Consider the following 288358-nt stretch of genomic DNA (forward strand, 5'->3'; position numbering starts at 1 on the left):
TTCTGTTCCCTTTAGTTTGATGTAGTGCCACATTTATTTTTGCTTGCTTTGCTTATGCTGTTGGTGTCAAATCCAAGAAATTATTGCCAAGACCAATGTCAAGGACTTTCCCCCTATATTTTAGGAGTTTTATATTTTGGGGTCAAATGTTTAAATGATTTCAGCTCACTTTTGTATTACAAGTGAGGGCTGCAATTTTATTTTTCTGCTTGTGATTATCCAGTTTTCTCAGCACCATTTATTGAAGAGAGGATATTTTCCTTTTTCCACTGAGTATTTTTGACTCCCTTGTCAAATACCAGTTTACTGTATAGATGAAGATTTACTTCTTGGCTCATAATTCTGTTTCATGTCCGTTGTGTTTATTTTTATGCAGTATCTTAATGTTTGATTTGCTACAACAGTGTGTAATTTTAAATCAGGAAAGGAAACAGTGTTTTTGACATTAGTTTTATGTCTTCTGGACATATGCCATCTGAATGGTGGGATTAATGAATGACACTGGTCCAAGCTTAACCAATCAATAAGCTGGTCTGATGCAAAGAGACAAATTGAGAGGATTAGATACTATCGCTAGGGAGTACAGAAAGTAAATAGCAGAATCATAGAGAGCAAAAATTATGAAGGAGGACCTCCCTGGTGGTCCAGGGGTTAAAGTCTCAGTGCTATCAAGCTATTGCCAGCCACTGTAGCATGAGTTCCATCGCTGGCCAGGGAACTAACCCACATGGCACAGCAGACCTCTCCTGTCTCACCTGCTGCTCCCCTCAGCGGTGTATTTCAGTAGATCTGCCTGTTCATCTCCCCACTCTGTTTCTGGTGAATCTTCTCACCCCCACTAACCCCTACATCTCTATTCTACATCCCAGTTTTTTATGTATAAATAGAAATAAATATTAAAAAAATGTTATGAAGGAGCAAAAATGAGTAGAGACACAAGGACAGCAAAGTTGGTAGAGATACAGGAAGAAAGGTAGCTATTAAGTGGGTGAGCATTTGAGGGCAGAGGTGTGAAGTCCCCAGAGCTACCAAAATAAGTCTCCAGTTCTGCTGTTCCCTAAACCATCAGATGTCCAGGTTTTCATATGCCACCCCTATTATCTTTGGAAACTTCAATGAGTTACTGTTTTTTGTAACCTTCGCATGAAGTAGACACTAGAGAGTGCTCAGGCATGGTGCTGGGGTTTGATGATCAAATCTGGGGTATTTAAAGCACTTGCTGGATCACAAACCAAGCAGAACTGGGTGCATTGATGGTAGCCCTAAATATGACTGGGGCAAGTAAAATGGCACATGACTCATTATTCAGATGAGGATATAAGTTTGGACTAGTGTCCAGGAGCATGTGAGTAGAGTGAGTGCAACAGTGAGGTTACACCACCAGTCAGTGGAATAGTGAATCTGCTTTGGAGCTCCTGGCTCTTCCAGGCCAAGACTTCTGAACTTCAGCCATGATTGAGATGGTTGATGAGATATACAAGGATCCAAATGTATTTCTACAGCCTTATCTCTTCCTTTTTGCCCTTATTCATCACTTTCCAGTCATATTGGCCTTTTTCACTTTCTTAAATGTTGTTATAATGTTTCCCTTTAAAGACTTTTCTTTTAAAAGATTTTTATATATTTACTTTCGCATGGAAGAACTAGGGTGTAGGCCAGAGGTGCAGGGGATGAGAGGATTCACCAGAGACAGAGTGGGGAGAACAGGCAAACCTACTGAAATACACTGCTGAGGGGAGCAGTGGCTGAGACAGGAGAGGTCTGCGGTGCCATGTAGGTCAGCTCCCTGGACCGAGTTCGAACTCAGGCCATTGCATTGGTAGCACTGAGACTTAACCCACAGGCCACCAGGGAGGCCCTTAAAGACTTTATTTTCTCCTCATCATTGATAAACACTTATTCTTCAGGTTTTGGGTTCAATATTCCTTCCTCTGAATGTCTTTCTTGACTAATAATTCTAAAATATACTATCTTTCTACATTATCTTTCTACATGATCTACTACATTATCTTTCTACATTATCTTTCTACATTATCTACTACAATTTGTAGTTTTTCCTCAGAAAATTTGTAATTATATATTTGCTTGCATGTTTAGATGTTAAATGGTATGTTTTCCCTATTAGATCTTACCTTTCACAAGAGTAGGGCATATGTTAGTGGCAATAATATCTCTGTACCTAACATTTAACCTTGCTGGCACAAACTTATTTTTTAGTAGCATCTGACTAAGGAGTAAGTAAATGCATGGACATTAAAACTAAGTAGGAGTAGGAAGTTGGACTGTCCATTGTGGAATCAAGTTTTGCTTCCCTTTAATATTAGATCATTATGGTTAATGATAATTTCCTCCTTACTACAAAATTGTATTCTATTTCCAGTGATTTTAGGCTCTCTGAATGCCTTTTAAAAGCTTTTAATCAAGGAATTTCTTTGCTTGGGTGAGTTTTCTTGGTGTTATATGACTTACATATACTGAGCAGTATTATTAATGCCATTCTTAAATAGTTGCCTTTTAAATACGGTTTTTTCAAAAAGCTTTCCAAAAGAAAGTCACAGAACACACAATGTCATTTTTAAATGATGTCACCCTTTCCTTGAAAAATTCAGTATTCTTGATTTCAATTAGAAATCTGAGTATCATGAGCAAGAGTGACTCAGAAGTTCTTCTTCTTTTGGAATGAGAGTTTAATCCTGATCGTCTAGTTTACGCTAACCCATAGATTTCAGTGTGTCAAGAACAATTTTCTCTGTTTTTCTCATCAGATTCTATGACAAATTTACAGTTGGATCCAGCAGAAGGGAAGGCAGGAATGTCAAAGAAACAGATGTTGGCATTGTAAAAGCAGATGCTCTATGTTTAATTTTACATGTTGGAAAAAGTCTATTATTAAAATTCAGCATCTGCCTTTTTAGAGAAATTACTCACTTTCAACCAGGTTGAAAGTAAGCCCTAGTATTCAATTACAGGAAATTTGGGGGATTCAGAATGTGATACATTTGAAAATCAAGTCAATAAAGCAGATGCAAACCTCTTCCAGTATTAAAAGGCTTTCACGGTGATATGTGCAAAAAGCTCCAGACAGAAAATTTCCTGTATGAATCACATTTAATTTCTGCCTCCTGAATACTCTTTCCTCCCTTGAAGAATCTGGCAATGACAAGAATGTTGGTAAAAGAGTACCCGATAGAAGGAAGCACGGCAGGCAGCTTGGTTTCTGAGGAGCTTAAGTATGAGCCCAGGAGTGTTCCTGGGGAGACTTTTGATCAGTAATGAAGGGAGACCTATCTCTCCCTGTGCTTTGAAATCCTGCACCCTTGATAAGGTCAAAGATACAGAGCTAGCTGCCCTAGGAGCCTAATTAAAGCCCTGCCTCTCCAAGAGAAATTAAACATTGGCAGCAAGGAAGGTACCAGCAGCTGTCAGGAAGCCATTTCTTCAAGGACAGCCGCACCTTGACAGCACTTTAAAAGTGTTTTCCTCATCTGCTTTGTGAACTCCTAAAAATCAGTCCTTTCATCTCTGATTTGACAGCTGGCCCCGAACAATGTAGTGAGTCTGTGTTTCTTTCCCCATGTAGGGAGCAGTGTTCATACAAAGGAGTGCTCATTTGTGGCAACTCAAAGTTGCAATGACTGAACAAGGAGATGATGCAAGGCCCATTCATTAGGAGAGAGATAAGGGGAGGCATCAAGTTAGTCGAGGGGCCTGAGTTTCTTCTGTATTGCATCTATTTCTATGTTAGATTTTGGAATTTCCGTGCAGCTTTCCACTAGGTTTTTAAGGGAGAGAGATTGGAGGTTCCTATCAACCTCAGAGAGGCTGGATGGCAGAAAGGCACACAGATTCAACATGTGTGGTCTGTTTTCAGACATTCTGAAAGCTTGGAGGGCAGGGTGCTACGCTTTGTAGGATTCCATAATACTTCCCAACTTGGGTTCTGTGAGTCTACTGTAATTCCCAACAGGAAACTTTGGAAGGAAATCGCTTTTCACCTATGGGCTTGGCATCTAGATACTGATACTTACGAAGATGAGGGATGAGAAAATCCACAAGGGACTATTCTGAAGACAAAAGAGAAAAACAGAAAAATGGATAAGGAAGCCAGAGAGGGCGTCCCTGGTGGCACAACAGCCCTCTCCTGTCTTACCTGCTGCTCCCCTCAGCAGTGTATTTCAGTAGATCTGCCTGTTCTGCTCCCTACTCTCTCTCTGGTGAATCCTCTCTCACTCCTTGCACCTCTGTCCTACACCCCAGCTCTTGTATGCATGAATAAATAAATCTTTTTGTTTTAAAGAAAGTCAGAGAAAAATATATTTCTCCTTCAAGAAACCATCAAATATACTTCTCTTATTGATGAGGATTAACTTTGAAAATTAAGAAGCACACACTTTATACATATATAAGATTCTGATATACTTGAAAGAAACCCACTTGGTAATGACTATTGTTGGAGGGACTTCTCTCTCAGGACTACCGGGAGGGGTTGTTAAGATATCTGTAACTGCCCAGGAGTGTCTGTTACATAGTGCTGAGATCAGCATTCAAAACAATGAACAAACACAAGCATAAAATGTTATCACACAGGCATTTCTTTTCATGCTCGATGTTGTAAAGCTCTCCTTTCCATTTATATGGGCTGAGTTTTAGTATATTTGTTCTAACATGTTAGTTTTACCTAAAAACGACCATGACCCCTTTAAAAGCATAGCTGATTCTTTTATCCAGCTTCTACTTGAGGAACTGGAGTAAATTGAGACAGAGTGGCAGAACCAACATTTTCTCTAGTATATAAAGAAAAATAACACAGACACCAGACATGCACATAATTTCCTGATCTTCCCAAAGGACTGTGTACTAACACTTTGATCTCCTTTGATGCAACGAAATCCTGGAGGAAGCTTTCCCTCTCTTGAAGGGAGAGGGAAAGGCTCTTTCCCTCTGGCCCTCTGGGATCTTGAAATGGTCAAACAAAGCAATTAACATCAGATTAATAAAAGATATAGCAACATACATTTGGAGAATCTGCATGGAGGTTGAGTGTAAAGCAAATGGAACAAAATAAGAATATTTGCATGTTGAGCAAAGGAATGGGATTGGGGCCTGGGGTTTCAAGAAGAGAGGAGGAGGATGACATGACAAGGAGAGGGTGACTCAGATGACAAAGATTAGCTGCTCTGTCATTAGATGTTTGGGCTGCTATAGATAATTTTCTCTGGTAGAAAGGTTTTTTCTGATTAAACTCTTAATTCTGGGTAGGACCCTCAATTTTCATTCTTCTAGGCAGTTAAGGGAGCAGTAAAAAGTTTCTCATGAGCCTGCAGGACCTTGATTGATCTTAATTTTGAAATAATCCACATGCCAAAGTGACACATCTTGGAAAGGCTGTTCTTGTCATCTTGGGGAGGCCCATCCTTCAAGGGAGCACTCATACCTTCCTGGGTGAATGAGAGAAGGCTTTACAGAGGACGTAATATTTTCTTTTTTTTTTTTTAATTTTTTTTTTTTTTGTGGGACCCTCGCCGTTGGCCGGGGAATGAACTGGTGCTGCAGAGGCGGCGGGCAGCCTCTCATCCCAGCGCTCAACCGCTGCGCCACCAGGGGAGGTCTGGACGTAATATTTTCACTGAGATCTGGAAGATAAAAGTTCACTGAAATTGTAAGGAGATGTGGGCAAGTGTGGTACGCCCAGGAACATGTGAATTCTTCTCCTAACTTCATTCCCTGTAGTTCACTCATTCATTATCCAATAGGCAAAATATTCTTTGTAACACAAAAATCTGGTTTTGTCACTCCCCTTTCAGTAACCTCTTTTGACTTCCCAATGCCAAACCTCTGTGTATCCTTGATTACTCTCTCTCCATGCCTGTGTTTCCTCAGACTCATTGGTCTTTTTTTCTTGAAATTGCCAACCTTCTTTCTCCTATATTTATTCTTTTCCCTCTCTTAGAAAGTTCTTCCTCCAGATTCTCAAAAGTTGGCTTTTATTCAGGTCTTTACTGATTACCTTGCTGATTTAGCCACTCCCATAATATCTTTGATTTATTTTATTAGCAGCATTTATCCTTGTCTGAATTTATCAATATTGCTACTAATTCTCTCACTAAAGGGAACATAAGTACATTGGGAACAGGGGCATTATCTGGCTTCCATATATTTCTTATTGTTAAAATAGAATTGCCACATGTGGTAGGCACGCCACAAAAGCTTCTTGAATGAATAAGTGAATGAAGGAATGAATACTTCTGTAAAACTGAAAATTAGTGGAAGTGTCTGAAAAATAATGTTTGAAAGGTAGGCACCAGGTAATTAGGACTGTATGCTGTGTTAGGAACTTTAAACTTTATTTTGGAAGCATGTGAAAGTCCTTCTTTGAGAAGAAGGAAAACATTCAATATTCCTATTTAGAGAATATTATTTGGGAGATAGCTCTAAGATGGTGATAGCTTAGGTTCCTTGCTGCATTCCCAAGAGGACCATTTGGCATTGACCAGAGGGCACTGCACCAAGAAATCCCATGGCTCAAGGGAAGGCTGAAGCACCCAGGGCATGCCAGAGACTACACATAAGGAAAGTGGAGGAGATTCACTTCATGCTTCATTAGACAGATGATGGGTGGAGAAAAAGACATGGAGGCTAAGACTTCGGGGGAGGGATGCAGCTGGTAGAACTACCAGCTAAGCTAGGAACTCTGGGGAGGGGAGAGTGGAAAGAATATGGAGGAACACACAGGGTAAGCCTATAAGGCGGAGGTGGAGAAGGAAAGGAGGGTAGAAGAAAAGGTGGCCTTAGTATACCCCCTCCTCTCCCCGCCCCCCATACCGTGGGACTAGTAGACTAGTACTAACCTCATGAAATGCACTGACAGTAGACAGATGAGTCTTAGATCGGGGCCTCCATAGAGAAGGGACATTGACGATACCACAAACACAAACAAGGCTTCCCTCTCCCCAGCACATTTGTGTCAGTGGTCCCATTCCTCTGCGCTCCTCACTTACCCGACTGATACAGCCAAAGCAAATGCCTCAGCACCTCTGGACTCTAGCGCAGAGGGGGAAAAAAAAAAAGCCCAAATCAAACTGAATAAAACCATAGCGCCACCTGCTGGAACAGTAAAAGTGGTTTAACTTTAAGTTGAGGGTACAGATTTTTTTTTTTTTAATATGAAAATTTAAGTGCAAAATGGGCAGACAACATATTTTAACAAAAGGGCATATATCATCATAAAAAGAGAACAGTTCTTCAGAATATAATCACAAAGACATGGAAGATTATATATCCCTATCGAGTAGAGGTAAAATTGTTATAATAAAGAAATTCAAAAAGATAGGAGAAAGTTCAGAAAGGCAAGTCAAAGTGATACAAAAGAACTCAGAAAAAATAATCAGAGATGCAACAAAATTCAGAAAAACAAATCAATGAGTTCAGAAATAGCATTAGGTAAAAGTAGAAGCTGAAGGTTTAAATAAGAAAATAATAGAGCTCTAGAATGTAAAGAACCCAAAAAAGAGCTCTAGGGAAAGTTATGGGATCAGAATAGAACAAATGGAGGATTGAATTAGTGATCTTGAAGATAATAATGACAAAAGGTGCCTGTGGGAGGGGAGAAATAAGATATCAAAATATTATCAAACAGAATTCAATGATAATTTGATATACTCATACTCCTTTAATAAAGTGGGATTTATTCCAGGGATAAGAGTATAGTTCACCAGATACAAATCAGTAAATGTGATATACCACATCAGAAAAAAAGAGAAGGAAAGAAAAAAGGACAAAGCCATTGGATCATCTCAGTAGACACAGAAAAATCATTTGACTAGATTCAACATCATTTTACAAGAGCCTTCCGAAAAATGGGTATAGAGGAGACTAACTCAACATAATAAAGACCAGGTAGGACAACGTCACAATGGCAAAAAAGTGAAAGCTTGTCCTCTAAGATCGGGATTGAGACTGGATGTCCACTCTCACCGTTAATATCAAGACAGTGTTGGGTGTCCTAGCAAGAGCAATGAGACAATAAAAAAATATATAAAAGATATCCAAATTGGAAAGAAAAAAGATAATAACTATTTGTAGATGATACAATAATATCTATAGGAAACTCAAAGACTTCCAATAAAAAACTTAGAAATAATAAGTACAGTGAATTTATAGGCTGCAAAATTAATGTACAAAAATTGGTCACATTTCTACATGCAAGTAATGAACTGGGCCCCTGAACTGACAGATACTCTTTCACACTTAATTGCAAACTGCTCTTGTTTTTATTATTTGAATGGCAATTTTAGAGAGAAAAAATAGAGGTTTGTGATTTCCTGGATATTTATAGTAGAGAAGTATATACCCAAGTTTTTCATCACTTAATCTTAAGTAGTTGTGAGAAAGGTGCTGTCTTCCATAGAGATAAGGAATATAGAAATAGAAATATATTTAAGGAAAAAAGGAAATAAAATGGATTCTATTTGAACATGTTACTGTTGATGCTAGAACATCTTGAATAAATGTCCAGTAGGTTATTTAACCCATGAACCTGGAGGAAAAAAATCACCTAGAGATTGTGAGGTAGGTGTGATAAGTAAGGTGTGAATAATGACCAAGCCATAGAAATGGATGAGGACACAAACAATGAACAAGAAGACCCAGGAGACAGCTGCAGGAAATAGCAATTTTTATTTATTTAATTATTTTTAAAAGATTTATTTATGTACGCAAGAACTGGGGTATAGGCCAGAGGTGCGGGAGGGTGAGAGGATTCACCAGAGACAGAGCGGGGAGCAGAGCAGGCAGACAGACCAAAAACACTGCTGAGGGGAGCAGCAGGCAAGACAGGGGAGGTCTGCCACACCACGTGGGTATCTCCCTGCCCAGCTGAGGATTGAGCTGGTGCTGCAGAGGCTACAAACAGCTTCATAGCGCTGTGCTCAACCTCCTGTGCCACCAGGAAGGTCCTGAACAGCAATTTTTAAAGTGTTCCACATGGAAGAGGAGTTAGCAAAAGAGAAAGGGAAGAGCAGGTAATTAAGGTAAAATTAAGTTAAAGAATAGCAATGCAGATCAATCCAGTAACACAGAAATCTCAGGAAAAGACCTTGTGTGTATATGTAACCTCAGTATGTGTGTAAATAAATAAATAAGAATAAAAATCAGTGCCACCCAAATCCTAGATTATTATCTATCCAGTTTTGATTAGATGTTAGTAGAATTATTAAATTTTGGAGAGTTGATACTTTTCTATATATTACATGGAAAAATATCATCAGAGTCAACTATACAAGCATTTGTTAATATTAAATGAATACAATTAAAACAAAATTTAGAAATATTTGTGTAATGTGAATTACAAGTGAACAAAATATTTATGCTAACATTATTCTTCGAAGTATTAAAAATTCAATAAATAAATTGGCAAAACATACACTCACAAAAATGAGAGCTACAACTGTAAATAAGCATATGGAAACTTTCTCCCTCATTAGTGATGGAAACATATGGAAGAGTGTTCAATCTCTTTATTCATCCAGGTATAAAAATAAACCCAAATATATGTAAGGTACAATAATAAAGAATAACTTGACAATCATGGATATTTTTTTGGTTTGGTTCTTTCACTTCTCATATTGCTCATATTGTCTCAATCATTAAATTTATACACTACTTAACTATTCATTAAAATATTCTCTGCTTATGTTAGAGACTGTTCTAGGTATTAGATAAATAATGAAAAGGATTGATTAGGTCTTCTGTAACATCATTTATTGGAATTTCCTTTCCTATTTTTCCTCACTAGTCTTGTTTGAATTTAAGGTTCAGTTCAGTCTTTGTTTCTTGATTATGATAGCAATAATCTTCAATCAGTACTTTACCTTTTAGCAGGGTGATTTTTTAAAAATAAGTTTTTGTAAAATTCATTACACATATTGAGGAGTCCATAACATATGTAGTTGAGAATTGCGATTTTTCACTTGTTAGTTTTAATGTAAAAGAGTATATTCTCATATGATTATGAATCATTTGTGCTTTCTTTTATATGAAATGCTGTTCAAGTCTTCCTTTCTGTCAATTTACTATCTTTTTCAAAATGCTTTGGAAATCTTTATAATCTATACCTAGTAATACTTGTGTGTGTGTCTATGTGTGTTTATACATACAAATATGCATTTGTACCCTCTCTGATTAGTAGTTCTTAATTTGCTTAAATTTACCAGTCTTTTCATTAATGGTTTGTACTTTTTGAATCTTCCATGAAATTTTTTTATATGTTCCTAAAGAGTTTCTACAAGATTGCTTTTTAATTATTTGATGAGTTTGCTTTGCACCTTTAATTTTAATCCTCTAGGAATTGATTTTTATGTAGGTATTTTGTGGTGGAAATCCAATTTCATCTTTTCCTTGTGGATAAGAAATTGTTCTAGCACAATTTATTAAATATTCTATCCTTTTCCTGATGCTCTGTAATACTGTCTCTGTGATAAATCAGTTTCCAAATATATATGTCTATTAGGGGCTCTGTATGACATTGTATTCCATCAGTCTATTTCTCTAACCCGGATGAAGCACCAAGCTAATTTAATATCCATAGCTTTAAAATCAACTATTAATAGTCAGGCAAATCCTCCAAACTTGTTTTTTTCTATAGGAATATTTGTGTAATTTTGATTCTTCATTCTCCATATGAATTTTAAAATTAGCTTGCCAAGTTCCATGAGAAACAAGTCCTGTAGCGGTCGTGAGTGGAATTGCATTGAATCTATAGATCGAGTTGAGAGAGTTGACATCTTCATAATTTTGAAACTTTCTAGCATCCCATTTATTGGAGTTGTCTTTATTAGCTTTTAATAAAGTTTTATAGTTCTATTAAGGTCCTGCACATCTTTTGTTAGATTTAGTGTTAGGTACCTTAATTTTTGCTGTTATGATAGTTATATTATTAAAAGCTACATTTTCAAACTGTCTTTAGAAATGCAATTGATTTTTGTGTATTGATTTTATATTCAGCACCATCATTAAAATGTTTTAGTATTTATAAAAATTTGTTTATAGACCTTTTTAAGATTTTCTACAAAGCCAACTGTCACATTTGTAAATACAATTATCAATTTGGTTTATTTCTTTGTAACTTTAATTTAGTTCCTCTTTAGCCCTCACTGCAGAACATCTAATATAACTCTGCATAGAATCAGTGATAATAGATATTGTTTTTGATTTTACAGTATTGGAAGGATTAACACTTCAACATTTGTTTTGATGTTTATGATAGGTGCTTTGTAATTACTCTTGATCAGGTTAAGGAAGATTACTTCTACCCTTGTTTTCTGTGTTTATTTAATGTCAGGAAAGGATAGTGATATTTAACAAAAATGATTTTCTAATCTATAGAGATTATCATATGATCTTTCTGGTGCATTCACAATGCATTACAGTTTTTGGCTTCTAATAATTAAATAGCAGTTTTGAGATATACTGTTATCATTCTAAAATATTGTTTAATTTGATCTACTAAATTTATTAGTCTATGTTCATGCATAAAATTAACTGTTATTTAATTTTCTGGTTCTTTGTTAGGTTTTGGCATCAAGGTTATACAAGTGAGTTGGGAAATTCTCCCTTTCTGTTCTCTGGAAGAATTTTTTGTAGATTGGAAAATATGTGTTTGAATGTTGGTGGAAGTCACAAGAATTTCTATATAAACTTCTTGTTTTATTGATAGGAAGATTTTAGCTAGTTCAATTTTGTTACCTATAATAGGACTATTAGGATATTCTACTTCTGCAATCATTCTTGTATTTTTTTTTTTTTTGGATTTTGTTTATTCCATCTGTGTTTTAGAAACAGCTGTTCTCTATGTGTTATCTGTTCAGTCTCTGCTACATCTGTGTTTTCTCTCCATTTTCATCCTTACTTTTTTTAAATTATTTTTTTCTTACATTTTCTCTGGATTAATCTTGCACCTCTGTTTGTTTTTGTTTTTAAAAAAACAAACAGGCTTTTTGATATCTCTTGTTCAGGTTTTGCTGCCATTTTGAGATAAGAAGGGTCCCTGAACAAGGATAGAATTTTGCAGGTTCCCACAGGTACTTGGTTAAACAAAAGGATTAAAGAAATTGTCATAAATTCCTTGATCCACTGTTTTTCTCACTAGTTTTATTTATTTATTTCTAGTTTTTCACAACCTGTACATTCTAAGCTCTAGCCTGTACATTAGGGCTTATTGAGTCCTCTGGCTGTTGCAAAAGAAGGGAGTTATATACCCTGAGACCAGACTGGTTCAAATGGGAGCTGTGGACATAAACATTTGTGTAACTTCCAGGAGATATTCAGGAGCCCTGCACAACCACCAAATTGCAGCTGATTGGTGTCCACAATCACCAACAATAAATGGACTTTGATCAAGCCCATCTTCCTTGCTTTCTCAGACAATAAATTTTAATGCCTTTGTTCTCACACTCCAGCCCTAAAATCTATATATACCCCAAGTCCTGGCAATTCAGGGTTTCCAAAGAGGTCTCCTAGGAGCTCTCTATCCCTAATCAAAGAACACCGACTCTTTGCTTTCCCTCATTGGGGTCTGTGAAGTTCTCTTCTATCTTGACAAGAGGGTCTCAAGAAACTCCTCTAAACCACCTCCACACTATTCTCACCTTCCCACCTCTCCCCAGCCCCAAGGACCCCTTGGTCCATCTCTCTATCCCTCTGATTCCCAGCAGGTGGAGCAGAGCTTGATGCGCTCAGGGCTTATTCATTTGCTTTGTTGGAGGGTGAAATCAACCTGAGGAACCTCTGGGTCCCTTCCCTTGTCCAATGACACTCTCATTATTTTCTGCTTTACCTACATTTCTTTCTTTAGTTTTCTTTGGTTTTAAGTAATAATCTAAATTCTTAGATTATTCATTTAAAATATTTTTCCTAATGAAAACATTAAAGGTTCCATATTTCACTCTAATAACTATTTGCATAACAAGCTGTACAAAGTCATATTTTTTATTTTTTAATTATAAATATTTTTAGATTTCCATTATGATTCTTTCTTTGACCTATGAGTCATACAGAGAAAAGCTTTTAATTTTCCATGGCTGTAGGATTGCCTAGCCATATTTTATAATTAATTTAAAAAAGTTATTGCAACATATTGTTTATATTTTTGTGATTAATTTTTTAGAAGTTATTACATTGTAGTATGATTGATAAAATTCTCTGAATTTTATTGAAGTTATATTTATGGCCTAGTAGTTCAGTCTTTATAAATATTTCTTCCATGCCTAAAAGGATGCAATTGTTGGTTATGATGCTCCTTTAGAAAAAGCTCCTTTAAGCTACCATACGACCCAGCAATTTGACTTCTAGGGATCTATCCAAAGGACACAAAAACATTGATTCAAAAGAACACCTGTACACCTATGTTTATTGCAGCACTATTTACAATAGGTAAAACCTGGAAACAACCCAAATGCCTAAAAATAGATGACTGGATCAAGAAAATGTGTTATATATATACACAATGGAATATTATTCAGCAATCAAAAAAAAGATAAAGTCATGCCATTTGCAGCAACGTGGATGGAGCTAGAAGGGATTATGCTCAGTGAAATAAGCCAGAAGGAAAAAGAAAAATATAGGATCATTTCACTTATAACAGGAATATAGGGGAACCAAATAAGACATCAGCGTAAAAAAAAAGTAATAACAGTACAAAACACAACAAAACAAAACCAGACAATTATAAACCAGAGACATACTGCAGGGGAGGAGGAGGGAGAGGGATCGGAGGGAGGGAGGGAGGAGCACAGGGGACTGTGGTGATGGTGCACGGGTGCCTTGGGGAAGGAAATTCTATGGGGACTACACCTGAGGGGGTGGGGGGAAGCAAATATTGTTTAAAAATAAAAAAAATAAAAAGAATTTTATATTATTTCCCATATTCTAGATGCTAAAGCTCTCAAAGAAGGTACCTGGGCATGTATTTACTATTCTTTGTCTCACATAAATAATTTATCATAAAGATAGAAGAACTGTTTTAAATTAAACATCTGATTTCCTTAAAAACAAATCTGGGGCCTCCCTGGTGGCTCAAGGGGTTAAGGCGTAACCTATGAAGCTATCCACAGCCACTACAGCACAAGTTCGATCCCCGGCCAGGGAGCTACCCACATGGCACAGCAGACCTCTCCTGACTCACCCGCTGCTCCCCTCAGCAGTGTATTTCAGTCAGTCTGCCTGTTCTGTTCTCCACTCTGTCTCTGGTGAATCCTCTCACTCCCTACACCTCTGGCCAGTTCTGGTGAATCCTCTCACTCCCTACACCTCTGTACCCCAGTTCTTGTATGAATAAATAAATAATCTTTGAAAAAAAAGAGAAAAAGCTCCTTTAGTTTACTGTTCACATCTATAAAGGGCAGGAAGGACCACAGTGCAGGTTTTCTGATCCCATGCAGACCGGATAAAGGAGGAGTCAGAGTCCTCAGTGGTTTTATGCAGGTCTTTTATTGGGATTTACCCAATACACAGCAGGCAGGGATGCTGGGGGGCCAGGAGGCTGGCAGGCTCCCAGCCCCCAGCAAGTCTTCACTCTATCTGGGCTCTCTGGCCTTCTCTGCTTCTCTCTCGGCTTCTCTTTCTGCTTCTACTGGCGTCCCTGTGACGCTGCCCTTAAAAAGCCCAGTCTCAGCCCAGGTGAATCCCATCTACCTATGCCCACACCCTACTCCAGGTGCCTGCCATCAGGCATGCATTCAGGACTGCAAGGATCCATCATCTATCCTGATGGTGGGAGGGCAGAAAAGCCTGACATTTTTCCTTACCCTACAACATCTTTCATATCCTTATTGATTTTTAATTTCTGTTTCAATAATTGAAATATAGTCTCCCACTAAGCTTACATATATGATTGATTTCATGGCTAGGGTAAGAAAATATGATATGAACTTGGAACATCTTATAGTGGCAAAGTAAGAAGTACTCAAAAAAGAAGATGATGGGGCTTGTCAAAGGTCAAAACCAGAGCAAAAATGTAAATCATACAGTTTTTGATTATACTCTAAAGTGTGAAATATTCACACCAGTACAAACTGATAGAAATAAATGATTGAAATAGATTAGTAGACAAATCTTCCTTAAAGAATTCTAGATAGCTTATAGAAATAGGGTGAAAGTCAACCTTTCACATTCTTGCCCCCCTCCCTACCCCCTTCAGCCCCCAACCCCTGCATTTAGCAAACTTCTTCCAAATTATGGAGAATGAAAAGGAAGACAAAGAACTTTAAGTGGAGAAACCTGGATATCAGGTGCTCAAAGTTAACATCACCAGTGAGAAGGAATGCAGCTAGCTTGCACATCTTAATATGCGCCAAGCACCGTTAATGGCATCAGGGAAGACTCAATGAACAAAAATAGAAAGAAATTTCTGCTTCCATTCTGGTATAAGGAGAGAGAATTTTAAAATTAAGAAAATTACACAGACTGTTAGGAAGTGAAAGCATCTAGATTGATAAGGAAAACTGGGAAGATGGAAGGAAATGCTATTGTAGTTTGAAATACAATAGACATCATATAAGAGTGACTTTGAGCAGACATAAGGAGGGAGTCAAAGAACTAGGCAAACATCTAGGGAAGAATATTCCAGGCAGAAGAAACAGAAAATAGAAAGACTGAGCAGGAGCATGCCTCAGTATTCAAGGACTAACAAGGAGGTTGCAGACGGGAGTAGAATGAGCAAGGGAAGGAGTAGAAAGAGATGTGATTAAAGAAGTGTATTCGTTTCCTAGACTGCTGTAACAAAATACCATAAGGTGTATAATTTATTCTCTATAGATCTAGAGGCTAGAAATAGAGGAAGACTGAAATATAGGTGTTGACAGGTTGTTTCTTTCTGGGGAACTAAGGGAGAATCTGTTTCCTGCTTCTCAGCTCCTGATGGTTGCTGTAATAATTGGGATTCTTTGATTTGTAGATGCACCACTCCCATGATTTTCTCTTCCCTCCACCTTTTCTCTTATAAAGACACTCAACATTGATTAGGACACATCCTAATCCAGTATGACCTCATCTTAACTAATTACATCTGCAAAGGCTAAATCCTAATAAGGTCAGACTCTGAGATTCTAGGTAGATATATATTTTTGGGGAATAATACACAGCTCAGTGTAAGAAGTAATGGGGAGCCAAATCACTTAGGTCATTATAGACTATAGTAGTATATTTGGCCTTTACACTGAGAAGATGGGACACCATAGTAGGGTTTTTTTTTTTAAGATTTATTTATTTATGCATACAAGAACTGGGGTACAGTCCAGAAGCACAGGGTTGGGGGTGAGAGGATTCACCAGAGACAGAGTGGGGAGAAGAACAGGCAGACTGACTGAAATACACTGCTGAGGGGAGCAGCGGGCAAGTCAGGAGAGGTTTGCTGTGCCATGTGGGTAGCTTCCTGTCTGGGGATGGAATTCATGTTGCAGTGGCTGCAAATGGCTTCATAGGTTGTGTCTTAACCCCTTGTGCCACCAGGGAGGCCCCATAGGAGAGTTTTGGATGGAGAAGTGACTTGATCTAAATTTTAAAAGGATTACTCTGGCTACTGCAGTTAGAATAGCCTGTAGGGGCAGAGATGGGAGGAAGGGAAGGCAAGATGGGGAAACTTGTCTCCTATTATTAATCAAATAATTCAAATGCCAGAAGATTTTGGATTAGGGCGGGATCATGAAATAGAAATGGTTATATTCTGATATTCTGAAAGTAGAACCAACCGGGTGTTCTGATGGATTGGAGGTAGCACTGAAGAAAAGGAGAGGAGTAAAGATTAATCAAGAATTTTGAACTCAGCCATTGGGAGAAAGGAACTGCCATCAACTGAGACAAGAAGGCTGAGGCTGGGACATATTTAGAGGAAATATTAAGTGATTCATTTTTCACATACTTTCAGATGCCAATTAGATATGGAATTGAATATGTCAATTTAGTAACTGGTTCTATGAGTCTCAGTGCAGTGGAGAAAACCTGAATTGAGAAATAAAAATGGGATACCACAAATGGCATTTAATCTATGGTATCTATAAGATCAGGTGAGCTCACCAAAAGAGCACATTTGGTAATGTCTGGAGACATTTTAAATTGTTAAAGGTTTTTGTTACCTATTACTGCCAGCCATCCATAAACTGAGCAGTCTACTCTCTGACCATACCCTTTTATTTCCAGTCTACTTGATTTTTCTGATTTCACTTATGTAATTCAGTGTGGTCCCATGTGCTCACTCTTCCTTTTACCTAGCCAAATCACTATAACTATTCCATTCCACACAGTTTAGCCTTCCTTGTCTCTATACCAAATTCTCTCTCTCTTTTTTAAACTTTTCTAAAACTCCACTCTCCCTGCCTATTTATACTGTCTTCTTTTACTTCAGAAACTGATGGGCTCACTTATAATTCATGACCACAAATCTCAAGATGATTAATGTTACCAGCAATCATATCATAACATCTTTGTACTTCACTTATCTTTCAACTCTTCTAACAATCATTTCACACTTTCTCGAACTCCCAAGCCCTCATGCAGTATCCACCTTGCTTTGCATTGATTGTCTTGGTTTCCATTCATGAAGAATGTGGTTTTCAGGTTAAAACTTCTCTACAAGCTCCCTCTATTATATCTGCCCACCAGCCAACACTTACACTCATGTACTTGGCCTTCCATTCTGGCCCAAGAGCTGAATTTTCTGAACCCCTCAAACTAAGGCCAGCTTTTCCATTTGAGGATTATCCTCTTCTATTTCTGATTGGTTTATAATTTCTCTTTTAGAGGCGTTTTTACTTTATATCTACTTGTGGATTAAAGCAATTTTTCTTTAGATTTAGTATGCTTTTGATCTGTCGATAATATAGATAATATCCATTATCTAGACAACCTAAAACTTTGTTTGGATGATGATTAGCATTTATACTTCTGTTCTCCAGGTTATTTAATGGTACTATAATATCTTTTTCTTTCTGTACCACAATCAGGCAAATTTCTTAAAATCGGTCTTTCTGTACAGTAATTCTCTTTTTACTTCTATTCTACTGCTTAATACTTAAGCTTTAAATATCCATTTGCTAAAATTTTATTTTCTGTAATTCTATTTTGTTCTTCCTTATAACTTTTTAACCATTCTGAGTCTTTCACTGATTTCAATTTCTTTTTTCTTAAAATAATAATATAAGAAAATAATTATTAATGTAATCCTTTAGATAGGAATTCTATATTATTACATATGACTGTTGTTTCTATTTCTTTTGCTCATTGTGATTTGTATCTTTGTGTATTTCTTGACTTTTTTATTGTGAGAAATTATTATTTCAGTTATTTGTTATAATTGTCTATACGGAAAGTCTATGAACTTGAAATATGGGTCCTTCTGCTGGAAATGATTTGTACCTCTGCTCAGTACCTGATTCAGACTTGTAATTTAAAAATATTAGCTTGCAATTTTAAGAACCATCTGATGAGCTGTAGTCAGCCCCTAGCCCCCCTTTGTTCAGGCAGATGTGTACAAATTCCCAGGGAAAACTTTTAGTTATTGTTTCCACACAGCCCAGGCCTTAAAATGCAGTCTCTCACTCTGCCTTTCTCTTCCCTAGGTCCCCACTTCGCTAAAAGTCTAACCTTTGTTGTCAGTTTTATGTGGGTGTCTACCATGTGTAGGGCCAAAGCACTGTGCTCAGTTTTCCTCATAATTTAAAGTTCTTGACACCCAGGACTCTATTTTTCTTCAGGTAACTCAGTGATTTGCTTTTTCCTTTGTAAGGGTTTCCACTGTTTTCCTACTTCACCAGCTTTCCTTACTTCCTGGTAGGCTCATTCAATTATTTAAAACATTTCCCACCCTCACTCCTTTTAAATTTTAGCAAGCATTTTTAGATATTCATATCAGAATATTTTCAGCATCTCTCTTTTACCCTATCACCAGAAACAAAATCTCGTAATTCTTTTGAACAATTAATTTTTAACAAAAATCCTCAAAATTCAGTAGGAAAAAAAGATGGTAATGCTAATAACACTCCAAGGCAGGGACAGCAAGTGAGGGCCCCTGGGCCAATAGAGCTCACTGCCTTGTGAGTTAAGAATGATTTTTTAACATTTTACAAGCGTGAAAACCAAGGAAGAATACTACCTTATGATATGTGAAATTTGCATGAAATTCAAATTTCAATATCTATAAATAAAAGCTTTGCTGGAATACATTCAGTCCCACTTGCTATATGTTGTTTATGGAGGCTCTCACACTGCAGGGGCAGTGGTGAGTTGTTGTGACATGGACAGTATGGCCCACAAACCCGAGTTTAATTTCACAGAATAACTTTATAGATCTCTGCTATAAAGCAATATCCTTCAGGTCTACCCAATAAAGGAAGCTGAGAAATAAAATTGCTAAGGAAGGGGTAGTTCCTTTGTAATTCATAGTATAGATGTTTATTTACTCCAAGTTATTTCTTGTTCCAACACTCCTCCAATTCTCTTTGGCACCGATGATCACATGTTCATGACACAAATCTCATTATTTTTAATGCTCTGCTTGCCTCGATATGTGATACTCAGATTATCACATATAATCTGAGTATGGCATATGGCAACCAACAGAGGTCTGAAATCTCTAACTCTGTTGCTTCTCCCATTTACATTTGCCATTTTTTAAAAACAGAAAATGTCCAAATTCCATATAGTGTAGGGGTTTTTCATTTACTCTGCAGAAGCCTGTTACAGGAGGAGGAAATAAAGTCTACAGCTGGCATGTATTAAAACAACTTGCTTTATTTCTGGGAGTTAAAACCTTTTTGTCAAGTAACTTAAAATAACCTTGCACATTCGGCAGAAATTGGACTTCCAGCAACTGATGGAGGTGGGAATGATCTGTGCATTTACTGCATAATATTCACAATCATCAACCCTGTTACAAAAGTGCCTGAAATCATCTTCCATAGGATTTTTAAATCTTTCGGTCTAGTGGGTTATCTAAGTTAATCTATGTGGAGACACTTAAATTAGAGAAATTAAATAACCTCTTTCTCCCCTCACACATTTGATTTTGAATTAAACAATAGCAGTGGTCATTTAATAAGCTACTTCTGTGCAAAGAAAAGGCCCTGGAAGGATTTTGAACCACTGATATTTAATAAGGACTCCACATTCTTTTGTAATTTGACTTAGGATCACATGAGAAAATTAAGCTGGAAGAGGTTTATTTCAGGAATGAGTTTGTGGTAAATAAGCATTGGACCAAAGCAAATGTAGGAAGGAAGAGTCAAAGACTGGATGAATTTGCAGGAAGGATAGCAACATGCAGATCCAAGATAAGGAAGGCAAACAAAGCCATTTTAAAGATGAAGAATAAAATAACCATGTGGCTATTCACAGGAAGAAATGCAGGCAAAAGTTCTATCTATGGTGCTGATAGTGGATATTTTGTGCTAGTGTAGGATCCATTTTTCTGCTTTTGTTAACATCTAATTTAAGTAAGATTTACTCCTATTACTAAATATAATATTTTGCAAATTATTAAAATGGAAAGTGAATTCTAAGGAGATTTCTGTTAAAATTATTCCTCTTTCAGCACAATTAGAGAGGGAGGAGAGAGGGCAGGAATCCTTCTGGCAAAATCCCAGTTAGAATTTCCTCTCATGGTAACCACTTCTTTTAAAAAACTTGTTAGCTGGTTTTGGGGTTTCAAACTATACTACAAAGCCATAATCATCAAAACTGCATGGTATTGGAACAAGAACAGACATACAGACCAATGGAATCGAATAGAAAATCCAGAAATAAACCCACAGATTTATGGTCAACTAATCTTTGACAAAGGAGCAAAGACTATGCATTGGAGCAAAGAAAGTTTGTTCAATAAATGGTGCTGGGAAAACTGGGTCGCTACATGCAAAAGAATGAAGCTTGACCACCACCTCACACCATACACAAAAATCAACTCAAAATGGATTAAAGAACTAGACATAAGACCTGAAACCATAAAATATATAGAAGGAAATATAGGCGAAACACTACGTGATTTGCACATCAAAGACATCTTTACAGACACATCACCCAAAGCAGTGATAGTGAAGGCAAAGATAAACAGCTGGGACTATATCAAATTAAAGAGCTTTTGCACAGCAAAAGAGACAATAACAAAAACAAAGAGAAACCCCACCAACTGGGAGAACATTTTTGCACCCAACACTAATGATAAAGGACTGATCACAAAAATCTGCAAAGAGCTGATGAGACTCAACAACAACAAAGAAAATAATCCAGTCAAAAAATGGGCAGAAGAGCTTAAAAGAAACTTCTCTGAAGAGGAAATGCAAATGGCCAACAGGCATATGAAAAAATGTTCAACATCACTTGTCATCAGGGAAATGCAAATCAAAACTACCATGAGATACCATCTTACACCAGTGAGAATGGCACATATTAAAAAAACTAGCAACAACAAATGTTGGCGAGGGTGTGGAGAAAAAGGAACTCTTCTGCACTGTTGGTGGGAGTGCAAACTGGTCCAACCACTGTGGAAAGCTGTGTGGAGATTTCTGGACCTACTAAACATAGAGCTTCCATATGACCCAGCAATTCCACTCCTAGGTATTTACCCAAAGGACACAGAAACATCAATTCCAAAGAACACCTGCACCCCTATGTTTATAGCAGCACTGTTTACAATAGCTAAGCTTTGGAAACAACCCAAATGCCCAAAAATAGATGACTGGATCAAGAAGATGTGGTACATATATACCATGGAATATTACTCAGCATTCAAAAAAGATAAACACATGCAATTTGCTGCAACATGGATGGCGCTGGAAGGGATCATGCTCAGCGAAATAAGCCAAAAAGAAAAAGAAAAATACCGGATGGTCTCACTCATAGCAGGAATCTAGAAAACTTAAATAATGGACCAGGAAAATGAAAAACTATAAGAAAGTGAAAATCAAAATCCACAAAAAACTATGAACCAGAGACACTTTTAGGGGGGCGGGGGCGGGAGGGGAGGGATTGGGGTCAGAATGGGGGGCGGCAATTGTATGGGGAATATAACAATAAAATTTATAAAAAAAAAAAAAAAAAAAAAACTTGTTAGCTTCATCTAAACTAGTGGTTCACATTAGACTTACCGGTGGAATTGGCATGCGCATACACACACACACGCACACACACTCCCCCCCCCCCCTTATCTAGGACTGCCACAGACCTCTCAGGCCCTAATTTCTGGGAGAGGGGAGTCCAAGCAGCACTGTTACTTTGAAAAGTTCCCTAGGTAATTCTAATGTACAGCCTGGGTTGAGAACTATTGATCTAGACAAGAGTTTCTCAACCTCATTGCTGTTGACACTTTGGGCTGGGTCATTCTTTGTGCGGGGCTGTCCTGTGCATCCTAGGATGTTTAGCAGCTATCCTGTAATCTATCCACCAGATGCCAGTAGCATCCTTCCTCCTATCTATCAAGTTGTGACAACCAAAAATGTCTCCAGGCAGTGCCAAATTCTACTACAAGCGAAACTGCCTCCCAGTTGAGAAGCACTAATTTAGACCAAATGAAACCAGAACAATCAGGTAGATGTTCTGAGGCATATTCTAATTCCTTTGAAGAGGAGAGGATACCTTAAATAGAATGTTTTAATAAATGCAAATACATTGAAAATTGGCACAGCCACTATGAAAAACAGTTTGGTATCTCAAAAAATTAAAAATAGAGCTATCATATGATCCAGTAATACCACTTCTGGATATTTATCTGAAGAAAACAAAAACACTAACTCAAAAAGACAGAATCCCTCTCATGTTCATTGCAACATTATTTACAATAGCCAAGATAAGGGGCAACCTACGTTGTCTATTGATGGATGAATAAAGAAAACGTAGTCTATATAAATAACTACCTGGCAATACACAAATAAACATTAGATTTCTCTCTCTTACTAAGTGCTGACTGTTCTAGTACATTTTTCCCATTAATCCTCACAACAGCTGCATTAGTTAAGCATTATTATTTCATTTTATTATACAAGAAGAAACCAAGACATGGGGGGATTATATAACTTGTCCAGTGATGAATGTTGTCACAGAATCAGGATTTGAATCCCAGCAAACCCCTGGACTAAGAAATTGAGATAGGAAACTATCTACCTATTAGGGAAATAAATTTAAGACCCCTTTAAACAAACAAATGCATACTTTTTGTTTGGAAGATCATTATGGGTTACTTGTACAAAGAAAAATAGAAGGATGAGAATTCAAGATATTTCAAAAGTCTATCCTTTAACTAGTTATGGACTCCAAAAAAATACCAGGATTGAGTTTTTCATAACTTCCTTCTTATGAGAAATCATGGCAATTAACAATAGACTCCATGCTCAAAGTTCACTTTTCCTTAATTTTTTTGCAAAATATAGACTTAGGTCAGTTGGGTCAATAAGTGTCAGATCAGTGAACAAATGACTCTAAGTCTTGAGAATAAGTCAAAATGCCATCTAAAGACAGAGTGCTTTTCAAATAGATAATCATATCTCATTATGATTAGAGCTCATTAACTGGATTTCACAGAACAAAAAGAAAGACAGTTAAAGGGTCTCACAAAAAATCTCCCAAAAAACCCAAATGAAAGCAATTTGCTAGGAACCAGAAAGAAGCAGGCAGATGAAAAGAATTAAGGGAAAAGATAAAAGATACCATGTTTTAAAAGACAATCTCTTTACTATTTTATTAATTATAATTTTTATAATTTTAAATTTTAAATTATAAATTTTATAATTTTATTAATTATTATTTTTATTAATATTAATTTTATTAATTATAATCAGGAAAATGGATAAGCTGTCGCTGTACACTTCTCTTTTTTTTAATCAATGATCTGGGCAATTTATTCGATTATCATAGAATTTCCCTGTACTTTTGTAACAGGGTTGTACCCAGGAAAATGTGGGCCCCAGGCAGTTTTGGGGGTATTGGGATGCACCTTTTCCTGTCCTATAACACTTTCTTCACCTGACCCAGTCATGTGATTCCACTGGGCCACATGCATCTTCAATTTTCTCTATTTTACTAATAGGTCAAATTTCAAAGTAAGCTCACATATTAGTATTTGTGTTCCTCAGCTGATATATCCTGTCTGCATATTTTGAAGCTATTGCTGATGGAGGACAAGAATAGAAAGACTGGAAAGGAAGAGCCCCAAGACCAGAACCTGACTCACAAAGAGGTAGGGGTCGAGGGGAATAACATGACCATTAACCCAGCTGTAGAGGTCGTGACCCTCAGGCACCAGCGCCTTATCACAAGGCATGAGACCCAAGCAGGATCAGATGCTATAGGGAGTGGAGCACAGACCTGAGGGTAAAGATATGGGGATTGGGCCCACCCTGGAATCTCTGGTCCCTTCCTGGTTTTGCCTAGTTATCCCAAATCAGTAACAAGCAGGCCACTCCATGGATGAGTGAGCCCTCCCAAAGAGAAGACTATATCAGTGCAGTCTCTGCACAGGCTCGGGGCAGCACTCCCACTGCCCACCTGTGACTATGCAGGTGCTTCTTTTCACCAACTCTCTCCCTCTGCAGGGCGGCAGCCTCCTGCCTGCCTGCCCGTGACCTGTACATGCCGGGACTTCTCTGTACTCCCTCAGCAGAGGCCGCTCTCCTCAAGGTCGCCCGCCTGCAACCATGCAGGCCTCCTTAGCAAACCGGTCTCTTTTCCTTTCCCTAATAAACCTGTTCTTTAAATATAACTAATGTCTCTGTCTCATGGAGAAACTCGCCTGGGAAACTCGCCGCAGGCCGCTGAAAGGGGAGCTCTGGTGACACCTTTCCCAGAGTGAGCCCAAGGACCCCGCAACTCTACAAAACTCCATCATTTTACCATGGAAAATAATTGAAATAGATTGATTTATGGTAGAAACTAGAATATCATGGTAACAATAGGTTAAGTATAATGTGTTATATTTCTATGAAAACTGATTATCATGGTAATATAATGAAACTAGAATATCAAATATGAAAATGAGGCTATCATGGTAACAATTGTGGCAGTGTAACATTCGTGGAGCTGTGCTGATTTTTCTGGTCATGGTGGTGGGATTTATGGCTCAGTTCTTTTCAAGAACTGAAAAAAAGTTCTTTTCAAGAACTGAAAAAAAGTTCTTTTCAAGAACTTGCCTGCTGGGCAAGGAGTGAGGGCTTAGTTTTTAACCTTATCAAATGATACCCTGACAATAATCTCTTTAAAAAGTCTTAAAAATAATGAAAATATTTTCAACAGATTTTTAAGAAAAAAGTTTCTGTATATTTATGTATTTATTCATTTTTTTTTTTTTGGAAAGTAGACACAACAAAAACTAATCCTAATTACTCTTGGGGAGAAGTCCTGAAGAGGTGAAGATTTTTGGATGAGAGGAGAAATGTTTAATTTTTTAAAACCATTCTTTACAATTTGAATTTTTTTTTTTTTTAGATTTTTATTTATTTATACAAGCACTGGGTACAGTCAGAGGTGCGGGAGGGTGAGAGAATTCACCAGCGCCAGAGCGGAGAGTAGAACAGAGAGAGTGACAAAGTACACTGCTGAGGGGAGCAGCGGGTGGCAGGAGAGTTCTGCGCGCCTTGTGGGACCCTCTCCGGTGGCCGGTGGTAGCTGGGGATCAAACCGGTGCTGCAGAGGCTGCGGGCAGCTTCGCAACCCAGTGCTCAACCACTGCGCCATCGGGGAGGCCCCACAGTTTGAATTTTTATCCCACATAAATGGATTAGTTTTATTTTTAAGTCAACAGGACAAGAGAACTATGGGAACTCTTTTCTTTTAGAGTTGTTGGCATTAAAATAAATAAGTATCAAGAGTAAACATTGGCTTTAGAAATCTTACAATTGTGACAAAATCTGTTAGAATTTTACTTAAATTCAGAACATGTCTTAAGTATGTTTCTATGAAAACTGATTTTACAATAACTACTATTAAATAAGAAAAATATAACCCAGTTAATTTTAAAGATATAATTGTCTTTATTAAATTAAGTGATTTATGAATTAGGCAGGACCCCACCTGGCAAGTAGAAAGGCACTGCAAAAAGTTATACAAAATGGAAGATTTTTGTAGTGAGAAAGAGGGTGGGACAAGGTCATTAGCAAAAGAAAAGAACAAGAGGAATTGTCATGTAGATTACCTCACTGGAGCAGACCTGGAGACCTCAGATTGATTGGTTTAAAATTCTACTTTTGGGAGAGGCTGAAATTGCAGTTGAGTTCTCTAGTAAGTCCTGGGGCCCAGACATGAATGGTTCTATTTTGGATCTGTTGTTGCTTCTCTTTAAATTACCCGACCGACTGGAGAAACATACATGGGTTATTTGGCACACGGCAGCACACATGGCCCTTGCTCCTTAGTGCTCATCTTGTTCTGTTGCAGTTAATTACCAGCTTCATGAAATCGATCTTACCTTTATGTTTTGCACTATTGAAGCTGGAGCTCATGTTATCCATTGACATGTCAAGAATGGTATCAGCAAATCTGCTTTGCTCTGAGAAGAGTAAACATCATTAAGCTTATTATATGCCACTTGTGACAAGACTTTGAGCTTAAAAATCTCATACTGAAATCCACACTTTCTGAACATATCCATAGAAATGACTTTCTGATTTTAATAATTAGAAAGTCTAAGCCAATTTCATTCAGTTCAAAGCCTTTGAGTCTCAGAAGCAAGATTTTTTGCTTAGAAGAGATATGACAGTAATGTACAAAGTTTAAGAAACAGCTCTGGGGTGGACAGATCTTGTCTTTGTTCTGTGCCGCTTGGGAACTGCTTAACCTTGAACAATTTATTTAACCTCTCTGGGCCTCAAATTCCTCATCCATAAAGTGCAAATAACATTACCTTACTTTATAGTGTTGAGCTGAAATTAAATGGATAATTAATTTAAAGCACTTAGCACTCAGTTATTATTGCTATTAATATTTTCATTGCTTCACCTTTTCTTCATGTTTATGAAAACTTAGTTCTACAATGAGGTTTGCTTTAAAGTTTTAATGTTTTAAAACTCTGACGATAGTAATAATAAGAGCTAACATTTATTGGACTCTTTCCAAGAACTTCTCCATCATCTTATTAGGTTTTTTACAATATGGAACTTTTTTTCTGGCCAGGATGAACTATCAAGGACAAAATTTACCCTTCTTTCTGAAATAGCTAAAAAAAAGTCATAATATAAAAAGTTTTTAATACATTGGACACAATGTAGGAGAGAAATTCCTGAAAGATAGGAAATAATTGAGGTTTGAGCCCAGCAATTTCCTCAGTCCACTGACTTGAGAGCATTTCCATGTCATAGTACATGGAAGGGGAAATCCAGGTGTACCCAGGAGACTTTGTGAGTTGAGAAGGTAAATATAAAGGTCTGGTGAAGTCAAGGAAGGCCGGAAGGAAACTGAAAGAACTCAAGCTAGGGATGAAACTGTATAGGCTCATGGTTGAGGCCATATTTGAGTCAAAAACGCACCCACAAGGGCTGTATGCACAGGGAAAAAACAGACTTTTCAGGACTTGAGACAATATTACACTGTGAGTCCTGCAGAACTAGTGCGCTTATGGTGACCAACGCAAGGAATGTTACTTTGGGCTGGTCAACCGCGGGTGTAAATTGGAAACCATGCTGGGTGCCAAACTGTTATAGGGCAGCCCCGATACAAAACAGGGTGCCTTACTGTGGGTCCTTACCAGCGCGCTTAAAAGGATTTATCAATACTCTACTGTAGGCACACGCGAAAGGTTAATAAAAGGTTTATTTACAAGGGAAGGGGAAATGAGGAAATGTACAGCTCAGGGAGAAAAGTGGGAGACAATGTTTTAAATAAGTTCTACCTGATCCACCGATCAGGAATCCCAAAATGGCACTCTAAGAGCTGACCGCGAGCCAGGAGCCGGGAAGCCAGGAGGCGAGCGATAGCGAGCCAGCCCAAGGCCCACGTGTTTGGTTTTTATATCCAACCTGGCTGCTTAACTCCACCCTCAGGTCCCAGCCACCTTCCCTTTGGTGGTGATGGGATTTGTCTTTCCCAATGTCTTGATGGCTTTAGTCTGGACTGGGGGTGGGGTCCACAAAGCCTGTATGAGATTAGCGCAGGACATCCTTTCCCCCTAACAAAGGTAGCTGGTGTCTATAGGGCAGAGTATCAGAGAGGATGGACCTTCACAGAGAACTGAAGATCTGTGGACACTCTCTGCTGAGTGTTCAACAGAGAACCGCATAGGAAGAACTGCTTAGGTACAGAAGGAACAGATGGAAAGGCTGAGAGGAAGTAGCAGCTGGCACTCACACAAGACCAGTAATGGTTCCGGTTCCCACTAACCTGACTGGAAACCTCACAATTCATGAGGCATTGGATACTCTCAGAGGAATCTTGTCTTTACAGTGTGGAGTCATTAACCTTAGACTAAATGCTGCTCTGGTTCTGCCTAGCAAATGTTAAAAGGAAGACCCCAAAGGCTCACACTGTTTCCAAATGCCTCCTGGAATAAGCTTCAAGAATATTTAGCTCCAGATAAGATAAAACTCACAAACTTTGGCATCCAAAAGGAAGTTATCAGGCATCTAGTAGAAAAATATAATCCATAGTAAAGAGAAAATTAATTTAATTTAATTTTTTTAAAGATTTATTTATTTATACAAGCACTGGGGTACAGGCCAGAGGTGCAGGAGGGTGAGAGAATTCACCAGAGACAGAGCAGGGAGCAGAACAGCCAGAAGGGCCAAAAACTCTGCTGAGGGGAGCAGCGGGAGAGCCAGGAGAGCTCTGCTGTGCCAAGTGGGAATCTCCCTGGCCAGCAGGGAATCGAACTGGTGCTGCAGAGGCTGTGGACAGCTTCACAGCGCTGGGCTCAACCCGCTGCTCCACTGGAGAGACCCGAAAATTAATTTTATTTCACATTAAATCTTATAGATGGAATAAGCTAAGGCTCAGAAAGGGCAGATCACTTGCACAGGGACACATGGTTAGTAGGTGGCAGACCTGAGATTCAAACACAGAGGGGCTATCTCTGGAAAAGAGACTCTCAATCCGTGTGCTAAACGAGAGCTGCACATACTACAATACAGAATTGTCCCCTCCTCTGACACAAACTCTATTTGGCCAAAACCATCTTTTAGATGATGTATGAATAGATCTTCACTGGGTCTCTGTGCATTGCACATTTGAAGTCTAATTGTCATTTCTTAGATTAAATTAGATCAGGTTCTCCTATTGTAAGAAGAATACTATAAGACTTTTATGTTTTCTTCAGTATTATTCTATGCTTAATCCATGGATAATTTATGGTGATAAAAAATATCTTACATTCATTATGTGTCTATTACAAACAGATACAATTTACCCATGTATTATATGATTTAATCTTAGAACACAGTAGGTGTTCTACAAACATTATTTCCATTATAAAATTATGTACTAAATGTTATGAGTGAATGGTCACATTATTACTGAAAAATATTCCTTTTGATGTATTGTATTTAAAGAGTCTCTTATGTATTTATTTTATTAATAAAATTATATGTACTTAAATTATACAGCATGATGATTTGATATAGATATACATAGTTAAATGATTATTATAGTTAAGCTAATAGATATTTACAGCAACCCCTCACCCCTTTATTGTGATAAAACTCATAAACTCTGGCATCTACTCAGAGTAAATTTCAAGTATTCAGTATGTAACAGGGTGGTCCCCAGGAAAGGGGGAGTTTCCAGGTTCCCTGCCCCACCCAAGGGAGGGTGGAGCTGAGCAGGGAGAGAAGAGGCTGCAAAGGAGACTGAGGAAGGAAGGAAGCAGGATGGAGCCAGAAGGAGACCTGGAGGAGGCGCATGGAGCCTAGAGACATGTGAAGAAACTGTGCTTGCCTTTTGGTCGTGGACTGGGTGACACAGATGTGGGTGAGAGACCCGAGGGGAGGTGACAATGGCAGCTTTTATCTTGATTTTGATTTTGCTCTTTTCCTTCCGGGCTTGTCTGGTTGTTTCTGACCCTTTTCTGTGGGTCCCCACTGGAAGATGATTTAGACTTGTGGCAGGCTTTGGGGCCTTGCTCTCGGCCATTCCCATATGGATGGAGTTTTACCCACGAGGGGGTAGGTAACTTTGGGTGCTTCATTTAGAAACTAGACTCTTTGCCTTTCCTGTATTGTTTCCTAGTTTTATTAAAGTTCCTTCCCATTAAAGTCTCATGTTTTGTGTTGATGCGGCGGATGGAAGAACCCTATATAGAATAGGCAGGTTTGCGGGGTTTGGGCTGCCCTTCTCCCTGCCCTGTAACAAATACAGTATTATTAATTATAGATATCATGATACACATTAGATCTCTCAATTGCATTAGATCTTATTCATTATAAATAATTGCAACTTTGTATCATTTAACTAATATATCCCCATTTTCACTTCCCCACCATCATAGCCACAATTCTACTCTCTGCTTTTGTTTGACTTCTGTAGATTTTGAATATAAATGTTATCATGCACATCTTTTAATTTCTGAGCTTGGCTTATTCACTTAGCATAATGTCTTCCAGGTTCATTCATGTTGTTGCAAATGGCAGAATCTCCTTTTTCAAGGATGATTAATACTGGATTATATGTAGTATGTCTATCTGTGCAATAGCTAGCTATATGGCAGTTTCTCTATACATTCATCTGTCCATGTCAATGGACACTTTTTTGTATATTTAAATTTTTTTCTTTGTATTTATTTAAAGAGTAAAATAACTTAATATTTTCAGTCATACCTCATAAACATGTAAGTTATAAGAATGTAATTTTGTTTTTCTCAACCACAATTGCCTGAGTTTTCCTATGTGCAGTAAAATTCATAGAGTAAGCACAATGCATATCTTTTATGGGATTGAGCTTCAAATAGTTAAATGGCAAATATCCTGAGCTAATTCATGCAAAGCAAATGTTTAATACCGAGCTGCACAGAAAGAATAGTGGTGACCTTATTTCTTCTCAATGTATTACCCATTTTCAGCTCAGAGCCAAACTTGAAGATCGTCTTCCTGCCAAAAAGAAGTGGGATAACCCCCTGTCCATTACACAGCAGATCAGAATACTGATGCTGTAGAACACAGGCAGCCAGCCAGAGAATAGAGAAACAGAGAAAAGAGCCTGTTCAGCTCTGCCAGGAGAAAGCAGAAAAAATTCCTGTGGACAAAAGTAATCATTTGCAGACATTTATTAGGTGGAGCTGGAAGGTTTATAAGAATGCTTATACTTAGAGGTATCAGGTGGAGAATGAAGCTGAAGATTTTCGGCAATTAAGTAGTAATTGGTATCACATGCAAGGAAGCAATCATTCCATTACAGGACTGGTCAGTGATGGGGTAGAACACAAAGACCAGAATCAGCAAAAAGCAAATGAAGGAGCAAAATCCAGAGGCGACTAGAATAGAAAATGTTGTCTTAGTCAAACAAGTGAAGAATTTTTCTAGGAAAAAAATGTGTCAGTTACTCTTCATTTCTTTAATATTTTCTCACCACCTACTCTGTGTCAGCTCCTGCACTGGATGCTGCAGGGAAAAATAGAGCAGAGCAGGTGTGAGCCTTACCTGTCTCAAGTTTCCAGCCTAATGAAGGAGACAGATTTAAAAAGCAATCAAAATATAAATGTGAAATCACAACTGTGGAAAGTCATCTCATCCTAAGACTTTTTGTCTTGTCCCCTTTTCCTGGGAACACATTTCCCTTAATTATCTATTTAATTTCCTCGCTTTTATCAAGTGGGTTGCTTAAACTCTGTCTTCCCAGGGAAGCTTGTCTGATCACCCTATTGTTACCACAGCCTTCACCCACCTCATTCACTGGCATTTTCAATTCATCTGTCCTACACTGACTTTTCCCACAGAATTTGTCATCTCCTAACATGTCATTTCCTAATTTACATGTTTATTCAGACTGTCTCTTTACTAGAATGTAAGCCTCCTGAAGACAAGGACTTCTGTTGGCTCTTTTAATTCGTTCATAGCTCAGTTACTTAGAATAGTATCTGACACAGGAGATGCTCAGTATTTATCAAATGGGAGAAAACACGAGACTCTGGGAGTCTGTCGAATCTTCTTTAGTGGTCAATCTGGTTGTGTTATTATAATTTATTATACTTGACTAACTCCACTATACAGTAGATATTGTTTTCCTTTTCTAGAATTGACTCACTTGTCTAAGTTTACCCAACTAATTTTTTTCACAAACACCCAAGAATTATTAAAAAATAGAAAACAAGTCCTTTCACTCTTTATTCTAATTTTGATACTCTGATTGTGCCACTCTGCAAAGTGACTGCTTTGCAAAATGTTGCCTTATTTATTTATGATTTTTTTCTTGGCCTCTAATTTATTAAATTTTTCTTTTGTATTTTAACGTGTATAATTTTATTGTAATGCTTACTTAACTTGATTGTTGTCCCCATGACTTTTTCAGAAAAAGTGTACTTTGTGAAATAAAAATTGTACTTTGTGAAATATTTCTATGATTTACAAAGAAGAACATAATGGAATCACAGTTGTCCTGGAGAATATAGGTTACATGAACACAGTGCCTGCAAGGGATCTTCAGCATATAGTTAAGCATTGATTATGTGCCAGCATTAGGGGATTTAAAAATGAGAGGACATAGAGGATCTTCAAGGAGTTGCTTGGCTCTATTAGCCTTGGAATTGAGCCATTAGAGATGGTTCACTGCAGCCTAAACTCTGGGCCAATCATGTATAAGTGTTGTCATAATTTAAAGAGCCTGGTGGAACTAAATTTTTCTTCGTAATGTTGTTGTTTTTTCTCTCTCTTGGATCCCTTAGCATTTACCAGAATTCTCCGCAGAAATAAAATCTAAATGTTACTGGCTATCTTTATTCATAAATCTGGGGTTCAATGATGTAGGTTTCCTTAGAAACCCAGATGCTCGACCCTTAGATATTAATAAGGAAGTCTTCTAACCTTAGATACAAGGAGATTTGTAATTGTTCCAAGAAACTTGACATTATCTTATCCTGAAGTGTGCCACCCAGTGGTTCAGCATGGTTGGAATATGGTAAGTAGAGGTGAGAAGAATGACCGATAAGGCTGGTAAGTTAAGGAGGAGACAGATAAGAAGAGGATGTGATGCAACATTGGGGAGTTTGAATTTTGTCCTGGCTGTAGAAAGGTTTTATTGAAGTGTTTTACTTTATTTTTTTAGTCAAGAAGATAGTGTAGTGAGATTTGCATATCTGGACAATCAAATTGTGGACAAAGTAACTGGAGGGATGGCAGGATGAAAACAAAGCATAATCTACTTGAAGGATGATGGTGATCTGAATTAGAAAAATGGCAATAGAAAAGAAAGATGTATAGTTGGTTTGTAGAGGACCTGGAGAGAGACCCACAAAAGAGGAAACATCTATTTCTGTCTTGAACAATGAGCTGTAATTTTCAGGATAAGTAGCTCATTTGGGGAAAAGATGATGAATTCATCTGTGGACCTAACTGAATTTAGATGTTTTGGGCTATCAAAAAAAGAATATCTGTATGTCTATTTATGTCTATTTAAGTGGTTTGGTATGAATCTCTGGAACTCAATTGAAGCTGCAATTGTAGATTATATTTGCTTGGGAGAGGGTATGGAGTGAGAAGATGAGAGAACCAAGATTGTGATTTACTAAAACAGGAATACATAAGATCCTGTAAATGAGAATGAGGTGGAGATGCCAGAGAACAAGAATTAAACAGAAGAAAATCATATACTCATAAGCAAAGGACCCATGAGAGCTTCCATCATCTATATTGATCTTGAAGTAGCCCAGGACAAGAGCGGAGTGAGGAGGAAGATAGTCATTCCAGTCTTTAATGAAAGTGGAGAATGATCAGGTAACAGCAGGTGATGGTGACCAAAGGTGACTAGGACAAAAGAGAGTAACTAGAGGACCAGAAGGCATATGCATCACAGTAGTAAGAACAAAATGTTTGGGGTGTGAGGAAATGAGAAAGTTTCCCTTTGAGAAGGTTGCAGGAAAAATGAGACTATGACAGGAGTGCTATTGACTGGATGTTTGTGTCCCTCAAAATTCACATGTTGAAACCTAACTTCCAATATGTTAATAGGAGGTAGTACCTTTGGGAGATGTTAGGTCTGAAGGTAGAGCCCTTATGAATGGATTTAATGCCCCTATAAAGGGATGTCAGAGCGCTTACTCACCTATTCTGCCATGTGAGGACACAGAGAGGAGATGGCCATCATGGAACCAGGAAAAAGGCCTTCACCAGACACTGAATCTGACAACATCTTGCGTTAGACTCCCAGCCTCCAGACTGTAAGAAATAAATTTGTGTAGTTTATAAACCACCCAGTGTATGATATTCTATTATTATAATAGCCTGAAGTAAGACAAGTTTGACTTAAGACATGAGAAGGATGAAGGAAACAATTAAAAGATGATGAATATGGAAGGATTTTGTAACTTAAGACTTGGGATTCCAGAGGGCAGAGTGTGAAATTTGGGGGCCCAGGGGAGCAATAGGTGGCAGTGTTTAGAAGGAAACAGAGAACTGTGCGGTGGTGATATGGTGCCTGAGAGCAAACAAGAAGGCTTTCCTTGGTGCTATCTAAAGACAGCAGGAGTTGAGGTGGGTGGATTTAACTGTCAGTTAATTTGCTAGTTAATCAACTCCACCCTGTATGTGGTTGGAGTTCTTGGGTTTCTTCAGAGTCATATTTGGCCAACGGAGTGCTAACTTTGGTAGATGAATGGATCTAGAAGTAGAATAAGTAACCCAAGGTTTGGATTGATGGCATGAGCTATGTGAGTGACCCATTTTCTGGAAAGTGGCCAAGCAATGTTGAGTTCTTTGCACTACGTGGAACACCCCTCGCTCTCATTTTCAGATCACAATTTGAGATGAGAGGTTTTCTTTGTCCTCTGCATCATAGTTATTTACCCCCTTTTAAATGTTCTTATAACATTATATAATTTCCTGGTGATAGTCTACATCAAAATTTATTATTGACAGTTTATATAGCTATACGTCATTACATCATATTCTCTAAAGGACAAAAATTTCTAATCTACAGATGTATTATCACAAACTGGCATAGTGAGTTAAGTATTTTCTTCCTCTTTCTCTTCTCTTCACTCATTCTCTCATATGCACATGTACAGTGGGTGGGAGGGGCTGGTATATCCTGTGGGTATTGTACCTTCTGTCTGGGGAGCTGGTATGTGTCCAGGGGAATGTTCTACATTATGGTAGAGTTTTTTTTATTTTTTTAAAAAATTATTTTATATATTTTTACGTCATTTTTCATTTTTGTACAATGTATGCATTTTCATCTTGGTTATAGTCCCTGTAAATTTGCCACCACCCATTCACCCATAAACTATCATTATGGTCCCTTGTGCTCTTCCCACCCTTGTTTTGATCCTACTCTCTTTTCTCCCACTGTAGTATGTCTGATTTATAGTTGCCTGTTGATTTTGATTTTTACTTTATTATAATTAGTTTTTTTCCTTGATCCCTTATTTGGATCCTCTACATTCCTGCTACAAGTGAGACCATCTGGTATTTTTCTTTTTCTTTCTGGCTTATTTCACTGAGCATAATCCCTTCCTGATCCATCCATGTTGCTGCAAAGGACATGAGTTCATGTGGTACATATACGGTAGAGTTTTCCAACCATCATAGTCTGCAGGGATGTGTGGAGCAGAGAGGTTGAGTTGCTCCTCATCAGCTCACATTGATCACGACCAAAAGAGGGCAGCAGAGGGTCACAGACCAACAGTGATTCGAAGTGTCTAGAGAACACAGGAGGGTTGAACATGGGAGAGAACACAAATGTGGAGTTCTGGGTGTCAGGGACGGGGATGCTATACATTACTAGAACTATAGAGGAAGGGACATTTAGCATGGAAAAAGTTGGGAAATTTCAACTTTCTAAAGTTTGAAGGATATTTTGAAACTACAATCTCAAAGCCAGAGGATGAAACAGAATATAGTAAGATATTTGCTCCTTGGTTAGGAGGTAAGTTGTGTATTTATGAAGAATATCCCTTGAAACTCAGATCAAGTCTCTACTCTCTTTCTAATGTAACAGATAAACAAATATAAACAGATATCAAAATATGGCCTGTCAGTCATAGGAAGTAGAAGTGAAATGTTGGGGACATTTAGCTGAGTGAAGGGCAGCCACAGACATAGAAGAGAGATGCTTCAAGTAAATGCTGGAAGGCTGCCTCTTAGAGGCAGATCAGGTATGTCTGTTCTAAATGGCCCTAAAAGGTGAAAACTGAGACTAATTAGTGGGAATGACAGGGCGAGTGATTTCAGTTCAAGCCAAGAACTTCCTTCTTCTCTAGCTTCATCTCATGCCACTCTCCCACTTGTCCATCAGGCCAGAGCCTTACTGGTTTCTTTTCAGTTCCTTAGCCATACCAAAAAGCTTCCTGCTGCTTCTCTATTATTGGATTTTCACCATCCTGTAGCTCCTGACTTAGCTGTAATTCTTTTTTAAAGAGATCTGAGAGATCTGACTATTCTCTGCTCTTCTCTATCGCATCATCATATGCACTTTCTTTAGAACACCCATTAGTGTTTATCATTGAGCGTTCCTTTGTTTCTCTCTTGTTTGTTGTCTGGCTTCCTCTGATGGGTGGTTTACTCCCCATTGGACACCCAGCATTGACTTGTGATAAGTGGTTTAGCAAGCACTTGTTGGACAAAGTTACTAAATAGGTTGCCTTTGGAGGGAGGGACTTGCCCATCATGGAAGGTGTTTAATATGAACTGAATATACTGTTTACCAACACACGGTATACAGGATTCAAGATTAGATTAATTTCTACATAAAATTGCATTTGCAGTACCTCCCTGTCATTCAATTCTATTATTCCAAGATGTGATGAGTGTAAAACTAATGCTCTAAAATGGAGATAATAATGAGTCCATTGCTCATCAATATGAAAAGAAATGTGTCTGATTAGATAGAGTGTAATGAAGATCTCGCCAAACCATTAATAAAAGTAGAAAATGTGATTTGTAGGAAATATGGACTTTAAATAAGTCAGCAGGTGGGGGTCAGTTCCTAAGGAAACATTTAAGGACTAAACAGATCTGCAAATAACTACTTTATTCTCTCTTGGTATCTTTAATGACTAGTATAGTATCTGGCACATAGTAAATGATCAATAATATTTGCAGAGTAAATAAGTGAACTTTTAAGAATCCAGCTACAGAGTCTGCATTGGATCATCTCCTTTGCTCAGTATCATTTGCTGATTTACAGTTTAACATCTTACTACAGATAACATACTTCTTTAAAATGGAGATAAAATGATGCATCCATGAAGACAGGGACATTTTACAATGTGCCAGAGGGACCTTAAAGTCTTTGTACTTTGTCACTGGGTAATTTCTCCTCTAGGACTCTGTTCTTAGATTATTTAAAAAGATCTGCTGGAGGGTATTATATATAGGAATCTGTGCTGAGGCAAGATTTATATTATGGAAATATTAAAAACAAACTAAATGTCTGCAAATTGAATATTGTGCAATTATTAAAGTCAGTTTAATAATATTTAATGACATATTTAAATAGTATAAGAAATATTATTAAATGAAAAATACAAGGTAGGAAAGAATACAATTTATTCAATTTTAATTAACAATTATCTACTTTTTTATAGAAAAGAGACCAAAGAATATTATTAGTACTGTAGAGTTTTTGTGGTCGTCATTTGAGAAATTACAAATACTATCTATTTTGTTATCATTTCCAAATTTAGCAAAATATACAAACATATTAATTATGTGTATAGAAAATCAGAAAGTATTTGATAAGAAAATGCTCAGAAAAAAATGTTGACTTTCAACATAAAATTATGAGCAATAAAGAGGGTAAGTATGAGATGTTAGTGAGAACACTTTAGTATTTCATTATTAACTGTATTCTGAAAATTTTGACTGTATATTAGTTATGTCTGTTATTTACTATAGAATCACATTTGGTGATGAGCTATGAATTGGAAATGTCACAAGCCATAATTGCACAGTGCCTTTTCAACATGGATTTTTTTGGAAGGTCCTATGTTTATTCTTCAGTTATTTTCCTAGTTCGGTGCCTTAGATAATCTTACACTGTCAGAGATAGGAGGAATCTTGGCTCATTTGGTTCCATTATTTTCATTACACATCTGGGGTCATGGGCATTATATGCTCTCATCCTGAAGTAAAGCTAGAAGGCAGTAGTCTTTTTTTTTTTTTTTAACTCTTCTCCTATTCTCTTCTCCTTTTATTCTTTCTTATGTAAGGTACTGTTTATATATACCTATGTTGATTCTGCAAATTTGTGCAATAACTCTTCCAGTTGAAGTTTTCTAAGGTGGGGAGGTAAATTACCTGTAGTTAGAAAGATTATTAGGCATACTTTTTGCCTAATGGGTTATACAAAAATTGCAAGTGTATAACATATGCACAGCCACTTACTCAGAACCTTTCCATATGATATGCAGGTATACCTGGGCAAAGACATGTTTTGGAGGGTGAGAAGACATTACATCTTTCATATTGTACTAATTATAGAGAATTGGGTCTTCATCTGTAATTTTTCAGTCATGAGTTTTTGAGTGTAGTCCTCATCCATCAATTCTTTATTTACCTCCTTATCTCTTTTAATAAAAATCTGTGGCCATTCATTTTCTGTGACACAAACTTTGAAAAATTCTTGCTGCAACCACCTTTGCCCCAGAATGACTTCTGTTTTCTCCTATACTAGTATCACAAGATTGCAGAGAGTGGGCTAGTTTTTGGTGCGATGAAACTGACTTCTAGGTTGAGTACTGGAAAATGTGTTTTGCACAGGATGCAAAGGGTATTGGCTTCATGCTCTTCCTGTTTTATGTTCTTTTTTTTTTTTAAGATTTATTTATTTATATATACAAGAACTGGGGTACAGGCCAGAGGTGCGGGGGGTGAGAGGATTCACCAGAGACAGAGTGGGGAATAGAACAGGCAGACTGACTGAAATACACTGCTGAGGGGAGCAGTGGGTAAGACAGGAGAGGTCTGCTGCGCCATGTGGGTTGCTCCCTGGCCAGCCAGGGACCGAACTTGTGCTGCAGAGACTGTGGATAGCTTCACAGTGCTGTGCTTAGCCCTTTGTGCCACCAAAGAGGCCCTATTTTATGTTCTTAAATATCACCCTCAGAAATCTTTGGAATTTATCTCAAATCATGCATGCATATAAACAACTCTTTCATGTAAGCTATTCATTATGAATAAGCTACATATACCCTCTAATTGCTAATGTGTTGAACATCCTTTAGGAAATACACCTAACAAAAATATTAAGAAAACAAACAAAAGAATTCACATGAAATTCAGAGAGCTAGGGTGCTGGTTTCCCAGGGTTATAATGTTGTGATGCACGCTAAGTGCTCTAGCTGTCGCATAGGGGTGTCATTTGGGAACATAGTCCAGCAGTTGAGTCATCACATTCCAAGATCTAGTCTTCAGCCTTGCAAAGCCAGCAATTTGGTCTTGTCAGAACTCTGAGACAATTAGGCCCTAGGAAATTGCTTCATTTCAATAAAATGAGAAAGATATATAAATTAGAATATCAATTTACTCACTTGTAATGAGAAATATAGCTGTAGCTAGGACTGAATTACTCTTGTTAGCAGATCAGCATATTTTTTCCCCGTGGGCAAAAGACAAAGGCTACAACATTTAATCAGAAGCGTCATACGATGAAAACAGATTTGTTTAATTTTAGGGAGTGTCTCTTCTAAATTAAGGAAATACTCAATTAAGACAATAAAGATAATTTTACCCCTGAGATGACAGATGCCTAGTGAATCTATTGGCCTACAACCTCCATCCTCTGGATATGCACTGACTGTATTTTCTGCCTAGTCTTTATCAGCTATCACACTGCTGTACTCAACATCATATTTTTAAATGCCTTTTAATTTACTTTTTAATCAAATTGTATTGATTTGCCATTTATTTACATAACTTAAATGCCTTTTAAAAACATTTCTAACATGACTTTGATGTTCCACACTGTAGCACAAGATTTACTTGCACAATCTCATTTCTTGACTGCTTATAATTGTACAAGCTGTTGCCTTAAGTAAATATTTGAACTCAATCTTATGAGCTATTTCACCATGTACTTTATGTAAACTCACTACAAAACAAATTGTTTTCTAGGTCAAACCAGACTAGAGGTCAAACTAGAAACCTAAATATGATGATGACTACATTTTTAGGTTTCCTTGCACTCACTACTGAGCCTTCCTTCTTACTTAAATCTCCTTGCATTGATTTCTTGAAGTCCCTGGAGGGTGTTTGCAGTTTTTATGCCCACAAAGGAAGAGCTGTATATCTGCCATGCCCCATCAGTGTGGACATGGCAGCTGCCCTGCCTGATTCACAGGCACTGGTTCTGTTACAGGGCAGGGAGAGGGAAACCTCAGAATCCCCAAACCTGCACATTCTAAATAGGTTCTGCCAGCCACCACACCAAGACAAAACACGTTGTAGTGAGTAAGACCTTCAATGGGCAGGAATTTTAATATAATTAGTGCAATATAGAAAAGGGAAAGAATAAAAGTTTCCAAATCAAGTGCTCCAAGTTATCCATACCCTCGTGGGTAAATGCCAGCCAAACAGGGTGGGACCAATGTAGGGCCTCTGAGGCCCAAAAGCCTGCCACAATTCTACAGAACCTTCTGGTGGGGACCCATAGAAAAGGGGCAGAAGGGGCCCAGCATGTCTGGAAAGAAAAGAACAAAATCAAAATCAAGATAGAAGCTGCCATTGTTAACCTCCTCGCAGGTCTCTTATCACATCTGTTTCAACCAGTCCAGGACTAAAAAGCAAGTGCAGCTTCTTCTCCCTGTTCCATGTGCCTCCTCCAGGCCTCATGGCTCCCCATCCTTCTTCCCTCCTTCTCCAGCCTCCTCTCTAGCGTCTTCCTTCCTTCTTTCTCTAGTCTCCTCTCCAGCTTCTTTTTCTCCCTGCTCTGCTCCACCCTTCCTTGGGACCTCCCTTTTTCCTGGGGACCACCCATTACAGTTGACCTGAGAATGCAGTCTCCTCTCTGCATATGTGCATAGTCCCCTTGCATTGCTGGCAGGACTATGTCCCATTGTTGCAAGAGCTCTTGCTAATAAACCCTGTTGCCACAGAAGCAGCAGCAAAAATAACAGGCATAAGATATGTCCTGATAAAGGGCAATGCCTATGGAATCTTCTGGGTAAAGGCTTACCCTGAGGAAATCAGCCAGCAGGGGTGAAAAATATAGATGACAACCAAAAGAGTTTGCCATAGGAAACTTATTTTTCTCTTATTCTTATTCTTCATGGGCATGGGCATAAAGGAAAAACCAAAAAATAAGAGAAGTTAGAGAATGGAAACTGGACAGGCCAGATCTGATGTTAGCCACAGGATGCCTGTCGGTGAATTAAAACAAAGTTCCTCTCCTTCCTGGCAGATGCAGCCCTTCTCCAGGGAGCAAGACTTAAAGGGAGCGAGGACTGGATTTCCTGTTTTGACATCCCTTTGGCCAAGTGCTTTCATCCAGGGCACACGCTATGTACTAGAGGTGTGATACAGTGGGGGTGCCCTGGAGGGAAGGTGGCAATGGAAGAATTTTAATGTAGATACATGCAAACATTAAAGAATTGGTGACACTAACAAAATATTGGAAAGTGATATAATTAAGAGGGACTGGATGTTTTTAAGAACAAACTTTTTTAATATTTACTGTTAAATACAATATTTATCCAGTAGCAAGAAATTCTTCTCAGTTGCTGATAAAAAAAAAAAGTGTGTTTTCAGTACTAAATGTAAATTAGATTAGTGTTAGTTATCCAGTTTATGTTATATTAATCTAGGCCTCCCACTCCCAAGTGAATCATACAAGTAGAATAGGGAATAGACTTAGAGCATTTCTTTCTATATTGGGCTCTAACTTTCCCCAACTCAACACCCCTACCTCCTTTATTGGTCATTTTTTAAAATTGTTAATGAATTAATTTTTATTTACTTATATATTTTTTACACTTATTTGTCAATTTTTTTAAAAGATTTATTTATTTATACAAGAACCAGGGTACAGGCCAGATGTGCGGGAGGGTGAGAGGATGCACCAGAGACAGAGTGGGTAACAGAACAGGCAGACTGACAAAATACACTGCAGAGGGGAGCAGTGGGTAAAACAGGAGAGACAGGTCTGCTGAGCCATGTGGAATTCTTACCAGTCAGCTGGGATGGAACCCACGCTACAGAAGTTGGGACAGCTTCACGGTGCAGCGCTCAACCACCTGCGCCACCAGGGAGGCCCCCCATTTATTGGTCAATTTTAAGTATGCTTGCCAACCATCCAAGAGGCTACCTTTAAACAAAGTCAATAATGCTTGGTTTTTGTTCAAATATTTTGGGACAACATTGCTTTTCCAGTATTTGTGACAGGTACTATGTTCAGATCATGACAAAAATAGTACACTTCCTCCCCCCAAAACCATTTGAAATGGAACACCTGGATTTTATTTCCCCTAGTTTTCAGCTCCCTAATGTACTATGGAGGGCTTTGGATTTGATCTTATGTAGAGGTGGGATAAACGGCTTAGGAAAATTCTGCAAACTTGATTCTGTCACTTTGAAATTTTCTACAGTATACATGTAAGTGTGAATGTATAGTACACATATATGTGTATACATATACACTGTGCACATATGCATGCATGTATGTGGGTATATATGTATATGCACATATATTGTATACATGTAGGTATGCATGTGTGTGTATTTATATGCTATATTTGCTATATAAATTTCAGAAGCTTAAACAATATGATGTTTCTCACTTCTCTATGGGTGCCTTGGAGAGAATTAGTATCTCAGCTTTGCAAATTCAAACTGTGAACATTTTCATGTGAGGTGAAACCCCAAGTTTGCTTTCAACAGTGTGTATTAGAGGTGTGATGTAGTGGGGAATCCCTGGAGGGAAGGTGGCAATAGAAGAATTTTCATGTAGATACATGCAAACAATAAAGTTGTAAACTTTACCAGAATAACTTCCTCACTTTTCTGGCTAACTGATTTTCTGGATTTATCTCAAATCAACTTCTAAAAACTGCTGTGGCCATTATTAGGCTATTCAAACTCCCCTGATCATTCTCTTCCCTCCACTTTTCTCCAACTTCACCCTCATCTTCTTAGATTTGGACCTATGCCTCGCCTCTTTTTCTTCTTTGTAGCTGACTTGTCCACTCTACCTCTTGGATAGCCAGTATTGGCTCCTTTTCCTAGTAGATCTCTCCATTCAACTTATTTTCTTATCATCCACCAAGATGGCAACTACAATTTACTGTTTTAATGTCTTAGCTGCTAATCTTAGAGAAAAAGGGAAAAGATGGTACACCTTTGAAGAAGACATAAATTTCTGAAATATGAAAAAATTTCTTATAGGAAGAGCCTTTCATCTAGACATGGTCCCTGTGGGCCTATGTGAATATCCGAAGTCTCATTCCGGAACATTGGGCTGCTAAGAGCACTCCACCTTCCTGCCACCAGCTATAATAATTTTTTGGCTAACTTTCCCCTTAATGTCAACAAGAACAACAATATATGAATAGAAGCCATTATTTTTCAATGTAATCAAATGGATTTTATTGCTTATAAATCGTTATCTTATTTCTTTAGACTTAGGCAAAAAATAGATGATCCTTTCCCTGTATTGATTTATTATTGTTCTTTCTTTTTTTTTCCTACTTCTAGGACTGGGCTTTATATGCGGTGGCTTTGGTTTTGAATAGGAGAGTGGAAACAACCTCTGAGTTTGGATCTGAAACCCTGGGAAACATCTTTTAATATCCATGAACCAAAGTGGTGATTTCCTGCTTGATTCTGTTTTTTGTATTCTCAATCCATTTTAATAATAGATGATAATACAAATTAGAGTTCTTAGTTGCTTATTTTTATAGGACTGAACTACTCAAATTCCACAGCACACATTGAAATATAATGTTGAACATTTTCCTGACTCTTGATCATCAAATATCATTCTACTGGGCTGTACTAATCTATATCATTCAGTAGCAATTTATGAAAGGATAGCTTTGTTACATAACTGTCAGCAACACGGTAACATTTGAAAAATATTTTACTATTTCATTATTGATGAGGGTAATTTGTCCTTGTAAGAACTGTGATTTTATAACAAATCACAGTCATTATATAATAGTATTTGAAGTATAAAATGTTCTTTTTCTATTTCTTGCCTCCAAGCAATTAAAATGAATACTTGAGATTTAAAAACCACATGTGGAATATAGAGAAACCAAACAAAGGATGGAGACAAAGATAAACTTTTAAACCAATCCCTGAAACCTGACCATAGATCTAGGCAGAGGGGGACAGAAGAGGGGAAGGGGAAAGCACACTGGGCTATGGTGGGCTATGGGTGCTTGGTGGGTGTACTACGGTGACTACACCTGAGGTGAGAAATCCTATATTGTCAAAAAACTAATGAGGATGTAAAACAATGATATTTCATTAAAATAAATTAAAAATACCCCAAACTATACAGTAAACAAACAAGTTAAAAAAACAAACATGTCATCATGGGAATCAAATAAAAGGTAGTTTTGAAAAACTCATGAAATACCAGGGCATTAAATAACTTAGGAAAATTAGCATAGAGGATAAATTAAAGCATGATGGAAATTAGGCAGGATAACAGTGAGGTTTACTCTATGGTTTCCCAACATTCACAGGCAGAAAGACCAATAAGAGCAAATAGCAGAGGGGACTTGTGGATCACATATTCCAACCACAACAGGGGAGTTTACATGTCTTTTCTAAGGCTCATTGGTGGCATATGGGAATACAGTTCCCATTTCTTCTAAGGTCTAGTCTTTAGGCAGTTTATTAAGCCATGATTAATCATTATCCCTCCAAATTTTGACATCCTTTTCAATTTCATAATCATTACCACAATATATGTCTGGTGACAGAGAACTGATTAACTAAAAATACACTTTTTACATGAATATATTAAAAATTTTTTAATAGTAAATCTTATTTCCTTGTGGCCTTTTCCAATTTTCATATGTACAAATGCTCATTATTACAACTTTTGAGGTCTTAGAAAATGTCTTAGTGACATGCTGTTGCATATTCTGTCTGGAATTGTTATTCTGCAGTGAAGTTATTCTTGCTGGTAAATATCATGTAAATCGTTTTTAAAGATTTATTTGATTTATTTATGCATACAAGAACTGGGGTGTAGGTCAGAGGTGCCAGGAGTGAGATGATTCCCCAGAGACAGAGTGGGGAGCAGAACAGGCAGATTTACAGAAATACAATGCTGAGGGGAGTAGCAGGCAAGACAGGAGAGGTCTGCCTTGCCATGTGGGTTAGCTCCCTGGCTGGGGATTGAAACCCTGCCATAGCGGCTGGCAAGAGATTGATAGCCCTGAGACTTCAACCTCCGTGCCACTAGGGAGGCCCAATTTCATGTTAATGTTGTTGGAAAAAGGGAGGGTTGTTTATTGTCAATAAGGAAAAAGATTTTTCTTAGTGGTTGCATTTGGGGTTTCCAGAGAAACAGAACCATATACGTGAGAAGATTTATTATAGATATTGGCTCACTTGCTTTCAGAGGCTGAGAAGTCCCAGTATCTGCCACCAGCAAGTTGGGGAACTAGTAAGCTTGATGGTGTAATTCAACCTCAGAGTCCAAATGAGGATCTCTGATGTTCAAGAGCAAGAAAAAAAATGGACATCTCAGCTCAAGAAAAGAAAGTATTTTTTTCCTCTCTACCTTATTGTTCTCCAAAGGATTGTCAGATGCTGTCCCCCATTGGTGAAGGTGAATCTACTACATGTACTGATTCAAATGCTATACTTTTCCAGAAACACTTTCACAGACATAACCAGAATAATATTTTATCAGCCATGTGGGTACCCTTAGCCCAGCCAAGTTGACACATCAAATTAACCATCACAGTGATTATGCTTTCTATTTGCAGAAATTGACAAAGATTGAGACTAACTCTGAATTCAAAATTCCAGTGTCTGCAATGTCCTATTGTTGAAATACAATCTGCCAATGAATCCACTGCGTACCTGAAATTTTGTACAGCAGTTTGGTTTGCATATCACTTTTGGTCCATGTTTCCACATCTGTAACAATTCAGCCGAGGTCATTCTAAGCCTGAAGGAAATAGCATTATCCTCAAGCATTATTGCAATGAGTTTCTGAAAGTGTAGGCCTATTTATTGTGATATGAAGCATTATCACACGTATAGTTACTTAGTTGTTGCTTGAATAGTGAACCAAATCATTTTGGGAGGCTGACAAATTCAGAGGTTTTACAATGAATTATCATGTTATCCTCTTATGTTTCCAGATGGTGACTCAAATCTAGAAAAAGGGGCAACATGACTTATCCATAAACAAAAATATTGCACAAGACCTCACATTATTTATATTGCTATCCTTTCCAGGTCTCATAAAGTTATTGAATAAAAAGTCTATAAGGATTGAGAGTGACTTGAACTCAGTTCTCTCTCAGAGTGCAGTAAAGAAAATTTGGATTTGATTTTTGTAATGGAGAAGTGAGTACCTCATTGAACTCAACATTTGTGATGGCTGTTACACGGAATAAAAGACTTAGTTCCTCAATTAGCTCTTGACACCACAGCTAATTTTCAATTCTGAGGTAGAGAAAAATATAAGGGAGATATTCACATAATAGCTAGAATGAAGAGTTTGCAAGTAAAACACCAATGTATTCCTTTTCTCTTATGTGAGCACAGCTAGAAATCACCTCTTATTTTCACTCAATCAGATCAATTTTGATTTCTCTTTTTAATTTTAATTTCTCCTACAGAGAACTTAAGCAGATATGTTATTTCAGTTTTATCAACCAAGTGGCAAACCTATAGCCTGTATTAGCACTGTGTAAGGCATTGGTAAGAATAAAACATATAGAATATGTAGAATATGGGGATTCTGTGTGGAAGGAGATGGCAATTTATCTGGAGGGATAAGCTGTATATGCTCAAAATTTCAATAACAACTTGATAATTAAAAATTATAGAGATTTGTGTGAACAAATAGGATTTGTATTTATCCAATTTACAAAAAGGTACCTAATGTGATTAACATCCTTAAAAAATAACTAAGGTATTATAGTAATATGAAATTATTCTATTTTTTTCAGAGATAATACATTCGGCTTATATGAATGTAACTGAATTGAGCAGACATGGCTGGAGGTAAGATTATATTTGTTGTCAGAAGACCTGAGCTTTTGACTCATTCACATGGCTGATCTTCTTGGTCAAATTATCTAAACCCTTTGAGTCTTGATTTCTTTATATGCAAAATAATGAAAATAATGGCACACGCTTGTGGCATATTGACCACATCAAGGTCATAATCAACATCATCCTTGTAGTAACAGTTTTTCCCTCATACTATATATAACTCTGGGGCCACCATGTGACTTTTCTTTCATCATTGCAACAGTAGCCATTGCAACAGATGCAACTGAGGTGACAAAGTGCATCTGCTCTTTCTCTTGCTCCTCTACATTTATCATGAGAAGAGTTTCAAACTAGGAGATGAGCCATGTGGAGCAGAGTACATTCAGCTCACTTTATTCAGCTAAAGTCCAAGACACGTGAAAGAATTCAGCTAAGGTAACTGAAGCTGCCAAGGTGGCCTGCAACTGATTGCAGACGCATGAATGAGTCCCACTGAATTTAGCTGAACTGTGCAGTCAGTGCCACAAATGCATGAACAAAGATAAATGATTATGACTTTATACCACTGAGGTTTTATAGTTCCTTATGCAGCAATAGCTAACTGATAAAATGCATCACTGTTATTGTAGGAATTAAATAACATAATGTATGAATGAGATTGGCAAATTTTGAAGTAATATGAGTTAAAAAAAATCCTTAATGGTCCTCCCACCGGGTTAAAGTCTCAGTGCTATCAAGCTATCGCCAGCCACTGAAGCATGAGTTCGATCCCTGGCCAGGGGCTAACCCACAAGTCATAGCAGGCCTCTCCTGTCTTGCCCACTGCTCCCCTGAGCAGTGTATTTCAGTAGATCTGCCTGTTCTGCTCCCCACTCTGTCTATGGAAAATCCTCTCACTCCCACACCTCTGGCCTATACCCCAGTTCTTGTATGCATAAATAAATAAAATAAATATTAAAAAAATCCTTAAGATTAATGGGTTATTGGAGATGAGGACACAGAAGAGTGACAAGATGTAGATTCTAGTTATTTCTATCATCTATCCAAATGCCAAGTTATTCTATAAATTTTTTTTGTTGCTGTTGTTCATAGTTATATATGTGTGACTTATTTCACTTCTGACTTATTTCACTTAGCATGCTCCCCTGCAGTTCCATCCATGTTGCTGCGAATGACAAGTTTATTATTTTTTATAACTCAGTAGTATTTCTTTCTGTATATATACACCACATCTTCCTGATCCACTCATCTGTTTGGGGGCACTTAGTTTGTTTTCTAACAATGGTTTATTGAAGAGGCTTTCCTTTCTCCAAAGTATATTCTTGTCTCCTTGTCATAGATCAACTGTCCACTTAGGTGTGAGTTTATTTATGGGCTCTCAATTCTGTTCCATTAAGCTCTGTGTTTTTCTCTCCCCCACCAATTCCATACTGTTATTTTAATCGTTATAGCTTTGTAATATAGTTTGAAGCCTGGGAGTATGATACCACCATTGTTCTTTGTGTTTGTCAGGTTAGCTTTGGCTGTTCAGGGTGTTTTGTGGTTCCATATGAATTTCAGTAATGTTTGTTATATATCTTTGAAAAATGTTACTGAAACAGGACCTCCCTGGTGGTGCAGGCAGCTGAGTGCTGCACTGTGAAACTGTCTGCAGTATCTGCAGCGTGGGTTCTATCCCGGCCTGCCGCAAAGATCCCCATATGGTGCAGCAGATCTCTCCTGTCTCGCCCACTGCTCCCCTCAGCAGTGTATTTCATCAGTCTGCCTGTTCTGTTCCCTGCTCTGTCTCTGATGAATCCTTTCACTTTCCCGTGCATCTGGCCTGTAACCCGGTTCTTGTATAAATAAATAAAATCTTTAAAAAAAAATGTTACTGAAACATTGAAGAGAGTCAAGGAAAGGGATTACATTAATTCTGTATATTGCTTTGCATAAGATGAAGGCCACGGTTTTCAGGTAGGATTTATTGAGATTAAAAAAATGAGGTGGGAATAGATGAGGAGGGCACAATTGCTCATACAAGATTGCTGAGGAGAAAGTGGCAGAAAGAGGAGACAGAAATGTAAGGCAATGTTTACTCTGTGATGGCTGCTCACATCAGGGTAAAGCACAGGCAAAAATCCTCAATTTTTCTATCTAATAATGTATTTTTATATATCAATGTCTTTTCCTCTTTCACAGAATGCATTACTCAAATTTGGGGAATATGTGTGTGCTAGGAGAAAATTTGGAGGGTTACTACTTAGCTGGAGTGAGAACCTTGAAAGTATTATCTCATATAAGGTGACAGAACATTTAATCGTGGGTGTCTACTGCTATGTTTGAATTTTAAGACTCTTGTTCACAGTGTTCAGTACAGTACTTAAGGTTGTCATTGTAAATGTTAATTTATTGAATTGAACAATGATTTTATATTGCTCAGTTTTTGAGAAGTGTGGAAGATGTCTTCCAAAAACTGAGGGAGAATAAACTATATAGTGTTTTTTTTTTTTTTTTTTAACGTTGATTGTTTCACTTTAAGCAGCCTATGTTATTTCCCCAAAGCTATTTCTCTTCATTGCAGATATGCTTGACTGACCAACTGGACAAGAGCTGTAAAAATCACAGGGAGAGAAATTGCTTTAGTAGATTCGAAGCAAGAAAGAAAGTTTCCTCTATTGTGAGACACTAAGCTACAGGTACTGAGGGCTGCTGCTTGTTGGAGATCCCTGAACAAATCTGATAGCCCATAAAGACAAGGCAGGCTTAAGGCCAAGCTACAGGGTAGAACTGTCAGAAGAGTTTTAAAAGTGAGTCACGCAGTGTTGATTTTAATTCAATGTTGTGCTTAGGTATGGAAAAAACCATTCATCATTATTTCACTGATAAAAACTTGCTCAGTGCTCAGCTGGAGAACAGTTTTATGAGGCTCATGGAAAACTTAACTTGGTTTCTGTATGTATTGGTTAATACCACTTAAAGAAAGGTAGGTAGAGATTAAAAAAATAATTTAAGAACAAGCTTGACAAACATGTCTGAGAGCAAAATGTGACTGAAAGCTCATGGCTGTCTAGAGCTAGGGGTGAATCTTCCCTGTGTACTGTGACAATTCTTTATCTAGTGAGTCAGGAAGAATTTTTAGAGTGTAACATGTCTACATTTCCAGGCAAGATCAAAAGTCCTGTTCCAGGGAACTAAAGGGAAATTTGTATTTTTTAAAAGCCCTTTCTAGATGGGTCAGAAATTATGGTGATGAAAGATGAAACACGAAGTTAGCCTCTTTTATTAAACTTTTTTTTTTTTTTTTTAAATCAGCAGGGCAACTTGGAGAATGGACAAGTTGGCAATTTAGGAGCAATTTAGAGGCTATCCTCAAATGGATGGACAAATTGGTTTGTCCATTTATCTGATTAAAAGAAAACAAAAGTGTAGGGCCTCCCTGGTGGTGCAGGGTTCAAGTCTCAACACTATGAATCTATCCGTAGCCACTGCAGCACAGGTTTGATCCCCAGCCAGGGAGCTGACCCACATGGCGCAGCAGACCTCTCCTGTCTCGCCTGCTGCTCCCCTCAGCAGTGATCCAGTAGATCTGCCTGTTCTGTTCCCCACTCTGTCTCTGGTGAGTCCTCTCACCCCCTGCACCTCTGGCCTGCACCCTACCTTTTGTTTGCATAAATAAATCTTCAAAAAAAAAAAGGGTGTCATAGTGAGGCATGTGACATCTTTGGGATGGCCTGAGTTGAAAGTCTTGAAACTTAACCTTAAGAGAGTCTGCGATCTAAAAAGGTATAAAAAGGTGAGGAACTGACACCTGTCTTTAACTGAAGAGTTTCCTTCCTGCATACTGCCTTCCCTACTGATTATGAAATGTATCCCCCAGGTTTGGTGTAGTGATGTTGTGGCTGTCACTGAGAACCACAGTTTTCTTTTACCAGTTGGTTTTGACTGGATACTGTTGAGAAAGGGAACTAGAAGGAAACTGGAAGGTTGAAGGAGGGAAAGGGACATGTTTCTTCCTTTGTCTTCCTGATTCTGTCAAGTCCACTCTAGTGATGGTTCTTCATTTTGAACACAACAATTGGTTCCCATAGCAACAGGTGGCTCTCCATTCCCTTTTTAAGATTTTCCATGTCAGCCTCACTGAATTTTTCCAGATTACCAACACTGGTGCCCTCCTCAGAAGTCTGAGTTCCAATTAAACAAACTAAAAAGTCTCTGTACAGTGAAAGAAACTGTCAGTAAGAGAAAAGTATACTCCACTTAACGGGAGAAAATATTTGCTTACCATACATCTCACAAGGGATTAATATCCAAGATCTATAAGGAATTCATACAACTCAACAAAAAGAAAACAAGTAATGCAATCAAAAACTGGGTGGAAGAGTTAAATAGGCCCTTCTCCAAAGAAGACATATAGATGGTCAACAGGCACATAAAAAAAAAAAAAAGCTCACTATCATTTATCAACAGGGAAATGTAAATCAAAACCACCATTTTGCTTCTGACTTGTATTCTCATATTAACTTAGAGACCACTTATTTGAAGGCAGTAGTCATCTCTTTGATTCATCTCTATATGAATTGGAGGAAATATGTCCTTACTCTTTTGCCATCACAGTAAAATCAAATGGTAAAGTTATGACATGGGCTTGGCCATTAGGTATTGTCTTGTAGGACTTTGAATCTTGAGCAAGTGATGGCACAATACAGGGACTGATCTGTGTGGCCTTCCTCAGTTACCTTCTGTGCAGTCCTCCTGTGCTCACTTGATATTTGTCAAGTTTTTAAGTCTGGGGCTCTAGTCACCCAATATCGTCCCAGTAAATTTTCATTTGGTTCAGATTATCTTGTTTATAAACAAATGTCGAGATGATATAGATGGTATTGTTAAAGATGCAGGAAAATATATTACTTTTTACCCTAGTTCAAAACAGATTGCTGGAAAGAAGTATAAATACTAAAAAGTGGAATTTTGACCCACAAAAGGAGAATGTCTGTCTTTAACATCAAACATCTGTGAACAAGTTTCCCGCTGGATACAAAGGTTTTTTGACAGGTATTGGGAATGTCTGCAAGTGACATGCACAGTTTTGGATGGAGATTTCAGGGTTTCCCCAGTGAATGTGATGAGCTGTCCAGATGGTGTCCTGATAGCCACTCAGCACAGTCCTTTAAAGATAAAGATTAACAGCTAATTACATTTAATGCCTTGAAAGGAGTCCAGTAGCATTCATCTGATCAGAAATTCATCCCTGGGTAGATGCAGAAGAGAGAAAAGACTTCCAGGATAGCCATCTGGATGCTTTCCCCCTGCTCTTGCCACTGAAGAGGGTTTAGTGATGTCCATGTCTCCTTTTGGAGCATATATTCTGTTTCTGGAAGCCGCTTAAATAGTGGCCCTGCTGAATTTAAAAGAGAAAAATTGGCTTTGTCCCATCAAACAATAATCTTCTGTTTGGATGGGAAGACAAGAGAGAAAACATGGAAAACCTATACCAGACGTTTCCAGTGCTTCTAGAAGCTGGGACATATGGATAACTGTGCTAAACTAAATTTAGAACAAAATTCTTCAACTGATTATTTTTAAGATTACTCAAAGAAAATCAAAGATTATTTCAAACAAACATACATTATTTTTCCTCTTTTCTTCATAAACACAATTTCTCTTTAGATGTTATTTAATCAACAAATTTTCATATAAAGTAAAACTTGATCCATTTATAGACTTAATTTAGAATTCATAACAATTCTGATAGCAACTGGCCTGCAACATATAGTGTTCAATGTATGTTACTTTCCTATTTAATGGTAGCCCTGTCCATCAGTCTTGTATAATTGACGCCATGTATTTCCTCAGTGGGAGTCAACTGAACACCATGGAGAGATTTTCCATCTAGCACTATGTCTTGGTGCCACTGTTTCTCAGAGTCCAGAATCTAGACATGGCATCATTGTAGGCATCAGATGCCAAGGGTGAAATGGAATTAAATCACAACTTTTCCCCTCAAGAAAGGCTTCAAAACACAGTGCAGGGTTGCAAAAGCCTAAGAGAGCATGTCTGTGTTGTTAAATTCCATACTTTTGGTTATATAACTGATCCAAGTAGGGCCAATGAGATTTTATTTCCCAGAAATGTGAATTTCCTGGAACTGTGAATTTTGGTGGAAAGACTGTTTTTCAAAATTGGGAGGCAATAATGGCAATACACTAGAGGAAGTCTCTTCTTTTATATTTTTATGTGTACTTACAAGTATAATACACTCATTTAATATATATCACATCTATATTTAAAAGTATGGTTCCATAGGTTCTAATATGTAGTATTTTCATTTTTGGGGGGAAGATATTCTAAAATTTCAATTTGGAATTTTTTTGATCCAAGTGTCTGTATCAGGAAAGATTGGTAGGAGCAGCACATTCATTAGGGTCAGTTGGAGGTTGTGCTCCATGATGCTGACTCAGAACCCCTGGGGAGGGATGGAAAATGGCACCTCACATACTTGTGCTCATATTTTATAGGTTAATTCCAGTCTGATCACTCTGCCCAAATTCAAACACTATGGTATTGTGTCTGATGGGTCCATGGAGCAATATGAATAAGGACTACTGGTATAACATTAGTTGGAGAAAGTTTTGTTCTCAGTTTTGTTACAATCAGAGAATGTTGCCTTTCCTCTCTCTAAATCTTGGAATTCATTGAAGTTTGCTCACTGGAGGAACATATGATCAAATTTTGTCACTTTCATAAACACTTAAAGAAGGTATATCATCTATCTTTTTTCAAGGTGTAGGAAGACTTTGTACATATCAATTATATATGCTTTTCATTTATGAAATTTAGTTTGAAAATTTGTTTTCTGTCAATTTGATTTATCATGGACTGAGAGAAGAAAATGAAAACCCATTTAAAAATATTTCTACTGATCTTTGTATCTTGGGTGATTTTTGCTTTATAAATATTACTTGGTGTATATATTAATAACTGTTATTCCTTCTTTATAAATTTTTAATTATTTTAATTATGAAGCACTCCCATGACTTCAAATTTATTGGACATTAAAAATCATAATTTTTGATATCCTTTAAACACATCAATCATTTTTCCCTACCACTGATAGATTATTGATGACCTCCACTTTGCCTACACTGGTCACTCTCTCTTCCTTGAAAGACTTTTTGTATGTCTTCTAGAGTATCACATCATCTAATTTTTTGTCTGCCTCACTAGTTGCTCATTTTCTCTTGTCGTTGTTATTTTAATCTCATCTTCTGAAGCCTCTAAATTAGTTCCAGTGCTCCAGAGATCACTTCTTGGAACTCTTGGTTTCTCTCACTATACTCGTTCTTGAAGATGTCATTTAACCTCATGGCTTAAACACCATCTATATGGTATCAGAGTCCATCCAGCAGAGAGTTATCACACCAGTCATTTCAAAGACAGAATTTAACATAAATTTATATTGGTACAACATACATATAATATTATAAACATTTTTTGATGATATTACCAACAATTATTCTGAGGTACTGTAGAGTAAATGGTTTTCAGGCTTTTCTGTCCTCCCACCATTAGGATTGCCCTGCCTGATGAGGCACCTGCAGTTGTTACATGTTCTCTTGTTTACTTCTGTGGGTCATGGAGGAGTATTGAGATAGTCACCAAGAGAAGCAGAAGCAGGAGCAGGACAAGAGGCAGGAGAGAGAAAGTGAGAAAGAAGGCAAGAGAAGCCCAGAGTGAAGACTTGCTGGGGGCCTCGAGACCTGCCGGTCTCCTGGGCCCCTGCACCCCTGCCTGCCGTGTATCTGTAAATAAAAGCCTGAGAAAGCCACCGAGGCTCAAGGACTCTCCTTTACCTGGTCTGCGGGATCAGAAAACCTGCACTGTGGCCCATCCTGCCCCTACAGATACCCTGTACGAAAACATAATCAGCTAGTAGAGTTTTTAAAGGGTAATAAGGGCTGAGCACTTTTAGCTGTCATTTCTCAATATAATTTTTTTCACAACACGTAAGTTACATTTCAGCCAGTGAAAGCTCTTGTATGTCTGAGTCTGTAGACTATGCCAGCTGAAATCTAGGTACTGGCACAAATTCTTAAACTCCTCTATTTATTTTCTCTTCTTCATATGTTATTTATTGATTTTTTACGCATATTGGAGAAGAAGCTAAGCACACAGACCACTGATACAGAATTAAAAAAGAAGAAGGTAGGGCCTCCCCGGTGGCACAGTGGTTGAGCGCTGGGTTGCGATGCTGCCCACGGCCCCTGTGGTGCCGGTTCGATCCCCAGCTGCTCCCTGGCCACCGGAGGAGGGTCCCACATGGTGCGCAGACCTCTCCTGCCACCCGCTGCTCCCCTCAGCAGTGTACTTCGGTCCTTCTGCCTGCTCTGCTCCCCGCTCTGGCTCTGGTGAATTCTCTCACCCTCCTGCGCTTCTGACTGTACCCAGTGCATGTATAAACAAAAACAAACAAACAAACAAATAAATAAATAAAAAGAAGAAGGTACAGATGGCCATAATTTTGGTTACATTTTCTCTTGCTCAGGAGTGGGATTTTCTGATGTGCTCTTTAAAAAAATATTATGTAACCATTTTGTCCATTTTTATTAATAGTTTTGCTCTTTGTGTTATCAAAATGGGATCATTTGCAAATATATACTCATGGAAGTATGTTTAAATAAAAGAAAATACTGGCCCAAAACTATAATGAGCATAATTAATAATGATTTAATAACGCTTTTCTTCTCAAGTGCTTTGTTACACATGTTAATTTATTTTGGTAGCATTATAGTTTATGAAGTATGCTGGGCAAGTGGTATCCTTGATTTTCCATTGGCGGACACAGAAGTCTAGAAATAGTAAATGATTTGTTCAAGGTCACAGTTTGGTTTTTGTTTTACCCTACACTGTTGTGAGACCTTAGCACACCATGCTTTCCACTAACGATTTCCATATTTTCATTCAAGTGGATGGTAAGAATCTTTCACAGGAGAGACTGTTTTAATTTCTACAACAACAGAACAGAGTTTGACCTACAGAACTGGCCTTTATGAAAGCTAATGAGGAATTAAGTTGCCTTAGAGACTTGAGATGAAAGATTTTCCCGGGTCTTTTGTATATTATAGATATACAAAGGAGGGGCCAGAACTTGCCTTTGTACATTGTGAGGGATTGTACAGGGGAGGGACTAATAAATATGGTGGAATTAATTCTCTGTTGGGTACTTTAAATGTTTAAAAGCTTCAAGAAACGGTCACACTTCTGTCCTTACTTCAGTCAGGTACCTAGTGAACATTTCAGTCTCTAATCATCCTCTGTCTGTGAGAACACACTGTGGTCTCAGGGTTACACTTAACCAACCAGGGAAGAAGAGAAAAATCACACACTGTATTGGGCTCAGAGCTTCCTTATTATTTCAACTCATAAATGCCTCAGCTTCACATTTTCTGAGCTCTTGGTTTCTGTACATACCTTGACCTGCAAGATTCTGTTGACCTCTCCAGCCTTGCCTAAAACCATGGACTTAGCCCTTTCTGCTGTCTTCACACTTCTGTTTTATGAGTTCTAATGTGCAGGGCTTGTTAGATCCTGACCCATTGCCTCTTCTGACCTCAGATTTAGTTCTGCTCAAATCTGTTTGCAACTTAAAGTTCCTCATTTTTCTTTTGTTTGATGACTGCTGTCCTTATCAACACAGGCATGCTACCTTATGCTTGATTCGGCTACTCTATAGTTTTCCTAATAATTTTTCATTGTTCACTCCTAGAGATTCTAGGCTATCACCAGAGAATGAATGTGAAATATATAGTAAAAAACAAAGTGATTTCAGCCACAGGAAGGATGTGAGGTTGTTTCTGAAGAAGAAATTGTATAAAAATGTCAGTCTCTGGGAAGTGAACTTTTCAGGTTGAGTTTTTACCATATTTAAACCTGGGAAACATGTCTATCAAAATTAAGAGTGAAGTTATGAATCTTTTCCCATTACTCACTCAATAGCTGTAGTGAGAGGAAAATCACAAAGAACTTGGATCTGAGAAACAAAAAATTAAAGTAGTACTTCACTCTCATTGAGCAGCAAGGGCAGCCTTTTATAAATATCAATTTCCCAAACCAGGCCAAGATTCTGATCAAGGGGTGAAGATCTTACTAAACTACAGTTTCTTTGGACCTCACTTAGAATATTTTATGGAAGCAAAATCTGGCAATCTGAAATCTTAGCAAATTCCCTAGTGATTCTGATGCACCTGACTAAAAGATTGGTATTTGAAAATGTTTGCTCTTAACAGCAAGGGGTAACAATTATGCAGATTATAATTGAAAGAAAGAAAAATCTTAGAAAGATGCTGTTGATGAAGACTCTATATTTAAGTCTGACAAAAGAGCAATTGCGAGGAGACAGAGAATTCTCTACAGTTATTATTAAAGTCCTTGATACAAGAAGCTGAGCAACTTCCAAATTAATTATTAGAATTTGAAATGTGGAAGAAGATTGGTGAATCATTATGATGAACTTAAAATAGTAGATAGACTAAAAGAGACACATTTCTCATTAAATGGTTTTAACAGATGAGTTAGATGGGTTGGGAGCTGATGCTACCTCACAGTGCTTTGTAGTTTTTGTTATGTTCTCTTAGTTTTGTTATCATTGCATGAAGTGCCTCCCTTGGAATACAGAAACTACTAAAGTGAGTTAAGCTACATGACAACAACTTCTAATGGACCATCTGCTATGTATTTGGCATTGACCTATGTGTTTAAAGTTGTAGAAAGAAACATACACGACTGTCCCCTTTCCTATGCCCATAAATGACTGCAAACAAAGTATACTTAGAATAGTAGTAGGCTTAGAGTTTCATGAGAATTGCTGTGTGTGCTTTGGAAATGAATGTGCAAAATTACATTGATTTGATAAAAGAAAAAAATGTGTAAGTCAACAAGAGTTCACTTAAAAGATGGATAGAGCATGTTTCAAAAATATTTTTTTATATAAAAATAAATGTGCACTTAAAAAAAAACCTTCCAAAATGTAAAAAGAAAATAAAAAGTAATCTCATTACTTTTTGGTGACCATAACATTTTCATCTATTTCCTGTTGTCTTATGTTTCACATACTTTACATATAACCCTTTAATTTGCATTTTCCATAATTTCTAAGCATTTCTAGGATATATGGATTCCATAAATTACGTGTACTAAAACTTAAATAATTCCTCCCTCAGACAATGTGAAATCTCTAAATTTATAGGGATAAATTAATCAAAATGTGAGATTACAATTTTAGTGCTCTTAGTGTATAGCCAAATGCTATCTTACAGGGCTTTAAAATTTAAGACCCACAATTAAGAAATGTGTTTTACCATAGACGTGGCATTATTATCATAATTTTTAATTTTTACTAATTTATGGATTAAAAATATATCATTATTTAAATTGAATTCATCTGGTTGACTATCCATATATTTTCCAATTAGCTGAAAATATTTATGTGAAATGCATTTTTGATATTTTATACAATTACTTAATGTAATCTACGTGTTTCTTACCATTTGTATTAATTTTTTAATTCTGGTTGTTAACCCAGCAATAATATATTCTTTTTGTGCTCGTCTTACACATTTTCCCAATTTCTTGTGTAATCTTCAAACAGTTGAATATTTTAATCAATTTATTTTTTATTCAGTTTAGAAATCATCTTGGATACAAGAATTTTATTATGCATAGGTATATTGTAGAAATTACCTTTTAAGAAGTAAGTGGGAGCAAAGACTACACATTGGCAAAATCCTACTCTCGTCAAAATAAAGAGCCAGTTAATTAATTGGTTTAATTTAGTACTGATGCCTAAGTTTGGCAAGGTGGTTGGTGATAGCATTCTGGGCTCACTGACTTCTACTTTTGTAAAAATGTCATTGGAATTTGGATAGGGATTGAGTTGAATCTGTAGATTTCTTTGGACAGTTTTGACATTTTAATATTATTAAGCCTTTTAATTTTTGAACTTAGAATGTCTTTTCACTTGTTTGTATCTTGTCTAATTTCTTTAATCAGTGTATTAAAACACTCTTTTACCTCCTTGGTCAAATTTATTACTAATTACTTAGTCTTTCGGTACTATTGCAAATGAAATTGTTTTCTTAATTTCCTTTTCAGTTAGTTCATTGTTAGTGTATAGAAATGCAAATGATTTTTATATTCTGCAACTTTACTAAATTCATTTATTAAACAGAGATGAATGATGCTTAGGCTATTTTTGTTCTTATTCTGTTGACTTTTTATTATTTAGTCATTTTTTCAGAGTATGAGGCTTTTTCACAAACATGACAGGTGATTTGAATGAGTTTATTCATTGCAATTCACAGAGGAAATTCATCTAAAATGGCCATTTTATATTAAAAAAAACTCAACCAAATAAATTTCCAATTCATGTACAATGCAGCATGTAAGCTCTGAGTAACTTTTGGTTGCTCCATTTCTTTCCTTCCCTTTAGTCAAAAATCTATCTCTATTAACACAATATTAAAACCTAAAAGTAGAGTTAGCTTGGTCTCATGTTAGAAAGTTTCACCTGAAGTTCAAGAGAAAGTGTGATGAAGTTGCCGAATTATAAGATGGTGGTATAAGACAATATTCAAAATCCAGACTCCAGAATTTTTATTTTATGACAAAGTTACTGCTATTACACCATACTACTTAAAGTTTAAATCACTAGTAATTTCTATTTTTTATGCTTCAATTGGTTGCAATGGTATTTTGTAATTATACGTCATAGTATATCAAAATATGGAACAGAAAGGGTTAAACTTTTGATTTTCTAGTAGGCACGCCTGTCCCTAACACAGGGCTGTTAAAATTAATAATTTGTGGGCCTTCCTGGTGGCCCAGGGGTTAAGTTTCAGCAGTATCACCACTAATGCCTGAGTTCCATCCCTGGCAAGGGAGCTAACCCACATATGGGGCAGCAGACCTCTTCTGTCTCACCTGCTGCTCCCCTCAGCAGTGTATTTCAGTAGATCTGCCTATTCTACTCCCCACTCTGTCTCTGGTGAATCCTCTCACCCCCTGCACCTCTGGCCTACATCCCAGTTCTTCTATGCAAAATTTAACACAGATCTACCTACCCACCAAAATAAAGGGACAAACTCAGTATTTGTTATCAAAAATAGGAAAACGTTAATTATGTTGATCAGAGCAGACATTTCAGGTTAGTTGGACTCTGACTTTCCTTGTCTGCCCTTGATATCCAGGGTGCCTGGGTCCAAAATGAGCCTTGCTGGTTGAGTGACACATTACTGATTAAAAATATTTTTCCAGATCTAGCTTTGTAGTCTTGTAAATTTGAGAGCTGACATTTAAAGCTGCTAGACTGATGTTGGGATAGGGCCAAACCATTAATTACAAGATGTATGAGAAGGGGGTGATAGTCAAGTTTGGGTGAAAACAGGCATATGAATCTAGGACTGGCAACCTTCTCTTTGAAGAAGCAGCAAGGGGACATACGGCTTAAAGAGGTGGGCATAAAAGAACATTCATGATTCCTTATTGGTGAATACTTTCCAGGACAGATATTTGGTCACAGAAGGATAATTAGCTGACTAGTGAGGAACTGAGAAATGAGATTATATCTAATATCTTTCTGCCTTTATCTCTTTGCCTCATTTTCTCTTCGTCTAAAATATAGGCAGTTCCCAGTGACTGGGTTTCAAATATAAGAGAAAAATACTGAATGTAAATGTCATAACAGACCTTCAGAAGTGTGTGTATGTGTGTGTGTGACTTAAACCTTGAAACTTGACTCTTGAATTACTATAACATGTTGCACTCTTCACAGAAAAGACAGATTTCACATTGTGTCACTTACTGTAAATGTACCAACACTGCAAAGTTCAAAAGTACAAACGTCACAGCCAGAAACAATGGGCTTCTTGGAAATGTGCTTGGAAAATCTTTTGAGATTGTAACTGTATAAAACTCTGCCTGTAAGGATTTTTTAATAGGATATCATACCCTATAAAAGACTAACTCATCATAAATGGAGGAACAATCTTTCTGATATCTGTTGCCTTTCAACACTCAATGTGAGAGCAGGCATGAACAGGTAAGGAACTAGCAAATCTCCCAGAGAACAATGCTTTATTTCTACAAATACTCACCCTAGGCTAACTTCACCCTAAATCACTGAAGTAAATGACTGCAGAAAGTCAAAAGGAACAAAAACTTAGTGAACAATTCGACACCTATAACTGAGATAATATTTTAACCAACCGGAGGCTGAAGGGTGATGAAGTGTAATAGTGACAGCTTTGACAACTTTGCTAACCCACAAATTCCACTCAGGTAAATACAGACCTGCTATATGAAATGAAATATGTGGCAATTCCACTGTGGCAAATACAGTAAGACAACAATAAAGCGATAAACTGTAGTGAGGAATGGGAAGCAGAAGGAACTTTGGAAAAATCCAACTGGTATTAAGAAGTGATTCTGAGGAGTCAGAACAATCTAGGAAGGCATGAAGTAAAATGACAGTGATGAAATAGTTGTTCGGGTGTGGCTGGTAACTCTAACACCATGTCTGTGTAATTAAGAAGGTGGTTTTAGTGCTTGCAGAAACAGGAACCAATAATCCATTTGCAATTAAGCTCAGGTCAAATTCATGATCCTTTTTAAGATTCTCTCTATATGAAAAAGTTCTAAATTTTTGCAAGATTAAACAAATGCCTTACCTTCCCATTAAGAAAAAGGAATTAAATTAATGGTCATGCTGTCTATTCTTGTTTATACCTCATGTGCTTAAAAGCCACACAAAAAATAATTTTTGTCAATTGAAATTGATTAGGAGTTCTTATTGTTTGTGTTAGACATGATTAAAGCTATCTGGGGATTTTGTATAATTTCCTGGGAAAATTTTTATACTATTGGTGGGAATGTAAATTATTGTAGCCACTATGGGACAAAGTATGGAGATTTGTCAGAAAATTAAAAACAAATACCAGTTAGTCCAGTTTTTCTACTTGTGGGTATTTATTTAAAAAATACTAAAGACCAATTCAAAAAGACATGCACCTCTCTATTCATTGCAACATTGTTTATAATAGTCAAGATATGGGAACAGTCTAAATGCCCACTGACAGTTGAATGGATGAAGATGTGTTATATATACACCATAGTATAGTACTTGGTGATAAAAAAAACAAAGCCTTGCTATTTACAACATAAACTTAGTTTAAAAACCAGGAAAAACTCCATTCTGCCTCAATGGACAGAACTTGAGAGGATTATGGTAAGTAAGTATGCAAGAAGGAGAAAGACAAATACTGTGTGATTCTACTGGTACATGGAAGATAAGGAAACAAAACAAATGAACAAACAAAACAAAACAAAATCAAACTTTTAAATGCAGAGAACAGATCTGATTTTACCAGTGGGGAAGGTTAAATGGGTATGGAGATCAAATGCATGGTGATGGACAGAGCTAGACTTTCAGAGCTGACCATGATGTACTATAAACAGATGTTGAATTATAATGATATACACTTGAAATTTGCATAAATTTATAAATCTAGGTTACTCAAAAATTGTTTAAAATATCTTTATTTCCAACATGTTCAGGATGGAGAACGGAGGAGAAAGAAAGTAGGGAAAAAGGGAGTCTCAAGTATGTCTGAATCTTACCGGCCCAAAGTTTTTGATTTTTTTTTAAAAGATTAATTTATTTATACAAGCACTGGGTACAGTCAGAAGTGTGGGAGGGTGAGAGAATTCACCAGAAACAGAGCAGAGAGCAGAACAGGCAGACTGATGAAGTACACTGCTGAGGGGAGCAGCGGGTGGCAGGAGAGGTCTGCGCACAATGTGGGACCCTCGCCCAGAGGCCGGGGATTGAACCGGCGCTTCGCAACCCAGCGCTCAACCGCTGCGCCACTGGGGAGGCCCAGGTTTTGATTTTTTTTTTAAAGATTTATTTATGCATACAAGAACTGGGGTACAGGCCAGAGGTGCAGGGGTTGAAAGGATTCACCAGAGACAGAGTGGGCAGCAGAACAGGTGGACTGACTGAAATACACTGCTGAAGGAAGCAGGGGGCGAGACAGGAGAGATCTGCTATGCCATGTGGGTAGCTCTCTGGCCAAGGATTGAACTCTTACTGAAGTGGCTACAGATAGCTTCATAGTGCTGCATCTTTACCCCTTGCACCACCAGGGAGGCCCCAGTTTTTGATTAAATATAAATATAGTCACAAATTCCAATTAAATATTACTGTAGTCACAGAAATGTATGCATTTAAAATAACACACAGAATTAGGAATATTAACCAATTTGTCCTATTCCAGAGAAATATCAGGTTACCTTAGCATCATGGAGAGCTAACAATGGTAAATCAGACAAGAGAATTGGGAGAAAGAGTCTCCTTATTAAATGCATCTAATGACAAAGATATAAGCTCTTAACCTACCAAATGGCAAAAGCACCTGGAAATACATGTCACATGGCCTTTCCAATGTTCCTCTTTTTTATTCCTTGATAAAAATTCCTAGTAATGTGTCATTGGTTAGGTGCAAAAAAAAAGAGCCTAACTTATGTTTTTCTTTCTGAGATCTGCAGGTATCAGTAAGAAAGGATGACCATGTGCAAATTGCCCTTTGTTAGCTTTGACTTTTCCTCCCACACTGATTGTTTAGGAAATGCGTCCATCTGCACATTGGTTATCTAGGTAGAAGGACAGTAGTTCCCTCTTTAATCCAACAGAGATATTAAGTAATTGATTGCTAAGTGCTAGAAAACTGCCAGGGAGATGTGCAGGTGAACCAGGAAATTCAGATTAATATTTGAGTTGGAGCTTTTAAGAATATACTGTTTCATATTGGGGAAATCATGAAAAATTCCTGGTCCTACTTCAGTTATATACAGATACCGCATCTGATCTGAGATATGAGTAAAGAGGAAAATGATGTATACTAACAAGATCCAGGAACAGATTTTGTGGCACAAAAGGAGAATATTTAAAATGCAGGTATAAATATACGATAATGCAGTGGAGTTCATGGAGAGAAATTTTAAAAGCTGTTGGTTTGTTGTTTTAATAATTCAAAACATGAACGCTAAAAGAAGAGAACAAAGGAAATACGGCAAAAGATTGAGATGAAAACAGTCAAACATGGTAAATATTAGGATGATACTAAAAACTGCCACATGAGCAGTAAAATATTCATTAGAAATAAAAAAAGATCAAAACTGACACCACAGAAAAGGGAATCAGTGATGTGAGACACATATTCAAAAAACTTTCTAGAATGCAGGGTAAAAGGATTAAGAAATGAAGATGATGACAGTGAAGATGAAACATGAAGATTAAGGAGGACTGACATAATAGATAAATGAACAAGATAACAAAGATAAAAATCAGTAATCAAAGTTGTGACTATAGAAAAGTTTCCTAAACTGAAGACAGCATTGAGTGTGCAGAATGGTCTCACTGAGAAGCAGTCAGTGTTAGTGAAATGAAGCCAATATTTAGGTACATCCTGCTGAGATATCTGAATTTCAAAAGATAAGGAAAAAAAAAATCTTGCAAACATCCAAGTAGGAAAAAATCATATTATCTGTGCAGAAAAAAAAATGTGGATCTCAGATGCTTTCACTGCTAGATGGCAAAGCTAGCAGCAATATTTAAAATGGTGAAGGAGACAAAAACAATATTATGACTAAAGATTCCAAATACAGGCATATTGTCCCTTTAAGTGGAGTGACAACTGAATATAAAATGTGCATAACCATGAGAGGCAGTATACAGATTCCACTCCTTATATTACTCAGAGATATTCTCTAACAAAGACATGCATCATAATAAAGAACCATGGGAAATGTTTAAGTTATATTACAGAAACACTTGAAATAGTAAAATCAGTTCAATGAAAAATAGAATTATAATGATTACAATGCCAAAACATATGTTTCAAAATGAAATTTTTTTTTTTTTTTTTATAGAGGCATGCTTTATTTATTTGTTTGCTGGTTTGTTTGTTTTGTTTATACATGCACTGGGTACAGTCAGAAGCGCGGGAGGGTGAGAGAATTCACCAGAGCCAGAGCGGGGAGCAGAGCAGGCAGAAGGACCGAAGTACACTGCTGAGGGGAGCAGCGGGCGGCAGGAGAAGTCTGCACGCCATGTGGGACCCTCCTCCGGTGGCCGGGGAGCAGCCGGGGATCGAACCGGCGCCGCAGAGGCCGCGGGCAGCTTCGCAACCCAGCGCTCAACCGCTGCGCCACCGGGGAGGCCCTCAAAATGAATTTTTTAAGAGAAGATTAATAATACAGATTACTTAAATGTAATAATAAAAACCTGGGTATAAAATTCTAGATCAGGCTGTGAGGAGTGGGGGGGCAGTCTGTAGAAACAAGTATTAACATTAGAAGGGTACTAATTTTTGTATCTAATCACCTAGGTGATTATCTTGTAAATTTCATTTACTTGGGATTTTACATGCACAATCATTTAATTTACAATTTTTCACAATACCTATTCTTTTGCAGTTTTGTCTCATTTCTGCTTTTGTATGGGTTTTACAGATATAAGCATGAAAATCTACAGCTGCTCCTGAAAACAACCAGCAAACCCTACATTTTAGAACTCCCAGTTACCAAGATTGGCTTATTCTTTCCTTTGTTGTTAGACCCAGTCAGTCTATTTTAATTATCACTGGCAAGGCTGTTTCTGGCCTGAAGGATCCAGAACAGCTTCCTAATGCTTGATTTCCTAGGAAGGCCAAGGTATTCAGATGCATTCAGCTTCAGGTGGCTCTGTGTGGTACAATAGTCCCTTTGACTGCTAATTAGTTCTTTGATCTATATTAACAATGTCAGTCTAGAAATTGTCAATGTCATCTCAGAAATGCAGCTTTATTCTTTCACACACACACTTGTTGATCGTTTTAGAAGCTATAATGGTCACTGTTAGTCTTGTATGTGAATGACACAAGGTTCTAATTAGGAACCAGACTCTGCATTTAAAACAGCAAGAATAAAACTCAAGCTGGTCCCCAAGGCAATTTTGCAATGGAGGCAAGTTGCCTTCCTGGTTCCAGCCTGTCCTCTCTTATCAGAGGGTGACAGTCTCCACCTTCCCGTGGGACGCAGCACTTCTGCTCTATCCACACTACTCCATGTCCGCCTCTCTGACCTCATTAGGGTCTTTCCTGTCTCCACTGGACCCAGACTGATGGTCCGAACTTTCTCCTTTCATTGGCTGTATGATTTCCCCATCCGCTCCCCTAGTTTAGAGTCCCATGGTTGGGACCACATCACTTACAATCTGCCGTGTCAGTCTTGCTCCTACCCATAATGCCTAGAACTAACTCTAACTGAAATCGTTCTACCTCTGAAAGCATCACACATAGCCCAAGCTCTCTTACCTGGGTCCGGGACTTGCGACTGGGGTTCTGTTTTGAAGGTCCCTTGTGCTTCTCAGGGCCTGGGCTGCTGCTGTGTTCACCCAGGTTTTTATTTATATCCCATTCTGGTGATGGAGCCCTAACTTTCCTAACACTAATGGGTTACCGGTGCCCCAGAAACCCCACTTCTGTGCTCTGCCATGGCGAGAAGCACAGATTTTTGTGTTCTGGTTTTTGTTGATAATGTAGAATAGTTTCTCTTAGTTTCACTTGTTATTAATTATATTATGTACATTTTTATTTTTTAAAAAAATATTCATTTTTATTTATGTATGGATACAAGAACTGGGGTGTAGGCCAGAGATGTGGAGGTGAGAGGGTTCACCAGAGATAGATTGGAGAGCAGTACTGTCGGAACTACTGAAATATACTGCTGAGGGAGCAGCAGGCAAGTCAGGAGAGGTCTGCTGTGCCATGTGGGTTAGCTCCCTGGCTGGGGATCGAACTCATGCTGCAGGGGCTGGCGATTGCATGATAGAGTGAGACTTTAATCTCTGCACCATCATAGGGTACATAGGGAGGCCCCTATGTTCATTTAGTGGGAGACCACTAAGTAGCTAGGTCTCCAAAGAGAACATGCTCCTCCTCTAATTTTGCCAGACAAGAAGCAAAGTGGAAGGAAAGACAGAGTGCAGAGACAGTCTGAACTGACTACTCTTAAAATGTCAAACTTTGGAAAATTGTACAAAATGGAAGAGCATGTAAATACCTGCTTCCTTCACCCACTTTGGAAGGGATTTGTGCAAAAGAAGGGCCGTAAGATTGCATTTGTTTCATAGTAAATCAGTTTCTTTTGCCATCAAGCGATCAAGGATTTCTGCCTTTGCTACTTGCAGTGTATGCAGATCCACCCTCAGGCCAGACCCTGAATCTTGAACTTTCCTGATTCAAAAAATGAATTATTTTTCTGGATTTTTAGGATACTATGTTATTCCAGTTTCTAACCATAATTCAGACAGATATTAAAATGTCTTCCAAATGTCCTAACCCTTTCTGATGAATTTATTCTTGGATTCAACTAATACAAATAGTTCTCTGAATCCAGATACAACAGAATAGGAAAGTTTTGCACAATTGCTCAGAACCCACAGATGTAAAAAGTGAAAAATACTGTGTTGAAGTCCACAGAATATTTTCATTAAAAAGGATTTTAGGATGTATTATATAGACAGAGATTACACATCCTGAAAAACACTCCCTTACCAATATTAAATAATTTTGACACATTTTTGACACTTACTTGTGAGTCTAGAGTTAGTTACTCAAACTTATTTGATTTGAGAAATTAAATATAACTTCTGGGATTAAAACCCAAAGATGGTAAATGTTGAAATTAAAAAGTAGCTCTGTCCATTCATCATTTAGTACAAAGACTGTCATATGAAGATACTTTTCAAGATGAGAAGATAGTATATGTAGACACACATAAGCATTTTCTTGTACATATTATAAGGTCAGTAAGGTATAATGGTCTGATGCAGGTTTTATTTCCTTGGGTTAGTTAATGAAGGACTTCCTATGATGAAATGAAATATACTTTATATTCAAAATGAAATATACTATAGCCTACTTATCTGAAGAGGAAATGCAAATGGCCAACAGGCATATGAAAAAATGTTCAACATCACTTGTAATCAGGGATATGCAAATCAAAACTACCATGAGATACCATCTTACACCAGTGAGAATGGCACATATTTAAAAAACTAGCAACAACAAATGTTGGCGAGGTTGTGGAGAAAAAGGAACTCTCCTGCACTGTTGGTGGGAGTGCAAACTGGCCCAACCACTATGGAGAGCTGTGTGGAGATTTCTCGACCTACTAAACATAGAGCTTCCATATGATCCAGCAATTCCACTCCTAGGTATTTACCCAAAGGACACAGAAACATCCATTCCAAAGAGCACCTGCACCCCTATGTTTATAGCAGCACTGTTTACAATAGCTAAGCTTTGGAAACAACCCAAATGCCCAAAAATAGATGACTGGATCAAGAAGATGTGGTACATATACACCATGGAATATTACTCAGCATTCAAAAAAGATAAACACATGCAATTTGCAGCAACATGGATGGCGCTGGAAGGGATCATGCTCAGCACAATAAGCCAGAAAGAAAAAGAAAAATACCGGATGGTCTCACTCATAGCAAGAATTTAGAAAACTTAAATAAGGGACCAGGAAAATGAATAACTATAAGAAAGTGAAAATCAAAATCAACAAACAACAAACAACTATGAACCAGAGACACTCAATGGGGGGTGGGGGCGGGGAGGGGAGGGATTGGGGTCAAAATAAGGGGGCTGCAATTGTACGGGGAATATAAAAATAAAATTTATTAAAAAAATGAAATACATATTACAGCCTGCTTAAAAAAACATAGATTTAGGAATTCTACCTTTAATAGAAGATGCTGAAAGATAATTAAATTTAAAAGATACTAATTTGTAGAAAACCTATTGCTTATATAAGAAAGATAGGTCAGAGGGATTTAAATATTCTTTTAGTTCCCTGATAGAAATTCAGATTTATGGTGATTATTTTTAAACATATGGGCAAACCTTTCATGTATCATACTTGTTTGTACATCAGAAAAAGTCTTTGGGGTGCCACATGAAAAGCTAATTAGAACAGTAGGAAATCCCTCTTTATTTCAGTAAATATGCTTATAATAATTTTTAAAAATGAAAATGAAAATTTGACATTCCCAGAGGAATGGACTTAGTTAAACCGCCTTAGAGCTATACTTTATTCTTGTGAAATGATAGTTCTTATTCTGGGTCTTTATAACCCATGAAATCTTTTAGTAAAAAGTCCATAATGGGAATTTGACCTTGTCTGGTTGCAATGGATCTCTTCATTCATGGGAAAATATCCACTTTTCATCTTTCTAGGAAAACTTTTGAAAAAGACTCCCTCTCTCATTTTTCCCATGTGATTCAGAGGGATTAGCCACTGAAGATTTGAGGTATGTCTGCTGTCACACTAACCAAAAGACTACTAAGCTAAAAGACTGAGATTACTAAAAGACTTAATTTTGTTCGTTTTCGAACAGATGGAAATGGACGATAATCTCCGTAGAATTTATATTTGGATAAGAGGAAAATATTATATCAATAAGCTTCTGAAAAGTCCAATTTAGCAGGGAAATCATATCTTTGTATAGGTGAGTGAATTTCATTATAGAATTCACATTTTACCCCTGACTCAATGACTCATCTATTTTATTCATATGCTACAATTTTGTCATGCATTTATGTAAAAGTTCAGATCCATAAAAGTTAGTTGTTTAACATGTAAGTTTAATTAATCATAGAAGGGATCTACCTTCATGCTTGCTCAGACTCTCATAGTTCTTATCATTTCTATCATTCATGCTGATGCTGCCTTGTAATTTAAAAGTGCTTATATTATGTCTCAATTTCACTATCTTGTGCACAAAGATTTTTTTATTGTATTTTGTTTGTAATTATTTTCTATATATGATTAAATTAACAAGCATATAATAATTGCAAAGGTAATTAATGGGCACACAATGTATAAAAGATGAAGTTTCTTTCTTTTTTATTTTATATATTTGTAGCACTTGCTTTGCTCCTCGGTAACCCAAAACAAATTCTAGTTGAATATATGTCTTGCAATTGAGAAGAAAAAGGTATAGGTATATATACTCTTATCTCCTCATAGGATTTCATTAACATATGTTAGTAAATTGTCTTGCCTTATAATTATTGTCAGAAAAATGGCTTAAGATCAACTGTTTTAAAACCTAAGTTATTCCTGCTGTTAGAATAGACATTCTTTTACAATTATTTGGCTACCAGTCAGCAATTATATATATCAGGCCAAGCCATTCCATTACTCACAAGTACATTTTGCAACTCATGTATCTTGAAGGATCATCATTGCCAAAATTAGATATTCTTCATATAATAAATTAAATAAGCAATATGACTAGAAGAATCAAATTAATGAATTGCCCTTCCACTGCTAAACTTTTCCAAAGAGGTCTCTAAGCACTGTGTTAGCTGCTTTTCATTTGTCAACTGTGCTCCAATCTGGCTTCTGTCTCCAGTATGTCCCCAAAACCATCCTTGTTAAGATCTCTGACACATCCATGTTGTAAAATCTACTATATGTTTTTTTTGCCCTCCTTTTACCTGATCTTTTATCATATTTGACATTGAGTATCTTCCTGAAACATTTATTTATTTTTTTATTTCTTAATTATTATTGAAATACTGTTGTTTTACATCCTTGCTAGTGTTTGGACAGTAGAGGATTTCCACACCCACCCCCCACCCCCAGGTGTAGTCACTAGCGGTCCCACCACCAAAATACCCCTATTCCTCCACCATAGTCCATTGTGCTCTTCCCCACCATATTTCCACCCTGTATCTTACTCCTCCCCTTCCCACTTCTCCTCTGCAAGCTACAGCTCTATGGTCAGCTTTCAAGATTGGTTAGTTTTAAAGTTTGTTTTTAACTGACTCTTTGGTTTTTGTATAGTCCACAGATAAATGACACCACCTGGTATTTATCTTTCTTTTGGTTTATTTTGCTTAGCATTATCCCTTCTAGTTCCATCGATATTGCTGTAAATGGCATGAGTTTATCTTTTTTGATGACTGAGTAGTATTCCATTATGTATATAGACCACATCATTTGCATATTTTATAGACATCCAGATTCAGTGTCAGTCTATGTCAGTCTAATCCTGTTCCATGTATAGTTTTTTTTTAAATCTCAGTAAATAAGTATAATTTTTCTCTCCATCTGCTTATTCCAGAAACATGGAGAAAATACTCTATCCTTTCTTACACAATCCTTCCACTTCCAATCTATTTGCAAGTCCTTCACAGTTTACCCACAAATTACATGTCACCACTCTCCACATTCATCACCAGCACTCTGATTTAGACCCTATAATTTAGTGGTGTTTGGAACTACTTCAGTGGTCTCCTGGATTTCCCTACTCCCTTTACAGATTTCCTCCCTGCAATATATTCTCCCTGTAGCTTCCAGAATGATCTTTTAAAAATAGTTTTTGCGGGCCTCCCTGGTGGCGCAAGCGGTTGAGCACAGCGCTGTGAAGCTGCGCAGCCTCTGCAGCGCCGGTTTGATCCTGGCCAGCTGGCGAGAATCCCACATGGCTCAGCAGACCTCTCCTGTCTTGCTTGCTGCTCCCCTCAGCAGTGTATCTTTGTCAGTCTGCCTGTTCTGTTCCCTGCTCTGTCTCTGGTGAATCCTGTCCCCATCCCGCGCGTCTGACCTGTTATCCCGGTTCTTGTCTGTACGAATAAATAAAATCTTAAAAAAAAAGTTTTAAAAATAGTTTTTGCTACTTGCCTGCTTGAAAGTATTTTAATAGATTTTCATTCCATTTTGAATGAAATCCAAACTTCATTTATTATCGTAGAATATAGTATGGATGGCCCTTACCTTGACCTTCACAATCTCAACTCACATATTTCACTATGGTCACATCGTCTTTTACTTTCCCTTGCATGATTTCACCCATGTTAGAATATCTGTACATTTTAGTCACTCCTCATGGAATGTTCTTTCTCTGGAAGTTTACATGACTATCTCCTAGGCTTAATTATTATATCTTAAGGGTCACATGAGGATGTTTCTCTTTCTAAATAGGTTATTCTCTGTTGTATAATACTGTATGAGACTCTTTAATTGCATTTTGTATTTAATTTTTAATTTATTATTTAGTATATTTATTATTTATTTCTATTTATTAATGGGACTTACTTGCTAATTATTTTATCTCCCCCCTACATATAAACTCTGAAGTGTTTTGTCCAATTCTTAGCAGACAGTAAATCTTTTAAATGTTCTAAAATATATATTGAACAAATATATGAGTAAGTGAATCTTTGACTTTCCAACATCTGGTACATCTGTATGCAATATAAACATCTTATGTCTCAACATAGCATTAAGTAATTCTTAAGCAATCCTCACCAACATCCAGATCTGCTTGTTTGAATGGATATTTGACAAGCACTGTTTGATGTGTGAACAGTAATGTGAAGTTTTTCTCCTTGTATAACCAGCCTAAATGACCAAAATAAAATGATAGGCTGCCCAAGTTCAATGGCTAATAATTGGAGATTGACAACTTATATTAAAAAAAATACTGAAGTATGAAGTATGAACTTCATTCTTGACCTGGATTTCTCAGATATACAATAAATCATATTTAGTATGATTTCAGTTACTCAGCTGCTCCCTGTTTAAAGCTGAGTTAATAATATTTATCCTTATTCACCTTCTAGACTTCTAGAATGAAATAAATGATAGCTCTTTGAGGAAAGGGACCTGGTAAGGCTAAGTATGTCCTGGGATAATATTAAGTAGATAAAAGTGCACCCTCTACCTGCTCCACATTTATTATTGAAGGTTTGTCTTATGAAAATTGAAGTGATATCTACCTTTATGGTTCTTTAAAATTCAATTCACCAAACAAATATTGAGCACTTGCTGTGCAGAAGGCAACATATAAGGACCTAAGCAGCATGATGGCGTTTGTTTCTTAAGGTGTTTGCAGCTAGTATGGGGACTAACAGATGCAAAAATAACTAAACTAAAAAGTATGTGGTAAATACTACAAAAAGTTTTAGAAAGTATTTTTTTTAAAGATTTATTTATTTATTTATACAAGCACTGGGTACAGTCAGAAGCACGGGAGGGTGAGAGAATCCACCAGAGCCAGAGCGGGGAGCAGAGCAGGCAGAAGGACCGAAGTACACTGCTGAGGGGAGCAGCGGGCGGCAGGAGAGGTCTGCGCGCCATGTGGGACCCTTGCCTGTTGGCCAGGGGATCGACTGGCACTGCAGAGGCTGCGGGCAGCTTCGCAGCCCAGCGCTCAACCGCTGCTCCTCCAGGGAGGTCCAGTTTTAGAAAGTATTATAGGAACCTAGAAGAAGGTTGGCTAGAAGGAGGGGTTAAAAATTTTTAACTGTAGGGCCTCCCCAGTGGCGCAGCGGTTGAGCTCCGGGTTGCGAAGCTGCCGGCAGCCTCTGCAGCGCTAGTCGATCCCCGGCTGCTCCCTGGCCGCTGGAGGAGGGTCCCACATGGCGCGCAGACCTCTCCTGCCGCCCGCTGTTCCCCTCAGCATTGTACTTCGGTCCTTCTGCCTGTTCTGCTCCCCGCTCTGGCTCTGGTGAATTCTGTCACCCTCCCGCGCTTCTGACTGTACCCAGTGCTTGTATAAATAAATAAAAATAAATCTTTAAAAAAAAAAGAAAATTTTTAACTATATAATTTTCTGCTTCATTAATGGAGCCAATAAAGACATACCTCATACTTCACTGGACCTAGAATAGCTAGACACACAGTAATGCCTTAATAAATATTTGTTGAAAGAAAAAAAAAGTGATGAAAAAGTAAACAGGACTTTTTACCAGACAGAGAAATCCTTTGATTCCTGGGGAAGGCTCACACCTCATTACCTTGTACGTTTCTTCAAGTCTTGTTTCCTGGTTTACCCTCTTTTCCTACTTTTTAAAGTTTATAATCCTAATTGAACAAGATCTATGAAAAATCTTGACAGTGACGAATCAGAAACTGTGTTGAAAAAAAAAAAACAAAACTTCCCTCTTTAAAATCTGAACTGAAGCTAAAGTCAAAACTTATTCTTACAGTTCTCCTGGCCCCAGCCCTGGCTTCCAGCTTGTAAGTTCTTCTTTCTTTTCCCATTGCTTGATGTAGTTTGCTAGTCCCCTTCTGTTTTATTTGTTTCATAGCTTATTAGATCACTGAAAGAGCCAAATCCATTCTTTCGTCTCTATTAACCCCTTTCACTTTTGTGAATTACTCCAACTTCCTGGTTGTCTGTACTAAAATTATGTTTGTCTAGAAGTCAAATGAAGTTAAAGAGAAAAATGACTGATTGACCTACTCTATAAATCTTAATTAAATTACAGCAATAATTTCAACAGTAGAACCCCTCATTCCCTGTGGACTTCCCCTAACATAGCTTTTAGGTGGAAAGCTCATCTCTAAAACATACAAAAATAGTGTCACTGGTGGAAAGCACGGGGAGACTTGGGATCTCCATGTCCTCGATTCTGCTACAGCAGCTGTCGTTTGGTGTTGGGACTTCACAGAACCCGACACCTTCTCTCAACAGTTTGAAAACCATTGCAGTCAACCACTGAACAGCTATTCTGACATTCTGGGGGCTTATCAGTGGGAACATAACCTATGGCAGAGCTAGAAAAAAAAAAAAAAACAGGGAAAATTCCAGGGAATTTTATTCCCAAGACAATCTCAGAAATGATTTAATTATTTCTGTAACTCTCTTTTCTTTTCTTCTAAAAAATAGAACTTAAAATTTAGACCATAATGCCAGTATTCATTAATTTTTCTCTACAGACTATAAAAACTATAGAACTTATAAAAATTATCTAGCAGTCATATTTATTGGTTATTAACTCACTTTTGTTACTGGGTATAAACATTAATTTCTACTTAAAGGTTGTTACAGTATATTTCTATTTCACACCCCCAACTGGTTACAGTTTACCTTCAGATGCTATGTAGAATGTAGTGGTGACATAAACAAATTTAAAGTTCATAATTAAATATTGGAAATGTTCAAAGTGGCAGTGACATAAACAGCCCTGAGACAGGTTTTCTCAAGAACATGGCTCTTATTTTGCATCTAGTAATGGAAGCTCTTGGCTATGGCTGAGACAGTGAATATTTACTTCTATCTGGCATCACACTTTAACTCCAATTTTTTTAACTCAGTAATTTACTTTGAAGGAAGACATTATGTTGCCTTTGTTTTTCTCTAATCACAGTGCTTCCAGAAAAAAAAATAACCCTAAGAAGAATTTATAATGGTAAACATTCACAAAATACTTATTTTTTCTTAAGTCTTGCTATGTAGTGAGATTAGATTAAATAAAAAGAATTCTTTTTATCAACTCTGTGCTGAATAGGTTACCCATCACTCTTGCAAGGTGACTTTTATCTTTAAAAATCAATATCTCACTCAGTGAAAATGTTATGGAATGAGACATGATAATTAGCATAAATAGATTACTTCTGTAATGCAATCCAAAGTACACAAACTCTTCCCATAATCATCAATCTTTCATTTTAGGGAAAGTGGTTGTTTGATTTAACAAACTATAAAGCATTAGGCACACCCCCTGTCCAACCTGTGAAGACATCAATTAATATTTGAGCATTATCTGGGTATAGAGCCCACACTAAGAACCAACCAAGACATAGTTTCTGTTATCAAGGAATTAATATTCTAGAAAACAGATGAGAATTACAAGAATAGACTGTCTTGGTGACAATACAAAGAGAGATGCCCAAATAATCACTGGGCATCTGTGCACCTTAGTCCAACTGGGCAGGCATAGTTGGGACAGGTGCTGTAGGGTACATGTAATTCTCTTGTTCTCAGAAAGGTGGTATTAATCCAAAGTCCAAACCTGACACCATTCTTGGGATTCATATTGGGTCTAGCCTGCAGAAGCCATAAGAAAACTGCCCCCAGAAGGCAGAAGGCCATGTGCCAGTTATTGGTCACTCTGCCAGAAAGTGTGTTGCACAGCTTAATTTGCTGAATGTCTCTAAAGAAGCCACAGAGTAAAAGAAACTCAAGTCTCAGCAGCTCACATGTAGGGGCTGCTGGGGAAGTGTCTTGCTATTGCTGTCAGCAAAAGATGTGCTGTTTTCTACATAAAATTCTGATTTTTGGAAAATCAAGCAAAATGAGAAGATGCTATACATAACCATTCCAGAAGAAATATTTTAAAAGAAAAATGATATTGCACAGATGTATTTATGGTGACATTATTTATAATAGTAGAGGAATATAAAAGAAACAAAAAAAATCAACCAGGGTGCTGAAGTACATTATGATTTATCACCCCAGGGTACACCTGCTGGGCTGCCAATACAATGATAGTTGGGAAAAATATTGGTAACAAGAGAAAGTATGCTTGAGTTACATTCAATGAGTAAAGTAGGATGCAGTTCATGTAGAGCATATGTTTTGTTTAAACTATATTGAAAAATGTAAATGTCAATAGAGGCAGGTACAAACAAACATAAACAAGTATGGAACTTGGAGTCACAAGGTCTGCATTTATAGTCTGGATTTGTCATTTATGATCTGCACTTGGGTAAATTAATCCGGGTTCTTGAACTTCAACATTGGGGAAAGTGCATAATACTATCAACCTTATTCAGGCCTGTGAATATCAATGTGGATAACATGTCTAGTGTCTATTTAGTGCGGTGAAGAGGACGGATTCAGCACCAGGCAGCACTTTCAAATTGCCTCTGCCACACACCATTTAAGGCAGAAGTTAATGAATTAGGGATGCCTCAGTTTCCTCAGTGGCAAGTAGGACATTTGGTTCAGGGATTAGAAGCCAATTGCTTGTGTTGGAATCAATTATTGACTGGCTTTGGGAAGTTACTTAACTTCTCTGAGCTTCAATTTCCTCATGGAAATGAAGATAAAAAAAGTACTTACTTCATGAGCTGTTGTTAAGACATGATTTAGTTCGTTTAAGTGTTTCTGGGCCAATGGCTGGCACACAGCAAGCACTTAATAAATGTTAGCTATTATTATTCAGAAAAAATGTAAACCATTTTAGTTGAAGCTGTTTCTGAATTTAGATAGGAGCAGAAAGGGAACCTAGATATGGAAACCTTAATACGTTACTGTAATAAAATCATCAGGGGAATTCAGTCCTTGTTTTGGATTTATTTATTGTAGTTGCAATTTTTGTTTGTACAATAAATCATTATCTAAGATGGGAAAAATTAACAAATTTACCCTATGTACTATTCCCTGAGGCAATGCCTACTCAGTGACTGACTGATAAATTAATTTGTGTTGTAGTATAAATGGCTGGAAATGGACTAATATGTTACTCCTCCAAGGTAATATATTTGCATTTTAAACAGTCAGCTGATGCTAATTGACAGCCTGGTGTGGGTTTATCAGAGCCTTGATCACATTGGTGTGAGAAAGTTTTTGATTGAAAAATCAACAACTTTGGGCCCTGCTGCAGTTACCACATCTCGATATTTGAGAACTACACAAAGAAAAGCTACATTCTGAAGGGCCTGCAGCTACCCACAGTCATTACTTGATCCATGAGGCCGAGCACATTCAGGGGAGAACCACAGCATTCTTCACATATAAAAACAGATGCCCTACCTGGACCCACTGGATTTACCACTGCAGAAATCCTGACCATCTGCTACCTGATGTCTCTCCTCCATCCTTATCCAATAGAGAAAAGCCTCTTTCAAAGAATGAGCTAAACTAAATCAATCTGCCCTCAAAATAAATACAACTCAGTGCTCTCAGTCTACAAAATTGCCACAAATATTTAAACAACAAAAGGATGCTGACCCAAGTACTTGCTGAAATAATGATTGAATATCCTCCTGAAAAGCACCTTGAGTCTATTCACAACAAATATTTATTGAGCACCCATTAGATGGGGGGCACTGAGTCGAGAACAAAATCCAAGTTCTTGACCCAAAAGAGCTTTCTGATGGGAGTTATTTTGAGAGTTTGGGACTCAGTAGCTATAGTAGGTTGGTTGCAGTTACCTTGGCCAACAAACATGCATTCTGCATTTCATTTCCTTGCAGCTGTCACCCACTAGACAACCTGCCTCAGAGAATGCACACTTTCGTTGGTTGGCTGAGACCTTATTGTCCCTTCTAAGGACACCAACTCTACTTGTTTTTAAGATATCCAATTCTGAGACCTCCCTGGTGGCGCAGCAGGTTGAACGCAGCGCTATGAAGCTGTCCGCAGCCCCTGCAATGCAGGTTTGATTCCCGGCTGGCCAGGGAGATTCCCACATGGCGCAGCAGACCTCTCCTGTCGCACCTGTTCTGCTCCCCACTCTGTCTCTGGTGAATTCTCTCACCCTCCTGTGCCTCTGGCCTGTACCCCAGCTATTGTATAAATAAAAAATAAATTAAAAAAAAGATATCCATTCCTGGGGCCTCCCTGGTGGCACAAGAGGTTAAGACGCAGCACTATGAAGCTATCCGCAGCCACTGCATCACGAGTTCCTTCCCTGGCCAGGGAGGTGACCCACATGGTGCAACAGACCTCTCCTGTCTCACCTGCTTCTCCCCTCAGCAGTGTATTTCAGTCAATCTGCCTGTTCTGTTCTATACTCTGTCTCTGGTGAATCCTCTCACCACCACCCCCACACCTCTGGTCTGTACCCCAGTTCTTGTATGCATAAATAAATAAATCTTTTTTTTAAAGCTATCCAGTCCTCAGGGAACCAGGTTTGTTCTCATTTCCATGCAGATGGATGTTACAAGGTCTATTTGCTCCTTAATTATAACCCATGTTGTCACCCCCAAACTCAAAGCAGCAATTCTGTGTCTCCAAAAGTCTTATTTAAGTGGGTAAATGAAATGCTGGGCATCCATCTTGATGAAAACCTTACACAGACAGGTTTGTGGCTGTCGGTCCTTCAATACTCTGACAGCAGATCTCAAACACTGGACCATGAGTCTCACAGGGACTTGCTGCTTCCCTGGCCATTCTCTCAGCACTTCTTTCTGGAGGAGACACCGACATCCTCCAGTTACAAAACCAAAATTTCCCTCATGTTTTAGTAGGAATAATACACTGACAGAAAGGAAGTGATGATGGTAACAAGGTTTCATTTCAGTCATCCTAAATAATGTATTATATAAGGGGGAAAAAAAGAAAGAAACTAGAGAAACATAGATGAGAAAAATGAAGTTGATATGACTGGGAGAGCTGCAGTCCTGGCATGACAGCCAAGACTGTCTTGATGTGGAATCAACTGCCTCTTGTTTTCTTTAGAACATACCTTCATAGTCCATCTAAGGTGCCACCCAGCCCATTCCCTGAGGGACATAGTCTGACACAGCAGAAGGAGGAACTGGATCTTCTGATCTCATGAGACATCAGGTATGTTAAATGAAATTTAACAAAAATTTGGGTAAATTTATTCACTTTTCATTTAAATATTTTCTCTTAACTCAAATGAATAGATAGATAATCTTAGTAGTTCAAGTGAGTTGCATAAACATTTGTAGTTCTAAGTTTAGATGAGAGCTTCATCCATTTCAGAGCTTAGCCACTGCCTCTGAGTGCACTACTATTCCTGATGTTACAGCCAAGTGATTATATTTAGAATTTACATCCTCTTCATGAACAAAGAACTGGAAACTTGATTAGTCCTCTGAATTTTCCTGTTGTTTTCCAGAAATCAGTTCAACGGAAGGCAAGGAGATAATGAACTGCTCAAGTGTGAATGAATCATACAGCAGCCAAACTTACATCTCTGGAACTTGATTGAATGCCAGAGAAAGAATCTTACCAAGTGATTATTTCATAACCCACATCAGCCTGCAAATATAACTGTAGAACAATCTTACATGAAAAACAGCACATCTCTGGAGCTTTCTACAATTGCAATGGCAACCTCAGTCTTGTTCCCAGTCTTGGAGAGCTGGTGGTGTCATTGAACTTGCACCCCTGGCTTATGTTTTCTGCCATCTCCTTGTCTCCTTTTCTGTCTACAGATTCCCAGAGCAGTGACTGCTGTTGAGGATATTTCTTCCTGAAGCCATGCTGAGCTGAGCTTTTCAATGCAAATGAAGCATCTGTAAGCTTCCTGTCAAGCAAATGGAATTTGAATAATCCTGTAGACACCAATTTTTATTTTCAATATTTTAAAGAGTGTGGTGATATTGGTTCTTCTGTTTTGGCTTGTCCCTAGAATTCATGCTTTGGACCATCAAGATTGAAATGGAAAACAATTTCAGGGATAGGCACAGTTGAGGGCTTAGAAACCCATCTCTTCTTTGTTCAGTCTCCTGCACTGACTGGTTAATCCTGGATCCAACCTGTATGCCATGGTAACTCTCTCTATTTTGAAGAGAGAGTCTTAAGAAAGGGACTTCTATGTCCTTCACATAAACTGGCCCCTTAACATAAGCCTTCCATATCTTAAGAAGCACTGAACATATTCTATACGGGGAATGGCGTTGATGTGATCACATGGGTCTTTTAAGGAACTCTGACTCCATAAATTCCCACCTCAGCTTGGGCTCCATGACCTCTCTCTCTTCTGTACCCCAAGTCTCCATGAACTTAAGCCCTGAAGGAAATAACAGCTAATCAAATCTTAGGAAGAAGAATTAATAGTACATATTAAATCTATGATTTTGGGGCCTCCCCGGTGGCGCAGCGGTTGAGCGCTGGGTTGCGAAGCTGCCCGCGGCCTCTGCGGCGCCGGTTCGATCCCCGGCTGCTCCCCGGCCACTGGAGGAGGGTCCCACATGGCGTGCAGACCTCTCCTGCCGCCCGCTGCTCCCCTCAGCAGTGTACTTCGGTCCTTCTGCCTGCTCTGCTCCCTGCTCTGGCTCTGGTGAATTCTCTCACCCTCCCGCGCTTCTGACTGTACCCAGTGCATGTATAAACAAAACAAACAAACCAGCAAACAAATAAATAAAGCATGCCTCTATAAAATAAATAAATAAATAAATAAATAAATCCATGATTTTGAAGAAAGAGGTTGACCAGTGGGAAAAGGTGGAGTTTTTTTCTCTAAAATGTAGAAATGCTCATGCATTCTTGTGGGGATAAACATTTGTGTGTGTGTGTGTGTGTGTTTTTTTAAGCAAGCAGGGAGATTTCTAAGTTTCTACTAGGTGTAATCCCATTGACTAATCAAAATGATACTTAACATATTTTTGGTTGAATTATTCACTTTTTCTGTAAATATTTTCTCTTAGTGTAAGTGAACAGACAGATAATCTTGGTAGTTCTAGTGAGTTGCACAAACATTTCTAAGTTTAGAATTAATCTTCCTCTATTTCAAAGAAAATTATTCTAATTAACATGATCTTCTTCAGGATGTTACCTTATAAATATAATCAAACTTTACTCCTTTATCACATCCTCAACATCTTTTTATGCATTTGTGCTATACTGTTACTAAACCTTGAGGCTAATATCATTCTCCTTAATTCATATTATTTGTTTCAACATGGCCTAAATAAATGTGGGATGCACAAATTTTTAAAGAATCCTCACTTACAAAGAAGTAGGAATAAAAACAGGTAGTCTACTGTATCAAAAATATCCATTTTAGTTTAAACAATGCGTTCTTTAGGTAGACTGCCTTGTTACTATGGCATTTACAGATCCTGGAATTTTCCTATGTGATTTACCTTCCCACTACTCTGTAATTGATGGAGAATATTAAAAGACATTCTTTCAAATGGGGAAAAATATAAAGAGAAACCAACAATAGCCAATTATTCTGCTGTTTGAAACCAAGAGGCAGCCCGAGTCTTTAGAAGCAGAAGTCATATTCTTTTAAGGAATATTATAAAATGTTTCCACTTTCATCTCCAAAAGGTATCCATCTATAAGTTTTTCATTTCATATGACCCTGTTCATTTCTGCTTTGCATTTAAACCTTTGTTCATAGCTGTGGGAAATCAAGCCAAAATCAAAGTCTCTCAGGAGAGGAAAGGAAAGATGAATGTGTTAATATGTGCTGGGTAACCATACCCAGTGACCTGCAGTTCTGCTAATGAGCCCGCTTTTATATCTCCTGTCTTTCGACAGTGCTGCTTCCTCTCATGTCACGTTCTTGCTGTCATTCCCTAGACGATTCCTATTTCTTTTTCAGAACTCAGCTCAGGTATTGCTTCACAGGCAGCAGTTCCCTGTCCTCTCCAGCCTGACCTGTGCCCCTGTGATCCTGCGCTCTGGGTTCCTCCATCACAGCAGATTTCTCTGTGCTGCAGGTGTGTCTATATCTCTGTCTTCTTTACTAAAAAGGTAACATTCTGATGTTCCGATGCTGCTCATCTCAGGGATTCCAGGGAAAGGTGAACGTCTCCTTAATTTGAGTAGAATTGGGGCAAATGAACAATTGCTCTTGGAAGGGAGGAAAGGACACCCTGAAAGTGAGAACTGCATGTCTGACTTCTGGAACATCTTTCTGTTACGGTAACCAATCATAACAGAAAACCTTTTAGTGACCACTCAGCCTCTTCCTATGACATGTGCCACATAGGTGCTGGGAGAACATTCTCCTGATTTCCTCCTTTCACGCTGTGGCACAAGCACCAGGAACGTGTTTTATGTAGTTGACAGCAACAGAGCTCCAAGAGCACAGTATGGTCAGGTTGCAAGCTGGTAAGGTGTGGGTGAAGGTGAGGGAGACCTCTGAGTTTCTTGTGGAACTAGTGCTAAGCTGAGGGGCAATGATTGGCCTGTCCCAGGGTGTGTATGGCCAGGATGAAAGGAATGTTGGAACAAAGGCCTCCAAGGGCTGCAAGGCATGATTGGGTGGCTGAAGGCATGGCGGGGCTGAGCCTTTCAGTGACTGATACCAGGCGTCACCAAGTGGAAAGAATCAGATCAAGATCAAGAGTTATACCAGTTGCTGAGAATGCCAGAAGCTCCTGTCAGAACGTGAGAGTCAGTGCAAGCCAACGACAAACATGCATGGTCAGGGGCTCTGCTGTCTTCCTCTCCCTGCCGTATGCCTCTTTCCTATGCAGTGATGTCATCTTGGGAAGACAAACTGGGAACTAAAGAAGAAACTACCCAAGAAATTAAACACATTTTACTTAGAAAATACTAGACATGGGGCCTCCCTGGTGGCACAAGGCATTAAGACGCAGCACTATGAAGTTATCCGCAGCCTCTGCAGCATGAGTTCGGTCCCCGGCCAGGGAGAAACCCACATGGTGCAGCAGGCCTCTCCTGACTCGCCCGCTGCTCCCCTCAGCAGTGTACTTCAGTAGGTCTACCTGTTCTGTTCCCCACTTTGTCTCTGGTGAATCCTCACACACTCTGGCCTGTACCCCAGTTCTTGCATGCGTAAATAAATAAATCTTTAAAGAAAAGGAAATACTAAAAATAAAGAAAAAGAAATACTACATATTACCCAAAGGGAATATTTAGAATACTGGCTTACTTTAAAGTTTAAATTAGAGAGGAATAAAAGTTATTTTTATTGATGAGATTAGGGTTTTAGATAAATATCAGATTATTTAAAAATATATATATTTCTCCATAACCAAGTCGAAATGTGAGCTAATTTGCAAAATTATTACTGTTTTTGCCCAATTTAATTATAATTTGGTATGGTGATGTAGGATTTATCTTTTGCAATCCCAAATCTAAGTAGGTGCCTTACAGGTAATCTCTGCTCCATGAACATTGCTTTGACTTTGATATTTGATACAAGGTAATAAAAACTATACATGGAACAAGACAATCTATGGCTGTTTTATTCTCTTGAGATTCTTTTAGTTTGCTTGCAAATGAAATCATCACATTCATGTGAGCTTTGTAGATGTACAGTTGCCAACATCTTTCCTTTACATCTGAGAAAGTGAAGGAAAAAAGTAATATGATAGCATTTGTATAGATCACAAAACTTTCACTTATACCAACAGAGTAAAAAGGAGAATTGTTTCAATTGTCTTGATTATTCAGGAAAACTGTTATTTTGCTCAATTTATACACAATTTTCTTTTAAAAAACATGCACGTTCGACACAACGGGCAACAGCTGTCTTCTTCCCACCTGTGACCCATTGAAAATTTCATGGACTTATTATGCCAGTGTAATTTCCCCAGACAATGCATATTCCCATTTTTTTAAACTGAAATTCTCCAAATGTAAAATGGAGTGTGAATGAGGAAAGGGAGAATAGATGTGTTTTCAGGAGACCTGAATTAAATTACTCTGCTGATTATTTCCTTCCTCATTTACAAAAGCAGAGTGAAATAGAAAATTGAAGCAATTATCTGAATAATCCAGACTCTTTGTCTCAGGCCCTTATGTCTCTCCAAAAGGGGATGGCTAAAAGTTCTTTGTTTAGGATCCTTTAGGCCTCTTGGATTTTTTTAGCTTCTGGTAGAAACACAGGATTGGCTTCTCATGATGAAAAGAATCCTATAGAGAATGACAGTGTTTCATCTGAAATTCTGGATGATCTGGAAAGGGGTCATGGTTTCTATATCTCTTAGGACTGGAGCAGAACTTGGCTTTAAACTTCTAAGAGCTCCTTCCAGGTTCTCATCTGGAACTTGCACATACTGGTGTTCTGCAACTCAAGGAAACATTGAGCTGTCAGTAGTGACTTGTGTCTTTAGTAAAGATCTCTCTAAAAGCTGTTGTCTACTTATCAATTATAAACTAGAGGTATCCTGCAGGGGAGGAGGTGGGAGAGGGATCAGAGGGAGGTAGGGAGGAGCACAGGGGACTGAGGTGATGGTGCACAGGTGCACTGGTGAAGGAAATTCTATGGGGACTATACTTTAGGGGATAGGGGAAGGTAAATATTGTTTAAAAATGAACAATAATGTAAACAATTAAAAAAAAGCTGTTGTCTACTTATATCACACCTTGGAACTTATGAAAGGTCTTGTCATGTGAGCCAATACCTACTTTTCCATCTCAATGTATGATCCCATCTCCCCTGCCCTGCTAATTACTCAGGAGATGCTTCTTTTATACTTCTAGAAGTGTTTGAATTAGGGAATATCTTTTCCTGTTGTATCATCATGTTTTCACTTATCCTAGGACATAAACCTGTCAGAGTATATATAAAAAGTGGTTGCTTTCTGGTCTCTCCACTCTAGTTTCTAAATTCCTTGAGGGAAATGATTTCAACCCACTCACCTTTGCACAATCACATCTAGTAGCTGCCTGGAATATATTAGGGTGTGGGATTTATTTTTGAAGTAATGAACTAGACAGGATAAATCTTAATATCCTTATTGTCACACTATGAATTGGAGGCCTGAGAATTTAAAAGATGTACTCAAGACTAGAAAGCCCTCCAAGGGAGGAGCGGGAACTTGGAGTGTCCTGATCTGACTTCAAGTAGGTCTTTCCATGGTGGGGGGGTCTGCCCATTGCTGACAGTAATGCTTTTTTCCTCGTCCCATCTTTCTGAAATTGAAGGGGCAATGTGTTTTCACTGATTTCTGCCAGTTGGATATTACAAATGGGACAGAGCCAGTGTCAAGGTTAAGAGTATTGACTCTGGAGCTAACTTGTTTTGCTCAACTCTCAGCTCTCACCTGCTGCCTAACTTTTCTGTGCCTCCCACGTAAAATGGAGATAACAGTCCTATGGTGTCAAGAAGTTTAAAAAGTTAATTATGTAAATCATTAGGACAACACTTGAAAATCTTTATGCATTTGCTATGATTACACACACACACACAATTTGCCATTCCTAAAAATGAAGAACTAAAGAATAAAGAATGCATGCCAAGTTTGGCAGAAGAAATATTTCACCTCAAGGAGTGAAATAATAAAAGTATCCTTAGTTATGAAAAGGTTGTGAGTCGTTGGATGTGCTGTTTGTCCTTCTGGGTGAACTTTAAAGATCATCAAGAAAAATCAAATACTTCATGCAGTACACAAGCAGGGGGAAGATAGAAAATGTCTCCTGTCCAGGGAGGATACTGATGGAGAGGTACAAGCAGATTTCCTAGTTGCTGGGAGCAATTTGGCAAAGAAATAATATAAGCAGACATCATTCGAGTAAATACTCCCTTTACAATAGTCACTGAAAAGCTATTAAACATGCCTCCGGATCAAAATTTACAACAGAATCCACAGAAAAGATTCACAGCTTTTTGGTTTGAAAGGGGCCTCCTGAGGTAGCACAGACGATATTTAGAGAATTCTTACTTTGCCTCGCTATGTCTTATTTAAGTGATATTACACATGCTAAGGATTATTTTGAAATGCAATAGAAATAAAACATAAGGGTGATAAAATAAAATTCAAGTAAACTGCAACAATATGCCAGTTTGGGGACTCACCATCACATCTTGGAATCACACTGGTAAAATAACATGTCCGGATCAGACAATTAAGTCGGGGTCTTCATTAGAGAATGTGGAAATACATACAGGGAGCGCTGGTACTGAATGCCACTAAATGGGGCGCTGCTAAGTCCTGCTGTGCATTTGTGGGATCCCTGAGTGAAAAAAATAATAATAAAGCAAGTACTTCTGGTATCAAGGAAGAAATCGAGTGTCCATTGCTGCCAGTTAAAAGGCAACATTGAAGAAGAGAAACAGCATCTGACTAAAGTCAGAAAATCTGGGTTTTGTCTCTTTTCTGTTTCTTCTTAGCAACACAAATTTAAGCTGTTAGATGATCTCTGAATGCTAGTCTATAAGTTGTGGATTATAATACCTGTCTACTTTGCAGGTTTGTGGAGAGAATCAAATTGAACAATGGATCTGAAGGCATATTTGAAAATTTGAAGTGTCAAAAAAATTCAAGTTGTTTTCAAAGATAATTTTTAAAGCAAACTCCCAAACCACATATTTCCTATACCTACTGCCTGTATTTCTTATTTCAGGGAAGATAGAAAATGGACTGCTTATTTGAATAAAAGGGCTAAAGTAAGAAAAACTAATGGAACTAGGAACAAAGTAGTGTTTAACAAGTGAACAAAAACAATTGTGTTTTGTTTTTTGCTAAAATGTATCCTGGGAGGCTATATAATTGAAAATTTCTGACTCTCAAATGAGCACAGACCATAATTTTTGAAGAGGCTTTGCTTAGTGTGAGTTCTTGGGATTGCACTCTTCAGGCCTTAAGGGAAAATTGAATGGCGAGCTTAGGGTTCCATTAGGAAGCAATTTTCCTCTGGCTGAGTAACTCAGGATAATACCAGCTGTGACGGGAGAAGCTTTGCCAGCCACCCTGGTGGCTCTGTGAAGGATAACCTGAACGGCAAACCTTGTTTTTCAGACACTGTGTCCCTGACTTAATTGGGAATAGGGCCAGAAAACCCACAATCTGTGATAGACAGTAGTTATTTTTCACTTCCAAGCAGAAGCTTAAATCCCTAACCCATGAAGTCTGACAGACTGCATTTTGGGGAGTGGTGTGGGGTAAGAGATGGTTGATGGGTCCTAGATGTAAATTATAGATTTTTCTAATTTGAATTTGCCAATGCAGAATGCATAAATAATTAATAACATGGATTTCTCCATTTTTATAAGCCTGGAAACTATGGGGAAAGAATAGTGGGTAGAAGCAAGTTTAGAAACTCTCACACTGTAATATAATAATATGACCAAAAAGAACCAAAGACAGAATACGCTTGCAACCCTGAAATTAGAGATGTTGCCAATCTTAAACATTTTAAGACTATTTGTCGTATGTCAAATGTGACACCAGGAGGCAGATCAGAATTTACCTTTTTTTGTGGATGCTGTTGGTGCCCTGCCCTGCCCTCCACTGAGTTGAGTGCAAATCTCCATTTGCTGTGAATGTTGACTGCTAAGGACTCCCAGCTTCCCTCTTCACATCTCCCATGGGCCCCAGCTTCCTCCAGGATAGCCTGTGACCCTTGACTAACAGACACAGGGCACAGCAGGCTGGGATCCTTACCTAAAGATGGAAACAGTTCTGAGGTGCAGTCCCTGCTCAAGAGATTGCTCAGAGATTAGGATTAAATCGTCGGTAGCTGAGAAAGTGTCTCTTCCTTAGCTTTCTTCTTGCCCTCTCTGCCACTTCACACACTCTCCTCTTGCAAACACTATTTCAATAAAAGACTTTCCTGGGCCTCCCTGGCAGTGCAAGTGGTTAAGCACAGCACTGTGAAGCTATCTGCAGCCTCTGCAGCATGAGTTCAATCCCCAGCCAGCCAGGGAGCTACCCACATGGTGCATCAGACCTCTCCTATCTTGCCCGCTGCTCCCTTTCAGCAGTGTATTTCAGTCAATCTGCCTCTTCTGTTCCCTGTTCTGTCTCTGGTGAATCTTTTCACCCCCTGCACCTCTGGCCTGTACCCCAGTTCTTGTATTCATAAATAAATAAATAAATAAATATTTTCCTAAGAATTCCCTTTAAACGTCTGCTCCTAAGGAACCGAATGTTTCAAAGACACCTTACAAGAGCACATTGTTGTGAAATGTAGGTGGAATCAATTCTAAAAAATTCTCCTAATTTGGAGGGTTCAGTATCTCCTAAGAGTCCAGGTTTTAGGAGTATTGATAGGCTGTGGAAGGATGAAAATATTCATTTTGGAGTTCTTTCCCTATATAGGACTATTATATTCCAAAACAGAAGTTGTGCAGTCAAAATGACTTGTGCTTCTTTAAAATTGCTTCTTCAGTGGCAATATTCTGATTTGAGAAGAAAACCCACTGTAGCATTTATCTATGACTGAGAAATGAATTGCCACACATGTAGTGACTTAGCACACGTTCTGTGGGCCAGGAACATGAGTGTGACTCAGCTGGGCCTACTGATTCAAGGTCTTGCACAGTTATCACTCAAGATTTTGTCTGGGTCTGGGGTCTCATCAGAGGCTCATCTGGGGAAGGATCCATTTCCAAGCTCACATGGTTGTTGGCAGGATTTATCTCCTGTGGGCTGTCAGCTCCTGGCTGGATCCTCTTCTCCTGTTTCTTGCAGGTTTATGCCTTTTAAACATTTACTACTCTCATGAAAGAGTCTGAAAAGGGAGAGGAAGATCTGTCCTCTAGCTTCAGAAATAGTACAGTCTTATTTTTGTGGGTGAGCAATATTCCATTTTGGATGCATTATATTTTATTTATTTAATGAGTGCTCTGTAGTTGGAATTCACTTTTTCCTCAAATTTTTATTACCATGATAATTATACAATTAACAACAATAGAATAAAACCTTGGTGTAAATACTTTGTGATAAAATCCTACAAATATAACTGTAGGTTAATTTAGGTACTATTAAAAAAATGTGATGATTAATCCCCCCCTCCTCTCAACACAAACCGCTTCTATTTATGGCACCCATTCCCCAGTGCTCTCTCCCAACACATAGTAAAAAAATTATTTCCTTAATTTGGTTTTTTAGTTTGTATGTTAAAGATTTTCTTTCATCTTAATATTATCTGTTTGAAGAGCTTTTCTTACATAAGTGTTATTCCCTTTGTGTGAACCAGTTGCTTGCTATAATTTTACCTATTAAATCATCCTAACTAAACTGATTTATTAGTCCCTCCCACTCCTTTTAAGCTACAGGAGATCAGGGTATTTATCTTCATTGACTTACTTTATGAATTTAGGTAATATTCCATGTATCTTCACATGGTCTTTCCTTGAATGTACTTGTCTATGTCTTAATCTCCTCTCCTTACAAAGACCTTGCAGTCATACTGGATTAAGTCTCCCCCTAATGGACTCATTTTAATTTAATTACTTCTCTAAAGACCCAATCTCATAAATTACTGGGCAGTGTAGATGTACAACAAATATTTTCTTGGTAAACAACGTGGGGAAAAACAATCTTTTTTTTTTTAGATTTATTTATTTATTTATACAAGCACTGGGTACAGTCAGAAGAGCAGGTGGGTGAGAGAATTCACCAGAGCCAGAGCAGGGAGCAGAACAGGCAGAGTGATGAAGTACAATGCTGAAGGGAGCAGCGGGGGCAGGAGAGGTCTGCAAGCCATGTGGAACCCTCGCAGGTGGCCAGGAATTGAAGTGGCGCTGCAGAGGCTGCGGGCAGCTTCGCAATCCAGTGCTCAACCGACCGGCCACTGGGGAGGCCCAGGAAAAACATTCTTGAAAATATTTCAATATATACCTTCGTCTATTATAAATGCCTCAATTTTTAAATATTTAATTTTGTTATAATTTTAAGAACTTCTCTACAACCTAGGCTTTAAGTATGTATGTATAGATAGATAGATAGATAGATAGATAGATAGATAGATAGAGAGTTATAAATACAATCAAAACACCAGAGGACTTACTAAATAAGGAAATCTTTCCTTCTTACCCATGGAAGTGTAGAGGACTCTGGTAATTATTGTGTGTATCCTAAATTTATCCTGATAGCACTGCTTTCATTGCAAGAATATTCATATTTAATTACCTTTTGTTTTTATTTTAAGTTCTTTAACCCAGTAGTAATCCTAGAACTTCTCTTCCTGTGATTTTTTTTTTAAGATTTATTTATTTATTCATACAAGCACTGGGTACAGTCAGAATTGCGGGAGGGTGAGAGAATTCACCAGAGCGAGAGGGGAGAGCAGAGCAGGCAGAGGGAAGAAGTACACTGCTGAGGGGAGCAGCGGGCGGCAGGAGAGGTCTGCGCGCCATGTGGGACCCTCCTCTGGTGGCCGGGGAGCAGCCAGGGATCAAACCAGTGCTGCAGAGGCTGCGGGCAGCTTTGCAACCCAGCGCTCAACCACTGCGCCACCTGGGAGGCCCTCTTCCTGTGATTTTAATGGTAAGAAATGGACTACCAATTTCATACAGATGTTGGAGAACCCGCCTTGCAGACAGCTGGAAGAAACAGGTGTACAGAATTCCAGGGACTATTAACATATCTAATTGAATAAGTGTTGGTAGTTACAAAAGTAATTAAGAATAAAAGAAAGCCTTGTGAAGCTGCTAACAAAAACATTGCTGGTAATCACTGCCAACTTAAAACTCATTTTGTGGAGCTTTCTGAAAAAAAAATGGAAGCATTTTATATTGAATATTACCTTTTGTCTTGTAATTTACAGAGGTATCTTTAATGAACAGCTCGTTTATAGTTCCACTGAGTCTTTCCTATGTGTGTTGCAGGCGTCTTGGAAACAGCAGTATCAGCAATTTAGAGTTGCAGGTTTCCTCTTGAATATTTATAGAAAGATTTCAAAAGTTTACTTACCAATTTTCTTGAAGTTGTCTTTTTAAAAATTACCATGTTTTCTCTTATTTTAGAAATGCATCTTCTTGTAGAATAAGAAAATGGGACACCTTCTATGATAGCTTCTTTCTTAGGACTTCAGATGGAATCCTGTGAATGGTTCCCATAACATTTCATAACTATTTTTATAATTATAAAAGAAGCTCATGGGAAAAAACCCAAACAATCATTTAGATAGAAAATAAGGCACTTATGCCACATCCATATGGAGAAATATTGCCATGTACAGTGGAATAATCTCTTGATGGGTGTATTGTCAGGTTGCCATAATAAAGTATCACAAGCTGGTTGATTTAAACTATAAAAAATTATTTTTTCAGTTCTGGAGGCTAGAAGTTGGAGTTCAGTGTGTTGGGAAGGTTATTTCTTTTTTCTTTACATTTATTTATTTATGTATATTTTACATCATTGTTCATTTTTAAACAATGTTTACTTTTTTCCCCCTCCTCAGGTGTAGTCCCCATAGAATTTCCTCCACAAATGCACCTGTGCATCATCACCACAGTCCCCTGTGCTCCTCCCGCCCTCCCTCCCTCCCTCCTTCCTATTCCTCTCCATTTCAGTTGTAGATCTTTTCCTTGTGTTTCACAGACTCTCTATATCTATACATGACTGTTTAAAGGCCCTATCTCCAAATATAGTCACTTGTCAGCTACTCGGGGCTAGGCCTTTAACATAGAATTTTAGGGAAGACAATTCCATCCATAAATAGGTTTAAAAAATGTGTGTTTTTTTGGTGTGGGAGTTTAATAGCTTTATACAGGTGTAACTAACATATAATAGACTAAGCTTGAATAATGGGTATTATGGTTTACATTTTGACATATGTTTGTCACCATGAAACTTTGACCATAATAATTAAGATATTAAAGTCATCTTCAAAAGTTTCCTTGTGCTCTGTAATTTTTCCCTTTCTTTCTGATCTGCTTCAATCCCCAGACAACTACCAATATGCTATATGTTAATTTGCATTTCCGAGAATTTTGTAGAATGGAATCCTTCAGTATGTTCTTTTTGTCTGACTGTTCACTCAGCAGAATTATTTTGAAATTCATTAAAGTTGTGCTGTGGATCACAGCGTCTTGACTAGTAACATAAGGCAGTTACCTTAATTATTAATTCAGTGAATAAACAGAAGTATAAATTGATGAGTATCTTGAAAGTTAAGGAGTTTGGACATTATATGAAGTTGAAAGACACAGCTTTGGAGTTCTTTCGGAAGCATTTCATGCAGGTGAGTAAATGAGTCATATTTATATTGCAGAAAATATCTCTAGTATCAGCTGGAAGGATAAATTTGTATCAGGAAAAAGTTAAAGACAGGAGGCTGGTTATTAAAAATTCTTATGTAATGGTTTGTATAAGTTGGATATTAACATCATATTAACATATCCAGTAAGCAACTGAAACTGTGAACCAGTAGGAACAATTGCTTGGGACAGAGATGGGAGAATGGGTAGAGGATGAATAGAAAAATGAAGATAAGGGAAATAATTTCCTAAATCTATTTCTAAAATTGTAAAGCAATATAGAGAGATCATTATACAGAAGAAAGAAAATGGGTACCAGAAAAAAAATCTATGGTCTCAAATACCATTTCTCTTCTAACCCTAAGATTTTAACCAAGTAACAAAATGCCTCTGTGCCTGTTTGCTCTTGTTTTTAGGACTTTTCTATTATTTGCACTTCCAAATTTCACAATAACGGAACTTAAAGTTCCTATACTTGAGGGACTTTCATCATGAAGACTGGTAGGAAGTCAGCATGGAGGAATTCCTGACCATTATTATAATTTTTTTCTTTCTATGTTATCTATTTCTGTTCTCTGTAATCCATTTTTTGAAATTCTACTATCTGTGTAGAGATACTGATATTTTTGGCTTGATATGTCTTTACATTTGCTCTTATATTTTTCATTTCTTTCCAGTCTTGGTGAGGTTTCCTTAATCTTATTTCCCAACTTGTCTATTGAATTTATATGTCTTTAATCTTATTTTATAATTTCCCAGTAACTCTTTCCGGTTTCTTTTATTTAAATATTTTTTTCCCAGCTGGCTGCTCATGATTTATGGATGCCACATTGCTCAGTCTATTTCTTAGAATACTAATTAAAACATTTTAACTTTTTTCTTTCCCTTGATTTAGCTGCATTTACTCTGGGGTCATCCCCTCTCTTTTTCAATCCTTCACATTTTCCCCTTAAAAATCTATTCATTCTCTGGGCCTCCCTGGTGGCGCAGCGGTTGAGCGCTGGGTTGCTAGGCTGCTTGCAGCCTCTGCAGCGCCGGTTTGATTCCCTGGCTGCTTCCCGGCCACCAGAGGAGGGTCCCACATGGCGCGCAAACCTCTCCCGCCGCCCGCTGCTCCCCTCAGCAGTGTACTTTGGTCCTTCTGCCTGCTCTGCTCCCTGCTCTGGCTCTGGTGAATTCCCTCAACCTCCCACGCTTCTGACTGTACCTAGTGCTTGTATAAATAAAGATAAATTTTTTTTAAAAAAAGTCTATTCATTCTCAGGTGTCTTTGTTACAGTGGTCTTTTTAGTTCTCTGTAACCATTTCATTTAAAATTCATTTCAAAAGAAATCTGCTTCTATTCCTTTGTCTTTATGCGGTAAGTGCTGGCCTACAGGATATTATATGTGGTTATACATACTGGTAAACAGGATTAAAAATGGTAGAAATGGTAGAAATGACAGTTCTCTATATGAAGTATCACTTAATCTTTTCAGTTCTATTTCTGATTCTTGCTTTACATTGTATTGAGAATTTTAAGATAATTTCTCAGGACATTTGTTGTTAAATGCCTTCTTTTCATTCTCTTCACATTTTTTTTTAAAGATTTTTTATTTATTTATTTATACAAGCACTGGGTACAGTCAGAAGAACGGGAGCGTGAGAGGATTCACCAGAGCCAGAGCGGGGAACAGAACAGGCAGAATGACGAAACACACTGCTGAGGGGAGCAGCGGGCGGCAGGAGAGGTCTGCGTGCCCTGTGGGACCCTCGCCGGTGGCCGGGGATCGAACCAGTGCTGCAGAGGCTGCGGGCAGCTTCGCAGCCCAGCGCTCAACTGCTGCGCCACTATGGGAGGCCCTCTTCACATTTTTTTGATGTTGCAGCATTTATTCTTCTACTTCACTTGTCAGTGTTCCAATATTCACCTTCCAGAAATGTGACAATAATATGGCAGTGCAGATTATCTTTTTGAGATAGTGATTTTATTTCCTTTGGGTATATTCCCAGAGTGGGATTGCTGGATTATATAGTAGTTCTGTTTGCAGAATCTCCATACTGTCTTCCATAATGGTCAAAGAGGATAGAGGACTGCAGGTACTATAGGAAACCCAACTGTAGTATAATCAAACAATTTTCTCCATCACAGAGCAGGGACTCTCTGATCTTTTCACAAAGGTTTTAAATTTGCTGGAAACAATGCTGTGGTCAGTCTTCTCCTTTCCAATGAAAGTGTTTGCATTTTCTTGGGCTTTTTACCTTTATTGTCTATTGGGTGTGTAGGTTGCAAATAACTGGTGCTTTTTTTTTTTTTTTTTTTACTTCATGGTTCTCTGGATCAAGAGAGGCAACAATAGATTTTTTTCTTTTTTTTTTTAAGATTTATTTATTTATGAATATGAGAACTGGGGTACAGGCCAGAGGTGCAGGGAGTGAAAGGATTTACTGAGACAGAGTGGGGAGCAGAACAGGCAGACTCACTAAAATACATTGCTGAGGGGAGCAGTGGGAGGAGAGCAAGACAGGAGAGACCTGGAGCACATGTGGGTTGCTCCCTGACTGGGCCCGGGATCTAACTCATGCTGCAGAGGCTGCAGATAGCGTCACAGTTTAACCCCTTGTGCCACCAGTGGCCCGCAACAATAGATTTTAATGAAAAGTTTATCACAAAATCTTGACTGTTAAATATATGTTATGATTGGATAGATTTCATGGTGTGATCCCTTGAGTAGACTTAGCCCTGCCAATGTATGGCCCATTGAATGTATATGGAAGTGAGATAAATAATTTCAAGCAGAAGCTTTAAAAGTCATTGCATGGTACTATTATCCTTTCCATTTACTGTGAAAATTGGTAGTGTCAATGATTTTCAATTTGTATCCAAAGAAGATATAAAGCAGAGCTATTATTCATATTCCCATAGTGAATTCATATTCCCATAGCATATTCCCATAGTGAATATGTAACACGAGCTAGAAATAAATACAACTCTCTGAGATTTTATGACTCCTCCTTCTTCCTTCCCTCTTACTCTCCCTTCTGCTTCCTCCACATCCTGCACTTCTTTACCCTTTACCTTCGCCTCCCTTCTCCCCCCTCCATAGTCTTCTTTGCACTGGTAATACTAATGTTGCACCAGCATAGCTGACATAAGTGGTGATCCATTTACATAAATAAAAATAATTAAATATCACACACACATAAACTAAACATAAAAGTTCTGCTGAGCAATAGGAAGTCTTTTCATTTAATTAGGTCAATTTCTTATTTTTTTTATAAGAGCTGATGAAATTGACCTCAAGCTTATCTTTCAGCAAAGTATATTTAATGGATGAAACAGTCTCTGGGGTATCTGGAACATATGTTGGGAGAGATAAAATTCTGTTTCAATAGGTCAGGAAGATGAGAAAACTGAAGAATGAAGCAGAAGCTACAACGTGTACTGCCTGAATTTTATGACTACATAGTACTTTTCATCTATTTCCTAGTTTGAGAGGTTACTGACCAACTGCAATTAGTATTGAGGATGGAACTTACCTGAAGCCATAGTTCTATTCCTAATACTTAAACAGAGTACTCTCAAAGATCTGAGTAACTTATAAAATCTAAAGAACTTAATCTTTTTAAAAAAGCAAAAAATAATAAAAATGTATAGTTTTATCTCATATAAGAAAGTTGCCCTTCTGCCCTTATGCACCAAACCTGAATTTTGCATAAAATAGGATAAGTTGACCCTCATGCATAAAATATCACTTTGGACAGGCTTTGATGGATTGAAGACCGTACTATATAGCAGATATGTATATGTTGCTACCCAGAGAAAGCAAAACTGCAAGGTTTGAGGGCACAGTTCATAAGACTTCCCTTATTTCTGACAATGACTGCAGTTTGGAAGGTTTCCCAACCCTTCTTAGATTAGATAACTTTTTAGAAGTACTCACAAAACCCACGGAAGTCTATTATACTCAGAGTTAAGGTTTATTATAGGAAAAAGATACATTAGAAAAGCAGTCCAAAGGAAATGGGAGCTAAGTAAAATGATGGATGAGTTAATTAAACTTGTTGGGGTAATCATTCTGATATTTATATCAAGTCATTATGTTGTACCCTTTAAAATTACAAATGTTATAATTTGTCAATTATATCTGAATAAAACTGGGGAGGAATCAAAGGAATAGACACATAGAGCAGAGTCTGGGCGAATTCCAACTGAAGTGTCCATAGAATTGGAACTGGGAATTTTGCATTGTTCTCTCTCAGCCTTTACGTGTGATAACATTTATGGAGTATTGCCAGCCAGGGAAGCTCACTTGAACTTTGGTCTAGAGTTCTCATTTGGGTGTCATTAAGTATGCATGATTGATTGCTCACCTGGTCAAATTCAATCTCTAGGTCTGCCAATCCTGAATGACTTAAAGTCCCTACCTTAAATCATGTGGTTGGTCTTTCTGGCCTAGCCACACCCCTCCTAAGACTAGTGAGTATGACTGGCCACACCCTAAAATCCAATGTGGCCAATTCCCATCTAAACAAAGTCACTCCTATCAGTTATGACATAAGTTACCTCCCAGAAGTCAAGGAAAAAAGCCAAATCTGTCTCTGGGCAAAGTTAATTTTTTTTTACTACACACTTGCCCACAAGTGTGTATTCTGGGACACTGAAAATATCTGTGATACTCCCTAAGTGCCTGAGAGAACACAAGGAGACAGAATTGTTGAAGATTATCTTGCTTTAGTCCAGTCCCATGATGTGAAATCAGGAGTCTGTGCTCCAAAGACTGGTGTGCCACTAAAGATATCTTGGAATCATTTGCCTCACAGTATTCATTCCACCACTCTCCAACTCTACCTTCTTGCCCCAAATTAGATGGCAGACCTCTGGCCAAATTTGTTCCATTTATGGTCCAAATGGGCTCTTTGTGCATCTGGAATGTGCCCATCAATGTATCTGCTATCCTTCCAAGCTCTTTTCCCCTACTCACATTTATATGAGTGTGCTTTCCAATTACCTTATAGACAATACTTAAGAGAGAACAGATCATGGACTGTGTTATTGCACTGAAATGTATTTATATGCAAAAGTTACTCAGCCATTTCTTATTTCATCTTCTTTGAAATAATAACAGAATTGGAGAGAGAACAGGAAAAGTAGTTGTATTCCTAGGGATTGTTTCAGGTCCCAGTCTATCACCAAAGATTCATAGCCATAAGTATATGACCCTGAAATTTTTTATAATTTTATTCTTTATAGTAAGATCTTGGGACTACACTCTTGTTCCCTTCAGATTTTAGTGGCAGCCAAAGGCATAAACAAGATTCTTGGTCTCATTTATTGTTTGCATTAGTGGAATCATAAAAATAGCTCTAAATGGATTTATTAAACCCACTTGGCTCTCTAAAATTGCCTTAATTTGTATTATGTAAAACCCCTCTAGCCATTCATCAGAGGGGTTGAAAGATAACCGATGTTTTTGATTTTGTTTAATTTGCTATCATAGTAATAAAGAGTGTTGACAAAAGAAAATTCCCAATACAAACAAAACAAATCCCTTTAGACTTTTTCAATTCATTGCTTATTCATTGAATACCTTTGTCCTAGAAAAAAATAACCTCTATCTATCACAAGACCACATTAATATATCTATTAGGCCAGTTAGTATTGAGCTTGAGGTATCTTGCCTAGATGTTTATATCTGATATTTAGAAGGTTTCCAACACATAGGAGCTGACAGGGCTATCGTCACAATGTGAATTAAAACAGCTTGACTATATTATACAACTATTGCAATAACAAAAATTAATCGTCAAGATGAAATCCAATGCTGATAGTACTTTAGGCAATATATTCACTACTGGTGGCCCTGTTAGAATATTTAGTCTTACCATCAACTAAATGTTATCCCCAAAGAGTTAATATTTGTCCACATTCTTTGACTAAGAATTTACTCAAAAGGAAAAATAAATGCAATTTTAAGTCACTTGATGAACTGAAGTTTTTTTAATATTGAAAAATTGGTAATAACAGTTAATTAAGTTATAATAGACAAAGATCATGTGGATTCTGAATATTTAAGAAAGTGTTTGAGGGTAGCTTTCATTCTTTCCCCATTATGATGGTGGGTCATAATCACCAAGGAAATCTTTATTTCTTGACTGATTCACCTTCTGCATAAACAGCATATTTATCTGGAATTCATGGTATACTGATGATAAATGGGATGGGGAATAAAAGTAGGACCGTTGGCAATATTTGTCCTCATGAGTTTTGTGGATAATTGCACATAAATGATCATTGTCTGGTTTATAAAACTGCTTACCGTACTTCAGTCCATAATTATTCTCACATGAATGTGTGTCCTTGTTATAGTATACTATAGAGGGTAGTGGGCTCTTTTGTAGAGCCAAAGGAAGTAGACATCCTGGCTGTCCACTCTAACAGCCTGTTTCTCCCACTCTACAGTAGCTGAGTTAATAGAACTTAGCCCAAAAAGTGTGAACGGTGTTAGTGTGTCTTGTATTGTTAAATAACAAAGGAAGAAGTATTAAGGACCTTTCTAGAACTGAAACCACAGAACTAGACAATTCAGATTCTCTGTAAGAAGTCATAACTCAATGACAGGAACTACAAGCCCATCCCCCTCCTCATATGCGTGGTGGTTGACATGGTTTACCTAGTACTATCTGGTAGACTGGTTGGCGAAAACTTTGACTAGTGGACTTCCTAGTTAGAGGAAAATGACTAAATAGTTCTTTGCTTTCTGACCCTGATTTCATGTACCCATATATCTGTGCAGGACAGGAAACTAAAAGTATCCAGGCCAGAGATATCTCTGGGATGTTCGCTAGGCACAGGCTAGATCCTGAATCAAGCTGACTATTTATGGTGTGAGTCTTCCAACAGTTTTCTTTAACTGCATTTGAATCACCTGTTACTGGAGGGCACTTAGTAGAGAAGCCGTGGGTAAAGCCCTAGCACTGAACACTAGCCATCAAGGGCCACAGGTCGAAGGTGACAATGTATTAGGAGGTTATGGAGGGCCAGAAACTGAAGCTAGAAGGAATGAAAGCTTCAAGCACATTCTTTTCTAGGGTTAATGATGTCTGCAGGTCCTCTACATGCCACCATTTCTGAATGGAGCTGATGTTGAGCATGGTGGTCAGAGATGCTGTTGTGTGAATATCAGTTAATGGGGAAATTCTTGTAATCTTCCATTGTTTGAAAATAGCAGCTCCAACCTATATCTGAGGCAATGATAGAAGGCTCCATGGTGGGGACAGGATTCTAACCTAGGCAGGGGTCTCAAGAACTGTATTTCATCACAGGTAGAGATGGGAGGTTCATGATGAGAGGAATTGTTGTGAAAGTCAGTTACCATGGGACAACTCTTTCCATTCGTATGAGTGAAGTACAGAGACTGGAATCAAAGTGAAAGAACTGCAGCAGCGGTCAAGCAAAAGGAAAGCTGAGGGGAATCTTTGAAGTAAGAGTTTGATGAAGAGACCTATTTAATGGCTTCTAATTAAAATGAACTTACATTCTTGGTGAGAAACTAAATGGAAGAGGTTTTTTTTTTTTAAGTTAGAAAGGAAGAAAACTGTATGTTTATTTTCAAACTTTAAGCATTTTCTGTTTTTCTAAGGTTAGAGGCTTACATTTAACTTTGGTGCAAATGATGCCTTCATTTTGAAGGAAACAAAGTAATTTTGCATGTGTGTGCTAAATGTAAAATGGATTTATTTCTAGTTTGATGCCTTCGTGGTCAGAAAAGATGGTTGGTATGATTTCAATCTTGGTGTATCTGTTGATGTTTGTCTTGTGCCCCAGTATGTGATCGATCCTGGAGAATGATCCGTGTGTGCTTGAGAAAAATGTGTACTCCGTTTTTTTGGGGTTCAGTGTTCTATAGATGTCTGTTAAGCCCAAATGCTCTAGGTCCTTATTTAGAGCTTTAGTTTCTTTACTTATTTTTTGTCTTGTTGATCTATCCATTGTTGATAGTGGTGTGTTGAAGTCTCCCACTACATATGTGTTTTCTCTGATGTCTGTTTTCAGAGAGGACAACAGTTGTCTGATATATTTTGGTGCTCTTTCGTTTGGTGAGTATATGTTAATGAGTGTTATTTCTTCTTGAAGTATTGTCCCCTTAATCATAATGTAGTGACCATTGGGGTCTCTTTTTATTTTTTTGAGTTTGAAGTCTGTTTTATCTGATATAAGTATAGCTGTTCCTGCTTTCTTTTTTGGCCCATTTGCTTGTAGGATTGTTTTCCATCCTTTGACTTTGAGCCTATTTTTATCTTTTGTAGCTAAATGTGTTTCCTGGAGACAGCAAAAGGTTGGGTTTTGTTTCTTAATCCAGGCTGCAACTCTGTGTCTTTTTATTGAAGAGTTTAGTCCATAAATGTAAAATGGAGACTCTCCAGACCTGAAGATTTTGTGAGACACTATGATTTGAAGGAAGTGAACTACTCTGTGATAATATTAAAGATGACCTGCATGATAGGTTGACCTATGTGGTTGTATCCTTGAAAGAATTATGTTTGTTTAAATATGTACCTTGAATGAACTATGACTCAAAAACTTGTGGCTTCATCATATGGAAAGAGATTCTGCAGGAAGGATGTATAGCAAGTCTAATCTTTGACCTTGAATTATAGAAAATAATTAGACTTATTTTGGATAAGTTTGAGCTGAACGGACATGTCAATATCCCCAAACTGTGTAGTTTAACCTGTAGTGATGTTGGATTGTTGGATTCTAGTGTAGCTCAGGCTCAATGGGGTGACCCTCATGCACTTAGTTGAGAAGACCTTGGGGTTATATTTTTATTTTTAAAGGTAATTCATTTGTGTTATTAATAATTTTCAAAAGATGATCCTCAGATAGGAAATGAGAAGCGAGGGTAAGGGCAGGATAGATTAATGGTAATTTGTCCTCTTTGTCTCGATGATACTGTCCAGGATGGTCTTGGCCAGTGTGGGACTGTCCATAACCAAGGATAAGTCTGGTCCTGTGAACTCTAAGAAAAGCCATATTCAGTAACGGTTATAAGTTACTCTCTGGGTTGTACTTTTTTATTTCCCTTAAGCTTATAGTCAAGTCCTGTTGAAATTGTAGTCAGTTTTAGCAGTGCTGCTCATATTGGGGGCAGAGCGCTATAGGAGAGAGTAGTTGTTAGTGAAGAGAGATAGCAATTCCAGCACTCAGGCAACGATCTGCAGCACAACAGGGGTTCAAGGAACATTTAATTGTTGTCCAGGGATTCTTGGTCATATGTGGGCAACATGTTAAGAGGGTATTTCCAAGCAGGGTGCAGGCTTTGAGTCATGACAACTGAAATAATTAAACCTGTCCATGGCCTCACTATGGAGTTAAAATAAAATTCAAACCCTTATCAAAGCATAAAACTTAATTATTCCAACCACAAAAAAGAAAGGATAATTATGCAACATGATAGAGATGCTAATTATTACTACCAAGGCAATCATTTTATAAAATATAAATGATAAATGTATCAAATTAGCATCTTGTACATCTTATATTTACACAAGGTTAGAAGTCAAATATTACCAATTAAACAAAAGCCTCCAAGATCCTCTCCACCTTCATCTCAGGTTATTCCTTTTCATTATGTTTCAGCTACCCTGACTTCTTTCTGTCTCTTAATCAAGACAATCTCTCTCTTTAGTTTCAGGGACTTGACCATGCTCTTGGCTCTGTATAGGAGGCTCGTGGACTCACTCAAGTTTTCTTTTCTTCATGCTTCAGATCTCAGTTTAATTGGCAACTTCTTTGAGAGGATCTTCCTGGCAACAGCATTTTAGTATTTTCTCTCTTCTCCTTCTCGGCTTTTCTCTCGCCTTTCTTGTTCATTTAATTTACAGTGCATCACAATTATAAAAATATATTATTTGTTTACTTATTATCTATAATCCCCACCAGATTACTAAATCCATGAAGGCAAGGTCTACGACTACTGAAAATAAGCAATGCCAAATGAAGTGCTAACTGCAGTTCTTTGATCATAGTACATTTTAGTTTCAAAATTTTAACTACATGAGTAGTGTGCTTATTAATGAAAGTGTTATTTCACTCTAGCTGTCAGACTTCCATGACCCAAGGACAACTAGGTCACATAAAGCTTATTTGCAGAAGCCTTTATACGCAGTATAATGCTGGTGCATTTCCAGTTAGCCATACTTTTAAGAACACCTATCTATCCATTTGCTGCATGTCTAATGGCATATAAAGATAAGTCCCATATTTTTGCACTTTTCAAACAATTGCAATGGGTTCTGCTTACTTCACTTCTGTTCTGCTTTGGCCTCACTTTTGTTTCTTCCAGTTTTAGTCTTGGGTTTCATCAACCAACTTTGAATCCACTTGTGACCCTAGCTTTGGTGTTTACTTCTGGTTTTCTCAACTTCAACTTTTAGTACTCTCTAAGGATTTTGGCTTGCACTCAACCTTTGACTGTTTCTATTTCTGGCTGTCTCAGGTTTATTACCCGGCTTAGCTGTGGGTCAGGACCTGAACTCCAGTACATCTTTTCTGATCCCTGTTTGATCCCTAAATATATTGATTGCCCAGCTGGGGAGGGCCAGAGTGTTTCCTGTACAAGATTTGTGGTGTCTTCAAATAGGTATGTATCATAATTATGTCCTACGATTTGTCTTGCAATCATAATATTGTTCTCCTCCTCACACTGCCTCTTTTTTTCTTTTCTCCCCCCACCTTTTTTTAAAAAGATTTATTTATTTATTTTATACAAGAACTGGGGTACAGGCCAGATATGTGGTAGGCTGAGAGGATTCATCAGAGACAGAGCGGGGTACAGAACAGGCAGACTGACGAAATATACTGCTGCGGGGAGCAGCTGGTGAGACAGGAGAGGTCTACCACACCATGTGGGACCCTCTCTGGGTGGCTGGGATTGAACCAGCACTGCAGAGGCTTTGGACGGTTTCACAGTGCTGTGCTCAACCACCTGTGCCACCAGGGGAGGCTCTCTTTTCTCTCTTGAGGAGCACTCCACTTTCACTAGATCACCCCAGCATTTTTGGTCTTGGAAAAAGTACCATACTATGAGGAAAGAGTCTGGCTTTCTGAGTTTTTACAGGGATTATGGATAATGGAACCTCAAAATGCAGGAAGTTGGCTCTTCATAGTGAATATGTGAAATAGGAGGAGTCAGACAAGCTTATCTTCTTGTTTTCTGTACACTGCTCCAAGACTTACTCCTTCTTTGAATTCCTACTGGAGAAATCCTGGATGTTGAATAGACATATCTGTTAAATTACATCGTGTGTTTACAGGTTATTAAGTCAAGAAGGCAGATGTGTAATACATGACAACACAGTTCCATATTATGTTCATTTTTTCTGTTTCACTTTTCCCCTTTTTGTTCCATGTCATCCTGTGCTTCCACCTGCCCAATAAAATATTAACTCCTTAATCTTTTCTTCTTTCAAGTTTAAACAGGGTAGTATGTCCAGAACAGGTCAGCTGGGCAGAGATTCTAGTGAAGAGTAATGGGACCAATATGTAAAGCTTCACATTTACCAGAATATGAATATGAAGAGTATGTAACTTAGTGTCAACTTTTAAAATAAAATGGAATACATAAAATAATGTATTTAAGTAATGGTCTGAGTAATAAGACCTTCCAATAATTTGGATTAATCAGCCATTTGAAGGGTTTTTAAAATAAAAATAAACCTCTCTCTTTTATAACACAAGATTTCTTTTAAATAAAGCTCTTACACAATTGTTGGCTATCAATTGTTTATGTGCACAGACAGCACATGTTTTTGAGGGGAATTGATTCTAATTCTTATGATGTATGACTTAAACAGTACAACTCCAACTCACTAATAAGCATATCTAAGTCTTTGTGTTTTTCTATATTAGGCAAGTGAAGGATGAGAAAAGATCCTTTTATGAAGACCAACTTATGTTATCCAAATAGTCTCCACTTAATATTAGTAGATATAAGTCTATTTTTGGTGCAAGCAATGATGGACTTCCATTATTCTACTCACTGTGCCTAAAACACCTTATCTATAGAACCATAATCAAAATAATTGCCTATGTCTCTAGAGTTCTGTGAAAATTAGATAATGTCAGCAAAAATGCTTTTAGCTACTATAGAAGTAGAATCACCTTTATTCTCACACTTAGAGTTGGTCTTAAAATAGTTCCATGATAACCTCTCATTAAAGTTTTTGAGTTGGTTTTAAGTCAATGATATGGAAGCACAGTGGCTATAGACCATATTACATAACTCATAGGTAGAGTTTGAGGCCAGGAAAAAAGAACAGCAGAATAAATCTGTAAAACTTTTGACACAAAAGTTGGGTAGGTGTGGTAAAAGTTACCACTCACATATACATTCTTTCCACCCTTCCTTCTACATCACAGATATTTGTCATGGGATAGAATTATTTACATATTTGTTACCAACTTTTTCCTTTCATACTTGAAAGGAGATTCTGGGTTGACCGAGTCTGTCTCTTGCCTTCCTCTGCCCTCCAAGAAATGTCCTTTGCCAGATCTATTCTTTGCTGGTTTAAATTTGGAATGGGAAGGAAGGGTTAAAAGGAGAGAGTTAAAGGAACTCTGGGGAAGAGGCTGAGGATCAAATTTTTTTCCAACATAGTTTGGAGGTTTTAGAAACAAGAGAGTTTTTGGTTTTTTAATTATTTATTTTTTTAATAGAGGCATGTTATTTATTTATTTATTTGTTTGTTTGTTTGTTTTGTTTATACAAGCACTGGGTACAGTCAGAAGCGCGGGAGGGTGAGAGAATTCACCAGAGCCAGAGCGGGGAGCAGAGCAGGCAGAAGGACCGAAGTACACTGCTGAGGGGAGCAGCGGGTGGCAGGAGAGGTCTGTGCGCCATGTGGGACCCTCCTCCAGTGGCCAGGGAGCAGCCGGGGATCGAACCAGAGCCGCAGAGGCCGCGGGCAGCTTCGCAACCCAGCGCTCAACCGCTGCACCACCGGGGAGGCCCGAAACAAGAGAGTTTTTGAAATGAGAGAAGAAAGTGTTAAGGAGGGAAACATTTCTTTAAATGAAATTATTCACATATATCTATTTTAATGAGTGAAACAATCAAAAGTTATTTGAGTTAAAAATTGCTTTTTGGTTCAGAAACTGTTGCTTGAGTGATTATAAGTTTTTTTTTTTTTTTTTTTAGGAACCTAATGTTCTTAAAATGAGTTAGATGCCACGGAAACAAAGCAAAAATAGAAAAAAAAAAAAAGAAAGCAAAGCAGGGATATAATATAATGAGGAACATAAATTTTTAAAATTGAAGTAATAGAAATATACACAGGTCACTCAGAGTAGTGGAAAAGGAGTCACCATTTCCCAGGAGAATTAGGGGGCTAGCATAAGACCAGTTTTACAAAGTAAAACATACAAAAAACTATTTTGTCCAAAAAATCATGTAGACACTTTGATGATCCTAATTATTATGATTAAAATATCTTATTCCACATGCATCTCTAGGGTTTCAGGATGCAATCCATATGAGGTTAAAATGTTATTTTTAAGAATAGTTTTCTTTGTAAAAGCTTAGTTTTGCCAGTATCTCACAGCTCCTGCATAGCGTGAAGTTATTGTTTAAAATGAATCACCTGATTCTGGCTGCCTTCATCTCACATTGAAAAGCAAGGGAGATGACATCCCTCAGTGCAAAGTAGGCTCACCACAATGTCTTGAGGTGCATATTAATTATCAGTTAACATTGGAGGTCAATTTAGAAGAGCCTGGAAATGCATTTTTCAGGATATTGTGGAGGGTACACAAATATCAGACAGCAGGTTGGGTTAGAGAAGCACTCAAGTAAATTTCTAATTCATATCTTTGGGATTTTGTGAGCATTTTTACAAGTCATTTGTTTTAAATTCTATATTTTTCAAAAATTTTTTTCTATTTATAACAATGTATTTCTCATATAACATATGGACAATGAAGTAAAAAAAAAAAAAAAAGAAATCATTCAGAATTCCTACACCAAGGAAAAGCTCCCTTCCTCCCTACCTTTATAAAAGGAACAAAAATAGTATTTATAGCAGAAAGAAAGTCAAGGTTCAGAGTCTCATTTTGCAACAGACTAACCACAAGATTGGGCAAGCTGTTTTAACTTCTCAGCCACCCAGTTCCCCATATATAAAATATAGATTGGAGGAGGTCATTGAGAGGACATGACCTTCCCGCTGGGCCTGTGCAATCCCAGGCTCTTTACCCCCCTGTTATTACCCCCCTCAAGGGCAGTATTCCTAACAGTCACAGACAGCTCGAGGGCAAGGTGTTGCTGAGACCATCTGGACTCTGCGTGTCACTAAATCCAGTAAAGGTGTCTATATGAACTTTTAAGATGATGGTGGGAAAGTGTGGAGATCTACTTGCCTTTCACCCCTCAAAACAAACCTGGCATGTAAGTGCCCTTGCGTATTAAGGCTGGAGTGGATTACCTCTTTCTTCAGGCTCCTCCTGCCCACTGCATAAGGAGTGGGAATAGGGATGGTGCAGGCTCAGATTTCACTCAAGAATCTCCCGAGATGGGGAAATAACATAGTACAATGCTTCTGCCTATGTTTGTTATGAGCCTTAAGTGAGTTATTGTATATAAAACATTTAGAGGGATACTGGTTCCTTGTATATGTTACCTAAGTGTTGATATTATTATCAGTGGCTAAAAATACAGGCCCTTGGGTCAAACTGCCTGAGTATCAACCTCTTCTCTATTATGTACTTGTGACGTTGAGTGAGAAAGTTGTTCAGTATGTCAGTGTTGTGGTCTCATGATTTTTAAAAAGGGTCAGAACAGGACCCAGTTTTTTTTTTTTAAAGATTTATTTATTTATTTATTTATACAAGCACTGGGTACAGTCAGAAGTGCGGGAGGGTGAGAGAATTCACCAGAGCCAGAGTGGGGAACAGAATAGGCAGAAGGACCAAAGTACACTGCTGAGGGGAGCACTGGGCGCAGCAAGAGAGGTCTGCGCACCATGTGGGTCCCTTGCTGGCGGCCTTTGGATCGACCTGGCGCTGCAGAGGCTGCGGGCAGCTTTGCAGCCCAGGGCTCAACCGCTGTGCCACCAGGGGAGGCCCAGGACTCAGTTTTTGAGTTGTGGTGAAGATGAAATGAGTTAATATAGATAAGTTCCTTGAAATAAGTAAGCACCTAATAGATATAAGCTATATTATTCATTTATATTTTGAGCACTTACAAGATACATGAAGATACTCTACAAATGAGGAAACAAGGTAGACAGAAATATCTCTTCCCATGATACTTACAGAACATTGAATGTAGGTGCTTTCAACAAATAAATGCTATTTAAATGTAGTGAGATGGGCCTCCCCTGGGGCACAGTGTGTTGAGAGCAGCGCTGTGAAGCTGTCCACAGCCTCTGCAGCACAGGTTCAATCCCGGCCTGCCAGGGAGAATCCCACATGACGCGGCAGACCTCTCCTGTCTCTCCCGCTGCTTTACTCAGCAGTGTATTTCGTCTGTCTGCCTGTTCTGCTCCCTGCTCTATCTCTGGCGAATCCTCTCTCCTTCCTGCGCATCTGGCCTGTACCCCGGTTCTTGTATGCATGCATAAATAAATCTTTAAAAAGTAAATGTAGTGAGAAATGTGAATAGAAGGATGGGGAGCTATGAGAGGGAACAGGTGTAGTTATGATGGAATATTTTTTTTTTTTGAATAGGTGATGATGGACCTGAACTCTGAGTAGGAGTACCAGTTCAAAAGGTAAGGGACAGTGTGAATGGAAAGGGTGGAATGTGGCTTACAAAAGGAAGTTGTGGTAGGAGATCGCTCCCAGCAACTTGAGTGGCAAGGCTCATAGCACATTTCAGGCACTGAGAACTATTTCCCAACTTAGAGGCTAGTGGGGCAGAGCATGTGAGATGGGACTGCCAAGTAAGCAGAAGACTTATCAAGGAGCATCTTGATAAAAAATTAATTGGTTAATTTTAAAAAAGAAAATAACCAAATGATTTTTTTAAAAAGGAAGACCTTGAGGAACATGTTGAGTACGTCAACCTTTTCCTAAAAGTAACAAGAAGCTTTCGAATTGTTTCAATGGAGGGATGATGTGGCCAATGATTACAATTTACCATTCATCTAGTTTTAAATTTATGGATATATCACCTGTGCATTTTAAATAAAGCTATGATGATTGTGTAAACAGTACTTTTATATTTAATATATAGCATCAAAATTTCCCCACTTGATTATTATTCTAAAATTATTTTTAATGACTGCATTGAATTTCATTATATAGATGAAGTATAATTTATTTAAAAATATTTTGTTGGTAGACCCTAGGACAATTATAGTTTCCTAATATAAAGAATATAGTGGGCCTCCCCTGGTGGCGCAGCGGTTGAGCGCTGGGCTGTGAAGCTGCCCACAACCTCTGCAGCATCGGTTTGATCCCTGGCCGGCGAGGGTCCCACATGGCGCGCAGACCTCTCCTGGCGCCCGCTGCTCCCCTCAGCAGTGCACTTAGGTCCTTCTGCTCCCCGCTCTGGCTCTGGTGAATTCTCTCACCCTCCTGCACTTCTGACTGTACCCAGTGCTTATATAAATAAACAAACAAACAAACAAACAAACAAATAAATAAATCTTAAAAAAATAAAGTTAAAAAAAAGAATATAGTAATGAACATATTCCTACTCAAATACATGCACTCTTCTATCAAGGCACAGGGCTTGACCTGAAACATGGGATAAATTCTCCTAGATTTTCCTCACTGAGCAACTGTTTGCTATCTGAATTCTTCTTTTGAGGTAATTGTAATTTGGGGATCTGGTGGATTTCAATATACTGTGTATTATATGTTTAGTGTCAGAAACTTCAGATAGGGAGATGGATCTGTGCCTGTGGCATCCCAGTGAGATCATGCTGAGTGCGCTGTTTCTGTGCAATGACTTCAAGCTGCTGCCATAGGACCTGTTTCTTACTATCAACTCTCTGTTGGTCAGACTTCAGACCAGTCTTTTTGTCCCACCTCATATTTTGTGCTGCTATCCCCTCAGAGACAAGACTCTGGTTTCTGTTTGGCGTAGTTGATGTTACTGACATTTTGTACCCTTCAGTCACCATTTCTTTCAAATGCTATTGACATGCAAAAAAAATAAACAGAATTCCAGGGCATTTGATCTCTTTAGAACACGATGTTGGCTTTACATGTATTATACTAAACAGAACTTCACAGTTGGTGACATTTAGATGACACTTTTCCTAATTACTGTTGTTCACTGGGGTTTTTCCATTCTCTATTTCTTAGCAAATTTTAATGGAGGTCTGAGGGATAATGCTGGGCTCACAGAGACATCGTTCTTGAAGTACACCACCATAATATTTGAATCTTGTTAATAAGTGGTAGTAATTAAACATATATAGTTCTTCGTTTTGATCTAGGTACTTAGTTATGATATGATTATTAGTCAGCAATTAGTGGCATTGTTGCTAGACACAAAAGTGCTATTGTGGCCTTGGGTGAATTACCTATCTTTTCTTTCACATGATTGCTAAATCATCCATTAAGCAAATGATAAGAAGTTCACTAAAGTGGTAAGACAATGTAGAATTATATATGTCACTGAATATTGTATTGTATAGTACCACCACCTATGCCAGTATCCTTCCTGTTAGAAAGAGCTTGATTTTTTCTCTTTTACGTTGAAAAGCGAGTATGAGCTTGATCCTCAATCTATTCATTCTTTCACAACCTCTAGTTGAACACTGTGGAAGTGCGTCGGAAAGAGAACAATGCATTGCCCTTGAAGAACTCAGACTGAGGAAGGAGACACGCAGGTAACAAGACCCATTCTAATTCAGCATGGAAAATGCCATAACAGATGAGGAACAAATTGGTAAGGGAGATATCACTTCCTTGTCACACAAACATGTACAGTACAGATGAGGTAATTGTACCTTGAGATTTCAAGATAAAAGACTATATTTAATCTTTTATTAAAGATTAATAAAATCTTTTTTAAGAGGCAGACAGAAAAGTATTTGAACTACTGTCCCTTCATGAACTGGCATTGGCAAAGCCAATTTCAGTCTAAGACTTTTCTTTTTTTGGGTTTGTTTGTGTATATCAAGGCAGCTAACATCTACTTAGCAAAGCTCTTGTCGAGATGACCCATAAATGAAGAGTCTAACAGATTAACAGGAGACCTCCAAATAGAGAGGCTGGTTCTTGTTTATTTACTCATTCAATAAATTGAGGGCCCAGTAAGTGTTAGGTATTGAGGAATAAGACAAACAGCGTGTTCCTCACAGGGCTTACATTCTAGTGGGGAAAATCATAATACACAAATAAGAAAATAAATAATCCAAATAATTGCAGGCTGTGATCAGAGCCATGAAGTAAAGAAAGATATATGAGAAGTAAAGGGGTGGACAGGTGACCTTAGCTAGGTTGGTCACAGACGGTCTCTCAGAGGACATGGACTTTAAGTGAATACCTCATAATTAAGAAGAACAAAATCCATGTATGGTAGGGACAAATAAAAATCATTCCAGACAAACAACAGAAAGTTGCTTTTTTCTCTCCTCTTCTTCCTCTCCTTTTTCTTGTCCTTTTTCATTTTCTCTAAAGAGGAACTAGCTGTTCATATTTGAGGGGTTTTCAACCATGTTTTTTTTTTTTTTCCCTTTAATAATAGACTCACAGACTAAGTGTTCTCATTTGTGAAAAGTAAAGTTAACTGGGCACACAAGGTGTTTTAGGCCGTCTTATCATAGAGATAAATATAAAGAAAGTAATTTTATAGGTAGATTCCATCATTTTGAATAAAGTTATCTATAGTCTACCTGGAGCATTTCCCAGTCTTTTTCATTACTTTCCCTTTAAACCTCTCATTATGAAAATCTTTATTTACATTTAAATTGCATTTATTAAACAATAATGAGTTTATTTTCACTCATTATTAATAAAATCCATCAATGCCAATCAGAGTTTCTGGTTGAATCATATCCCAAATAGAAGGGATCAACTGAATGTAGGATTTAAATTATTCTCTACATTACAAAAGGTAAGCCATGGTTTTATCAAGCTTTTTAGTTATGCGGTAAACAGTTCAAGACATACTACAATTGAGAACCTTTAGAGATCTGGAGTTCCTGAGGTAAGACCCTGGTTCTGGAGCACTAGAGTTCTAGAATTAAGCATCTAAAATTAATCTTATTTTGGCTTTTAATATTTTCTCAAGATGGTTTCTGTAAATGATTTTGGAAAATTCTTTTAAAAATATTCTGCATATCAGTTACCAGAATAAACATTCAATTTTGGAATGTAAGGAGGCCAGTTTGGTACTTGCTTCAAGGTCTGGTCTTATATTACCCTCTTCACCCACTATTTTTATTTATTTATTTTAATAATGCCAAATATTCTATTTTATTTTTTGATATAAATTTGAATCTTCAATTTTTTTTTTTTTTAAATGAGGCAGCATTGGTTTCCAGCACTGTATGTGATTTAAAGCTATATTGGCTCACACCTTCAGGCGATGTTACTACACCACACCCATCACCAAGGCACCCATCTCCTACTAATCTTAATTTTCCTTCTTTCCACTAGAGTGTAAATCCTTGAAGACATGAATCATGTCTGTTTTTCTTCTTCTAATTGTTCTAAACACACATAATAGGCAGTTCAAAAGTTTTCATCAAAAAATGTTACTTATCAGTCTCTGGCCTCTGTTTCTTATGCTAAACAAAAGTATACACTTGAAGAGCTCTGACTGACTGGGTTGCATCTTTTCATAATTTTATTTTCTGAAGAATTCTTTCAAACACCATAATGTAAAACAGGCCAATTTGTGTGCACTCTCTGACTCCATTTATCTTGAAGTTTTTCATTGCTTTCAGTTCAGAAGTCTAGCTTCCTTGACCTTCACTGAAACATTTTTAATGTGAACATTTTAATATTTTATATTTTATCTTTTAGGCTTTTGCATTTGCTTTACATTTTACTGGAGGTTTATGGGGGAATGAAAAGGTCAAAACAAAGGAACAGCCTGCTTGATAGCAGGTACCCTAAATAAGAGACCTTTTATTTGCTATCAGTGCCTTAGAAAATTCTCTTAATATCTTAGAGTAGACATCCCTCTCAAGTCTAAGAAACTGACTGGATCAGTGTACTGTATCTTAGGAAAGGCAGACAGAGGTACATGTTTCTAGATTTCTCAACTGACTTCCACTTAGTTAAATGGCTAATAACCTGTCCTGTCCATTCATCCCATTTATAAACTGTTTGATGATCAAGATTCAGTTGTGTTTGTCCACAGATCTATTTATTCCAGTTGTATTTGTTATTGAAATTCTGTGGCATTATTGTATTAGTTGTTGATATCTAAATGTACAAAGAAATATATAAATTCTGTTAAAATCAAATTATGGTGGTAATGATATCATGGATCCATAAACCCAAAATGTATATACATTATTGATGTACAACTTTTGTATATTAAGTATACCTTAACAAAACTAAGTAATAGAATATTTTCAAAATCAGAACAAAGAGGTTAGAAACACTCAATGAGGTCAGCTCCACAGAAAATTAGGTGTGTAAAACACAACTGCAAAATATTGGAAAAGTTCATACAAATCTAAACTTTTTTCTTAGATTGCTTCAAAAGTATCATTAAGTTCTCCATTCACTTTAAAGAATGTTGAAATTGTAGATGATTCATTACTGGTGAAATTTATTTAAAAATAGCAATGGAATTTCATTATTGGACCAAACGCACAATAACAGTGAAATTGTAGTTAAGAAAAATCTGTAAAACATAGGGGGGGAAAAATGGTCTTTGATATTGGTTTTGGCAAGATTTTTTTGGCTATGATACCAAAAGAATAAACAGCAAAAGCAAAAGTTACTAAGTGGGACTATATCATTAAGAATATTCTGCACACCAAAGAAAGAATAGACAAAGTGAATATGCAACCTACAGATGGGAGAAAATATTTGCCAATCATATATTTGATAAGTAATTAATACCCAAACTATATAAAGCACTCATACAACTCAGTAGCAAAAAACATGCAAGGTACTCAACACCAGTAATCATCAGCTAAATGAAAATCAAAAGAACAGTGAGATATCACCTCACACCTGTCACTTGTAAGAATGACTGTCACCAGAGCATCTTTCAGATAAGAATTTAAATTAGAGCAAGACAGTAATCTTAAAAGAACAAAAGGAAGTGTTTGCTTTTTGTTTTTAGTTCTTAGTCAAAGGACTTAATAAATTCCATAAAGGTTAAAACAAAACAAAACAAAAAAATAGAATGACTGTCACCAAAACAGACAAATGATAACAAGTGTCAGCAAGGATGTGGAGAAAAGGAACACTTGCGCACTTTTGTTGGGACTGTAAATTGATAGAGTCACTATGAAACACTGAATGGAGGGTTTTCAAAATATTTTTAAAAATAGAATTGCAGTAGAATCTAGCAATTCTGCCTCTAGATATATATCAAAAGGATATTAAAAATAGGATTTTGAAAAAATAGCTGCACTCCCCAGTTCATTGCAGCATTATTCATAATAGCTTAGATGTGGGAACAATTTAAGTGTCTGACAATGGATGAATGGATAAAGATAATGTGATATATTGTGAAATATATATCTATCTCACTATATCTATGATGTATCACAATATAACTGCTAAATATACACATATATCACAATATGTATGTGTATATACACACATACACACAAACACGCACACACACAGGGAATGTTTATTATTCAGGCAAGAGAAAGAGGGAAAGAAAGAAATCCTGCCATTTGTGATTACCTGGATGGAATGTGAAGGTATTATGCTAAGTGAGATAAATCAGAAAAAGACAAATGTTGTATAATATCACTTATGTGGAATCTCAGGAAGCTGAATTTACAGATACAGTTAGTGCAGTGGTGGTTACCAGGAGCTGTATGGTGGTGGAAATAGGGAAATCAAAGGATGCAATTTTCTAGTTATAAAACAAATAGAACCTGGGGAGCTAATATGTAATACAGTAATATATAACTAATCTATAGTATTTAATAATCCTGACTTACTTACTTAAAAGTTGCTAAAATAGTAAATCTTAAATCCTCTCACAGAAAAAGAAAATGGGTTTCTTTCTGTTTAGCAGTCTTCATTTCTCTTCTTTTATCATGGAAGCCAAAACAGAGATGGCTTTTCCAGGATCTGTTTGAATAACACATGCATCATGAATGGAATCATATGCTTGCTGGGCCATTAATTGATCATGTTAGTTAACCAGATGAACCCTAACCTCTTTAGTCAGCCCCCAAGTAAGATCTCAGAGCACTGTAAAGTCAGACTACTTTACCCCATTGTGACAAGGTCAATAGCTAGTTTTTTTTTTTTTTATTATTACATTTACTTCTTAACTACCAGGAAACGTTTGTAGATAATATTCTGAATCCTTTTTTATTTTATCTCTAAAAGCAAGCTGAATGTTATTTGAAATTTAAAGACACTGTCTCTTAGATGCTATTTGACTGTCATAGTGAAGTGATTTGTATATATTTAATCCTGGAATATCATATTTAAAGAAGAAGATATGAAGTTTATTTCCATTATAATTTGTAGATGTATGACTTGTAATAGCGATAACATGCTGTTTCAGTGCTATCTTAATAAAACAAGTGCATGTATAGTATATTTTTAAGTAGTAGTTTTATTCATCAGGTATTTGTATTCAATTCAATAGTCTTTGCTCCTAGATAATAAAAGCACAGTATTTTTGTAATCAAGTCAGTAATCCCTTCAAGATGAAAGCAGACCTTCCTGGACAAATATTAAAGATAAACAGCATTTACCATTAATTGGAATTTTGAAAGCATTGCCAAGGAATATAATTGACATGGCAAGGTTGCTTGTTCCATAAAGTCCTATCACTTTTAATTATGTTAGAAATATGTTCATAGTCTGTACTTGCCATACTGTGTGATGCATACAATTTTGCTATTCAGCTTGTTTTACATCTAGAGTCAGGTCATGGATCTATATGACCTGTTCTAGCCCTGACAACTGGATTTACTAATGGTTCAAACCAGAGAGTAATACACTGTAACTTTTCAAACTCAAGTCAGCCTAGGGACAAGACAGAGCATAGTCTAATTCATGATCCCTTTTAAAGTTTGGGGTCAAGATAAAAGACGTTTACTCTCTATACCACTATTGAGAGTCTAGGTTTGTCAGTCTAGAGGCAAAGGTCCTTTCTAAGGAAATTCTAAGTTTTTTTTTTTTTTTTTTTTTTTTTATAAGTGTGAACTATAACAACTGCTTTAAAGCATACAGCCCATCCTTGCTTCATTTCTAAGCTACTCACCAAAGGCAGAGACCTGCTTTCTTTTCTACTTAAACCCAGGTTGCTCCTTGGATGAGGGTCTCTACTCTTTAAAGTCTAGATTCTGGCAACCACAAGACCGAGACTTAATCTTACTACCAGATTAAGCCCTTATTTTCTGATTTTGGAAATTCTCTTTCCTGGGATGATATAGGGAATATCCACCATGTTAAGAAAAAAATTATCCCCTGTGATTAATGTGGTCATGACTTGTAGTCTCTCAACAGAACCCAGTTTTTAAGTTACTAGACTAAAACAGATCACATCATTTTTTAGTTCTTTTTCAGGGAGTGGTAAGAGGCAAGGTTTGACAGTTTTTCCTGCAGTATTCTAGAATTGCATTCTAGAACATCTATGGGAAATTTCTGTTTCCATATGAAAATTTAATTGTAGGGACAGTGCAGACATAATTATTTCTCCAAAGATGAGTCAGTAAGTCTGACTCTCAAAGATTTGGCTGCTGAGGTGCCAGGTTGGCTTTAAAACAGCACCAAAAATCTTATTGAAACAAATTTCTGGGTCTCATCAAGAGAGTCTCTGGTGTGGTAGGTTTTCTTTGTGCCCAGGAATATAAATTTTCTTAAAAAGTTGCCACAGGTGGTTCTAAAGCCTGTGATGTCTGGGAAGTTTGAAGTTGATGGCATTTTCATACAGAGCCAGTTTCATAAATACACCATTTCAGATGATACTTCTTGGAAACTTTCTTATTCCAAATGATTAGGCTGCAATACAATTAAATTCAAAGCTCCCTCTTCTGCAAAGTAGAAAATTGCTTAGTTTGAACTTTGAAATGATTTAGGGGTGAGTGATTTTATACTCCTTATCAAATTTAAAAACTTTCCAGGACCTTGGCTCTAAATGCACTGTACTTCTTCTTCCCACTTCCCTCAATTCTTTTAAGAAAAAAAAAAGTCTCAGAATCACATGGACTAAGAAAGATAGAACAATCCTGAGTTAAAAGTAGTTCCTTTCTCTTCTTAAATCACATTATTAGATTATGCTATTATTGAAACTACTTGATTTAAACATCAGTCTGATGTGCATTTTAATTATTTTTCCTATTGTGGTTTTTAAAAAATCTATCAAACTTCAAGATTTTATCCTGGTTTTAGCTCATTAAAGTTGATGGAATTTGAAAGGTGGGAAATGTGCATTTAGCAATAAATAAGTGGGGAAAAAAGCCTTTTATCAAAATTGAGATGGGAAAATGGACAAAGGATGTGAATAGATATTTCTCCAAGGAAGATACAAATGGCCAACATGTACGTGAAAAGATGCTTAACATCGCTATTCATCAGGGAAACTCAAATCAAAACCACAATGAGCTATCACCTCACTTCTGCTAAGATGGTTATTTAAAACAAATAAACAAAAAAGATAGTTGTTGGGAAGGATGTGGAACAAAGAGCACCCTTGTACGCTGTCGGTGTAACATAAAATACTGCAGCCATGATGGAAAACAGTGCAAGGTTCCTCAAAAAATTATAATAGAACTGCCATATGATATAACAATCTCACTTCTGGATCTATATCAAAAAACTTGAAATCAATATTGAACAAAGATTATCTGCACTTCCATATTCATTATAGCATTATTCACAACAGCTAAGACACAGAAGCAATCTAAAAGTTCATCAGCAGATGAATGGATAAAGAAAACATAAAATATTATCAAGTCTTAAAAAAGACTTGTTCCATATGCAATGATTTGAATCATCCTGAGGACATTACACTAAGTGAAATAAACCAGACATAGGACAAATACTACATGATGCCACTTATATAAAGAATCTAAAATAGTCAAACTCATAGAAGCAGAGAGTAGAATGGTGATTTGTCAGGCACTGCTGGGAGAGGGTGGCAGGGAAATATTAGTTGAGGGTTATGAAGTTTCATTTATACAAGTCCTAAAGATCTAATACACAGTACAGTGCTCATGGTTAACAGCACGTACTGTCTACTAAAAGACTGTTAAGACAGTAGACTCACGTCGTGTTCTAAAAACAAATAGCTGTGAAGTAGAGACAAGTATATGCATATCTCCAAGCACATCAACATGTATACATGAGATACATCCAGTTTCTTTTGCTTATCAAGTATGCCTCAAAATAGATGCTCCGAAATTAAATTAGGTATACATTCTTTGTATGTATTTTTATTAGACTAAAAAATAGACTGGGCCTCCCCTGATGGCGCAGTGGTTGGGCGCTGGGCTGCGAAGCTGCCTGCAGCCTCTGCAGTGCCAGTTCGATCCCTGGCCACTCTCAAGGGTCCCACATGGTGTGCAGACCTCTCCTGCCATACCTGCTGCTCCCCTCTGCAGTGTATTTCATCGGTCTGCCTGTTCTGCTTCCGCTCTGGCTCTGGTGAATTCTCTCACCCTCCCGCGCTTCTGACTCTACCCAGTGCTTGTATAAATAAAATAAAAATGAATAAATAAATAATAGACTACTTGTTTTTAAGGGTATTTTTAACTTTAAATCTTATTGTTACAAGACTTATACCATTATGGCAAATCTTTGAATATTCAGGAAATTTCTTTAGATTATTTTAAGACTCTATCAGTGACATATAGATTATTTCAATAATTATAATGCATTTTGTTTTGGAATAAGAAAACCTATACCTTAATCTGCTACAGTCTTGTGTGACCTTAGAAAAGTCATGAATTTCATTCATTCATTTTATTAAACAAATATTTGAGTGGGTGCCATGGATGCTACATCCAGTCCTAGGCACATTTGACACATTTTTCACATGTAAAACGTGGATACATGGTTAGATTATATTCAAGGTCCCTTTCAGCTTTAAACATGATGAATCTAGGTTAAAATTTACTCTTTATCTTCATGAGGATTAAAGAGGCAGTTTGGATTTTCTCTGGAGAACTGAATTACAATCAGATATTTGAGAAAAGATGAGAAAGAAAGCAATAACTTCCTTAGAATTGCTAAAGGTCCTCTGATGATAGTAATGGAGAAAGAGTCAAATGGCATTTGAAACTTGAGGGAAAAGTTTAGTGGGGAAGGTGCACCCCAGGGCTTGTTCTCACATAGAACAACAAATTGCTAAGAGTTGTCACAGCAACAGGAGCAAGGGCAGCTGCAATTGCAGCACTGAACAGACTGAATACACAGTATCTGGAGGAGCTAGAATGAGCAAACACACACACACACACACACAGGGAATTGTGTGAAGTGGCAAGTCAGACCAGTGTGATTCTATTCTGAATGATGGTCCCACCAGAAGGGGTCCCTCCCCTCGCATGGAGGTTCTTTTGTAGACAATTTCCAGGTATACTTTCTAGAACTCAAGTGACTATCCCTCTAGAGTCGACTGATACTTAGGAATATGCTTTGTGGGCAGAAATGCTTTTGCCCTTCATTTCAGGGTGAACCCAGAGCTATCCTCTTACCCGGAGTCTGACATTCCATAGGTACAGGACACTACATTTTTATGAGCACGCTGTTGGATAGTAATCATTTGACCATGGTTAATTAATTCTTTGCTCTTCTTTACCCTGGAGCAACAACCCTGGTCTTTGCTGCTGATTCAACATTTACAGAGAAAAATTATTCAAGAATGGAAAGATCCAGTGTCTGATCTTGGTAGATGTGCAGATGTGCATCTTACTAAGTACGTGCACTTAACTGCTAGGAAAAGCGCCCACCTCAAATTCAAACTAGAGATAGGATTATAGTAAGGGGTCTTTACATATATTTCATAATATCTGAATCATTATCATTTAAGTTGAGTCTTGACAGACACAGAAGAGAATTTTATCCCAGGGAGAGGGAATGCCAATTTCAAAGAGCCTAAGATGAGTATATACTTGGATGGTCAAAGATAGCCAGTTTGGATAGAATTAGTGAGCTAGGAAAAGCAGGGATCAAGCTAAGAGCACTGAAGCCTGGACCTGTCTGTTAGCAATGGGGATGGAGTGAAATGGGCACATCTATAATGTAGAGGGAAAATTGATGGATGGATTATAGAAGTAAGGATAAGTAAGAAATAAAGGCTAATAACCTAGGTTAGTGACTTAACCAATAATTTTTTTTTTTTTAAAATATTAAATTTTATTTTTATATTCCCCCATACAATTGCAAACGCCCCATTCTGACCCCAATCCTTCCCCTCCCGCCCCCCCACCCCCCAAAAAGTGTCTCTGGTTCATAGTTTTTTTGTTGATTTTGATTTTCACTTTCTTATATTCATTTTCCTGGTCCCTTATTTAAGTTTTCTAGATTCCTGCTATGAGTGAGACCATCCGGTATTTTTCTTTTTCTTCAATAATTTTAAAAATAAAACAGATTTAAACAGATATTTCACCTATGAAGGACAATTATAAGCACATAAACAGATGGTCAACATACACTAGTCATCATGAAAATTCAAACTAAAACCACAACGAGCGGTCACAGCATACCACTTGAATCACTAAAATTAAAAAGCCCAGCAATAGCAAGTGCTGGGAGAATGAGAAGCAAATAGAACTCTATACATTTCTGTTGAGAATGCAAAATGGAATAGCCACTTTGAAAGACAGTATGGCAATGGTTTCTAAAGTAAAACATGCATGAATTACCATATAATCCACTACTACCACTTCCAGCTATTTACTCAAAATAAATGAAGTTGAATATCCATACAAAGACTTTTATTCTAAAGTATTTGAATATATTATGTATAATATCCAAAATTTCAAACACTTATTAATTGGTAGATAGAAAATTAAGCTGTTGATTAAACTACTACTCAGCAACCAACATGAATTAAATATTAATATGTTTGAAAACAAAGATGCATCTCAAATATACAAGTTTAGACAAACATGAAAGCTTGCCTACTCTATGAATCCATTAATATAAAATTCTAGAAAAGGTAAAACTATACTGAAAAAGAAACAGAGCAGTAATTTTCTGGAGTCAAGGGTCAGAAAAGGACACCAATTATGAAGTGGTTTAAGAAAACATTTTAGGATGATGGATCTATTCAATATTTTGGTGGAAGTTACATGACTATATACAATTACCCAAATGTATCAAGGTATAGGCTTAAATTGAGTGAATTTTATTGTATGTATATTATACCTCAAAATACTAAAAACATTAGGAGAAAATTTAGGAGACTATAATCTAAGGTGAGTGGTAGATATCTTCATTAAGAAAAGATTATAACACAGACATATTTGATGACATAAAAATTTTTAAAGATCATACTGTATGAGGTTGACAGAAAATAGTAAATAACAAATGAGTATTTGCAGCATATGGATTGACAATTTTCCTAATCTTACAGATTGTTTTACTTGAAAAAGACAACAGAATTGAGATATAGCTAGAATGTATACGATGATGTCTTACTGGCCAAGAAATGTGTGAAAAAATGCCCAGGCTTAGTAGGAGTAAGGAAAATGAAAATTAGAGTATGAGACTATTATTACCCATTAGAATGGGGGAAAAATGCAAGCAATTACATGATTGCTGGTGAGAATGCTGGGAGACAGGCCATCTCATAATGCTGCTGATTGGCAGTGTGAATCCCTACAACCTCTGGGGAAATTCTTCCAGAAATATGTTAAAACTAGAATGCACCTATTGTTTAGTCCAGCAATGCTACTTTCGGAGGTGCAACTTGTAGAAATAAAGTCACCAATTTGTGAGGATATATGTACAATGATATATATTTCAGAATTGCTGGAAGCTGAAATAAAAATAAAATTATTTGAGTGTGGGAAGTGGTTAAATAAATTGTGATGCACCTCTGCTATGGATTACTATATATTTAAAAATAAGTTAGAGATTTATTTAGTAACTATAATATTCATGATATATTTCAAATAAGAAAACCAATAAGGTAACATGATTTTGCTTTTGTAAAAATTATCACAACCTGCTTAGGTATATACATGATATCTGTGAAAGGATCTGAGTATATTACTAATGTTGGAAAACTCAGGAGGGGAGATGACATTAGGAAGAGATTAATGTTTTCTTTATATACCTTTGCATTTTTTTACTTATCTCTGCAGTAATATCACCAGATGCAATGAGGAACTGTAACTTTTGTAAAATCATAATTTAAAAAGCAATAAAGTTCCAAAAAGCACATACCGTATTGTTCAATTTTAACAATCTATGCATTTTGAGAAGGCTATCAATCTGGGTAAAATTTTTTGGAGAAAAATGGATCACCACTGCACAAAATGGACGTATCAATTGTAAGATGTGTCACAATTGCTGAAATTTATAAAGGACAAAATTCAGCTTACTGTGACAGGAAAACATGTTTCAAAATGTATATATTAATTATATTTCCCTTTCCCATTTCCTTTCTCCTTTGTGAGGAGGGCAAATTTGTTAATCAATAATTCAACTGATTGAAATAAAGTTGATCATTTCCTGTGTGCTCATGTGTGTGTGCACCCACACATCCACTCCCTCCACCCCTAATCTTTGTCCTCAGTTTATTGCCTTTTGTATACTTGAAAACAACTCCAGATACTTGATATGGTGATGCAGATTTGCAGGAATGTACACAGATACATTTCTCTTGTGAGGAAAAGGAGGGATGAGGAAGAAAGAGAGCACAATCAGGGAGGCTGAAAGAGGGTAGTGGGATTAGGAAGCCAGGGAGGAAGAAAACAGTCTTGGAGAGGGATATCCAGGGAAGGTTACTTAACTCTGAAGTGGCAATGCTTTGGTTTGCATAATCTCTAGTAAACCTGAGATGGCTCCCTAGTGCTTTGGGAAATCATCTGCTTTTTATAAATGACTCTTGTTACAAGACAGAATAGGGTGAAGTGAGCAACTGCCTATGGGAATCCACACATGTTCGGGTGAATTCAGGAGACACAGATCTCATTGCTATTTTGTTATTTTTTCTTATTAGGAAAAACAGAACTTTCAGAGAAACCATGGATCCTTCATCTACAGTTATAAAAAAATTAATGTCAAATCATTATCACATGAAGAATTACATGCAGAATTTCAATTGTGGATTAAGGCAGGAAATGGTAGGAAAGAATTACAAACACTTGAATAGAGTAATCAATCTTGACTTCCAAATTGAATTGTAAAGGCCAAAACTATAATTGATTAATTTAAGGAGTATCTATCCCCACTGATACCTTCTCATTTTATGAGACAACACCACACTTAGCAGTCAGGTTACATATCTTAAGGCTCTGGTCAAAATGATGGTGACTTTGACTACTTGTGTTTACATTTTCAGTGACTTAAATTGCCCATTAAATTATCACTTCCAGTTTTATTCTTCATATAACTTTCTGCTGTTTATTCCTCTGATTATAAAAGGAAATACAGAAAATAAGAAAATGTGAAATATGTCAGAATGCAAAGAATGAAGAATATAGTTTTGTTACATTTTATTTCAGTTTTTTTCTATGCATGTGAAAGCATAAAAATGTAGCTTGCTTCCATTTAAAGTTATAAATGAAAATATTAAATAAAAACATACTTGTTCTATAAATATGTATGAAGTGCTTACTATGGCACCAGAAAAAAAAATTCAGTATCAGGAATGAGCGTTCTAGATTAGGAGAAAAAAAGACAAAAAGTGTCAATGTAGATTGTCCAATCATAGGGTAAAATTATTTATGCTTATTCATTCTCCATGTACCAATTTAATAAAAATCGTTTGTTTAGGGACAGCTAATCATTTCTTTTTGCACATATTTCTTTAGAGTGGAGGTGAGAATGGGTAAGTAATAGATTATAAAATGCTTAATATGGAGAGTGGTTATTACTTTCAATTAACTTTACTTTGCATATTTAACCCTGTATGCATATTTAACCCTGTATTGTAGTAGTAAAATACTAGGAAAAAAAAAAAACAATCGAGCTTTTTCTATCATGTTTGGTTTTTTAAAGATTGATATTGCTAATTTTTTACATACGTTTATGCTAAGAATATATGTATAGATTAACAAATGTTTATAAAGCAAACACAAGTTCAATCATCTTTCAGACAGAAATTGAATACAAGAGCACTGTAGGACTTTAGAACTCTTCCTCATTATTTTCCCATCCTATTCTTCCTCGTCCCAGGGTAACCTTTATATTAACTTTTAATACCATCTTTCCTTCCTATTTTTGTAATTATACATATCACTTGTATATCTATTCTGAAACAGGAACAGTTTTAGAGCTTTATATTAATGGAATGACAAGCAGTTATTATTTTGTTTCCTGCATATTTAGCTTAATTTTGGATCCCTTTAGTTTCATCTGTATAGTATGTGGCTACACACACACACACACACACACACACACACACGCACACACACACACAGAGATTCCATTGTAGTGATATATTCCAATGTATTTAATGTTTTTATTGTCAATTGATATTTGAGCTGTTTTCAGTGTTTGTCCATGATACAAACATTTCTTTGATATGTAGAAGTAGAATTTCTTGGTCAAAACTTATGAATATGTTAATTTTATCAGAAAACACTATCTTGTTTTCCAATATTGTTATACTCATTTATGCTTCCAACAGCAGCAGCTCACATTTCTGATGGCTCAATCTTACATAAGCTTTTATCAGATGTTCCATTTTTAGCTAGTCTGTGTAGTGGTATCTAATTGTGATTTTAACTTAATCTGTTCTGGTTGCCAGTGAGTTTGATAACTTTTAATAGATTTGTCATTTGAATTTTCTCCTTATTGAGTGTCTGGGCAAATCTTTCCTTATTTTTCTAATATATTGTCTGTACTTTTTAATTGATTTTTATAATTTTTGAGTTTCAGAATTATTGTAGATTTGCTTGTGGTTGTAAGAAATAATACAGAGAAATTCCTTTTTCCTGTTAGCCATTTTCCTCTAATGGTAGCAATGTGTCTACCTATTGAATAAAATAAAAATCACTAAACTGACAGTGATAAAACCCACTGCTATTATTCAGATTTCTCATTTTATAGGTACTCATATTTCTTTGTGTTTAATTCGTTGCAATTTTATCACATGTATAAATTTGTGTATCCACCACCACAGTCATGATCCTGAAAAGTTCCATCACCACAAGGATACTACTACTGCTCTTTTATAACCACAGCCACCTTCCTACTCATCCCCTTCAGCAAAAGTATGCCATCCCAAAATATATCTTTAATAAAAGGTTGATTTCAATGGAAAGTTTCTGAAGGCTGATAAAGTTTGCTTCTGAAAACAAATATTTACAAGTAAACTTTTGTAAAGGTATGAACCAGGATGACCTAATCTCTTTATACATTTTCAATGAGAAGGCTGATCCTATATCTGCATATCTTTGTCTGCTGAGCCTTGTTTGTTAATTTCCCTTTCTCCCCCTCCAACTCCCCCACACCCACCTCCCAAGACTTCCTGTCATAGGTAAGCTATTTAAGTTATTGTCTGAGGCCAAGGGTGTGAGTTATTCAGTCTTGCTGGGTCTCTCCCAGTTATACTGAGGTATATTTATTTTTTATTAAATTTCATTTTACTTTTTCTCATATGAATCTGTGCATGTTTGATTATTTGTCAGCCTAAAAGAATCCAGAGGGTGTGGAATGATTTCCTCTGCATCCAACATCCTCTTCTCTGAAACCACCAAGCACTCTCTCTATAGTTTTGTTATCTCAAGACTGTTATACAACTGTAAACACAGTATGGAATATTTGGGGGTTGGCTTCCCTCCTCCAGTCCAATTCCCTGGAAATTCATCTAAGTTGTCTGATGGCTGCTTTTAATGTAAATATACCCACAAATTTGTGTCATCTAAATTTTCTCCTTTGTGATCCACCATTATATTTTTTCCAATACCATCACCAGGAATCATTGCCAATTTATATACACTTCTTTCTTTTTCCTTGGGGTATAGTCAGTACATTTTATACCTTTACCTAAAGCACAATATTTTGAGATAATACCATATGTATATGTGTATCATTTTCTGTTAGTGTCCTGGAAAGACAGATTCTAATTTGGATATAGTGATTGCACTTTAAGGTGAGATCATTCAAGTATGCTTTTGGAATGAAAATTTGAAAAAGCATGAAGGAATTCCTCAAACTGGGATAAAGCTGCCTGATTAAAATAACTGCTATTCTAAAAGTTTTTTTTTTGAAAAATATCTCCACTTCTTCAAAGATTTCAATTCATTAAACTATAGTTTTCAATTCATTGCTTTGCTTTGAACATAGAATCATGATTTTTATTTTCATGTGTTGCTTCAATTGCTTTCTTGTCTCTTTAGAATTATCTATGATTAAAACACTATAAGGATAAACATTTATTTATTAAAGTAAAACTATCTAGGTCTTACAGTCTTCATGAATGGTAGAAGCATTATGTTTGAGTTAACTTTACTTCTTAGCTCACTAAGATATCTCTAATTTGCCTTACAGAGTTTAGAGTTAGCACTGTGCCTGACATTCCATTAAGTTGTGCTGAAAGGGTGAATTAAATTTCTAGGGTTTTTTATTTGTTTGCTTGTTTGTTTATTGCTTGCTTAACTAGAGGTTGAAATTACAAAAGCCGGTAGACTAAAATTGATTATTATTATTGACAGGTTAACATGCATCCCCAGATCTTTAAAATTAAAGATTAGAAATTGAAATGGAACAAAAAGGCGTAGACAGCAAATCTAAAGCAAATACAGATGACAGCTTTTAAAACTTTAAGAGAACAAAGGTGTAAATCTACTTATTAGCCTCTTCCTAGTTTAAATATCTAATTTCCCTTTTATCATATCTATACACTTACACATAAACACACCATTAGTCACAGAGTACGTGAAGATACTTTGGAAAGTTGGGCAGGGAATTGGGGATAGAATTCCTTTAGGGTGTTCTAATGAGCTAGCAGCTGTGACACATAGATCATTGACTGCAGGAGTTAGAAGGCACCCTGGGGATCATCTTCTCAACCCCCTTAATTATATAAAGATGATTAAAAGATGAAATTGAGAGAAGGTTGTTGACTTATCCAAGGTTACCCCTCTTGGTAGTGACAGAACCAAGTTCAGATCTCAGAAGAATTGAATCACGTCACTGTTGATCTATTTCACACATCAGGGAATATTAACCTGGAAGATGCTTTGACTATTCTAGTCAGCAAATTTGTATTGGTCACTTTCACTGCATCAGGGAATGTGCTGGGTATTCTGTGTGCAGAAGTGGTTACTTACTAGATTCTGGGAAGTAACAAGATGTATTACTCCATACTGTTAAGTGCTGCAACAGGGACACGAATAAACGCTGAGAAGTCGCAGAGGAGGAACTCACCCAACAGTTTATTGCAATGCATTTGGCCTTTCCTGGCTTTGTTATGTATCTACCCAGAGATACAAATCTATTTGGATGTTTGACAAAGGAAAATTATATGGAAAATATATTTCATCTTTATAGGATAGCAAGTAGAGGATTCCCACATGCATCTGGGCGTAGTTTTTCAATTTACCTCTCCAAGATGCAATATCTTATATCTTTAATTTGCCATGGATTTCCCCCCGAAATACATAAAAATCTAAGGCTCTGCTCTGTTAGTTTCCTTTCCTCTACTCTGATTTTTCCTCCTCACTAACAAATGCAGAAAGATGGAACCAGCTGTACTTCACTTCCCAAGGTCACATTGCAAAACACTCATTCCTGCACTTGTACTTACCCTACTTATCCAATGATGGATATTTTTAGCGCCCCTGTCAGGCGCCTTTGGCTACCTCCAATTTCAGCTACAGCTATGGTGGAGGGTTCCAAGAACTTTGATGGCACCCCGTCTCAAACACTCTCTGTGTCTCTCTGCAAAGCCTCGGGAGTCTTGCCCAGTTCATAAGCGGGTGCCCAGGGATTGCAGGGAGGTTAATGACTCCAGGCATACTTTCATTAGCGTGGAATTTTAATTTCTCCACTTCTTGTCTTTTGGTGAGAAAATTCCAAGAAACATTCTACACAGTATCTTGGATATAATTCCCAGACCAATGATCCTCAGTTGTCCATAGCAATAAAAGTTCAACAATGATCCCATTATTGTTGATCTCCACTCCCCCCGCTGACTTCTCATTCCTGTTCCCTTACAGCAAGTGATTCCTGTGATCACCTCCCAAATAAACTACCTCTTCCCAAATCTTTGTCTCAGGTTTTGTTCTGGAGGACCCAAGTTCAGACATTTGAAAATTCTTAATTCTTTTTCCAATAGTCACCTCTAATTGGTCAACAATAATCATTATTGCTTTGACAGGAGGATAACCTTTGTCCTGGGATTAAGTCATTGGCATGTACTCTATATAAAACCATTTAAAATAGTTCCATGCCCAGAATTTGCTAACTAATACATTAAAAATAGTGGCACTAAATCTGTTCAATGATGTAGTAAATGGAAAAAAGCTACAAGGGCAAGTAGATGAAGAAAACTATGTATGTTGAGGTGAAACATTGTTTTTAGCTCTAAACATGGAGTTTTATTTTTTGTACCCTATCACCCATTTCATCCTCGTTACTATTTTTTTTTTAGCACATTAATCATTTTAAAGTAGTCTGGCAAACATTAATTGTCTTTCAGCATATTTGTCTGTTGTATTAAATATACTGTAGGCTATTTTTCTATCATTTTCCTTATTTTCCTTTAGCCAGTTATGCATGCCCTGATTATGGCAGTTTTTGTGAATTTTAGTAATTTATGTGAAGGTGAAAATTAATTGCATTTTAATCCAGTAATTCAGTTTGATTGATTATCTTTAATCACTTTAGAGTCTTCCACTACTCTATGACCTACATGACAGACATTTTTCTTTTGGCATTTTACAAATCATTTTCTTTCACATATATTGAAATATTTGTCAGGACTTTCAGGTAAAGCTCTAAAACTCAAACTGTAAGTGCAAAGTAAAAATAGGTAGCATTGGGGCTCATGCAAGGATATATGTTCTACCCTGTACATTTATGTTCCCTTTTGGGCAGGATCATGGTGCCATATAATGACACCCTCACAAAGGAAGGGATGCTGGCAGAGAAAATGTCACGTCCACTTCACTGCAAAGCCCTGCATTATTTTCCTCCAAGAGCCTGCATTGAAATAACATATACTTTTTACTGTGGTTTCAAATCTTACAACACAAAATACCAAAGAGTGATGTTATTCACTCTGCAGTGACAATGACTATTTCGTGCAAAAGCTGCTTAAACATAAAGTAAATATAGAATAAAAAAAACTATAAGTAATACCAATAGTAAAGTTGAACTTGTTTAAAAATTAATTTAAAATACATGAAGCCAAAATAATGTAGAAAAAGGCCACCATTTACCAACTTGACAAAATCACTCTAGAGCACATAAAGTTTAAAAAACATCATTGCTTGCTGAAAATAATCAACCAAATTGTTTTAGGATAATTGACAGAACTGTAGGTAAATTGACCAATTTATTGGAAAACTTCTAGTCAAACAAAGAGAGCTTAATTGACTAAAGAGTATTTAAAATTATTTAGAAATTCAAAACAAGTAGAAACCACCTAAAGTTCTGAAAAATATGAAAATGGTTAAAATTACTGAAGTCATTTCTTAAGTGTCTCATGTCACTTTAATGTTATAATTACATAAAAACCAGTGATAGGGAAAATTTATTTTTAACTGACTCAACATTTTGACCAATTTCATGTTAAGCACTCTATTTGCAGTCATTGAACATAATCACAAGGCTTAAAATTAGAGAATGGCAGTAATAATGCACATTAAAATTTTCAAGAGTATTAAAAATTTAACATTTATCCAGTTTAGTTTGTCTCTATTGCTGTTTGATAGGAAGATGCAATTCTTCCCTATTGCAGACCTCGTTTTTTGCCATCTTGTTTGTAGCTATTGCTCCTGTACTTGGCTTGCTTATACAGCCTTTCTATTTATTTGTTTTTTTGCAATTCTTCAAGAGAATTTATGTAGTGTATTATTTGGGCCATATTATTTGTGTGATATGTATTGATTATGATCCAAACACAATCTTTTCATGGATAGGAAATTTGGGCTCAGTCTATACATTTTTTTTCATGGCCTAGTATATTCTTCACTACACAGCTTTGACATAGACTTTAGATGATTTTTAAAATACTGCATCAAAATAAAGTGCTCTTTCCCTATACTTCCAAGGAATAACATTTTACTTCTTCAAATTTCTTAAATTTTTATATTTAACTGTGATTTTTAGAATTCAGACTTACACTTCCAGAAACATGGTATAGATTTATATTTCTCCCACTAAGTGCAATGAAAAGTTCTGAACATTATACATAAAACGAACATTAAAAGACTCTTAAATATGAAGGGAAAAAGACAGACTCACTGTGTTGCCAGTTTCCGAGGAATAAAACAGTAGTGCATTCTCTTGGTTTTCTTTTGCTGTATATATCCTACACTTGGAGCTGAAAAAAAAAAAAAAAAAAAAAAACAACCCACAAAGCAAAACCACTCAGATATGTGGACCATATTGAAAACTCTAGCATTAATATCATAAGAATCTTATAAGAGAGAAAAAAATAGGCAAGGCTGAAAAAGTACTTAAGAATAACACCTGAAAATTTCCCAAGTTCGATAAATGATACAAGCCCAAAGGATCAAGAAGCTGAATAAATGACAAATAGGATAAATCTAAAACTATCCTTACCAGCAGACTTAATAATTGAACTTCCAAAAGTTAAAAACAATGAAAAAAATCTTAAATACAGACAGAGAAAAGCAACACCTTAATTATAGAAATAAATGAGAAAGAAGCAATGCTGATAATCAAGATTCAAGATGTTGAAAGCAATTGACTAGTAGTAATGATGATGGATGTCCAGATGTTTACAACTCCACAAAGATTAGAAATGTGCAAGGTTGTTAATCATCTTATATATGATAAAAATGAAAAAAAAAAAAAACCCAAAATCTATAAGAGAATATGAGGAATGATTCAATTGAATGATTAAATTATTGGTTTTGCTCTGTATCTTTGTTTTAGCCATGAGGATCTTTTAACTCAGGAAACTACTGAAAGCAGTGGGCAGAGCTAAAGGTAGCTGGTCTTTTGGTAGCAACAGACTGCATGCATCCTGATTAATCAGTCTTTTCTGACGTGACTTTGCCTTATGTATAGAGAAAGAAATGCTTTCCTGAGTGATGTCCTTTGAAGAGGGTGGGCAATAGTATGCTCTACACTCATGTGTCCTTTCCTCAGAGCAGCATTCAGAGTGGATGTGCTCGCATCTCTATCGATTCATTGGTACCAATAGTTTCACTAAATTGTCAGTGTTGTAAGGCCAGTGACATGACTTTAAATTACTAGAGGTAGAAGACAATGTACTCAATTAATGTTACCAGAAAGCATGCATGTATAAATAAATACTAGAATAAACTAATGGGCTACTTGTATAAGTAGATACACATATGTCCACAAGACAAAACCCTCATTAAAAAAAAAAACAAAACTCTACCTTAAAAAACTTGAGAAGAGGTATGCATAATTTTCTGTTTTGCTTTCTAGACAATTTTACTTTTCTAGATAATTTGGCACTCTATAACCAGAGATTACAAGTGATTTTAAATTGTGTTGAGAAATTGGAGGGCGGAGCAACATGGCGGCGAGGAGTCGCTGCGAGTAAGATCTCCCATTAAAAAAAAGTTAATAGGGAGGAAAAGCGGCAGGTCCCAGTGAGAACTGGGACACGGAAGACAAACGGACGACTCCAGCAAACTACCCAAAGAAGAAAGTGGCCATAAAAGAGGACTAGAAGGGAGGAAAGCGCAGAACCCTGCTCCCCCCCCCCCCACAGAGTCGGCACTCTCCGACCAGCAGAGAGGAGGAAAAAAGAAAACAAACTAAAACAACCAACAAGAACAAACTACGCAGCAAGCGGGACTGTGAGTGGAAAGGAACTATTTCAGCCACCACACCCGGTGAACGGGAGCTGTGGAGAACCCTGCAGGATTCGCCTCGGCAGTGAGCGAACTGCTCCGGGCGCCATTAGAGAACAAAGAGACTCTGGAGGAGACCAGCCCACAGCCCCAGGCCTCCGGTAAGCTTGCGCGGAAAAGCGGTGCGCTTGAAAAGCAAACGCGGATCTGGATCGTGGCTGCCCAGGTCCCCGCGCGCCTGCGACCTAGGCTTGCAGGGAGACTCGCGTGGGCCCTCACTGAGGTGAAAGTCCCTCACTGAGTAATCAGAAACCAGGCGCCCAGACACGGGAGCGGGGTGCAAAAAACGCCATTGCTGCAGCCACTGAACTGGGCTACAGCCCGCGTCCTGGACCTGAGGACTTTGGAACTGAGACCTGGGGCACGAAATTCGGAGCGTGGGTCCTCCACGTCGGTGGGGCACAAGGCAGACACAGCACCCCAAAGCCGTTGAGGTTTTCCCTACCATTCATGCTCTGTTCCCTGTCCCACCTGGTGAAGAAAAACAGCCCACCACGGACTAGGAGAGATCTCTGGCGCCACCTAGCGACCAGAAAAAAAAGTCACAAACACCCAGGGATCTTTCTTGAAACCTGCAGCAGGGTCCTGAAGGAACCCCTGGCCAGCTGGGAAGTTAGCCCACCCCAGGCCCCTTCAGACCAGCAGTCTGAGCCCACAGGGGGGGCGGGCACCCACAGCAGGGGCAGACCGGGCGCGCAGAAGAGTGTGCCTGAGACCGGACGCGCAAGGAGTGCGTCCCGCATCGCCATTTTAGAACAGGGATATTTCTTCAGGAAAGACTGCATGCAGAAGGCTCCCACAGGAGCCAGAGGTAAGCAGGGAAGCTCGCCCACGCCAGGCCACTTCTGGCTTGCAGTCCAAACCCAGAGGGGGAGCGGGAACGCATCGCCGGGGCAGACCAAGCGCACAGGGGTGTGTGTCCCCACATCGGCATTTTAGAACAGGGACCTTTCTTCAGGAAAGACTGCTTGAAACTGACAGATGGCTCCTGGAGGAGCCAGAGGGGAGCAGAGAAGCTCACCCAAGATGCCGGCCAGTCCCAGCAACACAGTGTCCCAATGCATACGACAAATTAGAAAACAGACAGTAGGGAGTAGAAGAACCACACGAAACCTAACAACTCCTCAGGAAAAAAGCACACCACAAAAAGGAAACCACCCCCCAGATTGCAACGACAGTAACTTGGAAGAACTTCTGAGCCTTCCAGAAAGAGAATTTAAAATTGCCATGATTAAAAAAATGACAGACTCATAAAGGAAAACAATGATCAGAAGAAGGAAATTGAGTCCCTAAAGAGGGAAGTAAAAGAAACGCAGGAGATCAAAGAATTAATAGAAGAACTAAAGAACTCTGGGAAAAGCAATGAAAGCAGAATAGATGAAATGGAAGAACGAATAAGTACTGTAGAAGACACAGAAATAAAAAGAACCAAAACAGAAAAGGAAAGAGAAGTACGAAGGAAAAAGAATGAAGAAAGACTTCGGGAACTATCTGACTCCATGAGGAGAGGAAATATAAGAGTTATAGGAATTCCAGAAGGAGAGGAGAGAGATGTAGGAACAGACAAAATATTCCAGGAGATAATTGAAGAGAACTTCCCAAATGTTAAGAAGGAGCTGAAAATTGATATACAAGAAGCAAGAAGAACACCACACTTCCACGATGAAAGGAAAAAAACAGCAAGACACATAATAGTAAAGCTCCCAAGAATCCAGGACAAGGAAAAAATAATGAAGCTGACAAGAGGGAAGAAACAGATAACATTCAAAGGAAAACCAATCAGGCTGACATCAGACTTCTCCGAAGAAACACTACGGGCAAGGAGAGAGTGGAGGGACATAGTCAACAGACTCCAAGAAAACAGAGGCCAACCAAGAATACTCTATCCCGCAAAGCTCTCCTTCCTCTATGAAGAAAGAATAAGGACCTTCCCAGACAAACAGAAAATCTGGAATTTCATTACTACTAAACCCACACTCCAAAAAATACTACAAGGAACCCTAATGCCAGAACCTCAGAGGGATGAATAACAATGAAAGAAGGCCAAAAAAAAAGTTATTAAAAGAATAAAAAAATCAAAGGAAAGACAAACACAATGGCAAATACAGATACTAACATATCAATATTAACTCTAAATGTAAATGGACTAAACTCTTCAATAAAAAGACACAGAGTTGCAGCCTGGATTAAGAAACAAAACCCAACCTTTTGCTGTCTCCAGGAAACACATTTAGCTACAAAAGATAAAAATAGGTTCAAAGTTAAAGGATGGAAAACAATCCTACAAGCAAATGGACCAAAAAAGAAAGCAGGAACAGCTATACTTATATCAGATAAAACAGACTTCAAACTCAAAAAAATAAAAAGAGACCCCAACGGTCACTACATTATGATCAAGGGGACAATACTTCAAGAAGAAATAACACTCATTAACATATACTCACCAAACGAAGGAGCACCAAAATATATCAGACAACTGTTGACCTCTCTGAAAACAGACATCAGAGAAAACACATACAGAGTGGGAGACTTCAACACACCACTATCAACAATGGATAGATCAACAAGACAAAAAATAAGTAAAGAAACTAAAGCTCTAAATAAGGACCTAGAGCATTTGGGCTTAACAGACATCTATAGAACACTAAACCCCCAAAAAACGGAGTACACATTTTTCTCAAGTGCACACGGATCATTCTCCAAGATCGATCACATACTGGGGCACAAGACAAACATCAACAGATACACAAAGATTGAAATCATACCAACCATCTTTTCTGATCATGAAGGCATCAAACTAGAAATAAACCATAAAAGGAAGGCAAGGAACTTTCCTACCTCATGGAGTTTAAAAACCACACTACTGGAAGACAACTGGACTAATGAGGAGATCAAAGAAGAAATTAAAAAATTCTTTGAATTGAACGACAAGGAGGACACCAATATCCTAAATGTATGGGATGCAGCAAAAGCAGTAATAAGAGGAAAATATATAGCAATAGAAGCTCACATCAAGAAAAAAGAAAGAACTCAAAGAAACAACCTAATCTCGAAGCTCAAGGATCTAGAAAAAGAACAACAAAAAAACCCAAAACCAGTAGAAGAAAAGAAATAATAAAAACCAAAGCAGAAATAAATAAAATTGAAACTAAAAAAACAATCCAAAAGATCAATGAAACCAAGAGCTCGTTCTTTGAAAAAATCAATAAAATAGACAAACCCCTAGCCAGGCTCACAAAGGAAAAAAGGGAGAAAGCACAAATAAACAGGACCACAAATGAAAGAGGAGAAATCACAACGGACACAGCAGAAATCAAAAGAATAATCAGTAACTACTATGAACAGTTATATGGAAACAAGTTCAACAATCTAGAGGAGATGGACAAATTCCTACAACTCTACAATCACCCAAAGCTAGATAAAGAAGAAATAGAACACCTAAACAGACCAATTACAAGCAGCAAAATTGAAATGGTAATCAAAAACCTCCCCAAAAACAAAAGCCCAGGACCTGATGGATTTACAAATGAATTCTACCAAACATTCAGAGAGGAATTAGTGCCTGTCCTTTACAAACTCTTCCAAAAAATTGAGAAGGAAGGGACAATACCAAAAACGTTCTATGAAGCCAACATTACTCTAATACCAAAACTGAAAAAGGACAACACAAAAAAGGAAAACTACAGGTCAATCTCCCTAATGAACACTGATGAAAAATCCTCAATAAAATTTTAGCTATCAGAATCCAACAATGTATCCATAGGATAATTCACCACGACCAAGTAGGATTCATTCCAGGGACACAAGGATGGTTTAACATACGAAAATCAATCAACATTATCCAACACATCAACAAAAAGAAATATAAAAACCATATGATAATATCAATAGATGCTGAGAAAGCTTTCGACAAAGTGCAACACCCATTCATGATAAAAGCCCTTGAAATTCTTGGGATACAAGGAACGTACCTCAACATCATAAAGGCCATCTATGACAAGCCAACAGCCAGTATCATTCTCAGTGGTGAAAAGCTGAAAGCAATTCCATTAAGATCTGGAACAAGACAAGGATGTCCACTTTCACCACTGCTTGTCAATATAATACTAGAAGTCCTAGCCAGAGCACTAAGACAAGAGAAAGACATCCAAGGAATCCAAATAGGAAAAGAAGAAGTCAAACTATCACTATTTGCAGATGATATGATAATATACATAGAGAACCCCAAAAACTCCACAGAAAAACTAATTCAACTCATCAATCAGTTCAGTAAAGTGGCAGGATACAAAATCAACACGCAAAAGTCAGTAGCCTTTCTATACACAAACAATAAATCTGAAAAAGAAGAAATCAAAAAACCCATCCTTTTTATTATCAAAACAAAAAAAATCAAATATTTGGGAATAAATCTAACAAAAGAGGTAAAGGACCTATACAAAGAAAACTATAAAACACTGTTAAAAGAAATAGAAGAAGACACAAAGAAATGGAAAAACATCCCCTGCTCATGGATTGGGAGAATCAACATTATTAAAATGGCCATCCTACCAAAAGCAATATACAGATTCAATGCTATTCCAATCAAAATCTCAATGGCATTCTTCAAAGAAATAGAACAATTATTGATGAAATTCATATGGAATCACCAAAAACCCCGAATAGCCAAAGCTCTCCTGAAAAAAAAAGAAGGGAATGGAGGCATCACACTCCCAGACTTCAAACTATATTACAAAGCCATAATAATCAAAACTGCATGGTATTGGAACAAGAACAGACATACAGACCAATGGACTCGAATAGAAAATCCAGAAATAAACCCACAGATTTATGGTCAACTAATCTTTGACAAAGGAGCAAAGACTATGCATTGGAGCAAAGAAAGTTTGTTCAATAAATGGTGCTGGGAAAACTGGTTCGCTACATGCAAAAGAATGAAGCTTGACCACTACCTCACACCATACACAAAAATCAACTCAAAATGGATTAAGGAACTGGACATAAGACCTGAAACCATAAAATACATAGGAGGACATATAAGCGAAACACTACGTGATTTGCACATCAGAGACATCTTTACAGACACATCATCCAAAGCAGTGATAGTGAAGGCAAAGATAAACAGGTGGGACTACATCAAATTAAAGAGCTTCTGCACAGCAAAAGAGACAATAACAAAAACAAAGAGAAACCCCACCAACTGGGAGAACATTTTTGCACACAACACTAATGATAAAGGACTGATCACAAAAATCTGCAAAGAGCTGATGAGACTCAACAACAACAAAGAAAATAATCCAGTCAAAAAATGGGCAGAAGAGCTAAAAAGAAACTTCTCTGAAGAGGAAATGCGAATGGCCAACAGGCATATGAAAAAATGTTCAACATCACTTGTAATCAGGGAAATGCAAATCAAAATTACCATGAGATACCATCTTACACCAGTGAGAATGGCACATATTAAAAAAACTAGCAACAACAAATGTTGGCGAGGGTGTGGAGAAAAAGGAACTCTTCTGCACTGTTGGTGGGAGTGCAGACTAGTCCAACCACTATGGAGAGCTGTGTGGAGATTTCTGGACCTACTAAACATAGAGCTTCCATATGATCCAGCAATTCCACTCCTAGGTATTTACCCAAAGGACACAGAAACATCCATTCCAAAGAGCACCTGCACCCCCTATGTTTATAGCAGCACTATTTACAATAGCTAAGCTTTGGAAACAGCCCAAATGTCCAAAAATAGATGACTGGATCAAGAAGATGTGGTACATATTTACCATGGAATATTACTCAGCATTCAAAAAAGATAAACACATGCAATTTCCAGCAACATGGATGGCGCTGGAAGGGATCATGCTCAGTGAAATAAGCTAAAAAGAAAAAGAAAAATACCGGATGGTCTCACTCATAGCAGGAATCTAGAAAACTTAAATAAGGGACCAGGAAAAAGAATAACTATAAGAAAGTGAAAATGCAAATCAACAAAAAACTATGAACCAGAGACACTTTTTGGGGGGCGGGGGGGGGGAGGGGAGGGATTGGGGTCAAAATAAGGGGTTGAAATTGTATGGGGAATATAAAAATAAAATTTATTATTTAAAAAAATAAATTGTGTTGAGAAATTTCTGAAGCAGAAAAAGTGAAGAAGCATTTTATAATTTCTCAAGCAATGAGTATTGATACCTTATTTTAATTTTTTTAGATAGGAAAAACCTATGCATCATTAGATTATTAGAAATTAGCCTAATTAAGATATTTAAAGCATGTGATCTTATTAATCTTAACCAAAATATTTAGCATTATTTTTATTACCTCATCATGTGAATTATAGAATTTATTTATCACTTTCTACTAGCTAGGTACATAGATAAAATAATTTCAAAAGTGTTTTGAAATTCTTTAAAACCTCAATGTTGTTAGAATCTAGAATTAAAACATGTAAAAATTTTTTGGTATATGTTAGTAAGTAGGTGTTTTAATATAAAGACTTTAATAGATATAATATGTACACCATAAAATTCACCCACTTAAAAGTGTATAATTCAAGGGCCTCCCCTGGTAGTGCAGCGGTTGAGCGCTGGGTTGCGAAGCCGCCTGCAGCCTTTGCATTGCCGGTTCAATCGCCAGCCACCAGTGAGGGTCCCACATGGCACGCAGATCTCTCCTGCTGTGCCCGCTGCTCCCCTCAGCAGTGTATTTCATCAGTCTGCCTGTTCTGTTCCCCACTCTGGCTCTGGTGAATTCTCTCACCCTCCTGCGCTTCTGACTGTACCCAGTGCTTGTATAAATCAATCAATCAATCAATCTTTAAAAAAAGTGTATAATTCAATAGTTTTCAGTATATTCACAGAGTTGTGTAATCATCTCAGATATTTAATTCTAGAATATTTTTATCACCACAAAAAGAATCCTATGCTATTAGTAGTCGCTCCCTTTTCCACCTTTCCCTTAACCCTAGTTAACCACTAATCTACCTGATGTTATGTATTTATATCAGTTCTGTCTGAATTAATTTATCTGTATAGCTCTCTAGTTTCTAACATATACTTTGAAACATAATGTTACCTTATAAATGCTGAAAGAGTGAGTGAATGAATGAATATGAAAAAGAGTCAACTATAAATTTGTCCAGTCTCAATTGCTACTAGATTTCATAACATTAGAAAGAGCTTCTTGGAATATGCTGTCAGTCATAAACTATACTGATGAGTCAAAAACAAAATCAGCAACATAAGGAGATTAAATTTTTAACTAAGGAGTTTATACAGCAGAAGTGGCTGAGTAATCACATCTTCACTTCTAAAACCACATAAGGGCATAAACAAAACTGATAGAACTTGCCAATCAACTCAAAGTCAAAAAGATGTGACTAGATGGAAAATTACCCCAACACACCAGCAACTGTACTAATGTCTATTTTCAAGAATGACCTGCCAGAAAACCAATTTGTCTTGATGAATACTGTGAGAACAACCAGAATTTTCACAGTGAGGCTCCTGTACCTGAATGACCATTACATTTTTCCATTTCTACACTCTAAGGGAACATAGGGAGTAGCACCAACTGTGTGAAATAGTGGAACCACTGGGAGGTCAGTGAAATACAATTCAGATAAAGTGAAAAACCTTCCAACTAGTACCAAGGATCTTCTTAAGCAGACGTCTAATACAAAAACGATGCTTTCAGAGGAGAATAAAGACTGATATATGTTTTCAAGGAATCAGAAGTCACTATAAAATGAAAGTCTTAAAAGAAATCCCTGCTAGTTCCAGATATTCTGCAATTTTGTATTTCTGCACAGATGTATTTTGATTTTCTAAGCAGTGGTTGTACTGAAATGTCAGATGGACTGGGGAGTATTTCATGTTAGCTTTGTGGATGATTCGGCTGCCTTTTGTTATTTGCCAGGGGAGTACAGACTGAGGGCTGCAGTTAAGCTTAAAGGCAACAATAATTTGCATGTATAGTCGGTGATCTTTGTCAAAAGTGCTTTTCAAATCCAATTTACAAACCCAAAATACCAAGAAGCAGGGAACGAGAATTACATTGCATAACCACTATACCCTGGGAGAATAGTTATTAGTTGGAAATGATTAAATGTAATTCTTTGATATAACCTGGCCTTAAATAACTCTACTTTTAGATTAGTCACTTTAGAATTACCTAAAGTTTAGAGATTTTGAAAAGGGCCATAAGTCTGACATTATGACTTTTTAAATTAATAAGCACAAATATGTTAAAATATCTAAATATTTATTGTGCTATTTTTACCAATAAAAGTTTATAAGAGTTCAATTATAAAGTGAAAGTTGTAACTGGATAAGCTGCACTTACAAATTTTATTAAAACCACAAGATACTATTATTGCAATCATTATTGCAAAGAATGTGATGTATGCAGAAATTTATTTCTTGACTTTCTGTGAAGGAGTTATGTCTTTTTTAGTGATACTAATTAATATGTTATTTTCCTGGTTTCTATGTATTCAATTACATAAAATTACTGGTTGCCTTTCAGGTTCTAGGTCCTATCATATATGTGGTGCCTTCAAAATGACCAAGTCACAGAGGTGATGCACACATTTCTAGTCCAGTGGGGAAAATAGACATTTTAATGAATTATGTCACTAAATTATAATTGCAATATAGATATATACAAGGAATAAATATTTCCTAGCAAATAGAAAAACTTACAATGTTGGCATATGGGTCAGGGAAATTTCCTGGAAAAAGCTGTATCCTGAACTGAGATTTAAAATGGTAACAACAGGGCCTCCCTGGTGGCTCAGCAGTTGAGCACCACGCTGCAAAGCTGTCCTCAGCCTCTGCACTCCCGGTTTGATACCCCGCCGGACAGGGAGAACCCCACATGGTGTGGCAGACCTCTCCTGCCTCGCCCGCTGCTCCCCTCAGCAGTGTCTTCACTCTGTCTGCCTGTTCTGCTCCCCACTCTGGCTCTGGTGATTCTCTTACCCTCCAGCGCTTCTGACCTGTACCTCAGTTCTTGTATAAAATAAATAAATAAATCTTTAAAAAAAAGATAAAATGCTAACAACAGATTTATCAGACAGGAAAGGATGAAGGAATAGAAGATATTCCAGGAAGTGGCCCCTCCATGTGTAAAGGCAAGAAACATGAAACATTACAATATGTTCTGGGATGTAGGGAAGTAGAATCATTGCCCTCTGAGATGTCTTTTTTAATAAAAATAAGAAAAGTTTCATGAACACACCATTAATTTGACACCTTAAGACAGTTTGGGCTAGGATAGACTATTCTTTAAAATTCCATTATGATTACAGCTTTTAAAAAATACATAGTTTTTCTTTATGGTTCTCTTTGTTTTTCTGACATATAAACAAATATATCTTTTACTGTGATTAAAAACAAGACCCCAAGAGTATAGCTTATTTTCTTTTAAATCTGTAGTTTGGAATGCAAGAGGTTTGTTACTTAACAGCTGTGTCACCCTGGGAAAGTCACTAAACCTCTGTGAATTAAAGTCACTAAGCATCTGTGAATTAAATATGTCAATCACCGTTGTGCACTGCCAATGCCCTTTCTAAAGGAAGCTACCCAGTTTACAGTCTATGGTTTAAGTGATCTATCTTTTGTATTAAACTACATGGCATTTCAGCTTCATTCATGTGCTCTGTTACTCTTATCTTCAGGAAATATTCCAATCACTCCTTTGAGACACAGCTAAGGAAGAGAGTAAATCCTTGCATTATTTACCTCATACATAAACAAAAGGGAACATTAAAGAAGTGGGAAATAGTTGTACACCGTTTCTCTTTTCCCATCTCAGGATGCCAAATCAAAATACATAGATTACCGGGGGCCTCCCTGGTGGCGCCAGGGGTTAAGACGCAAGCAATAAAGCTGTCCGCAGCCTCTGCAGCACAAGTTAGATCCCTGGCCAGGGAGCAACCCACATGGTACAGCAGACCTCTCCTGACTCACCTGCTGCTCCCCTCAGCAGTGCATTTCAGTAGATCTGACTGTTCTGTTCCTTACTCTGTCTCTGGTGAATCCTCTCATCCCCCACACCTCTGACCTGTACCCCAGTTCTTGTATGCATAAATAAATAAATCTTAAAAAAATACATAGATTACGTGGTTTACATAACAGAAAATTATTTCCTCCAGGCTATGGAGGCTGAAAAACTATCAGAATGCCAATGTGGTGCTTGTCTGGGGAAGCTGCCTACCTTGCTTGTTGCCTTCCCACCACTGGTCTTATAAAGCAGTTCATCCTACCATGCACTTCCCAACCTGTGATCTTTTTCCTCTCAAAGGCTCCATCTTCAAGCAACATCACATTGAGAATTAGGGCTTTGACATGTAAATTTTGTGGGGACACAAATACCCAGTCCATTACAACATTCCTTTTGATTTTCATTATGGAGAATTTAGGTACTAATTCTTAAGAGTGGTCTTGTCATTGAAAGACCATGGTCTTTGGGGCTTGAGAACCCCAAATGATAGCTACCTTTGTGGTGTGGACAAATTATTTCACTACCAAGCCTCACTTTTTGAAGCTATTAAATTAACAATAGTGTTGATTTTTTAATTTTGATGTCATATAGTGAATATTTGCTAGGTATATTGTGTTCTAGTAGAAATCTCACTTAGCTAGTGAATGGGTATGGACCCAAATGAAGCTTATTCCAAAGTTGGTGTCTTTGCTACGTAACTGCTGCAGTGGTTTTTAATATTGTGATGCAGATTGAAAGAGATAATGTATATAGTGAATTATGATCTTCCTGACAAAGTATCAGTACCTGACAAAAGTCACTTCCTTTTCCCTCCCCATTCCTTTCTGCTATTTTATTTAAAGGTCCTATAGAGTGGAAACATATTCATGAGCAAGGTATTTGATTCTAAAAAAATATCATACAAAAGCTAAAAGATTTTAATGGACCATAGAACTCATTTATATGAGACTTAAAGATATGATTTCCCTTTGGTCTCAAAAAATGAGTTTAAATAAAGTCTTTAAACATTTCAGAAATTAATTTCCTTTATGACAAATTTTTGATGAGCTGCTAGAGTGATTTTCTAGAAAATATCAGTGACTTCTCCATTATTCTCTTTGAGTACTTGACTGCTACTCAAAGACACCCACAGACACTGGTGAAGCTATGTCTTGTGACTGCCAGATTCTCTGGGGGAGAAAAAGAGCTTTGCTACGTGAGGTGCATTTGATATAAAATAGTTATGAAAGAATAAGAAAAGAATGTGTTGCTTCCCTGACAGTTTGATTTTTCAGATTTTAAGCTTCTGTGGTAACTAAAAGGGAATGAAATGTTAAAGCTCAGAAACCTATGTGAATCAGCCATCTTTCTATTCTTTCTAAATTAAAACAGAATTTTGTCCACACAATAAAACATAGCTTAACCCCTATTGCTGTGAGGGACTGCTGTATTTTTTATTTGACTCAGATGTGTGGTCACACATTAAATAAAGTAGCTGCCATATTTTTTTGTTACTTGTGAGAATGCAGTATAATGTGTGTCATAACAGAAAATGACTTCTCTTTGTTCTACAAGGGTTCATCAACTCCATGGTTTAGCTGTAACCAAGATCAAGGTTTGGACGTAAAGATATATTTAAATATGCCATCAAAGTAGTTTCACCCCCAAGATAATGGGTTGGAAATCTCAAAAGCAGAAGGAGAAATATAAGAAGGCCTCTGGAGATAATTTTATAAGGCTTTGATCATGGCTGGTAGTGGAATGTGCGTGGGTGAAATGATTAATCCAGTCCTATATCCTTTATATTCCCTTCTTTTAAAACACTTCCCCAATAATAGTAGACATAATACACTGAGACAGACTGAAACTGTGGAGACTCAAATTTTGTTCCACACAAATACATTTATGAGTTAAATAAAAGGTAATTATTTCTTCTCTGCTTAATATCAATACAGGAAATAGAACACAGGAAACAACCCTTATGGATCCATCAGGGTAAGCAATCAGAAATAATTAGAAGACTATCTTGTCTAAAGAAATCTGTCAATTCAGTTTTTTCCCCAAAACTCCAGATTATTGTTAGTTTCTGCAGTGAATTAGCATTAGCTGTAGCCTTTGGGTGGTTGACAGCACTCCCTGGACTGACCACAGTGAACAGTGGGACCCAAACAGGGAGTCTAATGCATCCAACAGTCATTCCAATAGTTACAAAAGTGTCCTACAGACTCGGACTAAAAGTCAATGCACTGAGTTCCAAATAAAATGATTCATTTCTTGGAAAGAAGTCATTAAATTAAAAGTGACAAGCCACCAGGAGGTCAAAGACTTTTCTCAGAACTTTTGTTGAATAATTTCCCTTCTGGGAGTCACTTGTGCAAGATTTGAACATAAAGTTCATTGATGGAATATGGAAGTGTGGAGCATCCACTATTTGTTGAGTGAACACAAAAGCTGGACCTGTTGGTTTGACTAATGTGGCAGTTAAAAGATATTGCTGAGAAAACAGGGGATGGAAGAGAACAAGGGACTATGGGTATGGTGCACGGGTCAATGGGTAGTGGGAATTTTATGGGGATTACACTTGTGAGGCGAAACACACAGTGTACAAAAAGGAAGAGTGATATAAAATATGTATAAAAGAAAAAAATAGGATTTTAGGGAAAAATATATTGTTGAGAATTTTTTTCCTTAAAGATGGAAGAAGACTAAAATATGCAACATTTAGCATTTTTTGTCTAGATGTTAGACACTGGAGTGAACCTGTATTAAATTAAATAATAACTTGTTTTATTTCTCAGTGAGGAAACAACATGGTGTGTGGTAACAGAAATCAGTCATTTTAGAGTGACTCTCTTAATGTCTGCTACAACCCCAAAGAGGTAAATATTTCAACTTAACAAGTACGGGAGAAGTCACATTCACAAAATTAGTCATGAGATAGTCTTTTAACTTTAGCACCATTTTCTTAGTAACTTCCTTATATTTTCTGACTAGGTGTAGACTAAGAATTTAGCGAGGGCAGAGTTGTCTTTAACAGTCTCAAAATACATTGGATTTCCACTTAGTTTTTCTGACAGTACAAAGAATTCCCACATCTTTCCCACACTAGTGTCTCTTTTGTGACCCATGCCTTTCCAGGAGAGAAATATTTGTTCCTATTTCTAGTCAGAGGCCAAGCTGTGACTGCAATTGATAATAGGTAAGATTATTATATTTTTAAAATAATAATGATTCATACTCTCTTCTCTCTTACGGGCAGTTTTAGGCACCAAGGCAGCCAATTTCTTGCCATTGTGCTTGTTTTCAGTATAATATATTGATAAGCCAAATTAAGGAAATTTTTACAATCTGGTCATCTTTCTGTTCTCTATAGGCATTCCTGAAAAATGGTCTTCATAATTTGTATGGGAAGGGGGAGTATTGAGAGATGAAAATTAGAGGGTGATGGGACCCTGAGACCAAGAATTGTGCTCTGAATCAACTTTGAATGCATTTGGAATATAAAATATTAACACTATGCTTGAATGAATGCTCCTAGTAAATTCATTTCTGTTTTGGCTCCTGATGTAAAGCTCCCTTGGAGACCATGTACAGAGGTGGCAGTGGCTGGGGTTGGCATGATTTGGCTTATCTGTGGTTTAGGCAGTGATGCCTTCAAAACTCTATCACAACTTCATTCAAAATGATATTGAACTTTGTCTGGTATATGTTGAAATGTACTTTCAAAATGTGTCACTTGTATTTTTAGACTTTCTTCAGAGTATCTTCTGGCATAGAGAAATTTTATTTGAGTTGGTAGTCAAATTTGTTAGTCTTTTCCTGTACTATTTTTGACTTTGGTAATATGTTAAGAAAAGCTTTCCTCAGTATAAAACAAAAATACACTGCTATTTTATCATTTAGTTTCTTAAACTTTTTTAAAATTTAAATCATTGGTTTATGTGGAATTTATTTTCATATGGTATATGCTAGGGGCAAAGCTTAATTTTATCTCCCCTTCCAGCCAATGTTTCAGCATTTGTTCCAACAACATTGATTAATTTTACCAGTTTTGAAATTCCAACTATAATAAATCCACTACTTGTCTTTTAAATTCTTGTCTACAACTTAATACATTCCAACATAATTTGTTTGCTTTAAACATATTTCTTTATTTAAAAATGTACAAAATGTGCATATGTTCTTTTGGAACCATCATAAATACTAATGTTTGATGTATAAATGAGCATATTTATCTTTCTTAGTGATTTTCCAATGTGATTGCTTTATTCAGTCACACCAACTACTCTTGCTTTTCTTAATTAGAGATATTCTAAAAGGTGCATTAGAGGAGTTTGCCTTTGAACCAGGGGATGTGACCTCCCAATGCTTCCTTCACAGAGCACAGGTAATCCAAGTTATATATATATATATATATATATATATTATATATATATTTTTTTTTTTTTTTTTTGCAAAAGACAATGACATCTGTGCCATTGAATTTAATAAGAGAAAAATATTACTCATTCAAAGAATGACTTCTCTGGGTTAAAACGATGGTTATAGGTCTAAGTAAACTCAGCATTTGATAGAGAAATAGACCTAATGAGGTGAAAATGCAGAACTATGCCTGAATTCAGATAAACCGTAATAATAAATATAATAATGATAACAGCAACAGCTTGCATATGTCTGATGTTGTAGGCCCAAGGTAAAGAATAATTTAAATTCTAAAGACAACCAGATTATTTTCATTTTTCAAGTAAGAAAGTTGAGATTCAAGGAACTCAATTAATTGACTTATTTCATTTACAGTCAGTGGTGCAGCTGGGAACTGGAATTTATACCCAGATTGGTTCAATCTAAAGCCTGAGTTAACTTTTTCAATTTGCTCATTTATTTCCTCTCTCCTTTTAGATCTATGTACAGAGACTAAGTGTAGTAAGCTAGATGTTATAATCAAAGAAATGTCTTCCACTGAGAATATCTATGTTCAATAACAGCTAAACCTATCAATTAAGCTTTGTCTCCCTGCTACATTGCAGGGTAGTCATAGTGAAGAGTTATTTGCTGAGTGACTATTTCTGTTTAACAAAGATGGAGTTGCAGATGAAAGATTTTTGCAGCTACTTAAAAGGAATTTTTTATACAATTTTTTATGCTTACCTATAATTAAGACTATCTTAATAATTTTGTCATATATTTGTAGTGTCTAAACTACTAGGATAGGTTCACATTCTGCAAGATGAACAACTTTTAAAATTTAATAAAAGAAAAATATTTTATAGTAACAATTTCATATGAAAGAACTCTTTGAAGATGTGCGGGATATGGTTTCTAGGCTCACATAATTTATAGACATCCTGTTTCAATTTTCTCTACCTGCAACTTCATGGTTCAACTAAATTAAGTAAGTTTTAAAAATTGAAAAGAGATAGGGGAGTTATTTACTGAGCAAACTGGAAAAAGAAGAAATAGCCCCAATTATCCTTACCCTAATATCCTACTTCAAGTCCCAATGGTAAATAACATGGCTGGGGATGGAGGCAATGTTATTTATTGTTTTTCTTGGAACTGTATTGGTTTTGGGCTCCCATTTGAGGTTGCTTTGTTATATTTTATTAAGGAAATTGAGGAGTGTTGAGTTGGGTCTCAAATTTATGGACAAGAAAACTGTGTGCATATCCCTTTGAATTAGTGTTTTTGCATTCTTTAAGTAAATACTCAGGACTGAAATTGCTGAGTTATATGGTAATCTGGTAATGTTTTGGGAAATCTTTTTACTGTTTTCCACTGGCATTGGACGAACATTGTTACTAACATTCCAACTAACAATGTTCAAGGGTTCCTTTTCTCCACATCCCCATTAATACTTGTTATTTTTCTTTCTGATGTAAGCTATTCTCACTGTTGTGAGATAGTATCTCACTGTGGTTTTGATTTTAATTTCAAATAAGTGATGATGAACACTCCTATGGTCATTGAAACACTATTTAAAATAGCCAACTTATGAAAACAAACTGAGTGCCCAATGACAAAGAGAGGATTAAGGAGATGAGGTATATAAATAATTGGAATACCACTCAGCTGTTAAAAAAAAGATGAAATCTCACCATTTATGACGTGGAACTATAGTACATTATGCTAAATGAAGTAAGTCTGAAGGAGAAAGATAAATATTGGATGATTTCAATCTTTTGTGGAATATAAAAAAATGAAACCAAGGAACAGTCAAAATAAATCAAAATATATCCCAGAAATATGACTGCAGAATTGAGACTACCGAAGATGGAGACTGAAGGCTGGGGAACAAAGTTAAAAATAGGCCAATGGACTAGGACAGAAGATTACATGTGCTTTGGTGGGGGTGTGATGGGGCAATCTGTATCTGAAGAGATGTGAACCTATACCTCCAAATCAAATGATGTGTTGTAAACTGTGTTACCTCAATTAAAAAATAGTACAAAAAGTAAATAAAAGGAAGGAAGGAAGAAGGAAACAGTGCAATATGGCTACTGCTCCTTTCTTCTCTCATGCATTGTCTCCCCTTGGATGCCTCCATTATGTAAGGCTATCAATTCTTCTCTAAGGCTAAGACTATCCCATCAGAAATGGCTGGCTTGATGTTTTCTTTCACCTTTGGGTGTAATATTTGGCAATTTTAGAAATTAAAACATGTCTTTTGGCAGGTTATAATGAACAGTTAAAATGATATTCAGTACATTAATCATATAAAATCTGTACATAATTACTGCTTAAGCCCTGGACAAAACCGTACTGCATATTTCTACTTTTTAAAGAAGATAAATAACATTATTTTAATGCTATTGAAATAACAATATGTTGAAAAATGTCCAATACTTTAGTCTTCACTCCTAATTTATATAAAACACTCTCAATGAGAGCATTAAGAAGTAACCTCTGAATAATGAAGACATATTTCTATGTAGGAGGAACTAATGCCTTTTATCGGAGGGACTGGTCCTTTAGAAAACAAAGTAAATTCAGGAACTTCCCAGACATTTGACAAGAAAGAGATGAGACTGTACTTTCCTGCATTATATGAAAAGTTGAAATGAGAAATATAAGTATCATTTGTTGTAAACTATTCACAATATTTGGCTTTTCAGAAAAAGGAAAAATGCAGCCCTGAGCCAACACATTCCATCATTTGAGTTTCATTATAAAAAATGACAAAAACTGGGCCTCCCTGGTGGTGCAGCAGTTGAGCGCTGGGCTGCGAAGCTGCCCACAGCCTCTGCAGTGCCAGTTCAATCCCCAGCCACCGGGTGAGGGTCCCACATGGTACGCAGACCTCTCCTGCCGCCCGCTGCTCCCCTGAGCAGTGTACTTCGTCAGTCTGCCTGCTCTGCTCTCCACTCTGAATCTGGTGAATTCTCTCCCTCCCACGCTTCTGACTGTACCTAGTGCTTGTATAAATAAATAAATAACTCTTTAAAAAAAATGACAAAAACTTACTGACTTGGAAATATTAAAGGCAACACGATAGGGTGTAGGATCCTGTTAATAGCTGTCATATCTAGAAAAATTTCAAGCATGAACAGAGGGGAGGTACCAAATTGGAAGTCTTTGAGGCTCTTAAAAATGGAGCCTTTACAAAACTGTTTCTGAGTTGCTCTGTCTGGGGTAAAACCTAGTCTACATTTGGAAGATTTCCTCACTCACCCTGTGAGGCCCAGAAGTTATACCTTAAACCTGATTTGCTGTACTAACAAAGGCATTTAGATAGGGCACAATTGCCAAAGAAGACAGAAGGCCCCAAATAGCAATCCTTATAAATCTACTGTTTGTTTTTAGAAGAGGATTTCATGCAGAAACACCATTAAAGTAAGGATATGCATTGGCAGTCAAAGGTTTTCCGTTGGCACAGGGTCTAGAGAGGTTAGATATGTCCTAAGGGTCATTTTGAGAACATTTTTTTTATTTGATCAAGAAGCATGGATATGTGCACAGACCACCTGGGAATGAGGATGTCACAGATGGATTAATAGCTAAGGTTTCCTATAGATCTTTGACCAGGTAAGAATATTTGTATACTTATTATACAAATCACTACTCCCTATAACCACCCCTGAGGTCTCATCAAGATCATTTGTAAATCACCAATCTCACTATTATCAATAAACAAAGCTGACAAGATGGTATGAATGACCCTAAAACTCCTCAGACTCATGGTTACAAAGGCAACACTATTAATCAATATCTTTTATGCTTTGGATGGGGACTGTGCCTTGCAGTACCTTAGCAAAACAATCCAGGTCAATTTCAGATTTGCTGGCATTAACACTTGCAAATAACTTCACACTTGCCTACAGCAATTGCTTAGGAAATCACAGTAAAATGTTGATTTCTTGCTAGATAATTTGAAAGTTATTATTTGAACATATATATATATATATATATATATATATTAGTGTTAGCATGTAACTGTAGGGTACTCAGGAGCCCTACACTGTTAAGGGGTGTATGCTCTAAAAGGGACCCAGCCATTTCCCACACAAAGGCAAAGGAAGCAGACTGTTAGTGTGAAAGATCTTTAATAGAATTAGTGTGCATAGAGAGAGGAGAAAGAATATCCCTAATAAATAATAATGATGGTAATAATAATAACATCCCTAATAATAATTAATACTCCAAAACCTCCAAATTATCCATTGCCTTATGCCAGGCAAATAGTATTGGCCAGAAGCACAGCTGCTGAGGCTTGAATGCTTGCCACAAGTCTAAGTTACCTTCTGGCAAGGAATCACAAGAAAGTAGGTCAGGTAGGTCACAAAGAGCCAGGATACAAGAAGAGAGAGAAAATACGAAATATACATGTAATAGTGAAGATAATGACTGCCGTTTTCTCTTACCAAGGAGAGTCTCCCTACATGTCTCTCACTCATGCCTCACCCATGTTTCTTTTCCAAGTACTTCTTTGAAGTGTCTCTACATGTCTTATTTCCATAGAGTTCTAGGGTACAAGGCAGACCACAGAAGCAAGAGAGGCTCTTGCTTATAACTGAACCTATATATGGCTGCTTAACTCTACCACTAGTTCCCAGTAACTCCCCAGAACAGGACGTCTGGTTCATGACATACTGAGACTTGCAATCCAAGGAGCAGGGAAAATCTACCTCCCCTTTGAGGAGGTGTAACTATGGTGCTTTAGGATTTCCAATATGCCAATTGTGTAAGACAGCAACTGTCTTAAAAGTTGTATTATGTATTCCTCTTATAAAAGGTAACCTAAATGGTTCTTCTAGAAAATAACATTTAATGTTGCAAAATTTATGCATTCCTATTTTTCAGGAGGCTCATATTCTTTCAGAGAATACACAGTCAAATCTTGATGATTTGAGTGAAGGTGAATGTGTTACTAGTCTGCTCATTTGGGTACTGATTAAATTGTGCCAGTTATAAATTTATTGCCTCTAAGTTCCAAATCTACCCTTCATTGTCATGTTTGTGATACTGGAATATTTCCCTTTCACCAGCTGGCACAATGTTAATCTTTCTTTTTAAAGAGCTCTAGAGGGACACTGGTGGTGGGAAGCGTTGCTTCTCTTTCTGGGTCTGGTGTACTTTGATTCTTCCTGCTTACACTGGACTATATTGGCTGAGAGGACATTCAGTGGAGATCATCTAGTGAGGTCAGGAGGTGCACCATTGTGAGGTTCATAGACATTACAGTTAACTTCCTGGAAGCAAATTTAGTGGTATATCAGCTGCTGGGTGAGTTCTGTGGGTACCACTGCTAGCTTCTTGGAACTTTCCCAAAGATGGCCTATTGGTGAGTTCCTTGGGGGCACCTTCCTGGTTAGGTCCGCTGGTACTCCAACTGGCTTCCCAAAAGTTCAACAGCAACCCTAGCGTACAATTTCCTGAAACATTATGTGGGCATTCCAGCAGATGGTTATGTTCCTACCTGAGCTGCTGACTTTGAACAAGCTTTTGTTCAGCATGATGCAAAAGTATAGGCTGTCATCCAGTGGGCTGCAAAATTACCTTCTGCAATGAAGTTTGAATCTTTCCCGACCGAGCAAGGAAACCCCTCTCTCACTTCGAAGTCTGTACTTTCCTAGAGTCTATATCCTCAGTCTTAGAATATATTTTTTGAGTTTTCTTTTATTACTGTCTAGTAAATTCATTGTAAAAGTTAATTCTTTATAGTAAACCTTTCCTGTTCAAATTATTATGAGGTTTTCGGTACATCTGTGCATGATTGTTGCAGAAATAGAAAGACTAGAAAGACTGGCAGTAGCTGGAAAGGTTTCATTGTTTTCTTGAGGTGAATGAAGGAGTTTTGTTCAAAAAGTGGCAAATAGATACTTTTGTTGAACTCATCTCAAAGAGTTACATCTTGACCCCAAATTATATAATTAATAAAAAATACTTTAAAATGTTTCAGAGACTTCCAATTTCACTACCTTTACAAAAAACTTGATGTTTTGATAGGGAATGGAAGCAGAAAATTAACTAGTGATTTAAGAAGGGTCATTTTTCCTGGTTATTCTTGAATAATCCAGGGAATATGTAGTTTGGATCTTCTTATGACTAAGTCAAGTCGTACTTATTAGTACAAAACATGTACTCTTCACTGAGAATATTTTTTTGGCCTTTAGACATCTTTAATGTAATCCAGAGAAAAGTGAAAAACTTTATTAGAAAATAAAGGAAACCAGATTAATACTTGGCAATCCAGTTGGAAAAAAGAGAGAGCGCAAGAGCTCGCAAATAATGCTTAGTACAAAGTAGTGTAGACTGAATTTTTTTTTTCCTGAATAACAACTGTAGATAAAATTTTAATCAGAACAATTTGACAGTTTTGATCAGTTGGTGAATCTCATTTCAAAGCCTCTGAACCATAATGAAATATAATTATGAGGAAGGAAGAGATACTTATAAGTACTTGATTATTGTTTCCCCAAATAGCCAGGATTTAAACAATTGCCTCAAACTATGAGACTAACTGACACCTGAATGTCTTCTCTGGTGAGGACAGCTGGTAAGATACCTCTCTCTGTCATAGCAATTCTGTTTTTGGCTGCTAAAACATATTCTTTACTGAGAATTATTTTTTTTGTCACTTATACTACAGAACAACTTCTCAAGCTGTTTCTTCTGACAACCCAAAAGGTAGAGTTCTCAGGCCAAAACTATGCAGAAATTACTCCTAATTATCGGAACATTAAAGTGCAGATCTGATGCACCATCAGGGTTTTCCCAAGTGCCTAATTTCACTCAATTTTTTTTTTTCTTTTTTCTGCTTCTGGAGAAAGAGCAATCAGGGAATCAGCCATCAGTACACCATTAGATGCACAGAGTCCCTGAAGAAATGCAGACCCGAGAAGAGAAAAAAAAATGCTTCTTATTCTGTACTCTTCACAAAATAAGGCATCTGTTGTGAGGACATGTTGCTTCATGGGGAGAGTGAAACCTTCCAGGGTAGAGTTCTCTTTAGCCACCCTCTTTGTCTTTTATTCTTCCTTCCTCACAGATTGAGATGAAGGATCACCTCTCTTGGGTCAGAGGACCCCCCCCACCAGCCTGCCCCTGTACTTGATCATTCCCCAACTGTTTGGTGATCATGCTTACCTATACTGGCTGCATGGTTTTCACATTTCCTAGCTTTTACATTTTTATGGTTATTCTTACGTATGTCTACATCTGGAAGCAAACAGTTTTTCTCACTGTTTTTTCCCCTCTTATCTGCCATTAGAATTTTCCATTGAGAAGCCTATATCCACTGTTTTCATGTTCTTTCTTACTTTTCTCTTTCTCAAACATTGTGTAACTTCCTCTGGCAGCCCTTCTGGTGACATCTTCCTTATCAATAGAGTCACCATGGTTATTTCTCACTTTCTTTGGTTTAACCTGCTGAGGAACCCATGAAACAGACAAAGGTTCTCTAAGTCATACAGGAAGTAAACACAATGGTCAACAATAAATGGATTGAACTAATATATTGAATAATTAAATAAAGGAATTAAATTCAGGAATCACTAGGCTCTGGCAGTGCTTGCTGTGGTGCCATTCTACAATGGTTTTCTCCTTTTTTTCTTTCCTGTCAATTCTTTTTCTTATCACTAGATTAAAAACATTTGATGAGTGCTCAGTGCTAAGTTCACTACACTGCATCTTTATAATATTCACTGAGTTCTTCTGTCAGGGAGCAAGGAAGAGGATCGGGGGTCCTTCTTTCTGATCACACCCCCTAACAACACAGGTGGATAAGGTTGGAGTGAACCAGCAGCTGTCCACTGCTCCATCAGCTGCAAATCAGAAGGCTCCTTCCCATGAGGATACTAAGCAATGGTGACACCTATGTCTGCAGTCCCACATAGGGGCAGCCAGAAAGAAATGTCACTGGGCAAGAAAGCAGGTCTTTGGCCCCTCATGCTGATCTCAACCTCCCCCACAACACAAGCAGATTAAACGAAGAGCCTAGTAGTCACTGTCTGCTGTTCTACCCACTGGGGATGGACTAAGGGGTCCTGCTTGCAGGCCAGGAAAGGGTTCTTGAGACTCTTTAGTCAAGATTGTTATGTTTAATAACAACATATTTTTAATTCTTTCGTTGTATTTTCTACAGAGGAAAAGGGCACAGATTAAAGGAGTCATAAAGGAACCTCTAGGAGTCACTATGTTCCTCCAACAGTGCTATGTTATTCATACACATTCTTAAATATTGGATATATGCTCTTCCATGCAAATATTCACGTTATTTTGTGAGTATGATTGTTTTAATAAGCAGAGTATTCAAATAAACTTTTATAATTTAATTTGCCTTCAGAAACTTGAAACCTTGGTTCTAGAAGAGTGCTAAATTAGGCTTATTTTTATGAAGATTACTTACCTTTTAATTAACTGTGCTTCAATACATGACATGTTTTTCTGTCCATAGGGAGTTAACAAAATCTAGTTAACAAAATAATGTTTTGTTCATCTAGTTCTCTAATTTTTTTTAAAGATTTATTTATTTATACATACAAGAGCTGGGGTACAGGCCAGAGGTGCGGGGGTGAGAGGATTCACTAGAGACAGAGTTGGGAGCAGAACAGGTAGACTGACTGAAATACACTGCTGAGGGGAGCAGAGGGGAGACAGGAGAGGTCTGCTGCGCCATGTGGGTTGCTCCCTGGCAAGCTGGGAATCAAACTTGTGCTGCAGAGGCTGTGGATTGCTTCATAGTGCAGTGCTTAAACCCTTGCACCACCAGGGAGGCCCTAGTTCTCCAATTCTAATTAGAAAGTCTTCATCCTTCAAGGGAAGTTTTTCCTCTTTATTTTTCTTAGAGAAGGCAGTATGCAGTTGAAGTTACAGACTATTAATAAATTACTGTTTAGCTGTTAACCTCACAGTCATATGCATCAAATTGGGAGTAAATCAGGATATGTACTGAACATAGATTTTTCTTCACTCTATTGGTCTTTTCTTTCTTTCTTTTAAAAGATTTATTTATTTATTTAAGAACCAGGTTACAGGCCAGATGTGCAGGAGGTTGAGAGGATTCACCAGAGACAGAGCAGGGAACAGAACAGGCAGGCTGATGAAATATACTGCTGAGGGGAGCTGCGGGTGAGACAGGAGAGGTCTGCAGTACCATGTGGGTTGCCCCGCAGCTGGCGGGGATCAAACCAGCACTGCAGAGGCTGAAGACAGCTTCACAGCACTGTGTTCCACTACCTGTGCCAGCAGGGAGCCCCTCTATTGGTCTTTTCTAAAACTGTAAGTTGACTCAAGCCACTTCTTCATTCCTCAAAAGCTGCCTTTAGTTCTTTACGTTTTTGGAGCATCCTTGACCATGCAACTGTGAACTGAGGTGGCTCTGTAAGGTTTTGGACTTGGTTCTGATAGATTTCCCCCAGAGACCACTGTAAATGTATTTTCATAAAGTAAGATCTCCAAGATTCACCCAAAGTACCCCTGGGGCTGTTTCTTTTTTATTTTTTTTTTAAATATTTATTTATTTATTTATACAAGCATTGGGTACAGTCAGAAGTGTGGGAGGGTGAGAGGATTCACCAGAGCCAGAGTGGGGAACAGAACAGGCAGAATGACAAAGTACACTGCTGAGGGGAGCAGCGGGCAGCAGGAGAGGTCTGTTGCGCCATGTGGGACCCTCGCTGGCGGCCGGGGATCGAACCAGCACTGCAGAGGCTGCGGGCAGCTTCGCAGCCCAGCGCTCAACCACTGTGCCACAAGGGGAGTCCCCATTTCTTTTTTAAAACAACATTTAGAGAATGGGTAAGGAAAATATTCAAATTTTGTCATTGCTATGATTTAAACTCCTGCATTAGATATTCAATTACACAAAACTTTCACAAAAAAAGAAATCAGCCAAAGGCACTATTTCTAGGTTTTACAATGTTTATAGTGAAATCAGAATAAGATGACTGTACAGATTAGGAACTTTGTCAAGCTTATTCATAAGTTTCCCTAAATGGTAAATCAACAGGTTTATTTGGAATGATAAATTCTTCCTAGCATGTCTCTTATCCATAAGATTGTACTTACATTTCAATCAGTATTGATTCAATGATTTACAAATGTTAAGTACCTATTATAGCAAGGAACCAGCAATAAGCTTCTCAAAAATAATAACCTTGAATTATTTTTTCCCCAGCCTCTGTAAAATCTTTAGTTACACTAAGCAGTATTTAGTAAAGGCAGGCTAATGGATATGCAATATAACTAATTCTGAAGGTCAGTAATTTGTCAGTATCAGAAATTTACTATTTGGTGAAATGCTTTCACTAGTCCTTGAAAATTGAGGAAATTACAACACAGTAAGTGTAAAACAAATATATTAATTTAAGTTAGAGGACTTCATTTCTTCTTTTTTTAATCTAGCATAATAATAGCATAATAATTATTTTTTCTTTTTATTTAGTATTATAAAAAAGTTGATAACCTTATGCAATTTTTCTAAAGTACTTGTAACAACTTTATTGAGGTATAAATGATACGCAAGAAGAGAAATTTTTAATTTAATGAAGTCAAATTTATCTAAATTTTATTTTATTATTTGAGCTTTTGGTGTTGATATCAAACAATGAAATCTTTGTTGAACCCAAGCTCACATACCTTTTTCTTAAAAACATATTTTCTTTTAGGACTTTCATAGTTTTAGAGTTTTCATTTAGTCCTATGCTCTACTTCATGCTAATTTTAAGGGTATGGTGTAATGTATGGATTAAAGTTCCTGTATTCAAACATGGATGTCTGCCTGTTCCAACATTTGTTGAAAAAGATTATCTTTCTCTGATAAATTGCTTTTGTACCCTTGCTGAAATAGTAGTCTATATATGTGTGAGTGTATTTCTGGACTCTATATTCTCTTTCAATGATCAATTTTTTTCCTGTTTGCATACATACCACTTTGTCTTGACAAGTATAGCATTATAATGAGGCTTGAAATCAGGAAATGTTAGTTTTTTTTTTTTTTTTTAAAGATTTATTTATTTATTTATACAAGCACTGGGTACAGTCAGAAGCACGGGAGGGTGAGAGAATTCACCAAAGCCAGAGTAGGGAGCAGAGCAGGCAGAAGGACTGAAGCACACTGCTGAGGGGAGCAGTGGGCGGCAGGAGAGGTCTGCGTGCAATGTGGGACCCTCCTCCAGTGGCGGGGGAGGGGGGGGGTTGGGCAGCCTGGGATCCAAAGGGCGCTGCAGAGGCCTCAGGCAGCCTCACAACCCAGCGCTCAACCGCTGTGCCACCGGGAGGTCCGGTAGTGTTAGTTTTTGAACTTTGTTCTTTACAAAGTTGTTTAGGCTACTATTAGTCTTTGCATTTCTATATGAATTTTAGAATCAGCTAGGAACTTTTTTAAAACATGCTGAGATTGTGATTTGGAATTTGTTTATATTAAATTTGGGGAATTGATTTGGGGAAAACTGACATCCCAGTTTTAATTCATCTGATCCATGAACACAATGTATCTATTATTTTTAAGTTTTCCTAATTTTTCTAAACATTGTTTTATAATATTCAGAACTTAACATCATATTGACTTGAAGGAAGAAATGCTAAAAGAAACTCCATTGATTATTACAAACATATCAAAGAGTGTATTCAGAACAGAGGCGATAAACTGGTACCTGACACACGGCCACATGGTGATAGAATACTAAATAATTTTTTATCAGATTTTATGGTTGAAGATGGTCCTGAGCAGACTTTTGGGTGACAGCATAAGACATGTGAGCTAATTTTTTTTGTTATTGTTTTTGCTAATTTTTTTTGTTTTTCAAATCACATGAAAATAAGATCAAAACAAAGAGAAATTCCTTAGTAGGATATTTTAAAAAATTATAGAAAGTCAATATATTCTCATAGCTAAAGCATTTTTAAAGATCACGTTTTTCTTTTTTCAGTAACTTTCTAAATCATGGTAAGGAAACACTTCCTATTGTAGGAAAAAAATAGTTTTTTGTACGCTAACTTTCCATCTTGCCTGAAAGGCATAATTCTGATTAGATTTTTTAACCAGATTAAGCCTATTTTCTCCCTGGGTGAATCTTGTACTTTTCTCTACTGCCACATCATAAATCTAAGACACTTTTTAATCTTTAGGTCACATCCTATTTTAAGATGTGAAAGTAAAAAGTAAAAATGGTCCTTTAAAATTGTCAAGAGATTGCTTGTTTAGATATATCTTTTGAGAAAGGAAAATTAGGATCTAAAACATTTTTGAGGAAGGTGGTAATTCCAGTTTTATTAAACAAGTTGCCTGAAGACAGAGACCTGGTTGATAATCAAATTTCAAGTCTGAGCAGAAGCCTTGCTATTTTTAGGGTCCTTCACTCCATTTAAATGACAGGAATAGAACCTTGGGGAGGCCCTGTAGGAGGACCAGAAGATCCTTTACACAGACGTGAGCACCCACATGGCTAAACTGACTGGAGAAATTTGGTTATAAATGTAAGGACATGTTTGGGAGCGAGCTAGAGAGTTATTTACTCACATTTCAGGCACAGGTATAAAATCTTGAAGAAAGAATTTTTTTTTTGGTATATTTTATGAATGATTTATAAATGTTAGACACATCATGTTGCTAATGGAGTAGAACATCTTCTGAGGTGGTGGTTCATGTTTCTGTGCTTTCTGGATATTGTTCCAACAAAGTAAGATTTTACAAATACTGTTTTATTCTGCCAAAAATATTGGTACTAATCAAGGAAGCTGAAGGCTAGTCCCCCTGTAAACTCCAGAACTCAAATTGGATTAAATCTGGATAGTATCATATATGTGCATTAAGAATAGTGTAGGAAAAAACCATTAAATATGGAGTAAAGAGATTATCACCTTTTCCAACTCAAGAACATGGACAGAGACTTTATATGACCCATTTGCTGGAATCTTAAAAGCATGCGAATCCACATGCAGGGGTGGCATAGTGGGACACAGTCAACACAACCCACTTATGACGTTGCAGCCTGCCATTTTTATTTGTAAATCCTCATTTTCTCATAAAGCTAAACTGTGGTTATGTCAGAAAATTTCCCTTCCCTAGATTCTTGCTCAAATGTTCTTAGCCTTGACCTTATGTATTTTGACCTACTGATGATATGCTCCAATTCACTTCGTTATAATGATCACACTGTAGTTGCCTGCGTTTCTTCCAGCCTGTCACACCTCCAGCATCTCAACAGATAACTCATATCTTGCATGCTCCCAAACATCAGTGGCAGCTCTATTTTGATCCTAAGTTCAAGAGAATAGTGATAAATAAATGGAACTTTTCTCACTGGTCTATTACCAAGGTATAAGGTGTTCTTTCCCATTATTTCCTACCTCAGGAGAAAAAAAAATTCTCAACAGCAAAAGAAAAGAGGAATAGGTAGAAAATAGAAAAGTGCAGAAAATAGAGAATTCCTAACCTCAGGCTTCTATGGTTTGACCTCCTCTTCAACTGTTGCTTCAATGGCTGGGTGCTTTATTGAAGCCACTTCTCCTTAAATATGAGTCCTCTATCCAAGAACAACTTGCTCAGTTTCTAGAAAAGCACCAAAGACAGGACAGGCATTGAACAAATTAAAAAATACATTTGAAGCTAGCAGTCATTAAAATGTGTATATATTTGTTTCTAAAGTTTTGCCTATGAAAAACTGTTGCCTGACAGCTCCCCAGGTTATATAGTGGAGATGATGGTTCAGTCCCCAGGTTGAGTTATTTTTATCCACATACTGCTGTAAAGTTCAAGAAGGGTATTAGATACATCTTCACATCAGATTTTGGGGGAAAGCCTTGGTATCTGCCAAAGAGCCCTCCTTGCATTGTCTTAAGGTATGAAACTCTGGAGCCCTTCGAGAAACTGAAGGGTACCCATCAGGACTGACAACTCAGACTCCTTAGTGAAAATCTGAACAACATTCTGGATGGTAAACAGCCCATTTTAGTTTCAACATATCCTTTTATTTGACTTAATGTTCAGAATTTTTTTTTATGTCCATCAGAAGTTAAATATAGATTTGTAAATATCACACGATAAGCATTTTCCTGTCAGGTATAGCAGAATGGCCTTTTCCTTTTTTGAGAATGTGCAAGTTTATTTTAAAAAGATAAATATAGTAAAAATGATAGCTATCTACAATTAACAACTTGAATGGGATGTGATATGTCAGCTGAATCTCCAGAGACCTCACTACTCAGTGTTCACATTGACTTCATATATATGTCACCCTTAAATATATTTATATTTTTCTCAAAAATGACTTTCTGCATAGATCTAGGAATACACGTTTCTTTCTTCTTGAAATTGTAGGTTGACATCTAACTCTTCTCCTCTAACATTGATCTATTTGTCTTCTTCCTCTCATAGCAAAGCTTTCTATAAAAATGGAGTCTGTAGGGCCTCCCCAGTGATGCAGCGGGTTGAGCGCAACATTGTGAAGCTGTCCACAGCCTCTGCTGGTTCGATTCCCAGCAGGTCAGGGAGATTCCCACATGGTGTGACAGACCGCTCCTGTTACGCCTGCTGCTCCCCTCAGCAGTGTCTTTGGTCAGTCTGCCTGTTCTGCTCCCCACTCTGTCTCTGGTGGATTCTCTCACCCTCCTGTGCCTCTGGCCTGTACCCCAGCTCTTGTATAAATAAAATAAATCTTTAAAAAAAAAGTGGACTCTGTAATCTTCATTTTATCCCTATCCGTCATTTAAAATTTTTTCCTGTAAATATTACAATGTTATATTTGATGCATATACAAGAATATATATCTTTGTAAGTGATAAGCCCATCATATGTGCAAGAAGTGGAATGTCACATCTACTGAAGTGTTTCTCCCCTTTCTCCCACTATATACGCACCTTGACTTTCTCTGTGAGTTGACCATCAATCTGAATTCTGTGTTTGTCCTTCTTTAACATCTTTATTATATACACATATTAAAACATATATATTAATACATATGCATAGGATGTATTTAGTTATATTTATTTCTTATTTTATAAAAAGATTATACTATGCTGAGATTCATCCACAATGTGGCATGTAGCTATAGTTATTCACTTTTTCTGATGAATACAACAGGTTATTCATTCTTTTGTCAATGAATTTTTGTTGTTTCCTTTTTTTTCCTTTGATTAACGCCACCGCTATGTATATTCTATGTGTAGACATCTTGTCTAGCTATATACTTAGGAATGGAATGACTGGCTTTTATTCACTCAGTTACCATATTCATCCACTAAATCTGTTCTCACTGAAGTTGCTGAATGCATTTCTAATTACAACATGTAATGAACATACTGTTTGCATCTGATATAATTGATATGTTTGACTCCTTGAGACCATCTCCTTTCTTGATTTTCATGCCATTTATTCTTGATTTTCCTCTGGCTTCTCTTGCATGTTTTACCTCACTGCCTTAAAAGCACTCTTTTAATTTATGTGCTCATAAGTGATTGACATCTGTTTTGGTTATTTACTGTTGTGTAACGAATTACTCCAAACATTGAATGGGTGAAAAGTTCAGGAAATTCAGGCAGTGCTTGAAATTTTTCTGCTGTATATTGACTGGGGTCACCTGGTGATGGATGATTTGGTCTGGTAGCCACAAAGGTTGTCACTCTCAAACACCTGACACCTTGGTGGGATGCCCGGAAGCTGAATCTCCAGAGACCTCACTATTCAGTGTTCACATAGACTTCATATGCATGTCACCCTTAAAGATATTTATGTATTTCCTTTTTCTTTGGAACCTTTCCTTTGGCAACTTTTCCTTTTGAACCTTTCCATGTGATCTCTTCAGTGGAGGGATGGACTTCTTACACGGTGGTTCAGGGTTCAAAGACACTACGCTGTAAACTGTCCCTCAGGATGGCTCGTTTTATGTGTCAATTTGACTGGGCTAAGGGATGCCCTGATAACTAGTTACACATGATTTCTGGGTGTTCCTGGGAGCGTGTTTCTGGAAGAGACTAGCATTTGAATTGGTAGACTGAGTAAAGAAGACTGCACTCACAATGTAACTGGGCATTGTGCAAACTGTTGAGGGCTCCACTCGAACAAAAGGAAGAAGGAAAAGGAAACTTGCACTAGTCCTTGACTATCAGTGTTGCTGGTTCTCAGATCTCAGACTCACACAGGGGCTTATGTCATTGGCTGCTCTGTTTCAAACCTTAGAATTTGGACTGCAGCTACACCATCAGCTATCCTGAGCTTCCAGCTTGCGCACAGCACATTGTGGTACTTCTCTATTTCCATAATTGTAGGAGCTAATCTCTCATAATAAATCCCTTTATATTAACATATTTCTTATTGGTTCTATTTCTCTTGAGAGCCTTGACTAATACACCAGCCTCTCAAAGACTAGACTGGGAATGGGTTTTGTGTTACTTCTGCTGTACTTTAATGGTTAATGGGTAAATAACATATTTTCTCAGTGTTATTTTAATTATTTGTATGTTTTTTAATTTGTATGTTCTTGGACTTTATTGTGGTTAAGTTTTTTAATACTTCTATTTATCATTTGCTTTTCTTCTTCAGAGATCTCTTTTAGTACTTTGTCTGTCTTTAATTGGGTGGGGAGTTTTTAAATATTTTGTCAAGTACACCTGTGTATTAGAAATATTAATTCTATTATATACTTTGTAAATAATTTTTGTACTGATAATAACTTTCATTTAGTTTTTTTTCATTTATTATTTTGAAATACTGAATGTAAAAAAATTAAAGTAGTTTTATTTGTTCATTTTCTCCCTTTATGCCTTTTGAGTTCCCTGTCTTGCTTAAAAAGAATTATCTAAAGATTTGTGGCAATAGTATTTGCTAATAGCAGTACAAAATAAACACACCTTGCATAATGTTCCTTAAAGTAAGTAAAATAATCATAAACATGTCACCACATTGAATTCAGTTTAGAATAGCTCTATTACAATGATGTATGGACACTAACTTGAAGGATTGATTAGCACAAGAAGAAGCAGACGCCTTTACAAGAACCAAGCTTTGAAAGAGATGTCATCCCCTGGGACTTTATTTAAACCAGGCTCCTGGCAGCCATGTGTCTTTTTTCCTTGTGTTTAGGAGATGTGTAGCCAGGAGAAAAAGCCCCTATTCTTCCCTCTCAGCTTACTTAACGTTGGCAGATAGTATCTCTAAAGCTCTGAGGTCAGTGGTGTATATGAAACTAGATCCATTCAAAGACCTGGGTTCCCTTTCCTTCTGCCTTAACTTCAACATTTTTTTCTCTCTCACATTTTTTGATTTGCTGATCATTTATATAACTATATAATTGTGGGTATATAACTCACATCTGCATATGTATACATGCTTGCTAACCCTCCACCAAAGTGGAGCCCACACTTACCCTCTCCCATCTCCCCTGGTAACCAGAATACTTTTCCACAGAGTCTGAATTATTTTTGCTGTGCTTGCCAGTTTGTTCTCTTTGGTTAATTATATTTCACAGATGAGTGAAACTGATAGAGGAGGAGCCTCCCGGTCAGTGGGCAATGCTCGTGACTGGCTTGATGGGTAAGGGGATAGTTTTCCACTTTACCCCCTGACTTCCTGAGCACAGGCTACTGGGAACTAGGGAAGGATGGAGCTGCTGTGTGGACTTTAAAAGGTGGCGCTCAGTCAGGCCAATCTCTCTCCTCCAAGTGCAGCTCCCATTTGTGGCTACCACCCTGTTCAGCCTCTGCTTAAAGGACTCTCTCTGGGGGAAGACAGATAGCATGTGACCATGTGTTGGCCAGTAAGTCTTTTCTTTTTTCTTTCCCTCAGCTCCCCCTTTCACTCATTCCTTCTGAAAATTAAACCTTGTTTCTGCATGTCTACTTTTGCGTCTTGTCCAGGATACTATGGTGCAGGGGTGAGGAGTCACAAACGAATTATCATATTTTCCCTTGAGATTGCCCTCAAACAAAACTATCTAGTAACTTCCACTTTGACTTACTTCACTTAGCATAATCCCCCCAAGAATGATCCATTTTTGTCCCAAAAAGCACTACTTCCTTCATCTTTTTAAATAGCTGACCAATATTTCATTAACTATATACTCACATTGTCTTTATCTAGTCACCTTTGATGAGCATTTAAGTTGGTTTCATGACTTGGCTATTGGAAATAATGATGCTCTGAACATAGGAATGCATAAAACTTTTCACACTACACTTTTTATATTCTTTGTGTGAATACCTAACAGTGGTCTTACCAGAACTTCTGGTATTCCTTTTTTTTTTTTTTTTTTTTTTTTTGAGGAGCTTCCACACTAACTTTGGATATTCTTGTTTTCACTTCTACTGATGTTTACCCTTATCCCAGCCTGCCTCTGCTTCAGGTCAGCAACTCTAGTTTTCTGCTTGTGCTGTTGCTGAGCTTGTCCCTTTAACCAGAATCAGTCTTCCTGCCTCCATACTGCAGCTCTAAAGGGCATGGTAAATGCTGGCAGGTCCAGGCTTTGGTTTCCTTCACCCTTTATATCGGTGAGCGCAAAAAGTGAGTGAGAGACTCATGTAGGTTTATTGACAAATGTAGTACACAGTTATCCCTCTGTTAAGAGAATAGGTTAGTTTTCATGTCTTTAAATGGAGACTACTTCACTGGGACATGACCCTTGGGTGATTTTATTTTCCTATCTATGACTCAGTGAAAATGTTCTGATCATCCTGTTTCACAACCTCTGTCCCTTGTCTTTGACACTTTCAAGAGGTCTCACTGTGGTCAGCAACAGAGAACCGTCATGACTGATGGCTGGAGTCAAGATGACCTGGGCCTATTCTCAGCTATGTCATTTATGAATTATCGTTATTTAATCTGGGCTTATTTAAGATAAATCTTATCAGGTAGGGTCATCAAAATTACTGATAATATATGAAAACCATTTAGAATAGTACTTGACCCACTCTCACATACTCAACAAAATGGTAAATTTAATGCGCCATGGTTATTGAGTATCTTAATCTATATATAGGAACTTGCTAACTTTTAGTGTTTTTTCATGGGCTCTGCTCAAAGAAAAGAGACCTCCAGGGTATATCAACACCATCTAAGGACTCCTGAAGAGGAAATATCTCAAAAAAGTTTTCAAACAGAGTTCTAGAACTATATTATTTTTGTATTCTACATCTCATATTCTCATTAGTCTGTATCTCTAAAAATATGTATGCTTTAAATTAATGAATGCAAATACATTTTAATTTATTCCATTATAGAACTTGTACATTTGCCTGAATCTAGAAATCAGAAATATGAGTATCCCTGATTTTTTATTCTATAGTCATAGTGAGGTTTTAGGGAGAAGAAATAATCTCTTGAACTTCAAATTATCAGTGTAGGCCTTAAGCTCTCAGTCCTGAAATTCCCAATCTAACTTTAATATGAAATCCGTTGCCTAACCTAGCAGCAGACTAAATGGAAAGTAAAATAAATCATCATATAATATGGCTTATTTCCTTGTAAGTTGCTTACATATCTTTGTCCAAGATCAATTCCCAAATGTTGCATCCCCAAAAAGTTCAAATCTCAAATAAACAAAATTCTTTTCATCACTTCTTTGAGTATTCAACAAAAGCATGCCTAGATTCTATCTTTATTCTTCCCGGGAAATACCTCTCAAATGATACAGTAAAGACACTTTGTTTCCTGCTATCTTTACACTTTGGCCTGTAGAAGGCTGATCATTTTATTTTAATTGCTTGATCCTTAACTGTAATTAGTTCTACCAACTGTGCCCTCTCCTGGGCGTTCTTGACATAGTTAAGCCTGTATGAACACTAATTAGAGAGAGTGGGATTGATCACATTATCTCTCCTACATGGTTTCTGCTATTGACATGATTGGTTGTTGAATATAACTATCCCATCACACGCAAGGGGTATAGGGGGAGTACTGAGGAATATGGCTTGCTATATTGTTATGGATGCAAAATCTTGGATTGGATGTTCTGACAATTCTAATATGTTCAGTGAAAAATATGATGTGGTTCTGATTTATCTAATTTTATGTTTTCTAGCAATTGTGCATGGTTGGTGACAATATTTTCTTCCAATGCTGCATAAATGTTATATATCTTTTCTGAAATCATTAGGAATCACACTGAAATTTTTTTTTTTTCTTTTGGGACTAAGTTCCCAAGGTGGCTTTATGATTTAATGTTGAAAGGTTTTCATATTAATTAATAGAGAAATATATAGTTTTTCATGATTTTAATTATTTGTTTTCTGTGATTTTCTTGTTATTCTCTTTTCTGAACTTATCTTTTAAGATTTCTTTTTTTTTTTAAGATTTATTTATTTATTTATACAAGCACTGGGTACAGTCAGAAGCGTGGGAGGATGAGAGAATTCACCAGAGCCAGAGCGGGGAGCAGAACAGGCAGAAGGACCGAAGTACACTGTTGAGGGGAGCAGCGGGCGGCAGGGGAGGTCTGCGTGCCATGTGGGACCCTCACCCAGCGGCCGGGGATCGAACTGGCACTGCAGAGGCTGCGGGCAGCTTCGCAGCCCAGCGCTCAACCGCTGTGCCACTGGGGAGGCCCTTAAGATTTCTTATGCATATTTCCAAAGTTTTATTTTCTTCTGATTCTAATTTTGAACTTAGTAATTACCTGATATTCTTTCTTGGCTGGTAAGGGTTAAAGACAGACTTCCCTGAGTATATGCATTAAAGGGTTTTAGTTCTAGCCCTCTCCTTTTGTTGTCAGAAGGTATAATCCTTGTTTTTGTTCATTTAAAATTTACTCAGATTTTCCTTATGACTTAATATATTATAATTTTTATGTGTCCCAAGTACTATCAAAAGAAAATGTATATTCTCTTCACACCTTTTCATGTATCAGTATTTTCTATTAGTTACATAAGGCTTGTTGACTCTACCTCTCTTTCAATGTATCAAATATTAACATTTCCACTATAGTTATTTCTCTCTTCTTGTATATAGTGCATTTTACTTTATGACTTTCAAAATTGTTCTCTTTTTTATATACTTAAGTATGTATTTTCTAAGAATAAGAAATTTCCACAATAGCTAGAACATGCAAACATCCTAAGTACCTTATGCGATAGGGGATTGGATCAAGAAAATGTGGCCTAGCCATTTGCTGTAATACTATTCAGCCATAAGGGAAGACAAAACATTGCCATTACAGAAAGATGAAGGAGTTCAAAGGAATTATGTGTAGTAAAAGAAGTTAGAATGACAAGGACAAAGATTTGACTTTTACATATGGATGGTTTGATAAGTACAATACATATAAAAACTAAAGGGCACTAATAAATAGAGACTTCTGAGGTAAAGAAAAAGGGCCAAAGGAATATAAGGCAGGGTGATGGAAAAAAAATAGAAAAAAATGGTGCCTTAGTTAAAAATAAATAAAAAGCTGCATATTATTTAAAAAAAAAAAGGAACTTGCAACAACACACTGCCAATCCGTTTCTTCTACTGTATTGTCACAGTTTACTTCCAGATGCAACACCCCCCAATTTATTGCTACTGCCTTTGCTTTAAATTATTATATTTTAATTTTAAAGATGTTAAAATGAGGAAAAATGGTCTGCATTTATGCTGATCACTTCTGGTGCTTTCCATTCTTTCATGATGGTGCGTATTTCTATCTGGTACCATTTTATTCCCTCCAAAATTATTTCCTTGACATTTTCAGTCAGGTTTCCCAGCTTGTTTCATTGAAATCTTCTCTTGCTTTTGATTTGTGTTGCTATGAATTACTTTAGCTTTTGTTTATCTGATAAAATAATCATTATTTTACTTTTAATCTTTAAATATATCTTTGCTTGGAAAATAACTCTAGATGATCTATTTTTAGTGTTTTGAAATGTCTTTCTAAGCAGAAGCTCCTTCCAGCGAGTTCTTTTTTTTTTCTTTATTTACATGTCCTCGTCATCTTTCGAGCACATCTTCATATTCTGACACATTAAAAGATAAAATTGTTTTTTTTGATCATGACCATGTTGTCTATTTCTGTGGGTGTAATCTTTCTTATGGTTTTATAATATGTATATGCATAGGTAAATGTAGTTATCTTCATAGTTGTTAATAGCTGCACTCTGCTTCTAGACATTGTGGCTCCTTTAGTTTTCACAGCAATATTTGCAACACACACACTAGCCGAGTTAGCAGAATATTAGGAATGATAAAGCCTTGTGAATCTACTGAAATTGGTTCTATTCAGTACAGAAAATAGGTCAGTGAAGTTTCCTTTTCATATGTTTTCCTTCCTTTTCATATCTTTTAAAAGTAAAACTTTGGTCAGAATAAACCTGAAAAATTACATAGCACAACCAAAATAATTGGTCATATTAATTGACTCACGCGATAATTTAGTGAGATAATTTATTGAGAGAGATCATAGATTAAGTAGTAAAGAACACCGATGTAAAAATAAAATGGATTTGGATTTTCCTCTTGTCTGGATCTAGTTACTATCCTGAATTTTTGATGAAAATTATGGGTCTCTTTATTTTTTTTTTTTGTAATAGCACTTACATACATCTCCCTAAATAGTACAGTTTAACTTTACTTAGTTTTTGAATTCTAATTAAATGGAATTAAACTAAAAGCATTCTTTTTTGTCTTGCTTTCTGTGTGTGCATCTATAATCTTTTCTCCATACACATTTTATTTGTAAGAGTCATCAGTATTGTTTTTTCTTGTTTTGGCTGCTCTCATTGATGGACAAATGGACCATTTCTCATGGTTGTTATAAACTGCTCTGCTCTGGATATTCCAGTACCTGCCTCCTGGTCACACAGGTGCTTGTATTCATTGGGTATACCTATGAGTGGAATTGTTGGGTCATGTGATAAATATATTTTTATAGCTAATAGATAAGGGCAAATAATTTTTTTGAAATAATCACAGCATATGCACACATTAGTGGTTTACTCTTTTATGAAGAAAAACAAAAAGAACAAAACTGAAATCTGCCAAAATAAATCCATTAGGGAACCAAATGGTACTTTTTATGGCTTATGTTGATGCTTGCTCCCCTGCTTGCCTCTTTCCTTTTCTCCCACATATGACCAAAGACGCAATCTGCTTTTGTCCAGTCTTTACATAGAGCATCTATGTAAGAGCCTGTGTATCCCCCAGGCTCTTCTGTTTCCTATAGGGTTGTGACAAAGAAAAGCCATCTATTCAGTGCTTTGCTTCCCTGCTGTGCTGTTTGTTCAATTACCTGAATTCTCTGGATAAAATATACAGGAGGGTGTTAAAAAGGGAAAGGGAAACAGATTAAAGAAAAGACACAAGGATGGAGTTCTTTTGGGGTTCAAAGGTTTTCCTGCTAATCACAACTAAGCAATAAGATAAACGTTTATAAAGCTTTCAAAGTCTTGCCAGTTCTCATACCACAACTATGGTATCTTACTTTTCAACTGTGGTATGTCATACCACAACTATGGTATCTTACTTAGAGTTTCACTTGATTTGCAATCTCTCTGCTTATTCCTGAGAGTAAATCTAATTTCTGTAAACAATTCAAACCCCACATTTAGTTGTCTAAGGTAGGTAGCTTGCATTTCTAAAACCCTGCAACTGGTCGACATAAATATCCTTCAGTATTTACTCTAGAATAGTCCTCAATTTAATCCCTCACAGCTTTCTCCAATATCTTGAGGTTGCTCTTACATGTACACCATTTCTCAAAAATGTTGAACATTTTCCTATTTTAAGTTGTAAGTTTCCAGTCTGCAGAGGCTGCTGATTCTATCATTGTAACATGCCCTCTGTATACCCAACAACTTACTTCTATACTAGGCAAACTATGATTGCATAGCTTCTTCCTGCCTGAATCACCAAGCCTTAGTATAGAGGGCAAGTTCTCCAGAGTTTTCATCCTCTATTGGCTGAAAACCTCCACCCCAAACTACCGCAATAGAATCTTTTGGTTCTTTGTCTTCTTCTTTTTTTTTTTTTTTTAAGGTTTTTTTGTTTTTTCTCTACAGAAAGAAAAGTATACAGAAATCCAGGCAGCTAAAGGTTAATCAAAGAGAAATAAAACATTAAATTATTATAAATATAACCATAGTGTCATCACATTCCTAAAATAACAGTGAAAAAGAAATACACGTAAATGTCAAAAGTAAAATTGATTTTACCATTATAATATAATTTATTTATTAGAGGCTGATCTTTATTATCCAATAATACTTAAGATGTCCTTTACTCAGCAGGATATCAGCAGATTTGTATCTTGATTTAAGACACCGAGAAGACATGGAAGCAAAATGCTCCTCTGTGTGTGTGTGTGTGTGTGTGTGTGTGTGTGTGTGTGTAAGAGCTTACAGTGTTACAGTGTACACAGCATGTGTATGAGTGAATACACACAGTGAGATTTCATTTCAAAGATGACTTTAGATGTTGATTCAGGCAGTAAGAACAGAAATAATCTTAAAAATGGCCTTTCTTAGAGTGGGACTCTGAACATAAAATTTAAGTATCTATCTCAGAACCTACCCAGTTTCTCCTATCATAATTAGGGTTTGGCAAATATGAGACAGGGAAAATGAATTTATGGAATCTCAAAAAGTGGCACAAAACAGTGTATTTGTTATTATTTTTCATGAAATGGTAAAAGGACAGAAAAATTTCTTTGATAAATTTTATTCTATAACCATGTAGTGCTCACTATAAAGGCTTCCTGCCTGTAGTTTTCATTGGACACCAGTAGATGGCAGATTTATTTCCTTTATCGTTAGACCAGCTGTATCCTATTTCTCTTCTAGTGAACTGGAAATTAAAACAATTTTTTTTTTGATTTATCATACAGTGAACATTTTGTTGAAAAATTACAGTTTTATTCAGTTTATAAAATTAAATCAGAATAGTTGTTACAAACAGATGGAATACAGAGATTGGGAAGTTAAGCCAGATAGGTGTGTGTTCTTATTAGGTACATCTTGTAGGTACCATTGGTAGAGCTGTTCTTGGGGATTAGGTTCAGATGGAAGGGATTTTATTAAAAAAATAAATTTATGCAAGCAATTTATGTAAGTTTCCAGGGAAGGAAAATAAATGAAATTGGAATCAACAGAAAGTTGAAGTTAAAGGCTGAGAATAATTGGACCAAGTCCAAAATAAATCTGGGTGAACCAGCTGTAAACAGTTAAGCTGACTGTCAGACATCAAAAATAGTACAGACTGGACATGAAATCAGGTCAAATCTGGGGTGAAGAAAGTTTAGAATCAAAGTCTATACACACTTTATCAGTTTCCTATTGCTGCTGTAACACATCACCATATATGTAGGCATTTTAGACAATATAAATTTATTATATCACAGGCCTGGAAGACAGAAGTTCAAAATAAGTCTCACTGGGCTAAAATCAATGTATAAGCAAGATTGCATTGCTTTCTGGGAGTTCAAGGTGAGAGTTCATTTTCTTGCCTAATCCCCAGTTTCTAGGGGATGCTGGTGCTCCTTTGATTATGGTCTCCAGTCTTCAAAGATCTAGTGAATCTTTCTCACAGTATATCACTTTGACCGCCTGCCTTCTTTTGCTTATAAGGACCATGTGATAACACTGTATTCAACTGCATAATCCAGGACAGTCTCCTCACATCATGTCAGTTAATTAGCAATTGCAATTACTTATTTTTTTTTCAAAGTCTGTGTTCTTTTTCTTTCAACTGTATTATTTTTTATTTAGGTAATGCTGATTTACTACACTGTATTTGATTCAGGGGTATAAATTCATATCTCTTCAGATGTATGTTACCACTCGATGCCTGCCCCCAAAGTACCAATAATCCTCTACCATAGCCCTCTGGGACCTCTCCCTACCCCTTGCTTCCTACTCCCACCTTCCCCTCTAGTAGCCTTCATTCTGTAGTCAGATTTCAAGAGTTTGTTTTGGTTTATATTTGTCTGTTCTTTTGCTTTGTTTTTATGTTCCATATTTGAGTGAAGCCATCTGGTATTTGTCATGCTCCTACTGATTTATTTCACTTAGGATAATTGCCTCCAGTTCCCTGCATATTGTCACAAATGGTACAATTTCATTTTTTACAGCTGAGTAGTATTCCACTGTGCATATGTATCAGTATGCACATGCACATAATATATCTTTATCAACTCATCTGTTGTTGGTTGTTTCCACACCTTGGCTATTGCACATACTGTTGCAATAATCATAGAAGTACATGATCCCTTTAATTCATGTTTTTGTTTTCTTCAGCTAGACACCTAGGACTGCTTTGCTGCATCATATGAAAGAAATATTTTTATTATTTTAGAAACCTCCATAGTGTTTTCCACAGGGGCCAGACCAGTTTACTTTCCCACTAACAGTGTATGAAAGTTCCTTGCTCTCCACATCTTTGCCACATTTATTGTATCTGATATTTTTGATATAGGCCATTCTCATGGGTGTGAGGCAGTAACTCACTGATAGATCCTTCTCCAAAGAAAACATACAGATCGCCAACAGGATCTTGAAAAAAAAAATTATCACTTGTCATCAGAGAAATGCCAATCAGCCTTTATTATTTTAATTTCACCTGGAAGCTTAATTCCCCTTTGCTATTTAATAAAACACATTCACAGATTCTGGTGATTAGGACATGGACATCTGTGGGGATATTGTTCTGCCTACCATAGCATGACTGAATAAGATAAAGGTTAATTTCTTAAAATAGTTTTACAAACTAGGACCTTTCTGGTGGCAGAGGGGTTAAGGACAGCCCTATCAAGATATCCCAAGCCACTGCAGAAGGAGTTAGATCTCCCAGCCAGGGAACTAATCCACAAGGTGTAGCAGACCTCTCTTGTCTCTCCTGCTGCTCCCCTCAGCACTGTATTTTGGTGGATCTGCCTGTTCTGCACCCCACTGTCTCTGGTGAATCCTCTCAACCCCCTGTACCTCTGGCTTATACCTCAGTTCTTGTATGCATAAATGGATGAATCTTAAAAAAAAAATAGCTTTACAAACTAAACACTTGTATCTCTCCAAAATTCATATATAAAAATCCTAACCCCCACTGTGATGGTACTAGGAGTTGGGGCCTTTGGAAAGTAATTAGATCAGAATGGAGCCTTCACTAATGGGATTAGTGCCTCTATGAAAGAAACTCCAGAGAACTCTCTAGAACTCTTTCTACCATCTGAGGACATAGTGAGAAGATAGTTTGAAAGCTGGAAGTGGGCTCTCACCACAACCTGGCCATACTGGCACCCAGATTTTGGGCTTATAGCCTCCAGAATGTTGAAAATTAAATTTCTATTGTTTGTAAGCCATCCAGTATATGGTACTTTGTTATTACAATCCAAAATGATTAAGATAAATAGTAAGAGTAAATTAGGCTGGGCAAAACAAACATAATTCCCTGTCTACATCTGACTTATGTAACCTGCAGGCTATTTGTCTGCACTGTGATAGCAGCTGGAGGTGAAGAAGGGTTAAGGTCACCTTTCAAGATGTTTAAAAGCCAGGTACAAATTTTGTGTAACTCTTTCATTCCTTCAAGTATGAAGCACCTTTTCAACAGTTTTTTTGTATCCTGGCTATATCTGTTTTTCTTGAAGCCAAAAAAATTAAGAATCACAGCTTTAGTCATAATTTATTCATTTACATACTTAAATTAAGTGAGAAACTCTGTGCCATTTTTGGTGATGACAATTTAAGCCTCAATTCTGATTTTGTTAAAATATTTATTCAGATTATTGTGGTACTCATAAAGTTCTAACAGTTAAAAAATTTTATTAAGCAATGTTTTTATAAATTTATAGTCAATGAAGCTCATAAACACCCTATTTCAATGGTTCTCAAACTTGCCACATTACAGCTATCTCAAGAGTTTTAGGAAATATTATATATGAAGTCCACCTTAACCCAATTAAGTTAAAATCCCTAGGACTGGGGCTGGAATATTAGGGTTATTTGAAATTTCCTCAGGAATTCTGAGTATGTAGCCAGGTTAAGAACTATGCGATGTACTTCTTCCCTATTTTTCGCTCTTCTCTTGTCTGCCTTTCTTTCCCTCTGCTCTGGACTTGGCTGAAAGATTACCTTTTCCATGTATTAGAGGGAGTTAATTGGAAGCCTCTGTTTTTATTGAAACTGCCAGGTTATATTTCCCATGGACACCCAAACTGGCTTGTTCCTGACAGCAACTGCTTTACCTGTTTCTCTGCATCAACAGATAAATAAAGGTACAAATATATTCAAACAGATAAAAATAGGGTTTCTCTACAAGCCCAGAGTGGTATCACGTTGCTCAAGTGCTTTATTTTTATTGATGATAATGATTTTAACAAAGAGATATGAGTTATGATTACCATAAACCTCTGGCAAGTTTGCCATTTCAAGTTGAAAGTATATGTGTATTGTGAGTCATTTGCATTTATCTCTTTATCACTTGAAGCCAGCAAGATTTAAGCAACTTAGAACTGACTTCATAACAGATTACTATTATGTACAATGTTAGGACATGAATAATGTTAAAGGCGCCGTGAGATGTCACAAAAATTAAGTGCCTCTTGTGTCCTGGCACCTCTGAATGCTGTTTTATTTGCAGAGTTTTCTGTTCCACAAATATCTGGTTGATACGGTATGTTGTAGTATTTTATTACAGATGATTCTGAATAACACCTTATTACAGCTGTGGAAGAAAGGAGGTTAATTTACTTATTAACTTATAATTTATTTATGATATTGATTAACTTTTTATGTATAAAATTAAGTAAATTAACTTCCTTATCTCGCAGGTCTGTAACCAGCAATGTAATTGTGCTTTTTTCCTTTTTTTAAAAGATATATTTATTTATGCACACAAGAACTGGGGTGTAAGCCAGAGGTGCGGGGGGTGAGAGGATTCACCAGGAACAGAGTTGGGAGTAGAACAGGTGGATCTACTGAAATACACTGCTGAAGGGAGCAGTGGGTGAGACAGGAGAGTTCCTCTGCACCATGTGGGTTGCTTCTTGGCCATCCGGGGATTGAACCCATTCTCCTGTTCTGCTTGATAGAGCTGTCTTTAACCCCTGAACTACCAGGGAGCCCCCCTGTGCTTTTTTCTTGCCAGTAGATTTTTGCCTTTCCTTCTTTGTATGGTAATGGATTTGGTGATTTTTTTGAATATATTATGCAAAATTAGACATCATATACAAATCTCCCTGCTTAAGGCTTGAGTCTCCTGATGGAGAATTTCTTTCCGTTCCAGTGCAGTGATCCCAGGACAAGAGCCTATGCCTCACATGTAGGATACATTTACTCCTGTCTGGGTTTGTCCTGAGTGCTTACTCTGGACTTGCCGCTAACTGAAAACTGATTTACATGTTGCACTATATAGTTCTACAGGAAAGACAACTGGTTGAAGTCTGAAGTGCTTGTGGACCTCTAGGGCTAAGAAATTAAAGCTGCAGGAAAGAAGGGTCCCCTTGATTGCAATGCATTTGAAGGGGCTGGGATGCATCCTAAGGAGAGAGTAGGTTGAGGGGCATAACAGTAATGTGGGCACCATTGTCTGACACATCATGTTCTAGGACTCTGAGACCATTGTCCTGCCTAGTGTGAATGGTATCGAGACAAAAATTACACTGACAAATTTCAACAGGCAAGGAAGTCTTTGTTTGAGGCTTGATAGAGGAGTGACCTCAGCTACATTGAAACCAACGGTGGGGGGCAGGGTTTGAGCACGGGGTCAACTAACTGAGGCGTACCGGTGACATTACAGGATAGGTTGCGATCAGTGAGATTGATGTTGAGCACACTGAGTTATTCCTGCATTGGCAAATGTTATTCTCTGTATTTCATTGCATCTGTGTTTGCTCATTGGCACCCATTAAAGTAAGACTCCTCTCCCACAAAGACAGGAAGATAGGGATGTTATCTCCCTTTAATGTTTCCATTTTGAAGAGATGAGTCCCTAGTCCTTGAGAAAGACTTTTCTGCATTGTAACGTTGACAAGAGAAGATTTACATACGTTTCAATGTAGTAAAGAAAGTATTTACAATTGTAAATTTTCTAAAGTAAATGCCTTTAGAAGATGGAGGTCAGGGGCTTAGAGTGAGGAAGAAACATGTCAAGCTTAGTCAAGCTGAGGAGAACTTAGGTCATCTTTGACACTGGAGTAGTGCTAACATCTGAAGGAGAGATAACCTCAATAAAGACTGGTTCAAATAAAATGTGATGCCATGAATGTTCTGTAATAAAACAGAGACCCAGGGCAGTGTTGAGAGAAGAAGAGCCATTTCTCCACATCATATCTGCCCAGTAATCATTGAAGGAGAAAGGAGAAAGGTTTCTTTCAGGGACAGTGAAGAACAAAGTTTTGTGAAAGATCAAGAGAAAGTGAAGGCATTGCTGACAGTAAGAAGCATTTCTGTTGTAGCACCTTTCTGGCAAGTAGCTGGGAAATTTAGGTCTCTGTTTGGCTACTGTGACAACTCAGTGCCAAGAAGGGGAAAATCACAGGAAGTAATGGACAATTGTCAGTACCTCTGATGGGGACCTGAGGGCACTCCATGAACTACTCCGGGATCAAGAGGAACTATTTGAAAGTTGCTATGGTTTTAGTGTCATTGTTGGCCTTGACGTTAGACACTTGCCTTATTTTTCTTTTCCTGATACTGCAGTACCTTTCAGGTTGCCTGTTTTTAGAGCAACATACTTTACTGAAAATTAATACATTCATTTCTATTATTCTAATGAAAATTCCAATCTCAGTTTTGCTACTTATTTACCAATGGGATCTGGAGAAAGTTATTTAAATTCCCTGTGCTTCAGCAAAAGAGACGTTAACTAAAACAGAGAGACACTCCACTGATTGGGAAAAAAATCTTTGCACTCCAGTCAACTGATAAGGGACTGATCACAAAGATATACAAAGAACTCACAGGATGCAACAAAAACAAAATAAACAATCCAGTCAAGAAATGGGCAGAAGAACTCAAAAGACATTTCTCCAAAGAGGAAATGCAAATGGCCAAAAGGCATATGAAAAAATGTTCAACATCCCTGATAATCAGGGAAATGCAAATTAAAACCACATTGAGATACCACCTTACACCAGCAAGAATGGCACATATCAAAAAAAAAAAAACAAAAAACAAGCAACAACACATGTTGGCGAGGATGAAAAGGAACTCTCCTACATTGCTGGTGGGAGTGCAAACTGGTCCAACCACTATGGAGAGCTGTGTGGAGATTTAGCTGTGCTAAAAATGGAGCTACCATATGAACCAGCAATTCCACTACTAGGGATTTACCCAAAGGACGCAAAAACATTGATTCAAAAGAATACCTGTATACCTATATTCATTGCAGCACTATTTTACAATAGGTAAAACCTGGAAACAACTTAAATGCTCAAAAATAGATGACTGGATCAAGAAGATGTGGTATATATACACAATGGAATATTACTCAGCAATCAAAAAAGATAAACTCATGCCTTTCGCAGCAACGTGGATGGAACTAGAAGGAATTCTGCTCAGTGAAATAAGCCAGAAAGAAAAAGAAAAATATCGGATGGTTTCACTTATAGCCGGAATATAGGGGAACCCAATAAGACATCAGTGTAAAAAAATAATAACTGTACCAAACACAACAAAGCAAAAATGGACAATTATAAATAAGAGACATCCTGCAGGGGAGGAGGAGGGAGAGGGATCAGAGGCAGGAAGGGAGGAGCACAGGGGACTGAGGTGATGGTGCATGGGTGCACTGGTGAAGGAAACTCTATGGGGACTACACCTGAGGGGTTGTAGGGAAGCAAATATTGTTTAAAAATGAACAATGATGTAAAAAAAAACAAAAAATAATAATACAATATTAAAAAAATGAGTTCCCTGTGCTTGAACTAGATATTTTTCTATGAAATAAAAATCAAAATCTTACTGTACTTGATTAGTATAACTAAAGTATTTACAAGCATAAATCATAAAAAGCATAAAGCATAATAAAAAGCATAAAGCATAAAAAGCATATAAAAAGCATAAAGCCCAGTGTTTGGCAGGTGACAAGTCCCTATAAGTGTATGTTCCCTGCCTCCATTACATCCGATGAATGTACAGATAAAGTAGCAAACATATCAAATTATCTCAGTATTCAAGAGTTTGACTGACATCAAAACTTGACCAAACTATTTTCTTTCTTTAGATGGTATCTCTGCACAAAAAGTTTAGAGACTTGAAAATGTCTTCAAATTGTCAAGATGCCTAAAACTGTTGGCCTCAATTACTTGGATACTTTAGATGAAAAAGATGTAGTATTTTCTAAGTATAATGACCTCAATCTTCTGATCAATTTTGCATGTTTAGACACAGCTAGTAGAATCAGGAGAACTAGAATAAAATGACTGTAATTTGCAAGTAGAATATAGCTAAATATGTTCTAGTAACAAATTTTCACATGGAAATGCATGAAAGCACTAAACTATTTGCAAGAAATTTATTTTTCTTGTACTTTGTTACGAGTGTAAAGATACTATAATGTATAGATTAAACACTGCTTTTAATTTCATTATATCTAACCTATGGGATACATATAAAATATGTAATAAATGCATGATTTACCAAGATTTTATGCCATTAAAACAACATTAATAATAGTTATATGAAAAAAGAGAGAATTTTAGTACATCTCTACAAGTATATATGTGTATGTGGGGCTGTGGGGCATGAATTGAATCAATTTTACAAACTCTTTGGATCTTTGTAGTAGAGCCCAATTTTAATGTTTTGTTTTTTTTTTATTTTAGCTCTCAGTACTCAAGGGCTTAATTTAAATGTTTTTTTTTTTTTAAATGTTTTAAATGTTTTCCTTGTCTTTGACTTTGAGTAGATCCTGTTTCAGTGTGACTATTTTGGTCAGTTTCTCTAGGTTATTGATTTCCTGTGATTATACTTATTCCTGACATTCCTAGAAACATTTTACATCCCAATCACTTATCTTTGATCACATAGGTATAGGCAATTGATCAGCAAAAATGGCTGCTAGGGACCTCCCTGGTGGCGCAAGGGGTTAAGATGCAACCTATGAAGCTACCCGCAGCCTCTGCATGACGAGTTCGATCCCCAGCCAGGGAGCAACTCACAAGGTGCGGCAGACTTCTCCTGTCTCACCTGCTGCTCCTTTCAGCAGTGTACTTTGGTCAAGCTGCCTGTTCTGTTCCCCACTCTGTCTCTGGTGAATCCTCTTACCCTCCACACCTCTGGCCTGTGCCCCAGCTCTTGTTGATGTGCATAAATAAATAAAGCTCTTGTAGATTTGCATTAATAAATAAAGCAATAAATCTTAAAAAAAATGGCTGCTAAACTGTATGCAGGTATGCTAGTGGCTATGAGCATTTCTTCATTCTACCAGCTGTCTTTTAAAGCCAATTTGCCTCTTCTGTATCTATTGATACTTTCTACCCTGGTGTGGTAGTCAGAAGAATATCCCCCAAAGATGTCCACATCCTAACCCAAGGAGACTGCTGTAATGTTACCTTTTATGGCAAAAGAGACTCTGCAGATATGATAAAGCATAAGGACCTTGAGTTAGGAGATTATCCAGATTATTCAGATAATCCAATCTAGCTATACAAGTCCTTAACAATGAAAAGCCTTTTGGGGCTGTTGTCAGAGAGAGAGGTCCACACCAAAGAAGGGTCAAAGAGATGTAACACTTTTGGCTTGACAAACAGAGGAGAGGGATGTGCAAGATGGAGCTAAGCAATGCAGGTGTACTCTTGAATTTGAAAAAGCAAGGGAACGGATTTTCCCTTAGAGTTTCCAGAAGGGAATGCAAACCTGTGATGTCTTGCTATTAGCTCAATGAATCTGTGTTGGATTTCTGACCTACAAAACTATAAAATAATGAATATGCATTGCTTTAAGGCACTAAACTGGTAGTAATTTTGGCAAAAACACAGAAAACTACTACCCTTTCGATCTACATATACAATCTTGGTGTAATCTGGGCAATAGGAATGGCATGGGAAGGAGAGATTCTGCTTTACAATATGTTTAAGGGCGGCCACTTGCCTGGAATTTCACTGAAGACAATAAATTGAAGGGTTTTGGAAGCCCATTTTGGGCGTACACAGCAATAAACCAGACTCACTTTAACAGAGTATGGTGATCTCTTCTTTCCCAGAACCAGTCTTTGTCTGTAACATGCCTTACATTTTGGGAATATGTATAAAACCCTTCCAAACAGAAACATTGCAATCATATTGCTTTCTTCACATATTTCCAAAATTTGACATATCATGTGTTTATCATCAGCTACTTAATCTACTCACACAACCTGCGATTTCTCATCACTTCCTAATCTGACTGCGGAAGGGAGAACCTTATGTGTCCCTTCTTGTTTTACTCTTCGGGATTTTGATATTTCTCTTATTACCTCTTGAGGTGATTTACAAGTCAGTTGACAAAACCTTCTCCTATATACTAACTCCCACAAGAAGAGTGGGAGGGGTGGTCTCTGCTGTTAGTTTACTATAGAAGTGCATGTTTCTGATTTTCTTTCAATCCATCATTCTAACTGTGATAAGGACTCTGTGTCTTTTTCTTCCTTGTTTATCTTCCTATTTCTTGTAACAGGAATCTTTGCCTTTACATGTTTAAAATCTAGAACTAAAGAATGAATTGTTTATACATGTGTGTATGTGAATGTTTGCGTGCCCACAAGTGTTTACCTAATAGCAATTTAGATAGGAATTGCAATTTAATTTCATATTCATATACACATGTCAACTTAAAACAAAACAAATTAAAAATAGTTAGCATACCAGGTCATTTTGCTCTTGACTGATTTTCCCTATATGCCTCTGGGTCTTGCTGTTTTAAGGGGAAAATGAGTCTATAAAATTATTCTGAATGTCACACTTTTGTAGTTGATAATTACTACTTAATTCCCTTAGGGAAATTACAGTATATATTTTGATTGTCAGTGATGTATTTAGTTCATATTAAGAGTGATGACAAAATTTCTTTATTTGACAGAATCTTATTCTATCATATGCTTGTTGAATAATTTATTGAATAAACATGCTTTATTGGAAAATTATATACCACATATCATCCAAAGAGAATCTAGATATACATTTCTTACCCAATCAAAAGTACACTAAAAATAGCATGTCATGAAATAGAGTCAATGACATGGGTATAGCCAGTCCTTGACTTTTTGAAATTTTAATAATTTAAAAAGTACCTGAACTTCCCCAGTCTCAATTAACTCCCATTCTTACTCCTACCTCCCCAGCATTCTGCATCGACTACCTTTCCTACACATATCCTAAAATAAATACCATGTTTATTATGGATAAACTTGAATATTGGTTTAAAACAAAGATAAATACTTTTGTAACTATAACACTGCATGTAGAAAGACCATCTCCATATCACTTAGGGACTTGGAAGATGACTTTTAGCAGATTGGATAAAGACCTGCTTCTATAGAAGTTACTTTGGAGACAAAACTTGGATTATAATGAGAAATTTGGAGCAAGCAAAAAGAAATTAGAAGGAGCAATTGCAGAGAGCAGATGGTAGTCCAGGGGGTTTTGTGACTTTTAATATAAATAGTACTATGAGGCAAGCATCCAAAGTAACCAAGTCCAATTTCTTTTGAATTGCACTCCAGGAACAGAAAAATATAGGAGTGATAACAGTCTGTGTTAGTTAGATACAATTCAGAAACAGCTATTCTTTACCATTCTTAGTTGATTAAAGTATGAACATAGAATAGCAAAGGGTAAAACATGGCCATTAAAATATCTTCTTGTGGTACTTAGGTTTATATTTTTGGCAACATAGTCCTGTGGTACCAGCTGCATTCAACTGCTTGCTAATATATTCCAGTTAAATAAATTGTGCTTTCTTGAGTGCTAACTACTCATAGACATGTTCTGATGACTCTGGGGTGAATTTACCCACTTCAGTGAACACAGCAATAAGCTAGACTCACTATGCCATGTTCCAGTGGAATTAAGATACCAATTGCATATTATTCCAAACCCTTGGAAGCAGTGGGGTGCAGTCAACCAAATGTTATCCTCTAATTAGAAAATAACCTAAAAATGTATGGAATTTTAAAAGATCATTTCACACACATGCACATGAAATCACTGTCTATATGTGTGTGTATCTATATACATGTTATCTATATCTACATGTTAGATATCTAAGTTATATATATATCTATCTTCAAATATTTTAGGTTTGTAATAACACAAGGCATTATAACAGTGTTTTTTTCTACAACTTAAGTAAGGATTACAAGTGGTAAAGAGTCTAATGTTGGGATTTTGTGTGACTTACACAATAATGGCTTTATAGAGTTAATACAATATTTTTCAGATGATCAAGCACCCCGTGTAGACCAGCAATGGAAGATAACCCAAAATGGATGTGATGTAATGACAGAAAAGCATAAGAAGAAAACTTGATTAGAAATCTAAATGAACCCAAACTAATATTAGGAATAAAAGTAACAGTGTAGACAAGGCATGAAAAGACTCAAAAGGGCCTCCCCGGTGGTGCAGCGGTTGAGCGCTGGGCTACGAAGCTGCCCGCAGCCTCTGCAGCACCAGTTCCATTCCCTGCTGCCGGGGAGGGTCCCACATGGCATGCAGACCTCTCCTGCTGTGCCCACTGCTCCCTTCAGCAGTGTATTTTGTCAGTCTGCCTTTTCTGTTCCCCGCTCTGGCTCTGGTGAATTCTGTCACCCTCCTGCGCTTCTGACTGTACCCAGTGCTTGTATAAAAAAAAGAAAAAAAAAAGACTCAAGAGAAGCAGAATCATTAAGGAAGAACACTATTTTAAAGATGAAACCATTTTAGTTAATGAATGAACAACCAAGCTGAAGAGGTCTTGGATGTCAATAGAGTGGAGGTCAAACAATGATCAGGTCAGCATATATTGATTTGAACCTTGAAATCACTCAGAATTACAATAGCATTGGAATGGACATGGTACAGAAGTCATCAAAGAAGGTGGAGTGACCTTGGTGAATATCAGGGGAAAGGAGGGACCGATGTTGTTCTATGAAATTCCAAGAAGCTAGGTTTCAAATGAGGGTAGAATAGATATTATAGCAAACATGTTTAAGAAAAGAGAGGAATCCTATCTCATTTTCTGAATTGAGTCCATGGACAGCATAAGTATGGTTAAGTTTCAGGGGAGATACTGCTAGAAGATATGGGTGTTTCAGGGAAAGCCTGGTGACAGATAAGACCACCAAATGAATAAATTAGAGATAAACCAGGATTCCACTGTGTGCAGAATAAAGAAGTGATAGCATTGAACAGTGTTGGGAGGAGGATATGGAGATAATTGAGGAGAAGGGTCTTGTTTGGGAGGTTGTCATAATGGATAGAGATATACATAATGGGGCTGTTAATGTCTTGCTATTTTGACATATCCCTTGAAAGGGATTTCAATGTGAATGAAAATGAGGCCACAGGTACCTTAAGAATCCCAGTGAATCACTGATGGCAGTTAGGTCTGGATTGTAGATCCACTGGGGCAGAGGTGGAACAGGTGGCTATAGCCTCTGTCTATAGGCACTGATGCTGCTACAGGAACAGATGTCAAGGAACCCGACAGCCAGTGAGGAATACACCTGCTGGTGAGAGACCTACTATGTTTCTCTATATGCACATATGCCACACATAACTACACAGGGATATATTTTTACTTATAAATTAACTTTGAATTGAATTATTTTATAACTTCATTAAATGTACATTTACACAGCTTCACTTTAGTTATTTAATTTTGGCATTCTAAAGGTAGAAAATGTTCTCATGTCTCAGAGGCTGTGTATGGTGGTGAACAAAAATAAAAATTGGAAAAGTAAAAATGTCTACTCATGGATTAATCCACATCACATAAAGAGCTTCATCTGCTTGAATTTTTTTTTTCTGTTGAATAGAATATTTAGTTTTTTTCCCCCTTATTTTAGCTTTTGTATATAACCAAAGAACTTCTAAAGTAAAATTAACACTCACCGCATGAGGAGTTTTATGCCTCTTTCAAATGGGGAACTGACCTGCCCTGACTTTTTTAACAGGGCAGAGTGATAATTGGTGGAGTGGTGTGGAGACAGGTTTACCCAGCTGGTCACCTGCACAGAGAACAGCTTTCCTATTAAAGAGAATCCATCCATGAAGGACCTTTGAATGTGCTTCTTCCGCAGAGTGGGTGCTCTGCTGCGGCATCCTGCTCAAACCCCAAATGAAGAAACGCTTGGGTTATTTTTGATTCAAAGCAAGCAAGGGGGTGATAAGCAACTGCTTGTTCAATTGGAGCATATGCTTTCTGAGTTCTAATTCTCTTTTTGCTTTGGGACCAGATGCTGCATCCTAGTAATTCCCAAACCTGGCTGATCTTCAGAATTATCTAAGGAGCTTTTTAAAAATATCAGTATTTGGGCTTCCCACTCAGAAATTTTGATTTATTTATATCTTGAGTGGGGTATAGAAATTTATGTTGAAATAAGCTCCAGATAAATATTTCATGCTTGAGGATCATTGCTCTGCATCAGTGGATTATGACCTTTGCACAGGATTGTGGCAGGAAGGAAGATGATGTGATCCATAGACATCCCCCCACACCCCAGACCTCTATCCTCAAATGAAAATCATTGCTCTCCATTGCTCATTAGGCACTGGTATTTATTTAGTTGATGGACATGCTTGGGATAACAATGCCTACCAAGAATGCAAGAGAGCAAATGGTAAAATGCTTGGCTTTTTGACACTACACAGACCGGCCACATAGCCCTCCTGAGGATAAAGCCTCTGTGCACTTACTGAGTTTCCTGCTCACAAGTCATATGCAGTGGGGTTTAAAGTTCAATTCTTTTTATCAGGAAATAACTCCAAATACTTTAAGCTAACATCATTGTCTAATCTTACCCTAAAAGTAGAAAAGTGTATAAAAATCAGAATTGGCCATTTACCAATAGGACTGCCTATTTGGCATTAGATCTGGGAGTATAGATGGAAAGGTCTTTAATAAGTGAGTAGCCCAAGAGCATACTGGAGCATAGGAGAGAGAATTCAAGTTGGAGTGGGGAATAGAACACATGATCAAGGTCATAGAGCAAAGATAAACAGTAGATGACTGGGTTTCAGCCAATAATGGTGGTAGGTGCATCAGGTATGAGAGAAATGTGAAAGTCAGCAACAGAATAACCAGAAATGAACCAGGATACCATAGAGTGAGGACACTTTAAGAACCAATTTTGCCTTCACCTATTTCCGAATCATTTCTATACATTGCTTAGTAGGTTTTTTGGACCAATAGGAGGCCTCATAAATGACTGCACGGTGCGTTGGAGATGATGAAGAGTCCTGACATGCAACTTAATTATGCATTTTCCCACTCCTTCCTTTCCCTATGGATCCCATGGAGATGTCAGGTATCCTCTATAATGAATATCTGTTGTTTTGTCTGTCTGTTTTTGTCAGCATTGATCACCCTTCATTTTGTAAGGGCATTCTGATTTTCATTGAGGCATTTACCTTTCCCTGGAGATATTATACTGCAATGGTTACAGTGATGGGCATGTTACTGGTTAGCTCCAGTGAGACTCAATTCTAGGCCAATTATTGGAATATTTGTGCGGGATATGCATGCTCTCCACTGGAACTTCTATCACAATTAGACAAAAGCCTGGAGCATCTGGCAGCCACCGTGCTATAGACAAATACCTAGCAAAGGGAGGCACCATAAATAAAACAGATAATAACTCTGAGTTCTGAATTTGGCACTTCTTCAAGCAAGTATAACCTGAGCTTTTCAGAGATGTGAGGCAGTTACTCTGCTCTCTCTATCAAGACAATTTGAACTGGGTTTTCTAGTGCTTTCTAATAAAAATAGTCATGATTAATATATCCTGATGGAGCAAATTTTTACTTATTGAAAACTATACTTTCTTATGGTAAAAATTTAGCTTGTAAGGAAATAGACATTGGGGAAAATTGCTGATAACAATTATTTGTTGAAAAGTATCCATGCAAAGTTATTTAAAATAGTTTTGCGAGCTAGCATCAAAATATGCTTGACATTTCCTAAGTAGTAAAGAAACAGAGGGGAAGAGTGGGAAGAGAGAGAGGAAAAGAGGAGAGGAATTTTGAAATTGACAGGAGAAAGCTAAAAACATGCAGAGAATATTGAAACCGCAAGAAAGCAGACCTGGCCTACTCTTCTGCAATTTAATGTCTATTTCTTTCAGTTCTTGTCTCTCATATTTGGAGACAGAGACCTGAGAATAGATAATACTGTCTATGAAGTAATTGAATATAAGCTAAAACAGACAAGTAGATGAGAATAAAAAGTGAAAATGATTTGCAGCACACTGATAGATAGCAGCTTGTCAAAAACTATTATTAAAGTGGAATGAAAACCTTTATTCATTTGATTATTAGCTCAATAGTAATTGCTTTAATTTTACTTGAGATACTGGAATAAACTCCAGGGGCTCACTAAGTGACAACATTTCTGGACCAGACTGAACATAGAGAGGTATTTGTACAAGGCCAAGACAACACAGTGGGAAGGAGAGATTGAAGGATGACAAAGCATGTGGCTCAGTTAAACTATTAATCCATTCCTCATTCTACTAGAATTGGAGCTAAATTAATAACTTATAGCAGGGGGTCTCAGCTTGAGGTCATGTATTGTATATTTCTCGGCTCCTAACATATCTGGACAAATGGGAAAGAGCGGAAGGATGCTTATTGATATGCAAGATTGATAACCATTTGAAAAAGAATTCCTCTTAAAATATGACTCAATGAGCCTGTGGTTCAGGGAAGAGAGATTCTGAGTCAATTCTGGTGAAGTCGGTTCGTCTATTCTTCACTCTCTGGAGAATATAAAGGCATAAAGTAGAAAATCTGTTATACAAAATGTTGGATAAAAGAGTAAACTACAAGCAGCACAGCTTTAGTATCATTCTCATGAAATATAACACAAATAGGAGAGAAGTATTCACATCCACTTCACACAACCTACAGAGTACTAGGCAGTTACGGTGGTGTGAGAAGCACAGTGTTACTCTGGTCGCGATGCCTTGCAGGGGACAACAATAGCATCAACAGAGGCATCTTGACATGGCACAGAGAATGGCATTCAGCAATAGTAGTTATGTTTAGAGTAACTTGCTGGAAGTTGTATCTGTTCCTAGACTGCTGGGGGTGTCTAGTGGGCATCTCTGAACTAGCAGGGGACTCAGCATGCACGTGGGCACTCATGCTGGAGAAACACCGCAGAGAAGATGCTCTTCCCTTTGAATACTCATAGAAACTAAAATTTATTTTTTAATAGGAGCCAGGTTAAAAGCAGATAGAAACTAGATCTTTAAGTGTTAGTGTGAGGGTGTGTGTATGTGTTTATTTTCTGTTTCTGTCCATCAGCTACATTTCCTGACTGTTATTCTTAGCACACAATAAAGGATCCTAGCACCTTAGAAAATCAACCGGCCAGATTCTCTTTAACTACCATGCAGTACCCCTGAGATCACTGATTCTTCTGCTGTGTCAGAAACTGCAGAAACTGGGTCTACTCTTCCCAAGCTTCCCTCCCTCCCCACACATACTCTGATATTCTGGGCAATACTGTTGTCCCAGTGTTAGGAGAGTGGATGCTCGTGGGTCTGGATGTGAACACCAGTTGAAGAATAATAGCCGCCACACTAAACGTGAGAGCAAGCAAGTGTGGATTTATTGAAACATGAGGAAGGAACTCCTGACAGCAGGAGAGGCCCAAGGGAGGATGCCCATTTACTCCAGCCCTGTCCATGGCTATATCTGGTCAGACTTCCTGTTGTCCAATGTACTTGGGCTATTGATTAGAAACTAGGTGGTCAGGAAGTTTTGTGGTGGTTGTTTTTCTGTTCCTTAATATCCTGTAACTGAATCCTATTCTAGGTGGTGTCTAGCTCAGCAACACTTCCATTTTCCTGGGAGCTGTTTGGTTCTCTCTGTTCCTATCTTGTTTAAAATCACTGTCCAGGGTCTCCCCTGGTGGCACAGGAGGTTAAGCGCCACACTGTGAAGCTGTCCGCATTCTCTGCAGCGCAGGTTCGATCCCGGCCAGCTGGTGAGGGTCCCACATGGCGCAGCAGACCTCTCCTGTCTCGCCTGCTGCTCCCCTCAGCAGTGTATTTCATAAGTCTGCCTGTTCTGCTCCCCACTCTGTCTCTGATGAATCCTCTCACCCTCCCGCGCATCTGGCCTGTACCCCAGTTCTTGTATAAAATAAATAAATCTTTACAAAAAAAAATCACTGTCCAGTGTTTCTGCCTTTCCTGCTCCCCCAGTACTCCTGGCCTCAGTTCCTCTCACCATTTGTATTCAGGTCCATCCAGTGGGTACTGTCTCCAGTCCCACCATGTCTGGCCACTCTTTTGCAGCTCAAGTGCCCATTTGGATAGTTGGTCTCCTGTCCTTTTGGTTGATATATACCCATTAGACACTACCATAGTATAGACACAGCTCTCTCTTCCAGTGAGTTACTCCAATGTTGCTAATCATAACTACTGAATGCTGCTGAATGCTGTAACTGTTCAGTTAGTTTGCTCAGGGTGTTGGTAAGAACAAGAGTCACTGAAGCATGGCTTATGGGTAGAAACAAAACACATTACTAATACTACTAATTAAAGAGTTAATTTCTGTATGCTGTTAACCTATATGCCTATTGCAGAGTAAATTTTAGTTTTGATGAGTACTGAAAGGCAAAGTCTCTCCCCCATTAAAATTAAGAGCTGGTTTTAAAACCATTCAAACAACCAGTTGTCAGCAATATGGGCATTAAGCTCCAACAACAATGAAAAAGCTGTTCCTTTCATTCCCTATTTTCCTAGAGCAATGAATTCACATAATGCCATGGTGACATTGTAGAGACAAGTCTATTAAAATATGAATTTATGGTTACTTTGACTCTTATGTTGGTCCATTTAGCATAATAGATGCAATTGACCTAAATAGCAGAAAGTACATTTTATTCTAAGTGTTAGAAATTAAAATAGATTGAATGATTTTCTTGTATATATCATTGTTGAAGTTTTTGTTACACTCTGAATTAGTACAAATAGCAGTAATAACACAACTGGATGCACCTGGCATGTATTATTGGATTTATCCCAAGACACTTTTTCATAATTGGGCGTTTTTATCCATGTAACTGAAATTCAGTAATGTTTTTAATGTTTTAGAATCAGAATGTTTTAAAAATCAAACCTGGAGAAATGTAATCAATAAAGGAAGCAAGGCAAGAGGTTTTGGCAGCCTGTAAAATAAGAATTTACCACCTGTTTAAAGTGAGGTTTGGCAATGTATATAAAAAACTACAAAAGGAGCTTACTCTCTGATCCAACAATTCCCCTTCTAAGATTTATTCTAAAGATATAATAAAAGATGTACATAAAGATTTAGCTAAATTCTTTTCATTACAATATTTTCATATTGTAAAGTAGAAACAAATTATATGAAAAATAATTATTAAAAAGTGAATAAATTAAATATCTAATAAGAATGAGGAATTACAAAATGCTATATCTCCAACAACAAAGGATTAATTTTAACTTTCACTGTTTTTTATTTTACAGTGAAATGCAAATATGGAAAACCACATAAAATATGTATAGCTTAGTGAGTTATTCTAAGTGGGATACCCTTGTAAGCAGTTACTCCAGGAGTTCTCCATATACCTCATCTCAATCAGAATCCCTTCACCTCTATAAATAACCACTCTTCTTACATTTATAGCAATCACTTTCTTGAATCATTATTGGCTTTGTCACCAGAGTATTCATTCCCAGACATTATAGTTCAGTGTTGATAGTCCAGTAAAGCAAACAACAACACAAGGAAGTTTCTACTTGTAATTTACAGGTTTTCTCCTATGTGCTGCAATTATTTCTTTTCCTTACAATTGATATGTTGAAGACCCTGAAGGCATTTTAATCTGTAGAGTTTTCTAGTATGCATTTTATAGTTTGCAGACTCATGATATACTTCAATTTGTTGTTCCGTATTTTTGCATTTCCTGCAGAGGAACTGCGGCTGGCTCTAGAAGTTATTAAAATTCATATTCCATCCCTTTGGGATGTGCATAGTGTCATTTTCACATTTTATGATTCGTATAGCTGTTGATGATCACGTTTAGATCTATTAGTGATCTGAAGTTGTAAATTAGTCATATTTTAATACTATCAATTCTTTTAAAATTATTAATTGAAAAAACTATTATAAAGACATGTTTACCTTATCTACTCTTTGGTAACAAAGTGATTTGGTAACCAAGTAATAGGAGATTACTCCTAAAATCCTAATTAGGTGGGATTAAGTCCGTGTATCTGCCAGTTTTAATAAAGATTACTATATATTCTCCCACATACTTTTCTTTAGTCTTAGTTTAAAAAAGAATTTTGTAAGAATGGCCCAAAAAGATCAAAAACAAGTATTGGTGAGGAGGTGGGAAAAAAAAAAAAGAACTTTTTTATACCATTGGTGGGAATATAGACTCATCCAGCCCCTATGTAAAGCAGTATGGAGTTTTCGCAAATGCTTAAAAATGGGTCTAAATGACTCATTAATTTCACTCTTAGGTATCTATCCAAAGAATACAAATACACTAATTCAAAGGGAAATTGGCTTTCCCATTTTCATTGCAGCACTATTTACAATAGCCAAACTACAGAAACAACCTTAGTGCCTCCCAAACAGAAGAATGGATCAAGAAGATGTGGTATATGTACACATTAGAATAATACTCAGTGATCAAAAAAGATAAATTCATGTCATTTGCAGGAACATGGATGGAGGTGGAATGGATTATACTAAGTGAAATAGGTCAGAAGGAGAAAGGCAAACACCAGATTATGTCACTTCTATGTGGAATATAGAGAAACCACACAAAGGGTCACATAAAGTCAAAGTCTGCCCTTGAAGGCTGACTATAGAACTGAGACATTAGGAATGGGGAGAGGAGGGCATGTAAGCACAAAGTGAGGTGGAAGCACAATGTATTTTGGTGGTAGACTCTGAGAGGTTTGGTGATAGGGGTGCTGTGATAACATCACTGAAAAGTGTGTGTGGGAGGCCTCCACTGGTGTCACAGTGGTTGAGCGCTGGGCTGCAAGGCTGCCCACAGCCTCTGCAGCGCTGGTTTGATCCCCAGCCGCCGGCGAGGGTCCCACATGTGCCCAGACCTCTCCTGCCACGCCCGCTGCTCCCCTCAGCAGTGCACTTTAGTCTGCCTGTTCTGCTTCCTGCTCTGGCTCTGGTGAATTCTCTCACCCTCCTGCACTTCTGACTGTACCCAGTGCTTGTATAAATAAATAAATAAATCTTAAAAAAAAAAGTGTGTGTGGGAGGTGGTTTCCTATGCTTTCCAAATACAAACAACAGTGTGAAAACATTACCACAGGAAGAACAAAGAGACTCTGGAGATGCGCACACAGCCCCGGGCCGGCCGGTAAGCTTGCACGGAAAAGCTGCGCACTTGGCGAGCTTGAAAAGCAAACGCGGATTGGGATCGCAGCTGCCCAGGTCCCCGTGCCTGCGACCTAGGCTTGCGGGGAGACGCGCGGAGGCCCTCACTGAGGTGAAAGTCCCTCACTGAGTAAGCAGGAACCAGGCGCCCAGGCACGGGAGCGGGGTGCAAAAGGCGCCATTCCCGTGCCACTGAACTGGGCTACAGCCCGCGTCCTGGACCAGAGGGCTTTGGAACTGAGACCCGGGGCACCAAGTTCGGGGCGTGGGTTCTCCACGACGGTGGGGCACAAGGCAGACACAGCACCCCAAAGCCGTTGAGGTTTACCCTACCATTCCCGCTCTGTTCCCTGTCCCACGGGGTGGGGGGAGGCGAAAAACAGCACCCTCAAGGACAATAGGAGAGATCTCTGGCGCCACCTAGCGACCAGGAAAAAAAAGTCACTAACACCCCATAGAACAGGAAATTTCTTAAGACTGCTTGAAAAGGGCAGAAGGCTCCCGGAGGAGACAGTGGCCAGCTGGGAAGTTAGCCCACGCCAGGCACCTTCCGACCAGCAGTCTGAGCCCACAAAGGGAACAGGCACCCACGGCCGGGGCAGACCGGGCGCGCAGAAGAGTGTGCCTGAGACCAGAAGCGCAGGGACTGAGTCCCGTGTCGCCATTTTAGAACAGGGACATTTCTTCAGTAAAGACTGCCTGAAACCAGCAGAAAGCTCCCTCAGAAGCCAGAGATGGCTCCTGGAGGAGCCAGAGGGGAACGGAGAAGTTCACCCAAGATGCCGGCCAGTCCGAGCAACACAGTGTCCCAATGCATACGACAAATTAGAAAACAGACAGTAGGGAGTAGAAGAACCACACGCAACCTAACAACTCCTCAGGAAAAAAGCACAACACAAAAAGAAAACCACCCTCCAGATTACAACGACAGTAACTTGGAAGAACTTCTGAGACTTCCAGAAAGAGAATTTAAAATTGCTGTGATTAAAAAACTGACAGAAGTCATAAAGGAAAACAATGATATGAGAAAAATAATCAACGATCAGAAGAATGAAATTGAGTCCGTAAAGAGGGAAGCAAAAGAAACACAGGAGATCAAAGAATTAATGGAGGAACTAAAGAACTCTGGGAAAAGCAACGAAAGCAGAATAGATGAAATGGAAGAACGAATAAGTATTCTTGAAGACACAGAAATAAAAAGAACCAAAACAGAAAAGGAAAGAGAAGTACAAAGGAAAAAGAACGAAGAAAGACTTCGGGAACTATCTGACTCCATGAGGAAAGGAAATATAAGAGTTATAGGAATCCCAGAAGGAGAGGAGAGAGATGTAGGAACAGAGAAAATATTCCAGGAGATAATTGAAGAGAACTTCCCAAATGTGAAGAAGGAGCTGAAAATTGATATACAAGAAGCAAGAAGAACACCAAACTTCCATGACGAAAGGAAAAATACAGCAAGACACATAATAGTAAAGCTCCCAAGAATCCAGGACAAGGAAATAATAATGAAGCTGGCAGGAGGGAAGAAACAGATAACATTCAAAGGAAAACCAATCAGGCTGACATCGGACTTCTCTGAAGAAACACTACGGGCAAGGAGAGAGTGGAGGGACATAGTCAACAGACTCCAAGAAAACAGATGCCAACCAAGAATAATCTATCCCGCAAAGCTCTCCTTCCTCTATGAAGAAAGAATAAGGACCTTCCCAGACAAACAGAAACTCTGGTATTTCATTAAGACTAAACCCCCACTCCAAAAAATACTACAAGGAATCCTAAAGCCAGAACCTCAGAGGGATGAATAACAACGAAAGAAGGCCCCCCAAAAAAAAGTTATTAAAAGAATAAATAAATAAAATCAAAGGAAAGAGAAACACAATGGCAAATACAGATGCTAACATATCAATATTAACTCTAAATGTAAATGGATTAAACTCTTCAATAAAAAGACACAGAGTTGCAGCCTGGATTAAGAAACAAAACCCAACCTTTTCTGTCTCCAGGAAACACATTTAGCTACAAAATATAAAAATAGGCTCAAAGTTAAAGGATGGAAAACAATCCTACAAGCAAATGGACCAAAAAAGAAAGCAGGAACAGCTATACTTATATCAGATAAAACAGACTTCAAACTCAAAAAATAAAGAGACCCTAATGGTCACTACATTATGATCAAGGGGACAATAATTCAAGAAGAAATAACACTCATTAACATATACTCACCAAATGAAGGAGCACCAAAATATATCAGACAACTGTTGTCCTCTCTGAAAACAGACATCAGAGAAAACACATACGTAGTGGGAGACTTCAACACACCACTATCAACAATGGATAGATTAACAAGACAAAAAATAAGTAAAGAAACTAAAGCTCTAAAAGGACCTAGAGCATTTGGGCTTAACAGACATCTATAGAACACTAAACCCCAAAAAAATGGAGTATACATTTTCCTCAAGTGCACAAGGATCATTCTCCAGGATCGATCACATACTGGGGCACAAGACAAACATCAACAGATACACCAAGATTGAAATCATACCAACCATCTTTTCTGACCATGAAGGCATCAAACTAGAAATAAACCATAAAAGGAAGGCAAGGAACTTTCCTACTTCATGGAGATTAAAAACCACACTACTGGAAGACCACTGGACTAATGAGGAGATCAAAGAAGAAATTAAAAAATTCTTTGAATTGAACGACAAGGAGGACACCAATATCCTAAATGTATGGGATGCAGCAAAAGCAGTAATAAGAGGAAAATATATAGCAATAGAAGCTCACATCAAGAAACAAAAAAACTCAAAGAAACAACCTAATCTCGAAGCTCAAAGATCTAGAAAAAGAACAACAAAAAACCCCAAAACCAGTAGAAGAAAAGAAATAATAAAAACCAAAGCAGAAAAAAATGAAATTGAAACAAAAAAAAAAAACAATCCAAAAGATCAATGAAACTAAGAGCTGGTTCTTTGAAAAAATCAATAAAATAGACAAACCCCTAGCCAGGCTCACAAAGGAAAAAAGGGAGAAAGCACAAATAAACAGAAATCACAAATGAAAGAGGAGAAATCACAACGGACACAGCAGAAATCAAAAGAATAATCAGTAACTACTATGAACAGTTATATGGAAACAAGTTCAACAATCTAGAGGAGATGGACAAATTCCTACAACTCTACAATCACCCAAAGCTAGATAAAGAAGAAATAGAACACCTAAACAGACCAATTACAATTAGCGAAATTGAAATGGTAATCAAAAACTTCCCCAAAAACAAAAGCCCAGGACCTGATGGATTTACAAATGAATTCTACCAAACATTCAGAGACGAATTAGTGCCTATCCTTCACAAACTCTTCCAAAAAATTGAGAAGGAAGGGACAATACCAAACACGTTCTATGAAGCCAACATTACACTAATACCAAAACCGAACAAGGACAACACAAAAAAGGAAAACTACAGGCCAATCTCCCTAATGAACACTGATGCAAAAATCCTCAATAAAATTTTAGCTATCAGAATCCAACAATGTATCCATAGATAATTCACCACGACCAAGTAGGATTCATTCCAGGGACACAAGGATGGTTTAACATCCGAATATCAATCAACGTTATCCAACACATCAACAAAAAGAAATATAAAAACCATATGATAATATCAATAGATACTGAGAAAGCTTTCGACAAAGTGCAACACCCATTCATGATAAAAGCCCTTGAAATTCTTGGGATACAAGGAACATACCTCAACATCATAAAGGTCATCTATGACAAGCCAACAGCCAGTATCATTCTCAATGGTGAAAAGCTGAAAGCAATTCCATTAAGATCTGGAAAAAGACAAGGACGTCCACTCTCACCACTGCTTTTCAATATAATACTGGAAGTCCTAGCCAGAGCAATTAGACAAGAGAAAGACAGCCAAGGAATCCAAATAGGAAAAGAAGAAGTCAAACTATCACTATTTGCAGATGATATGATAATATACGTAGAGAATCCCAAAAACTCCACAGAAAACTAATTCAACTCATCAATCAGTTCAGTAAAGTGGCAGGATACAAAATCAACACGCAAAAGTCAGTAGCCTTCCTATACACAAACAATAAATCTGAAGAAGAAGAAATCAAAAAAAAAATCCCTTTTATTATTGAAACAAAAAAAATCAAATATTTGGGAATAAATCTAACAAAAGAGGTAAAGGACCTATACAAAGAAAACTATAAAACACTGTTAAAAGAAATAGAAGAAGACACAAAGAAATGGAAAGACATCCCCTGCTCATGGATTGGAGCATTGGCCATTATTAAAATGGCCATCCTACCAAAAGCAATATACAGATTCAATGCTATTCCAATCAAAATTTCAATGTCATTCTTCAAAGAAATAGAACAATTATTGATGAAATTCATATGGAATCACAAAAACCCTGAATAGCCAAAGCTCTCATGAAAAAAAAAAGAAGGGAATGGAGGCATCACACTCCCAGACTTCAAACTATACTACAAAGCCATAATAATCAAAACTGCATGGTATTGGAACAAGAACAGACATACAGACCAATGGAATCGAATAGAAAATCCAGAAATAAACCCACAGATCTATGGTCAACTAATCTTTGACAAAGGAGCAAAGACTATGCATTGGAGCAAAGAAAGTTTGTTCAATAAATGGTGTTGGGAAAACTGGGTCGCTACTTGCAAAAGAATGAAGCTTGACCACTACCTCACACCATACACAAAAATCAACTCAAAATGGATTAAAGAACTAGACATAAGACCTGAAACCATAAAATATATAGAAGGAAATATAGGCGAAACACTACGTGATTTGCACATCAAAGACATCTTTACAGACACATCACCCAAAGCAGTGATAGTGAAGGCAAAGATAAACAGGTGGGACTACATCAAATTAAAGAGCTTCTGCACAGCAAAAGAGACAATAATAAAAACAAAGAGAAACCCCACCAACTGGGAGAACATTTTTGCACCCAACACTAATGATAAAGGACTGATCACAAAAATCTGCAAAGAGCTGATGAGACTCAACAACAACAAAGAAAATAATCCAGTCAAAAAATGGGCAGAAGAGCTAAAAAGAAACTTCTCTGAAGAGGAAATGCAAATGGCCAACAGGCATATGAAAAAATGTTCAACATCACTTGTAATCAGGGAAATGCAAATCAAAATTACCATAAGATACCATCTTACACCAGTGAGAATGGCACATATTAAAAAAACTAGCAACAACAAATGTTGGCGAGGGTGTGGAGAAAAAGGAACTCTCCTGCACTGTTGGTGGGAGTGCAAACTGGTCCAACCACTATGGAGAGCTGTGTGGAGATTTCTGGACCTTCTAAACATAGAGCTTCCATATGATCCAGCAATTCCACTCCTAGGTATCTACCCAAAGGACACAGAAACATCAATTCCAAAGAACACCTGCACCCCTATGTTTATAGCAGCACTATTTACAATAGCTAAGCTTTGGAAACAACCCAAATGCCCAAAAATAGATGACTGGATCAAGAAGATGTGGTACATATACACCATGGAATATTACTCAGCATTCAAAAATGATAAGCACATGCAATTTGCAGCAACATGGATGGCGCTGGAAGGGATCATGCTCAGCGAAATAAGCCAAAAAGAAAAAGAAAAATACCGGATGGTCTCACTCATAGCAGGAATCTAGAAAACTTAAATAAGGGACCAGGAAAATGAATAACTATAAGAAATTGAAAATCAGAATCAACAAAAAACTATGAAACAGAGACACTTTGGGGGGGGGGGCGTAAGGGAGGGATTGGGATCAGAAAGGGGGGGTTGCAACTGTATGGGGAATATAAAAATAAAATTTATTATTTAAAAAAAAACAAAAAAAAAAACATTACCACAATAAAAATGTAAGTAATTTTGAAATAAAGAATTATCATCTTGGGCCTCCCTGGTTGCCTAGGGGTTAAGTCTTAGTGCTATCACTGCTATGGCCTGATATCCTCCCCCGGACAGGGAGCTAACCCACATATGACACAGCAGACCTCTCCTATTTCACCCACTGCTCCCCTTAGCAGTGTATATCAGTCAGTCTGCCTGTTCTGCTCCCCATTCTGTCTATGGTCAATCCTCGCAGGCCTGCACCTCTGGCCTACACCACAGTTCTTCACACACACAAAAACAGAATTATCAATCTTTATGTCAAATTTTCTCTATTTTGATTATTTGAAGTTATTGCTCCAGTAGATTCCTTAGAAAAATTTCTTGAAAAAAAAAACAAACTTACTAGCTCTTGCATACTGGTAATAGTTAACTGTCACTTCATAGAATGTTAGTTTTGTTACATGTAAGTCCTAGGCTTATATTTTCTTTCCCTGAATCTCTTAAAATATGATTTTCATTTTCTTTTCTGACATAGAACATTATGTTGAAAGTCATATGATAATTTACTTTTCTATCCTAATATGCATGTATTGTTATTTCTTAGGTGCTTAGTTGTCCAAGGAATGTTTTTTTTTTTTTTTTTTTTTTTAGATTTTTTATTTTATTTATACAAGAACCGGAGTATAGGTCAGATGTGCGGAGGGTGAGAGGATTCACCAGAGACTGAGCAGGGAACAGAACAGACAGACTGACGAAATACACAGCCGAGGGGAGCAGTGGTGAGACAGGAGAGGTCTGCTTGCCATGTGGGTTGCTCCGAGGCCGGTGGGGATCGAACTGGCATTGCAGAGGCTGCGGGCAGTTTCACGGCACTGTGCTCAACCGCCCGCGCCACCAGGGAGGTCCTGTTTTGTTTCTTTTTTTAAGCCTAGAAGTTGTACTAGAATGACTTGCTGTTTATCAATCTGGACTGATATTCTAAAGCACACAGTCAACTTACCAAATCATTTTTATTTTAGAAACTTTTCTTGAATTGTATTTTTCAGTTTATAGTTTTTCTTTGCATGAAATTGGTTGTCTTCTTCTGAACCTCTAAAATATTTGCCACTTTCTTTCAATCCATTCTTATCTCTTCTTTTTGATTTAAAAAGAGTATCATCCAATTTAAAAGAGCATGCTCTTGCGCTCTTGCTTTCTGGCACAATCAGATTTTCCAAGCCTTGGAATTCTCCACTTCAGATCTATAATTAGTCATTTTTCTAAGGAACACTGGATCCTTTGCAGTGAAAAAGGACTATGGGTGTTTTAATGGTGGGTACACTATGGTGCCTACACCTCAGGGGGAGTTCCTGATCTTCCAAATCACTAACAAGGATGTAGAGCAATGGAACTTCAATTAAAATAGGAAAGATGGTGATGCGGGACGCACTCCCTGTGCGTCCGGTCCCAGGCACACACTTCTGCGTGCCCGGTCTGCCCCGGCCGTGAGTGCCCACTCCCCCTGTGGGCTCAGACTGCTGGTCGGAAGGGGCCTGGCCTGGGCTAACTTCCCAGCTGGCCACTGGCTCCTCTGGGAGCCTTCTGCCGTTTTCAAGCAGTCTTTTCTGAAGAAAGGTCCCTGTTCTATGGGGTGTTAGTGACTTTTTTTCTGGTCGCTAGGTGGCGCCAGTCAAAAAATGGGCAGAAGAGCTAAAAAGAAACTTCTCTGAAGAGGAAATGCAAATGGCCAACAGGCATATGAAAAAATGTTCAACATCACTTGTAATCAGGGAAATGCAAATCAAAATACCATCTTATACCAGTGAGAATGGCACATATTAAAAAACTAGCAACAACAAATGTTGGCGAGGTTGTGGAGAAAAAGGAACTCTTCTGCACTGTTGGTGGGAGTGCAAACTGGTCCAACCACTATGGAGAGCTGTGTGGAGATTTCTGGACCTACTAAACATAGAGCTTCCATATGATCCAGCAATCCCACTCCTAGGTATTTACCCAAAGGACACAGAAACATCAATTCCAAAGAGCACCTGCACCCCTATGTTTATAGCAGCACTGTTTACAATTGCTAAGCTTTGGAAACAACCAAATGCCCAAAATAGATGACTGGATCAAGAAGATGTGGTACATATACACCATGGAATATTACTCAGCATTCAAAAAAGATAAACACATGCAATTTGCAGCAACATGGATGGCGCTGGAAGGGATCATGCTCAGCGAAATAAGCCAAAAAGAAAAAGAAAAATACTGGATGGTCTCACTCATAGCAGGAATCTAGAAAACTTAAAAATGGGACCAGGAAAATTAATAACTATAAGAAAGTGAAAATCAAAATCAACAAAAAACTATGAACCAGAGACACTCTATGGGGGGTAGGGGGTGGGAGGGGAGGGAATGGGGTCAAAATAAGGGGGTTGCAATTGTATGGGGAATATAAAAATAAAATTTATTATTAAAAAAAAATTAAAAGACAAAAAAAAAATAAAAAAGGAAAGAAACCAAGATGTGGGACCTGGTTTTACTTATTGCTTCCAGAGCGCATTGCTTCCAATCCTTGTCCATGGATGGAGATAGGAAAAATACTATAATCACTTGATAAAATATACAGGTCAAATTTTATAATACTACATATGTATTTAAAATCATAAACTGGGTCTGATATTTTCTAATCCAATGAAAATCATGGTGTTCTTCCTCACTTTTCACATTTCTATTTCTTTCATCTACTTTGCTCAAGAATGAAAAATTTGATTAACACTAACTTTGTTTTAAATAATAAACTGCTATGAAATATACATTATCATGAAATGAACTTAGTTGGTGTTTATCTTTTATATTTATAGAGCTTCTCTGATGGGACAGATTAAGCCTTTTTTTTAAAGGACTCTTCGAAGAAAAAATCTAAAGTTAGAGATACATTTATGTTGGCAGCAACACTATAATGACCTTATAAACATCTCAAAATACATAGACTTGAGTGAAATATTGTGCCTTAGTTAAGAAGCCCTGTTTATGACAGAGATCTTCATGTTGAAGCTACATGAGAAAAGTTCAAATAAAAATATAACACATTTAAAAAATCTATTTTTTGAATTATTATCTTTATATTTTTGTTTGAGTTGATAGATTTTATATACCATGAGATTTCACATATATATATGCGCATATACTAAATACATTAAGAAGGTATATGATGAAATCATTTTAAGTTCATATATTCAAGTTGGCAAATTAAAAGTATTTTGACCCTTCTCCTTGGTAAAATGAGGTTATACGTAGTTTACAAATATTTGTCATTTTCAATTGCCTTATTTATTTGTTTTAAAATATACTTTCCCTTGAAATTAGACATTTGTTATAGGTCATTATAATCCTCACAACATATACCATAATAATGAATTTGATAAAATGAGTTGATATTACACAGTGTCGTATATGAAGAAGTTGTTTTTTTTTTTCACTGTGTGAGCTAATAAGCTTGAGCTTTTTTCACATATGAAGACCATTGCTTTTATTTATCTGTTTTCCTACAGTCCCTTCTGGCACATATTACTAAGAACAATTGATGTCTTTTTCCTCATTTCCTTCACTTCTGGAAAAGCCTCTCATGCTGTTATCTTCACCTTTCAGGCTTTTTTGACATTTCTTACTTAATATTGAACTTAAGCTCCTTAAAGGTATTTGGGAAATAGTTTTTATACAAGAGATTAACTAAAGAATGTTGTCTCATTTTTCCACAAGGAAAGTTTTTTTTTTTGTTTACAATGCTCTTAAACTACAGTATTACACCTCATTCTTAATTGTTCTTTTCAGTGCCTTACATATGATTTGTCTGGAATTCAGGACACTAACTTTTTTGAGTTAATTTATTCTATAATGTACTGTATTGATTATTATACTTTAAAGTATAATCCCCAGTGATTTACTTTACTTTTTGAAATGAAACACAATAGTTTCTGCTTTATAAAATCCAATGTACAATTCCTATGAATCATTATAAATAGTGAATGAAACAAATACAGATGATTATACCCTTGGTATGGTATGATATGGTGTGGTATGAATCTCACCAACAGAAGGCCTTGAGTTTTTCATAGTGAAAGTTTATTTTCATAGATGAAGAGATAGAATGGCAATAATGATAAATCACTTTGTTTTAGATTTTGGCTTTTAAACTGATGAAAGATAAAAGCAAATGCATGTGGAAGATGGTCTGCTAGTTTATAAATAAGAAATTAGAGATGATTTTATGAACCAAATAATATTTAATCTGGAAGTCCTTTAGGAATCAGTTGGAAGGAAACAGTGAGACAGCAATTAATAGTGAAGTATTAGAGAGCTAATCTTTAGTTCTTTATAGTAATATTGAGATCACAGAATATAAAACAAAAAATCCACTTGCTTATTTTCCATAGGAAGAGTTGAATGCTCTTTCTGTAATCTCTCTGTATATCAAAACTATTTCTTTGTTTGTATCATCCTAATAAATGTAAGTTTTTAGCCTGAAGCACTCATTTTTCTGTCTAACTCTGAAACCAATGAATATATTCCATAACTTACTTAAGATGTTTCTTACCCTTGCCAAGTTTAGTCTTATAGACTTTATCTTTCTATATATTTTTTACCACAGGCCATTTACTTCTGAGAATGAATAATTGAATATTTGCCTTGTACTCTGTCCTTAGGACAAACTTAAGTACTTATATAAGCACTTGGTTAGCTGCAGCAAATCAAGTTTTCTCTTTTCTCAGGTGTTTTGCTGTGGTCTTACACTAGCACTATCAATATCCAGAATCTAGTTATGTATTGATTGTCATTATGGTAGGCATATATAGAAAATTTCAAGTGAAAATCTAAATTGGAAATAAATAATCTAAAGAAATTAAACAGAAAGAGTCTATCATCCAATTAAAGACAAATTGGGGAAAAACTTAGACATGTTACCAAAGGAAGATTAATGGAAGGCAATTTACCATGCAAGAGATTTCAAGAGTCTTAGCCCTTAGGTAAACACAAATTAAAACTATGCTATTGTGAAAGATGACTATACGTCTATTAGAATGACTAAAATGAAAATACCAACAATACACATACTAGGAAGTTTGTAGAACAGATGGACTTCTACAAAAATGGTACACTTTGGCATCTTTTTATAAAATTTAAAATATAAATTAGCATGTGTCCCTGAAATCCTACTCATTTATATTTACTCTAGAGAAATAAAATGTATCTTCAAACATAAAAGATCTGTCCACAAAGAGCAGACTGGTGGTTAGCAGAGGGGATCGATGTTGGGAAGACTGGCAAAGGGGGTCAATTCTATGGTGGTGGATAGAAATGAGAGTTTCAGTGGTGATTATGATATAGGGTACACAGACTTTGAAGTATAATGCTGTACACATGAAACTTACAGACATAACCCAATATTATGTCAATAAACATTAAAAAAACTACACAAATTTTATAGACACTTCAGCTACAATTTTTGAAAAAACTGGAAACAATCCAAATGTGCTTCAATAGGTGAATCAAAAAACTGTGTCACATCTATACAGTACTATTCAGCCATAAAAAGGAAGGAAATATTGACACATATAATTTGGATGAATATCAAAGACATAAAGCTATGTGAAAGAAACAGTCTTTAACCATTACAGACTATGTGATTCCATTTATATAACACTCTGGAAAAGGCAAAATTATAGCAACAAAGAACAGATCAGTAGTTGCCAGTGTTGGGAAGTTGGTGTAACAACAAAGAGCTTTCTTGGCTTCTGGAATTGTTCTGATGGCAGTAGCAGTTACTTGAATCTACACATGTGTTAAAATTCATAAAACTGTACACAAAAGTCAATTGTGTGATAATTTAAAAAATAAAATTAAACAGAGTAAAATAGGAACCCTTAGTCCTCAAGATATGTGTACTACTGTTTTCTTTGAATAATTACACATCTTCCTAAAAGTATCCTATTGCATTTTGCCAAGGTAACTTTATATTGGGTAAGGAAGACTACTAGATTTTCTGGGGATAACTGGATGACTACTTTTCATATACTCTTATTATTAAAGATCCAGAATTTCTCTTTGTTTCAACAGTCAAAGCAAGACTCCATGGAGGTCAGAGGATGGATGTAGTTAGTGTCTAATTGTGTCTCCCAGGGTTAGATGGGACTAAACTATGGCGTTTTTTACCCCATTCTCAAAATATATAGTAGAAATACATGTATTTAATAACTACTGGAATCATACAATCATACATTGATTTTGAATGATGGGGAGAAGGCTGTTTACTTCATTATGAAATTAAAAGCACTGAATATGATATGACAATGGCAAATGCCCTTTGGGTCCTTCAATTTCAGGTTTCTTTTCCTTGGTCATGAGTTGGCCATAAGCTCTGAGTTTGGTTTTATATGTGTTCTCTATTCCCTATCGCTAGTTGGTATATGATTTTACAGAAAATACTAAGATAGAATACCAGCATCACCCCTCAGTGTGTTTCTTCCCCTCTTTTTTTTTTTAACTCTGGATAATTAAGTTCTGAAGGTCATGGTTACTCTTCAATACAATACCTTCAAATAACTTTTTCTTGGTTGTTGTTGGTGGTGATATTGTTTTTTAAATCCCACTCTAGATTTATTTTGAAAGTAAAAATTTTTTAAATCCAGTATTTCTGGAAGGTTGGTTGAAGAATTTTTATATGCCAATAAAGTGAGTTTTTGTTACAGAAGAAAAATAGTAGTGCATCTGTTCTCATGTGTAGTTTGTAGAAGTTGTTGTTTGAGTATCACTTGGATGTTCCAAATCTACTGAGCATTGGCTGGGTCATTTCCTCTCACTGTCACTGCTATCTCAGTGGCTCAGTAGGCTTCTCTGGCTCCTGCCAAAATTTGCCTGCAGTCTGCCAGTTTTGTGTGGGGTCAGAGTGAAAAGAATCTTACAGTGGATTCAGATTGTGTTCCAAGCTGCTCTGTCACTTGGATCACAGTGACTCAGCAAAACCAAATATATTGGGAAAGTCTGTGGCAAACAGCAATGCTGTCTAGAATCTCTGGCAAGCCCTAATAAGATCCCTAGGGCTTTGCAGCATGGTATTGGAATGAAAACAGACTCAGATCAATAGAACAGAACTGAATGTCCAGAAATAAGCTCACACATATAAACAGCTAATTTCTGGCAGAGGAGCCAAAAGGATACAATGGAGTAAGGAAAGATTCTTCAATAAATGGTGTTGGGAAAACTGGATGGTCACATGCAAAAAGAAAAAAAAAACACTACTATCTATCGACATATAGGAAAATTAATTTCAAATGTATTAAATACATAAATGAAATACCCGAAGCCACAAAATCTAAGAAGAAAGCATAGGTGATGTACCTTATGATTTTTGACTGTAGAGATGTTTTTTGGGATTGTACTCCAGTGGTGATGGAAACAAAAGCAAAAATAAATAACAGAAATCATATCAAACTGAAAATCTACTGCATAGTGAGAGAAACTATCATCCAAATGAAAAGGCATCCTAAACGGGCGATCTTTGCAAATCATAAACTTGACAAGAGGTTAATATCCAAAATCTATAAAGAACTTGTAAAACTAAGCAGCAAAAATTCTAATAAAAATGGATAGAGGGGGCCTCCCTGGTGGCACAAGGGGTTAGGCACCACACTGTGAAGCAATCTGCAGCCTCTGCAGCATGAGTTCGGTCCCCAGCCAGCCAGGAAGCAACCCACATGGTGAAGCAGACCTCTCCTGACTTGCCCGCTGCTCCCCTCAGCAGTGTGTCTTGGTCCGTCTGCCTGTTCTGTTCCCGACTCTGTCTCTGGTGAATCCTATCACCCCCTCCCCACCCCCTGCATCTCTGGTCTGCACCCCAGCTCTTGTATACATAAATAAATCTTAAAAAAAAATAAAAATAGGTAGAGGATTTGAACAGATACTTCTCCAAAGAAGACACACAGATGGTCATAAGCATATGAAAATTGTTCATCAGTTCTTCTATCGGGGAAATGGAAATCAAAAATAACAAAGAGATGTCACCTAACACTTGTGAGAATGATTATTATCCGGTTGACAAGAAACAAGTGCTGGGGAGAAGGTGAAGGGAAAGAAGCCCTTGGACACTTTTAGTGGGAATGTAAATTGGAGCAGCCACTATGAAACTCAGTATGGATATTCCTCAAAAAATTTAAAATAGAAATTTTATACAACCCGATTTTCTCATATATGAGCATATACCTGAAGAATATGAAAACACTAATTTGAAGAGATCGACACCTCCATCTTCACTGAAACATTATTTACAATAGCCAGGGTTTAGGGACAACCTGTCTATTGACAGATGATTGGATAAAGTAGTTATGGTATATGTACACAGTGGAATATTGCTCATCTATAAAAGAAAATGACAAAATCTTGCCATTTGCAACAACACGGATGGACATATCAATAGAAGGTATGATTAGCGAACTAAGACACTCAAAGACATGTAATTTCATTGATATGTGATAATAAACAAAAGAATGAACCAAATAATACCAAAATAAAATGTTAGACTATAAATAAACAAATAAATGTTTTGAGAACAGAAGAGGAAACAGGGGTGAATAAACTGGTTTAAAGTATGATCGGGCATCCCCTGGTGGCGCAGCGGTTGAGCGCTGGCCTGCAAAGCTGCCTGCCTCTGTAGCACCGGTTTGATCCCCGGCCCCCGGGCGAGGGTTCTGCATGGCGTGACAGACCGCTCCTGTCTCACCCACTGCTTCACTCAGCAGTGTATTTCATCAGTCTGCTTGTCCTGTTTCCCGCTCTGGCTCTGGTGAATTCTCTCACCCTCCTGCTTCTGACTTTACCCAGTGCTTGTATAAATAAATAAATAAATCTTTAAAAAATAAAGTATGATCAATTGTATGGTGAAGGTAGATCTGGATTCTGAGTGATGAACATAAAGTATTATATGTGGATGTTATTTGTAATGATGCACTCCAGAAACCTATGAAATGTTATAATGTTGCTTCAATAAAAACATTAAAAAAAATTCCTAGAGTTTTGGACTAAGTCATGTCATTTTCTGCAGACAGCACATTCTCCATTTTTTTTTTAAAGATTTATTTATTTATTTATACAAGCACTGGGTACAGTCAGAAGCGTGGGAGAGTGAGAGAATTCACCAGAGCCAGAGTGGGGAGCACAGCAGGCAGAAGGACCGAAGTACACTGCTGAGGGGAGCAGCGGGCGGCAGGAGGGGTCTGCGCACCATGTGGGACCCTCCCCCTGTGGCCGGGGAGCAGCTGGGGATCGAAACAGTGCCGCGGAGGCTTCGGGCAGCTTCGCAACCCAGCGCTCAACCGCTGCGCCACCGGGGAGGCCCACATTCTCCATTTGAAAGCAGATCACTAAAGACCAAATACATGACTATTTTATCAAATAACAATGTTTGAGTCAAACAAATCATCCTGAACTATGTCTTACCAATTCATTGAAACATACATTTTAATTATGACTTCAGCGTGTTTTTCTATTTCATGTAAAATTGAAATAGGAGTCAGTACTCAAGAAAGTCCAGCAGGTTCCAAGTAATGGCACAAACAGATACACCTTCCTGTGGAAAATGACCCATTATTTTTCGCCTCAATCCACATTTTGTGAGCAATTTCCTATTATACATTTATGGAGAGAAAAAGTTATGGCTATGTATGTTCAGCTTGCTAAAATGGGATGCCCACTGGTTTATATTCATGCTCAAAAATGGCCCCCAAAGAGTTGATGACCAATAGGTATATGTAGGGGTGTTATATTTGGTGTCTACTTTGTAAGGAAAGTACTATTGCCTGAGTTGTCCATTATCTAGCTTTAAGGGCAATTGCAAATGGTTTGGCTGACTGATGAGAAGCTTATAAAGATTTTGATAGAAAAATTGATATCAAGGAGATTTCAAGGAGAAGTCTTTGACTGGAGCTTTCAGATTAGACATTTTTATGACCTACATAAATGCCACCCTTGGGCATTTATTACTGGAGGCGATTCTTAATGATATGATGAATTGTTTTGGAACATCACCTTCCTCTACAACAAACCTTGTGATACTTACTCAATGTATCTATATAAAAAATGATGTTATTATCAGATATTAAGTCTGTAGCAGTGGATTCCCATGCCAGTGTGGCCTTTGACCCTACCTTTTAGGTGTGTTTAGATTACTTCAAATTGCCAACGTCTGTACCTGTGCCTAAACATTTTTCTGGTGACTTCTCTTTTTATGTATGTATCAAACAAGAATTTTCCTGGTAATTCATAACAAGACACATGTATTGATGATATGTAAATACATCCACTCCTGTATACTGAGATAAGTACATTCTGAAGTTTGTGTTGTATACTTTTTTTTAGAGTTTCTCCTTGAAACTCTATTTACTCATAGTGTAGCTGGCCTGATAGAGGACCTTGTTGACCATCTTTTCCCACTATATTACTTCAGCATTGCACTGCCTATTTTTCCTTTATTTCCTAATTCACTTGCATTCCAATCATTTTATTAGTATCTACTTTCAGTGGAACCAAAGCTGTTTTGGCTACTACTACTTCTGATTATCCAATTTCCCAACAACAGAGGCCAAGGCTAACTGACAAATGTCATCACTTTCTGTAGATTATGGTAAATTCCCTCATAAATGATGACTATATTAGAAACTGTCCATAAGGAGCAATGATGATGTTACAGAGTAAAGACCTATTCCTAGTAATATTTGCCATGTAAACATGAAACTTCTCTGCCAGCACCATCTTTAGGACTTTACAGAATGAGTTATCCAAGGGCATGCCGTCTTACACAGCAGTGTCTCAGACCAAGAACATATTCTAGAATTGTGGCAGTCGCTCACAACCATAGAACTCTTTACTGTCGGTATGTTCCACTAACAGGAAGAAATTAGACTGATATTAGAGTGGAATGAATTGTTAAAGTCATCAGCTGGGGGGCTATTATTTTGAGTGATATGTATGCTATACTAAAAACTCTGTAATATCCTTGGACCAGCAACCAGTTACCCACTAGCCAGAAAGCACAGGTTGGAAACCAGTGTTGAAAATTTATGCTACAACTCTAAATAAAGTACTTAATAATCCACTTCAAGAATTTTGTTCCCTGCCTTGATACTTTTTGGCATTGGTTAGTTTGAAAGTCCTTTTGTTCAAGGGAGGAATTTTTCTACCAGTGGATATAGTCATGTTTCTATTTAACAAAAAGCCGAAAATATCATCTGCCATCTGGGGGTCCTTATTCTGAATCAATATTTAAAGAAGGAATCAGTGTGATTGACTTAATTACCAAATGGAATTGTAGTTGCTGGCATACAGTAAGGACTAGGAAGACTATTTCTAGTATGTAAAGGGTTTATTGAGACACTTTTGGAGTTGCTGTGGTCAGTGAAAAACAAGAAAAAGAACTGAGAGAGATTAATGATTACATGGAATGAACAGTAGAAATAGATGGCTGAGATTAATTTAGGCTATTGGTCAGCTACAAAGCAGTGACTTAAACACATTTGCTTAGTGCTAATTATTTCTTTTTATTCCCTTTACATATTTTTCTCATATTATCTTATTTAGAAAGCATTGCTGGCAGCTGTTATTTTCAGTTCCTGATGAGACTATGACCAAATTGAAATGACCTCACAATGATAAAGTAGCTGGTAGGAATTTTTGCACATCCTATTTTGAGAATTTAAAATTTTATTTGAAAAAGGACAATAAATTAATCTCAGGGACAAAAATAGGACATATTGGATATTGCCTGTTGCTTTCTCTGCCCTACCCACACATTTGTAATCAATTTCTAAAAAATGCTCTCATATACTCAGTTTAAGTGCATCTGTTTCCTGTTTGGACTGCAATGGATGCATTATTTAAAGTCGTAGTTTCTGAGGAGGAATATGTGTACATCATACAAAGTGTTGAATTACCATTGAGATTAATCCAGTTTATAATACTAGTTCAATATGTTTTTTATTTTTATCTTTCAAATTATTATCAACCCAATAATGATGATGATTTGAAAACTCCTTTTTCATAGAAATTGTTTTGTTTTTTACAGACTGTCACAGAGATTGTTTTGTTTTTTATAGACTCCTTTGTGTTGTTCACTCTCTTAGATTATAGCTCTATTAAGGACAAGTTTCATGTTTCATATCAGTGCTCATAAAAACATATAATGTGGCATTATTCACTTGGCAATTGTGAAAAATTCATGGAATAAATTTCATTTTCCTCTAAACATAATAATTAAAATGAGGCATAGTAAGAGGAACATCTTGGGATAATAAGTCTTACATCCTCACCTTGCCACTATCTTTCTGGAATCCATATTCCTTTTCCTATTGTTAATTCATTTTCCCTCAGTCAGTCAAACTTCCAACAATATCAATGCATTTATCCATTTGTTCAATTCTAAAATATTCCTCATAAAGCAACTTCAGAATTACTATATTAATACTGAAACCCACAAACACTTACTAATTAAAGTCTAAGAATACTTTGAGTTATTTTTGTCCTTGGAATATATTTTCATTTGGGTGAGAGTATAAATGTGTACATAGCTATGTTGTAGTAGCTAGTTTAATTACTTATGATATTGTCAGCAATGAACTTGTTTGTTTCTGTTGTATTAAAACATTAGGTCTGTTCTTAAATTCTTTTGGTTTAATTCTTAGAATATGTAAAATATAAACATGTTTTCAAAGTCAAAACTACGTTAATGAGTCTACTTAGAGAAGTTTCACTCCCTATTCCTCACATCTACCCTCTTCTCACTAATTGCCTACATTTTATTTTTCATGGTGTTGTTTTTGAATTTTCTGCATCAACCTTTATGAAAATGTAAGATTTATTCTTTAATCTTTCAGTTTATCAAAAACATTAGTATACTATTATGCAAAATTTTTTCCTGGACTCTGGAAACTGTATGTGGTATATGTGACCACAAGAAATTAAAAACAATTCTGAAATCTTGTTAGTATTATAAACAATCAGAAATGAGATTAATTTGTATTTGTTTTGTATGAAATCACCATTAGTCTCATAAAATCAATTTTCCCATTTTTCTTTTTTCTTTTTTAAATAAATTTCTTTTTTTCCCCAAAGATTTATTTGTTTATTTATACAAGCACTGGGTACAGTCAGAAGCGCGGGAGGGTGAGAGAATTCACCAGAGCCAGAGCAGGGAGCAGATCAGGCAGACTGACGAAATGCACAGCTGAGGGGTGCAGTGGGCGTGGCAGGAGAGGTCTGCGCACCATGTGGGACCCTCAGGGTGGCCAGGATCGAACCGGTGCTGCAGAGGCTACGGGCAGCTTCTCAGCCCAGTGCTCAACTGCTGTGCCACCAGGGGAGGCCCCCATTTTCTTATATTCTCTGGAACATTTGGTATGACATATAGGTTATCTGTCATTGGAGGTTTGTCAATGGCAAGAATTATGTGTAAGATTTTGGGATGGATACTTTTAATATGGGAGAGCTTTTTGTGGACTTCCCTTTAAAATATCTTTTTTTTTTTTTTAAAGATTTATTTATTTATTTATACAAGCACTGGTACAGTCAGAAGCGCAGGAGGGTGAGAGAATTCACCAGAGCAAGAGGGGAGACCAGAGCAGCCAGACTGCTATTCCTTTAAAATATTTTAATCATTATAGGCTAACTCATATTTTATATAATTCTTACACAATTAAATTTTATATAAAATTATCTAATTTATCTGATTTCAAGCACATTGCAGTTTAAATATTATTGTCAATTGCCTACTACATAAATTATCTACTATTTTTATAGTTAGGTTCTCTTTCTCATACTTTATTTCCTTAAATAGTCTAAAATTTTGTCTGTTTTCATTTGGCCTTAAGAAATATAGTCCCTTTCTTTTTTTCAGGTTTCATTAGTTTCTGCTATTATCTTTTTTGCTTCTACATTCTTTTTCCTTGTGGCCTTATCTGTTGTTTTGTGTCTAAATTTCTGAGTGAAATATTTATTTCTGACATTTGTTTGTAATATTGAACTCTTAGGCTATGGATTTCCTTTTAGCTTGCCATTTTACTTACATCTTGAGATATTATATGTATTGGTGATGTTGTTATGTAGTTCCAAACAGTATTAAGTTTCCAATATGAGTTTCTCTGATACTTGAAGGGTGTGTGTTATGTACATGGATATACATGTGTGTGCTTCTTTTCCAATGTAAAAATTATTTTTTCCATAATTTTGTGCTATTTGTAATTTTATTGCACTTGGTCAAAGAAAAAGTTCTCTAATATAAACTCTTAACTTCTAATTCTGGTTTTATGTTCATTTTTAGTGGGTGATTTCCTTTATTTCAAGATTAATTTTTATTGACAATTGTATAATCTTCAGAGATTTCTACGGTGAAGAATAGGTGTACTCATCAGTATACTGTGCAAGTCTCAGTGAGATCACTACAGTATTTTTAAAAAGAGAAAATCCCTATTTTTTTATACAGCTAAGTTGGGAGTGGGGAATTTTCTGGTATTTTTGATTACCTACTACATTTCAAACACTCAGTGTACATTGTCTCATTAACTTATTTTAAAACATCTGAAAGAAGGACTCACTGGTGGTGCAGGGGTTAAACGCAGCACTATCAAGCTATTGCCAGCCACTGCAGCACTAGTTCGATCCCCAGCCAGGGAGAAACCCACATGGTGCCGCAGACCTCTCCTGTACTACCGCTCCCCTCAGCAGTGGATTTCAGTAGATCTGTCTGTTATGCTCCCACTCTCTCTGGTGATTCCTCTTACCACCCACATCTCTGGCTTACACCCCAGTTCTTGTATGCATAAATAAATAAATCTTTTTTGAAAAAGTACATCTGAAGATAGATATTGCTACCAGATTTAGCATAACATATACTTATCTCATGTTCACATAGTAAGGAACTAGTAGTTAAATCTTCCTCTGCTAGCTTTCTAAAGCACTATTTACTTTGCAATTGCCCAACCTGGTCCATCCTTCCTAATATATACAAGGGATTATTTTCTTTCTGGATTTGTAGACAGTTAAAAACACAGAAAAGATGAAAATAATGAAATTGTTTCATGATTGGGAAACTTTTTTTACTGAGTAAATGAGCCTAGACAAATAATTTTCTTTTTTTAAATTTATTTTTTAATTATTTTTTTAACTTTTATCATGTTTTATATTTTTTTAGACAATATTTGCTTCCACCACCCCTCAGATTGAGTCCCCATAGAATTCCTTCCCCAAGGCACCCATGTGCTCCTCTCTCCCCACCTTCACCCCTCTCCTCCTTCTCCCTGCAGTATGTCTCTAGTTTACAATTGCTAGACAAACAATTTTCAATAAATTCAAATGAGAAGATAAGGATGATGCAAAGTAATGAGAGGCTGTTTTATATGTTTTAAAATTAACTCTTAGGATTACATGAACTGGTAAAATTTTCAAAGCAATATTTTGCATATCCTTCAAAGATAATTACATGTATTGTAATTTTTACCATTCCCAGTAATGCAGAGGGTGTGAGTCAGCAGGTGTGTATATTAAAATTATTTAACTTTAATCTCAATTTTCACTGTGTTGCTTTGTTATAATGATTTCATACTATAAAAAGGACAACTAGAACAACTTCTTTTTACTGCAGGGAACACTGAAAGAATATGGGAAGCTGATTTTGACATTCTCCTTTGTCTCTTTGTCCTACTCTTCACTGCTCTCACGAGCAATTCTGCTCTTTTCCCTAGGTTTCAGTATCTATATTTTAAAGAAGTTTTCTACAAATTTAATTCAAAGTGAGACTTATCTAATTAACCTCAGGCATTGAGCAAAGCTATAATAGAAGAAAACTGAGTTTTCCTCTTCCTTTGTGATCATCTTTTTTTCCTAGTTCAGAGATTCATTCACTCTTCAAGAATGTATCTCATTCCATTACCAGCTATTATTCAATAAGAGAAAATGCTGCTCATAACCAATTTCTGTCTGTATCATAATGTGGCATCCTACTGTGATGCTGTCAACATACTGTGAGGCAGTCAGTAAGTAAAGTCTGAGTTATACCAACTTGAAGTCTGCTATTTGAGCATCTGGAACGGCTGATTACCACGAAAGCTGGTGTGCCCAACTATGCTGTGAATGCTGTAGTTATCCTCTATCTGTGGCTATGTCTTGTTTCTGGATTTGTAATTTTGCACGTTGTAGTCTATGCCTTTTTAACAGGATTTCCTTTTCAGCCCTGGCGCAACTACTCTGAGGACATTTTTATACTTCTACCTTTATGAAGTCCTCTTGATTATCAAGAAATATTAAAATCTGTATATTTGGAGTTAGCTTTTGAGTTTCTCAATAATACATTTTCATCTTGAAAATTCACTTGGGGGCCTCCCTGGTGGCGCAGTTGGTTGAGCGGTGGGCTGCGAAGCTGCCTGCAGCCTCTGAGCGCCGGTTGGATCCCCGCCTGCTGGCGAGGGTCCCACATGGTGCACAGACCTCTCCTGCCGCGCCCACTGCTTCCCTCAGCAGTGTACTTCCTCCGTCTACCTGTTCTGCTCCCTGCTCTGGCTCTGGTGAATTCTCTCACCCTCCTGCGCTTCTGACTGTACCCAGTGCTTATATAAATAATAAATAAATAAATAAATAAATAAATAAATAGATAAATAGATAATAAATAAATAAATCTTTAAAAAAAAAGAAAATTCACTTGGATATTGAGAAGGCACCTCAAATTCAACATGTCTAAACATGAGCACTTAGTCTACCTCAAGTCATCAACAATATTGCTTAAGATAGGAGCTAATATGTCATCTCTGAGTTATCCTTTCTACTCAATACTTGCTTTCTTTGTTAGAACATCATGTCTATTAGAACAAGGGCTATATCTGAGATCTGAGTTATTTACTATTATATCCTTAGTGTGATAAAAGATGCCTGACTTATAATTGGATGTTATGAAAGCAATTATAGAATAAATTATTACTAACATTGACCCTAAAATCAGACAATTCTTTATCAAATGCTGGTTTTGTGACTTATAAACAGAGCTGGTAATATTTCCTGTGCATTTTCTGATCTCTAAAATGAGTCAAAAGACTATTTACATTTTAAGATCATGGTAATGATTAATTTAGACTGTGCATGTTAAGTGTTTGTCACCTGATAATCACTCAATAAGTGTTAGTCTTAAAAAAAATCACCAACTTTGGTAATGCTTGCTGTGTGTGGTTTGTGTTCTTTATTTGTGTAATCTAATTACCTAAACTATTAGAAATTCTTTAATTTCCGTCGTCCTTTCAGTGAAAGTGTAATGCATTAATGTTTTTTTCTAGTCAACTAGAAAGGCTCTGTAAGCATTAACAGGGAAAGTTGGTTGTAAATAAGTGTATTTTTGTAAGTACTTAGCTTGAAGCTGGCATTTCATAGTATAGACTTACATTCCTTCGTCAGCAAATAAAACATTGTTTCTTTGCTGCTTGTATAAATATGGATTTTTTATATAGAAGTTTAATTTTCATTCATATACTGAAAATGCAAAAGTCATAAGGAAAGCATTTATTATTGTAAGTCAGAAATTATCTTTAATTTGATATTTTCTTTTTTATTCTACTTTTGAGGAAGTGTTTGAAACAAAAAAAAATGGAGCTAGATAGATAATATATAACTAAATTTTAGACAAGGCCAGGAAATACATTATTTATATTTACCTAGCATGCTGGTTACCAAGTCAAGTACCATGTTAGTTAACTTGTTTTGAAATTGGGAAAAATTAAAATATTTTAAAGGGATTTTAAGAATGAGATAAGTTCAGATCATTTAAAAATATATTTTAGAAATTTCCATTACTAAAGTCTGCTTTCACTTTAATGTTTAATAATAGAATCTTTCAAAGGATGCGCCCATTGTTAATCTTATTACAGGCACATAAAATAAGCTGCCACCTGTTATTTTAAATGAAATTCAACTGAAAATTTAGAATAGTAAAAATAAAATTTATAGACAAGATCAGTCATATCCTTATATTTGTAGATCCATGGGACATTCAAGAAATATTTGGCTGAATGGAATCAAATAACCTACTATGGGTTGGCTATTCTTTTTCTGAGATCCTATTAAAAGTATAAGAAAGGACTAAAAAGTTATCAACTCACTAAAATAAAGAGTACAAAAGGGAGATAATCAGTGGATAGAAAATATTCAAACTTAAAAGTAAATATGGAGGGCCTCCCTGGTGGCAGAGCGGTTGAGTGCTGGGCTGCGAGGCTGCCCGCAGCCTCTGCAGCGCCGGTTCATTCCCCCGCCACCAGTGAGGGTCCCACCAAAAAAAAAAAAAAAAAAAAAAAAGTAAATATGGAACATCAATAATTGATAAAGCAAAGTAGAAGAAATTTAAAGTTCTAGTGAAGATGACTGTAGTAAGAGGAATTCCATTTTCTTGAATTCAGAATTGTGAACAAATAAATTGGAGAATGGAAATAACTGTGGCATCTCCTCTCCTGCATACAGCAGAGATAGTAGAAGGGTGGGGTCTTGTCTCCAATGGCAAGGGAAACAAAAGACAAAATAAACAAATGGAATCATATCAAGCTGAAAAACTTCTGCACAGCAAATGAAACATGCAACAACTAAAAAAGATATGCCATTGAATAGAGGATATTTGCACATATATCCAAAATATACCAAAACCACAATGATAAAATGGGCAGAGAATCTGAATAGACACTTCTCTAATGAAGACATACAGACGGCAAAACCCATTTTGAGCAGGCAGGTTTGGGGGTCCCAGCTGCTCTTCATTCTGCCTGGTAACACAACCTCTACCTGAATTTGAAGTTGATTTAACTAATTTTGACATGATCAAAATGCGACAAGTGATCAAATCATTGTGTTACTGTGAGCCATGCAATTGTGAAAAATTTAAATCATCTCACTTTTGGAGGGCAAAAAGTCTATTCTGAAAATAAAACCGACCATCTCATTGTCTCTTTAGAGTCTTATACTTTAACCCCTAGCCCTCTTATGGATCATTAACATTAATAAAGTGGGATTGACCTGAAAGTAGACCAGGTGAACCATGTGGCTGAATGTAAAGAGATGGTCCTTTACATCTATTAGGTTGCATCCTCTGGTGAATATCACTTGCTACATTCCTTGTGTAATGGACTATTTATATTGCGTGACCTTGGGCAAGACTGAAAATCTGCCTGGACCTAAGTTGATTTATTTGTAAAAGCTGAAGATTATTATAATATGAACACTTTTGTAGTTTAGGATTAAAAAAAATAGTGTTTATAAAACCACTTCTTAGCTTTGAAGTACATTTTATTTATTATTGCTGTAATGATACAAAATAAATTGGACTTCAGGTGAAAATGAGAAATAAATTGGGCTTCTCCTACACATTCTAATAACAGTCTCTTACTTCCTAATTTCCTTCCTTCTCAAACATTGAAATTACCTTATTAATAAAAAGAAACACATTTGTTTATCTACCCACACTCCTAAAAATTCAAACTATCTAAAATATCCAAATCGTGTACAGAAAGAAATATTCACATGAAGAGTATGCACAGTACCTCCCTGCTTTCTCTATTTTATATTAATTATATGTTACAGACAATGGAAGACATGTTGATACATTATCTTATTTAATCTTTGCAGAAGTGTGTGGCACTAAGTATACAAAACCCCTTTAAAGAAGGAAGTAATTATGGCTTCAATAGGTTAAGTGATGACCAAGATCACTAAATGGCAGAGCCAGTTATTGATTCCAATTTTATCTGACTTTTAAATCCATTTGTTTTAGAGGATAGTATCTTCCTAACATTCATATTTATTTTTTATCTTCTTAGTAAAATAACCTCTGGTTTTAGTTAGGCACATGGCTGTCCAGTTGAAAGAATACATGTTCCAGTTGGTCTGAACACTAAGATCTGGGATGTGGAATGCCCACAAAGATGTTATATGCAACTAAAATATACTCGATTTTAAGAGAACAGGTATCTCCTACATTGTCCTGCTTTCTTCCCACTGGCAAGAATGAGGGCATTATGGCTAGTTTAATAATGATTATATCCATGATGTAAAGGTCACGTTCAACATGGTGGGGTGGGGACCCCTTGGTGGTCAAGCTACTACCATGCCATTCCTGGAATACATAGTGGACTTTGAATGAGGAAGAATAAACCTCTCTTATTTAGGCTATTTCTGTTTGGGATTTTTGATCCTTTACATTTAACCTAATGCAAATTTATAGATCAGACTAATTCCCAAACTGCTAATTTATAGAATTGAATCCACTTGTAAATTCTGTAGAGTATTTTACCTCTGCATATTGAGCAATGAGACTGTAACATCTAATGTACACATGGTTGTAATAAAATTTCATTTCAACATAATTATACATATAACTTTGGAACTTAATTACAATTAAGTTTCAACATTTTTTTAATTAATGAAGATGAATACATTGTTGTTGCTATACAATATGCCAAGGTTTCAGGCCTTAATCTATTTCATAATGCTTAACCAATTCTAATTCTGCCATGCTAGGAATGTGGAGAGCAGAACAAAAGATGTTTTAAGTCATTTTAAGGGCAATTATATAGGCTACTGAAGTTTTGTGAGTTGGAACTAAGCCAGAACAGAAGCAATAACAGCTGGGCAAAAACCCAAAACACCAGGCAAGCTCCCTCAAAGGAGGAAGATCTTCCTTTGAAATGTAACCTGAGAGGTAGAGTCAGACACAGCCAGTCTTTGAAGATTATTATAGAGAACTCTATTGCCTATCCATCTTCATAAGAACTGTTATTAAAATTTCTTGGGGAGAAATGCACATTACTAAAAATATAATTTAAGACTCAATGTTGTAGAAAGAACATTTGTTTGGAGCAAGATAGACATGGGTTTGAAAATCAGCTTTCTTAATTAACTCTGCTGTCCTAGATTTTTCCCTTAATCTACCTGTAAAAGGAGATAATAACAATCTCCCATATTTACTGTGAGAATTAATTGATGCATAATATTTACAAGTATGCAACATATGGTTTTTTGTTTGTTTTTAATATTAGTGGTCTTAGTGTACTTGCGACCCTGTAGAAATACCCTAAATCCTTAGAACATACAAAGGTAGTTGTCCTGGTCTGGGTTGCCTGAAAGTCAGTGCCAAAAAGTGTGAGATATTGGGTCGGTGATTCCCAGAAGTGAAAATGAGAGACAGGGGAAAATGAGGCAAGACAAGAAAAAAAGCCACATAAGTGTGAACTGAACTACCTACCACTGAAATTGACCACTGAGAAATCATACAATTTGCCTCCATGTCATCCCAAACAAAAATAGGGAGACAGAGAATCTATCCAAGGACTGACTCTCATAGGTTGCTGCTTGCCCTTGATTCGAACTCACCTACACTCTGGACTATGACTATTAAGGACTATGACTTGGAAGACAGCTCCAAGACAACTAAGCAGAGGGCACTGCGAGGTGCTACTGAAGTGGATGCTGATAAAAATACATGAGATTTTTTTTTAACCACAGCTGCACTGAAATCTGATGAACCAATGGAATGTGGCCAGGGCACTTTAGTGTGTAGTGTTGTTGGGGCCCAGGAGTGCTAAGGGACCCTGAAGTTCTTGACTTCTACACAGGAAAGAATTCATGTAAGAGTCCATATAGGTGAGTTAGAAATGAATGAAGCCATTCACCAAAAAGAAGGCATATTGAAAAGAAAACAAAAAACAAAATACACATTAGAAAACATCAAAATACACCTTAGGAGACCATTAAAAGGTGATGACTAGGGAATATGACTAAATACTATGGTACCTAAATTAAAGAGAAATCATTAAGTATGGGCTCCTTAAAATCTAGGCAATAAAGAAAACATTGATTCGATACCATTTAATAATTAATTTTCTCTTTTATCTATACATATTTTCTTGCTCAACACATATTTATATTGAATTACCATAAACTGCACTGTATTGTTTAAATGGGCAAAACTCTTAAAAGAAGAACTGCTGATTTAACAATGCATGGAATTTATATAGCATGTTTAATTTTGATGATTAGATGTATTTTCAGATATGCCATACCAATGTAATCATTGAAATGATGACAGCAAAGTTGCAAAAATATTTTTGATGAAAGCAAAGGAGCAGCAGATATGTTTTATCTGCAATTTCAACTTAAGTTGACCAGGTAAAGACACAGCACTGAATAGATTTACCCCAAATCCACAGAGAATGAGCTACTTTGCACTGGTTAGTCTGTTTAGATCTTGATGTTACAGTAAAAGGAATTTGAGCAAAATTGAAAGCTCTAAGAGATGAGTGATCAGAAGAGAACCAGTACTGAAATCCAAATCAAGAAAATCTCTTTGCCTCCTATTGCACATCCAATCCATCAAGAAAAATAGTACTTCAAAACGTATCTGACCAGTTCTTACCCCCTCTGAGTTACTATTCTATTTCAAACTATCATTTTCTCTTGCCTGAATTATGATAATAGTCCCCTAATTGGTCTCTCTGCTTTGACTTTTGTTCCCCTAAGGGTTATTCTTGGCACAGAGAAATCCTTTTAAAACTTAAGTAGATCATGTCACTCTTTTGCATAAAAACCTCTAATAGTTACCTATTTTACTTCTATTAGAAGACAAAAGCCTTAAAGTGCCCTGCTAGGCTCCAAGAGACCCGGGACCATTGGCATTACACCAACGTCACAGACCTTCCTATGAGATGCCAGGCACTTTGCCTCAAAGCCAGGCACACCACACCCTTGCCTTAGGGTCTTTCCCTGGCATGTTAAGTGTGTGACCAACTTTCTTTCCTTTAAAAGTCTTTTTCAAATCTCATCCTAGTGGGGCTGCTCTGAACCACTGTTTAAAATTGAAACCTGCCTTTCTCCTCTCTCTAACTTTTGTTGCCCTGCTTGGGCTTTTTTTTTTTTTCCCCAAATAACAGCCATAGTATAAACTTGACAAAATAACCACCTGTTCTTCCATTCTGTTTCTGGTGAATCCTCTTATCCCCACCTCTATGGCCTACATCTCAGTTCTTCTACATAAAAATTAAACAAACAAAAAACCTTAATTTCTCTTAGTAGTGTTTTACAATTTTTCAATGCACAGATTTTTTAATATCTATTTAACATATTTTCAATACATTTGCTATGTTTATCCCTAAGGACTTCAAAAATTTGACACTATTATGAATATTACCTCTAAAATTTGAATTTCTGATTATTCATTGCTAGTTTATATATTTATTCCAATATATATTCAAATTTTAGAAGTATTATCATTTATATAGTGTCAAAAATTATATATATGTATATATATATATAAACTAGCATATACATGTTATGATTAGTTTCAGCAAATTGATTTCATGCTTGAGGAGTAGTAAGGAGCAAACTCCAAGCCATTGAATGACATACTGAACAAACTCCACTCCCTGACGTCTTTATCGACTCCATACCCATGTTCACACTTAAGAGATCTCAGATACCAAAGACAACAACTGCCAGCATGCTGTGAACCCGACTTCCGGAATGGGGGGGTTAGAACTCTGGGAATTAGGGGTGGAGTCAAGCAGCCATTCTTGGCTTACAAACCGAATACAAATCTCTCTCCTCCTCCATCGCTCTCTCATTCCCAGCTTTGGCTTGCACCCTGCCATCTCATCCCAGATGGTATTTTTGGTGGGAAAGATGAGCCAATGAATCTTTTTCTTTCTATTCTCTTTTAAATTTTTTTTTTTTTTTTTAATTTTCTAGAGGCATGTCTTATTTATTTATTTATTATTTGTTTGTTTGTTTGGTTTATACATGCACTGGGTACAGTCAGAAGCACGGGAGGGTGAGAGAATTCACCAGAGCCAGAGCGGGGAGCAGAGCAGGCAGAAGGACCGAAGTACACTGCTAAGGGGAGTAGCGGGCGGCAGGAGAGGTCTGCGCGCCATGCGGGACCCTCCTCTGGTGGCCGGGGAGCAGCCGGGGATCGAACCTGGTGCCGCAGCGGCTGCGGGCAGCCTCGCAACCCAGGGCTCAACCGCTGCGCCACCGGGGAGGCCCTCTATTCTCTTTTAAATATTTTTGTTTGTTTGTTTTTTATTTCTCTCTGCAGTAGGTTTTTGGATCTTGTCCTGAGTTAAGTGCATAAGGGAGGACTCACACTCAGGTCACCCCTGTAATATTGGTACTTTATAACCTTGCTAACTCAGTAGCTTTGTTGCCTATTCCATCATATTTCCTACAAAAATGATATCATTTGCCAGTAAAAATCAGTTTTACTTCTTCTTAATGTAGTATGATGTTAACTGTAGAATTAAACTGTAGGATTTCCATAAAGTGTACGGATCGTGTCTATTTTACCTCACTATTTGTCTCTTAACAATTAATGACTTAATACTCTCCATATTCTCACTGCCAGCAGAAAATTCCACTTTTTGCTTCTAACATGCTGTGAGTTAAGAACTAACATCTCTAAGTTCTATGTTTCAAATATTGTGGTAAGTGTTCTTAAATTTCATGTAGTGGACAGGAAAACTATCAGGTTATATTTTCATCATTTAATAGTTGAGAAATGCTCATAAAGCTGACATATAAAATGCAAAGTTACATGGTACAAGTGTTATTTGGTCTACACTGGTAACATCCAAGATATACATAGGATATGCTGTGCAGGATGTGCAGAATGACCTAGATGCTTCTTATTGTGATGCTCACGAGCTAATAATTGAATCTGAAAATTTGCTCTTCCTGCTATGCCTCAATGCCTCTAAATTTCATATGGGAAATTAGAGCACCATGCTTATTAGAATGGTATATAACATTATGAGTAAATAAGTGCTGAGTAAGGGCTTCAGTACTTCTCCACTGAGGATAACAGAAAAATTCCAGTGTTTTGCTTTTAAACAAGTCTCATTGCTTTGCGCTCTCTTTATTTTTACCCCACTTTTTGCTTGTGTTTCAAGTGGGAAAATACATCTGATTGCAATCTTTGAGTAAGTTTGTTGTTGCTGTGCTTGCTTTCTCATTCTGTTTCCAAAGGAATTATTTATGGAATTATAATAGAGCAAGAAAAAATACAACCTCCGGGTAAATATTATCAAAAGTGTAAGGATACTCAGTTTCAACACAGCTAGATCATTCTCTATGCTTATCTCTCATTTTATAGTAAATTGTTGCTCTTGCAATTTTAAAGAATAGAGCAAAACTGCTGTTTTCTAGCAATTTCAATCAAACACATCCAGAAGCTGGACTCTTTTATCTCTCCTTTCTAGAAATTCTTTGCAGTTTTCTTCATTTGAGTCATTGGCTGATGCAATGAGTTTTCTGTGTAAATGAAATTATAAGGCCTCAGAGGAAGTGGTTGTGCTTTTTCAGTAGGGTTTAATACAAGATCATGCAGCTGCTACTCAGCAAACAAGAGATGTGTGTGTTCTAATAACTAACCAATGTAATGTTCTGCTGGGGTAATGCTGTTGGGGTGATGCCAAGTTGATTATGGATATTTGCATAGCAAATTCCAACCAACATTTAACTTACATGCTTCATCTGCAGAAGCTACCACAAAGGCTTGCTGGTCGGCAATGTTTCCATTATTTTCTCTATCCAACTCTGCTCCTTCACTTGGTTATTCTGTTTCCTCAATGTCACAATTCACTCAGGAAGCAAAGTTAAATTCTCCTCCAGGATTCTTAACCTTCCCCCACTTTCACTCCTTTATCCAGTTGATCTCCAAACACTGTTAGAATTTCTTATATATTTTTTATCTGCATTTTCAGTGTATCTCTACTGCTACTGTCACATAATAATGAAATTTTTTATGATTTCTATTGACTAATCCTACCCAAATCATCCAGATTGATTCCTAGAGAAAAAAATTCATCAGGTCATTAAAATATATATTCAATGGATTTTAATTATAAACTTAAATTGCTTGGTGTTTTTAAATCTCCCAATTTTTATGATCAAACTTTTTTTTTTTTTTAGCTTAATTTCTGCCTACTTTTACTCTTTGGACATCAGAACAACCATATCAAACTACAAAAGGTTATTTTCATGCAAAACAGCCTATAAGACTAAACTAACTAATTCATTTGGTGATCAACCAACCAAAGCTGCAATCTGTTCTTATGCTGAAGGAAAAACTGGCTATCTTGACCTTATCAAGTGATGGTGCTTTCAGAAGATATTTCTAAAGGTACTTCCAATTCTATTAATTGTCTACCTTCCCTACTGAGCCTCTATGTAAGCTTCACTCCATTCTGGTAATATTGATGTCCCAGGGTTCCATGGACTGTTGAATGCAATGATCCCATTGATTTCAATCTATGGTCCTTCTTATGAAAAACAACAACAAAAATGATGACTTTTCCCTTTCAATGACCAAGGGATTTATGTTGGGTGAATGGTTGTATGAATTTCATTGAGGCACAGCTTCAGAAAACTTTTTATTTTTCCATAGAAATAAATTCATAGTTCACTGCGCCAGTTTAAATATATGGTTAAACTGTAGCAGGGGATATAATTCAAGTTCACATTATATTCTTTGGCTATATAGCTAAATTGCATTTTACTATAATGCAGAAGTGGAGAAATTTACCCAAATTTGCATTATAGTATTGGGTATTGGCAGTGTATATAAGTGACTTTACAATATATAAACTTATCTCTTTTGTGTGAGTTTGTATATTGTGAACCAGTTTCCCTGGGTCCTAGCTCCCCCAAATAGCTAATATTTGAGGTTCTAGTCCTGCCAAGGAGAATCAGTGATATTGTGAATATCTACATCTGTAGTCTTACTTATTGGGTGAAATATTAATATTGACTTTCTAAGTATGTTGCATTAAATAAATTATGGTGGGTTTTAAATCTCTTCCCAAGTCTTCTTATTATAATCATAATAATCACCAATGTTTATTAATGAGCTAAAGACTGTAATGAGATTCCTGTGAATTCCAACACAGTGTTTGTCATATTAATTTTGACATCCATTGAACGTTCTCAAACTTTAGACTTGTGGCAGCTGAAGGAGAAAGACACCTGAAATATTTCAGAAAAATTTGCAGTGAAGTTAAATTCCCTAAATACAAAAGGATAAGCTTAACCCAAACCTGAATATGCATCTTCAAAGGTAATACAAATATAATTTTACCAGAGATTAGCACACAATCCTCTTTTACACATTCAAATCTCATAAAATATTTTCCTTCTTATATTTGCTGTCTCTTCTGGAAATATGTGCCTATTCTAATTTTACCATCAAGGTAATTGTAAGTGTTGACTGATTTACTCGGTTCACAAAGCTAGTCAGAAACAAAACTAAAATATAAATCTCATAAATCTAGAGTGATATATTTTCCAGGATATTATCACTGGAATGGATAAACTCAAGAAAATATATCCAACTTACTCATTAATGCAAGAATATGGGACAGGAAAATTTGATGCTATGTTAGAAACGTTTCAGATAGGATGTATTAATGTACAGATGTTCTCCAAGAAATCAAGAATGGGGTCCTTTCCTCAAAGATTTATGAGAGCATTGTAACTTTAAAAATACAATAAATTCTCATCAGAATGTCCACAGCAATTTTGAAATGAGTAGAGTCATGACGCTGATTTTTGATTACCATGTAGATTCTTAATCTATAAGTAGTGACTTTCATTAAAATAATCATTAATATGTTTTGGCTGATTTTACTTACTTATATTTTTAATTATACTACTAGAAGATGATAAAATATTCCAATTTCTTTGGAATGTTTCATTAAGAACTATTTGGAAACTTCATTCTATAATGACAGATTTCATCTGAAAAAACTACAAATGCACAATTTTTGGCATCAAGTTACTGAAGGACTAGTTTTAGCTCTATCACTTGACAGTCTTGAAAACTCTGACAAGTTAAATAACTCTTTGCACTTCAATTTCTCAAACTATTAAAAGGATTGCTATGGGAATCAGATCCAATCAAAATGGTTTATTAATCCCCACTTAGATTTTAGTTAATGTACTTAACACTGGAGATCTGAAGGTGAGTGGTAAACTGTCGGTTTTTTTTTTTTTTTAAGGGACTGGCATTCTGCCATATTTTATCAAATAAAATAAGATATGCAAAGGTTTTTAATAAATTACAAAATTGTATGCAAGTATAAGGGCTGTTGTAACAATATGTTTACTAAAAAGGTGAAATGAGCAATGACCTATGATGCTTTGAAGTTGCTTCCCAAGCTTACAACCTGTAAGTTCTGTGATACTTCAGTAATCACTGTGAAATAGTAATTATAGTAATATTGTAATACTGTCAAGGGTTACTTGATAGTCTCAGGAATGTGTTCAAGTTTTAAAGGTTATAGGGAGGGTAATAAAGGCAGGAGGGAGTCAGAGCAAAAAAAAAAAAAAAAGAGCATGAGATCTATGTGCTAAAATTTGATTCACAATAAAGCAACATTACCTCCCATTTGTCCCTGGATAAACTTTTTTTTTTTTAAAGCAGATGTGAATAATTCAGTAAGAACTTCTATTTGCTTTGATTAAATGACTAGAAAGCAGAGATACATGAAATAAGATCAGTTCAGCACAATATAAAGATAAGCTTTTGCATTTATCCTCCAGGCAACTTATATGGATTATTTTCCTATGTGCTGCCAATCTTTTTTTTTTTTTTTTTTCCAGTTTATCCCTCCGGTCTACAATGCCTATCTTTTCCCCTTTTATCATGACTAATTTCCAGGGGAAGTTTCCATTCTGAGGAGGGCATCAATTATTTTGCTAAAATAAACAAAGTGATTAAAAATTTATGACATTCTGAAAGATTTACTTCCTCTGTGTGGAGAGTCATTCTTCATTCAAAACATACTTATTGGTGAACCACTTATAGGAACATACTGGAATCTGGGAGTTAAAAATCAATGATACCTGCCTTGAGTGTCATATAATCTGCCTAAAATGCTCTTCTCTGGGTACTGCATGATAGTCTACCATCTCATCATATCCCTCAGATAGTTTCTCAAAGATAAATTTCTCAATCAGCCCTTTTCTTGTCGAAAATTTACACTACTCCCTGACACACAACCCTTTTCTTGCCCTTTTCCTCCCTTTTCTCCTATTACCATCTATTCTACTTTACTTACTTGTCTTGCTTATTATCTCTCTCACTGGAACACAAGACCTATAAAAGAGGTATTATATTATTATTATTATTATTATTATTATTAGTTCTTTAGTCCAGGCACTTAAAATAGTACCTAACACATACTTGGTATTGAGTAATCCATGTTGAATAATGGGAGACTGGAGAGCTACCCATACAATCCTTATCTGACATTAAACTATCTTTTTTTCTGGTTATGAGAATGATTCATTCTTTATACTATATATATGAGGTGTTTTAAAAATGTATCAAGGCTAATTTGCAATCCTAGAGGAGAGATGTCATTTTAATCCTAGAGTTTAACTCAGCAGCCAGAATAATAAAAATGAAGTAGCAAAATGAATGTGGGGAATGAATTAAATCTTTTTTTTTTTTCCTGAATAAACCTGGGTGGCAAAGCTGGTAACATTACTGTCTATGGACTAGGCAGCACTAGTCTCTAAAACTATTAGATAAATTAGTTTGGAAAATGAATTGACTTTGGAAAATTGAGCAACGTTCTATGATGTAATAATTAGATAAAATAAGACCTGCTTGGCACCCTGCCATAGAACTTAAGTCATCTTCACAACTGTTGCTACATCACACCACCTATAATCTCAACTTTGCATTGAATTTTGGAAATAATCCTCAGGGGGAGCTGGAGTGCTAGCATGATGCCTTACCTTCTGGACATGAAGTCATTCCCCATGCCTCACCCAGAATCATTATTATCTAGAACCTTGTTTAGGACTGTGTATCACAGCTTATTCCTTTGTACTATGAAAATACTCCTGTCACTCCTTCTTCATGCTTAATCTCTTTGCATTTTTTTTCTTGCTATCTGTTAGAATGGTCTATTGCTTGATCCTCTTTGATCACTTTCAAACCTGCTCCTACTACTTCATCATAGTGTATTTGAAAATCTAGTTCAAAAAGATACCTTTCTAGTTAGATATCCAAAATAGTCTCAAGAAAGAATAAATTTCAATAGGTGAATATATCAGAAAGAAACTGAGATTAAATCTTACATTCTACCCCCTCAAGAGTTCCAAGCATAGGCATTGTAAGAGTATTTCATAGGCAGACTTTAAGACTCACTCACCCTTCTCATTCAATGGCTATTGCCTTCTGGATGCATATGTATAGTGCCTGCTCTCACTGAGTAAGGCCCGGGCTATGTAACCATGAGATATCATGGAAATGACAAATTGTGTGTCTTCTGATATTATGTCATAAGATGTGTTGCACTTCTGCATTGCACTTTCTTGATCAGTTAGCCTGGGGGAAACAAACCTTCTTGTCAAGAAGACTGATTCAGCTATCAATATTCCAAAGATTTCCAAATAAGTATGTCTGATCCTGACCATTCTTTGGAAACTTTAATCTCTTCCATTTAACTTTTTAAGCATCTTACAATTAAAATGGTCAAAACATAATTCTTGTCACAGTCGCCACCCAACTTTATTCACGATTCATTCCTGTTGCTGTGAATTCTACAAACCTATACTCACTTACTTCAGAAGAAAAATCTGTATGTTTTCTTTTTTTAAAACTTGTAACCCATTCATCACTAAATCTTGCTGAATATCTCCAAAACATACTGTGCATCCACTGTCAAGTTCCATTCTTATGGAACTTGGTGGACTTGTCCTACCATTTCTTGCACAAACTACAATAAACTTCTAACTGGTATATTTGTTTACAGTTTTCAAACCAACCTTCACACAGCAACCGGATGGGTCTTTGAAGTAGATCAGTTATTTCTGTGGCTTTCTAATTCCTTTGAAAGATAATTCAAACTCTATATTCTGGTTTATAAAACTCTTGCTTTTTTACTTGTAATTTCATTAAATACTATTCTGCCTTTCAATCAATATATATCAACAGCACTGGTCTTCTTGTCTATCTTAACTTGTTTCCAGTACAAAGCTTTTCACTAAATGTCCTATTTGTTCAGAATTCTCTTTGTCCTGCTCTTTGAAAGACCATGGCCTTCCTATCATTTAAATATCACCTCCTTAGAGAAGCTAACCCAGCCACAATTATATGAAGATATTTCTAGTAGCTATATAGTACTTATTATATAATATTTATGATTTAAAAAATGTATTTGCTGCATATGTTAGGATGAAAAGGAAATCCCATCAGACATCTCTGGGCACTTTAGACTTGCAAATAATCAAACTAGCATTACACAGACTGATAAGAGAAAAAGTTAAAAAGAAGTTAAATAATAGCATCATGTAGACGCCCTGTATACATGGGGGAGACCCAGCAAGACTAAGTAATTTGTCCACATGGCTTCAGATTCCATCTGAATTAGCTTAGCCAAGATCAAGGATTCTGGAGGGTGGTAAGAAAGAAAAGGAGGGTCACTGGCGAAGGCAGAGCAGACAAAGATATGCAGTTTTAAGTTTTTCCTTCCCCTATAAAAAGAGACAGGAGATTAGGTACATAGTTTTATATGTAAATATTTTTTTCAAGAGCAACTTCCAACTGGCCTTCAGAGTCCTTAACTTGAAATCAATATTTTGTCAAAAGACATATTTTGGGGTAAAAGATTTTTGATCACATATAATATTGCCATGACAGATTTGGCAGCATTGTCTTTCTCATTTATTGTGGTACCCTCAGTGTCTTCCTCAGTGTCTGACACATAGTAGGTCATTAATTAATGTTTGTTCTTGTGAACTTGGACTTCCGTGTGATTCACTTGAACAGCTTGAGTAGACCAGACAACTTGTCATCACTATATATCAAAACTGCAGGATTATTTTCCCATAATGAGTCTAAAGTTTATGAAAGTGAAAATGTCTGAAGTCAGTTCCGGAAGAATGAATACAGTTGATTTAGGCAGTGTTGTAAATTGAACTTTTTTTCACTAGAACATGCTGGAATTTGAATACATTTCAAAAACTGGAGTTGTTAAAAATTAGTAAGAAAAACTTTGTGCTTTTTAAATGGTAATTTTAAAGATCTGCCCTGCTGTTTAAAACCATTTCATTTTTACTTTTTAAATAAAAAATTGTATCTTTAAAAATGGAAGCAAAACAATAAAATGTGTGATAATCTTTAAATTTACAATAACCTATCAATTTTTTTTTTGTTAGACTGACTAGCAATAACTGATGATGGCCAGATTTTCAGTTCTTTTTGCCTCTTTCTTGAGAGGTTAATAAAAATCCATATGAGATTCATATCTAAAAAATAAAGTACATGAAATTGAAACAAATAGCATCTATTTACAACTTTTTTATTAGAATGTAGGTTAGAAGGGGTGAATTGTACTATACGGAATATTAAATTTTATTGCTTTATATGTTTTAGGGAACCACACTTTCATCACAGGTCGAAAGTGTAAAAGCATTTAAACAAAACATAATTCCTAGAAAGAAATGGCAGTGTATTAGGCAACTTAAACAAACACTACGAAGGATTTCACCTAACCTATGCTAATGTGTACTTTCAAAATTATATGCATCTTTTCCCAAGGGAATAATAGTTTTATAAAAGTGCAATCAAATGGAATGTTATTCAATATACTAGTTTTATTGTGTCTGTTTCAATCAGGTATATTATAAACTAAAATTATAATAAAAAATGAAGCCCAGGGCCTTGTGGTGGCACAAGGGGTTAAGCACAGCACTGTGAAGCTACCCGCAGCCTCTGCAGCAGGGGTTTGATCCCTGGCCAGCCAGGGAGCTACCCACATGGCACAGCAGACCACTCCTGTCTCACCTTCTGCTCCCCTCAGCAGTGTATTTCAGTCAATCTACCTGTTCTGCTCCCCACTCTCTCTCTGGTAGATCCTCTCACTCCCCTGCGCCTTTGGCCTGTACCCCAGTTCTTGTATGCATAAAATAAATAAAATCTTTAAAAATAAAAATAATAAAGGGCCTCCCAGGTGGCACAGCAGTTGAGTGCTGGGTTGTGAAGCTTCCCGCAGCCTCTGCAGCGGCTGGTTTTATCCCCGGCTGCTCCCCGGCCACTGGAGGAGGGTCCCACATGGCGCGCAGACCTCTCCTGCCACCCGCTGCTCCCCTCAGCAGTGTACTTCGGTCCTTCTGCCTGCTCTGCTCCCCGCTCTGGCTCTGGTGAATTCTCTCACCCTCCCGCGCTTCTGACTGTACCCAGTGCTTGTATAAATAAATAAATAAATACATAAATAAATAAACAAACAAACAAACAAACAAATAAGTCTTTAAAAAAAAAAATAAAAATAATAAAAAATGAAGCCCAGGAAAAGGCCCAAAGGCAGAATACAAGAGAATACAATGAATTCCCAAACTCTGCATTTCCATGTAACCTGAAGTTTTTCACAAATATCATGATTACAAGTATCACAATCATTATTTTCATACAAATATTATATTTTATAGTAAAGTTGTAATTAAAATAAATCAGTAACATCTAGACAAATCTATGAGAAATTTGAAAAATTCAGAGAGTGAAAATGAATCCAGTGTAGAGCAAAAATCGATGAATCAGAGAAAACAATACACATGAGACTGGACATTTTACTGCTTTAAGCCTACCTTCTTTTGATATTCTGAAAAAATAATTTCATTGGTAAATATAGCTTTTCCCATGTGATTAATATGTATTCTGGCCTATTCAGTATTGCAATATGCAGAAAAATGTTATTTTTGGCAAATCAGTGTTCTAGTAGGTTAAGAGTCAAAATGATCTAAAACCTAAGGTTATAGTTTCTTTGCAAATCCAGAAAGGGACAGAGGGATTTTCACATCTGGATGATGGAACTCAGAATAAATGAATGAGAAACAGACTTAGCATTCAGTTATCTTTATCCCTTAACATTCAGTTATCTGAGGCAATTGATAGGAGGATTAGAAAATAAAAAAGCAATACAAATCTGAGTAGTTCATGGTGGGAGAAACCTAGAGTTGGATGTGCTGTTAATGTTTATGTGAACAGAAGAGATACTAATGAGGTAATTAGCACCTATCTTATAAATATTTCAATGCATAACGAAGACATAAATAACCAAAAGTGGTGACTTACAGTGGAGACCATTCGAAGATAAGTGCTAAACAGGAATGTTCAGAAAGTAAAACACTTTTCCAGCTAAATAAATGATTAGGCACTTAATTGATATTATGTTTATAAATATTTAAACAAATATTTGTCTAATTATGAAAGTAATATATCAATGTAGAGAATTTTACATCGAAAAATATGAATAGAAAAATAAAATCATCCACATCCCTTCCATTCAAAGGCAGCCACTTAGCAAATTTATCTTCTTTTTATCTTTTTTTCAGTGGATTTTATAAAATGTTATTATTTAGAAGAGTTTTATTATTACATAAGATATTTTGATTGTGGGAGATTTTACAACTAAAAATTCGCATTTTTAAGAGGAAATTAAGAGCAACCCATAAATTCACCAAACTAGAATCCATTGTTAATGTTAACAGCTTCATATATAACCTTCTATATATGTATAAGTTTACTTATATATACTGCTACTTCTCCAGTTTTATTTTCCTGCTACTTCTCCAGTTTTATTTATCCTCTTCTTCACACTTAATTTTAATTCTCTATGTGTATATGTGTATATCTTATCATTTTCTTGGCTTAGGGTGCCCTTGCTGTTTGTAATACAGCCTTCTCCTCTCTCCACTCAACATGCACACCATTTTCCTGGCTAATTTAATTATAATGATTTTTTAAAAAACATAATATCTTTTCTTTACATGGTTGTTAATTTTTGGACAATATGTGATTTCTCCCTTCAGGTGTGGTCACTGCAGTTCTCCCACCCTATTCTTCCCCTCCTGGATGCCCCAGATCTATGGTCAGTTTCCAAGGTTTATCTTTTTCTGACCTTTGGTTTAGTTTCCCTATATTCCACATATAAGTGGAACTATCCGATATTTATCTTGATTCAGAAATCACTCCTCCCCCTTGTTCTTGCCACCAGCAAGTCTTCCTTGATATCATCTGCTCTCGTTCAGGTAACTGGTCAATCCTGGTATTCCCATAAAATTCAGGATTATTCTCTTATCAAATCACTTATTTAGAAATGGTATTTATTCTATTTTTGTGCTTGTGTGTATCCCTAGACCCTGATTCTTATGACACCAGTACCTGGCGCAATACACAGTCTACATTAAATGTTCAAATAAGGTGAATGCAAAGTCATCAATATATTAAAAAGTTTTTATCTCTCTAATATTTCTCATAGATGTTTTGGTTTTGATATTTATCACTGTGTACTTGCTTTTATAAAAATACTCCATTTCTTCTATTTGGGTATGTGTGTGTGTACATATACTAGTATAATTGGTACAATAAATTACCACTAATTAGGTGAATTAAAACAATAGAAATTTATACTCACAGTTTTGTAGATTAACAATCTGAAATTCAGGTGTTGGTGAAGTGATGCTCCCCCTGAAAGTTCAAGGGAAAAATTCTTTGGTGCCTCTTCATAGCTTCTGAGCGTTGGCAGTACAGGGTAAATTTTCAAGGGATATCTTCCTTGCCTCCTCTGGTTTGTTTGGAGTTTACATGAGAGACATTAATAAGAGAAAAGACAAATTTAATTTTGTGCACATAGTGGTTCATAAAATATGGTGACTGACCAAAACAACTCATTTAATAGTTTGTAGACAAACAAACAATAAATCTATAAAGAACAGACAGGACTAAGAAGTTCTTGAAAGCTTGATTTGGACAACTATTTAGTGAGCTAAATAGAGCCTGTTTACAAGCTTCCCATCCCTGTCTCTGATCACACAGGTGTCTCTGCAACTCTGTGTGTGACTAGGACATTTTATTTAGAGATTAATTTCCTGATTTCAGGGGAACAAAGAGGAGGCAAGTCACAGAAAATTCCTGCTTTTAGGAGAAAGGGTGGTTTTGGTTATCATTTAGTCATTGACTGTTGAATTCAAATTAAATAGTATTCTATTTTGGTGTATCTTTGGGGTGGGGGGAGCTTCACTGGCATTCCTTGGTTTATAGCTAGATCATTCTAGTCTCTCTCTATCATCACATGTTTTTCTTCCCTTTGTGTGTTTTCTCTGTATTGTTGTGTCCAAATTTTCCTTTCCTTTCTGTTACAGTAACAGAAAAGATAAAAACAGTTATTGGATTTAGGGGCAACCTTAATCTAGCACATCATCATCTTGACAACCTCTACAAAGACTATTTTCATTTTCAGATAAGGTCATACTCACTTATCAGGCTTGAGGACTTGAGCAGATCATTTTGGGGGGATATTTAACCCATTTAGTACAAAATCCCATAAATATTCTAGATAAATTATGTTGGCATAATGTCACCTTGGAATTTGTAAGAAAATCAGCTTTCCAGTCATTTAAAATTGATAAGTTTCAATAGTATCTGCTGAAATGCATTTGAAACATGCATTGATATTCATTTTCATTGGCTTGTAATTTTAATAAATGTGTCCATTACTAAAATCCTGGGGCATATCCTTGTAAATTAAATATAACACAAAATTTTAAGAAGCTAATAATTCTCTTACAGATGACTGCAAGATGAACCTTTTGATTACTAGAGTAATACTGGATACAATGTTTCACCAGCTCTTCTATTAATTGAACATATTTCTTAAACTTAAGTCTATGATATATTGTCTACAATATTCTTACTATAGATAGAGTTAGTTGGGTGTTCCAAGATAGTTCTGAGCATCCACACATGTTAATATAAATGAAATGTGGTATGTGAATGGGTAATTTATATCATTTAAAAGATATATAAACTGGCAACTGAAACTTGAATGACTTTTCAAATATTATGAATTTGTCACAGTTACAGATCTCACACAATTAGATCTATGTGATGAGGTATAATAAAATATTACTATGTCTAATATAAAATGGGATAAGTGGATAAAATTAAACTAGATATTAGGGTAACAATCAAATAATATTAGCAAGTACTATGGCAACACAGTAGTAGAGGATTTTCTGAACAACATGTTATCATTTCTTTTTTTTTTTTTTTTAAAGATTTATTTATTTATACATGCACTGGGTACAGTCAGAAGCACGGGAGGGTGAGAAACTTCACCAGAGCCAGAGCGGGGAGCAGAGCAGGCAGAAGGACCTAAGTACACTGCTGAGGGGAGCAGCGGGCGGCAGGAGAGGTCTGCGCGCCATGTGGGACCCTCCTCCAGTGGCGGGGGAGCAGTCGGCAATTGAACCGGTGCTGCAGAGGCTGCGGACAGCTTCGCGACCCAGCGCTCAACCGCTGCGCCACCGGGGAGGCCCAACATGTTATCACTTCAATCAGAGGCTTTTGTGGTTTTATGAAGAAATTGTTCAGAAAAAAAAATATTTATTCAACACATACTTCTTTTTTTTATTATTATTATTTTTTTATTTATTTATACAAGTACTGGGTACAGTCAGAAGCGCGGGAGGGTGAGAGAATTCACCAGAGCCAGAGCTGGGAGCAGAGCAGGCAGAAGGACCGAAGTACACTGCTGAGGGGAGCAGCGGGCGCCATGTGGGACCCTCCTCCGGTGGCCGGGGAGCAGCCGGGGATTGAACCGGCGTTGCAGAGGCTGCGGGCAGCTTCGCAACCCAGCGCTCAACCGCTGCGCCACCGGGGAGGCCCTCAACACATACTTCTTGAGTGTACTATGAAGCCAAACCTACATTTATTTTTAATGCTGTATAGTCAAAACTGTTTTCTCTGGGACTACTTATAGCATTGCATATACAAAGTTCTTTCCCATTTATGTATCATGTGATTATTGCTTTTTTATTGGGTTTGTATGTTTTCATTTTTCATATTTTATATTTATTGTTTATTTTACCATATACTTTTTATTTTCAAGATTCTCATCCTGCTAATAAACTGGTATACTTCAGTCCTACTTTGGTAAGGCACCAACATGACAGTTTTATTTTTTCCTCTAGTTATTGCCTTCAAAAATACTCTTTTATACCTTCTTTCTTTCAAGTCATTTTCAAGCAAAAAGAGCATATTTCTAAGTCAGTTAAAACTTAGCTCATATCTAAATCTAATTTTCTTTTGTATTATTCCTTCTCATTCTAGCTTACACCCAACTTGTCACCCCAGAGACCTGCACTGAAGGAAGGTAATTCGTTCTTTTCCTACCCTCATCCTGATCTAGTTCCCTCCCAATTCCATATACATTTGACTTTTTTTGCTTTTGGTTTCTGCTGGCTTAGGTATAAAGGGATGGACAGCTCTAGGAGAAAGACCTAGAGGTTGTTACTTGGTTGCACTGTTGAAATCTGTTTATCAGTGTGTTCTGGAGGGATAAAACAAACAACCAAAGGCTAAGTAGTTTCTCCAGGAATCTATTAGAAGGACCCACATCCATTGCTTTATTCCTTGGTATTCCTAGAATAATCTTTCATGAGCTGTCTTTAGTCATTTTAAATTAGTCCTTAGTTTCTTCCTCTATGGGGGCAGAGTGCTGACAAGATGGTTTATGTTTAATTGTTATAACTTGTGTACTTGGCTCATGGAAAACCCACCCATCTGCTCTGTTCCCACCCATTGTGCCAAATGGTGAAAGTGCAGGCTCTGTCATTCCAGCCTGACAGCTTTCTGATTCTCTTCCCTATGCCACAACTCAGATAAAAACATGGTGTCCATCAATCACCATTTATTTATCGTTGCAGAATGTATTTTGCTATGAAGGACATTTTGATATATTGAGGTAACATTGGTTTACATACTGTACACAATTTAGGGGAATAGGTTCAGATCCATGTTATCATACCACCCCACCACCTCAATCACTAATCTAAATAAACAGTTTTCTTGTTCAAGGCATGGACTGCTCATGTCTCCTTCCAGGGTATCTTAATCTGCTCTAGTAGTTTTTATTTTTTATTTTCTCATATTTTGGTCTAAGAATTTTCCTTCAAATGACAATACATGACTCTCCAGGGTTATATACTTCAAAAAATCTTCTGTAAATAGTCTTCTTCTTTTTTCATACATTGTTGTTGGAGTCATGGTTTCAGAACCAATTTGATCATTTTAGTAAAGTCTAAAAAAATACAGTATTTTCTTGATTTGAAAATGTCATGTAAGCTCTGTTTATGGTGACTTGTCTACACTTTACATCTTTCTACCTCTTTGCTCAATTGCTGTGAAGAATGGAACAACCATTTTATAGCTCCTTCAGCACTTCTCTCTCAGCAATTTGTGCTTCCAAAGGTTCTTGTGTTTCTAGTGGGATAGACGCAGTGCCTAAAAACTGTAGAATTTTTATCTCTGACTCTTGCTAAAGGCATGTTTTGTGTCACCAAGCTCCAGGACAAATGTCTGTTTACCTACAGCTATGACCAGCTGTCCCAGTCAAATGAGACTTCTCTCTAAGATCAAGTTCAACTCAATTTCCACTTCTAACTTCTTTTTCTATTTATATCAACTCTGAAATTGGCAGTGACCTTTAGAAGTAGTAGTGCCTTTGTAAATGGAGACAGCAGAAAAAGAGTAAAACAAGCGTGGAAAGAATAATTCAAAATTGCTTATAACGAACTGTTTAATTTAAAAATATGTCGGTAGTATGACCAGGGATGTTCCCGTAGTTTGCTAACTATGTTGAATGGTATAACTTTGAGTGATATAATTTTGATCCTCCTCTCAATTCATTGGATATGTTGTTCCTCTTTTCAAGTAAGTGCCTAAGATAGGAAACCTGACTCAACTTGACTAAGCCTGACTGTCTCAGTAAGGCTAAAATCAAGGTGTTGGCATGGTTGCATTCCTTTATGTATGTTCCTGATATAATTATTTTGCTTAACTTTTCCAGTTTTTAGATGTCTAATTTGCAATTGGGTTTTAACAGATTACCATGAATTTAGCATTTAAATACAACATCCATTTATTATGTCATAGTTCTTTAGGTGACAAGTCCAGTGAGCACTATTAATCAAGGTGTCTCAAATTCACTCAGCCAAATGATGAAACCATGACCAGACTCTCTCTCTCTCTCTCTCTCTCTATATATATATATATATAAAATACATGTACATATATACATATACATGTATAAAGAAAGGAATTTAACATTTATGTAAAATGGAGCAAGGAACATCATAGATAAAATTGGATTTCTGATTTCTGATTGGATTTCTGATTTGGTATTCAAAGGTTGATATCAAGGTGTCGTCCAGGCTGAGTTTTCACGTAGAAGTTCTACAGACAATGTCATTGTTCATGGATTCATCCTTTGCCCAAGTGAAATTGAAACACATTAATTAATAGTGCTCACTGGACTAACTGCAATAAAGGCAGCTATTTTCCACTACACACTTGATATTTTCTTATTATAAAAATTCCAAAAGCAAAGATCAAACATCTTTAAAGGTCTCCTAGAGTTGTGAATCTTGGTGTCTATGGAGAGAGATTAAGAAGATTGAGTAAGAAAGGATAGAAAACAGGGTCTGAGGCAGAAACTCCATTCCTTAATAGAGCTTGTAACATCTTTTCTGTTGTATCTCCTGGTTTAGAATCAGGTATTGATTGGGACATATAAGTGGAATGAAATTCCCAGCCAGAGAACAGGAAAACTATAGATATTTATTGTCTCTGTAGACATGTAGAAGATTTCTTCACTGAGAAAAATGTAAAACTATGTTGTTAGGTTAAGTAGAATTTTATAAATGCAGAATATAAAAAATGCATTCATCTAGTTATTGAAATGTTCCCTGGAGTAAGGAATATTCATGTTAATTAGAAAACTGGACATGTAAAGATATAAAATTTGAGCAATTTTAATTTAGAACATCCTTTAAAATTAAGGCAGCTACTTTCCTTTTGATCTTAATACTACTTGAACAATAACGAGGCACAGTCCTGGAGTGCTCTTAAGATGGCCCCAGCTAATGAAGTTCAGTTTATTAAGAATCCTTACTGTTAATGAAAATACTGGGACCAAGAACTGAGACCTGATTTTTCAAAAGTATTGCCCCATTATTTATAATTCTATACTAATTTCTAATTCTAAGTGTTAGACTGTTTATATATTCTTTCCCTCTGGTTAAATACTCAGCCATTTGGAAAGAAGGGCATTAGCATTAAGTTTATTGAAGAAAAATTGACACAAGAGCAGTTGAAGAATCATATAATGGAAGACTGAAATCTCTCTACTTTTGGTGCTAAATAACTCAGAAATATGCATAGCTAAAACAATGAGTAAAAATTTAGTCTTAGTTTAATTCACCATAATTCAATCAATTTTTTAAATTAAATAACAAAGCTTCCCAATCTTGTGTAATGATGCAAAACCTACACCAAAATGAAATGGGATTGAAGTAAATTTATCACTAATGCCTTTAAAGATAGCGTGGTATATTAGGAAGCAAATCTCTAGAATGTATTGCAATATACCTTCATGGGACTATTAAATAAAAAATATTTATAATTACTTCTAAAGAATATATTAGGTCAACTACCTCTCACCGTGCACAAAAATCAACTCAAAATGGATAAAGGAACTGGACATAAGACCTGAAACCATAAAATATGTAGAAGAAAATATAGGTAAAACACTACAAGACATACATCTCAGAAACCTCTTTAAAGACTCATCACCCAAAGCAGTGATAGTGAAGGCAAAGATAAACACCTGGGATTACATCAAACTGAAAAGCTTCTGCACAGCAAGAGACATTAACCAAAACAGAGAGACACCCCACTGATTAGGAAAAAATCTTTGCACTCCATTCAACTGATAGGGACTGATCACAAAGATTTACAAAGAACTCACACAGCTTAACAAAACAAAATAAACAATCCAGTCAAGAAATGGGCAGAAGAACTCAAAAGACATTTCTCCAAAGAGGAAATGCAAATGGGCAACAGGCATATGAAAAAATGTTCAATGTCCCTTATAATTAGGAAATACAAATCAAAAACCACACTGAGATACCACCTTACATCAGTAAGAATGGCACATATTAAAAAAAAACAAGCAACAACAAATGTTGGCAAGGATGTGGTGAAAAGGGAACTCTCCTACATTGCTGGTGGGAATGCAAACTGGTCCAACCACTATGGAAAGCTGTCTGGAGGTTCCTCAGTCTACTAAAAATGGAGCTACCATACGACCTGGCAATTCCACTACTAGGGATCTACCCAAAGGACACAAAAACAATGATTCAAAAGAACACACGTACACCTATGTTTATTGCAGCACTATTTACAATAGGTAAAACCTGGAAACAACCCAAATGCCCAAAAATTGATGACTGGATCAAGAAGATGTGGTATATATACACAATGGAATATTATTTAACCATCAAAAAAGGTAAACTCACGCTATTCACAGCAACGTGGATGGGACTAGAAGGAATTATGCTCAGTGAAATAAGTCAGAAGGAAAAAAAAAAATCAGATGGCTTCACTTATAACAGGAATATAGGGTAACCCAATATGACATCAGTGTAAAAAAATAATAACAGTACAAAACACAACAAAGAAAAAACAGACAATTATAAATCACAGACATAGTGCAGGGGAGGAGGAGGGAGAGGGATCAGAGGGAGGGAGGGAGGAACACAGACTGGTGATGGTGTATGGGTGCCTTGGGGAAGGAAATTCTATGGGGACTCAATTTGAGTGGGTGGGGGGAAGCAAATATTGTTTTAAAAAATAATCATATATTAGGTCAGCCCTAACACCCTTGCAACTGGAAAAGAGCTATACACACTGGAAAATTAATTACTTCATTTGACTCATAAAATTTGAGTTTGTAGGAAAAAAATGTCATCCCAAAATATGGAGAGGCTGATAAATAGATAAAATCACTGCTGAGATGTGCTTAGCTGGAGCAGAAGTCACTGAGTCCTTTAATGGTAGGCATTAATTTGGCAATTTTGGTGAATTGCTGGAGACTAAATGTGGACTCACTAGGATGTTAGAAACTCTGGGGACTAAAGCCGTATTCTTAGGGGATCTCCCTACTGAGCATTCTCACACCTCCCCAAGGTCCCAATACATTACAGGTTCTCATAATAAAGATTTCAGAAAGATCCTACTTCTGACTAATCAGAATCAAATTCAGATATACCACAACTGGAATATCAGACATGAATTTAAAAAAAACTGGGATTAATATGTTAAGGTGCTTAATGAGGAAACAATATAAAATGATAGCTTGCATATGTGAAGAACCAAAATTAAAATAAATGCTAGAAATAAGAAACATTACAACAGAAATAGAAAAGAATCAGTGGCTTTAAAGATAGGGCATTGGAGTATGCTGACCTGAAATGCAAAGAGAAAAAAAAAGAATGGAACAAAGAGAACTAACACCTAAAAATGTGAGCCATTATCAAAAAATTAAATATACATACAACTGGAATACATGAATGAGAAGGAAAAATAGCAGAGCAGAGGAAGTATTTAAAGTGAAAAATGTCAAGAGTTTTGCAAAGTGAATGGCTGAAAATAACCCACAAATCCAGGACATTTGGAGAACACCAAAACAACAATATAAACAAAAACCAACCCAAGCTCCACATTTAGGCATATTACACTGGGACTCCAGAAAACCAAAACAAACAAAAAAACAAACAAAAACCCTGAAAAACTCAGATAAAAAGCAATAATTATTGAGAGATCAAAGAATGAAAATTATAGTAATTTCTCATCGGAATCTATACACTTAAAAAGAGGATGAACTGAAATATTTGAAGTGTGTAGAGAAACTACTATAGCAGTCTCCCTTCCTCTTTAAATGCAGGGGATATACTCCAAGATCCCAATGAATGCTTAAAACCACAGATTGTACCAAACCTTATATATTGCAGGTTTTTCCCTGTACATACATACCTATGGTAAAATTTAATTTATACGTTACATTCAGTAAGATAATCCAACAATAAATGGAAAAATTACAACAATGTGTTATAATAGAAGTTTTATGCATATTTTCTTTTCCTCTTCCTCAATCTCTGTATCTCTCAAAATATCATATGTTAAATAACATTCCAGAATATGGCTGACAGCAGGTATTTAAAACTGCAGAAAGTGAAACCATACATAATGGAGAACTGCTGTATCCACTAATGTAGAATTTTCTATCTAGTGAAGTTATTCTTCAAAAGTAAGAAAGAAATGCATTCTTTGACTAATAAAAAGTGGGGGTTTTCAATAATAGGAGACCCGCCTTGAAAAAATATTTAAAATTCTTTAGGCTGAAAAAAATGATATAGCTCAGAAAATGAGATCTACATAAAGACATTAAAATTACTGCAGAAGGAAATATTCTATTTTATGGTACCTGCACTACAAATAGGGTCATATAGTGTTATCTGATTGTGAGCATAGGTTAGTCCAAAAGTATCTATTGCAAGTATTTCCAGAATTAAATAAAAAATAAAACAAAATCCAACTGTATGCTCTCCATAAGAACTTACTTCAAATACAAATACCCAGACTAGTTAAAAAAATAAAGATAATGATATATCTTCCTATCACCAATCAATAGAGAGCTTGAGTACCTATACTAATTTCAGAGAAATCAGTCTTCCAACTAAGAATTATCAGGGATAAAGAAGAGCTTATAGAGAGTTCATTTCTCTAAGAAAGCACAATAATTTAAAAAATGTATGCATCTAACATCAATGTGTCAAAATACAGGAGGCAAAACCTAATAAAACTAGGAAGAAAGAGACCAAATTTTCTATTATGTTTGAACTTCCACATTATTTTGTCAGTAATTGCTACATCAAGTAGGCAAAAATCAATAAGGATGTAGATAAACTGAGAAGTATAATCAATCAACTTTATCTAATTGACATTTATAAAATACTTCATGGAGTAACAGCAGACCACATTTCTTAAGTTTCTGTGGAAAATTCCCAATGATAGATCTCATTCTTTGCCATTAAACAAACTTTAACACACAAAATAATACAAATGATATGAAGCATCTTCTCAGACCAAAATAAACTTAATCAAAAATCAAAACCAGATAGCTGGAAAATAACAAAATACTTCTAAATGATACAGCATGCTTTTAAATAATTTAATGTTCTATGACATTTCAATAGAAGTTTTTAAAAATTGAAAATATATAAAAATCACAACTTATCATGGGATGCAGTTAAAGCAGTGCTTAGAGGGAAATTTATAGCATATGAAAGAACATACAATATCAGTAACCTAAACTTCTGCATCAGGAAATTAAAGAAAGAAGAAAATGTTAAGGCAAAGCAAACATATGAAAGAACAAATAAATGTTAGATAAAAGAAAAGGAAAGCATCAGACACTGATTATTTTCTGAAAAATCTTGGAAGCATTTAATGAAGAAAATATACTATTTCCCCTAATAGTTTACAAAACACAGAAGTGGTAAAAGTACCTCTTAATTTAAGTAACTAAGCCAGCACTATCCTAATATGAAATCTGGATAAAAAATACCATAAAGAGAAGAAAATTAGGTATTAACCTCTCTCAGGAATATAGAAGCAGAAGTCTTTAACAAAATATTAACAAACACAAATAAGCAATAAGTAAAAATGATAAGTTGGATTCATTATTGAATTGCAAGGCTTCTTGATAGATCAATGCAATTCAGCATATTAACAGAATGAATAAGAAAGACAACATAATCTTATTAATAGATTCAGGAAAATCTTTAAGGAAAATAAACAACATTCATGATAAAATTATTGCAAAAGTAGGAATACAGAGAACATCCTTTACTTAGCAATGGAAAGGTCAACAGCTATAGCTTCTAACATCCTTAATGGTGAAACAATGACCATATACTTCCTACATTTGTGAGCAAGGTTAGTATATCATTACTCACTACTCTTTCTCAACATCATACTGGATGAACTACTTAGCTGCAATAAGCCAAGAAAAGGCAATAGACAGATTGGAGGGGAAGAAACAAAGTTTTTTCATTTGTAGATGACATTATTACCTATGTAGAAAACACTAAAGATTACAAAAAATCTGGAAGAATAGACAGTACTGCAGGTTGTATAACACAATGTCAATAAACAAAATTACTTATAACTCACAATGTATAATAGAAATTAAAATTTAATAAAGATACTATTTAAAATAGTGCCCCAAATGAAGTACTTTATTTCCTTATGAGATAAAAGTGGTTTAAAACAGTGCATGTGATTAGGAGATATAAGATCACAACTCTTCAGATGTTTGTTATTGGTTCTGACCAGATTAAAAACCTCTTCAAACTAGTTCAACCCTGGGACTCCCCTGGTGGTGCAGTGCTTGAGCACTGGGCTGCAAAGCTGCCCGCCACCTCTGCAGCGTAGGTTTGATCTCTGCCCTCTGGGGAGGGTCCCAAATGGTGCACAGACCTCTCCTGCTGCACCCGCTGCTCCCCTCAGCAGTGTATTTCGTCAGTCTGCCTGTTCTGTTCCCTGCTCTGGCTCTGATGAATTCTCTTACCCTCCAACGCTTCTGACTGTACCCAGTGCTTGTATAAATAAATAAATAAATAAATAAAATCTTAAAAAAAACAAACTAGTTCAACCCTGATTTGATAAAAATGAATCACACAGGTTCTCACCAGATGAAAGCAGAGCAAACCTTTCTAATCAGATAAAACTTATATAATTCAAACCTGTTCTTACCAGTTTTGACTGGATAAAACCAGTTCAAACTGGTTCTGACTGGCCCAAACAGGTTAAGCCCAGCTCAATCTGGTTCTGACTGGCTCTGAATGAAGAAAACTGCTTCTGACCAGTTTAATCTGGTTTACAGAAGTTCTGAGAGATTTAACTGGTTCAAACCAGTTCTGACAGGTTTAAACTAGTTACATGGTTTTGACTGGATAAAACTGATGCAAGTCAGTTCTAACTGGATGAAACCAGTTCAAACTGGTTCTGACTGGTTCCAAGCAATTTTGCCCTGATTTAACTGATTAACACTGGTTCAAACCAGTTCTGACTGACACAAACTGAAAGTCAAACTGGCTCTAGCCAGTTCAAACCAGTTCTGAAAGTCTCCATCAACTATGGACAGGTTCAAACCAGTTTTGACCAGTTCAAACCAGTCTGATAGGTACAAACCTATTATGACCAGCTAACACTGGGTTTCTGACCCATACAGACTGGCTCTGTGTGACTAGATTAAGATTAAATCAGGTCAAATCTGTTCTCACTGATTCTGACCAGTTCAGACTGGTTCTTACAGGATAAAACTAGTTCAAACTGGTTCTGACCAGTTAAAATTGGTTCCAACCAGTTTTGACCAGTTTTACTGCGTACAGCCAGTTCAAACCAGTTATGACCCATTCAAATCAGTACATTTCAAACCTTTTCTAACAACTTATGGCAGGAGAAAACAATTAGTATTGGTTCTGAATGGATAAAACTGATTCAAACAGTTTTATCAATGACCAATTCAGGCAATAGAAACTTGGTTGTGACTGGTTCAAACCTGCTTGTACTGGCTCCAGTCAGCCCCAGTAGGCTTATACTAGCTTGAACTGGGTCCAAGCAACAAAAACACAGTTCAGAGTGTCTCAAACCATTTCCAACTAGATCAATCCAGTTCCAAACATCTCCAATTGACCAAAACAGGCTCCAACTTGACAGAAATGGAAATAAATGGCTAGATGAGTGTCAGACTTGCTCAAACTGGATCCAACTGGCACAATCAGTTCAAACTAGCTCAAGCCTTTTAACCAGCACAAACTGATTCAGACTGGCTCCAACTGGTTCAAATCAGCTTGACCCTGTTTGAAATAGTTAAACTGGTCAAATGGTTTCAAATCACTTTAAATTCACTTGTCAGCTTAAGAGAAGAAATATCTGAGCATTTGAACAGATGGCTATCTGATAAATATTGATGTTTTCTGAAAATTACAGTCAAGGTTTTTATAGTCAGATTTAGCATAGGAGTTAAATATGCTCTTTTATATAATGAAGTCTGAACTAGAGATATTCTTATTTGGGTATGACATGTTTCATGAATAGTAGTTACATGACAAGAGTTAGTAACTGTAATAAAAAATTAAGAAAAATATTGAGATGATGGGATATTAAATAATTATTTAAGAAGTTTTGAAATATTGAAAATTTAATATCTGCATCTGATATGCCAGGGATTTTTTTTTTAATCACTACATTTTCAAAACAGCCCATGACTAAGTTTGTCAAATGACTGAGTGAATATGATAGGTAGATTTATCAAGAAAAATGGACTGGTCCGTGGTAACAAACAGTTCCCAGATTTCACTGATTTAAAACAAAACATTCTCTTATTACTTTCAATGAGTTCACTACTGATTTGGGTAAGTCTCAAGGACACTTGTCATCCATGCAGTAATTCAGTTTTCCAGGTTGTTTAGGTACTGTAGGCCCATCACCTCAAATATGATAGCATGGGGAAATGAAAAGCTGAGAATTCACTGGGTTTTTTCATTGCTTTAGCCCAAGTATACATAGTATACATGTTATTTCAGCTCACATATTTTTTAAAGATTTATTTATTTATGCATACAAGAACTGGGGTACAGGCCAGAGGTGCAGGGGGTCAGAGGATTCACCAGAGACAGAGTGGGAACAGAACAGGCAGATTGACTGAAATACACTGCTGAGGGGAGCTGTGGACGAGTCAGAAGAGGTCTGCTGAGCCATGTGTGTTGCTCCCTGGCCAGGGATAGAATTCGTGATGCAGTGGCTGCGGATTGCTTAATAGGCTGCATCTTAACCCCTTGCGCCACCAGGGAGTCCCCATATTTCCCTTTAACTGTAAGGGCAACTGGCAAATATAGGAAAAGACTGAATGGTTGGTATCATTGTCTCTTTATACACAATTATTAAATAAAATTTAGTTGAATTAATGAATGAAGATAATGAAGCAGAATAACTGGTCTATTTTATCATTTAGCCCAGTGTTGGGCTGACAGTTGGCATTATAAAACAAATGCCTTCTACCTTCAGCTTTTGAAAAATTTACTGTAATTTGTTTCCTATTAAGTTTGGTTTCTAGGTTATATAATTTTGCATTTTTCTAGGTTCTAAATTTTTAATTCTTTTTTACTTTACAAGTATATAATGATACTGACATCTTTCATCAGTAGCTAACTGTCTTTAAAGACTCACTCTGCATGAATCATCTGCTATCATGATGTTCACTTTTATCCCTCTTCATTCAAAGTCCATTATGAAATATAATAACATACCAAACAGCATATGGGTTTCTTTGATGACCATATTTATGAGAGAAATTCTACTTTATAACTTCATTTTCCAGGTTTCAGTTTCATTTAAAAGGAGACTTTGAAACTTGGCTTCTTAAAGTCTTTGAATATAAACCAATTTGCATTTCTAGGCAGAAAGTACCTGAAACATTTATCCCTTTAATAATTAATTTTTTGTAATGAAATCAAGCCTGTTTCTTAAGGGGAAACAAAATAAGTATTATAGAGAAGGGCAGAGAGCAGATAAGATTTGTACATGCTGCAAAATGAAAAATATGCTAATTGGTCTAATAAGGTGAAGTCAGATCCTATAGAACCAGAATAGGGAAATTTACACTTTTTTTTCTTTGATATTATACACAGAGTGTTAGGAAAGGTAAATCCAGTATTGCACTTGCAAGTCTGAGGTCCCAGAATCTCTGTATTCCTTAAGGTTAATAATGTTCTAGGCTGACAATTAAATGAGCATAAGACAGACTGACACAAGAAAAAACCAAAACGTTTAATAATTTGTAATGCCTCCTGTATTGGAAGAAGGTACCTTAAGAAAACACAAATAGGAAAATGAATACCTTTGTAGGTGAGGTCCACCTTTTGAAATACTAAGTTGTTCACTCATAGGATTAGGTACGTGTCTGTGTGCACTGATATGAAAGTGCGCGAGAGTGAGAGCGCAAATTACTTTTAGGAACAGTGAGAGAGATTGTTGACTATATTAAAACAAAATGAAACAATTCACACCTTGAATTAGGTACAGGGCATCTGGAGAAGGAACTCCATTATGCATTTACTAAAGAGCCTTTTGGAAGAGTTTGGAAAGTTCTAAATTTGCCTTAAATTTTGTATGTCATCCTAACAGGCCTCATTAATGGTAACCTGCTAAGGATTACGTGCTCTGTCCAGGTAACCAGATTTGCAGCTTGTGTGAGCCTCTGTCTTTTCATAATGAATCGGCCTAAACTCCAGGTAGAAAGGAGAGAACATTAACGAAAAGGCTTGGTGTATATCTTTGGGAGTAGAAAAAAAAGATATACTTGGAAGATATACTTGCATTTCAGGATACGAGGCAACTTGGAGACTTCAGAATGAGAAAGGACCTAATGGGTGGTAGCAGCTACTGAAGGAAGGTGATGAGATAGAGACTAGTGGAAAAGGAGAACACCAAGAGATTCAGCAAAAACACCTTCTTTCACTCACATTTTCTCTAACATTTTTCTATTTTCTAATGCTTTCTGGAAGTCACTTAAATATTTCTCCAGGATCAATTTTATTTCCTGAAGCCTTTTAGTAAAAGCCTTTTTATTTTATGATTTGAAGGTTGATAATTCTTAGATTAAGAAGCTGCTTCATTCCACAGTAGATATTTCGTATTTTTAAACTAGTTTTTATAAAATATGTGTTCTTATTTATTTTCCTAGCACTGTTTGCACCTCCATTCTTTCATTGATTTTCAGAAAAAGAAGTTATATGTGAGTCATTTCATTATTTTTCTTCCTTTTGGCATTAAGCCTTAAGAACTGTTTTTGCATTAATCTGAACAGAGAGCTTCACACTTCATTTACTATCTACACATTAAAACGAAGTTTTCATTCCCTACTGTTTAATATAGACCAACACAAATCCTCCATTACGGGTGAGCATCTTTTCCTTAATATCCAGAAACATCTATAAAGTTTTCTATAAAAGTTTTGATATTAAATACAAGGGATTTTATTTTGAAAATGAGAAAAGCCTTCTTTATTCCTGTTTATTTTCAAAATCAGGCAGCATTATCTCCTTGTTTATCTCTTATAATCTCTATGTTCATTCAGTTCTAAACATAAGCAGATGCTGAAAAAAATGTTTCTGCTCTTCACTCCATATTATATTTCATTTTTTGTATCTTATTTTCTTAAGTGTAAGGTATTGAGGGTGCATTGGTGAAAAAAATGGACATGGTCCCTATTCTCAAGAAGTGTATTATCTTTTTTTTTTTTTTTTTTTTTGTGGGACCCTCGCCGGTGGCCGGGGATTGAACTGGAGCTGCAGAGGCTGCGGGCAGCCTCGCAACCCAGTGCTCAACCGCTGCGCCACCAGGGGAGGCCCTATATAATCTTTTTTTTCAGATTTATTTTTATTTATTTATGCATATAAGAACTAGGGTAGGCCGGAGGTGCAGGGGTGAGAGGATTCACCATAGACAGAGTGGGGAGCAGAACAGGCAGATCTACTGAAATACACTGCTGAGGGGAGCAGTGGGTGAGACAAGAGAGGTCTGCTGTGCCATATGTGGGTTAGCTTCCTGGCTGGGGCTTGAACTCATCTTCAGTGGCTAGTTATAGCTTGATAGTGCTGACACTTTATCCCCTGTGCCACCAGGGAGGCCCCAAGAAGTATGTAATTTTTATGGGAATAATTTAATAGCCATAATATTATTTGTCCAAAACAAAACTATTAACAAGTTAGTTTTCTGTTTAATTGTAGGGGGGTAAAGGCATTGTTTGATGAACAGAATAGCTATTTTAGGTATTCTTTGAGATCCTCAATATTTGCATTGACTACAGCAACCTCCAAAACACCATATTACACTATGGAAGAATTTCAAGTATTAAGCCACTGCAATTTGGGTATTGCTTGTTAAAATAGTTAGCCTACCCTGACTAACTCATAAGTTAAAATACTTAATTCTTATTAAGTATGAGAAGAAGATAATGTAAAAGTATTTCAGATGATTAGGGCCTTTGACTAAATTAATGAGAAAATATTTAGTATTTTGGGTGAAGCAATTATTATAGGTACTGAGTATTTTAAAATATTGGTTCATTATGTTTATTTATTTTCCTTTGGCTAAATATACTGTAGTATAAACAAGATTTTTTCAAATATGGTGAAAAAGAAAAATAGTTTTACCATCTTCTGGGTTTCAGAAGTAAGATATAGAAGTATTTCTTTATGTTTACAAAGGGTGTCCAGGGATAAATAAATATACATAGGCAAATGCACTGTGTTGCTCAGATGAATTTTTTAAGTCTTTTGTGTGTGTGTGGGGGGGGGTGTCCTAAAGAGGTAATAAACTTGAGAGTAGAACATTTTCCACAGTTCCCATTTATATGCCCTATCAAGTAGATCAGGCTACCATTAATTATCTAGAAGATACTGTTCCCATTATGTCCATGGGGACTTATTCAACAACATGATGGATTTCACTGTCAGTGCATTATTTCTTCTGTAATAGACTACATTTCCTTTTCTTTAATTTTAACCTGTTAGTTCTGGCCCTTTCACTTCCACAATCTTCCCTTTCCTCTGGAACTATGATAAAGAAGTCTTCCTTTTTTCAAAGGACCTAGCAAAGCTTCACTAGAACATATTCCAGATAGTCCTCAATAAGTAAATATCTATATTTTAGACATGCAGAATGAATCACATAAAATAGGAATCTGTAATTTATTACTCAATTTTTATAACTATGGAGTTTTCACCTGGTAAAGTTTAAAACTGTGGATTAAAAAATGCAATATTTCAAAACTGTTGGGAGTGATGGTAACTTTCTTAAGGAATAATGTGTACTTGATCATTCCTTCCTTCCTTGTCTTTTCTATTGATGAGAGGACATTACAACTCTTGTCCTTGTGGAGTAAGTGGAGAATAAATTCCCACAGAATAATGAGAGTCCTTAGTAAAGGAACCACAGATAGTGACTGGAGTCTCTTTGGAAGAAGAGGCAACTGGTGCATCACCCGGTTTAATTTTACAATGGGTGAGGTAATTTTACCCAGAGTGAGGAAGCATGGGGAGTATTCAAATAAATGAAAAATTTCATGTGTCTCCTGAAATGTGTCACTCATGTGGACTTGCTTTTCATCTCTGACTTTTTTTAATATTTTATTTTATATAATTCTTATATCATTTTTCATTTTTGCACAATGTATGCATTTTCATTTGGTTATATTCCCCATACAATTGCACCCCCCCCCTTGTTTTGACCCTAATCCTTCCTCTCCCTATGCTCCCCTCTGGTAGTGTATCTCTGGTTTACAGTTGCTGGTTGATTTTGATATTTTCTTTCTTATAGTTACTCTTTTTCCTGGCCCCTTATTTAGGTTTTCTAAATCCCTGCTATGAGTGAGACCATCCAGTATTTTTCTTTTTCTTTCTGGCTTATTTCGCTGAGCATGATCCCTTCTAGCTCCATCCATGTTGCTGCAAACTGCATGAGTTTATCTTTTTTGATTGCTGAGTAATATTCCATTGTGTATATGTACCACATCTTCTTGATCCAGTCATCTATTTTTGGGAATTTGGGTTGTTTCCATAGCTTAGCTATTGTAAATAGTGCTGATGAGACTCAACAAAAACAAAGAAAATAATCTAGTCAAAAATGGGCAGAAGAGCTAAAAAGAAACTTCTCCAAAGTGGAAATGCAAATGGCAAGCAGGCATATGAAAAAATGTTCAGCATGACTTGTAATCAGGGAAATGCAAATCAAAACTACAATGAGATACCATCTCAAACCAGTGAGAATGGCACATATTAAAAAAAACTAGCAACAACAAATATTGGCAAGGATGTGGAGAAAAAGGAACTCTCCTGTACTGCTGGTGGGAGTGCAAACTGGTCCAACCACCATGGAGAGTTGTGTGGAGATTCCTCAAACTACTAAAGATAGAGCTGCCATATGATCCAGCAATTCCACTCCTAGGTATTTACCCAAATGACACAGAAATATTAATTCCAAAGGGTACCTTCACCCCGATGTTTATAGCAGCATCATCTGGATGGCTTTTAAGGCTGACTCCTGCATTAGGCAGAAGAAAGGGAATAGGATAGCTTCAATTTCCAGTTTTTGGTTAAGCAAAAACATATGAGCTTTACTTCCATAAAATAAAATTCAATATGAATATTTTATTATTATAATTACCAGTTATAAGGAATAAGTATAGTGCAGAAAATGGCAAAATGTTGATAACTGTTAATGAGCAATCCCTTTCATATAAGGGATTTGGTTCTGTTGTTTATAAAACAAATAAACTATATATACTGACACACAGAATATCCTAAAGTGGCAAGAAAGAAACAGGCGTATACCATAAGCAATCCTGCCTCTCTCTTTCTGCTTTGCCCATGATTTATGATTACATTTGAATAATTAGTAAAGCTCAGTACTGGATAAGAACCCTTACTCTTATGAGCTTAATTTAAAAGTCAGCCATTTGTACTATATCACAAAAAGAGTTGGTCAATAGCCTAAGAATAAAGGAAAAGTTGTTGATATGAGGCTACTCTATACTATGTACACATGAAGGGGATGTTTGGTGCTAAATTTACTTATTGAAAACAGAGCTTTCATCTGAGAGAGCCTGAATAATATCCTAATTGTCATTTTAAATTAATCCTGTATATGCTCACACAGTACAATTTAATCTTAAAATATTAATTAGGCTAATATCACAATTATATTGTAAATTAGATTTTGTTCAATTAGAGTTTATATAATTATTAGACAAGTATAAAGCAAAGAGAGCAGGCAATAAACTCATGAATAGGTTTCTGGAGATCAATATATAAGCATGAATTTCACACTTTTGAGAAAAAAATGCAATTTGCAGCATTAGATTTCACACATGAAACACAAAATTGTATACTTTGATAGCACAAATTTATCTTCAAATAATTTTTTTCACAGTCTTCATTAGTCATGAAACCAATATACATATTTTATTGTAGCACATAATAATAAGGAATGTTGTATTTTAAAATGTACTTTCACAAACATTACTTCATTTGGTTATTAGAACAATTACATGGAAGCAAATATTGTCCAAATTTCATTGATTAAATCACTGGCTTTGTGAGTACAGATAGCTTAACTCTAAATGCAAGAATATTTCTAGTTTATTTGTATTCCAGGTCAACCCTACTTAACTTTGAGAGCAGTGCACATGGTACCTTTCAAATCTGCATAATTTGGTTCAGAAATAACTCTAAATACATACAATATGTTATGCAATCATTTATTCATAGACATAGTATTTTTAATAATCATAATTGAAGTAATCTACATGTAGTAATGCCACATGGATATATGATCTACTGTGCTTGTTAAAATGGTATCTACAAAGCTTATGAAGCACAGGATAAATTAAACATATGTAATGATGACAGAATTAAGTGGAAATTCATATTTACATGTACTTATGTGTGTCTATGTAATTTACTTAAGTTAAAATAGCCATAGAAAAAATTATGGCTGAAAATATGATAAATTCTTAAAGACTTGTTTTTTAGTGGTAAGACAACAGGTAACCTAAGTTTTTTATTCCCACACATTTTGAGTTTTCACAATTTCCATATTTTATGTAAAATATTATAATTAGAAAAATAGATTTTATAAAAATATGTGGGAATTTTATATTAGTATGACCACTATGAATTGTGGAAATTTCTACCCTTTCATCTTAATAGCCATCAAATAATGGCTATCAACTTACTAAACAAGTATAGAGAACTACACATTCATATCAACCCAATGGTACCAGGAGAGATGCTTTTTGTTTAGGTCACCAGGACATATATTTGTGTTATAATGCTTTAAAAATAAACTATCAAATGGTGCTCAGAATAACTACTAAAATGTTATGAAAGAGCATAAAAGTATGCTGAGTCTGGTAACTTAAAAATATGGCTTACTAGCAATAAAACAACAAGCTCAATGAAGGATACAAGCATATGCCTGTGGGCAACCAAATTAAGGCAAATACATAATCCTTCTGAAGATATGAGAGATTAATAGAAATAAGCTGAAGGGAAAGCAACATTAAGATGAGATTGGCATGATATGTCACAAATGAGTCTATAATAGAGCAATGGAAAATAGGAAAAGTGGGCCAACTGAAAACAAACTTAAACACTGTATAAAAGAAGAAGAAAGAAGTTGATAGAGTATTATACATCTGAAACAAAAGATGGGTTTAACCCCTGAGGGGATTTATAAGTGGTTTGTAAGTGGTTGTCCTTATTCTCTCTCTCTTTTTTTTTTTTAAGATTTATTTCTTTATCTAGGCATATAAGAACTGGAGTGTAAGCCAGAGGTGCAGGGTGTGTGTGTGTGTGTATGTGAGAGAGAGAGAGAGAGAGAGAGAGAGAGAGAGAGAGAGAGAGAGAGAGAGAGAGAGAGAGGATTCACCAGAGAGGTAGGGAGCAGAATAGGCAGATCTACTGAAATACACTGCTGAGGGAGCAGTGGGGGAGACAGAAGAGGTCGGCTATGCCATGTGGGTTAGCTCACCTGGCTGGTGGGGATCGAACTTGTGCTGCAGTGGCTGGTGATAGCTTGATAGCACTGTGTCTTTAACCCCTGCGCCACCAGGGAGGCCCCCGTGGCTGTCCTTTCTCTTCATGAACTCCAGTGACAAATGACTCACACTCACAGGCATTATGAATGATGCTAACTATTGCCAAATCTATCACTTAATATTTGGTGATGTCAAACAACTATAAACTCAACACAAAAATTCTTATTTTCCAGTCTAATTTTATATAGGATAACCCTTTAGGTTTTACCCTATAGCTCTTCTGATATTTAAATGAAGCCATTATCTCTCTCACTTTTTTGTGTTTAAAATTTTCCATCTCACTCAAATAGTTCTTTTAGGTATTTTAAAAGTTCCCACAGTCTCTGTTTATCCATCCGAATTTTCTCTGGATTATCAAAGGTTTTCTGGAAATGTCCCTTTTTCAGTCCCTTGAGTTGGGCAAAAACATCCACACATGCATTTAGCAACTATAACTTCCTTTACTCTCATTACAGTGCTGTCTCAGAGCCTGCTAGCATTTTGGACAACAGCATCTCCTGCCACCCAACATCCTTGTCATCCTCACTTATGTAGCAGCTAACTTGTCTCTCTAAATGCTTTATATTTCAGGTAACCACAGACTTCATCTTAATGAATTTCATCTAATGTGCTATTGCATAGCACATTTTCTGTTCCATATGTTGTGACTCCTTCTATTTTTGAAGAAAGTTATCTCCTGTATATTTAATCTGGTATTTGTATCAGTTCTACATTTGGTAAGTATTATTCTCTATTTTCAAATAAGTAACAGATACAACCTGTGATAGCAAGGAATAAAGTAATGTCTATAGAAATAGTTTGCTCCTTTGATTATCAAGTGACTTATACATGGATCTTGGACTCACCTGAGTACACTAGTTAAGTATTTTGTCTTGTCTACAAGAATAATCTGAGAGATTTTTTCAAATGACTCTGAATTTCAGATATTCTGCAGTCACAATATTACCTGATGTATTATTTTACTGTTTATTTCAAATAAAGAAAATGAGGTTAGTCTGTTATGACTTGTTTAGGTGAATTCATGCTGGCTTCCAATTATCACAATTTCCCTTTTGAAAATCTCCATTGCCTTTCATTTGTAGAAGCAGTTCATACATATATGATGATAATACTTTGATTTCCTTTCCCTCTGCTTTTTAAAGTCAAGATTACTTGACATTGGGGCCTCCCCGGTGGCACAGAGGGCTGAGTGCAGCGCCGGCCAGGGGGATTCCACATGGCCACATGGCGTGGCAGACCTCTCCTTCCTCTCCAGCATCTCACCTCAGCAGTGTGCTTCAGTCCTTCTGTCTGTTCTGCTCTCTGCTCTGTCTCTGGTGGATTTTCTTGCCCTCCCGTGCCTCTGGCCTGTATCCCAGTGCTTGTATAAATAAATAGGTCTTAAAAGGGAAAAGAACACATTAAAAAAAAAGATTACCTATAATTCCTTCTATGTATTTTATGGTTTCAGGTCTTATGTCTAGTTCTTAAATCCATTTTGAGTTGGTTTTTGTGCATGGTGTGAGGTAGTAGTCAAGCTTCATTCTTTTGCATGTAGCAACCCAGTTTTCCCAGCACCATTTATTGAACAAACTTTCTTTGTTCCAATGCATATTCTTTGCTCCTTTGTCAAAGATTAGTTGACCATATATAACCAAATGACACAAAACAGTAATTCCAAAGGGCACCTGTACCCCTATGTTTATAGCAGCACTATTTACAATAGCTAAGCTATGGAAGCAACCCAAATGCCCAAAATAGATGACTGGATCAAGAAGATGTGGTACATATACACCATGTAATATTACTCAGCATTCAAAAAAGATAAACACATGCAATTTGCAGCAACATGGATGGCGCTGGAAGGGATCATGCTCAGTGAAATAAGGCAGAAAGAAAAAGAAAATTACCGGATGGTCTCACTCAAAGCAGGAATCTAGAAAACCTAAGTAAGGGACCAGGAAAAAGAATAACTATAAGAAAGAAAATATCAAAATCAACAAACAATTATGAACCAGAAACACTCTATGGGAGGTGGGGGGCGGGGAAAGGAGGGCTTAGGGTCAAAATAAGGGGGTTGTAATTGTAAGGGGAATATAAAAATAAAATTTAAATTAAAAAAAAAGATTACCTGACAACTACTGTTTTGACATTTGCCATGTTGTTCACAATTATTATTATTACTAATAGCTATTTATAAATATATATTATATTCAATTCTCAAGAATCTCCACCATAAATCTTGTTTTTATTCTTTATATTTTATTTTATTATTGATGTCAGAAGCTCAGAAATAAAGCTAGGCAAAAGACATCATCAAATAATTGGGGAAATCAAAAATACTTACTGGTCCTCTGATCCTAGAGTCTGTGCATTTTTCACTTCAAGAAGGATAACTCACAATGGTCATTGCATGACTTTATCCACAAGTTTCTAAAGCTTCTAGAAAGGTACATATCATCTTCTGCCATGTATTGTATTTTAGATTTTTAGATTTCTCATCTAAAGGACATTTCTCCCTGAAAAAAAAAGAGAAGAGAAATCTCTTATAATTTTTTTCTCTTACAGCTTTTCTACTTGTCACCACCAACGAACACAAGTTTTTAGGCCTTTTGTGGTCTGTGACTCAAACCTAAATGCAAAAAAAAAAAAAAATTCATAGCACTTTCTACAATAATTTCTCCAATACATCTTGGGTTATTTAGTATAATTTATAGAGGTTTTTGTCACTATTCTTCTGTGTGGGATCATTATTCTCATATATGATACATGTTATATTCATTCAACTAGTAATTCTACTTTTAAGAATATATCCCAAGTATATGTTTGAACATTTATCTGAAGTGAACAGATAATGAAGATACTTTTATATTATTTTGTGATTATCACAATGTGATTATCACTATGTCCATAAGCACCAGAGTGGAACTATGTAGTCATTCAAAAAAAGAATAAGATTGATAATGTGTGTCTGAGTGGGAGAAGATTTCTAAGATATATTACTGAATGAGAAAATAGGATAACAATATAGTGTAGCTAATCTTTGAGTTTTTTCTGGTTTTGTGGCATTATTGTAAGTGTTTCATTTAAATTTGTATATTCTATGTTCACTTCAGCCTTATGAAATAAATTCTATTACTATAACTCAAATTTTTAGTAATATGAAAACCAAAGCACAGAGAAATCACAAAGAAAGCAAGCAACAGAGTTTGGATTTCTCCCCAAGCCATCTGGGTTGCCCCAAGTCAGTACTTGCAATCATATGTTATCCTACCTCTGATAGCTACTGAAGATTGGAGCTTTTTACTCATGACAACATAAAGTAACAAATATTTATCTGCATGCAAATATGTACATATAGATAGATACAGATAAAATGGATCTACTCAACATTTTTCTGTAAAAAAGCATAAGTCAGGCCTCCCTGATGGCTGGAAGTCTCTGTGTTATCACCATTACAGCCTGAGTTCAATCCCTCACTAGGGAGCCAACCACATGGCGCAACAGACCACGCCTGCCTCGCCTGCTGCTCCCCTAGCAGTGTATTTCAGTAAATCTGCATTCTGCTCCCAACTCTGCTTCTGGTGAATCCTCTCAACCCCCAGAACTTCTGACCTGCACCCCAGTTCTTCCATGCAAAAAAAAAAAAAAAAAAAAGCAAGCACAAGTCACTCTTGTTAATGGTTACCTTTAGAGAGGGGTCAGGTAGTCTAGAAAAGCACAGAAACTTATCTTGTTTGAATAAAGGTGTGAGATTCAATTTTGCACTTTTGGAATAATTTTCTGTGTTCATTGGTAACAAAAGGGGACTTGTTTATGAAACCTTGCTTTAAAAGTTTAAATATTTCTAATAATTACCCTAAAAATTTAGAATAATTTCTGATGAAATCTTTGCTTAAGTTTCATTAGAATACATAGCATATTTCTGTAGACTCAAATGCATGTATGAATGTCTCTAGCTTGTTTTCACCTAAATAACCCCAAGTATAAAATTAAAAATTTACTTATATTTTTTCTACTTAAAATTTTTTGCTCATAATTGAATCATAAGAAGAATTTTCTTCATTTAGTTACTTTTTCTCAGGAGATTAAACAGTAAGTAGGATAACTGAAGGATTTATAAGATAATCTTCTTAAGTAGAATAAAATGTTGAGATATTTAGAACCTTCACAAAATTCTCACTCTACATGAGTTTTAAAACTGATACTAACATATCACACACTTTTCCATTTTGCCAGATTTTCTGAGGAATAATCTATCATTGATATTACTTTTGCTGCTCTTGTATTTCAGTTAGAATCTTGTCCTCTTCATGGTATATGTGATATGCGGTTATTAATTTCTACACAAGTTTGTAGTTTCTAGATATTCAGTAGCATCTGTCTCACTCCTAAGAATTCTATTCTCTTTGAATAAGACATTACCATCTTCTTTTTTTTCCAATCATATATCTCATTTCATCAAGTCATAGTGGTACTCAAATTAATAAGATATATTTAGATATACATATGGAAATAAATATTATATGTATACAAATTCCAAAGATGAGTATTATTTATCATATTTGCAAAGGTGCAGTGAAATAAGTATGCTAATACACTGTTGTGAAAAGGGTGAAAATTTTGTAGAGTAGTTTCTGTAAGGTAATTTGTCACCAGTGAATTAATTGTATCACTCCTTTATTGCTTGAGAGAAATTCTGTTCCCAGTTTCAAGACTATCAGTCTGATGCCATAAGGAATGGTTCATAAATCTGAATCATGTTCCTCCACACAAACCAATTTATCTTTTCACTTTTCTAAGTTTGTTGAATGGAAAGAAATATTAAAAGAGTCATTGATCACCCAATTCTTCCAGATCTGAAAAATGCTTCCATCACCTTGCCCTCCACAGGCAGTGCAGAGCCTGGAAACTAGGAAACTTTCCCAACTTTGATGAGACCCTGGACTTGTATGAGACCCTGGACTTGTATCAAACTGGGGGAACTTTAAGAAAGATAGTAGGCATTCTACTCTCCAGCTGGGTAACTGCTTAGGAAGCAAATTTATTCATCAGTCATATAGGTGGGTGATTACGAAATACAAATTTGGTGTGATAAGGCATGGCAATGCACAGATATTTCTACTGGGTTAAAGGAGAACTTAACGAGTTGTTTCTGAGCTCTGTAGGCTGTGCTTCATGTAAAAACATTCTGCGCTGAGGAGTAAGGGAATTCCTAGCAGTAGTGTTTATTGACTGTGGCAGGAGGTAAGATGGAAGACTTGAGTTTGATCTGGATTCCGCAAGTCAAGTAATTACAAAGTGGTTTGTTGCGTCGAGCAACACCGCACTGATAAAGACACGGGAGTCGTGGAACAGGCTGCACAAGGCAGGATGCTGCTGAGAACAAGATCCTGGCCATTTTTATTGATAGAATAAACACAGAGCATCAGCTATGTGCGTTAGGAAGACAAGGAGAAAAGGATGGTGAAACTCAGGAATGTCATCTAGGGCTTGGGGACACGAGTCTGCTGACCATGTTATCAGCATGATGACCAAGTGTTGTTATCGAAACTAGACCCCAGACCCCCGGCCACAGTCCTAATCTTATCAACAAGGCATTCCACTGATCAGCTTCTGGGGTCCCTTGTCATACATCGGTCCTCGGCCCCCTAGGTGTTCCCGGCCATACCTCATGATGTGTGAGTCGGGAGTAAGTTTATGCATCTGTCCTCAGCCCCCCGGGTGTTCCTGGTCATATTTCTTTTTTTTTTTTTTTAAGATTTATTTATTTATTTATTTATACAAGCACTGGGCACAGTCAGAAGCGGGGGAAGGTGAGAGAATTCACCAGAGCCAGAGCGGGGAGCAGAACAGGCAGAACAACGAAATACACTGCTGAGGGGAACATCGGGAGAGAAAGGAGAGATCTGCCGCGCCATGTGGGACCCTCCCCGGCAGCCTGGTATTGAACCAGCGCTGCAGAGGCTGCGGGCAGCTTCGCAGCCCAGTGCTCAACCGCTGGGCCACTAGGGGAGGCCCCGGGTCATATTTCTTGATGCATACCCTTCCCAGAGTGATCAAGCTTTCTGCTCTTGATTGATATGAAAGGCACCTTGCAAGGTTTGGTTCCTACGACTGATTGACCAGTTCTGATGGGCAGTTCTGACCTTGTATAGGAATGCAGAACTGCAGGTAACCATATTGGTGGCTGAACAGGCCGCTTAAGTCTAGCAGCTGCTTAAGTCTAGCAGACCCACAGTGGTTACTTGAAGAACACCATCAAACCCTCCAAAAAAGATCCAATATTTAAAACTCCTCTGTCACACAGAGGAGTTGCCGGTCACTCTGTTACCTAGAGAAGCTGCAACAAGCAACAAAGAAGGAATGAACAAGAAGAAGAAAGGAGGCAGCTGATGATTAAAAATAAAAGTTTCACTTTCTTTCTCCCTCTTCCTCATCTCAAATCTCAAATAAGATGCAGGGGTAAATGTCTTAGAGTCAGACATCACCACCTAAATTCTCTACCTCTAGCAACCAGTGTCCCAGCGCTAGCTTGGGATGAAGGGAGAGAAGAGATGAGACTTAAATGGTAGATGTGATTACTGCTTTTAAACAGCTTATCATCTAAAATGAGAATTTATGAAATGCATACAAGACATTGTAACAAGATGGAAGAGGTGATTCAACAAAACAGATGAGGTCAGTAACTGCTGAGAAATAAAACCATTTCATGCTTACATATTTCTGAGTTGAGACTGTGCATTAGACTGGATATATTCTAGAAAACTCACTTATGCATGGGGATAAGGTTAATATACAGGGATTTTTCACTGCAGTATTAAAATAGTGAAAATTAGAACAATGTACATGCCCCTTACTTGGGGTATTAATATGGGTCTGAGTCAATACATATAGATGCTAAGATGTGTAAGATTGAATACAGTGTGGTAACACTTAAAACCATACATTCAAACTGTGCACTGTTATCTTCTTAACTACTGACACAGGTGTTAGTACATATGTACAGCCACATATGTGATGATATTTAAAATATTCATGGGGAGGATATTTGTTGGCTGTAGAAAAGGGGAGAGAGGAAAATCAAGAATGATAATGAAGTGAGGACTTGAAGAAATACATGTGCTGTGTTTCTTTCAAAAAAGAGCTGAAGCCGAAATAAGCCAGAAAAAAAAAAAAAAGAAAAATACCGGATGGTCTCACTCATAGCAGGAATCTAGAAAACTTAAATAAGGGACCTGGAAAAAGAATAACTATAAGAAAGAAAATATCAAAATCAACAAATAATTATGAACAAGAGACACTCTATGGGGGTTTGGGGGCAGGGAAAGGAGGGCTTGGGGCCAAAATAAGGGGGTTGTAATTGTATGGGGAATATAAAAATAAAATTTAAATTAAAAAAATAAACTACAGACACCAAAAAAATAAAAGTAATTATACTTTTAAAAAGATACCAAGTTTGTTGTAACATGATGTTCATTGGAATTAATGCTTTCGAAATAAAATTATTTTCAACTAAAAAAAAAAAAAGAGCTGAAGCAAATTCTATGTAATATTAACTTGTTTCTCTAAATAATAAATGTACTAGTATCTATTATTTTTTCATAATTGAAATGTATTTAAATCCATAATATAATACAAATATTTTGGCATACTTTTCTATAAAATTTAGCTGGTGATGAAATGTGGATTTAGTCCTTTACGTCCCATGGCAGAAAAAGAATCACTTTAACTTCAAGTATTCTTTCTTCTTATCATTTCCATATTCACGAGTCATTAAAAAATCAGTTGTCTCTTTGTTCTTCCGTTGAGACGGATAAGTGTCATTTTACCTTCCCTGAAAAGCTCTTCACTAAAACAAGATCCAGCATATATGAATCACAACTTTCTATTTTTTTTAATCTCAACCTGAAACAAAATCGAACAACTGGGAGCCCCTTAATTAAACTTAGCTAGCTTTGATTTATTGTTTAGAGCAGGGGCTTATTCCAAGCTTTTAAAGGTTCTACAGCATTAAGAATATGTTTCCTTGTGAACAGTCACTGCAGTCATCATTAGACTCTCAGCCATGTTTTAAGTCTTCCTTTCCTAATAAAGTTCTGGCATACCTCTCATTAGTGAGTAATGATTCACAGGAACTTGAGACCCACAGTCTATTTTCTTATTAATCTTCCAAAATAATCACATATGTGTCTGAACACCATATGAAGTAAAGCATTTTTAAGTACATTTTCCCTGTATATTATACTTCTAAAATATATTCCTCATTGGGCCAATAAGATTTTCCCCTAACAGCATGAGCATTTTAGTTGAAGTCTCTGTTTTTCATTCTCAGAGTATTCAAGGAATACTAGATATTCCTCATTGTGTTTAACTAAGGCAATCATCAGCAACTGGCATAATCGTTTATTTTTGGCTAAATCAATGTCTTCACAAATTATTTCCACCATAAGACAATAATTAGGGAGGTAATTTTCATTAGCACAGTGTTATCATCACCATTATAGAATCATGTGTGTATATTTGTGCAAGGGTTTGCATAGGTCTGCTCTACATTTATTTGTGTCAACTTGAGCTACCTGGAAACAACAGAGATCCATAAACACTACCAGGCAAGGATTTAAATAAATCATTTTGTTGTTCATGTAATAATATTTCAATATAATTTAATACTAAATATAATACATATACACATATATAACTATATATGCATATTATGTCCACAGAATTTATCTGCATTATATATTCATGTTTAATACACATATGCCTATTATACATTTATATTTAATTATCAGCAGTCTCCTTCTGCTAGCATATAATTGCATTTTTTTCACTCACTCACATTTCTGGTTGCACTTCACTTAAAATTGTATTGAATTTTGCTATTTCTGGCTTTTTATCTCTTATTCATCATCCCCCTACTGTGGTCATGGGCCCTTGACAGCGAAAATAAGATTCTTAGGTTCATGGAATCTTTATTATACAAAATGTGCATTAATGTCATTCTTATCTGCTAATGGCTTCCATAAGCAGGAGAAGCAATGAAAGGGAATGAAAATGATTATTTATTCACCAGCTTGGTAGAGCATATCACTAATGAACCATGCACACAGATTGTCTGAACAAATTTCCAGGGTCAGGCAGGGTCTTATCTTTTGATTTTCTTGAAAATATGCATAATAATTATTTGCTATTACATGAACAAAAACAATATATCACATTTTCAATCCACATTTATTTTAGTAATTTGGAAATATGCTAGGTATTGAAATTCAAAGGGTATGATGTTTGATAAGTGAAATTGCTATTCAAGATTTTTGAGATTCACTATAGCATAATACATTTCCCACTTGCTGCGCAGTAGCTAATTTAGACTCTCTCAAGTTCCCCAAAAATCTGTCATTAATTTGAGAAAAAATTTCTTCTTGTAACTGAAGGTTTTAGAACTTTGAATTCAGCAAATACTAGTTTACTGTGCCTGACATTGTGCCAGTGGATGGGCACAGAGATCTATCAGTCAGTATCATGAATAATCCTATTGTAGGAGATACAGCAAGTCAACAAGTTTAGGGTTTTGTTTTTTTAAAAGACACATCTTGTCTTTATTAGAAGAAATATTAAAAAGTAACACATACTCATACAACTTTCAGTTAATTCAAACTTCCTATACTGATGCTATGAAATGAGATTTCCTAGTTAGCAATGCAGTAATTCGATGGGGTGTGTGTGTTCAGACACAGTTTCTTACATAGATTACCATTTTTAGGCCTCAGACATCTAAATTCATCATATAAATAATTTTATTTTTCCTTGTTCAAAATCATAGCTTCTTTGAGGCCCACACCATAGTACCAAACTACTCTCATTGTAAATGCAAATCTCTAAACCACCATGCCTCACTCACTAATATATTTTAGTCTTTTTTTTCTTTATTCTTCATGTTTGTTACTTTTTTTTTTAAACATTTGTTTATTTATTTATACTACCACTGGGTACAGTCAGAAGCACGGGAGAGTGAGAGAATTCACCAGAGCCAGAGTAGGGAACAGAACAGGCAGACCGATGAAATACACTGCTCAGAGGAGCAGTGAGCACAGCAGGAGAGGTCTGCACACCATGTGGGACCCTCGCCTGGTGGCTGGGGATCGAACTGGTGCTGCAGAGGCTGCGGGCAGCTTTGCAGCCCAGGGCTTAACCGCTGCGCCACCAGGGGAGGCCCCGTACTTTGAATTTTTATCTGCTTAAGGATTTTATCTTTTAGTTATCCCTCTTTCTTTTCATCTCTCATCCTTACTGAAATATTCCCATTGATTTACCAGCATAACCTATTTCTCTGCTTCTTTCATAAAAACACTGATTTTTTAAAAATTTTATGTATATTTTACATCATTCTTGTACAATGTATGCTTTCTCCTCTCAGGTATAGTCCCCACAAAGTTCCCACCACCAATTCACCTGTGTCCCATAACTATAGTCCCTTGTGCTCTTCCCACCCCTGTTTTGATCCTTCACCCTCCTCCCAAGCAGAACATCTCTGATTTATAGTTGTCTGTTGATTTGATTTTTAATTTATTATAATTATTCTTTTCCTCTGATTCCTATTTGTTTTCTCTACAGTCCTCCTATAAGTGAAACCATCTGATATTTTTCTTTTTCTTTCTGGCTTATATCACTGAGCATGATCCCTTCCAGCTCCATCCATGTTGCTGTGAATGGCATGAGTTTACCTTCTTTGATTGCTGAGAAATATTCCATTGTGTATATGTACCACATCTTTTTTTTAATTTTTAATTTTTTTAAACAATATTTTCTTTCTGCCACCCACCTCAGGTTGAGTCCCCATAGAATTTCCTTCCCCAAGGCACCAGTGCACCATCACCACAGTCTCCTGTTCTCTTCCCTTCCTCCCTCTGATCCCTCTCCCTCCTCCTCCCCTGCAGTATGTCTGATTTGTAATTGTCTATTTTTGCTTTGTTGTGTTTTGTACTGTTATTTTTTTTAACTGATGTCTTATTTGGTTCCCCTATATTCCTGTTATAAGTGAAACCGTCTGATATTTTTCTTTTTCCTTCTGGCTTATTTCACTGAGCATAATTCCTTCTAGATCCATCCATGTTGCTGCGAATGACATGAGTTTATTTTTTTGATTGCTGAATAATATTCCACTGTGTATACATACCACATCTTCTTGATCCAGTCATCTATTTTTGGGCATTTGGGTTGTTTCTATAGCTTACCTATTGTAAAAAGTACTGAAATAAACATATGGGAGCAGGCGTCCTTTTGAATTAATGTTTTTGTGTCCTTTGGGTAGATTCCTAGGAGTGGAAATGGTGGATCATATGGAACCTCCATTTTTAATAGTTTGAGGATCCTCCATAAAGCTTTCCATAGTGGTCAGACCAGTTGCATTTCCACTAGGAGCATTCACTCACTTCTTATTCATACTTCAACCTACTATTTCCTTAAAGGTTTTGCCCTCCTTGAATATTGTTGAGATCATCAAAAACCTCCTAAGATTCCAAAATAAATTATCATTTTTATTCAATCTTGCTGGATTTATCACCAGCATTGCTCATAATTGAGGACTCATCTCTTGTAATAACTCTCCTCTGGTATCTATTTAGATAGACATGGTAAATAGTTCTATTTTACTTTTCTGTAGAACAGTATCTGGAAAGCTAAAATCATATTTGCCAAATATATGTGTCTGTGTCTGTGTATTTTAATAGTTATGCCAATGCCAATGAATTGCATTAGTGCGTCTAGAATTTGACATTGATGAGGGAGCAGAGTATAGATCATGAACACTCTTGCTTATGCAACATGACTATAGAGACCGTTGATCTGATGGTGTTCATATGTCCAGATTGAGGCTAAGCAAGTGTGATCCTGGAGTCAGAAGTTGAGACTTCACCTGTATCTTTCCAGATTTCTTCTTATGACTTATTAAACTTTTCTCTTGACAGGAAACCTCAATTACTTTGTTGTGGAAGTAAATTTTTGTGGGACCAGCCTAATCATCAAATTTGTAAGCATCTAACTTCCTGTATTTAATCCCCTTCTGTTTAAAGCTGATAGATTAGTTTGTGATTTGCAACTGAATTCTGAATTCTGATCAAAGCAGTATCATTTTTCATTGTTCCTTTCTTTTTTCATGTTGTTACTTTAAAGTCCTTTCTCCTGAAAAACTTTCCTTTGTTCAACCTTAAAAACTATGGTACCCTGGTTATTTATCTTGAAAACTAAAATGCTTCTTTAACTAAACTTGCTTCCCAGATTATCTTATTCAGTCTCAACCTTAAAAACTAAGTACCCTGGTTATTTATCTTGAAATCTAAAATGCTTCTTTAACTAAACTTGCTTCCCAGATGATCTTATTTGGTTTCAAACTTTATAATACCACCTATATGTTTATGATACCAATCCCTTTTTACCCGGGGTTTTAAATGTCCTCTAAACTTCAGTTTTGTATACAAAGCTTCTTACTTGTTATCATTTTATTTCATATTATCATATTTCATTTGATCTCCAAATGATATAGTAAGTATTCCTTTTTCAAAACAGAGCTCTTGATTCCCAATTACTACCTTTACTGCATCATAATTTTTCTAGTGTTATCCATTTTTATGAGTGGCTCAGCAATCAACTTGAATATCTCAAAATTTTATAGAGAATTTCACCTACTTCTCATAACAGGGCCTCCCTGGTAGCGGTCCATAGCCTCTGCAGCATGGGTTCGATTCCTGGCTGGCCAGGGAAAAACCTTCATGGCATGGCAGACCTCTCCTGCCTTGCCCGCTGCTCCCCTCTGCAGTGTCTTTGGTCCATCTGCATATTCTGCTCCCTGCTGTTTCTGGTGAATTCTCTCACCCTTCTGTGCTTCTGACTGCACCCAGTGCTTGTATAAACAAATCTTTAAAAAAAAAATAGGGTGAATTCTCTCACCCTCCTGCACCTCTGACCTGGGTACCCCAGTTCTTGTATAAATAAATAATAAAAAAAATTCTTAAAAAATAATTCTCATAACAAACCATGAGGGAGTTGTCTTTATTCACATTTTATATAAGAAAATTCAGAAATGTTATGTAACTTGTGATATATCATCTAGCAAATAAATGCAGAGCCAAGATCTAAATGACAGCAGTGTTTTTATATACAGCTCCACTTTTATGATTATACTGTCCATAATGAATAAGTTTAAAGATAAAGGGGCTCTAACACTTGCCAAATGTCTTGTGTTGGAACCTGGGGCTCTATTTAGACCCTCATGTAGTTCTCACAATAACCTCATGTAATAGGCATGTCTATTGATACCTTGTAAATGATAAACTGAAGACTCAAAGGTGTTCATAGCTTTTAGCAGAATAAGCATCACTGAGGAAGGACAAAGACTCTACTGGAGGACAAGATATGTGCAGGGGTCTTCTTTGTTATCAGGCTGAGTCTTCTCAGAAAAGTGAGCAGGATTCATATTGGTGCTGCAACCCAGTGAAAGAAAACAGCACTCACAGAACTCAGTAACTGCAGATCAGTAGCTTTGCATGAACATAACAGTCAAGTAGGATCCAAAGCTGGTATATAGCTCCAAGGACTTCAGTGTGTTGGGACTCTAATTTAGGGGGGCCCCAAGGAGAAAGATGATTTCTTTCTCTTTGCCCTCCCTGTTCCTCCCTCTTCACCTTCCCTTTTCCCCTTCCGTCCTCCCTACTTCTCCCACTCTCTAGGTCCTCCTATTGTAGCTTTCATTTTGAAAGTCATTTTGCCCAAAAGTGAAAAAAAAAAAAAGTAGCAGAGTTGGAACCACACATTTAGGAGGCAAAAAATGATTGTACATTGTTCATTAGTGGAACCTGAATTTCATTTCTTATTATTTTCAAGACTGTGAGGACTGGATTCCTTTCTAGTAAGTTACTCACTCACTCACTCTTTCAATCTATGATTTATCTGTTCCTAAACAAATGTTAATAGCCTGTCTCATGCCTGTTAAATAGAGCTACTAAACCATACTAGCCAGAAAAAAAGTCTCAAGTTCCTGACCTTAAAGCTTCACAAATTATTGGGCACACAGATCCCAAAAGAAGTAACAATAATATTAAGTAATGTATCATTAAGCACTATGCTAATGCCTATGCAGATTTAATACATAAATCATACTGTGAATTAGTTATTATTCTTCTTTTACAGATGAGGAAATTGAGACTTGAGAAATAGTTTTACAATCACTCTGCTATTAAGTGGGAAAACCATGATTACAACCCAGTAGTTGTCAAACCCCCAAACCTATACTTCCTCCGCCACACTACAGTGCATCTTCTGACAGCAATGCAACATATTAGGTGTTTAAGATGCTGTGGAATTTTAGAAAGGAACAAATTGCTTTGACTGTAGTTATCCCAAGGCGTTTCATTAGAATATATATAATATATTTGGATAGCAATACCGTTTTATTATCTCTAAAAAATCACATACCTTAAAAAGAGCTGACAAATTATATTAATAACTTAAAAAAGCAGTCTTTAAAATGAAGTTTATTTATTTTTTTCCTGTATGGCTAATGCAAACAGTATTTTATTTGCAAAAGCACCAAGCACTTTAGAATGGTGTATTTGTTACCTGAGATTACTGTAATAAATTACCACAAACTTGGTCACCTAAAAATAACAAACATTTGTTAATTAATTAATTTACTCATCCATTGACTTATATTTGTGGTAAGAGCACTTTTACTTTTACCATTTTAATTATAATGTGTCTTGGTATGTGTCTTTGCATTCCTATTATTTGAAACTCTTGGAGATTTCTGTAGCTGGTTATCTGTTTACTTCCTCAGATTAAGGAAATTTTTGGTCATTATTTCTTCATGTGATTTTTTTTTTTTTTTTGGCTCTTTATCTCTCATTGTGGAACACTTAGAGTATGAATATTATTCCACTTTATGTTATTCCAGAGAACTCTTTGGATATTTTTGCTTTTTTAAAATCCCTTTCCACTTTGCCAGCATATGGGAGAACTCTCTGGCTCTGGATTCCAGCTCGCTTGTCCACTCCTTTCCTTCCTTCAGTCTGCTGTTGTCCCCCTTAATGTAGTTTTCAATTCTAGCATTGCATTCTTTTTTTTTTAAGATTTATATATTTATGCATACAAGAACTGGGGCATAGGCCAGAGGTGCAGAGCAGTGAGAGGATTCACCAGAGACAGAGTGGGGAACAGAACAGGCAGACTGACAAATACACTGCTGAGGGGAGCAGCAGGCAAGACAGGAGAGGTTTGCTGTGCCATGTGGGTTGCTCCTTGGCCTGGGATCCATCTTCCTTCTACAGTGGCTGCAGATAACTTTATAGTGCTGAGACTTAAGCCCTTGCGCCACCAGGGAGGCCCTCTGGCATTGAATTTTTTTTTTTAAGATTTTTTATTTTTATTTATTTATTTTATTTACTTATACAAGCACTGGGTACAGTCAGAAGCGCGGGAGGGTGAGAGAATTCACCACAGCCAGAGCGGGGAGCAGAGCAGGCAGAAGGACCGAAGTTACTGCTGAGGGGAGCAGCGGGCGGCAGGAGAGGTCTGCGCGCCATGTGGGACCCTCCTCTGGTGGCCGGGGAGCTGCTGGGGATTGAACCGGCGCTGCAGAGGCTGCGGGCAGCTTCACAACCCAGCGCTCAACCGCTGCGCCACCGGGGAGGCCCTAGCATTGAATTCTTTTTTTTTTTTTTTTCTTTTTATAGAGGCATGTTTTATTTATTTATTTGTTTGTTTGTTTGTTTTGTTTATACATGCACTGGGTACAGTCAGAAGCGCGGGAGGGTGAGAGAATTCACCACAGCCAGAGCGGGGAGCAGAGCAGGCAGAAGGACCGAAGTACACTGCTGAGGGGAGCAGCGGGCGGCAGGAGAGGTCTGCGCAGAAGGACCGAAGTACACTGCTGAGGGGAGCAGTGGGCGGCAGGAGAGGTCTGCGCACCATGTGGGACCCTCCTGCACCATGTGGGACCCTCCTCCACCATGTGGGACCCTCCTCCGGTGGCGGGGAGCAGCGGGAATCGAACCGGCGCTGCAGAGGCTGCGGGCAGCTTCACAACCCAGCGCTCAACCGCTGCGCCACCGGGGAGGCCCTAGCATTGAATTCTTAAGCTCTGTAACTTCTGTTTGAATCTTTCTTAAATCTTGTAGTGTATCATCCAGTCTCTCAATTTCAGTGACTATCTTTGTAAGTATTTCTTTGGAGACAGCATCAGATAGTTTGCTTATCTCTGTGGTTTTATCTTGCTCTTGTTCCTCACACTCCCCATTCTTCATGATTCTTTGTGATTGCTTCTATATACTTGGCAATTCTACTACCTCTTCTGGTATGGAAAGACTGACCTTGTGCAGGTGGTGTCCTATGGAGTCCAATAGCATGGCCCCTCCTTGGCCACCTGAGTTAGGCCCCCAACACACATTCCCTGTGTGGGCTGCACCTGCCTGCCTCCTCTGTGGGGGTGGGGCACAAGGGTGGTTCTGTTGCCCAGTCCCACTTTGCTCTCTACCTCTTTCTTATAATTACACTGTGCCTGCATTTAGTGCCCATTGGATAATCTAAGATAATTTCCCCATCTCAAGATCCTTAACTTAATCACGCCAAATAAGGTAACTTTACAGGTTCTAAGGTTTAGTAGCTGATATCTGTGGGGTCCATTATTCAGCCTATTATATATGGCTATCCAGCATAGAAAATGTTTCTAATCATTTTTTTAAAAGATTTATTTACTTTTATACAAGAGCTGGGGTATAAGCCAGATGCACGGGAGGATGAGAGGATTCACCAGAGACAAAGCAGGGAACAGAACAGGCAGACTGGTGAAATACACTGCTGAGGGGAGCAGCGGGCAAGACAGGAGAGGTCTGCCTCACCATGTGGGATTCTCACCAGCCGGCAGGGATGGAAGCCATGCTGCAGAGGCTGCAGATAGCTTCTCAGAGCGGGGCTCAACCGCCTGTGCCACCAGGGAGGCCCGAAAGTGTTTCTAATCTTAACAGGAAAATGGAATAATGCTGGCCTACACCAAAGAGGAAATACAATGAAGAGATGCAGAGAATAATAGGAAATCTTGGGATTTATTATATTTTTTGAAAGACCTCAGAGAGACACAGTCTATAATCTTTACTTCATGAAATAAAAGTTGATATATAATATTAGTCAAGGTGAACTTGTTTATGCGACAAAGAAATGATTTTCTGTATCATTAAAGTATAACTAACTTACAGCAGCAAAGGTTTGGACTGACTCCTGTTATTTGTCCATCCTGGGTCAGCTGTTTTACTGATTCCTTCACTGTGTCACCCAGGCTGGTGACTGAACTCTTTCAGGGCCAGTGCTCATTTTTCTAGAAGGGAAGAAAAGAGAACACAGCTTATAAATGAGCTATAAAATTTGGGCCTCCCCAGTGGCACAGTGGTTGAGCGCTGGGCTGCAAAGCTGCCCGCAGCCTCTGCAGCACAGGTTCCACCCCCGGTCCCCCGGCAGCCAGCGAGGGTCCCACATGGTGCGCAGACCTCTCCTGCCGTGCCCGTTGCTCCCCTCAGCAGTGTACTTCATTAGTCTGCCTGTTCTGTTCCTTGCTCTGGCTCTGGTGAATTCTCTCACCCTTCTGTGCTTCTGACTGCACCCAGTGCTTGTATAAATAAATCTTTAAAAAAAAAATTAGCTCTATAATTTATTTTCAGATATTATACATTTATTTCACAAGATTTTAACAATATGGAGGTTTAATCCTTTTTAGGGAAAGGTATTTTAAATATTTGAGAATGGCAATTTAGGTTAATTTAAATGTTAATTAAATATATATTGTAGGTATATTCAACAAATACTCAATATTGGGAGTAACAATTGTGATGCATATGAAGATTGATAAAGAGATAGAGGAAACCCTAATATCAAGTGTTTCCCTATTTAAAAAATGGGAAATACTTAAAAAAACTTTTTTGGGGGGCAGATTTACTAGAAATAAATTTAGAGATAATGTCCAATCTGACTTCCTGTAATAGTTAATTTCTTTATTTGCATATCTAAATCATTTACATAAATGTAATATATGTAATAAAGGTAATGTTATGAAAGTAAATGTATACAGGTTTACTTTTCTTCACTCGCAAATTATACAAAACAATTGTATTCAAACTCTCTAGCTGCATCTCCTACATCTGTCTCTGTCACCATTAGAACCACTTTTCAAATCATTTAGCACAGGTTTTCAGAGTTCATCTTCCTCAGTTTCATCTACATTACTTAAATGCAGCACATTTTAAATTCATATATAATCCTGTTACTGAGAAAGTCATACAAGTTACAAATATCTTTTGTATAATACTGTAAATATTATAATCTTAAAAATTGTATTCCAAAGAAATATTTTCTTCATAAAATATATTTTTATTGTCTTATAAAATTAGTTTTGAAAGTTATACTATAAATACATTAACATATATTAAAATGTTAAGTACAATTATCGTCATTAGCTCTGTTATATTTCTTTGTCTCTTATATTAACTGAAACCACCAGACTTTCTTAAACAGTCCTGACAACTAAGATCAGATTACATTTGTCTCAAAGTCTTTACTTTGTTCAAAACAATCTAATGAATAAAATGGCTTATAATAGGGCCTCCCGGGTGGTGCAGTGGGTTGAGTGCAGCGCTGTGAAGCTGTCCACAGCCTCTGCAGCGCAGGTTTGATTCCCAGCTGGCCAGGGAGAGACCCACATGGTGCAGCAGACCTCTCCTGTCGGCCCGCTGCTCCCCTCAGCAGTGCTTTCAGTCCATCTGCCTGTTCTGCTTCTAGCTCTGTCTCTGGTGAATCTCTCACCCTCCCACGCCTCTGGCCTGTACCCCAGCTCTTGTATAAAAATAAATAAATCTTTTTTAAAAAAAGGCTTATAATAAGGGAGACTTTTGGGCTCGTGTATAAGGTGACTTGTTTCTGAAGAAAGATTTAAGTGAACAATCTCCTCATATCTGGGCACATATAGTACCTAAGTAAGATGGGTAAATAATGTAATTAAGTATATAATTAAGCTAAAATCTTATCAGAGAAGGAAAACAACAAGTAATTTATAAAATCAATAATTCAATAAATTTATATGCATGTATGATTTATCAAGATTCACTGGAGACCAGAAACACAACTATTAAAAGGAGATATTCCATCTAAGTATAATGATTTGAGCTGACTAGCATAGAGCAGAAGTTCTTTTAATTAAAATGCCTTCTCTATTATTTTACTTTTTAATTAAGTGCATTATTACTTTGAAAATTGTAATGCAGTATTTAACCCATAAATTCAAAATTGTGGACCTCATAAACTGTAATATTAAACAGTCCTCTATGAGCATATGAAGCAACCTTAGGTAACTTTTTCCTATGGACACTTAATGGATTACTTCATTTCAATTAGAAAATGTACCACCAGAACATATGCCATCACTATAGAGCTCCTCTGCGTGAATTAATGAAGAACACTGCTTTATGTTTCACTTGTCCCTTTTGGCTGCAGTTCCTGGAAATGCTTGCTATAGTGCTGTTCAGAGATGGTTATGGGTGGCGGCTAAAATTTGCTATGCATCATGCCCTATGGATCCCCTTGGATACAAATGTTTTAATTACTCCAGTGGAATGAAATGAAACGCCTCACTATATTGATTTGTCAGGAATAAGACATTCCTTGCTCTGCTAATTCTTGGCCATGGCTGTTAAAGAGCCATTGCTTCTTGGTTTGCAGCCTGGAATAATAAGTTACATAAATAACTTCCTTGTGGCTGGTTTTCCTCCAAACTTGATGTGGTGTCACTATTCATTAATATCATGTTGGTGAGCAAACCTGTTTAGAATATGTAATGGTTTCCCTCATCTAGAATTTTCAGGAAAAGTGACAGGGTTAAACAACTGAAAACAGGTGAAATACTATTACAGACCATGCCATCACCCTGAATGTGATTGTATAAAAACGTTATTTGCATGATCTGGCAGACATTTGTCTATATATGTCTGCCTGGCTATTTTTGACCCTGCTCACAAAATTACAAACCTTAAAATCCCTTTACAATGAATTTCTCCTTGCTCCTTATACATGCAACGCTTATTGTGTAACTACAACATGAAGGATTTATGTATGGGCTAATATTAGACCAAAGTACAGAGATTTGCTTTACATCAAAGAGAAATTATATGTCATTATCTCATCATTTCTCACCATAGAAATACAAAATAAAGTTCAAAATCAACAAGCAACCATAAACCAGAGACACACTGGGGGGGGGTGGTGGAGGGAGTGGGGGAAAGGAAGGAGTAGAGTCAAAATAAGGGGGGGGGGTGCAATTGTATGGGGAATATAGCCAAAATGAAAATGCATACATTGTGCAAAGATGAAAAAAAGATGTAAGAATTATATGAAATAAAATATTTAATTTAAAAAAAAAAGAAAGAAATGCCATGGAAACTGAAGGAACACCAATTCCATGTTCTTTTTTTGGTGGTAAGCTCCAGTGTCCCACATTGAGAGTGGGGAAGGAAGTCAAATTTTGTTTCCTGGGTTAAAATTGTTAGGTTAATGCTTAACACATGAGATAAATATAGGAGGAAGGCCAGCAACCTCTGGTGACTTCATGCACAACCCTGCCAAGTAGGGGGACTCCATACCACATGCCAACAAACTGCCCAAATGGGAGTCTTTTATGTGCAAATGCTCGCAATAAAAAACCCAGAAAGGCAAATTAACAGCTCTCAGTCTCCAGAAAAACAGTTCCAGTTCTCAGTATCAGCTATTTTAGACTTAGGGGCATGTAGTGACTCTGTAGTGTTAAAAGTGAGGTTCTTTACCGCCCTATGCTTATAAATGCAAGTATCATTGCAATAAATTGATAAAAGATGGTTACCTTTCCCTGAGATAACCCCAATCATCTGTTTTAGAAAGGGTATCAGCAGTGTTAAATCATTCACAAAAATGAAGCAGCAGTTATGAGATTTCATGCCTCAGATGAGGAAAAGATAACATATTTTTGAAGTACATTAATTTGCCATCTACTAGCTTCAAATTACTCCATACTGATTTAAAGAGAACAGAATTTCTAGAAATGTTATAGAATTCCACTACTCTAGAATATTTTGGAAACCCCATACAGCTATAGGATTGCTGTGTTGATTGCTTGGTTTTCCTCTTCTCCCAAAATACAAACAATGATGTAAACCAATATTATCTCAACAAAATAAATGAATAGTTCAATTAAAATTTTATATAAGCAGACCCTTTATTTATGGATACTAGTTCTTTCAAAGAAGTGTAGAAAAATGTTATTTCAGTGACTTCAACAGGTCCAAATATACAAGAATGAATATTTATTTAAAGAACTTTCTTATGCAAATATAAAATTGTAGAGTGATACCCTGTCACATGTAGATGTTAACAAAAGAATAATAGAGGAGATACTCATTTGTTTGAAAGAAATACTTGCAAATTTATTATTATTTTACATTGAATTGAGCTATTCCAAGAATTGATTTCCATAAGAATATTTTACAAAGTAAAAATAAAAACCTCACATGCATTTTTATAATTCTTGATCAGTCATTTTATATTCAGTTTGTTCGGAGATTTTTTTTTTTTTGGTTTAAATATAGGAGTGACAACTTCAAAATTCTTTATATGTTGAAGTAGAAACCAGAAGTAGGTAACCCTTTACTGAAGAAAACTCATTGTTTTTGTCTACTAGCAGAAATTGGAATAAGCATGCATTCTTTTGATACAGTGGCTTCAAATATTTGTCTTAAAAATCACATTTGAAATTAGGATGTATTTTATACACATGACATAGATGGCAGTCATAAAAATTGGGAAAAAATATTTCTATTTTTCCATAAAGAAAGAACTCCTTTCCCTGAAAAACTTTAAGTTACATTTCATATCAGGTATCACAATCCAAATGAATTTTCTCTGGTTTTATGTGATTTATTAGTACTTAAATGATAATGAACAAATTAATGAAAAGAAAAATTTCAGTGTTCCTTTTGTGGTATCTATGATTTAGTGTTAAGTTCATTGAAAATTAGAGATGGTTTCAAATATACAGCCAGAAGGAACTTGATTGTTAAAAGATTCCATCATAAGTCCTCTGGGTAAATGCCTCATTCCCCTATACCCCTGTCTAATGTAATTACACATTCAGAGGTAATGAACCATAGACAATCCATTGGGAAAAAAGGCAAGGTTGCAGTGGAGTGAGACAAAAGGATTCTTATTAAATAGTCTAGAAAAAAAGTTATAAATCTGAGATTCCATGAAATCATAGTTAGAAAACTTAGATTGCAGAGGTGTTTTTAAACATTAATGGAAATTAATGAAATAACATTTTTTAAATAAAATGCAGAATAAATTCCAATGGTTAAATGCTTAGACTGGAAAACATGTGAATTCAATTACTTAACCAGAAAATAGGCAGAATCTACTTACAATTTTTCTTTATCTAACATAAAAGGAAGACCTAAATAATCACATGATTCCAGGAAATACTTAATATCCCAAAAGGATTGTTATTGCTATCAATAATTAAATAAATGAAATAATTGCTTATGTCTCCCCTCTCTCTCTCTCTCTCTCTCTCTCACACACACACACGTACACACACACACTGTAATTTTTGTTTTAAATTACAAAAGCCCAGGTTAATAGTAAACAAAAGAAATGTTTAAAAGCATGTTACAGTGAGTTGTGAGAGATAATTTACATTTCTGTAATGGAGCAAGATTTTTAAAAGCTACTTCTCAAAATGTGATACGGCATCCCATCAAAGAAATGTATAAACCACATTCCCTCTATATTCTTCTCACATAGGAAAGAGGGGTATCTTTTCCCAATAGGAGCAACAATAACAGTTACAGAACAGATATGCTTAAATGAAATCTTATATTTGCAGCTATGTGACTATAAAATATTGTAAAGCAAAAACTGAAGAGAAAATAAGTGATGATAATGAAGTATATGTGAACTCTATGAACTTAAACTATTTAAAATAAAAATCTTCATTAGTACGCCAATCCTCAATGGAAGTGTGGATCATACTTCTGAGAATTAACATACAATACAGACCAGAATGGATTACAGTAATAGAACAGAGGATATGGTACCATCTCTGGAAAGGAGTTAGCAAAAATCACACTTCTCCAGAACATTTTTGGAAATTGGGGTTTACATTAGTAACAGGGCCTTACAACCATAGTCTCATTATAGGAATTAAATAATAAAGTACATAGTGAGTGGAGTGATGTGCACTTAATAAGTGCTTAATATATGATAGTTCCTACCATTACATGTTATAGTAATAATATATGTAATGCTGATATGAGAGGTACATGTATATTATAAATGTACTGTATTTATAAAAATATAAATGTGTGTTATACAGCTTATTAAAATTATGGATACTAGAGATGCATAAAATTTGTTAAACATATGCATGTATAAAATGAGTTTTTCATTTTTTGCTCAACTTTTGTGTACAAATATTAGCTTATTGGGCTGGTACATTTTATAAAGGTGATTCTCTGTAGTATCTTAAGTCATTTTCAACACATGATTATCATTCTATTTATAAACTCATACATCAAAAAGAAAAAAATCTGAAAATATTTTATATTAAATCACTTGACATTAGAGCATCAAAATTTACATACTCCAATTTAAAGAATAGAAATTATTTCCTGATAAGCAGTATACAGTAGACCTAACAGTACTGAGTATTGTTCACATTTGACCAACATCTGAATATTAATTTAATCTATATTTTATGAAAAAGTATTCATGAATTCCACTAAGGGCATATTTTATAGACAGATGACTAAGTTTTTGTTGTAATTATTCAAGTTGATTATACATGCAATCCAGATTTGGCACATAATTATCTACTTTCTATTTTAAATTTTATCAAATAGATGTCTTAAAAATGAGGAATAGAACATCAAATCTATAAAATAATTGCTGCAGTATGGTTACTTTTCATCCCTCAATAGATAAATAGATAAAACCATACACTCACAGACACACATGTGCACATGTGGGGACACACTTTGGAATTTGAAGTAGAAATAGGTTGACTGTAGCAATATGGAGTATGATTAGGATGACCATATAATTTAATACCCAAACCAGAACACTTTGAGAGTGAAAGGTGGTTCGACTGATAATGGGGTAAAAATTGCCTTTCATAGAATTCTTGTGAGAGTTTAAAAAGAAACTGTTGATAAAGTAATATTTCTGTCATCTAAGAGCTGTGTTACAAGCAATAGACTTAATGGTTAAAAAATGGTGCAGCAGAGCTCTTCTGTCTTGCCTGCTCTCTTCTGCTCCCTTCAGCAATGTATTTCAGTTAATCTGCCTGTTCTGCTCCCCACTCTGTCTCTGGTGAATCCTCTCATGCCCTGCACCTCTGGCCTGTACCCCAGTTCTTGTATGCATAAATAAATCTTAATATTTTTTTTCTAATGATAAACAACACATATATGTTCTGTTGATAAATATGGTAAATGAAGAAAAAATATGGTAAATGAAAAAAATATTTTTAATTATTAAAAATAATTATTTTTATTTTAACATGAGCTTTGAAATGAAATAAGTCAGATCATTTTTATTTATGTCCTGTCTTCTTTTGTTCTTATTTATAGTCATCTCTTTTGCACTTTCAGTAATTTTTCTGAAGATAGGGTCAATGTCAGTATACTTCATATTGACCACTGTATTCTGAGCATAAAAGGCATTCATGGTATGATTCAATATGAAAAAAAAATCTGTAAAACACAGGGTAAAATGCAACATCCCAGGTTACAGTTTCATACCCAAGTTGGCCACAATAAATCATGGTTTGTGAACCTATTATTAATATTACACATATAATAATGCTTGCCTACCTGCAATGCCTCCCTACCCTTATCTCTTCCCCTCCATCTTTTTTTCCTCCTTCTCCCTCTGCATCCCCTTCTCCCCTTTCCTTGCCTCAAGATCCTGATCCTATGTTAATAATATTGATAGTCTATAAGTTCCACATATGTCCTACTCCCCTACTCTGTTTCTTGAAAATGATGATATAATTGATCTGTATTTTCATAATGCTTCTGCCTAATATCTGTTTTTTTCCCAATCATTAGTGTTTATCAGTATTTTGACTGGATTCATCATGTTAGTAATATTTTGTAGATACATACTCATGATGCTTTGGAGCAAAATTATTTTAGTCACTTATGAGCTCCTCTATTGTAATAAATTAAATGACTCTTAAAGTTGCTTTAGAAGTTTAATTAGCATATAATATGTTCAGTATATGTGTATATTCTAGTATAAAAATGTTCCATACATATAAAGAAAATCTTAGCATTTCCATTAACTTTGGATTTATTCTGAGCCTTTACTTAATTCTGAAATATGTAAAGCTTGTTTCGAAGTATGTGCAAATGCTTCATATTGCAGAACAGAGAAATATTATTTTATAGCTTGATCAATAGAGATGAGACTTGATTAAAGATACATTTATTTTATATTCCATATCTAGTGTTTTCTAAAAATATGAATAGCAAAGTGCTAGAAACTAGTACAAATTGGTTCGTGTTAGTCCATAAGGATATCATCAGGTCCCTTGGCTATAAACCTTTTATTTAAAATTGTATTCTTTTTATTGAGATGACATTGATTTCCAGCACTGTATATGATTTAGGGGTATAGGCTCATATCTCTTCAGATGTGTCACCACACAATGCATACCACCAAAGCACCAACAATTCACCACAGTTCACTGGTGAATACTTGAGTATTTGAGTAGACATGCCTTTGATTTATTTCTATGCTGCTGTAATATTATTTGTGCAAATGAGATTATTTTTAAGAATAAATTAACAACTAAGATCTACTCTTTGTTTATAAATGTGTAAAGATATGGGGCAGTTACTAAACTTGATACTTAGAACCTTCAATATAGCTGACTAAATAAAACATTTTGTTTACTGTAGATAAAATTCAAGGGGGGCTAAGTGTAAATTTAAACAACCTTGTCTGTACACACAGTCACTGTACATAGTACTGTTTCATATGTTATAATTATCTACCATAAAACCCTAGAATCATAAGATATCTCGGATAAATAATACCCTTTGCCCCACAAATTCTTTTAATGAAAGCCTTTGCAATAAAATAAATCAATCCCCCCTGTACATTTTCAGTCACAAAGACTTTACTTTCTCTCAAGAAATCTTAGTCAATCATTAAACTATGTCTAAGGAAACAAAATTTTGTATTGACTATAACTTGAAATTTCTATTTATTAATTCTACTTTTGATTTTTTACTCTGAGGCAGCCTTGCCATTATTTGTCAAATATTTAGAAAGATTTACTAGATATTCCCCTAAGATTTCTTTAGAAAAAAGGAAATTATACCATTTCTTTGAATTATTCTGGTAATCTTTCCAAAATTGTATTTCCAGAAGTGAACATTGTAGGCATGGTCAAACTTGTGCAGATTACAGTAAGTTTGTTATACGGTTTTCTCCACATGTGATATCTTGATCAATCCACCCTAAAGCTAATGCTATTTTGAATGTATTCTGCTTCAGATAGTGTATGCATTCATTTTGATATATGTATGAAATATATTTGATGCATTTATATATGTGAGGTACACATTCCAGAGATTCAGAGCCTGCATTTACCAAAGTATTTACCAAAACTGCACCACCTATTTTTGTGAACTAAGTGGTTTACTCAATATGATGTCAGTCTGCCCTTTTCTTATCACTTGTGCTTATATGCCATTACAGTTAAGTTATATAATCACTCAGGACCTTCACTGACTCAAAACCTCAACAATTTACACCTCTCTCATTCTTGTGGCTACACTTCTGACTTTCTTATCATTTAGAACAATTCCACGTCAGAGAAACGTAATTTTGCTTTCTAATATTCTAATCTCTCAACACAATATCCAACTCAATATGTCCTCGCAATAATATTACATTTTTATTTCTACTTCTGGTCACATCAAGAATTCTTCTCTCAAGCAAGTTAGGATCCCCCACAATCTAGCAGGCTTCTCCTGGATTTATTATCTTTATATCAAATTAAAAATTTTTGATACATTACTTCAAACAATTTCTACCATAACCTTTAATTGATTTTATCTTTAACCTGTCTTCCCTGCACATCTTTAGTCAATTCAGTAATGTCTAGTCCTTTAGCTGTACCTGGGCTCTCAAACACTTGGAAAAAAAATCATATAACTGTATTGGCTGTGACAGCTGCATAGTTGTGTGTTCTTTAATTTCGACTGTTTCCTTGACATTGCACCATATCATACTGCTCCAGTTAGGCTTCCCAGAGCCACCCCAAAACTCTGTGACTTAAATCAACAGTTTTTATTTATTTTCACAGATTTATCTTCTGTGTTAGATGGGATGTTTTTATTCAATGTTTTATATTCATGGGTCCAGGTTTGTTCCACAAGGTTTTCATCTTCCTTGGATGGAGACTTCTTCTCATAGCTATAAGGGAGCATCAAAGCAAGAAATCTAATAATATAAATTCCAATTCACTGCTTGTGTTACATATAATATCCTCTAGCCAAAGCAATTAGCATATTGCTAAGCTCAAAGAAAATTGGAGTAGAGTCTTCAAATTTAAATGGCAAAAGAGGGGGTATGAAAATTTGGTATTAATAACACAATCTATCACAATATCTCTAAACAGAACATTACTACTATATGCTTTAGTCCTTCTCTAGCTTCATTTGTAATTCCCCTCAATAAATTAGCCAAAACCTATTTTTCTCTCTTCAAATCCCACATTTACCATGGGTTTTAGAAAATCATTTACTTGCCTACTTCATAGGAGGAAAAAGTCTATTAGGAAGTTTTCTCAATTTCCTGTCTTCCTACTCCCACATTTATACTTGCCTATATTTTTATTCACATGCTTTTCTACATTTTTCCAATCTTAACAGGACAGGGGAAAAAAGGTTATAATAGACAAATACAGTTTAAAGCTACTTTCAAAAATCTAGGTCGTGGGTGTCTCAATTCGGCAAATTCTCTGTCTTTCTGTCTCTCACACACAGTCTCTGTTTCATCTATCTGTCACCTAATAAATAACACCTCCCCCTGCCTTGTTTACACCTGGTGCAGTCAAGGAATCTGAGGTCTGAAGGCATGTTATTTTAAAGCAAAATATGCCAAATAAATTAGTTGGAGAATGAAAGCCTAGATATTTGATCTTGCAAAGCAATGGCTTTAAGATATGTAAAGGCAATTATAAGAAAGAAGAAAGTTTGCCTTATTTCCCAGAGCCCCACATCAAACTGTCAAGGTCTGTGAACACTTTTTCAGGTTTTATCTTCCTTCACCCTCTGAAAGTGTTTTCTCGTTGACTCTGGGATGAGTCTTGTATTCTCTGTCATGTGGCATTTTTCTTTGCTTACTCTAGGAATGTCTCTTTTTAGTGATCTTTAATTTTTGTGATGTAATCCATTGTGTCAAGGTTTATAAGTACTGTTGGAAAAATTTATTTTTCTTAATTTTCTTGAGGATACCTCATGTTCAACCTAAGGCATCCGATTTTTTCTTCTACACACTTTTCTTCATTTTCATACTGCCCTCCCATGAATTATGAATGCCTTTGATGTTTATCCTTATTTCAACTGAATAGAAATGTCCCCATGGTGAGGTGAGAAGTGCTACAAAATATGATTTATTTGGCCACTGGTTCTCCAGGGGATTGTTCTACTACTGTGTTTTGGATTATTTTAAATTCCACTGTGAGTTATAATAACAATTTATCTGTGAAATAGGCATCTCAGACCACAAAAGATTGACAGAATTGAGAAATGCCTGTTTCCAAAAGAATAAAACACACACACACACTCAATAGCAATGCAAAAATCCATGAGGAATTTCTATTGATTTAGTTAGAAAATCCATTCGCCTTAGGGATGGACAAGTTAAGTTGCTATTTTTGTTTTAAAAAGGAAACATTTCCCCAAGTAAATTAATGTGTTTCAGAGGTTTTATAATTTTTTATGTATCTTCTGGAAACCCCTAACCCTCAAGACAGTTTTAAGCATGTCTATACATTGTTAATGCTGAGACTCTTGTATTTTAATGATTCAGTGGCAAAAATCCAACAGGAGGGAAAATAAGGATTGAGTTGATCCAATGTGTAGCTGAAAGGCCAGAACTGGTCCAGCTAATGGCTAGAGGATGAACTGTCTCAAGGGGAACAGGTGTTGGAAGCACTCTGAGAGCTACAAGTACATGCTTTAAATCATAGGGTCTGTCTTTAGGATAAAGGTTTTCTTGCTTTGACTAGCTTTCCTCTCCTATGCTCTCCTTATAAACTATGGTAATGTTTTTGCAAAAAAATCACTATAGAGAAAACAACAATAAAAATTAAAACAAAATTGGAAATATAACATATTAAAAAGAAAGAACTGTGGGCATTGTCAGAGAAAGAAGGGCTGGGTATATCTTTAAGTCAACCCTCATTCTCTGGCCTCACCTAAACTTGCTTGTGAACCCTGTGAAATCTTCAGATTTCATTCTCTTATTTGGAATTAAAATTTATGTTCTCTACCTTTGGATCGAGGTTAAAACTGTGTGAGAGACTGGGTTAACCATGGGTTGGTCAGATTCTTCACTGAGCTCTCTCAATATTGTCTTGAATTGTGCCCTCTTAATGCATCTGCTTTTTCTTATCCCTCTCAATCCCAATAATTACCATAGAGAAGGGAAAGTAGGAGGGCAGGAGAAGAGAACTGAGAGAAGAGCAATGAGTTCTGTTCTTTGATTACAGTAATTTTACTATTCTCACAGCAAACCTGCTTCTAGAACTCTCTACACCACTATTTTTTTTTTTTTTTGAGGCATGTTTTATTTATTTATTTGTTTGTTTGTTTGTTTTGTTTATACAAGCACTGGGTACAGTCAGAAGTGCGGGAGGGTGAGAGAATTCACCAGAGCCAGAGCGGGGAGCAGAGCAGGCAGAAGGACCGAAGTACACTGCTGAGGGGAGCAGCGGGCGCAGGAGAGGTCTGCGCGCCATGTGGGACCCTCCTCCGGTGGCCGGGAGCAGCCGGGGATCGAACCAGCACTGCAGAGGCCGCCGGCAGCTTCGCAACCCAGCGCTCAACCGCTGCGCCACCGGGAGGCCCTACACCACTATTTTTCCCTTCCTTAAAACAGACTGGTCTTTATCTGAAGTCTCCTAGTTTGGATTGGCCATGCCTTCTAAAATCATAGCTATCTTCTTTTTCAAAATCATAGCTATCTTCTTTTTCAGTATCAGGGAAAGAAGGGAGGGAGGAAGGAAGGGAGGGAGAGAGAGAGAGAGAGAGAGAGAGAGAGAGAGAGAGAGAGAGAGAGAGAGAGAGAGAGACAGAGATTTGTATGTATCTTTCTTTTAGGGGCATCTGTTTCTCCTCTAACCCTGAAAGCTGTTTCTTAGACTTGATTTCTCTGTTTTGCTGTAAACCTTGTCATGAGCAAGATGTATACATATCCACACTACTTAGTATTCTCCAGGTGGATTGTACTTAGTTATTCTCCAGGTCCATTTTTCTGGGCTCTGTTTTAAAACCTGTACTAGACAAAAAGAACCTAAGAGTATATGGACATGATTTGAGGAAAGAAAACTAATTCATGAATTTGAGAGATATGGCAACATATAACAGGAGGATAATGTAGAATCCAAATGAACTTTGAATGTGACTGTAGCTCTCATTTCCCATTAATCTCTCCTATTAGTACTAGCCAATTTTAAAATTATTATCTTTTTAACCTGGGTTTTGTTCAGCAACTCTTTATCATCTCAAAGAATGTTTTTAATTTATTCACAGAGAATTCATAAAACTCAGATTTAATTCCCTATGCCTAGAATTTCTTGGGCACTTCCTGGGTCATGAATTTTTCTCATGATAACTATAATTTCCAGAGATCTATTCAATAGTATCACCATCCACCAAAAGTTTTCTGTTCTTTTATCCAGTTTCTCTTAAAAGGCCTAAAGAGCAAACTACATACAACACACCCATCCCTCTACTCACCATTCTGACCCCAAACCTCTACCACATCATTAGAATCTCTACTTAGATAATCCAAAATGTTGGCTACTTCCAGAACAACATTAAAGGATAATAAATGTAAAAGTTGACATTTTTACATCTCCCTGATTGTCTTCTCTTATTCCTTGGAGACAAGAAATGACAGTCTCTGACAGGAAAACTATCTAACAATAGCATTGAGTGTTTCTTTAAAGAAATACAAGTATACTGTTATCAGAGAAATGGGACTAGAAGGCTGAAAAGAAAAATAAATGAAATCTCTGAGGAAAGATCTTCAGACTTAACCCTAACAAAAAAGATCTGTGGACACCTTCAACTCCTCCTTTGGCACTATAACCTACTCTCAGGTGGCAACTTAATTCTCTCAAAGACAAATGACTCCTTTAATAGGAGAAGGCTTTTTGTTTTGTTTTGTTTCTTTCTATTTTCTAGAAAAGTTATGTTTTGGGTTTCATCTAGATATATATTGACACTTCCCTTTTCCAAACTAATAGGTTAATAAGAAGAGAGGGTTATTATCCACCTGGGCTTTGCAGTCCTAGGGAAGGAGATCTACCACTTAGAATTACAGGCAGATGTGGGTTTATATCATTCATCTATGTCACGAGCATATCATATGAAGACAAGTCTTAATAGACATTGAAGACAATATGTTCTAGTTCTACATATGAAGGTCATATATTCTACTGGTTGTAAATAGGACTGTATGGATATTTTTTACCCCACCTAAGACTTTCAGGCATTACTAAAAACTGCACTAGGTTGTTCTTCACTTTGGATTAAATTATTTTCATCTGGTCATACTGTTATATACAGAAAGGTTAGATAATCTATCTACACAATTGTTTCCTTTCCTGCTTGTATTTGACCTTCATGAAGTCAGGGATTATTTTCATTATATTTACAACCCCGAGTATAGACAATGCCTAGCAGGACATAAGTGATCAATAAGTTGAATGAATAAATGTAAATCTTAAGTCAGAGAGACAAAAGCTAGCTCAGAGTTCAGGTAGTCCAACCAGCTCATCAAAGCTTGAGAGTGTTCACAAGGGATGGTAGCCAATACCTGTAATAATAGATTATATTTGAGGAGAACACACACTTGCCTGATGGATGAGTTTTGTGGTTTTGACACAAAGCTGGTTAAGGATTAGAATACTGGCCGTTCTGTATATCCAAAAGGGACCCATCATAACTAACAACTTGACACACCTGAGCTGTTTTAAAGGATTTAAAATAGAAAACGGAAGGCAACAATTAAGTTAGTCATTATCTGTGCTTATCATCAGGCAACATAAGAAATCTCACCAGTTCTCTTTCCTTCTATTACCTTAATTCCAACACCTTTTAACACTGACTTTCTGCATGTGGTTTCCTCCCTATTTCTTCATTTCTAGTTTCTGCTTCACTGCCCAGAACTTTCAGATTCTTCAGTAGCAATTTATTTTCTTTAATCCTGTTTTTTCCACTAGGTGATAGTGGCTCTATGCTTTATTGCCCATGGACCAATCTCATTCCTCTCCCACATATCAAGCCCATATTTTCCCTGGAGGGCATTCAGAAGTCATTACCATTGTTCAGAGTTTATTAACTGGATTCATGGGTTTTAGGGATACTCCTTGTCCCTGCCTTGGGGCCATGGGTTGAAATGCAATTCAAATGTGGTTAGGAAAAAAGTTAAAAACAAAAAATAAACTTTAGATCTAAGCCTATTTGACTCAGGTTCCTCTTGTGCTACTAGAGTTGCTGCTTCCATCACTGCAGCTTGTGGATAGAAGTTGGAGAGGGGACGCATGTGTTCAGGGGACACTACAATCTCGGTTGGGGTCAAAACAGGGTAGTGAGGATTCTTGACAATGATTTTTCTCATTTGTTCTGTTTTGTTTTGTGGTGGTAGACTGAATGGTAGATAATTTCTCATCTTTCACAAGGCTGCTTTCTGCATGAAGGTACCCCAAGACTTCTGCAGTGATAAATACAACGTATGGATAACCAAGCCCAGAGACGACATCATTGCTATCATGGGCCTGTCAGAAGTGATGCAATAAGGGGAAGTATGTAATGATATGATGATGCAAATTGGTTTCTTGGCAAAGACTAGGATGTTATGCTAGATGCTTGTAAATGCTAGGTTAAACAAGATTGCAAGTCATCTTGAATATATAAGGAAACTAAGATATAGTTTGTCAAGGACATTGGAAGTTTGAAGATACCACTGAGGAAAATGAAGTTGGAAATAACCAGACAAGCAAAAATAGGATTTTCAAGAATTATCATAGGATTTAGCTAAGATTTTAATGACATGAATTTAAAGAGCTACATTTTCAAACAAATATGTGAATATATATAGTAGTGATAAGAACTATAAAATAAAGTAGCCCAGTGACTGAAGTGGTCATTGGTTATATAAAGAGTGGTATGTGGCATGAGATTTGGGAGTCTGGGTAGGGAAACAGTTGAGTACTATTCCCATGGATTATGGGATAGGTGGAGAGGAAAGGAAAACCTATAAGTTATGATCAATTTCATGCCTGGTCTCTACTTTTTATTCACTATCTTAATGTTTACTCTTTTGGTTCAGATTTCTGAATATTTTTTGAAATCTGTTGTGATCTTAGTCCTCATGTATTTAATGTATCTCATAGCACATATATAGAGGGCATGAAAAGAATTTGCCAAAGTATATAATTTCTTTATTTTTACTAGTAATAGAAATATATTATATAAAATATTGTATATCTAGAACTATACAAAATAGGCAAAGTATATGAATATAATGACATTATAACAACCGCTGAAATACATTGTTGATAGCAGAAAA

This window comes from Talpa occidentalis, unplaced genomic scaffold (assembly GCF_014898055.3).
Source record: "Talpa occidentalis isolate TD23 unplaced genomic scaffold, MPIMG_talOcc4v2.1 talOcc4.7, whole genome shotgun sequence".
NCBI classification, from domain to species: domain Eukaryota; kingdom Metazoa; phylum Chordata; class Mammalia; order Eulipotyphla; family Talpidae; genus Talpa; species Talpa occidentalis.